This window comes from Bos indicus, chromosome X, assembly GCF_029378745.1.
Source record: "Bos indicus isolate NIAB-ARS_2022 breed Sahiwal x Tharparkar chromosome X, NIAB-ARS_B.indTharparkar_mat_pri_1.0, whole genome shotgun sequence".
Taxonomy (NCBI): Eukaryota; Metazoa; Chordata; class Mammalia; order Artiodactyla; family Bovidae; genus Bos; species Bos indicus.
Window position 1 is genome coordinate 20,198,020 of NC_091789.1, and position 245,158 is coordinate 20,443,177.

A 245,158-nucleotide genomic window follows, 5' to 3' on the forward strand; every position below is an offset into this window, starting at 1 on the left:
CAAAAGAAAGCACAGAGGCCTATATTAAGATGAAGGAAACATCTGGTTTTTGTTTTCTTAACTTTTATTAATTCATCTGAGGTGTGACTCACCAGCTCACCAGCCAATGTTTCCAAAATGAAGTCTTCGTTGCCTCCAGAGTCGCTGGGAAAAGTCACTTCAGAACTACCTTGAGAGAAAGATGATCCACAGAGAGCTGTCATTTAAAAAAAAAAAAAGGTAATGTTGATCCTGTTAGGTATTTCCTAAAGTTGCTTCTGTGTTAACTCATGACTGCTTTCCTTCCTCAGTAGGATTTTATTCCCCCATCTAGAAACTGTAGGACTGATGTGCTGATCTAAAACTGTGTATTAAACCTCATGAAGTATGCCCTTCAGCTATTGAGAACACTTAATTGATTCACCTGAGTCTTTCCCTGTAGAGAGTGGGGTTAGAAGTACAGCCCCCGGGAAGGTGAAAAGTCTCCTCTCCCTCTCCCCAAGGTTTCCATCAGCCGACACTAATCCCACCTCTAAAGGGAGACATCAATGAAAGAATAAGATTACTTGCTGGGGTGAGACCCTACCACCATCCGGGTTTGTGATGCTGTGTTCTCACCCATTTCTCTTGATGACTAACGTTACATTTTCAAGACAGCTGGTCAGAGTTCACAGCTGGCCTCGAGTTACCATCCAGGACAAATCTGGCTGGTCTGGGTAATAATGCAGCCATCAACTCTGCTCTCATTACACTATACTCTATCCAGCTGAGCTGTACTCTTTTTGACCCATTGGTAGGGAAGTCAGTGTGTTCGTGCTCAGTCGCTAGGTCATGTTCGACTCCTTGCAACCCCATGGACTGTAGCCTGCCAGGCTCCTCTGACTATGGGTTTTTCCAGGCAAGAATACTGGAGTGGGTTGCCATTTCCTCCTCCAGTGGATCTTCCTGACACAGGAATTAAACCCCGCATCTCCTGCTTCTCCTGCATTGGCAGGTGGATTCTTTACCACTGAGCCACCTAGGAAGCCCAGGGATGTCAGTAGGGCGATTCAAACCTCTACCATTCATAGGAGACCAATTAGTTGATTCTACTAATCATTCATTCACTCACTCATTCAGCAAACTTTATCTGAGCACCTACCCAGGGTCCTGGCAATTCAGCAGTGAATATGGCACAGTTCCTGCTTTCAAGGGGCTCACAGTCTAGTAGTGAAGACAGGCCTATAATAAGATGAAGTACTCTTCTGTGATTCCTGAGGAAGGTGGCATTGAATTGAGTCTTAAAGGATGAGTTAATTATATAAGCCCAAAGCACAAGAGAGAGATTTAGACTTTGGGAGTAGATGAGCTCACCAAGAGAAAGTATATAATAGAAAGAGTCCTAGACAAAAATACAAAGCAACAACAAACAGACAAGCAAAACCAGTCATATTTAAAGGGATTAGAGAGGCTAGTAGAAAAGACGAGTGGTGTTAGAGATATCAAAGGAGAAAAAGACTTTTTCATTAGGAAGGGACCTCCAGCAATGTCAGAATCAGTAAAGAGGTCAAAGTCATACAAAGATAGAAGAGCATCCACTGGATCCAGGAACGTGGAGACCAATGGTAACACTAAGGGAATGGCAAAGCACATTTGGGGGAAACCTATTGAATGCTTGCATACTGGAGGTGAGGAAGGTTAGGGTGTTAAGGATGACTGCCAGGTTTCTCTGGACTGAGTTACTGGTAGGTAGTAGCTCCATTCACCAGGATGGGGAACCCAGGAAGAGCATATGCTGGGGAGAGGGAAAGGGAAAAAGTTCAGGTTTGGACATACTGAGCATGATGTACCTGTGTGATATCCAAGTGGAGACATCCAGTGGGCCATCGACTTTATGGGTCTAGAGCTTGAATTTCCTAGTTTGTAAATAAAATGGACTAACAAGGTAATTTTTTTTTTCTGTGGTGAACTCCATGCCATCTTTTCATCATACCCTTAACCAGGATCCATTACTTAACTATTTTTTAATTTTCAGTATTTCTCTGTGATTTCTCAACTGGTTTTATTTGAACCAGGAGCATCTGTACATACAGTTTCTGCACCACACATTTAAAGCCACTTCTAAGGAGAAACACGGAGAAGGCAATGGCAACCCCCTCCAGTACTCTTGCCTGGAAAATCCCATGGAAGGAGGAGCCTGGTGGGCTGCAGCCCATGGAGTCACGAAGAGTCGGACACGACTGAGCGACTTCACTTTCACTTTTCACTTCCATGCACTGGAGGAGGAAATGGCAACCCACTCCAGTGTTCTTGTCTGAAGAATCCCAAGGACGGGGGAGCCTGGTGGACTTCTGTCTATGGGGTCGCACAGAGTCGGACACGACTGAAGTGACTTAGCAGCAGCAAGGAGAAACAGAAGAATTTGCAGCTTCATAAAAAGTAAATAGAATAGCTCTTCTCTCTGCACTGAGCCAGTTGCCCACCTGTCTTCCATAACATTTATTCTAAGGAGGCAACGAAAGAGTAGCTTTGAATCTATCTTGATTATAACAACACCTAATGTCAATATTTATGGACAGTTATCTGATTTGATATTAAATAAAGGACCAAGGATAAATATTTAAATGATATGACTGAATTTGAACACTAGTGTCTACCTTGGTCACTCGGGACAAGAATTGTAGCACCTGCCCCTATGCCAGACACAGGGGACCCTCAAGTCCTTTTACGTGAAGGAGAGTCTGTGTCTAGGCATCGCTCTTTCCTTCTACAGATAATCTTGAGTTCATGCCAGCTTCTGGCTCATGTAGTTCCCTACTCTAACATAGTCTTTATGTCATGTCCTGTGCAGTGAATTAAAACCCCAATCTTCTTAAAGAAAATGATGTCACTGGCTTGCCCTTTTCTCAATTCTCCATCAGATTGAATTTAGATATGACACTGACAAGATCAATAGGGTAAATGATCAATTTGTATGTGTCTGGTCCAATGGCATTATTTTGAGTCTGTTCTAACCATAAAAGCAATGTTTCTAATAATAATAAATAAGTTTTATTAGGTGTTGTCACAGGTGTAAATGTTTCATAAAGATATCACTCCAGTTGTAAATCATATACTTGAATTCATACTCAAGTCACCTCATTAAATACCAAGAAAAACTATATCTTTCATATATATCCTGGTCTCAAGTGACTTTAAAAAAGGAGCAAAGGAAAAAAAAATTAAAAAAGGAGCAAAGAACAGAAACCAAACTCAAACCCCAGTCACTTAAGGCTGAACTTGAAGAGACTGACAGGAATATGAAACTTTTCTTTATCTCTTTCTTTAATCTTCCTTTTTGAGATCATATCCTCTAATTTTTCATTATCTTCTTAGGTCCATTTGATTCTTCAGAAATAATAGAAGCTGAGAAATGATCCAGACTCTAACCAAAAAGAAATCTCTGATTTACTGAGGAAATTTTTATATACAACAACATTTGTCCTAAGTGTTCAGTTCTGTGAGTTTTGAAAACCACACACACAATCATGTAACTATCACCACAATCAAGATACAGAACGTTGTCATCACTCCAAAAACCCCCGTGTCCATTTGTAGTTAGTCCCTTCCCCACCCTAGGCTCCCGGCAACCACAGACCTGTTTTCTGTCCCTATAGTTTTGCCTTTTCCAGAATGTCATATAAGCAGAATCATATAGCAATGCAGCCTTTTGCAAACTCTTCGTTTTTAAAATTAACAGTATATTTCAGATAATAAAGATGAATACATATTCATTGTGGGAAAATGAAAATATTTAACAAGAAGATATAAGAATGCTTCCCAAAGAGAGCCACTTTTAATGTTTTGATGTGTTTCCTTCCAGTCTTTTTTCTGCATGCGCATTATGAACTCCCACATACAGAAACAGACAAGTACAAAATTGGAATCCTACTGTATACAGGATTGGGGATTTTTATGTTGGATTTTGTAACAATATTGTGAGCTGACTCAGCAGTTCCACTCCTGGGTGCATACCCAGAAAAGATTAAAACTCTTAATTCAAAAAGATAAATGAAGGCTCTCATCAAAAAATCCACAAACAGCAAATTCTAAAGAGGGTGTGAAGAAAAGGAAACCCTCTTGCACTGCTGGTAGGAATGTAAATTGATACAGCCACTATGGAACATAATATAGTGAAGTGAAAGTTGCTTAGTGGTGTCCAACTCTTTGGACAATTCTCCAGGCCAGAATACTGGAGTGGGTAGCCTTTCCCTTCTCCAGGGGATCTTCCCAACCCAGGGATTGAACCCAGGTCTCCCGCATTGCAGGCAGATTCTTTACCAGCTGAGCCACAAGGGAAGCCTGTGTTACAATACGGTATGGAGATTCCTTAAAAAACTAGGAATAAAGCCACCATAGGACCCAGCAATGCCACTTCTAGGCATATGCCCTGAGGAAACCAAAACTGAAAAAGACACATGTACCCCAGTGTTCTTTGCAGCACTGTTTACTAGAGCTAGGACATGGAAGAAACATGGATATCCATTGACAGATGAATGGATAAAGAAAACTGTGGTGAAAGTGAAAGTCACTCAGTTGTGTCCGACTCTTTGTGACCCCATTGACTACACAGTCCATGGAGTTCCCTAGGCCAGAATACCGGAGTGGGTTACTATGCCCTCCTCCAGGGGCTCTTCCCAACCCAGAGGTCGAACCCAGGTCTCCCATATTGCAGGCAGATTCCTTACCAGCTGAGCCACAAGGGAAGCCTGTATTACATATATGCAATGGAATACTAATCAACCATTAAAAGGAACACATTCGAGTCAGTTCTAATGAGCTTGATGAACCTAGAGCCTATTATACAGAGTGAAGTAAGTCAGAAAACAAATATCGTATATTAACATACATGAAATCTAGAAAGATGTTACTGATGAACCTATTTTCAGGGCAACAATGGAGATGCAGACATAGAGAACAAACTTATGGATAAGGGTGGTGGAGAGGAAGGAAAGGATAAGATGAATGGAGAGAGTAGCATGGAAGCATATACACTACCATATGTGAAATAGATAGCCAATGGAAATTTACTGTACAACTCAGGGAACCCAAACTGGGGTTCTGTAACAAACTAGAGGGGTAGGAAAGGGTGGGAGGTGGGAGGAAGGTTCAAGAGGGAGGGGATACATGTACACCTATGGCTAATTCATGTTGATATATGACAGAAATCAAACCAATATTATAAAGCAATCATCAATCAATTAAAATAAATAGAATTTTAAAAGATACATGAAGTCCAGTGTTCATAGCAGCACTATGAATCAAGAGATGGAAGCAACCTAAATGTCAATCGACAGATGAATGGATAAAAGAGATGCGGTACATAGACACACACACACACACACACACACACACACACGATGGGATACTGCTACGCCATAAAAGAATGAAATAATGCCACTTACAGCAATACAGATGGACCTAGAGATTATCATACTAAGTGAAGTAAGTCAGACAAAGACAAATATATGTTATCACTTACATGTAGAATCTTAGAAAATTCATACAAATGAACTTTTTTACAAAACAGAAAGAGGCTCACAGACATAGAAGACAAACTTATGGTTACCAAAAGGGAAAGGGGATGGGGATGGATAAATTAAGAGTTTGGGATTAACATATATACATCAGTATTCATAAAACAGATAAACAGCAAGGTCCTACTGTATAGCACAGGGAACTATATTAAATATTCTATGATAACTTATAATGGAAAATAATCTGAAAACATACATACATATATGTATAACTGAATCCCTTTTCTGTACAACAGAAACATTGTAAATCAACTATACTTGAATTTAAAAAGAATATTGTGAGTATTCTCTTAAGGATTAACTCTTCCTTGAGGGTTGGAGGCAAGAGCCCAATCAGCAGGCTCAGGAACAGACAAGAAATAGCAGTAGAGTCACCACGACCCAGAGAAACAAGATCTAGAGCTGCCTTGGCAGGCCCTGGGTGCTTTGCATGTGGTTTCCTGGGCTGCTCAGTTCCATTTATTTTCATCAAAGCCTGTTTTCTGTTGTTGTCACAAACACAGTCCCAGGATGAGTTCAGTGCCTGTTCCTCTGGGGCCCAGCAGCACCTCAGGCTCCTCTCCCGCAGAGAACTTTCACACCACATCACAGTTGCTTATTTACTGTGTCCACCTCCACCAGTGGAGAGTGGCCCCTCAGGCTCAGGCACCTTTGTCTGACTCGATCCCCCCAGGCCTGTGGTGTATTACTCAGCTACTTACTAAGAATGCCATGAATGAACAAGTGCACAAACCAAGACGAAACATTTTCTTCACAGGACTGGTTGCCACCACTCACTTTTTTTTCTCTTCTGCTTTGTTGTTTTGTTTGGGTTTTTTTGTTGTTGTTTATTTTTTATTTTTTAATTGGAGTATAATTGCTTTACAATGTTGTGTTGGTTTCTACTGTACACTGAAGTGAATCAGCTATAGGTATGCATACATCCCCTCCTTCTCGAACCCCCCTCCCACCCTCACCCCCATCCTGTCCCTCCTGGTCATCCCAAAACACCAAGCTGAACTCCCTGTATTATACAACAGCTTCCCACTAGCTGTCTGTTTTACACATGGTTTATATATGTCAATGCTATTCTCCTCATTCATTCCACCCTCGCCTTCTCATCTGATTTACACTCAGAAAAACAAGGGAAAAAATATCTTTGGGGGCATTATTTTTGGTGGCCATCACAGAAAGGGTGCTTTTGCTTTCAAATGCCTGAGTATTTCTGACTCACAGTTTGGTCACCTGGCAAGATAGCCAATGGACAACTTGGCTAGGGCTATGCCTCATGCATTGCCCTGTGGAGCCAGGCCAAAGTGAAGCTGTCAAGGAGATGTAAACTGCAGAAAATGGACCTGGTGGGGAGGAAGAAAGAGGCAGTCTGCTCAGAGTTGCAGTTGATAAGCACATGGACCCCTGAGGGATTAGGTTATGCTTTTGGATGGCCAGATCAGCCCTCATCCTGGCTGCCCCTCTGGGCATTGGGAGAAAATTGACGAGTGTGTATTGAAGAGCCAGGGTAAGGTGAGCAGAGTGAGGGTGAGGAGGTGCAGAAGGCAGAGTTCAGACGGTTCTTGTGTCCCCTTTTGATCTTAATCACTTGATACTTTTCATGTGGAATAGTAATAATAAGTTGCTGCTGACCGAGTACCTCAAATGGGCCAGGGGCAGGGTTAAGCCCTTTACACTCATAGCTTTGTTGAATCATCACAAGCGTCCTCTGAAGTAAGCCCTATTATTGTCTTTCTTTTACAGAGAAGCAAGAAATTCAAGCTCAGAGAGGTTCAGTGAATGTCCAAGTTCACATAGCTGTTTAGTTTCAGTGCCTTGGTGACAGTGACCACTCTATCCGTTGTGGCTGTTACAGATATTATCACTAGTTTTTTTAAAAAATGTTTATTAATTTTTGGCTGCGTTGGGTCTTAGTTGTGACACCACAAGCTTCTCTAGTTGTGGCATGAGGGGCTTAGTTGCTCTTTGGCATGTGGGATCTTAGTTCCCTGCCCAGGGATAGAACCTGCGTCCCCTGCATTGGCAGGAGGATTTGTAACCACTGGGCCACCAGGAAAGGCCCTGTTATCACTATTCTTAATCAGAAGAGATGACTGATACCATAGACTCAAAGGCCGAAAGCAGGCTCTGAGATGCCGATTCCCATGAGCCTCACCAAGCTCATAGGGGCCAGCTCAATGGGGTGGGTGCCCCGACTCCCCTTTCTGTCTCTTCAAGACTCGAGACTCAGGAAGGTGGCTCCCTGGGTGGTGGGAAAAGTTATGCTGTGCTTGTGTTTGGCTCCTTCTTGGTTCCCACAAATGCCCTTCACATTTTCCATTTTCTGAGCACTTTTGTGAAACAGCTATGATGTGGTTGACAGTATTTGTAGCCGGAGCCAAGTCAAGCCTTCCTCTGGAGGAAAGCTGGAATCCTTTAAGGGTCTTGTCAGCGCGCACGTAGCCCACGGGCCCCTGCTCGGTGGCGCCCGAGGCCAAGCACAGAGCGCTCATTGATCCCCGCGCCGCTTCTCCGCCTGAGTGGTATCAGCCTGGCTGGGCCTCACAGGGGCCTTCCTGCCTCCAGGGAGGCCTGCGCTGGAGCCTCAGATACGCCCATGCTGCTCTTTGTGGTTTAGGGACTGCTGCGGATGGCTCAAGATCATTTCCCTTTCTGTCTTTTCAGCAGCTTTTTTTTTCCCGCCCTGGGACCCAGGAGAGTCTTTGAAACAAAATCACCCTCGTGCCAGGAATCCCCACAGCCTCCTTGGGAGGCATAGATGAGCACCATATGCTGTTTATAGAAAAATAAATGGCTTCCCCCCATGAAGCACATGGGCCTGAATCACTGGCTAACCCCTCTTTTACCTTAGCAGCTGGAGCAAGGGCCCTATGGATGAGGATGTGGATGTGGAGAGAAATTTGGCTTGAAAAAGCCCCAGTTTGTTTGTGTGGGAGCCACGTCTCCTAGTGAGGCAGGTGGTGGACAGACCAGTAGCCCCGGGTGGTGCCAAATGAGGGAGGAAGAGAAGGGAATAGGACCTTCTGCCTCCTTTCACTTAGACTTTCAGAGGGGTCCCTCTCGCTCTTGTGACTCCTCCCAGCATCAGGAGCCCCAGGCATGGTCAGGGGAGGGGAGAAAAGAATCTCTTTTCTTGGACTTCCAACACCATAGTGCTTGGTTTAGGCAATACCTGTTCATTCATTCATGCATTCATTTGTCAAGTGATTATTGATCAGCTACCACAGATACATCGTGACATCACACAAAGTCCACCCCAACCCTTTATCCACAATGAGGACTCAACAAGGGCATTGGGCCAAAACTAAATGTCTGGAAGTGAGACAGGCTGCAACCCGACAGCCTGTGCAGCTAGTGAGTGGAGGCATCAGTTGCTAGATTTCAGTGGGGTTCCATTTATTCTTCCTTCCTTCCTTTCTTTCTGTCATTCATTCGGCAAACAATTCCTGAGCATCTACTGTGTATCAGATGTGCAAGGCACTTGGGTTATCAGAAGGGAAGACCTGGCTCTCAGCAAAGGGCATTTCAGATAACAGTAGCTAATACTTATCACACCCGTACAATGTGTGCCAAGAACTATATACTGAGTGCTTCCCATGACTTATCTCTTTGAAACCTCATTCTAGAGCTGATGGAGAAGTCTGCACAGATGGGGAAAACTGAGATTCAGACTCCACCTTGTTCCAGGTCACCTCGCCAGAAAGTAAGTTTGAAAAATCCAAGTGAGGTCAAACACCTGAGGCTGTACTCCTTGTGTGTGGCTGCTTGCTGCTGGGGGAGGTCCGCTGCAGCCCACAGTCCAATTCAGACCCACCCACCACCTGCCTGTTTTTATATTACCTGAAAACTAAGAGTGGCATTTACATTTTTAAATGGTTGGAAAAAATCAAAAGAAAACTACTTCATGACATGCAAAAATTATATAAGATTCAAATTTCAGTTTCCATCTGTAAAGTTGAATTGAGACACAGCCATGCCAATTCTTTTACCTGTGGGCTAAGGCTTTTCCATTCCAATAGCAGAGTTGAGGAGTGGTGATAGAGGCCTTACGGCCTACAAAGTTAAAAACGCTACCTAGCTCTTTACAGGAGAAGGCAATGGCACCCCACTCCAGTACTTTTGCCTGGAAAATCCCATGGATGGAGGAGCCTGGTAGGCTGCCGTCCATGGGGTCGCTAGAGTTGCACACGACTGAGCGACTTCACTTTTCACTTTCCTGCATTGGAGAAGAAATGGCAACCCACTCCAGTATTCTTGCCTGGAGAATCCCAGGGATGGGGGAGCCTGGTGGGCTGCGGTCTATGGGGTCGCATAGAGTCGGACATGACTGAAGCGACTTAGCAGCAGCAGCAGCAGCAGCTCTTTACAAGAAGAGTTTTCCAATTCTCTGGCCTTATAGGTCACTGGCAGAAAAAGAAGCAGATCTTAGCCCTTGTTCCAGAACCCTGCCCTCCCATCCCACCCTCTTAGCAGATCAGGGAGATCTCTAGGAAGCATGTCCATGATGACCACCTTTGAGTTATTTTCTGCACTTCTTTCAAGGGTTTATGAAGCCTGAAATATTTAGGGTGGTATTAGAGTTTTCCTCAAATGTTTAGATGAAAATGTAGACAGCAGATCTGGGGTTATTGGTGAACAAAGGCCTGAGCGCAGTCCTGCTGGTCTTTGCTGAGAGGTGCCAAATTATCTCGGTCTCCACTGGGAGCGGCCTGCAGGGCCTTATATGGTCATAATCTCCTAACCCGGGCTTGTCTTCCTCTGCAGTATGGTCAGATCCACTTTTAAGGTTATGTGCGAACATTTCTGGTTTCCCTGGTTGCTCAAGCTGTGGGGAATTTAACTTTTGCTTCCCTTGAAGGAGAGATGAATGTTGTCCACTTCTGCATACATCTTATTTGTCCATGAAAGATGACAACTGCCCTCTTTTTGGCTTTCATCTCCCTTCTCATTTGTCTGTAGATGGAAGGAAGCATTTTTGCAAGCGTGGGAGCAGGGAACATGTGGCTTCATTATCCTAGCTGTTTCCCAGGATTAGTGTGTTTGAAGAGATATCAATACAAAAACGTTTACAGCACACCCATAGGCAACAGTTACTGTGTGAGGCATTCCAGGTGTATTATGTTACTCAGACTTCACAGCGTTCATTCATTGAACAGATATTTATTAAATGCTATCTAAATGCCAAGTCCTGTTCTAAGCCAGGGCTACAACAGCAAATAAGCTAGTCCCTTGTGGAGCTAACCCTCTAGTGGGAGAGGCAGCCAATAAACAAGTAAAGAAATAGCACAGATCATTATAGACTGTGATGAATGACATAAAGCAAAATAACAGTGTGCCAAGATAGAGTAATAAGAAGATCTACCCGAGGACTGGGGTGCCATAGAAAGCCTCTCTGAAGAGAAGACATTTAAAAGAGACCTGAAGGATAAGAAGGAGCCATCTGGAAGACTATCAGTAATTGGACTGGGAGGCTTGGTGTATAAAAGTTGGACTAAAGTTCATGAAAGAGTTATGCCAATGACCCATTTGACTGGAACCTCACGCTGAGGAACCCAGGGCTACAGATGGTTGTGGTCTAGAGACCTTAATGTGGAGACCTAACTTAGGCAAGCCCCGGAGAACATAGCTCTGGTTCAAAAGAAAACACCTGGCAATATGGTGCTCCCACTACTGGACATCCTAATTCCGCAAATGCTTATGGAGCTCTTCCCATGAGCCCAGTACTGTCTAGGCTCTGGAGATCCAAAGATGTATCAGACAGCAAGGAGTTCGTGGTCTGCTTGAAGAAATCAGCCATATAATCAAACAAATGACTCAACGGTATGGTAAATACCATAGGAGAAATATGTACAAAAGAGCCATAGGTAGCACAGAAGGGAGGGTGCTGAACATATTTAGGAGGGTCAGGGAACAGACAAAGGAGGCGGAATTTTGACTTTTTTCATTGAAGTATAGTTGATTTACAATATTAGTTTCAGGTGTACCACATAGTGATTTAATATTTTTATAGATTATACTCCACTTAAAGTTACTATGAAACAATGACTATATTCCCTGTGCTGTACAATGTATCCTTGTAACTTATCTTATGCATATAAAGAAGCTAAGTTTTAAAGGGCAAGACGGGCCTTCTAGAACAAGGAACCCCACGAGCAAAGGCCTAGCAGCATGAAACCACACAGCCCTGGACCTTCGGGAATTAGAAGTTGTTGTGTCACGTAGTTTTGAGCCTGGAGTATGAGATAGAGAGTGGTGGCCTTGAGGTTGGAGATTCTAGCAGGAGCAGGTAATGGGAGGGCTTTGCGAATAAGTGTCGGGGATTTGAACTGCACTAAAGGTATGTAAACAAAAGAAACAGATCTCCCTGCCTATTTGCCTTGATAATGTCCCTCTTGTTGCCTAATCCGTTAGTTTAGACTCGAGTTTTTAGGAAGCTATGATATTTCAAAGAAACTGCCTGATCCTTTTCTAGACAAATTTCATGCTTTTGGAAGTAGCTTTCTCCCCCTAAGTAATTTCCACTTTCCTTACAACTTTTCAAAGCATCTACCATATGGTATTTCTCCCAAGTGAGAGATTATTACCCCCTTTATTTGGGGGGTGGGTAGCTGAAATGAAGTCATCTGGCCACTGGATGACAGCTGCAAGGGGAGATGTGATGGGGTGGGGGAGAGGCAGCAGGCCCACCATCTGAGCTGGCCCCTGCTCTGTGAGGGACTGACCCTGCTCAGCTGCCCATGGCTCCCTTCCCTTCCCTTGCTTCCCATTATATAAGAGCATTTTTGCAGCGATGAGCTCTGGGCCTGTTCTGAATATTTTAGGTGTCGAACATCCTGTTTTTCTCTGAGTAATGTGACCCTGTCAGTGACCCACTGCATTTCAGAATGACATCATGGGATTCAACTGAGAACGGTTGAAGAGAAGTGATTATGGGTGTCTAGGGACCTCAGCTTGTCCTTTTACCTTTCAGCAAGTTTGGAGATGCTGAACCAGAAGAAGTCTGCAAATGAGCCTTCGCTTTGCACAGGGCAAGGGTCACCAGCTATGGACTATAGGCCAAATCCAGCCCAAAGAGCCAGTCAGGCTCAGGCTGCTTTGGCAAATAAAGTTTTATTGGCATTTAGCCACGCTCATTGGTTTGTATTTTGTCTCTGGCTGCTAGAGCCACAAAGGCAGAATTGAGCCTGTGGGACAGAGCCCACAAGGCCCACAAAGCTGAAGATATCCACTATCTGGCCCTTTCGGAGAAAGTCTGCCCAGCCCTGCCCTGAAGCCCTCAGCAATCCCCTCCCGCTCAGGACAAGAACTGTGACATTAGTGGCCTCCCCCGCCCCCGCCCCTCCTCCCCAAACACCTGGCACCACAAAAAAGTAGAGATGGATTTTTAACAAGCATATCAGAGCTTTCATATTTCTTCAGTGACTTCAGAAATTCTACCTTCATTAAGTGAGTGTTGCCCTTCCAAGAAGTCCTCTCTTGGGAGATTGCACACTGCTTCCAGGGCTGCTGCCAGCACGCGTGACATAGTCGGGGCTGCTCTTCCCAGCCAAGTTATACAACACCTGAGAAAACCCCCTTCACCTGCTTTTTGGGGAGCCACGGTAGCCTGGCCTTATTGGAACATCTGCCTCATGGGCATGGATCAGACGTTGACCAATTGTTGAGAAAATGCCGTCTAGTGATGAGATTATCCCAAGAAATTGGCTGCAGGGTCTGAAGTAGTTTTCCTAAAAGGTGATCCACAAACAAATTCTTCACAGGCTACTTTACCTCACCCAAGGAGTTGAAAGTCAAGGTTGTATTCTGTAAACACCTTTGGGGATTTTGCTGCATGTTTTCCTGCACTTGGGCCATTTGATTTTTCAAAAAAATGACTGCTCAGCATGCGGCTTTCTCCTCCGTTTAGGGACTGCTTCTCTACTTCAAAGGCCTTTCCCATCTGTCCCGCATTTCCGCACCTCTTTACAGCTGCTAGCAGTAGATTTTGCTGTGGTTTGGTGGATTGGACCCATTCGGCTAAAAACAGCCCAGGCTGAGGGCTCAGGGAGTCCTTTGCCCAGTTCCATTTCTCACAGCCAAGTCTGGATGGGAAAGAGTCCCCTGGGGGCTGGGATGTGGTATGCTGTGGGTGGGCCCGTGATGGTGGGGAGAGAGTGCAGACAGTGAGCATGTCAGACTCTGGTGATCCCCCTTGTCTCCCAGAGCGCTGTGTGCCCTGGACTGCTATGCCAGAGCTGGGCTCGAGTGTGGTGGTTTCTGCAAACCATGAAATGCTTTCTCATTTTCCTTTAAACTCATCCTGTGACATGGTTATTGTGTGGCCAGCCCTGAAGTAAAAAGATAACCAGTTAAGCAAGTTGCTTTTTCTGTGGTTGTTCTTTTTTTTTTTTCCCCTAGGAGCCATTGCCTCCCACACAAAATGTCTACCTTTCCTGAGTTCACTGTGGCTTCACTGATTTCTGTGCTCCCAGAGCCTCAGGTGCAGGCCTCTGAGAGGAACTGCTCAGCTCTGTGTTTGTTCTTCTGCCTCCCATTAAAGGAAATGTGCTTGGGTGATGGAGTGTGATCAAGTGGATTACTAAGGAGCAAAGACGTGTAGTGGGAATGTAAGCTGGTGCAACCACTGTGAAAAACAGTATGGAAGTTTCTCAAAAAACTAAAAATAGAACTAACATGACTCAGCAATTGCCCTCCTGGGTATATATCCAAAAAACCCAAAAACACTGCTTTGAAGTTACATGCACCTCAGTGTTCATGGCAGCAGTATTTATAATTGCCAAGATATGGAATACCATAAGTGTCTATCGACAGATGAATGAATAGAGAAGATGTGGTACATATACACAATGGAATACTGCTCAGCCATAAAAAGAATGAAATACTGCCATTTGCAGCAACAGTGATGAACTAGGAGGGCATTATGCTAAGTGAAATGAGTCAGACAGAGAAACACAAATGCTGTGTGGTATCATTTATATGTGGAATCTAAAATTAGACACAAAGAACTTATCTATGAAACAGAAACAGACTCACAGACATGGAGAACAGACTTGTGGTTGCCAAGCGGAAGGGAAGGCAATGGAGGGATGGGAGTCTGGGATTAGCAGATGCAAACTATCACATGTAGAATGGATAAGCAACAAGGCCCTACTATATAGCACAGGGAACTATATTCAATATCGTGTGATAAACCATAGTGGAAAATCATGTGAAAAAGTATATATATATACATATATATATATGTATATATATACACATAACTGAGTCACTTTGCTGTATAGCAGAAATCAACACAACAGTGTAAATCAACTAGACTTCAATAAAATAAAAATTTTTTAAAAGAAGCAAGGAAGATGAGACCAGAGCCACAGGTGCAAATTCTTCCCTGGTGCTCCAAGATTTACGTGCCAACCCGGCCTTGTGGGCAGGGCTAGTCATTTCCAGTCGACTCAGTTAACAGACATTCCATTAGGGGGTTAGTTTGGTAGGGCTTCCTTGGTAGCTGAGCTGGTAAAGAATCCACCTGCAATGTGGGAGACCTGGGTTAGATCCCTGGGTTGGGAGGATCCCCTGGTGAAGGGAACGGCTACCCACTCCAGTATTCTGGCCTGGAGAATTCCATGGACTGTATAGTCCATGGGTTGCAAAGAGCTGGACACAACTGAGCAACTCACTTGGGTTGCGAGGCTCTTTAGATCTTCTAAGATTTTCTTGTCCCAGGGACCAGAATTTAAACTTGAGCTGTTTTCACTAGCCCTGGGTGAGGGATGTGGCCTGCTCCTGGTATTCTGGAGTTGGGTCTTCTGTGTCATGGGGCCCAAAGGATACCTGAGAGCTCAGCCCACTCACCAGAGGTGGCATAGAGAGAGAACACTGCTCACGCCTTATGTGTCTATACTACAAGTGTCTTCATTAACACGTATGTCCTGGGCACATATGATGATCTGGCCCCACTGGACCCTTTTAAGGGTAGAATTATGTCTTCTATTGTTTAAGCAGCACCACACATGGTACCTTGGACCAGAGGGCACATAATGCTCTGAATTGCCTACAACAGTGTGTGCAACAGCAAGCAAATGGAACTTCAGGGCATTTGGTTTTATACTGGGGGGCTTAGTGTCTATTCTGGCGGTACTTAATAATCAAGGAGACTTTGAATGTGAATCCTCTAAGGGTCGAATCCCACAGAACTTCCATCAATCAAGCAGCATTTGAGGGAACTTGTGCTTGGTTTATAAAAGTCTGGTCCTTGGGAGGTGTCCAAACTGGCATGGCTCGCCATCAAGGGGGTAGCAGGGAGGAGGACTCTGCAAGAGAGCTCTATAGTTTGCAGTTTTAAAAAAGAAAGGGGGTGGCTTCAGAAATGTTTGTTGGAAAGCTCAGAAGCTCGACTTCAATGCTGAGCAAGCGAGAAGTTTTGTTGGCAAGGGCTCCATTTAGGTTTGCTTCTTAGTATTCACAGAAGTGAAGAGCTTGATTTAGTAAGTTGGACAAGTTCCTGTGGCCAGAGTTTCTGGAGGTGGAGTGATGACTTTCTGTTCTAGCTGTTGGTGGTCTGGGGGTGGAGGACGTGAGGGTAGCGGGACGGGGAGAGGCAGGGCGGCAGTGGAATGTGGGGACTGTTGGCCAGTATATGCTTCTTCACTGCCCTCCAGCAAAGCTGAGACTGTTCAAAATCCCAGTCCTGCCCTGGGTGTAGACAATGGTCCACTCATTTCCATGAGTGCTCATGTGACATCTGTGTCCCAGGCCTTACTTGTTACCAGTTGATCAACCTTCAGTACCCATCAAAAGTTCTGAGAAGCCAGTCCCTGCCAGTGCCTTCCATTAGCAAGCCATGGGAGGCCACAGGGAGCTATTTTTCTTCTCTCCATACCAAAGGTCTGTGCCATTTGGAAATTTGAAAAAAGAACCTTCCTTAGTATCCTTCTCTCATGAGTCCCAGAGACAACTCATGCTAGGTGAATGTTGGCCATGGTCCTTCAGGATCCAACGATCACCCATCTTAGGCCTCAACTTGTGAAGGTGGTTTTACAAGCTCCTCACTTAATTTACAGCTTCCACTTGAGAATGCTCAGCTCTCCTCAGAGGGTTACATTTGAATGATTGATTGATTCATTCATTGGTTCACTCATTCAATTCATCCAAAATGTGTTCATCCAACATTCATCTTACCACAAGCTATACTTTAACTTAGCTGCTATGCTATAATGTGGGGCAAAACTGGACAAGGTTCCTGTTCCCATGGAGGGTATGTTCCTGCTGGGGAAGACAGGCCAGGAACAGATAAAAAAGAAGCTCACAGGCAAGGAAAATATCCAAGAGTGGCAAGTGCAATGCAGAGAAAGGAAGTAAGGTGATGTGATAGTGAGTGGCTGGCTAGCTCTGATTGGTGGTCAGGGCCAGCATCTGTGAAGAGATGATCTTTAGCCTGAGGTCTGAAGGATGAGCAGGCAAACTTTTAAAGATGTGCATGAGGAATATTCCAGTATAAGGATAACTGGTGCAAAGAGCCTACTATGAGCTAGACACATGGCATCCAGAAGGGAACAAAAGACTGGAATTTCTTGCCCTCCAGAGCTTCTAGTCTAGATGGAGAGATGGAAAATTGGCAGTTACAGTGCAGTCAGATCGATGCTATGACAAGGAGAATATGTAGTGTGCTCTAGAAACATAGAGCAGGGACCCTGAAGGCTGAATGCGAGGGTCAGTGTGGATTCCCAGAGGAAGTGGCATTTGAGCTGTGACATAAAGGATAAGGAGAAGTTAGCCAGGTCAACAAGGTGAAGCTGAATACGGGAGAAGATGGGCAACACATGTGAAGGGCCTATGCTCACTGTGCAAAACTGAGGGACAAAGAAAAGCTCACAGAGTTTAAGAAAGAGGAAGCAGTCATGCAGGGGAGACCAGAGAGGTAACTTGAGCATGTCATGGATTTGGGATTTGTATTCTGATGACAATGGAAGAACCATTAAACAGTATTGAGTGGGAGAGAGACACAATCCAATTTATGTTTTGAAACCACCACCGATCTCATTGCAGTGGGGGAGCAAGAGTGGAGGCAGGAAGATCAGTTAGGACATGCCATGCAGGTGAGAGAGGATGCTGGCTTGGCTGGCGTGATGAGTGGAGATGAAGACAAGTAGATGGAATCCTGAGCTATTTAGAAGGTAAGACTGAGAGGGCTTGATGATGGATTTATAAATCGAGGTGAGGGAGGAGAAAGAGGAACTGATGATGCTGCTAGGTTTGTGGCCAGAGCTATTGGAGCTATGCTGGTGCCATTTAAAGAGATGAGCAACACAGAGGAGGAGATTTGGTGAGGGGTGGAGGGAAGAGGCACAGCTTTGTTCTGGATGTTTGCATTTGAGGTGATGTCTAGTAGGCAGACAGAAATACTGAAGTTTGGAGCCCAGAGAAGAGTCTTGGAGTTGTAAGAGCTGTCAGGAGGTGGATGGGAGTGGTGGCAGCGGAGACCATAGGAGTGGAGAGGCAAAGCCGAGGGAAATAGCCAGAAGCAGGATGAAGGCAGAGAAAATGACACCAGAGACTGAGCCCTGAGGCCCTCACACCACATTTAGAGGCCAAGCAGAGGAGAAGGAGTAGCTAACGAGATGGGTGGGTGGGGAAAATCCTAGGTATCTCCCAGCAGCTGAGAGAAGAAAATGTTTCAGGGAGGGGAGAGCTGTCTGTGTGGCTCAGGCTGCCACTGAGCATTGAGGCAGAGACAGTAGAATGACTGGATGCAGGAGGTCTCTGGTGTCCTTGACTGGACCTATTTCAGTAGAGGCAAGGGGAGGTAGAGCCTGATTGGAGCCAGTGGAGATAAAAAAGAATGGGATGTGGAAAGGTGTAGAGCCCCAGAGGAAAGGCAACTTTTGCAGCTGGAGGTCAGCCCAAGGTCGCATTACTCCTCTGCTGGCTGGAAACTAAGCTTGAACCCTTCGTAGGGTGTGCACAGGGAGACCCTTGGGGGAATTCTGTATTCATTCAACATGTAACAGCCAACACTCCCCTGAATGCAAAAAACACTAGCTACACTTTTCAGAAATTGAGGGCTCATCACTAGTCCTCTGCTTTTTGTAAAACCCCCCTTCCCAGAAACCCTCACCAGCTGACACAGGCTCAGCCTCCCCTAAATGAATCCTGTTCACCCAGCTTTCCAAAGGCTTCATGAAGGGCCCTCCTGTAGGCTGAGGAGGCAGCACATGCATGATCAAACTCATTCAAGCTTTTTTCATTATTTTCTAATGGCCAGTTATTAAGTACACTATATGGAGAAAAGTAGCTCAGACAATAAAAGAATCTGCCTGCAATGCAGGAGACCTGGGTTCGATCCCTGGGTTGTGAAGATCCCCTGGAGGAGGGCATGGCAACCTACTCCAGTATTCTTGCCTGGAGCAGTCCACGGACAGAGGAGCCTGGCGGGCTACAGCCCATGGGGTCGCAAGGAGTCAGACACGACTCAGCGACTAAGCACAGCACATGGAGAAAGCATTGGAGAAGACGAATTCATTGGATTCTAGCGTAAAAGGCAGAAAATAAGGGGACAGAAAGTAACTAAAGAAGCATGATCTTTCCAGACGATGATGAGTGCATTAAAGAAAGCAAAATAGAGTAATAGGATGCACAGTGATGGGAAGGGTAAGAGACAGGTGTGGGAGGGGCTCATTTAACCTCAGGAGTCAAAGCAGAGTTCTCAGATGGGGAGACATTTGAACTCTGTATGGAGCTGCCACCACAACCATAGCCTCTTCCACTAACACCACCATAGCCACTTTGGTATCCACCCCAGCCTCTCAGTTCCTTGATCTCCTTTCCTCCAGTGATCTTGTTTGCCCTCAGCCCCACCCCAGCCTCTCAATTCCATGACCATATCCTAGACCTGGTCATTACCAATTTTTCTACCCAATCTTGCAATGTCTCATTGCAAGGCTAGATAGGAGTCTGGCATCTCCTGTCTGTCCAGCTCACTGCCAACTATCTTTTGACCCCATGAAACTTCCCATCCATTGATCCTACGACCTTTTCCCTGTCCTGCATCTACTTGATGTCTTCTGTCCCCTCCTTACTGAACCTGCACTCCATACTCGATCATTGTAATCACTCTCTTGCATACGCTCCAGCTTAATGCCCTTCTCGTATCTGCAGACTTACTTGGCAAAACCCAAACCTGGTTAAGTGCACCTCTCTACTTGCTCTGCACCTGCAGCTGAACTGTGGCTGAAGGAAAATACAAAACCACATTATCTGATCTCACTTTAAATTCATGACGGCTAGCCACAAGTGGCGGAGATGGAAATGGCATCCCACTCCAGTACTCTTGCCTGGAAAATTCCATGGACGGAGGACCCTGGTGGGCTGCAGTCCATGGGATCACTGAGAGTCGGACACGACTGAGTGACTTCACTTTCACTTTTCACTTTCATGCATTGGAGAAGAAAATGACAACCCACTCCAGTGTTCTTGCCTGGAGAATCCCAGGGACAGCGGAGCCTGGTGGGCTGCCGCCTATGGGGTCACACAGAGTCGGACACGACTGAAGCGACTTAGCAGCAGCAGCAGCAGCCACAGGTGGATCCTTGGAGTTGTCTGGCAACCAAACTGTTTTCCTACACATTCACTCTCCAACTCCTGTGGAAGACCATGTCACATCTATTCCTCTCTCTTTAGGCCTCCAACACCTCTTCTCCCATTTTTCACTCTCAGTTAGTGATCTAGTGTCCTATTTCATTGAGAAAATAGAAGTGAGCAGAAGAGAAAAAGAACTTCCTAAAGCTCCCACAACCAAATCTGTTACTTTGGAAAATGTATGTTTTCTCTCTAAGAGCGACCACTCCAATTCCTCACTAGATCCCTACCCTCTGTTCCTACTGAAGGACATAGCTATAACAATCCTTCTTCCAAGCCAGTCATTTTTCCTGCTCTACCACATCATTCTGTTCAGTGAACAAACATGTCTCTTTTAAATTTTTTTTTAAATTTTAATGGGCAGATAATTACTGCACAATATTGTAATTTTTTTTTTTTTTACCATACATTGACATGAATCGGCCATAGGTATAAATGTCTCCCCTCCCTCCTGAACACCGCTCCCAAATCCCTCCCCACCCCATGCCTCCAGGTTGTCACGGAGTACCAGCTTTGGATGCTCTGCGTCACACATCAAACTCCCAATGGCTATCTGTTTTACATATGGTAATGTATATGTTTCAATGCTGTTCTCCCAAATCATCCCACCCTCTCCTTCCACAGAGTCCAAAAGTATGTTCTTGATGTCTGTGTCTCCTTCACTGCCCTGCATATAGGATCACTGGTACCATCTTTCTAAATTCCATATATATGTGTTAATATACAGTATTTGTCTTTCTCTTTCTTTTTTCATACTGTATAATAGACTCCAGGTTCATCCACCTCGTTAGAACTGACTCAAGTGCATTCCTTTTTATATCTAAGTAATATTTCATGGTGTATATGTACCACAACTTTCTTATCCATTCATCTGCTGATGGACATATAGGTTGTTTCCATGTCCTAGCTATTGAAAGTAGTGCTGCAATGAACACTGGGGTACGTGCATCTTTTTTCAACTCTGGTTTCCTCAGGGCATATGCCTAGTAGTAGGATTGCTGGGTCGTATGGTAGTTCTTTGTTTTTGTTTTTAATTTTAAGTCTTCATTGAATTTGTTACAATATTGCTTCTGTTGCTTATGTTCCAGTTTCTTGGCCATAGGGCATATGGGATCTTAGCTCCCTGACAAGGGATTGAACCAGCACCCTCTGTATTGGAAGGTGAAGTCTTAACCACTGGGCCAGTAGGGAAGTCCCTGTATGGTAGTTTTATTCCTAGTTTTTTAAGGAATCTCCAGACCATTGTCCAAAGTGATTGTATCAGTTTGCACTCCCATCAACACTGTAAGAGGGTTCCCTCTTCTCTACACCCTCTCCGATGTTTATTGTTTGTAGAGTTTTTGATGATGGCCATTCTGACTGGTGTGAGATGACACCTCATTGTGGTTTTGATTTGCATTTCTCTAATAATGAGCAATGCTGAGCATCTTTTCATGTTAGCCATTTGTAAGTCATCTTTCGGAGAAGGCAATGGCACCCCACTCCAGTACTCTTGCCTGGAAAATCCCATGGACGGAGGAGCCTGGTGGGCTGCAGTCCATGAGGTCGCTAAGAGTCAGACACGACTGAGCGACTTCACTTTCATGCATTGGAGAAGGAAATGGCAACCCACTCCAGTGTTCTTGCTTGGAGAATCCCAGGGATGAAGGAGCCTGGTGGGCTGCCATCTATGGGGTCGCACAGAGTCGGACACGACTGAAGCGACTTAGCAGCAGCAGCAGCATGTCTTCTTTGGAGAAATGTCTGTTTAAGTCTTCTGCTCACTTTTTGATTGGATTGTTTGTTTTCTGGTATTGAGCTATGTGTATATTTTGGAGATTAATTCTTTGTCAGTTGTTTTGTTTGCTGTTATTTTCTCTCATTCTGAGAGTTTTCTTTTCACCTTACTTATAGTTTCCTTCATTGTGCAAAAACTTTTAAGTTTAATTAGGTCCCATTTGTTTATTTTTGGGTTTTTGTCCATTACTCTAGAAGGTGGGTCATAGAGGATCTTGCTGTGATTTATGTCAGAGAGTGTTCTGCCTATGTTTTCCTCTAAGAGCTTTATAGTTTCTCGTCTTGCATTTAGGTCTTTAATCCATTTTGAATTTATCTTTGTGTATGGTGTTAAAAAGTGTTCTAGTTTCATTCTTTTACGTGTAGTTGACCAGCACCACTTGTTGAAGAGACTGTCTTTTCTCCATTGTATATTTTTGCCTCTTTTGTCAAAGAAAAGGTGCCCATAGGTGCATGGATTTATCTCCAGGCTTCCTATTTTGTTCCATTGATCTGTATTCCTGACAAACATGTCTCTTGATTCATTTTCTTCTCTAACTGCCCCATTTTTCATTTTTCTCTTCCCTTTCATGCTAAAGTGCCTTAAAAGAATTGTCTATACTCATTGCCTCCAAATTCCCTCCTCCCATTCATATCACATCTCTCTGTCTCTCTCTTTCTCTGTGTTTCTTTCTCATTAATTTATCATACATATATGGAAAAGATGCAGAAAGATGTTAGCAAGGAAGGCACAAAGTTCAAAAAGGCAGTGAAAATGGAAACTGTACAAAGTTAAGACTAAAGGAGTGTTGCCTTGACCAATGGCTGAGTTCTAATGGAACATAAAAACTTTGTAATAAAAATCTAATCTTGAGAATTCCTTAGAAATATAATTCCATGAAAGAAAATTCCAATTGTACCACCAAAGATTTCTAGATACCATAGATCCAGAAAAGTATAAAGCAATATATTGAAATTCCTCTGTTGGATTTTTTTAAAACCTTATTGATATTTATTAAATAAAAAAGAAACAGGTGCAGACCAAGGGATACAGCATTAGACACTCTGTTAGTCAGTGTTCTCCAGAGAAACAGAACCAATAGGATGTGACTATATAAAGAGATTTAAGGAGTTGACTTCCAGGATTACAGAGGCTTGGTGAATCCCAAATCTGGTGGGAGAGGCTGGCTGGGTGAATCCCAAATCTGGTGGGAGAGGCTGGCTAGGTGAGGACTCAGGAAAGAGTTGCAGTTCAAATACAAAGGCAGTCTGCTGACCAGCCAGGAAGAATGAGTGCTGCAGAGGAAGTCCAAAGGCAATAAGCTGGCAGAGCTCCCTGCTGCTCATGGGAGGTGAGCCATTTGTTCTTTTAGGGCCTTCAACTGATTGGATGTGGCCCACCCATGTTATGAAGGACAATCTGCTTTAGTCAAAGGCCACCCATTTAAATGGAAATCTCATCTGAAAACACCCTCACAGAAACATTGAGAACAATGTTCGGCTTGGACCCCTGGGCACGGATCCACAGCCAAGTTGACACATGGCATGTTGGATTTTTTTTTTAAGACTATTCTTTACAGCAGGTTTAGGTCCATAGTCAAAGTAAGAGGAAGATACAGAGATTTCTCATATACCCCCCACCCCCACACATGCATAGCCTCCGCTATTAACATCCCCCACCAGAGTGGGACATCTGTTACAATTGATGAATGTATATTGACACATCATTATCAACCACAGTCTATAGTTTACATTAGGGTTTGTTTTTGGTGTGGTGCATTCTATGGATCTGAGCAAATGTATGACATGTATCTATCATTATAATATCATGTGGCTAAATTTTCCTGTGTTCTGCCTATTCATCACACCCTGCCCCTGACAACCACTGATCTTTTCACCGTCTCCAGAGTTTCACTTTTTCCAGAATATCTTATAGTTGGACTCAGACAGTATGTAGCTTTAGAAGACATTCTTTCACGTAGTAACATGCATTTAAGCTTCCTTCCTGTCTTTTCACGGTATGATAGCTCATTTCTTTTTAAATGCTGAATAATACTCCACTTCCTGGATGCACCACAGTGCATTTATCCACTCCCTTATTGGAGGACATCTTGGTTGCTTGCTTCCAAGTTTTGACAATTATGAATCAGGCTGCTATAAATATCCACGTGACATAAATTAGCCCCTTTGGGTAAATACCAAGGAGCGTGATTGTTGGATCGTATGGTAAGAGTACGTTTCACTTTGTAAGATATCACCAAACTGTCTTCCAAAGTGACTGTACCATTTTACACTCCCACCAGCAATGAATGAGAGTTCCTGCTTCTCTAAATTCTTGCCAGCATTTAGTGTCATCAGTATTCCACTTCTATCTCTCTTTTTGCCCCTAGAATTCTTTTATTGGAAAGAACTTGTTTATCCTTTAAAATCCTCCACATCCTCTAGCTTACTGACTGCAGCCCTGTAGTTTTATTTAACATGCTCCTTTGTCTCTTGTGTTTTATGCACATTGGTAGTCAAATCTAGAGGTTTAATCAGATTTAGTTTGATATTTTTTAAAGAAAGACTGTTTCATTGATGGTGGCATGTGCTTCCATTAAGAGATACGGGAGTATGATAATGCCTCCTGGTTGATGTTAGCAGTTATTGCTAATATTGCTGATCTAATGCATAGATTTCCACCGAGGATTGCAACATGGCATTATTAGAATTCCATCATCCTATCTTCACTTTTTAGCTAGAAATACTTCTACACAGAAAAATGCCCCCTCACCTGCTATATGGTTTTATAGTGGTATCATTTTCCTAGAAAGGCAGGAGGAGGGGTTGATTCTTTCTACTTTCCAGTTTTCAAAATAATGAGTTGAATCCCCATTATCCTCCAACAGTGACCAATGGATTTTTTCCCCTATCTCACTCCAGTCAAGGCTTCACTCCCACTGTTCCACCTAAATGGCTCTTCTCAGGATCATCAGTGACCTTCATGATGCAAAATCTAATGATGTAGCTGCAATGTAGGTAAGGTCTCCACAGCATTTGATATGCTTCTATTGAAACATTTTTTCCTCTTTCTTTCCAGGACAATCCACTGTCTTGGTTTTCTTTCCACCTCACTGACCACGCCTCAGTCTCCTTTGTTGAATCCTCCTCTTCTCTCCAACTTCTTTTTTTTTAAAGTGAGATTTAATTAATATACCATAAAACTTACCCTTTTATAGTGGTTTACAGGATAGTCATGGAGTTGGCAATCATCACAATGATCCAGTTCCAGAATATTTTCATCTCCCCCCAAAGTAACCCCTTAACCATCAACAGTCACTCTCCATCCCTACCTTCAGCCCCTGACAACCATATATCTACTTTCCATCTCTATGACTTTGCCTATTCTTCCCCCTGACTTCTCAACATTGGAATGTTCCAGGGCTCAGCTCCTCTTCCTCTTTGTCCTTACTCCTAGGTGATCCAGTTCCATAACTTTTAATATAATTCATACACTGATAATACCAGCATGGACCTCTGCCCCAAATGCTAGACTTGGATATCCAACTTCCCACTTAACCTGTCTGTTTCAGTGTCTAACAGACATCACAGACTTTAACATGGTCAAAAGAAGTTGCCCATCGCCTAGAAGCTGCTCCACCTGTATGGTTTTCAGGTCAGATTACAACAGGCCCAACCTTCCTGTTACTGGGGCACAAAAGCCTTGCATCATCTTTGACTCCCCTGTTTCACTCACACCCCATGTTTACTAAATCAGAAAGTTCTGCTGACTCTAACTTGAAACTATAGCCAGAATCTGACTGTGTCTCACAACCTCCACTGCAGCTACTCTTGTCTCAGCTGCTATTGTCTCTCATCTGGTTATTTTAAAAATCTCTCTGCTGTCACCCTTGCACCTTCTATAGCTTTTAACACAGAAAAAGGTGGTTCTTTAAATATTTGTGTCTGGTAATGATGATGATCTTATATAAGAATACTTTTTTACATACATAGCACCTGCTACAACATGCCAGACAATATATGGCCTTACATGATCTTGTCCGCATTGCCTCTCTGACCTTATTTCCTACTCCTCTCCCCATCATTCATACCACTCTACACTGGCCTCCCTGCTATTCTGAACACCCCACATACATTTCTGTTTCAGGATTTTCGAGTTGTTGTTCCCTCTGCTTGAAACATACTTCTTGAAGATAGCCTCCTGGCTCCTGGCTCACTCATTCACCTCTTTCAGGTCTTTGCTTACACGTCACCATCGTAGGTGACCACCCATCAAAGCCTGCACCCCACTCTCAACACCAGCTCTCCATCTTCAATTTCCCTGCTACGATTTTTCCAAAGTCATTATCACTTTGTGACAAGCTACACTTTTTACTTTTTTTTTATTATTTGTTTCCTTTCAGTCAATTTAAGATCTATTAAGATTCAATGCAATCCCTATCAAGCTACCAATGGTATTTTTCAGAGGATTAGAACAATGAAGGGACTTTGGTTTCTTTATTCACTTCTGTGTTCCAAGCACCTAGAACAGTGCTAGGCAAATAGGTACTCAATACATATTTGTTAAAGCACTGAATCCTGATACCAAGTACCACTTACTAACAACAGACACAAATGGTGTGTAGACACCTCACATGCATGGCACCGCCTTTGCTTAACAACCCTAGGAAGTCAGTCATATTATATCCATATTTTGCAGATGAGGAAGAGTTAAGTGAACTGCTCAAACTCACACATCTGGTAAGTGCTAGAACTCTAAACCAAGCCTCCAGTGGGTCATGGTGTGGATGCTCATACCTCCTCTCAAGCTGCCTTGTCTCAAAAGGGTATTATTCTATGGGGTGCTCTAGACTCTCCATGAAAACATGTAAAAGGGACCCAAATAATGACATTTGCATTTTAGAAGATGTCCAAAATTAGGCTGTGCTTTGTGGGTTTATTTTATTTTCATGGTTTTGCATCTTTGGAATGCCAGCCACAAAGGACAAAATTGGTCCTGCTGAGGCACTGGAGATGACGGAATTGACATATGCATCGAGAGAACAATGTGATGAGAGTGGGAGATGAATTATTTTCTGGAGTGAAAATTATGTACAGCAGAGGCAATTTATCATGTCATACCATTCCTGAAATTATCCCCCTTCTGCCTGCCAGCCCATCAGATGCTTTGCTTTGGTGACTTCCTTAGTGCTAGTTAAGCAAATGAAATATGCTTGCTACTAGCTTGATTTGTTTATGTAATGTTTTGTACTCCTTTAGTAAAAGAATGTGTTTTAATAACTTTATGTACTTTACAGATAGTCACAGATACTTGTGACAATATTTTTGCAGCCATATAATAAAATAAGCATTGCATTCTGGACAGGGTCAGATTGACCAACACTTGCTGGCATAATCCTTTATATTTGATGCCAACTCTACTAAATTAAATAGGCTTCCCTGGTGGCTCAGTGGTAAAGAATCTGCCTGCAATGTAGGAGACTCAGGCTTGATCCCTGGGTTGGGAAGATCCCCTGGAGAAGGGAATGGCACCCCACTTCAGTATTCTTGCCTGGAAAATCCCATGGACAGAGGAGCCTGGAGGAATACAGTCCCTGGGGTGGTGAAAGAGTAGGACATGACTTAGCAACTAAATACAGTGAAAGCAAGGTCATTTTATCATGAGCGTAAAGGTCTGGTGGATTCTCTACATAGGTGGACTTAGTTTGGGAGGGACAAGAGGATTGTAGTTGAAGAGAACATTCTACAATAAGGTGTTTTATATGCTGCTTCACAGAGGCAAGATTTTTTAGTGGGTCGTCCCATAAATAAACTGGAGGGTTTAGACAGCATTTGAAACTGATCTCTCTTTTCTGGAAACATAATGCTGAAGGTTGATATTGGCTCTGTTTTAGAGAAGCACCTCGGGGAAGTTACAACGACCTTACTTTGTATTTCTGGTCCACTTCTAGTTAAAAATATGTGATGATTTACCTTTACAGGCATCCCCAATGACCACATTTAAGAGATTGCAAATGGAGAGTAATGATTAAACATGTGTGCATGCTAAGTTATTTCAGTTGTGTCCAACTCTTTGTGACCCTGTGAACCATAGACTGACAGGCTCATGTGTCCATGGGATTCTCCAGGCAAGAATATACTGGAGTGGGTTGCCATGCCCTCCCCTGGGGGATCTTCCCGACCCAGGGATTGAACCGTCATCTCTTATGTCTCCTGCATTGTCAGTTGGATTCTTTACCACTAGCGCCGCCTGGGAAGCCCAATGATTGAACATAGGTGTCAACATTTTCCTTTCTTTGAGACTTCACCTTCCTTCCCTTCAGTGATATTCTTTGCTTCTGCATATCTGGAAAGAAGCACAATGCACCTGGACTCCTCTGAAAACCACCTAGCCCAAGGTCATTCAGCAACTGGTTAAACTCCTGAAGGATGGCCCACTCTCCTCCTTTTTTTAAATGTGTATTTCTCTGCCCTGGGCCTTAGTTGTGGTATGCAGGATCTAGTTCCCTGACCAGAGATTGACTCTGGGCCCCCTGCATTGACAGCATGGAGTCTTAGCCACTGGACCACCAGGGAAGTCCCCAGCTCGCCTTCTTTCACAAAGACCCTAGCATGAAAATTCAGTTCAGTTACTCAGTCATGTCGAACTGTTTGTGACCCCATGAACTGCAGCATGTCAGGCTTCCCTGTCCATCACCAACCCCCGGAGCTTACTCAAACTCATGTCCATCAAGTCGGTGATGCCATCCAACCATCTCATCCTCTGTCATCCCCTTCTCCTCCTATCTTCAATCTTTCCCAGCTTCAGGGTCTTTTCCAATGAGTCAGTTCTTCGTATCAGGTGGCCAAAGTATTGGAACTTCAGCTTCAGTATCAGTCCTTCCAATGAATATTCAGGACTGATTTCCTTTAGGATTGACTGGGTTGATCTCCCTGCATTCCAAGGGACTCTCAAGCATCTTCTCCAACACCACAGTTCAAAAGCATCAATTCTTCGGCATTCAGTTTTCTCTATAGTCCAACTCTCACATCCATACATACTGGAAAAACCATGGCTTTGACTAGATGGACCTTTGTCAGCAAAGTAATGCCTCTGCTTTTTAATATGCTGTCTAGGTTGGTCATAGCTTTTCTTCCAAGGAGCAAGTGTCTTATAATTTCATGGCTGCAGTCACCATCTGCAGTGATTTTGGAGCCCCCCAAAATAAAGTCTCTCACTGTTTCCTCATCTATTTGCCATGAAGTGATGAGACCAGATGCATGATCTTAGTTTTCTGTATGTTGAATTTTAAGATTCCTTCTTAATATAGTGGAACCAGGTCAGTTTCATGGTTACACTTACTGCAGCTTTAGCTCCGTCCTTAGTGGTGAACAGATATGCCCTCTTTCAAATGCCAGGCCTTCCAATATTCAGAATAAAAACTCTTCCACATCCTTCCTTAGTTATTTGTCTCAAGTGCTTCTGTATATGGCAGTGTTACTACTCATTAACATCCTAACTCTTGGCCTCTGGTTTCTCTTAAATTTGTCAACAACTTTTGAAATGTGTTGCATCTGGCCTCTAAATCTAAGTCCAGTTACAAAGAAAACAACTCATTGGACTTTTGCTCAACTTTAGATTGTTGTCTTAGAAAGATTATTCCAAGACTTTATTTTCCAAGTGTTCTTTGTACAACCCCATTTTGTCCTACATAACAGAATTAAGATCCAAAAAGATTTGAAAATTATGGGCTGGAACCAACAAGATGAAATATAAGAGAGACTTTGTATCTGTTAAAGTGAATTAAATTACTTGCACTTTTAAAATTGCCATGTCATATTGCTGACTCACAGAACTTGTGGTCAATTGAAGCCCCTAAGTCTTTCCCCATGCTGCCAAATCAGGTCTTCTTCAGGCTCTACTTTAAAATTGTTAGACATTAAAGACTGTTTTTATTAGTTTAAACTCATTTTCCTAGCTTTTCTGGATGTTTTTACTATTTTAATTTTTTATTAAGCTATAATTTAAGCACAGAGGTCTTAATTATACAGCTTGATTGATCTTCACACATGGAACACACACACACACACACACACACACATCACTGTGACCACCATTCAGATCAAGAAACAGAACATTACCAGCACCCAAAAGGCTCCCTTGTGCCTCTTTCCAGACAATAACTCCCACCCCAAGTAACTACTATCCTGATTTCTTACACTGTAGATTAATTTTGCCTGGTTTTGAACTTGAGATAAATGGAATCATACAGAATGTACTCAACTTTGAATGACTTTCTTTCAAAGTCATTCAAATGGATGAATGACCCATCCATTGTGTCTGTGAGAGTCATCTGTACTATTGCAAATAGTAGTAGGATGTTCTTTTTTGTTTCTAAGTAGTAGTTCATTGAATGTATTGCCACACTTTGTTAATTCATTCTCCCATTGATGGGGAATTGGGTTGTTTCCAATTTCAAGCTAATACAAATAAATGCTGTCATGAACATTCTTTTACATGACTTTCAGTAAATATATGGGTTTATTTTAGGTCTAAACCTAGAAGGATACTTGCTGGGTCATAAAGGACATATATGTTTAGCTTTAGTATATGCCATCAAACAGTTTTAAAAGATGAATGTGATGATTTACAGTCTATGATAGCCAGTTTCATGTGTCCTTGGCTAGGCTACAGACCCCAATTATTCAATCAAATACTAATCTAGATGTTGCTATGAAAATATTTTGTAGATGTGTTTAAAGTGTATGATCAGTTGACTTTGAGTAAGGGACATTATCCTAGGTGATTTGGGTGGGCCTGGTTCAGTCAGGTGAAAGCTTTTGACAGTAGAGTTAAGGTTTCCCTGAAGAAGAAATTCTGCCTCTGGACAGCAGCTTCAACTCATGACTGAGAGTCCCAAGAGTTGCCTTCCTGTTGGTCTACTCTGTGGAATTCAGACTTGTCTAGCCAGCCCCCACAATTGCATAAGCCAATTTCTTGCAATAAACCTCAAAATATATTTTACATTGGTTCTATTTCTCTGAAACCTTACTGATACAGATTTTCTATCAGGGAAGTACTGCTGTAACAAATGACTAAGTGGAAGTGACTTTGTAAGTGGGTAATGAGTGGAGGCTGGAAAATTTTTGGAAAGCATGATAGAAAAATCATTTATTGGCCTGGACAGACTGTTGATAGAAATAAGAATGTTAAAGATTCTTCCAGGGAGGGCTCAGGAGGAAGTAAGAAGCATTGGAGAGAAAGCCTGTATCATCTTAGAGAATTTATATGGCATCATAAAGAGAATGTTGGTAGGATAATTTATCCTCTTCATTTTTCAAATATTGTTGTTCAGTCACTAAATCATGTCTGATTATTTGCTACTCCAAGGACTGCTCCCTGTCTTTCACCATCTCCTAGAGTTTGTTCAAACTCACGTCCATTGAGTCAGTGATGCCATCCAACCATCTCATCCTCTGTCACCCCCTTCTCCTTCTGCCTTCCATCTTTCCCACCATCAGGGTCTCTTCCAATGAGCCGTCTCTTCACATCATGTGGCCAAAATATTAGAGCTTCACCCTCAGCACCAGTCCTTCCAATGAATATTCAGGGTTCATTTCCTTTAGGATTGACTAGCTTAATCTTCTTGCTGTCCAAGGGACTCTCAAGAGTCCTCTCTAGCACCACAGTTCAAAAGCATCAAATACAGATAAGTCAAAATGTAATTCTAGAAAATGTTCAAGTGATCCATAAGAAGGCAAGAAAAAACAGAACAAAGAGAAAACAATAAGCTAACAGATTTAAATCCTAACACCAATAGTTGTATTAAATTTAGTTGGTCTAAATCTATTAATTTAAAGGAGAATGGTAAGTGAGTAAGTGACGTTGCTCAGTCATGTCCGACTCTTTGTGACCCCATGGACTATAGCCCCCCAGGCTCCTCTGTCCATGGGATTCTCCAGGCAAGAATACTGGAATGGGTTGCCATTTCCTTCTCCAGGGGATCTTCCCAACCCAGGGATTGAACCCAGGTCTCCAGCATTGTGGGTAGACACTTTAACCTCTGAGCCACCAGGGACGCCCAAAAATTAAATAGTATGACCCAACTTAATGTTCTCTCCAAGAAACCCACTTCAATCATAACAGCATAAGTAGGTTGAAAGTAAAAGGGTAGGAAAAGATATATCGCACACTGATTAATTTTCTTTAAAAGTAGGAGTGGCTGTATTAATGTCATATAGAGTAAACTTCAAATGAAAACAGAAACTTACCACGTAAAAGAGGGAATATACATAAGGATAAAAGGATCAATGCATGAAGAAGACAGTGATGCTAAACATGTATTCATCAAACAACAGAGTTTCATCTACATGAAGCAAAAACTAATACAGCCAAAACGAGGGACAGGAGATCCACAATTATAGTTGGAGACTTCAGTGCCGTATTCTAAGCAATTGATAGAAAAATTAGATAGAAAATAAGCAAGGGTATATAAGAAGTCAACCATATCATTAACCAACAGTATCTAATGGACATTTACAGAACTGTCTGGCCAATAATAGCAGAATACACATACTTTTGAAGTGCCCATGGAACATTCATCAAGATAGACTCTGTCTTTGGCCATAAAACAAACCCCAACAAATTTAAAAGAGTTCCAATCACACAGAGTGTGCTCTCCAGCCCCAGTGGAATCAAACTATAAACCAACTGGAAACTAGAAACTAACACAAAGATAACAGAAAAATCTCCAAACACTTGGGAACTAAGCAACATAGTTCTAAATAATCCATGGGTCAAAGAAGGAGGCTCAAGGGAAATCAAACAAAACATTGTACAAAATAACAGTGAAAGAATAACACATTAAAATTTGTGGGACACAACTACAGTAGTGCTGAAGGGAGATCTACAGCACTGAATTCTACATTCGAATTTGCAGCACTACATTAGAAAATAAGAAATGATGCAAATCAATAATATAAGCACCCACTTGAAATGGAAAGGCAAGAACTTGAGCTTAAACCAATTTTGAAAAAGAAGCATGAACTGGGAGAGATAATGCTACCATCCCATGGAAGCCTTACTGTATAGCTTCGGTAATCAGTTCAGTGTGGTATGGGCGGGGGTGTAGATACACAGACTGGTGTTTAGCTGGGGTGGGGCAGGTGTTGTCAAAAAGGTTTGCTGTTGTATTAGGCCACCCTTTTTCTAGTCCTTTGGGTAGGGAGAGAGGGCCCCTCAAGGAGCTTTTCTTGTTTGTGCCTGTTGATGGTTCCAGGTTGCAGACTTTCCTGGCTCTTTGTTCTGGATACATCAGAGGCAAGGGGAAACCCAGAGAACTCACGGCTTTGTTCTTCCTGAAGTCCTGGGTTCCCTAGTCAAGTCCATCTTCTTCTTTCCACCTTTTAAAGTCTTTATATTTTTTTTTTATGTCAGATTTTTTTTTTTTTTTAGTTGTTCGAGGGGCTTTTCCATGTTGATTAGACCAGGAAGTCGGATTTCTTTCTGGGTCTTTTTGAAACCTAATTCTGTCATGTAAGCTATTTAACCATCCCTTCCAAGTTGTATGCCCCTCCCAAATTCAATTAATTTGTCCTCTGGTCTTTATTCCAGTTATTGATAAGAAATCTTGAGCAGAACACAGAGTTATGGAGTCTGTCTCTCTTTTCTTTCCCTTGTGCTTTATTTATTGTCTATCTCTGGCCTGTTAGTGTTTTCTGGCTCACATCCCAAATTCTGCATATTGGCTCCAATTTGTCTATTCCATGATTACTCTCTTCCTATGAATTTATTCTTGGTCTATCACAAAATAGCCCTGCCAAGAAACTCCCATTTATGGTTAAAATATATGAAAAACCTTTTGCTTACAAAAAGATGATGTGATGGTGGTAGCTCTGTATATACATTAGCATGTGGGAACACTATTTGACCAAGAGAACTTTTTTTCCCTCCTCACCCTTCTCTTTTCTGAACCTCAGTCAGGCCTGGAGCATAGACGCTTCTAGACTGCCAAGGAATGCTCATATGAGATGCATCTTTTCTTATGGTCTAAGATTTTATTTTCAAAATCTATCATTTCCAGTGAATTACCAAATGCCAGACACTGTGTTAAGAGCTTTGCATATACTCTTTCTAATCCTCATAGTAGTGTCAGGAAAAAGAAATGAGTATAATAACCATTTTTCAGAGAATGAAACTTAGGCACAGAGAGGGTGAGTGACTATCCCAAACTCACACAGTCAGAATTTGAACCCAGGTCTCTATAACTACAGATCCCAAACTCTTCCTCATGATGTTATATTGCTTTCCCTAATGACTTTGCAATAAAGAGGCTGAATCCTTGACTTGGCATAACAGCTGACCCAACTGGCTACACTAATTCACCGTAAGCTCTTGGGTCTCATTGCTGCCTTAGCGTGAATTTCTTTTTCAGCTTCAACCAAATGTGGAGCAGGGCTATGAAGAAGAGGGAGAAGGTTTGGGGAATTTTGATTAGGAGGAGCAAGGGAGTATGGCACCACAGGGATAGTGGTGGTGGTTTAGTCGCTAAGTCATGTCCAACTCTTGTGACCCCATGGACTATAGCCTGCCAGGCTCCTCTGCCCATGGGATTCTCCAGGCAAGAATACTGGAGTGGGTTGCCATTTCCTTCTCCAGGGGATCTTCCCAACCCAGGAATCGAAGCTGGGTCTCCTGCATTGCAGGCAGATTCTTTACCAATTGAGCCATGAGGGATAGTAAAAACCCGGATTATGAGCCACAATTCCAGGGTGGTAGGCCTATCAGGGCAGTGTTGAAGCAAGTGCTCTCACAGGTAAGGATAGGAGGAGGACTGGGCAGAGAGTAAGAAGAGCTCATTTTTTAAAGCATTGTAACATTTTTAAAGTGCATTTTTATTGAGGTATTAGTGATTCACAGTATTATATTAGTTTCAGGTTTACAACATACTGATTCCAAATTTTGATAGATTATACTCCAATTAAAGTTATTATAAAATATTGGCTCAATTCCCTCTACTGTACAATATATCTTATAGCTTATTTATTTTATATGTATTAATTTGTACTTCTTAATCCCCGACCCCTCTCTTGCTCCTCACCTCTCCCCAGTGGTCAGCACTAGTTTGTTCTCTAATCTCAGCTGTCAGTAACAAGCGGTTTGACTTTGGGTGAATTACTTGGCCTGTCTGCATCTCAATTCTGTCATCTGTCATTGAGATGGTTGGTATATCAGAGGGTACACGCAGATATCCTATGGGCTTAATAAGGCCAACAGAGTTGTTTTGTTTATAACTCTGGCTACATCAGAGTTACTAAAAATCTGATTTTAAACACCTTTAGGAGGGACATGTGCTTTCCAGATCAGCACGTGCTCCACCATGCTGTCTGTCCGCCTTATGTGGGTGGCTGCACTCAGTTTATCTACCAGTTCCTGAAGGTGTTTTGGGTTTTGGCCATTGGCCTGGCGCCTCCATTAACTTCCTAAAGAGATGTCTGGCCCTCATCTTCTATGGATGTTATATTCATCATCATCATATATAAGTCTATGCTAGCAGGCCCCAGATGGTGAAGGAAAGTCAGTCCTGGACTAGGCATTAAAAGGGCTCCAGGCTAGCATCTGCCTCACGTCACTGAGCAATCCAAGGTGAGTCGGGCAACTTTCTGATTTTGTTCACTTATCTGTGAAATAACATGCCCCACTATGTTCACAGTGTCATTGTGGAAACCAAATAGTATCAATAGTATGAAAAATCACTGAAAACCAAGTGACTACCTAAATGTGAGGAATTGGTTACAGCTGCTTTGTTGCCAATAGACACCAGCATAGAAGTGCCTGTTGGTTATAGTGGGTGCCATCCTGATGGGCTGTGGCATCCATTGTGGTGGGTTGGTACCTGCAACAGATCAGTTGTAGGGTATTTTGAGTACCACCCCAGTGGTTGTCTGGAAGGACAGACAAGGACACTGTTGTCTAAATACAAACTGGTTGGCTGCACATTATAACATTTCAGTGTAAAGATTTATACACACCTAATTTGACTTTCGGAGAAGGCAATGGCACCCCACTCCAGTACTCTTGCCTGGAAAATCCCATGGATGGAGGAACCTGGAAGGCTGCAGTCCATGGGGTTGCTGAGGGTCATATACAACTGAGCAACTTCACTTTCACTTTTCACTTTCATGCATTGGAGAAGGAAATGGCAACCCACTCCAGTGTTCTTGCCTGGAGAATCCCAGGGATGGGGAAGCCTGGTGGGCTGCCATCTATGGGGTCGCACAGAGTCAGACATGACTGAAGTGACTCAGCAGCAGCAGCATCAAGTTGACTTTGTTTTTCTTTTTCCTGTGTAAGGAGTGACACATTTGAAAAGGACTATTATTCAGAAGTGTGGGGATTCAAATGCAGTTGAGATGGTCAGGCAGGACCTCTTAATGTTATGTCACCAACTGTAGGAGGCTGCCTGGTGACCTTCAAAAGATATCTCTGCTATCTAACCTTTAGAATCCATGAGTGTAATCTTATTTGGAAAAAAGATCTTCACAGATGTAATTAGGTTAAGGGTTCAGAGATCATCTGGATTATCTGGATGGAACCTAAATCTAATGATGTGTCCTAATATAAGACAAACATGACATAGATAAAAGGAGAAGAGGAGAAAACTGTTTGAGGATGGAGGCAGAGATTGGAGTGGTGCAGCCACAAGCTAGGGAACATCTGAAGCCAACAGAACCTGGAGGAGGCAAGGAAGGATTCTCCCCTAGAGCCTTTGGAAGCACAGCCAAAACTAAAATAAATAAATAAATACTTAAAAAAAAAAGAATCACCAAGAACATAATGCCATATGGTATTCTAAGCAGGGCATGGACTCCAGTGTGACAGAAAGGAAGGATGAAGGGAGAGAGGGAGGGAAGGAGGGAGAAAGAGAAAAGAGAGGCAGGAAGAGAGGGAGAGGGGAGGACGGAGAGGAAGAAGAAAAAAGGAAGGGAGAGAAGGAAGGAGGAAGAGGAGGTGGGCAGGAAGAAAGGAAGTCTCTATGTTTTCAATAAGCTCACAGTTTAGTAGTTCTCAGTTCAGTCACTCAGTCGTGTCCGACTCTTTGCAACCCCATGAATCGCAGCATGCCAGGCCTCCCTGTCCATCACCAACTCCCGGAATTTACTCAAACTCATGTCCATCAAGTCAGTGATGCCATCCAGCCATCTCATCCTCTGTTGTCCCCTTCTCCTCCTGCCCCCAATCCCTCCCAGCATCAGAGTCTTTTCCAATGAGTCAACTCTTCGCATGAGGTGGCCAAAGTACTGGAGTTTCAGCTTTAGCATCAGTCCTTCCAATGAACACCCAGGACTGATTTCCTTTAGAGTGGACTGGTTGGATCTCTTTGCAGTCCAAGGGACTCTCAAGAGTCTTCTCCAGCACCATGGTTCAAAAGCATCAATTCTTCGGCGCTCAGCTTTCTTCACAGTCCAACTCTCACATCCATACATGACCACAGGAAAAACCGTAGCCTTGACTAGACAGACCTTTGTTGGCAAAGTAGTGTCTCTGCTTTTGAATATGCTATCTAGGTTGGTCATAACTTTCCTTCCAAGGAGTAAGCGTCTTTTAATTTCATGGCTGCAATCACCATCTGCAGTGATTTTGGAGCCCCCAAAAAGTAAAGTCTGACACTGTTTCCACTGTTTCCCCATCTATTTGCCATGAAGTGATGAGACCAGATGCCATGATCTTCGTTTTCTGAATGTTGAGCTTTAAGCCAACTTTTTCACTCTCCTCTTTCACTTTCATCAAGAGGCTTTTGAGTTCCTCTTCACTTTCTGCCATAAGGGTGGTGTCATCTGCATATCTGAAGTTACTGATATTTCTCCCGGCAATCTTGATTCCAGCTTGTGCTTCTTCCAGCCAGCGTTTCTCACGATGTTCTCTGCATATAAATTAAATAAGCAGGGTGACAATATAGGGATAACCATATAAACAATTAAAATGCAATTTGATAAAATTGGTGGTACAGATATTTTCAGGGTACCATGGGAACCCGTAGGGAGAGGTCCCCACTCTGTGAAAGAGGCAGGAGCTGTGGAGGAAAAGAAAAGCCTTAGCAGAATAATTCACTAGGCAAACAGAGGGTAGCAGCCCCAGCTGAAGAAGTACCAGCAAGACTTGAGAAGACAGGAGATACGAGCAAACATCAGCAATGTGGGAGGACCAGAGTGCTCAGTGCTGTGGAGGAGTGTGGGGTTTGGAGGCTCACAGGCACAGAGACCTTCAGTGCCACAGGAAGGGGTCCGGATGGTATTCTAAGAATACTGGAAGCCATTGGGGGAATTTAAGTGGAGAGAAATGAGAATGATACAGATCCAGGATTAACTTCTAAACCAATCATTTCTATCTTCTGTAGGAAGAATCAGTTGAAAATAAGATCAAGCCTGGAGCCAGGAGACCAGATAGAAAGCTGTTGTAAATATCCAGATAAGATGTGTTATGGTGGCCTAGACCCTAGCTATTCAAAGTGTGGTCCAAGATCAGCAGTGTGTATGTCACCTAGGAACTTGTCACACGTGCAGAATCTCAGGCTCCATTCCCCACCTGTGGAATCACAATCTGCAGTATAACAAGATCCCCAGGTGTCCATATTAAAATTAGAGAAGCATTGGCCAAGACTCAGTGGGGTGGGGAGGAGGATATAGACATGAGAGGGTTATTAAGGTGGAACTGACAGGATCTGGTATCAGATGTAGTGATCCTTTTAAAATTAACTTATTTTTCCAGCTACTGACATTTCCATTTTTCATCAGTGAGAGCTCTGACTGATGACACACTCCCCTGGAGTAAGTTCACACCACAGCTGAGGAGCTGGCCTCTCTGTGGGTTTGGAGCTATCTGTAAGACAGAAAGCCCCTGCAGATGGCTCCTGATACAGCTCAAAATCAATAAAATATACAACAGAACAGTATAGGATAATTCCATGATTTTTTTGTTTGTTTGTTTGTTTGTTTTTATCAGAGCAGATTTGGATTCCAGTTGTTTCAATAACTTCTTTAAATCTTTTCAAAGACAGCAGTTGACTTTCATTTAAAAGCACTGGAGGAGAGGGAGGAATTGAATTACCTTGAGAAGTTTGGAGAAGTAACATGTGACCTCTTTATTCTAGTTGCAAAGGACACAAGGTTTCCTTGCTTTCATTGTGACTATGTTTGTCTGTGTACGTGTGTGTGTTAGTCGCTAAGTCACGTCTGACTCTTTGTGACCCCATGGACTGTGGCCCACCAGGCTCCTCTGTCCATGGGATTCTCCAGGCAAGAATACTGGAGTGGGTAGCCATTTCCTTCTCCAGGGGATCCTCCCAGCTCAGGGATCAAATCCAGGTCTCCTGCATTACAGGCAGATTATTTACCATCTGAGCCACCAGGGAAGCCCTTCATTGCGGCTACATATCTTAAAACCAAGAGTTCACAGGTTTCTATAACTGCTGTTCAAAATATGGGAAATGGTGGGTGGGTTGCTCTGAAGCATCCTTAAATACCAGAGGCTCCAGAGAAGAATCATTCCCCGTGAATAATAATTCCCATATGCCATTTTTAGAAGGAAACTGACTTCACCCATGAGTCACCATGTTTATTTCTATTAGATTAGGATGACAGTTACTTCAGCTGCTGACCTCTTGTTTCTCTGTCCTCTGAAAACTCCAAGGAAAGTTGTCAATTAATGGAAAAGAATAGTCTCCATTAGATCATGGCAGCCATGGTGGAAAAGCTTGAGACTCCCTTCTAATTTCAAGTTAGGAGGAAACTTATTCAGACATTTGTTCAGCACATATTTGCTGGATGCCTACCAAGTTCAAGGCATTGTGCTAAAAGCGTTCTTAGTTGCAATCAACAGGAACTAACTCTGGTTAACCTAAGGAGAAAAGTAATTCACTGGCAGGAAATCAGGTAGCAAACAGAGTTGACAGGAAGGCTGATAAGCCAGGCTTGGAAACGGTCTGAAACTGAGGGAAGTTCAGGGGTCAGCATCCTAGCCAAGCTCACACCCAGCAACAGACTGGACACTGCCCACCACCACTGTCACCACCAACCACTGCCAATGACAACTTGGATGCTACAGCTGCTGCCATCAGAAGGAATTGGGAACTGTCCCTTGCTTCTTTGCAACACTGGCTTCAGATTCCAAGTCCCGACAGGAGGCCTTGGTTGACTGAGCCTAGGTCATTGCCCATGTCTGGGCTGCCAGAGGTCAGGGAGAGTGAATGTCCAGCATTTTCAATTTTCTCAGTGGAAGGCGGGCCCTGCTTCCCATCACAATTCATACAATGGGAGTTCCCTATCATACTCTCTCCCGAAGTGTTCTCATCCTGCCCCTTGCGTTCAAATACAACATACTCATGGGACCCATGTTTCTTTCTCCAGCCAACATTTCTACTGAGCTTCAGACTCATATGTCTACAGGCCTTCATGGCATTTCCATTTGGATGTCTAATTAGCAACTCAAACTTTTCATGGCAGATAAGAAATTCTTGATTCCTCATCTCTGCTCCTACAAGCCTCCATCTCCCTCAGACAGTCTTACCTCAGTGAACAGCACCACCAATCAGCTACAATCCCAGGAATTTCCCTCCATTTCTCTTTCTCCCATCCTCCACAACCAGTCCCTAAGGATTTCCCACCAGTAGCTAAGGATGTCCTCTGATTTCTACTCCAAAATATATCTCAAATCAGCCTTCTTCTCCACTTCTCAGCACTACTGTTGGAGCTCAAGCCATTAGCATCTTTTTGCCTGTAACAGTCACCTGTGCCATACAGGGCACAAGTGGAAGCAGATGGCACACTCAAAAGAGATTAACTGAAAAGAATATAATGATTATTAACTATAATTCTGTATATATTATTATTGCTATATATATTATATATTATTACTATAAACCATTATGTGTAAACCATTCAGTTCAGTCACAGAGTCATGTTTGACTCTTTGCAACCTCATGGACTGCAGTATGCCAGGCTTCCCTGTCCATAACCAACTCCCAGAGCTTGCTCAAACTCATGTCCTTCAGGTCGGTAATGCCATCCAACCATCTCATCCTCTGTCATCCCCTTCTCCTCCTGCCTTCAATCTTTCCAAGCATCAGGGTCTTTTCCAATGAGTCAGTTCTTCACATCAGCTGGCCAAAGTATTGGAGTTTCAGCTTCAGCATCAGTCCTTCCAATGAATATTCAGGACTGATTTCCTTTAGGATTGACTGGTTGGATCTGCTTGCAGTCCAAGGGACTCTCAAGAGTCTTCTCCAACACCACAGTTCAAAAGCATCAGTTATTTGGCGCTCAGCCTTCTTTATGGTTCAACTCTAACATCCATACATGACTGCTGGAAACACCATAGCTTCAACTAGACAGACCTTGTTGGCAAAGTAATGTCTCTGCTTTTTATTATGCTGTCTAGGTTTGTAATAGCTTTTCTTCCAAGGAGCAAATGTCTTTTAATTTCATGGCTGCTGTCACCATCCACAGTGATTTTGGAGCCCAAGAAAATAAAGTCTGTCACTGTTTCCACTGTTTCCCCATCTATTTCCCATGAAGTGATGGGACTTTGTTTTTTGAATGTTGAGTTTTAAACCAGCCTTTTCACTCTTCTCTTTCACTTTCATTAAGAGACTCTTTAGTTCCTCTTCGCTTTCTGCCATAAGGCTGGTGTCATCTGCATATCTGAGGTTATTGATATTTGTCCCTGCAATCTTGATTTCAGCTTGTGCTTCATCCAGCCAGGCATTTCGCATGATGTATTCTGCGTGTAAGTTATTAGCAAGGTGACAATAAACACCCTTGTCATACTCCTTTCCCAATTTGGGACCAATCCATTGTTCCATGTCCGGTCCTAACTGTTGCTTCTTGACCTACATGCAGATTTCTCAGGAGGCAGGTAAGGTGGTCTGGTATTCCCATCTCTTGAAGAATTTCCCACAGTTTGTTGTGATCTACACAGTCAAAGGCTTTAGTGTAATCAGTAAAGCAGAAGTAGATGCTTTTCTGGAATTCTCCTGCTTTTTCTATGATCCAGCATATGCTGGCAGTTTGATCTCTGGTTTCTCTGCTTTTTCTAAATCTACCTTGAACATCTGGAAGTTCTTGGTTCACATACTGTTGAATCCTAGCTTGGAGAATTTTGAGCATTACTTTGCAAGCGTGTGAGATGAGTGCAATTGTGAGGTAGTTTGAACATTCTTTGGCATTGCTTTTCTTTTGGATTGGAATGAAAATTGATCTTTTCCAGTCCTGTGGCCACTGCTGAGTTTTTCAAATTCACTGGCGTACTGAGTGCAGCACATTCACAGCATCATCTTTTAGGATTTGAAATAGCTCAGCTGGAAATCCATCACCTCCACTAGCTTTGTTTGTAGTGATGCTTCCTAAAGCCCACTTGACTTTGCACTCCAGGATGTTTGGCTGTAGGTAAGTAGATCACACCTACTAGTAGTCAATAGTGATGGTGTAAACCATTAACTATTGGTCATTAACCAAGGTGAGAGCAGGCCTAAGAGAACAACCCAAAGATGGGGAAGTCTTGGGGAAAGCACAAGGAGCTGCAAGAACACAACTCCAGCCAGGACCTGGCTGAGGAAGGAAGGAAATGGGGCAGGGAGCAATGGCAACGAGTTCCCACATCCCTCAGCTCTCACCTTTGATCACCTGCCAGTGCCTCCCGTGGCCTAAACTCAACCAGAAACCAGCCAGCAAAGAGGCCCTGGAGATGCTATCTATGGGGATCAGCCTTCGAGGTCAGAGAAAGGCAGACAATGAAATGATATAGAAGATAAAGAGGTTAAGGGGAATAACCAACACATCTTCTGATTGGTCACTTTACTTTTCCTATTCCCAATCCCCCAAACTGATTCTCCACAGAGCAACAAGAGTGATCCTTTATAATGCAAGTCATACCATGGGCCTGTTTAACCCATCCAGTGGTTTCTCATCACACATAAAATCAAATCCAAGCTCCTCACTATGGCCTACATTGCCCTTTGTGATCTGGCCCTGCTTCTTTGATTCATCTCCCACTCCTTTTCCTTGTTCACTAAGTTCTAGGCATGTGCCAAACTCAGTCTTATCTTAGAGTCTTTGCATTTGCTATCCCTCTGTCTGGAACATTCTTTCCTCAGCTGACTGCATGGCTTCTTACTTACCCAATTTTAAACAGTCCTTTGTCCAGTTATTTTCTATCACAAGACTTTCTTTCATTTTCTTCATGGTATCAAAGGATTTTGAAACCACCATTTAGTATCTGAGTTCCATTGAAGATGCCTGCGTAATTATCCAAGTATAGATGTCAATTAAATAGTTGGATATATGAAGTCTTTTTCGTGTTTCAGGCTTTGGGGCTTTCTGTTTTTTTCAGTGTATTTTAATTTAATTTTAATTTATAAAAATTCTTCCCAGGTGGCACTAGTGGTAAAGAATCTGCCTGTCAATGTAGGAGAAGCAAGAGAGATGGGTGTGATCCCTGGGTCAGGAAGATCCCTTGGAACAGGAAATGGCAACCCACTCTGGTATTCATGCTTGAAAAATTCCAAGGACAGAGGAGCTTGGTGGGTTACAGTCCATGGAGTCGCAAAGAGTAGGACACAACAGAGAGAATGAGAGAGAGATGGGATTAATCATAAGTTTAAAGAGTTGTATACCTCCACCTAACCAACATCACAATCAAGCCATAAAATATCTCCAATTCTCCAGATAGTTCCTCCATGCTCCTCCAGCCACCCAATGATTTGATTTCTATCCCATAGACTCTTTTTGTCTGCTCTTGAACTTCATGTAAATGAAATCATATGGCATATAGTCTTATGTCTGGTTCCTTTTGTTCAACATAATATTTTTGAGATTCATCTGTGCTGTTGCATATGTATAAGTAGTTTGTTCCTTTTTACTGGAGATTAATATTCCAGTGTATTAATTTACCACAGCTTTCCCTTTTTCCTGTTCATGGATGTATATTTTGGTCCTCCATCAAAGGTCTGTATAATCAAAACTATGGTTTTGCCAGTGGTCATGTATGGATGTGAGAGTTTGACCATAAAGAAGGCTGAACACCAAAGAATTGATTCTTTTGAGCTGTGGTGTTGGAGAAGACTCTTGAGAGTCCTTAGGATGGCAAGGAGATCCAACCAGACCATCCTAAAGGAAATCAGTCCTGAATATTCATTGGAAGGACCGATGTTGAAGCTGAAATTCCAATACTTTAGCCAGCTGATGTGAAGAACTGACTCATTGGAAAAGACCCTGATTCTGGGAAAAATTGAAGGCAGGAGGAGAAGGGGTCAACAGAGGATGAGATGGTTGGGTGGCATCACCAATTCAATGAACATGAGTTTGAGCAAACTCTGGTAGACAGTGGAGGATAGGGAAGCCTGCCGCGCTATAGTCCTTGGGGTCACAAAGAGTTGGACACAGCTTAGAAACTGAACGACAACAACCAGTTTTTGAGTATATGAATAAGGCTGATGTAAGCATTCTTTTGGAGAAGGCAATGGCAGCCCACTCCAGTACTCTTGCCTGGAAAATCCCAAGGACAGGGGAGCCTGGTAGGCTGCAGTCCATGGGGTCGCGAAGAGTCGGACACAACTGAGCGACTTCACTTTCACTTTTCACTTTCATGCATTGGAGAAGGAAATGGCAACCCCACTCCAGTGTTCTTGCCTGGAGAATCCCAGGGACGGCGGGGCCTGGTGGGCTGCCGTCTATGAGGTCGCACAGAGTGGGACACGACTGAAGCGACTTAGCAGCAGCAGCAGCAACAGCAGCAGCAAGCATTCTTTATACAAGTCTTTTTGTGGACCTATGATTATAATTCTTTTGGAGAAACACCTAGGGAGTGAAATTGTTAGGTCACAGGGAAAATGTATGTTTAATTTTAGAAGAATCTGGTAAACAGTTTTCTAAAGTAGCTCACCATTTCCACCAACAATGCATGAGATTTTCCATTGCTCCACATCTTTGCTGACATTTTATGCTGTCAAGTATTTTTATTTTAGTTATTCTAGAGGGTGTGAAATGATTTTTCATTGCATTTCCCAGATGACTAATAACATTGAGAGTATTTTCATGTGTTTACTGGCCCTTCATCTACCTTCTTTTGTAAAGTGACTTTTGCCCATTTTTTATTATGTTTCTGGTCTTTTGTCTGTTACGTGTGTTATGAACACTCTCTCTGATCTGTGGCATGACTGTTCACTTTCTTACTGGTGTCTTTTGATGAGAAATTTTTTATGTTGAGGAAGTTTCATTTATCCTTATTTTTTCTTCTATGTCAGTGCTTTGTATGTCTTGTAAAAAACCTGTTGCCTATCCCTAGGTCATGAAAATATTCTCCTACATATTCTTCTAGAAGCATTATAGTTTTAATTATATTCAACTGAATTTAGGTATATGATGCATCTCAAATTAATTTTTAAGTAAACAGTGATGTAGGGGTTCAAGGTTCATTTTTTCTCATTAAGAATATCTGGCTATGGGACTTCCCTAGTGGTCCAGTGGCTAAGACTCTGTTCTCCCAACTCAGGGGCCCCCATTTGATCCCTGGTCAGGGAACTAGATCCCACATGTGACAACTTAAGATCCTGCGTGCTGCAACTAAGACCCAGTGAAGACAAATAAATAAATTAAAATAAATTAAAAGAACATATATCTGGCTATTCTCAGTACCATTTATGAAAAGACTATCCTTTCCTTGTATAACTGCCTTTGCACCTTCATTGAAAATCAACTGTATGTATGTATGTATGTATATATATATATATATACACACACACACACATATAATATTTATTATATTTTTTACAGTTCTCTCTATTCAGGAACATTTCATGCAAAGATGGGCACAATAAAGGACAGAAACAATATGGACTTAAAAGAAGCAGAAAAGATTAAGAAGAGGTGGCAAGAATACACAGAAGAACTATACAAAAAAGGTGTTATGACCCAGATAACCACGATGGTATGATCACTCACCTAGAGCCAGACATCCTGGAGTGCAAAGTCAAGTGGGCCTTAGGAAGCATCACTACAAACAAAGCTAGTCGAAGTGGTGGAGTTTCAGCTGAGCTATTTCAAATCCTAAAAGATGATGCTGTGAATGTGCTGCACTCAATATGCCATCAAATTTGGAAAACTCAGCAGTGGCCACAGGACTGGAAAAGATCAATTTTCATTCCAATCCCAAAGAAAGGCAGTGCCAAAGAATGTTCAAACTACCTCACAATTGCACTCATCTCACACACTTGCAAAGTAATGCTCAAAATTCTCCAAGCCAGGTTTCAACAGTACATGACCTGAGGACTTCCAGATGTTCAAGCTGGATTTAGAAAAAGCAGAGGAACCAGAGATCAAACTGCCAGCATCCGTTGGATCATCGAAAAAGCAAGAGAGTTCCAGAAAAACATCTACTTTTGCTTCACTGACTACACTAAAGCCTTTGACTATGTAGATCACAACAAACTGGAAAATTCTTCAAGAGATGGGAATACCAAACCACCTTACCTGCCTCCTGAGAAATCTGCATGCAGGTCAAGAAGTAATACTTAGAAGCAGACGTGGAACAATGGACTGGTTCCAAATTGGGAAAGGAGTATGTCAAGAGTGTTTATTTTCACCTTGTTTATTTAACCTATATGCAGAATACATCATGTGAAATGCCAGGCTGAAGCACAAGCTGGAATCAAGATTGCAGGGAGAAATTTCAATAACCTCAGATATGCAGATGACACCAGCCTTATGGCAGAAAGCGAAGAGGAACTAAAGAGCCTCTTGATGAAAGTGAAAGAGGAGAGTGAAGAAGCTAGCTTAAAACTCAACATTCTGTGCCGGGAGCCGGCATATTGCATATTGAGTGCATATTGCATATTGAGTGCAGCACTTTTCAGGATCTGGAATAGCTCAACTGGAAATTCTATCACTGCCGGTAGCCAGCGTGAGGAACTCCGCCCATGACAAAGGTCATGAGGAAGGAGGCTCGGCATACGCAAAGGCGGGATCGAGCTTCAGGAGTCCCCCTGGAAATTCTCGAGCATATACCCCCAAAACCAGAGTCTGCCTACTTTCTGCTTTGTGCTTTCACCTACACCTCTGACTTTACGGGGGGCTGTCCCCCACTACCTCTCTGAAAAAAGTTAGCTTACAGCTCCAGTTAATAATTCCTGGGTGTGACAGTGTTTAACCTACAAACTCCTTTGGAAATCCTCTAGCCTGCCTGAATAGGTTTTTCCGGCCACATGTGATTGTTCAGAGCCTCCCAACTGTGAGAGGCAGGAGATGTTCTAAACTGTCTAAACACAGATTCTTTTGAGTAGTTAAAAGATTGATTAGAAATTGTATTGGTGAAGGGATTTTCACTTGTTGGGCCAATGTTTGCTGCTAAGTTTCCATATCCCTTACCTGCTGTGTCCCTGGCAGTGTATTGATTAATATAGTTGGTGTAAGTAGTAGCTTTAATGTTTGTAACCTGGGACCCTTGAGTTAATTCTTTTTCTTGTTATAGCCCACCACACCTTTGCGCTGTACGAATGCAACTTTATCTAATGCTTTTGGAGGGTGGCTCCTGACCAATCACCTTTAGAGAAAAATAAGTTTTCTGAAGAAAAGGTCTTAAAATGTTAACAGGCCTCCGGGCCAGAAGATGATGCAAATCACCTAAGCTTTTGCATATGATAAGTTTGCAGGAAGAAAGCCTGGTTTGCTGCAAGACTCTACCCCTTCCCCCATTATCCTCTGTGCATAACTTAAGGTATAAAAACTACTTTGAAAAATAAAGTGTGGGCCTTGTTCACCGAAACTTGGTCTCACCATGTCGTTCTTTCTCTTACCTTCTGGCTGAATTATTCAGCCTCTTTTCTCCACTAAATTTCCTCACTGAGCTATCCTCATTCTATTACTCTTTATATCCTTAATTAACGTTTAATTAAGCAATTGTTTCCTGATCTTCGCCTACGCCGTCTCTCCTTCGAATACCCTGGTTCAGCCGGGGCTGGTCCCCGGCAGGTGGCGCCGCGGACCCCCCTGTAGGATAGACAGGGCGAGAGGAGTGGGAAGTGTTGAAAGTGTTAAAGAGTTAGACTTAGAGAAAGAAAACGGTTTTCTGAAGTTAAAAGGCCAAAGAAGAGCCTGATCTTTTAAAAGCTAAAAGCTTTATCTTCTATTATACTTAATTTTCTGACATGGGTAACACTGAAACTAAGAATGGCAACTCTTTATACAAGTAATCTTGAAACTGTTAAAGAGGCTACTGTTAATTTAGATACTTGGGTGAAGGTAAAAAACAACTAAACACTTATCCTATAAATATGATTAAAAATGTTCTGGACCCTCGTCATGAGGCTGTGGGATGACCTATGGGAGAGGCTATAGCGGTGGATGGTAGTGGGTCTCCACCTTCTGCGCAGATCATATTTTCTGCCATTGACGAAGAAAAGGAGGAGACTGTGCTCTACCTCCGGAGGAAGGAGAGGGCTTACAGGACGCTGCGGCCGGGCGTCCTGACGAGCCCCCTCCCCCTCTACACAAACCTTTAAAAATTTATCCAACAATTTCTGATTTAAGGTGACTACTCCACCTCCGCTTGCACCTCCCAGGGCCTAAGAATTCCCCAGTTTACATCCAAAGTCTCCCAGAGCATTGCCTAAAGCTGAAAAACATAAAAAAGACTTCTTTTAAACAAAGGAGCTTTTAAAAAATACACAATATACAGAGCCTGCTCCTTGCAGAAAACCCCCTCAGGGGGGCCTCACCCAAGCAAAAAAAAAAAGAAAAACAAACAAACAAACAAAAAAAAGTGAAAAAGAAAAAAGGAAAGAAAATAGAGAAAGATCTAAAGATAGAGAAAGAGCTAAAGAGTGAAAAGGAGAAAAACGGAGAAGGAAAGAATCAGGGAACGCAGCAAGATAGAGAAAGGAAGTTGAAAAAGGAGATACAGAGAAAAAGATAAAAAAAAAAAAAAAAATTAGGGAAGAGAAGAGGGTAAAGGGAAAGAAACGAAGGAAAGAGAAGGGTAGCGAAAAAGGAAGGGGGAGAGAAAAGTGAGAAAAGCAGGAAGAGAGGAAGAGAGAGAGAGACTGTAAGAGACGCTGTGACCAGGTGTCCTGGCGAGCTCCCCCTCCCCCCCCAACCCCCCCTGCGCAAATCTTAAAAAAAAAAAAAAAAAAAAGTATCCACCACTTTCTGATTTAAGGCGATCGCCGCCGCCTCCGTTTGCGCCTTTCAGGGCCCAAGAGTTCCCCACTTTGCCCCCAAAGCCTCTCAGTGTTGCCTAAGCCTGAGGAAGATAAGTTTTTTGAACAGTAGAGATTTTAAAACAGACTGCGTGCACAATATGCAGAGCGTGCTCCTTAGAGAAAACCCTACCTCAGGGGGGTCTCACCCAGGCTAAGAAAAAAGCGGACAGTAAAGAGATTTAGCAACAATATTAACCCCTGATACGATTCCAATGGGAGTGGCTGGCCCCCTGCCTGAGGGCATTGTAAGACTTGTGCTAGGGTGTAGCTCGCTTTCCTTTCAAGGAATTTGGGTGGTGTATGGTGTAGTAGATTCTGATTATATTAGAGAAATTAAAGTTTTGATCTCGCTGCCTACCAAAACTGTGCAAATTAATAAAGGTCAAAGAATAACACAGTTTTTGCTTTTACCTTAGTATCAGACAAGAAAAACTTGACTTCTCAAGCTAAGAGCCACAGAGTATTTAGATCTAGTGATCTAGCCTTTTGGGTGCAGGAAAGTACAGCTCCAAGGCCTTTAAAAAATCTTTTAATTCAAAAAAATAAAATGTCAGGGCTATTAGACACAGGAACAGACGTCTCTTAACATTGCTGAGAAAGACTGACCCAGCTCCTGGCCAACACATACTACTGAAAATGAGTTGAGATTAGAAAAACTGGTATGCGGGGTGGGAATGCTGTAGAGAAAAAGGTGAGGGAGAGTTTAAAACCTTGAAGAGTAGTGAGTTTCCTGTTGTTGGAAGTATTCAAGCAAAGATTAGATGGTTGCTTGTCATCTAAAAAGCTATAGATCAGATTTAGGTTACAAAACGATAACTAGAAAAGCTTATAAACATGTTGTGCAACACCTCTTTACTTACTTCTCATATTTAGGTCGGCCAAAAGTTTTAAAAAACTGATAATGCCCCTTTGAAGCTGCGGAGAGATTGTTTACTAACTTTAAATGATTTCCAAAAATTATTAGGGGACATTAATTGGATATGCCCACATTTAAAACTGACTACTGCAGATTTAAAGCCTTTGTTTAATTGCTTAAAAAGCGATCCTAATTCCAGTTCTAAGAGAAAGTTGACTAATAAGACAGACGGCTCTTGTTAAAGTAGATGAGACTTTAAATGATCAGTTAATTAAGATTAATATTACCAAAAGATGAAATTAAATTATTCTTGCCATAAAACATACACCTACAGGGTGATTGTGACAAAAAGGCCCATTGGTTCCATCTACCAGTGATCCCAAGAAAAATAGTTTTATCTTATCCCAGCTTGGTGGCACAATTAATTATAAAAGGAGGAAAAAAGAAGTGTGGAACTTTTTAGAAAAGAAGTAGCAAATATAATAATTTCACTCAATAAGGATCAACTGCAAGTCTTTTATAAAATAGTGATAATTGGCAAGTTGCCCTGATAGATTTCAGGGGTCAAATTTTGTTTCATTTGCCCTCAAGCCCCCACAGTAGTTAAAAGTTCAAAAATGTTAGATTGGCAGTTTGAGGATACCTGTGGAACTTTCCAACCGTATGTAGTTCCTACGCTCCCCTTTACCCTATGAGGGAGGGACGTGCTGTCTCAAATAAGAGATACTCAGAGAAGGGTTTTCTCAATTTCTTAGTTATCAACAGGTGGTACAATTAACAATACTTTATATATTGTTATAAATACATAATATAAATATATTTGCCTAATTACAGTTTGCCTAATTAGATATGGGTATAAATAAAATATAATAAAGGTATACCTAATTCTATTTATAGATCTATACTTACTTAATTTATATATAAATCAATATATGTATTATATATATACTGTATAATTAAATGTATATTGCAGTAATATAATGTGTGTGGCTGATATTAATTGGTATGGATTGATGTGCTGTGATGATATATGTTCTGTATGCTGTATAATTATATATGTGTGACATGTATTATTACAGTACATTGGTTTGTGTTGGTTGGTATTGGCTGTGTGTGTGTTGTATTGCTGTAATATGTATGAATTGATATATTAATTATAAGATTAATTCAAGTATATTGATTTATATATATTGTATGTCAGTAAGTTTATACTTGTTGCCATATATAAATACATTTTGCATTTAGGTATATCTGTATACCAAAATGAGATAAAGAGGTTATACATTTATTATTTAAATTTATACGGAGACCTAAACTAAACATTAGACCTAAATTAACATATCTCTAAATTTATATTGTTAAAATGTAAATTTTAAAAATTAAATTGACAACTGCTTGATAATTCCTTTGCCATAAAACCCCCATAGGTGTAATTGGGATGGCCAGACAAAAAATTGGTTTTATAGCAAAACGGCCCCCTAGAGTGGGTCCATCTTCCCGCTCAAACTAAAAATGTAGTGGCTTCTTATCCGGGATTGATAGCTACTTTAATATTAAAAGAAAAAAGCAGAACATTAAATTATTTGGTAAAGAGCCATCAGAAATTGTAATTCCATATAATAAAGAACAACTTGTTGCTCTTCTAATGTTTAATAAAAATTGGCAGATTGCTATAAGAAACCATTTTGGTCAAAATTTTGCATCATTTACCCTCACATGTTTTGCTGAATTTTATATCCAGACATCCAGTTATTTTTTCTGTCAGATGTAAACAATCTCCTATTCCAAATGCTCAAATAGTTTTTACTGATGGGTCAGCAAACGGTAAAGCCTCCATAGTTACTAAAAATCACCAAAAGGTTTTAAAAACACAGGAAACTTCAGCTCAAAGAGCTGAAATAACAGCAGTCATAGAGGCTTTTGCTATGTTTACAGATGAAGAATTTAACCTTTATTCTGATTCTCAGTATATTGTCAGGTTGTTTCCACACATTGAAACTGCGGTTTTGCCTAAAAATAAAACTACCATATTTCATTTGTTAACTAAATTACAGCAACAAATTCAGAAAAAAAATAAAATATTTTTCATTGGACACATTCGGGCTCATTCCAGATTGCCCGGCCCTTAAAATGCCTTTAATGATTTGGCTGACTTGTTAACCTAAAATACAGTGGCTACTGTGATTGAAGAGGCCAGCGCCTCTCACTTACTTTATCGTCAATATGCTACTGCCTTAAGATATCAATTCCAAATTCCCAGAGAGGCTGCTCGAGAGATTGTGTGTTCTTGCTTATATTGCCCCACTGTTTATAATAGTCTACCTATGGGAGTTAATACTCGCGGTCTCAAACCTAACGTACTCTGGCAAATAGATGTAACTCATGTCTCTTCATTTGGAAAACTGTCCTTTGTTCTTTAACTGTAGACACCTTTTCTCATGTTATTATTGCAACTGCTCATACAGGGGAAGCAATTAAAGATGTAATACAACATCTCTTTACTTGTTTTTCATATTTGAGCCTGCTAAAAGCTCTGAAAACTGACAATGCTCCTGCGTCTAAGTCTTTTCAGGAATTTTGTATAAAGTTTCAAATTAAACATAATACTGTCATCCCTTATAATCCACAGGGACAGACCATTGTTGAAAGAGCGCATCAAACATTAAAAATCCAAATTCAAAAACTAAAAGAAGGGGAGTTTAAGTATAGTTCTCCCCATCAAATCTTGCAACATGCTCTTTTCGTAATAAATATTCTAAATACTGATCTGGCTGGAACTACTGCAATGCTTCGTCATTGGTGCCTGGAGCAATTAAATGCAAAACCGTTAGTCAAATGGAAGGACCTTCTCTCAGGACAATGGAAGGGTCCTGACCCCTTATTAACTAGCGGTCGAGGATGTGCTTGTATTTTTCCACAGGATGCAGATTTCTCCAATTTAGATCCAAGACAGGTTGATTCGCCATGTTGCAGACCCCCAGACATCCAGTTCCCCCATAGCTTCGATCACAAAAGAGGAGCCCGCTGGAAGGGGAGGCAAGATAAACATCGAGATCCCAGCGGGACCGACGGGGCTGCTGCAGTGCGAACTCCAACCAGAAAATAATTCTACTTATTCTGTTTTGGCTTGTCTACCCTCTCCTTATGTTTTTCTCTTTACCAATGGTTCTGGAAAACTTAATGTACATGTGACTTTCACTGGTGGACCCAATGTAGTGACTTGTGAACAATGCATGCTCTCATTTTGTTTAAACCCTCAATATAATGTTTGCTCTTTGGTAGTGTTACAATGTCCACCTTATCTTATGATGTAACCACTTATTGATATAACTATAGTCTTGCTATGTTACAACAACTACAAGATTTAATGTGATCACGACGATTTGTGGGCTTTACTTATTTTAGGAATATCAGCTTTAATAGCAGCAATTACTTCTGTTACTGCGGCAGCAATATCATTGACTCAACAAGTGCATACTGCCCAATATGTTGATACCATGTCTAAAAATGTTTCTTTAACTCTAGCAACACAGGAAGTTATAGATAGAAAATTGGAGATGAGAGTAGACGCCTTAGAAGAGGCAATAATGCATATTGGGACTGAGTTACAGGCTTTAAAAGTGAAAATGGCTCTGTCTTGCCACGCTGATTAACGGTGGATATGTGTGACATCTTTAAAGGTAAACGAGACAAATTATGAATGGGAAAAAATCAAAAATCGTATCTCAGGTGTTTGGAACAGCTCTGACATTGGCCTGGACTTAGGGAAATTTCATAATCAAATACAGACCCTGGAACACTCTCGACTGGATTTTACCACCGCTGGAGCAGCTAATGACTTATTTCACACCTTCTCTAACTTTACTTCTGGAAAAAACATTCTGTCTAATATCTTTAGTTCTAGTTGTGCTTCTCATAATCATTCTTCCTTGTATTGTCAGGATTCTTCGGCAGAACATTCAAAAGCTCGCGACTGAGCTGCATCTGGCTGTTTTAAGAAATAAAAAAGGGGGAGATGCCGGGAGCCGGCATATTGCATATTGAGTGCATATTGCATATTGAGTGCAGCACTTTTCAGGATCTGGAATAGCTCAACTGGAAATTCTATCACTGCCGGTAGCCAGCGTGAGGAACTCCGCCCATGACAAAGGTCATGAGGAAGGAGGCTCGGCATACGCAAAGGCGGGATCGAGCTTCAGGAGTCCCCCTGGAAATTCTCGAGCATATACCCCCAAAACCAGAGTCTGCCTACTTTCTGCTTTGTGCTTTCACCTACACCTCTGACTTTACGGGGGGCTGTCCCCCACTACCTCTCTGAAAAAAGTTAGCTTACAGCTCCAGTTAATAATTCCTGGGTGTGACAGTGTTTAACCTACAAACTCCTTTGGAAATCCTCTAGCCTGCCTGAATAGGTTTTTCCGGCCACATGTGATTGTTCAGAGCCTCCCAACTGTGAGAGGCAGGAGATGTTCTAAACTGTCTAAACACAGATTCTTTTGAGTAGTTAAAAGATTGATTAGAAATTGTATTGGTGAAGGGATTTTCACTTGTTGGGCCAATGTTTGCTGCTAAGTTTCCATATCCCTTACCTGCTGTGTCCCTGGCAGTGTATTGATTAATATAGTTGGTGTAAGTAGTAGCTTTAATGTTTGTAACCTGGGACCCTTGAGTTAATTCTTTTTCTTGTTATAGCCCACCACACCTTTGCGCTGTACGAATGCAACTTTATCTAATGCTTTTGGAGGGTGGCTCCTGACCAATCACCTTTAGAGAAAAATAAGTTTTCTGAAGAAAAGGTCTTAAAATGTTAACAGGCCTCCGGGCCAGAAGATGATGCAAATCACCTAAGCTTTTGCATATGATAAGTTTGCAGGAAGAAAGCCTGGTTTGCTGCAAGACTCTACCCCTTCCCCCATTATCCTCTGTGCATAACTTAAGGTATAAAAACTACTTTGAAAAATAAAGTGTGGGCCTTGTTCACCGAAACTTGGTCTCACCATGTCGTTCTTTCTCTTACCTTCTGGCTGAATTATTCAGCCTCTTTTCTCCACTGAATTTCCTCACTGAGCTATCCTCATTCTATTACTCTTTATATCCTTAATTAACGTTTAATTAAGCAATTGTTTCCTGATCTTCGCCTACGCCGTCTCTCCTTCGAATACCCTGGTTCAGCCGGGGCTGGTCCCCGGCAATTCTGAAAACAAAGGTCATGGCATCTGGTCCCAGCACTTCATGGTAAATAGATGGGCAAATAATGGAAACAGACTTTATTTTCCTGGGCTCCAAAATCACTGTGGATGGTGACTGCAGCCATGAAATTAAAAGACGCTTGCTCTTTGGAAGAAAAGCTATGACCAACCTAGACAGCATATTAAAAAGCAGAGACATTACTTTGCCAACAGTGGTCTGTCTAGTCAAAGCTACGATGTTTCCATTGGTCATGTATGGATGTGAGAGTTGGACCATAAAGAAAGCTGAGTGCCAAAGAATTGATGCTTTTGAACTGTGGTGTTGGAGAAGACTCTTGAGAGTCCCTTGGACTGCAAGGAGATCCAACCAGTCAATCCTAAAAGAAATCAGTCCTGAATATTCATTGGAAGGACTGATGTTGAAGCTGAAGTTCCAATACTTTGGCCAGCTGATGTGAAGAACTGACTCATTGGAAAAGACCCTGATGCTGGGAAAGATTGAAGGCAGGAGGAGAAGGGGGTGACAGAGGATGAGATGATTGGATAGCATCACCAACTCAGTGAACATGAGTTTAAGCAAACTCTGGTAGACAGTGAAGGACATGGAAACCTGGCATGCTGCAGTCCATGGGGTTGCAAAGAGTCAGACATGCCTGAGCTACTGAACTGAAGTGAAGTAAATGTGATGATATTAGGAGGTGAGTCTTTGGGAGGTGGCTAGGTCATGGGGGTGGAGCCCTCATCAGTGGGTTAGTGCCCTTATAAAGCAGACCCGAGAAAACTCTCTCTTTATCTCCCCATCATGTGATGACACAGACAGATGATGGCCATCTGTGAACCAGGAAAAGTGCTCTTACCAGACACCAAATCTCTCAACACCTTAATCTTGGACTCTCAGCGCCCCCAAACTGTTAGAAATAAACTTCTGTGATTCATAAGCTGCTCAGTCTGTGATAATTTTGTTATAGCAGCCTAGACTGAAATGGGTTTGGACTCAACAGCAACACCTCTGCTATTCTAGGCCAAAAGCAAGCAGTGTTTACTCAGGAAGAGGTGACCATGGTGTTTTGTCCTAAACACAAACACTAATGTTCTGATATTCATCCAGTGTGAGGGCCTGTGCTGGGTACGGGGGATACGGAAATGAATGACAGACCCGTTCTCTGCCATCGTGGAGCTCATAGTCTAGTAGAGAAAGCCAGATCATTAAGAAGAAAACAAAGAAAGAGCACTTCAGGTTGTAAGGAGAGCTATGACGGGAAAAGAGAGGGAGGCATGGGCAGAGTCAAGGGGGGAAGGGGAACCACTGCGGAAGGTCAGCATTTTTCATAGAAATAAGACAAACTTGCTTTGACAAGTTTTCATTCTAATGAGGGAGCCAGACTACAAACAAGTAGACAAAAGAATTAACCTAATTGTGGGTTATGATAAAAGAAACAACAAAGAAACAAAGGATGGTCAGAGAAGGTCTCTCCCAGGAGGTGCTATTTCAGCGGAGACCCCATGGGTGAGAAGGAACAAGCTAACCCCAGAGCTGGGTAAAGAACATTCCAACCAGTGGGAACAAGAAATCTAGTCTCCAGGATGGGGAAAAGCTGGTCATTTCCAGAAAGGAGGCCAGTGTGGCCTAGTGGACAAAAGGCAGTTTGGAAGGAAATGAGGTTGGTGAGATCCACAAAGGCCAGCTCAACCCAGGGTGAGGAGCAGGATTGTTATTCTAAATGCACAGAGAGAAGAAAACAGTTGCTTGCAGTCTGCTGTTCCTTGGCCTTTTGGTCCAGACTGGTCTTTCTCAGTAAACTTTCATTGGACAGATGGGTACAGGTTGTCAGTGAGAAATATGAAATGTCTGAAAGCAGAATAAACTTGTTGTTCAGTCACTCAGTTGTGTCCAACTCTTTTGCAACCCCATGTACTGTAGCCTGCCAGGCTCCTCTGTCCATGGGATTTCCCAGGCAAGAATATTGGAGAGGGTTGCCAATTCCTTGTCCAGGGGATCTTCCCCACTCAGGGATTGAACCCTCGTCTCCTGCATTGGCAGGCAGATTCTTTACCACTGAGCCACCAGGGGAGCACAAGGTATCAATTGCATACCATAAAATTCACCCATTTTAAGTGTACAATTCTCTGTGTCCCTAAGTTTTCTTACAGACATCTACATGAGAACTAAGGAGATTTGTAAGCAGAGGACAGAACCTTTATCTTTCCTTCAAATAAAGGGATTCATATGGGTAATCATACTCTCTGAGCAAACAGCTCTACAATTGTTAGTATATTCCTTCCAACTAGTCATCTTAAAGATTACAGTATTTGTTCCATTTTATAAAACAGAGAGCCTAAGGAGCAGGGAAATTAAACAATTTAGCTGAAGTCAGACATTTAGCCAGAACTAGACTTCAAAACTGAACTGTTACACAAGCCATATTCTGATTCTAATTGCTTAATATGGGTTGGTTTTCCCTGTTTACAGATGGCTACTCTTGTTGTGTGTTCATCTCACTCAATTGAAGTCCGGAAATGTGAAAGGGCTCCAGGAATTCAAACAACCTTAAGGCCCCATTTCAGATTGCTAAACACAGATTAAGTGTGAGTAATACACTCCAATGCTATAAATGAAGAAATAAGATGTTTGCCTCTTTGTTTTTGGAGTAATATATGAAAGTTTATGTTGATCCTTTAAAAAGTAGGTAGAACATTCCATCACACTGGTCCTGAAATCAGTTTCTCAGAACTTTGGCTAATGGCATGTAGCCATAACATGAATGTATAGATAATTGCTCACAAGCAGAATGTGAAATATGAAGATATTATAGCAAAAGACCTTAGTATTTTCAAGAATATATTAACAGAAGTATAACATTCAGTCCAAAACATTTGTAAATTCATCCTGTTCGTTTATCCAGCAGTTTTGAGCTCCTTATAAAGTATCCTACAGAGCTAAGCGAGGATTTTACCATTCTGAAACCCAAAGTCCCAGAGCAGGACATGTGTATGATCTCTCTAGACTCCAGTCAGCATCGGCTAAGAGTTGGAGAGGGACAGGGAGATCAAAAGGTGTTTGCTGGGATCACCTGAGAACCTAGCACAGTGCTGGGAATGAAGTAGGTGCTCAGTAATTGGATTTTAACCTGAAGACAATGGGGAGGGGAAACAGTATTTTATTTTCTTATTGTCTGTGCATTTATTTTTTTTTGTTTGTGCGTTTAAAAAAAAACCCTTTTCTTGAGTGTAAGCGTAGAGGTTGGTGAATTCTCACAAGCTAACCACACTTGTATAACCAGATATTTTTAATATCACATTTTTTTTAATTTTAAAATTTTTATTCTTCATTTTTTAATTGTAGTATAGTTGATTTACAATGTTCCATGTGCACAGCAAAATGACTCATATATATATATGTATATATGTATATATATACATATATATATATATATATATATATACACACATACATATGTACAGCATGCCTGGTGACTCAGTGGTAAAGAACCTGCCTGCCTATGCAGGAGACGAGGGTTTGATCCCTGGGTGAGGAAGATCCCCTGGAGAAGGAAATGGCAACCCTCTCCAGTATTCTTACCTGAGAAATCACATAGACAGAGGAGCCTGGCAGGCTGCAGTCCATGGGGTCATTAAAGAGTTGGACACAATGCAGTGACTAACCAACAACAGCAACATATATATATATGTGTGTGTGTGTGTATATTTGTAATATATATATATATTCCCTTTCAGATTCTTTCCCATTATAGATTATTACAAATATTGCATATAGTTCCCTGTTTTATGTAAATATATATTTATTTATATAGATATATCAGGTATATCTGTAAGCTGTTCAAGCTGGCTTTAGAAAAGGCAAAGGAACCAGAGATCAAATTGCCAACATCTGCTGGATCATCAAAAAAGCAAGAGAGTTCCAGAAAAACATCTATTTCTGCTTTATTGACTATGCCAAAGCCTTTGACTGTGTGGATCACAATGAACTACGGAAAATTCTGAAAGAGATGGGAATACCAGACCACCTGACCTGCCTCTTGAGAAATCTGTATGCAGGTCAGGAAGCAATAGTTAGAACTGGACATGGAACAACAGACTGGTTCCAAATAGGAAAAGGAGTATATCAAGGCTGTATATTGTCACCCTGCTTATTTAATTTATATGCAGAGTACATCATGAGAAACTCTGGGCTGGATGAAGCACAAGGTGGAATCAAGACTGCAGGGAGAAATATCAATAACCTCAGATATGCAGATGACACCAGCCTTACGGCAGAAAGTGAAGGGGAACTAAAGAGCCTCTTGATGAAAGTGAAAGAGGAGAGTGAAAAAGCTGGCTTAACAGGACATGGAAGCAACCTAGATGCCCATCAGCAGATGAATGGATGAGAAAGCTATGGTACATATACACAATGGAGTATTACTCAGCCATTAAAAAGAATACATTTGAATCAGTTCTAATGAGGTGGATGAAACTGGAGCCTATTATACAGAGTGAAGTAAGCCAGAAAGAAAAACACCAATACAGTATACTAACACATATATATGGAATTTAGAAAGATGGTAACAATAACCCTGTGTAGGAGACAGCAAAAGAGACACCAATGTATAGATCAGTCTTATGGACTCTGTGGGAGAGGGAGAGGGTGGGGAGGTTTGGGAGAATAGCATTGAAACATGTATAATATCATGTATGAAACGAGTCGCCAGTCCTGGATGCTTGGGGCTGGTGCACTGGGACGACCCAGAGGGAGGGTAGGGAAGGGAGGAGGGAGGAGGGTTCAGGATGGGGAATGCGGGTATACCTGTGGCGGATTCATTTCTATATTTGGCAAAACTAATACAATATTGTAAAGTTTAAAAATAAAATAAAATTTTTTTTAAAAAGCTGGCTTAAAACTCAACATTCTGGTAACGAACATCATGGCCTCTGGTCCCATCACTTCATGGGAAATAGACGGGGAAACAGTGGAAACAGTGGCTGACTTTATTTTGGGGGGCTCCAAAATCACTGCACATGGTGATTGCAGCCATGAAATTAAAAGATGTTTACTCCTGGAAGGAAAGTTATGACCAACCTAGACAGCATATTAAAAAGCAGAGACATTACTTTGCCTACAAAGGTCCATCTAGTCAAGGCTATGATGTTTCCATTGGTCATGTATGGATGTGAGAGTTGGACCATAAAGAAAGCTGAGTGCCAAAGAATTGATGCTTTTGAACTGTGGTGTTGGAGAAGACTCTTGAGAGTCCCTTGGACAGCAAGGAGATCTAACCGGTCCATCCTAAAGGAGATCAGTCCTGGGTGTTCATTAGAAGGACTGATGTTGAAGCTGAAACTCCAATACTTCGGCCACCTGATGTGAAGATCTGACTCATTTGAAAAGACTCTGATGCTGGGAAAGATTAAGGGCAAGAGGAGAAGGGGACGACAGAGGATGAGATGGTAGGATGATGTCACCGACTCAATGGATATGAGTTTGGGTAAACTCCAGGAGTTGGTGATGGACAGGGAGGCCTGATGTGCTGCAGTCCATGGGGTCGCAAAGATTCGGACATGACTGAGCGACTGAACTGAACTGATATCTGTAAACCCAAATTCTTTACTTATCCCTCCCCACACCATTTCCCTTTGGTAAACATGTTTATTTTCTATGTTCTGTATGTTTCTGTTTTGTAAACAGGTTCATTTGTATCATTTTTAAAGACTCTACATGTAAATGACATCATATATTTATCTTTGACTTACTTCACTTAGTATGATAGTCTCTAGGCCCATCTATGTTGCTGCAAATGTTACCATTTTATTCTTTTTTATGGCTGAGTAATATTCCATCCAATGGAGGATTTTTAACAAAGGAATAAGCAAAAATGAGTCAGACATGCCCTTTGCGCTGGAGGAGGTGAGACAGATGACCACAGGGGAGACAGATGACAAAATGACTACATTATAATCCACATGCTGAATGGTCTAATAGAATTGTGTCCGTGGTACCTAGGGACTTGGTGGAGAAAGTGGCTCATTTTACCACGACTTAATGAAGTCCTCCCATTTGTTATGGATATTAAAGGATAAGAGCTTGTCAGATGGAGAAGAATGGAGACAGAACTTTGCACTTAGAATGAGTGTGGACAAAGGCAACTTGGGAAGAAACCCGTGAAGGACAGTGCAGGAGCCCTGGAGCATGAACATTCTTCTGTTGACCCCAAAGCCCTCTCCATCTGATACTCTTTTTCCCTGCCCTCTTACAGCCCAACTTCTCCAAAGAGCCATCTCCTTAACACTGCCTCTTCCTCCTCAGCTCCCATCCACTCCTCAACCCACTTTGATCTATCTTCCAGACTGTACTTTATTGAAAATACTCTTGCTGAGGCAGCCAACATCCTTGTTGGTAAATAGAAGGAATGTCTTTTTTTATTTCTATCTTGCCTCTCAGTAGTATCCAGAAGTCAGTCATTGTTTCTTAGCACAATCTCTTTTCTTGGTTCCTGTGACACCCCACATTGAATTTCTTCAAGCTCCTCCTTCAGTGTCTTTTGCTGGATCTCTCTCTCTGTTTGCACAGAGAGTAAATACGAACACATGAAAAGTGTTTATAATAGTTTATGATAAATAGTAAGCACTTAATAAATAATATTTATTATTATGTCAGGTTTTCTGATGGTATCTTTTTCATTTTACCAGTTTTGCTATTGATTTATTTTTAATTTATTACCCAATCTCTAAATTTCATTACTTCTCAGGACTTATGCTTTATATACCATCCATAATTATGAGTCACAAATTTCTATCTCTAACCTTTCATATCCACTGAGCCCTTTTTTCAAACAGTAGGCAGAGTATTCTTTTTGAGACTTACATATCATCATATTTACTGCTGAAATATTGAGTACTTTCCCCTAAGATTGGTAATAAGGCAAGTATGTCCATCCTTATCACTTTTATTCGATATCATACTGGCATACTGGAGGTTCTAGCCAGTTCAATAAGTCAAGAAAAAGAAATAAGAAGCATATAAATTATAAATAAAGAAGTAAAGCTTTTAATTCAGATAACATAATTGTGTATAAAAATGTAAGGAATCTAAAAAAAGTCACTAGAGCTAATAAGCAAATTAAGTAAGGTCACAAGATACAAGGTTGATATACAAAATTAATTGTATTTCTATATATCAATTATAGTAGTGAAAAATTGGGAAATGAAAATTTTTAAACATTATTATTTATGATATCATCAAAAAACTTCAAACACCAAGAGAAAAATCTAATAAAAGACATTTAAGCTCTCAAGATTGGAAAAAAAACACATTACTGAAAGAAATTAAAGACCTAAATAAATGGAGAGATACATCGTGTTTGTGGATTGGTAGAATCAATATAGTTAGGATGTTAGTTCTCCCAGGAATGACCTATGGATTTAATGTAGTCACATTTATAAGCCCAAGAAATTTATCTTGTAGAAATTGGCAAGTTGATTCTAAAATTTATATGATAATGCAAAGGTCCTGGCCAAAACAATCTTGAAAAATAAAAACTTTGGATGATGCACACTATCTGAATTAATACATACATACTCTAAATCTGGGCTTCCCAGGTGGCTCAGGTAAAGAATCACCTGACAACCCAGGAGACCGGGGTTCAGTCCCTGGATTGGGAAGATCCTCTAGAGGAAGAAATGGCAATCTACTCCAGTATTCTTGCCTGGATAATCCCATGGATAGAGAAGCCTGGCGGGCTACAGTCCATGGGGTCACAAAAAAGTTGGACATGACTTATCAACTAAACAATAACTCTAAACCTACTGTGCGGTACATAAAGATGGACAAAGAGATCAACGGAACTGAATCAGTTCAGTTCAGTTGCTCATTCATGTCCGACTCTTTCTGACCCCATGGACTGCAGCATGCAGTCCATAATTCCCTGTCCATAATCAACTCCTGGAACAAACAAATCTCCCAGAGTTTGCTCAAACTCATGCCCATCGAGTCAGTGATGCCAACCAACCATCTCATCCTCTGTCATCCCCTTCTCCTCCTGTCTTCAATCTTTCCCAGCTTGAAGGTCTTTTCTGACTGAGTCAGTTCTTCACATCAGGTGGCCAAAGTATTGGAACTTCAGCTTCAACATCAGTTCTTCCAATGAATATTCAGGACTGATTTCCTTTAGGATTGACTGGTTTGATCTCCTTGCAGTCCAAGGGATTCTCAAGAGTCTTCTCCAACACCACAGTTCAAAAGCATCAATTCTTTGGCACTCAGCTTTCTTTATGGTCCAACTCTCACATCCATACATGACTGCTGGAAACACCATAGTTTTGACTAGATGGACCTTTGTTGGCAAAGTAATGTCTCTGCTTTTTAATATACTGTCTAGGTTGATCATCGGAGAAGGCAATGGCACCCCACTCCAGTACTCTTGCCTGGAAAATCCCATGGACGGAGGAGCCTGGTAAGCTGCAATCCATGGGGTCTCGAAGAGTCGGACACGACTGAGCGACTTCGCTTTCACTTTTCACTTTCATGCATTGGAGGAGGAAATGGCAACCCACTCTGGTGTTCTTGCCTGGAGAATCCCAGGGACGGGGGAGCCTTGTGGGCTGCCGTCTATGGGGTCGCACAGAGTCGGACACGACTGAAGCGACTTAGCAGCAGCAGCAGCAGGTTGATCATAGCTTTTCTTCCAAGGAGTAAGCGTCTTTTTAATTTCACGGCTGCAATCACCATCTGCAGTGATTTTGGAGCCCCCAAAAATAAAGTCAGCCACTGTTTCCACTGTTTCCCCATCTATTTCCCATGAAGTGATGGGACCAGAGGCCATGATCCTCGTTACCAAAATGTTGAGTTTTAAGCCAGCTTCTTCACTCTCCTCTTTCACTTTCATCAAGAGGCTCTTTAGTTCCCCTTCGCTTTCTGCCGTAAGGCTGGTGTCATCTGCATATCTGAGGTTATTGATATTTCTCCCTGCAATCTTGATTCCAGCCCGTGCTTCATCCAGCATGGCATTTTGCATGACGTACTCTGCATATAGGTTAAATAAGCAATGTGACAATATACAGCCTTGATATACTCCTTTTCCTATTTGGAACCAGTCTGTTGTTTCATTTCCAGTTCTAACTGTTGCTTCCTGACCTGAATACAGGTTTCTCAAGAAGCAGGTCAGGTGGTCTGGTATTCCCATCTCTTTCAGAATTTTCCACAGTTTATTGTGATCCACAGAGTCAAAGGCTTTGGCATAGTCAATAAAGCAGAAATAGATGTTTTTCTGGAACTTTCTTGCTTTTTCGATGATCCAGCAGATGTTGGCAATTTGATCTGTGTTTCCTCTGCCTTTTCTAAAACCAGCTTGAACATCTGGAAGTTCATGGTTCACATATTGCTGAAGCCTGGCTTGGAGAATTTTGAGTATGAGTTTGCTAGTGTGTGAAATGAGTGCAATTGTGTGGTAGTTTGAGCATTCTTTGGCATTGCCTTTCTTTGGGATTGGAATGAAAACTGACCTTTTCCAGTCCTGTGGCCACTGCTGAGTTTTCCAAATTTGCTGGCATATTGAGTGCAGCACTTTCACAGCATCATTTTTGGGGGATTTGAAATAGCTCAGCTGAAATTCCATCACCTCCGCTAGCTTTGTTCATAGTGATGCTTCCTAAGCCCCACTTAACTTCACATTCCAGGATGTCTGGCTCTAGGTGAGTGATCACACCATCATGGTTATCTGCATCATTAAGACCTTTTTTGTTTAGTTCTTCTGTGTATTCTCGCCACCTCTTCTTAATATCTTCTGCTTCTGTTGGGTCCATACCATTTCTGTCCTTTATTGAGCCCATCTTTGCATGAAATATTCCCTTGGTATCTCTAATTCTCTTGAAGAGATCTCTCTTTCCCATTCTATTGTTTGCCTCTATTTCTTTGCATTGATCACTTAGAAAGTGTTTCTTATCTCTCTGCTTGTTCTTCTTTGAAACTGCATTTTTATGGATGTATCTTTCCCTTTTTCCTTTGCCTTTTGCTTCTCTTCTTTTCTCAGCTATTTGTAAGGCCTCCTCAGACAACCATTTTGCCTTTTTGCATTTTTTCTTCTTGGGGATGGTTTTGATCACTGCCTTCTGTACAGTATTATGAACATCCGTCCATAGTTAACATTAAGAGGATTTCAACACATGCATTTGGGAGTGGGGTGGGGCATACAATTCATTGTAGCAAAAGAAATAAGAGTAAACAAGAAATGATCTTTCCTGTGCCTATTGTACACCTAAATTGTAGAAGACTTAAGTATGACTTCTGAATGCTATCATTGTAATGCAGAAGCACATAAGCAAATGTTTAGGAGACTGGAAAACTATTTGTGTTACTTAGCAGCTGTAATGTTGAGAAACATATTTTATGTCTTGTGTTCACTGTAAAAATATAAACAATCTTTCATCTTTGAGTGTTCTTCCAGCTCTTAATTTTTAGAATCTTTTTTAATATTATGGAAGTAGCCATGAAACCAAACCAGGTAATACAAGCTACATTGACTAACTGAGACATTCCAGAGATTAATGGAGTTAACTGCTGTAAGTTGCAGCAAATAGGGAGGGTCCCAAATTTTGAAGGAGACTTTTTTTTGAGGTGGAGCACCTGCTGAGAGTTGTGGTGGGGTGGACCCAGCTCCCCACCTTGCCCCTCACAGCACTAACATGATTCTTTTGTCTTCCACCCCTGTATCTGACTTCTTGCCTTGGTAACTAGTCTTCATGAGGTTAACAGATCTTTTTTTTTTTAATTTTAGAAACACAAAATTATGTCATACTCAAATAATAAGACTCTAGGCCTGTCTGTGTAGTTGCAGACACTTCACATGGGTTAACTGATTTAGACTATAACTTGTGCAGCAATTGCTGAGATGGTGGGATTTCTATAGAACCTTGCCTTGCTTGTGTCCCTTACCACTGGTACTTTTCCTTAAAGTTACATCTTCAGAGTTCCAAGAAGATTCAGGAAGTAAGCAGGCTTGCAGACTGAATATACCCTCAGTTGTGTTCAGCTAAAAACCCCAACATGTCTTTCTTATTTTATGTAATAATACATCAATGCAAAACACCATTGTCATTATTTATAGACTGTTGTATAGCTTGATATAATACTCCTCAGGTGTTGAGTGTCTTGAGCTATTGTTTTCTCAAATTCCAACGAAGTCTATAAGGATTCTGTACAAAATTCTGTTAAAATACCTTGTTGGAGAATTCCTGGATCATGGTTTTTCAACTCTGTATTTGATCCTGGTCTATTTGCTAAAGATAAAGAGAATGGAATCTTGGAAACCGTGAAGCTCTTAGGTCCTGTAAGAAGAAGCCCTACCCACCATCCCCACTAACCACTCACCTGGGGCTACAGAGTTACAGAACTTGCCTGTGCTCCTGTAGAGAGCTGTCACCCTGTTTTCCATAAGATTAAGTGGGTCTCACTCCATTCTGTCTTTTCTTGGGACAGGAGAGACAAGAGTGATGTAGCTATTGTTTTGTTGCCACCTAAGGAAGCATTTGTTTTATAAATAAGCATCACCTTAGGAATCAGAAGGAATGCCATTTGGCCTTGCAAAAATGTGTCAAGATTTATTCATTCATTTAGTCAACAAATATTTATCAAATTTCTACAGGTGCCAGTCACCATGCTAGATGATAGTATACTACAGTGAACAAAGTTTGTGAGATAAATAAATCTATGACTTCTGTAAATGTGGAACAATATTATCACATTTTAACAGTTTTATGGGGGTATAATTCACATACCAGACAATTCATCCATTTAAAATGTACAGAGCTCTACGGTTTTTATTCTATTCATAGACTTATGAGCTGTCACCACAAACAGTTTTAGAGCATTCTCATCACCTCAAAGCAAAACCCTGAGGACACCCCTGGTGGTCCAAGGGCTGCGGCTCCATGCCCCCGATGCAGGGGCCCAGGGATCGATCCCACACGCTGCAGCTGGGAGTTCGAATGTCACAGACATCCCATGTGAGATCTGGCACAGCCAAATAAATAAACAAACAAAGACTGCAAAACAAAACCCTGGAGCCATCAGCAGACACTCCCCATCCCCAAAAGCCAGCCCTAGGCAAAGACTTACCTACTTTCTGTCTCTAATTCTGGACACTTCATATGACTGGAACCATAAATATGTGGGGTTTTGTGACTGGCTTATTTTGCTTAGCATGTTTTCAAGGTTCATCCATATTGTAGCATATATCAGTACTTCATTCCTTTTTATTGACAAATAGTATTCCATCATATAAATTTACCACACTTTATCCATTCATCAGTTGAACAACATTTAGTTTGTTTTCACTTTTTTGCTATTATAAATAATGTCACTATGAACATATATATATAAAACATGTGTGTACACACACACATAAACATACATGTGTATATATGTGTGTACATATGTTTTCATTTTTCTTGGATATATACTTCGGTGTAAAATAGCTGGAACATATGTTAACTCCATGTTTAGCTTTTTGAGGAACTGCCAAACTTTTCTAAAATGGCTGCACCACTTTTCCTTCAGTAATACACGAAAGTTCCAATTTCTTAACATCCTGGAGAATACTAGTTATTATCTGTCTTTTAATTATAGCCATCCTAGTAGGTGTGAGGTGGTATCTCATTATACTTTTTGATCTTCATTTCCCTAGTGGCTACTGAAGTCGAGCATTTTTTCATGTACTTATTGGCCATTTGTATATTTCTTTGGAGAAGTATCTATTCAGATTCTTTGCCAATTAAAAAAGTACTTCTAATTGTGTAAAATACACATAACATAAAATTGCAGTGGGTTGCCATTTCCTTCTCCAGGAGATCTTCCCAACACAGGGATTGAACCCGGGTCTTCCACATTGTAGGCAGACGCTTTACCATCTGAGCCACCAGGGAAGTCCATAGTAATTCGATATTTAATTTTTTTTAGAACTGCTATACTGTTTTCTGGAGAAGGCAATGGCACCCCACTCCAGTACTCTTGCTTGGAAAATCCCTTGGATGGAGGAGCCTGGTGGGCTGCAGTCCATGGAGCCGCTAGGAGTCGGACAAGACTGAGCGCCTTCACTTTCACTTTTCACTTTCATGCATTGGAGAAGGAAATAGCAACCCACTCCAGTGTTCTTGCCTGGAGAATCCCAGGGACGGGGCCGTGTGGGGGGCTGCTGTCTATGGGGTCGGACACAGTCGGACACGACTGAAGCAGTTTAGCAGCAGCAGCAGCATACTGTTTTCTATAGTGGCTACACCGTTTTACATTCCCACCAACAATGTACAGAATTCCAACTCCTCCACATCCTTCTCCAACATTTATTTTCTTTTTAAAAAGTAATTTTTAACTTCTTTCCAGCTTTATTGAGACATAATTGACATATTGTTTTAGGTGTACAACATACTGATTTTTAAAATTTTATACTGAAGTATAACCAATTAACAAACAACAATGATTTGGTATATGTCACATTGCAAAATGATAGCACAATAAGTTTAGTTGACATCTATTAACTCACATAGTTACAGTTGTCTCCTTGTGATGAATTGATTAATTTACTTTTTTTTAAATTGGAGTACAATTGCCTTACAACGTTGTGTCAATTTCTGCTGTACAAAGAAGTGATTCAGCTCTGTGTATACATATATCCCCTCCCTCTTGGACCTCCTCCGCCCCTCACCCCCGTTTCAGCCTGTGATGAGAACTTTTAAGATCTACTCAGTCACTGTGGTTTTGACTTGCAATTCCCTAATAGTTATTTTGAGCTTCTTTTCATGTGCTTATTGGCCACTTGTATGTCTTCTTTGGAGAAATGTCTATTCAAGTCTTTTCTTCATTTTTAAAATTGGATTGTCTTTTTATTATAAAGTTGTACTTTTTATATACTCTGTATACAGGCACCTTGCAAGCTATATGATTTGTGAATGTTTTCTCATGTGTGTGTTGTTTTTTCATCTCCTTGATGGTGCCTTTTTTAAACTGAAGTATATTTGATTTACAATGTTGTGCAAATTTCTGCTGTATAATAATGTGACTCAGTTACACACATACATATATTCTTTTTAATATATTCTTTTCCATTATGGTTTATCCCAGGAGATTGGCTACAGTTTCTCATGCTGTACAGTAAGACTTTGTTGTTTATCCATTCTAAACGTAATAATCATTTGCATCTACTAACCCCAAATTCCCAATCCACCACTCTCCCACCCCTCACCCCCCTAGGCAACCACAAGTCTGTTCTCTATGTCTGTGAGTCTGTTTCCATTTCATAGACCAGTTCATCTGTGTCATATTTCAGATTACACATATAAGTGATATGTGGTATTTGTCTGACGTACTTCACTTAGTATGGTAATTTCTAGCTGCATCCATGTTGCTGCAAGTGGCATTATTTCATTCTTTTTACGGCTGAGTAGGGAGAAGGCAATGGCAACCCACTCCAGTACTCTTGCCTGGAGGATCCTATGGGTCGGGGAGCCTGGCAGACTGCAGTCCATGGGGTTGCAGAGTCGGACATGACTGAGCGACTTCACTTTCACTTTTCACTTTCCTGCATTGGAGAAGGAAATGGCAACCCACTCCAGTGCTCTTGCCTGGAGAATCCCAGGGACGGGGGAGCCCAGTGGGCTGCCATCTATGGGGTCTCGCAGAGTCGGACACGACTGAAGCGACTTAGCAGCAGCAGCATTCCATTGTATATATGTATTGATGGTGCCCTGTTGAGGCACAAAATTTGTCAGTTGATGTAGTTCAATTTTTCTATTTTTTCTTTTGTCACTTGTGCCTTTAGTGTCATATCTAAGAATGTTTTCCCTAAGCCAAAGTCACCAAGATATACTCCTATATTTTCTTCCAAAGAGTTTTATAGTTTAGTTCTTACACTAAGGTCTTTAATTCATTCACAGTTAATATTTGTATATGTTATGAGATAGGGATCCAAGTCCATCCTTTTGCATGTAGACATCCAGTTTTCCTGGCAACATTTATTGAAGAGACTATTCTTTCCTCACTGAATGGCCTTGGCATCCTTAAGAAAAAATAATTTATTATATATGCTAATAGGTTAATTTCTTGACTCTCAATTCCATTCCATTGTTCTATATGTCTGTCCTTATGCCAGTACTACCCTGTTTTGACTGTTGTAGCTTTGTAGTAAGGAGAAGGCGATGGCACCCCACTCTAGTACTCTGGCCTGGAAAATCCCATGGATGGAGGAGCCTGGTAGGCTGCAGTCCATGGGGTCGCTAGGAGTCGGACACGACTGAACAGCTTTGCTTTCACTTTTCACATTCACTTTTCACTTTCATGCACTGGAGAAGGAAATGGCAACCCAATCCAGTGTTCTTGCCTGGAGAATCCCAGGGACGGGGGAGCCTGGTGGGCTGCCGTCTCTGGGGTCGCACAGAGTCAGACACGACTGAAGCGACTTGGCAGCAGCAGCAGCAGCTTTGTAGTAAGTTTTGATATTGGTAAGTGTGAGTCTTCCAATTTTATTCTTGTTTATCAGTATTGTCTTGGCTATTCGGGATCTCTTGTGATTCCATATGAACCTGAGGATAGACTGCTAGTTTTGCAAAAACAAACAAACAAACAAACAAACTGTTGGAATTTTGATAGGGATTTCATTGAATTAGTGAATCAGTTGGGGAGTATTGCTATCTTAACAATAGTAAATCTTTTGCCCCATTATTGTGGACTGTCCTCATTTATTTAGGTCTTCTTTAATTTTTTTGTACAACATTTGAACAACATTTCATACTTCTCAGAGTATGAGTTTTATATCTCTTTTTAAAATTTATTCCTAAGTATTTCATTTGTTTTGAGGCTACTGTAAATGGAATTTTTCTTAATTTTATTTTCAGATTGTTACTGTGACATTTTGAATAAGAAGTAAAAAATCACCATAAGCAACCTGTAAGTTTAAAAATCAAAGGTTGTTCATATTTTTAGGTTGCTGTTTTTCATGGGTCCCAATGTTACAATAGTTTGCACAGTAATAAAACTTTAAAAAATCATTGCATTAGTATATTTTGGTAATGTGGAAACAATTGACTTCACTAATGGGTTTAATATTATCATAAAAATTCCAAGCCAACCCCATTCTATCTGAAAAAATGTTAATATGAAACTGCTTACTTTGGTTCTTCCAGAAACTTATCTGCTAATAAAGTAGTTAATATGCTTCTTGGATGAGTGGGTATTTCTATATAGTTTGTTTTCTAGAGGACACAGAAAATTCCTGGCTACCAGTATTAATCTTCTCTTTTCTTTAATGAACTGAGAATCTGATCCAGTGAGATTAAACTTTTTTCACAGACCAAGATCTACTCTACTATTAAAGTTCTGGATGAATTTTATTTTTTGCACTAGACATAAATTCACAGCAACTGCTTACCCATAGAGGTTAGTCTGTCCATCTCTTGTCCACTCTGGCCCTAAGACATCACAGCTAAGCATGCTCTCCTTTCCTTAGATTGCTGGCTTCCCTTGCTCTATGCTTATTTAGTGAACAACTTCATTACAACATCTAGCATATTGGACAGAACTCAAGTACACAGTGAATATTAATGTATCTCACTTGAAACAATGTCTTCTTTTGATCTTAAAAAGGGCCTCTATGCTAATTAGAGATTTTCAATGTTTACCCAGATTTTGTGTCAACTTTGAAAAAGAAATTTCATAAACTGGAGGCATTTGAGAAGTTGGAAAGAAACTTAGAAAGCCAGGGTAGGGATCCATGAGCCAAATTCAGCCTGTAGACATGTTTTACTTGGCCTTGTGAATATTTTAAAACTATTTAGATTAGTTGCCAACATTGACAAATTAGACAGTTTCACATAAAAATCTGGATTTCTGGTTTTTCTTAAAAGAACGGGTAAAGCTGGCCATGTCAGGCCCACCTGCAGCATATGGGGGCAAGTATGCTCCTGGATGTCAAGGTCTTCGCTACCTGACCTGTCTGACCCCAGGTGGCCTTTGAATCTGTGACTCCTGAACTAATTCAACCCCTTTTTGAGGTTTGGAGACAGTGTTGTAGCCACGCGTTCTGGGAAACAAACTCACTCAGAAGGACGATGCAGATAGTGGAGTGCAGTTTGTTACACCGGCGGGCCCAAGGCAGAGTCTGCTCTTAGCCAAGGACCTCAACCAGTTTTTGTGAAAACCTTATATACCCTGAGTGTATGTGCCCAAACCCACCTCCCCAAATTCCCTGAAACTAGTCTGAACAAAGGAAGAGAAAGATACAATCAAAGTTAACCCCTGATTCATATGCCTTAAGCCTAGGTAGTTAACAGTGGACAATTATCAATAGTCCTGCGGTCATACCCCAATAAGCATAATAGAATTTATAATTCTATTAGGTTACACAGATAATTAGGGTATTCTTTTAGGCAATGGAGAGTCTAGGTATGAGTCCTGGGGTTCTTCCATCTGGGGGGCCTGGTTTTCCCGTTGGTATGTCGTTTCCATAGATACTGGGCATATAGCTCAAAGTCCACAGTCCGGCCCAAGATGGAGTCCTGCTTTCAAGATGGAGCGTGTTCTGTCCGTTTCCTCCTTCAATAGGTTGGGAGAAATTATACAGGATGCTTGGGGCTGGTCCACTGCGATGACCCATAGGGATGGTATGGGGATGGAGGTGGGAGCGGGGTTCAGAATTGGGAACATGCGTACACCCGTGGCAGATTCATGTTGACGTATGGCAAAACCAATACAATATAGTAAAGTAATTAGCCTCCAATTAAAATAAAAAAAAGAGGGAGGGAATATGTGTATACTTACAGCTGATTCACATTGCTGTACAGCAGAAACCAACACAACATTATAAAGCAACTATCCTCCAATTAAAAATAAATATAAACAAAAAAAAACCCTAGTCATTAGCTAATTATCAATTCCTCAATTTATTTTAACTTAAAATGCCCAGAGTATTATTTATAAACAGATAAAATTAAGGAAGGGCTCATTCTTCTAAGTGTTCAAAGGATTTTCTTGCTTGAATGGCGTCTCCGTTGATGTGTTTAGGCTTTTGAAATGTAATTAACTGACAGAGGAGCTTAAAGGAGCCAAACAAAGGAGCTAAACAAAGATCGGTCACATCTAAAAATAATAAAATGTGCTCAGAATCATTATTTTTTAAAGCTGTCCCACCGTTTAACTCTAACCTCCTCTTTACAATTTTCTTTCTTTCCTCTTCTCTTCCTCTGAACCCGTAATTTACTTATAGACCTGGGTAACAAGTAATTTAGTACTTAAACATTCCTTCATTTAATAAATATTTATTTGAACACTTGTGAGGTGCCAGGGGCTGTTCTGGGAGAAGGCAATGGCACCCCACTCCAGTACTCTTGCCTGGAGAATCCCATGGACAGAGGAGCCTGGTAGGCTGCAGTCCATGGGGTCGCTAAGAGTCAGACACGACTGAGCGACTTCAGTTTCACTTTTCACTTTCATGCATTGGAGGAGGAAATGGCAACCCACTCCAGTACTCTTGCCTGGAAAATCCCATGGACAGAGGAGCCTGGTAGGCTGCAGTCCATGGGGTCGCTAAGAGTCGGACACGACTGAGCGACTTCACTTTCACTTTTCACTTTCATGCATTGGAGGAGGAAATGGCAACCCACTCCAGTGTTCTTGCCTGGAGAATCCCAGGGACGGCGGGGCCTGGTGGGCTGCCATCTATGGGGTCGCACAGAGTTGGACAAGACTGAAGCGACTTAGCAGCAACTTAGCAGGGGCTGTTCTAGGTACTTAGGATGGAATGGGAAAAGAGGCAACCTGTGCAGCTTACACTCTAGTAGGAGAAAGAGACAATAAGCAAATAACAAGACCAGTTCTGAGTTATAGCACTGTGAGGATAGAAAGATGGTGACAACACTACAGTGGGCCAGTGACTTGGAGGTGATTAAATTTACATATTTACATACAGTGGTTAAAGAAGACTTGATAACAAGGAACCAGTCATGTGAGGAGGTGGGGGAAGATTGTTCTAAGTCGAGAGAAAAGCAAGTACAAAGGCCCTGAAGTGGAAATAAGTTTTGTGCAGTCAATGAAGGGAAAGGCCAGTGGAACTGGAGCACAGAGAAAAAGGGGAAAGGTGAGGGGAACTGAGATGGGGGAAGGAACCAAGGGCTCTGCAGGTGGTCAGGGATTTCCATTGTGGACTTAAAAAGTATTCACAACCTAAAACTTGATAGGTGTGTTTTATTTGGTGGGAATTTTTTAGGACTTAAGCCTGGGAGGCAGCAGCTTAAGTAACCCTGAGAGAACTGCTCTTAGGAAGCAGGGTAGTGGGGGTGGGAACCAGATTATATAGAAGTTTTGCAACAAAGGACAGGTAGTCTGGACATCAGAAGATGATTGTTACAGAAAACCAGATATCCCAAATAAAGGAATCTAGCGCTTTTCTATATATGGGAAGATGGCAGAGTCTGGGCTCACTGAAAGCATTCCTTTGAAATGCACCTCAGCTGTGTGGGGCCGGTATCCTGTGTTTTCACACCCTGAGCTCCCTTGGGGCTCACTGTGGGCTGTGGCTGCAGTTTGATGGCTGCTGGATGGCAGGTATTCTTTCCTTCCTGAGTTTCCTCAGGCTCACATTGGAGGGGTGCCATCTCTGATGACTGTGACATCATTGTTTACTGATATGACAGGAAATATTCCACTTCTCATCCTCACGATGGCCATGCCTGATATCTCTTGGGAGTCTTCCACAGCAGACTGCACAGTGCTAGGCTTCCCACGTGTCTCTAGCGGTAAAAAATCCACCTGCCAATGCAGGAGAAGTAGGAGAAGCGGGTTCGATCCCTGGGTTGAGAAGATCCCCTGGAGGAGGGTGTGGCAACCCACTCCAGTATTCTTGCCTGGAAAATTCCATGGACAGAGGAGCCTGGAGGGCTACAGTCCATAAGGTCACAACTGAGCAACTGAGCACACTCACACAAGCACTTAGTAATATGTGAAGAAATACTAATCAGTTCATTAGTATTTGACTCAACCAGTTGAGTCAGGGACCTTGCACAGTCATGTAGAAGCAGGCTGTCAGTAGGAGAGCCTGCTGTGGCAGGGCTGAGGAACACCCTATTTATAAGAGATAAAGTTCCTGGGAAAAAACAAGGGGAATAAAGCAAACATGAGGAGTTCTTTGCTCTTTATATCTCACATGGGTCATGAGACCTCTGTAATACTTCTATAGAGAAGTGAGCAAACCTGCAACTTGGCCCCTCAAATGAAGGAGACACTGTAATTGAATGTCATCAGTGTCCATCATCTTGGGTATGAAAGATAGAAATAGGCCTCTTCCAAGAGGAGAAGCAGTGACCAGGTGGGGCTGCAGTGTTTGGCTGCGGACAAGCCTCTTGTGGTCTGGCCCTTGGGGGACTGCAGGTGGCATTTGGTTCGTGTATTGGTAGGGGGGAGGTTGACTTCTGGAATCTGCTCAGACCTATGACATAGTTCAGAAATTAAGACAGAAATTTTCTGGGCTTCCCTGGTGATCCAATGGTTAAGAATCTGCCTTTAAATGCATGTGACACAGAATCGATTCCTGGTCTGAGAAGATCCCACATGCCGCAGGGCAACTAATACCCCGAGCTGCAACTACTGACCCCGCACGCTGCTGAAGCCCGTGCTCTGGAGCAGAAGCAGCCGTGGTAATGAGAAGCCCACACGCCACAACTAGAGAGTAGCCCCCAGCCATCACAGCTAGAGAAAGCTGCATGAAGCAAGCCGCCGCAGCCGAAAATAAACAAACTTTTTAAAAAAGAAAACTCCCAATAGAGATCAGCGGGACCAGAGCTGGTCCTATCTGTTGAGTGCTAAATTATATCTTGAGTTAAAAACTGAACGGGTTCCACTGAGAACTCCTTCTGGCTGCGGTCTCAGGGTTCTGAATTCTTGCATTCATTGGCTTATTAAAAATGACAGGGAAAGGGGAATCTTGCTGATCTATGACCAAAAATTTCCCCCAAAACAATTATCTAAGTCAATGGTAAATCATGATCCAGTATCTTTTTTAAAAATTATATGAAATGGTGAGAAGCACATATATGAAAAGAAGTCAATGTATAGTGGAGTCAGAGTGCCTGGGGTTGAATACCGGACACCCCTCTCAACTATGCAACCCTTGGTAAGTTTCTTAACCTCTTTGAAGCTTTAGGTTTCTCATCTATTAAATAGGATAATATAGTATCTCTTTTGTAGGGTTTCTAGGTTGGTATATAAGCCCCAATACTCCAACTAGCCTTTGAGTCTCATATTTTTATGGGGCTCCTGGACGTAAATATTTAAGTTTGTTTTTCTCCTCTTGTAAAAAAAGATCCAATGAAACTGTACAAGTAAAGTTCTTTTTAAAATGTCAAGCACAGAATAGTCAACAAGCATGAACTATTTTTCTTTCTTTATTCCTGCCTTGTTTTAAAAAAAATCACATAGAACTAAGGGAGTTTACATTTGTATTGAATTGGCAGCAACTAACAATGTGGTGTCCAAGCTAAGAAATTGGGGGATGGAGCAGATAAGAAAAAGTGACTCCTTAAAATGATGATAATTTCAGCCACTGTCTTCTACTTCATGGCTGACTTCATTGTGAGCTTTGTAGAGAAGTACCTCTTACCAAATTCCCAAATATAGACCTAACTCCATCGAGAATGGCTCTCACTCCTAAATCATTCCAGTCTAGAAAACAAGTCAAGAATTCACTTGCTTCCATTTTTGTTCAATTTTGCCAAACCCATTAATCAATAAACAACATAAATCATGTAGCTCTTCAGAATTCAACTGCTGTTAATAGTTAGCCAACTCTAAACTCGATTTAAAACCAGGCTAAGAAAGCGATGTGTATTTGTACCATAAGCATATATGGTAGAAGTCTGCATGTGGTGATCCGGACTAAGAAAATAATTATGTTGACATGATTTAACCCCAAACAGAACAATTCTCCCAAGCCTAAGCTGATTCTTCCTCACTGGGTCTCTCTAGCCTTCATCAGCTCATAATGCTAAAAAGAGAACCCTAGGCTATGATGTGTGTGACCGTATTTTTGGGGGAAAAAAAAAAGGTGTTACAGTTATCAGTGGCTTTCAGTCCTCAAGTAACAGAAAAATGGTTGGCAATTACATGTAAATATTCTGAATATGTATGTGCTTCTGTTTTGAATTGCTTTTTCTCCAATGATACTATTTGCTCTTAAACAGTGAATAACTGAAAAATTAATGGATGAAAAGTAATGTTTAATTAACTTGTTCTATCAGATTCCAACCATATCCACTGCTATATTTAGCAACTGAAGTAATAGAGAAAGCTGCTGCAGAATTAGTCAGCACATCAGCCTGTTAAATATCAAAGAGCAGAGGAGGCCTTTTGTCTCAGCATTGAACCAGAGACTGAAAATGCATCTAATTTTAGCATTTCCAGGGGAGGATAAAAAGATGTGAAATGCAGTAATCAGGAAAAATGTCATGCATGGCTTAAATACACATTCGTCAGAAGAGAAATGCTGGGAGAGTGGCGGCATAAAGTAAGAGGTCTGCCTGGAAGCCAGAATTCCTCATCACAAGTAAATTCTTTAAAATAATTTACCATTAAGCTAAGACTCCCATCTACACAAAAGGTCCTAGGATACAGGCTGCTCCAGGAAGCGTGTGCATATAGCTGAAGTGGTTTTGCAGCTGAGGCAGACCCTGAAGGGGCCGACAGCAGGAAGTGGCCTGATGATGGCACTCCCCACAGCAGGGCATTAAGTCCTTTCTTACAAGGTGATCTGGATGGTACATCTCCATGTCTGCCATGCTGTTCCTCACTAAAAGGAACTAGATCTCCTTGGAGAAGGGGCTAATTCCACGTCCAGGGCAAGGAAAGAACAAAGTGCACCTGGAACATCTTGTTATGTGAGACGCTGAGGAAATGCACCAAATTTGATAGACTTTTGTAAAAATAAAAAAATAAAGACACAGGCGCCAGCTAGAAGAGGCTCCTATTAACCAAATTTGCAATAATGTGAACAGCAAAATGAATAAAAGCAGGAATGAATTATAACACACTGAATAATAATAAATAAAGAGCCTAAGAGTCCATTTGTTCAATGGTTGTTCAGTCGCTAAGTTGTGTCCGACTCTCTGTGACCCCATGGACTGCAGAACACCAGGCTTCCCTGTTCTTCAGTATCTCCCAGAGTTTGCTCAAACTCATGTTCATTGACTTGGTGATGCCACCCAACCATCTCTTCCTCTGTCATCCCCTTCTCCTCCTGCCTTCAATCTTTCCCAGCATCAGGGTCTTTTCAAATGAGTCAGCTCTTCACATCAGGTGGCCAAAGTATTGGAACTGCAGCTTCAGCATCAGTCCTTCCAGTGAATACTCAGGGTTGATTTCCTTTAGGATTGACTGGTTCGATCTCTTTGCTGTCCAAGGGACTCTCAAGAGTCTTCTCCAGCACAATTCGAAAGCATCAATTCTTCAGCGCTCAACCTTCTTTATGGTCCAACTCTCACATCTGTACATGACTACTGGAAAAACCATAGCTTTTACTAGATGAACCTTTGTCCGCAAAGTAATATCTCTGCTTTTTAATATGCCATCTAAGTTTGTCATAGCTTTTCTTCCAAGGAGCAAGTTTCTTTTAATTTCATGACTGCAGTCACCATCCGCAGTGATTTTGGAGTTCAAGAAAATAAGTCTGTCACTGTTGCCATTTTTTCCTCATCTATTTGCCATGAAATGATGGGACCAGATGCCATGATCTTAGTTTTTTGAATGTTGAGTTTTAAGCCAGCTTTTTCACTCTCCTCTTTCACCTTCATCAAGAAGCTCTTTAGTTCCTCTTTGCAATGGATGCTAAAATTATCATCCAGATTGGAAAGAAAGAAAAAAGCCCATCACTACTCACAGATAACACAATGTTATACTGATATATGAAAGAACGAGTCTACAGAGCCCACAAACAGACCTATCAGAACTAATAAACAAGTTCAAGAAAGTTGCTAGTTTATCAATACGTAAAAATCACATGTGCCTGAATCAGTTGTTAGTGTGGTGGTTATATAATGACTTTCTGTCATTTCTTCTACATTTATTGGTTGGAATTCTCATATAAATAAAAGGTTTCCCTTATCCTCCCACTTTTTTGGAACTTTTTTCAGTATCAATGAACTAGTTTAAAATTGGGAAAGGAATATGTCAAGGCTGTATTTTGTCACCCTGCTTATTTAACTTATATGCAGAGTACATCATGAAAAATGCCAGGTTGGATGAAGCACAAGCTGGCATCAAGATTGCCAGGAGAAATATCAACAACCTCAGATATGTAGATGATACCACTTTAATGGCAGAAAGCAAAGCAGGGAAGGGAAGGGAAATCCAAAATATCACTTCACAGATTTCTTACTAATTACAAAGGGGGAAAAGGAACCTTTACAATGGGGAAAGCCTGGTAGAAACCGCTGGAACCAAGTGTAAAAATTGTACTGTGGTTATGTAGGAGGATGTGTGTGTGCTCATTGATGTCTGACTCTTTGAGACTCCGTGGACTGTAGTCCATGAGGCTCCTCTGTCCATGGGATGTGCCAGGCAAGAATAATGGAGTGGGTTGCCATTTCCTTCTCCAGGGGCTCTTCCTGGCCCAGGGATCAAACCTGCATCTCCTCCATCTCTTGCATTGGTAGGCGGATTCTTTACCACTGAGCCACGTAGGAAGCCCATGTGGTTATGTAGGCATATGTGCTAATTTTTAGAAAATGCATATTGAGGTATTTATGAGTGAAGTGTCATGTCACATGTAGCCACAGCTACCAAATAATACAGATAAATACATACCTACCTATCTACACACATACAAACAGAGATAGACACATAGCTAGGTGGATATAGATGTCCACACACACATAAAGCAAATGCAGAAAATTATTAACAGTTGGTGAATCTAGGTGAAGTATACATGGATTTTCATTATACTTTTCTTGCAACTGTTCTAAAGGTTTGAAATATTTTAAAATAAAAAGATGAGAAAAAAAGTACAAACAAAAACCCCACAAACTCTCCAGTGATAAAAAGAGAAATTAGCATACATAAAGTTGTAATAATAGATTTTGAAATCAGAATATGCAATAAATCAATTTTAAAAAGAAGAAATCAATTGAATAGAGAATATAAAAACAATAGAACAAAACAAAGATATTTCTTTTAAAGTATCTACAAAATTGAAAGCCTTTAGGACTTCCCTCCTGATGCAGTGGATTAGAATCTGCCTCCCAATGCAGGGGACATGGGTTTGATCCCTGGTTTGGGAAGATTCCACATGCCACAGGGCAACTAAACTCCTGTGCCCCAATTACTGAGCCTACCCTCTAGAGCCCATAAGCCACAACTACTGAGCCCTCGTGCTGCAACTGCTGAAGCCTGGGTGCCTAGAGCCCATGCTCGACAGCAAGAGAAGTACCGCAAGGCAATGAAGGCCCACACACTGCAACGAAGAGTAGCCCCTGCTTGCCACAGCTAGAGAAAGCCCATGCACAGCAGCGAAGACCCAGTGCAGCCAAAAGTAAATAAAGTTTTTAAATTCAAAGCTCTTTTTAAAAAATTGAAAGCCTTTAACTAGAATGTCCAAGGGAAAAAATACTCAAATTATGAAACTGCGAAATGAAAGAAGTTACTTCACTACTGACCTTATAGAAATTAAAAGAATTGTAAGTGAACACTATGAACAAATATTTGCTAACAAATTAACCTAGATGAAAGAAAAATTCCTAGAAAGACACAAACTACTGAAATTGACTTAAAAAACTGAAAATCTGAATAGAGCTTTAATAAGTAAAGAGACTGGATTAGTAATTTCAAAGTTTCACACAAAGAAAAGCCCAGGACCAGATGTCTTCACTGGTGAATTTTAGCAAATATTCTTTTATTAATATAAAAGAATTAATACCAATTCTTCACAAACTCTTCTAAAATGTAGAATAGGAGGAAACCCTCCCTGATTCATTTCATGAGGTGAGTATCATCCAGATACCAAAGCCAAATGAAGACAACATAAGAAGGAAAACTATACACCAATATCTCTGATGAATATGGATGCAAAAATCCTCAACAAAATATTAGCAAACTAAAGTCAGAAGCATATGAATGTATTATACACTTGACCAAGTGGGATTTATCCTAGGAATGCAAGGTTGATTTAACATCTGAAAGACAATCCAAAAAGACATGTGATAATCTCAATACACTCAGAAAAAGCACTTGGCAAAATTCAACATCCCTTCACTATAAAAACACTCAACAAACTAGCAAGACAGAGGCAGTTTCTCTACAAAAAAAAATCCACCACTAATGCAATATTTAATGGTGAAAACCTGAAAGCTTTCCCTCTAAGATCATGTACAGGACAAGAATGTACATTCTTTTTTTTTCTTTTTAGGTGTTTTTCTTTCTTTTAAAAAAATATTTATTTATTTATTTGGTGGTGCCAGGCCTTAGTTGCAGCATGTGGGATCTAGTTACCATGGGAACTCTTAGCTATGGCACATGGGATCTAGTTCCCACCAGGGATGGAACCCAGGCTCCCTGCATTGGGAGCATGGGGTCTTAGCCACAGGGTCACCTGGGAAGTCCCAAGAATGTCTATTCTTATCAATTCAACTCTATGTTGTACCAGAGGTTCTAGCCAGTGTAATCATGCCTAGAAAAAGAAAAAGACATCCAAATTGGAAAGAAAGAAAAAAATCTATCACTACTCACAGATAGGATGATCTTATATTAATATATGAAAGAGCAAGCCTACAGAGCCCACAAACAGACTTCTTAGAACTAATAAACCAGTTCAAGAAAGTTGCAAGTTAGTCTATCAATAGATAAAAATCAATTGCAATTTGATACAGTAGCAATTTAACAGTCCAATAGTGAATTTAAGAAAACAATTCTGTTTATAACATCAAAACGATTAAATACTGTGATAAATTTAATGAAAAAGTATGCAAAATCTGTACTCTGAAATAAAATGCTATTTAAAGTAGGCCTGAATAAATGGAAAGACATCCCATGTTGATGGATTAGAAGACAATTTGTGAATGTGACAATACTTCCCAAAATGATCTACAAAGGCAATACAATCTCTATGAAAATCACACCTGTCTTTTTTTGCAGAGATTAACAAACATCCTTAGTTATCAGAGAAGTGCAAATCAAAACCACAATGAGATACCACTTCACACACACCAGCACGGCTGTACTAAAAAGACAGGAAACAACAAGTGCTGGTGAGAATGTGGAAGAATTGGAACCTTTACATATTACTGGTGGAACTGTAAAATGGTGCAGCCACTTTTAAAACCAGTTTGGCAGTTCCCCAAGAGTTTAAATATAGTCACCACTTGACCCAGTAATTCCACTCCTAGGTTTATATACAAGAGAATTGAAAACATACGTCCATACAAAAACTTGTATACAAATATTTGTAGCAGTTTTATGCATAATAGCTAAAAAGTGGAAACAACTCAAATGTCCTTCAGTTGATGAATGGATAAACAAAATGGAATGGACAAACAAAATACCCATGCAATAGCCTGTTATTCAACCCTATAAAGGCTGAACCTTGAAAACGCTGTGCTAAGTGAAAGAGGCCAGACACAAAAGACCGCGTTGTATGAATTCCTCTACAATGCAACATCCAGAATAGACAAATGCATGGAGTGGCAAGGAGCTCGGAGGGGGGATGGGAAATGACTAGGGGAGCGACTGCTAATGGAGTTTATTTTGGGGTCATGAAAATGTGCTGGCATTAGATAGTGGTGATGGTTGCAACTGTGAATGTGCTAAAAACCTATGAACTATGCACTTTAAAGGGGTGAGTTTTATGGTAAGTGTACCACAATTAAAAACATAAACAGGTGTTAGTTAAGGCTATACTGGCAGTCATATTATATAAACGTATCAAATTAACATGCTACAATATATAAATGTATGAAGTCAAGATGTTCTACAAAAACATAACAAAACAAAGCTTGGAACTAAAATAATAAACAACAAAAACACAGGAGTTGGGGATGGGGTGGGAGAGCTTGTTTGGGAGAAGAATCAGTTCAGTTCAGTCGCTCAGTCATGTCCAACTCTTTGCGACCCCATGAACCCCAGCACGCCAGGCCTCCCTGTCCATCACCAACTCCCAGAGTTCACCCAAACCCATGGCCATCAAGTCAGTGACTCCATCCAACCATCTCATCCTCTGCCATCCCCTTCTCCTCCTGCCTTCAATCTTTCCCAGCATCAGGGTCTTTTCAAATGAGTCAACTCTCTGCATCAGGTGGCCAAAGTTTTGGAGTTTCAGCTTTAGCATCATTCCTTCCAATGAACACCCAGGACTGATTTCTTTTAGAATGGACTGGTTGGATCTCCTTGCAGTACAAGGGACTCTCAAGAGTCTTCTCCAACACCACAGTTCAAAAGCATCAATTCTTCGGCGCTCAGCCTTCTTCACATTCCAACTCTCACATCCATACATGACCACTGGAAAAACCATAGCCTTGACTAGATGGACCTTTGTCGGCAAAGTAATCTCTCTGCTTTTTAATATGCTGTCTAGGTGGGTCATAACTTTCCTTCCAAGGAGTAAGCATCTTTTAATTTCATGGCTGAAGTCACCATCTGCAGTGATTTTGGAGCCCAGAATAGGCACACTCATTCCATTGGGTTAAATCATCTAAATAGAACATATGACTTTCTTTTTACTTTTATTTTTTACTTTTATTTATTTTTTTACTTTACAATATTGTATTGGTTTTGCCACACATCAACATGAATCTGCCACGGGTGTACATGTGTTCCCTATCCTGAACTCCCCTCCCACCTCCCTCCCCATCCCATCCCTCTGGGTCATCCCAGTGCACCAGCCCCGAGCACCCTGTATCATGCATCGAACCTGGACTGGCGATTTGTTTCACATGTGATAATTTACATGTTTCGATGCCATTCTCCCAAATCATCCCACCCTCGCCCTCTCCCACAGAGTCCAAAAGACTGTTCTTTACCTCTGTGTCTCTTTTGCTGTCTCTCATATAGGGTTATTGTTACCATCTTTCTAAATTCCATATATATGCATTAGTATGCTGTATTGTTTTTCTTTCTGGCTTACTTCACTCTGTATAATAGGCTCCAGTTTCATCCACCTCATTAGAACTGATTCAAATGTATTCTTTTTAATGGCTGAGTAATACTCCATTGTGTATATGTACCAAAGCTTTCTTATCCATTCGTCTGCTGATGGACATCTAGGTTGCTTCCATGTTCTGGCTATTATAAACAGTGCTGCGATGAACACTGGGGTACATGTGTCTCTTTCAATTCTGGTTTCCTCGGTGTGTATGCCCAGCAGTGGGATTGCTGGGTCATATGGCTGTTCTAGTTCCAGTTTTTTAAGGAATCTCCACACTGTTCTCCATAGTGGCTGTACTAGATTGCATTCCCACCAACAGTGTAAGAGGGTTCCCTTTTCTCCACACCCTCTCCAGCATTTATTGCTTGTAGACTTTTGGATAGCAGCCATTCTGACTGGCGTGAAATGGTTTATTTCTCTGATAATGAGTGACATTGAGTATCTTTTTGTGTTTGTTAGCCATCTGTATGCCTTTGGAGAAATGTCTGTTTAGTTCTTTGGCCCATTTTTTATCAGGTCGTTTATTTTTCTGGAATTGAGCTGCAGGAGTTGCTTGTATATTTTTGAGACTAATTTTTTGTCCATTGCTTTGTTTGTTATTATTTTCTCCCATTCTGAAGGCTGTCTTTTCACCTTGCACAGAGTTTCCTTTGTTGTGCAGAAGCTTTTAATTTTAATTAGGTCCCATTTGTTTATTTTTGCTTTTATTTTCAATATTCTGGGAGGTGGGTTATAGAGGATCCTGCTGTGGTTTATGTCAGAGAGTGTTTTGCCTATGTTCTCCTCTAGGAGTTTTATAGTTTCTGGTATTACGTTTAGATCTTTAATCCATTTTGAGTTTATTTTTGTGTATGGTGTTAGAAAGTGATCTAGTTTCATCCTTTTACAAGTGGTGAACCAGTTTTCCCAGCATCACTTGTTAAAGAGATTGTCTTTTCTCCATTGTATATTCTTGCCTCCTTTGTCAAAGATAAGGTGTCCATATGTGCATGGATTTCTCTCTGGGCTTTCTATTTTGTTCCGTTGATCTATATTTCTGTCTTTGTGCCAGTACCATACTGTCTTGATGACTGTGGCTTTGTAGTAGAGCCTAAAGTGAGGCAGGTTGATTCCTCCAGTTCCACACTTCTTTCTCAAGATTGCTTTGGCTATTTGAGGTTTTTTGTATTTCCATACAAATTGTGAAAATATTTGTTCTAGCTCTCTGAAAAATACTGTTTGTAGCTTGATAGGGATTGCATTAAATCTATAGATTGCTTTGGGTAGTATACTTATTTTCATTATACTGATTCTTCCAATCCATGAACGCGGTATATTTCTCCAGCTATTTGTGTCCTCTTTGATTTCTTTCACCAGTGTTTTATAGTTTTCTATATGTAGGTCTTTTGTTTCTTTAGGTAAATATATTCCTAAGTATTTTATTTTTTTCGTTGCAATGGTGAATGGAATTGTTTCCTTAATTTCTCTGTTTTTTCATTGTTCGTGAATAGGAATGAAAGGATTTCTGTGTGTTGATTTTATATCCTGCAACTTTACTATATTCATTGATTAACTCTAGTAATTTTCTGGTGGAGTCTTTAGGGTTTTCTATGTAGAGGATTTTGTCATCTGCAAACAATGAGAGTTTTACTTCTTCTTTTCCAATCTGGATTCTTTTTATTTCTTTTTCTGCTCTGATTGCTGTGGCCAAAACTTCCAAAACTATGTTGAATATTAGTGGTGAGAGTGGGCACCCTTGTCTTGTTCCTGACTTTAGGGGAATGCTTTCAGTTTTTCACCATTGAGGATAATGCTTGCTGTGGGTTTGTCATATATAGCTTTTATTAGAACATATGACTTCTAAAATGATGGTGGCAGGGAGAGAAGGAGAGGAATAAAGTCATGATGTGGGTCAAACAGATAAACAAAAATAAGTAGTAAAATGATATATACTAGTGGTACCAGTACTGTACATCAAACTTAAAATCATAAAACAAAACCAACTCATAAGAGTGGTTGACTTGGGAGAGAGAAGAGAATAGAACTGAAGGCACTGGCTAATATTAAATATTAATCTGCACCACTTAATTATCCTATTTCCCAAAAGTAAATATAAAGTGTTGACAGCTGTTAATTCTGAGTGGCGGGAACATTGTTTAGTCCTTTGTACTTTTCTTATATAAAATGTCTGAAAGTTTAAAAAAAAAAATACACAGGGAAATGTCCTGAATTAGATTTTCAACTCACTTTTATTGATTTCATGTGTGATCTTGAGCAAGTCTATAACTTTTTCCTAACATGATTTTTAGACTGTAAAGAAAGAGAGATTTATCAATTGTACTTGTAAAGATGGGCATGTCAAGGTGGAAAGGTGGAGAAGGAATCTAATATTTGCTGAATATTTGCCACCTGTATGTCTGATATTATGCTCTGCTTTACATGTGGCATGTAATTTAATTTTATCCTCATATTAAGCCTGTGTTTTAGATAATGTCAGTCCCATTTTGCATATGTGGAAACCAGGAGAAGGAAATTAAGTGAGATTAGGTTATGAATGTCATTGAGGATATGTGAAGAGATGTCAGGAGTTGTCATGAGATGTCAGAGATGTCATGATGGGCATGCTAAGGGAAGGGAACCCACCTGTGGGAGATTCAGAGTTCTCCAGAGATTCATTTTAGGAGGTTGAAAATGGGAAGGGGAGAGGAGAGAGGAGAGCTAGAGGAGAGAGGAGAGGGGAGAGAGGAGAGAGAGGGGGGAGAGAGGAGAAACAGGGGGGAGAGAGGAGAGAGAGAGGGGAGAGAGAAGAGAGGAGTTCTCCAGAGATTCATGTTAGGAGGTTGAAAATGGGAAGGGAAGAGAGAGAGGAGACAGGAGAGAGGAGAGTGAGAGGAGAGGGGAGAGAGAGGGGGGAGAGGAGAGAGGGTTCTCCAGAGATTCATGTTAGGAGGTTGAAAATGGGAAGGGAATGGAGAGAGGAGAGGGGAGAAAGGAGAGAGGATTAGGGTGAGAGGAGAGCAAGAGGAGAGAGGAGAGAGTAGAGTGGAAGGGGAGAGAGAGAGGGGAGAGGAGGAGAGGAGAAATGGGGAGGGGGAGTGGGGAGAGAGGAGAGAGGAGTTCTCCAGAGATTCAAAAGGGAAGGGAAGAGAAGGAAAGGGATGAGAAGGATAGGGAAAGATAGAGAAGGGCCGGGAAGGATAGGGAACAGTAGGGAAGGATAGGGAAAGGTAGGGAAGGGCCGGGAAGGATAGGGAAAGGTAGGGAAGGGCCGGGAAGAATAGGAAATAATAGGGAAGGATCAGGAAGGATAGGGAAAGGTCAGGAAGTAAGAGGTTATTTTTAGCTGGGATGTTCAGAGGAGCCTGAACAGATTCTTGCATCGTACAGATGAGTCTTTGTAATATTGATGCAATCTGGACTAGGGGAGACATGGGTGAGAGAAGGTATGAAGGATCCATCCATTCATTCAAGAACAATTAACTAGAAACATATCAACCAAATATAATAAAGGAGGCTTGAAAATATCCTGATTAGAATAAACTGTGAAAAACATTTTTGAAACATCTGGGGGAATTCTGAAAGCTGACTGGGTACTTGTTGATATTAAGGGATTTTAGTTCATTGCTTTGAGGTGTAACAGTGATATTGCATTTATGTTTTTTCCCGTCATGTATTTATGTTTTAAAAAGGAAAATTTTTGTCTTTTAACAATATATACTGAAACATTTCTAGGTGGAATATGATGTGTTGCATTTGCTTTAAAAAAGGCCAGTGTGTGTGCACATGTCGGAGGAAACGGATAGGGCAATGTAAATGAAATAAAATTGGTGTTGATCATTGATGAAGGTGGATGTTGGGTACATGTAAATTCATTATACTGTTTTCTCTATTTTGTATATGTTTATTTTTATAATGAAATATTTTAAAAGAAATGTTCATTGAATGCCTACCATGTTCCAAGTAACTAGAGGTATAATCAGGAAAGACACATTACCTGCCTTCAAGAAGCCTATGATCTGGTGGGGGAGAAGATCCCTGAAATCAGCAGGTGTGTAAACAATTACCTGCTGTACTCACAGCATAAACCAATTGCAATAGGAGAAACTAATTCTGACTGACTTGGTCAGGGCTTAATTGCAAGAGGAGGTAAGGTTTGACTGTTTCACTAGTAGAATGTACAGGGCTTGGTGACCTAGTGTATGTGAAAGAAGGAGTAGAAGGATATGGAAGTTTACCTTGGGCACCTGGGCAGTGATGGCAGTCCATTAACACAGACAAGAGATACAGGAAGAGAAATAGGTCAGGGTGGGGCAGACATCAGTGGAATACCTGTGAAATGTAGAGATGTGCAGGAAGTCACCAAAACTGTGTTCTAGGCAGAAATAACAAAGGTTTCCAAAAGGGATGAACAAGGTATGTTTCAAAACCTCCTAGGCCCCAGGCTGATGGCCCCTAGGGTCTGAGAGGGGAGAAAGGGGAGGTAAGCCTGGCTGGAGAGGTAGCTGTGCTCAGTGGGAGTTAGGCTGGGCTCCGTCATTGCCACTATATGTGATGAGCAACAGTCAGTAGGTTTGAGGCCCCTTGTGGAAGGAGACACTTGAACTATGTGGGTTCCATTGCTAAGAGAAGTCATAAAGATGAAGGACTCAGCATCACTTTGTAAAAAGAATCATTTACCAGAAAGAAGCAGCCACTTCAGATGACCATAGTAAAAACTGATTAACTCTCTTCTTTCATCATTTTGGAAGTAGAGTATACTGGTTTGGATTGTGGGCTCTGGAGCCATGCTGCTGCTGCTAAGTCAGATCAGTCGTGTCCGACTCTGTATGACCCCATAGACAGCAGCCCACCAGGCTCTCGTCCCTGGGATTCTCCAGGCAAGAATACTGGAGTGGGTTGCCATTTCCTTCTCCAGTGCATGAAAGTGAAAAGTGAAAAGTGAAAGTGAAGTCGCTCAGTCGTGTCCGACTCTTCGCAACCCCATGAACTGTAGCCTACCAGGCTCCTCCGCCCATGGGATTTCCTAGACAAGAGTACTGGAGTGGGTTGCCATTGCCTTCTCTGCTGGAGCCATGCTACTTGGTTTTAAATCCTGGCTACAAAGTTGCTTGACCTCTGTGAGCCTCCGTTTTCTCACCTGTACAGTGGAGATATTATCTAACATGAAGAGCGGGGTCACTGCTCCTTTCACCTGGGTCCTGGTGCGCACAAAGTTTTGTTTGTGCCCTCCAAGAGTCTGTTTCCCCAGTCCTGTGGAAGTTCTGTAATCAAATTCCACTGGCCTCTAAAGTAAAATTCTCTGTGGGTTCTCAGTCCCTCTGCTACATCCCCAGGTTGGGAAATCTATTGTGGGTCCTAGAAGTTTCTTAACAGTGCAAGAATTTCTTTGGTATAATTGTTCTGCACTTTGTGGGTCGTCTGCTTGGTGGCTCTATGGTGGGGTTAATGGCAACCTCCTCCAAGAGGGCTTAAGCCACAGGCTGTGTGATCCTGGGAGCTTCACCCAGAGCCCCTGCCCCTGAAGCAGGCCACTGCTGACCCATACCTCCACAGAAGACTCAAACACAGGTCTGGCTCAGTCTTGCCTGTGAGTGTCCAGGAGTATCCAGTGGAGGTGTGGGTCGGTGGTGGCCTGCTACAGGGTTGTGTGCACTGAGTGTGGCAGTGTGGGCACAGGACCTTTTGAAGGAGGTTGTCATTATCTTCATTACCTCCATAGTTTGGTCTCAGGGCTTCCCTGGTGGCTCAGAGGTTAAAGCATCTGCCTGCAATGTGGGAGACCCGGGTTTGATCCCTGGGTCAGGAAGATCTTCTGGAGAAGGGAATGGCAACCCACTCCAGTATTCTTGCCTGGGAAATCCCTGTAGCCTGGTGGGCTACAGTCCACAGGGTCACAAAGAGTCAGACAGACTGAGTGACTTCACTTTCACTTTCTTCAAATAACAGGAAGGGAACACAGCCCCGCCCTTCAACAGAAAATTGGATTAAAGATTTACGGAGCATGGCCCTGGCCATCAGAACAAGATCCAGTTTCCTTCCTCAGTCAGTCTCTCCCACAAGGAAGCTTCCATAAACCTCTTATCCTCCTCCATCAGAGGGCAGACAGAATGAAAACCACAATCATAGAAAACTAATCAAACTGATCACATGGACCACAGCCTTGTCTAACTCAATGAAACTATTAGCCATGCCATGTAGGGCCACCCAAGACGGACAGGTCATTGTAGAGAGTTCTGACGAAACATACTCTGCGGGAGAAGGGAATGGCAAGCCACTTCAGTATTCTTGCCTTGAGAACCCCATGAACAGTATGAAAAGGCAAAAAGATTGGATACAGAAAGATAAACTCCCCAGGTTGGTAGGTGCCCAATATGCTACTGGAGAAAAGTGAAGAAATAACTCCAGAAAAAATGAAGAAGCTGAGCCAAAGTGAAAACAACACCCAGTTGTGGATATGACTGGTGACAGAAGTAAAGTCCAAAGCTGTAATGAGCAATATTGCCTAGGAACCTGTAATGTTAGGTCCATGAATCAAGGTAAATTAGAAGTGGTCAAACAGGAGATGGTAAGAGTGAACATAGACATTTTAGGAATCAGTGAACCAAAATGGACTGGAATGGGTGAATTTAATTCAGATGACCATTATATCTACTACTGTGGGCAAGAATCCCTTAGAAGAAATGGAGTAGCCCTCATAGTCAACAAAAGAATCCAAAATGCAGTACTTTGTGCAGTCTCAAAAATGACAGAATGATCTCCATTCATTTCCGAGGCTAACTATTCAATATCACAGTAATCCAAATTATGCCCCAACCAGTAATGCTGAAGAAGCTGAAATTGAATGGTTCTATGAAGACCTATAAGACCTTCTAGAACTAATGCCCCCCAAAAGATGTCCTTTTCATCATAGGGGACTGGAATGCAAAAGTAGGAAGTCAAGAGATACCTGGAATAATAGGCAAATTTGGCCTTGGACTACAAAATGAAGCAGGGCAAAGGCTAACAGAGTTTTGCCAAGAGAATGCACTCGTCATAGCAAACACCCTTTTCCAACAACACAAGAGAAGACTCTACACATGGACATCACCAGATGGTCCATACCAAAATCAGATTTTGGAGAAGCTCTATACAGTCAGCAAAAACAAGACCAACAACCAATTGTGGCTCAGATCATGAACTCCTTATTGCCAAATCAGACTTAAACTGAAGAAAGTAGAGAAAACCACTAGACATTCAGGTATGATCTAGATCAAACCCCTTATGATTATACAGTAGAAGTGACAAATAGATTCAAGGGATTAGATCTGATAGAGTGCCTGATGAACTATGGATGGAGGTTCATGACATTGTACAGGAGACAGGGAGCAAGACCATCTCCAAGAAAAAGAAATGCAAACAGGTGAAATGGTTGTCTGAGAAGTCCTTACTAATAGCTGAGAAAAGAATAGAAGAGAAAGGCAAAGGAGAAAAGATATACCTATCTGAATGCAGAGTTCCAAAGAATAGGAAGGAGAGAAAAGAAACCCTTCCTCAGTGATCAATGCAAAGAAATAGAGGCAAACAATAGAATGGGAAAGACTAGAGATCTCTTGAGGAAAATTAGAGATACTGAGGGAAAATTTCATGCAAAGATGGGCACAATAAAGGACAGAAATGGTGTGGACCTAAGAGAAACAGAAGATATTAAGAAGAGGTGGCAAGAATACACAGAAGAACTATACAAAAAAGATCTTCATGATGCAGATAACCACAATGATCACTCACCTAGAGCCAGACATCCTGAAATGCGAAGTCAAGTGGGCCTTAGGAAGCTTCACTACCAACAAAGCCAGTGGAGGTGATGGAATTCCAGTTGAGCTATTTCAAATCCTAAAAGATGATGCTGTGATGCACTCACTATGCCAGCAAATTTGGAAAAAACAGCAGTGGCCACAGGACTGAAAAGGTCAGTTTTCATTCCAATCCCAAAGAAGGGCAACGCCAAAGAATGTTCAAACTACTGCACAATTGCACTCATCTCACACGCTAGCAAAGTCATGCTCAAAATTCTCCAAGCCAGACTTCAATAGAACGTGAACCATGAACTTCCAGATGTTCAAGCTGAATGTAGAAAAGGCAAAGGAACCAGATATCAAACTGCCAGCATCCACTGGATCAAAGCAAGAGAACTCCACAAACACCTCTACTTCTGCTTTATTGACCATGCCAAAGCCTTTGTGTAGATCACAACAAACTGCGGAAAATTCTTCAAGAGATGGGAATACCATACCACCTTACCTGCCTCCTGAGAAATCTGTATGCAGGTCAAGAAACAACAGTTAGAACTGGACATGGAACAACAGACTGATTCCAAATCGGGAAAGGAGTACGTCAAGGCTGTACATTGCCACCCTGCTTATTTAACTTATCTTCAGAGTATATCAGGCAAAAATTACTGGGCTGGATGAAGCCCAAGCTGGAATCAAGATTGCTGGGAGAAATATAAATAGCCTCAGATATGCAGATGAACCACCCTTATGGAAGAAAGTGAAGAGGAACTAAAGAACCTCTTGATGAAAATGAAAAAAGAGAGTGAAAAAGTTGGCTTAAAACTCAACATTGAGAAAACTAAGATCATGGCATCTGGTTCCATCACTTCATGGCAAATAGATGGGAAAACAATGGAAACAGTGACAGACTTTATTTTCTTGGGCTCCAAAATCACTGCAGATGGTGACTGCAGCCATGAAATTAAAAGACACTTGCTCCTTGGAAGAAAAGCTATGACAGATCTAGACAGCATATTAAAAAGCAGAGACATTACTTTGCCAACAAGGTCCGTCTAGTCAAAGCTATGGTTTTTCTGGTAGTCATGTATGGATGTGAGAGTTGGACTATAAAGAAATCTGAGCATCGAAGAATTGATGCCTTTGAACTGTGGTGTTGGAGAAGACTCTTGAGAATCCCTTGGACTGCAAGGAGATCAAACCAGTCAGTCCTAAACGAAATCAGTCCTGGGTGTTCATTGGAAGAACTGATATTGAAGCTGAAGCTCCAACACTTGATGTGAAGAACTGACTCATTTGAAAAGACTCTGATGCTGGGTAAGATTGAAGGCAGGAGGAGAAGGGGATGACAGAGGAAGAGATGGTTGGATGGCATCACCGACTCGATGGACATGAGTTTGAGCAAGCTCCAGGAGTTGGTGACGGACAGGGAAGCCTGGCGTGCTGCAGTCCAGGGGGTTGCAAAGAGTCGGACACGACTGAGCAACTGAACTGAACTGAAGAGTAAATAAAATGAGGAATAAATAAAATGATGCATATAAATTGTCTGGTAGGTAATACACTTTCAATAACAGAATCATTTGTCAGCCCGTACTTTTTGAAGACAAGGCAAGGGAGTTGATAACTTCATATGCTAATAAATGCTTCATATTTCCTTCCCAGGGTGCTTTAAATTCTGTCGAAATCTAAGACCCTTGTCCTCGGGCCTATTTCATTACTCAAACAGAAATGAAAAAGATCAGATCTGAGATCATACCATCTGATTTTAGTCTGTTTAATTTCTTTTTTGCTTCTTGATGCTTTTTTGCTTCTTGATGAAGACAGTACCAGAATGTAGCACACAAGTCCACAATTTGGGCAGCCTCTTTCCTTTTATCTGTTTTGCTTATTCTGCAACACAGTCTCCCACATATTTTAAGTGGAACAATGTGTTTCCATGACCCACAAAAGTTGAGTTCAAATCCAAGGAGATGAAGTGTTAAGAGGCAGATAGGACTGGTCTAGGGTGTAGGTCAAGCATGGGCAATGTGGGAGATCTGGACCTTGCATCTAGTAGGAGCAGGACACAAACATCTGCGGAAGGGAGGAAAGAGTGTGGGCAGAAGAAGGAAGGGGGGAAGGAAAGATGGAGAAACGAAGTGGGGAAGAAAAAAAGGATCTTGTGAGGAATGAACCACAAGTAACGCTTGTTGAATGCCAAGTGGCTAGACAGCTGGAAGGTTCTCTGGGAGAGGGCCCTTCCTAGAGCCCTCCCTCTTGGATGCCTCTGGGCTGTTTAGGAGTTGGGTTCAGTTCAGTTCAATTCAGTCACTCAGTCGTGTCTGATTCTTTGTGATCCCATGGACTGAAGCACGCCAGGCTTCCCTGTCCATCACCAACTCCCGGAGCTTGCTCAAATTTATGTCCTTCGAGTTGGTGATGCCATCCAACCATCTCTTCCTCTATCATCCCCTTCTCCTCCTGCCTTCAATCTTACCCAGCATCAGGGTCTTTTTTCAATGAGTCAGTTCTTTGCATCTGGTGGCCAAAGTATTGGAGTTTCAGCTTCAATATCAGTCCTTCCAATGAATATTCAGGACTGATTTCCTTTAGGATTGACTGGTTGGATCTTCTTGCAGTCCAAGGGACTCTCAGGAGTCTTCTCCAATACCACAGTTCAAAAGCACCAGTTCTTTGGCACTCAGCTTTCTTTATAGTCCAACTCTCACATCCATACATGACTACTGGAAAAACCATAACTTTGATTAGATGGACCTTTGTTGGCAAAGTAATGCCTCTGCTTTTTAATATGCTGTCTAGGATAGCTTTTCTTCCAAGGAGCAAGTGTCTTTTAATTTCATGGCTGTAGTCACCACCTGCAGTGATTTTGGAGCCCCAAAAATAAAGCTGGGAGCTGGCACTCTATTCCCAGAGTTACCTGCAACAGTTCATTGTTCAGAAGTTTCTTGGGATCAGGATGGGACAGATTGACTTCTTTTTCTAGCAAGTATGAAGCCACAGCTTCTCCAACCATCCAGAAAGACCAAACTTTAGGGCTTGGAATGGGAAAGGGGAAGAGCTATGCACCAGAGGAAGAAAAGGGAACCTTGCAAGGATGTATGCTCCCTGCTATGGGAGGCCAGTGCCCAGTTGGTGCTGCTGCTGCTGCTGCTAAGTCGCTTCAGTTGTGTCCAACTCTGTGCGACCCCATAGACGGCAGCCCACCAGGCTCCCCCATCCCTGGGATTCTCTAGGCAAGAACACTGGAGTGGGTTGCCATTTCCTTCTCCAGTGCATGAAAGTGAAAAATGAAAGTGAAGTCGCTCAGTCGTGTCCAACTCTTCACGACCCCATGGACTGGAGCCTACCAGGCTCCTCCATCCATGGGATTTTCTAGGCAAGAGTACTGGAGTGGGGTGCCATCGCCTTCTCCGCCCAGTTTGTGCACTAGGGGGGAAATAGGAGTTATAACTGCCCTTCCCTGACTCCTCCACCCTCCGGGCCCCTGATCAGCATATACCTCCGCTGTCTTTATACTGGAGAACTTCTTTCAGCAGGTGGAGGGCCCCAGCTCTCTTTTCCTCTGGGCTAGGCAGGGATTGACTCCACTGGTAAGCCATCAGCAATCCCTCCCTACTGATTATCCCTCCACATGCTCTCATCTCTCAAATGAAAGAGAGAAAGGAATCTTCTCTTGTCCCTACTTGTCCCTCCCATTCCACTCCACTTCTGTTCCCCTTTACAGTGAAACATCTCAAAACAACTTTCTCTACTTTAACTCCATTTTCCTCACCTAACCTGTTTCATCAAATCCTTCCACTTCCCTCTACAGGCACCAGCCTAATAGAAACCACCATCCGCTTTGATAGGAATTATTAGGAAGCATCCTAACTAGTTTTCCTGTTTTGAGCCTCAGTCTCCTCTGAACCTTTCTCCACATAGGTAGTCAAGGTGATCTTTTAAAAATACAAATTGGACCTGGAATACCACTCAACAATAAAAGAGGGCAAACTTCAGACAGGCACAACTTGGATGACTCGTAAGGGAATTAAGCTGAGTGAAAAAAACAATCCCCAAAGGTTACACACAGTATGACTCATTTATATAACATTCTTAACATAACAGAATTATAGAAATGGAGTACAGATGAATGGTTGCCAATGGCAAGGAACTGGTGGGGGTAGGGGGAGGGTGGTACTGGGGAGGTGGCTGAGGCTACAGGAGCAACATGATGGATTCTTGCAATGATGGAAGTATTTTGTATGCCAACTGTGGTGGTGGATACACGAGTCTACAGGTGATAAAATCATGATAAAATTGGATAGAATTAAGTACAAATAAGGTTTCCCTCGGAGAAGGCAATGGCACCCCACTCCAGTACTCTTGCCTGGAAAATCCCATGGATGGAGGAGCCTGGTGGGCTGCAGTCCATGGGGTCGCTAAGAGTCGGACATGACTGAGCGACTTCACTTTCACTTCTCACTTTCATGCATTGGAGAAGGAAATGGCAACCCACTCCAGTGTTCTTGCCTGGAGAATCCCAGGGACGGGGGAGCCTGGTGGGCTACCGTCTATGGGGTCGCACAGAGTCGGACACGACTGAAGCGACTTAGCAGCAGCAGCAAGGTTTCCCTGGTGGTTCAGTGGTAAACAATCTGCCTGCCAATGCAGCACATGTGGGTTCGATCTCTGGGTCAGGAAGATCCCCTGAAGGAAATGTAAACCCACTCCAGTATTCTGCCTGGAAAAATCCCATGGACAGAGGAGCCTGGTGGGCTGCACTCTATGGGGCTGCAAAAGAGTTGGACACGACTTACCGACCAAACAATGGCAAAGTACAAATAAAACTAGGGAAATAATAAGATTGGTAGATTATACTAATGTCAATACTCTGGTTATGATTTTGTACTTATGATCTTGCATCATACAAGGGGAAACTGGGTAAGTACCCAGTAAAAAATACACGGGATTTCTCTGTATTATTTCTTACAAACATGTGAATCTACAATTATCCCTAAAGAAAAAAGGAACAGAAAAGAAATATAAATCAGGTCATGTCATGCTCCAGGGGTAAAGTCATTCATTCACTGGCCTTCCATTGATTTTGCAATAAAATGGCTTGTCCATTGACTAGAATGCAGTCCACAATCTGGTCCCTGTCAACCTATCCAGGCTTATGCTGCTCTCCCTAGCTCTTCTGGTGCTGATCACAACCACCACCTCTTAGTCTTAAGGAGGTTAAGATTTGCCCCTCCTGGGTTTCATACGTCTGCTTCCTCTTTCTGCAAGGCTTTCTCCTGGCTCTTCCAATAGTTGCCATTTTATAAGTTTCAGGGCTCGGCTAAATGCCACCTCCTACTTTCCTAACCACACAGTTTGCACCCTCTTTTTTCCCTGCACAGGCCTAATGCCAAATCTGATTATTTTCTCACTTCTTGGTCGTCTGTCTTCCCCACTAGACTGCAAGCTCCGAGGGCAAGTGGAGGGTGTTCTGCTTGACTTTGCCCTATACCCTGAGCGCCTGGCAGAGTGCTTGGCACAAGGTGAGGGCTCAGTAAACCGAATGTTGAGTGAATGAATGAGTAGCCACGTGCTGCTCTGCCATCGGTGCTTTTCCGAATGATGTAAAGCCCTCTGTATGGTGGCTTTTGGCTAATGGTTGGGGATCCTTTCCGCTCCCTCCGGCCGATTACTAAGGGGAAGGGTCGCCGGTGGGTCCTCTGGCGTCCCTCAGAACCACAGGGCTCTTGCAGTCTGGGGCCAAATCGCGGTGCGCCCCGGACCCGGGCTGCTTTGCAGGGGGTGCGTAGGTTAGCTGGGGCCCCGGGTGACGCCACCTTCGCTCGACTCCCTTTGTTGCTCCCACCTCCCCGGCGCCGGCCGCTGCCGCCTGCAGTGACTCGTGACTCCCCGCCGGCCTCGAGGGCTGCGGCGCCAGGGGGGGGCTCGGGCGCCCCCGGCCCGCCCTCCCCTCGGCCTCCCACGCCAGCCGGGGAAGCGCTCGCCCCCGCCTCCTCGCAGCCACCTTCCCCGCGCGCCCGCGCCTTGCAGTCGGCGGGCCGCTCCCGAGGCGGGGGCACGTGGCCGCGCGTGGTGCGTGGCGCCCCAACCCCACCCCGCCCCCGGCCGGGCGGGCTCCGGCGCGCGCGCCCCGCACCGCAGCCCCCGTGGGCCGGGCCCGGGCTGGCGCGCGCCCCGCCCCGCCCCCGGCCAGCCGCGCCCGCCCCCGCCCCCGCGCGCGCGCGCGCGCCCTCCCTCCCCGCCTCCCCCGCGCGCCCCTCCTCTCGCGCCCCTCCCGCGCCCTACATCCACCGCCCGGCCGAGGGGGCTCAGTCCGCAGCCGCCGCCGCCGCGCCTCCGTATCGGTGCTGGCAGCGGCCGCCGCCGAGACAGCCGTGCGGGCGAGCATCCCCAGGCAGTAAGCCCGCTTTCTCTCCGCGTGTGAGTGCATGCGTGTGTGCCTCCCGCCCCGTGGGCCCGCGTCCCGGGGGAGCGGCTGCCCTCCTACCCCGCCGCTGCCCGCGGGCTGGCCCCCGGGGCGGGTATCTGGGGCCTCGGGCCTCGGCCGTCCGGCCCGGGGTGGGGACTGCGGGCCGGCCGGCCGCGGGGTCCCCTCCCCTCCCCTCCCGCCGGTGCGTGCCTCAGCCTCCCCTCGGTTTTCGGGCTCTCGTCGCCGGGGTGGCGGGTGGAGGGGATCAGGAGCGCCTGGAGGTGGGGGCAGCGCGAGGGAGGAGGGGATTCTCCCCATTTTCCTCTTCGGAATGGTGGGGAGTGGGAACCGAGGGTACGGGGCCCTGGGCTTTCTGCCCGGGGGTGGAGGGCAATGGGGGTGGGGCGAGGTGGGGGGCACCTTTCGATTCCCTCAACGAAGATAGCTAGCTGCGGTTACGGGGAGTGGGTAAAGATGAAGTGGGGGGGCGTCCCCTAGGTTTTCTTGAGGGTGGCGAGAATGGGGAGGAAGAGAGGAAGGGAGGGAGGGGGAACCTGCCTCGGTTCGTACAACGAGGAGGGCGGGCGGGAGTGTGCGAGGGAAGGAGTAGAGGTGAGGGGCTCCCAGGGTTTTCTCGTCGAGGATGCTGGGGGTGGTTCGAGGAGTGGGGGTGGAGTGCAGAGGGAAAGAGGAGGACATGGAGGGCCCGCTCTGGTTCTTCTCTTAGGGGATGGCGGGGGGTGGGCGAATGGGGGTTGGGGAGAGGGGGATTTCAGCTCCAGCGCGAAACCTAGAGAAGCTGGAGGAAGGTTCTGTAACACGGGTTGAGTCTTAGAAGGTGGATTTTCAAAACTGCAGGGTGTGACCTTTCCGTCTCAAAAAGCGTGAAATCCCAACAAGGTGCCGTCTGTTCTAGGCTCTGGGAGAGAGGTTTCTGCTTTCGAAGTTTCTCTTTTCTCTTCCATTCCTTGCGGCCTCTTCGCAGGCATCCAGGACTAGGTAGAGATTTGGAAATTGGCAAGGGAAGACTTGGTGTGGTTTGTGTTCGGCGCTATATGATTTTCTGCGTTTGAGACTGTACGGGTTTCTCAGGTTTGTTTTGATTGCCCCTTACAATACAAATCCTGTACCAGCGAGACCCCTTGGGAAAAGAAGAGAACAAGGTTTATTAAGGGGATTCCAGGTTTGGTTTTTGAATTTCCTGAAGTGCGAGAGATACGTCGTGGTAGTATTTTCCTTGGCTTTCAGAAGATGTAGAAATAGAATTAAACGTACGTCTTTGCTGGAAGTCCCTTATAGTCATTTAAATTATTCTATCGGGATTGTCTGAGCCCCCTTTGATTTGAATTTGGAGTAGATCCAGTTTTCCTAATTGGAGCCATCATTTTGTAATTGCCTGTAATTCTTCCCTGGGTTATCAAATCTATGGCAAGCTTATAGAGCTGCAGGAATAATTTTTTTTTCGTTATCTTGATTAAGACAGTTTTAATGTAAATTTTATGTTGTTCCTTGGAAATGTGAGCATTTGCAGAATAGCATACATTTAAATTATGAGCCCCTTGGAATTTTGCGAAGCCTTTTCCTCCCCAGCTCATCTCCAGGAACACAACAGAACCCTCCCCATTCTTTACACTGAGGAAGCAAGGGCTTCTGGGATGGTTGCTTTGCTTTTGGAAACTCATGCTCATATTTTCTTAGGAAGAATACATATTGAAAAGGCTCAGGCCTTTAATGTGGTGAGGCTATATGTGCTTTCCCATTTTGGTTACATAAGGTTCCAATCTAGTCTTTACCTTTAGTCTTTAAAAATGCTTATTTAACATTTTTAAGAGCAAATATAATCTTTATGCAACAGGAAACTGGTCAGATATACCATGATTTGTGCAAGCCACCTACCAATAAGTATATAGTCTTAAGACTACCATACAGATTCTGTAACTATATCTGGTTTTTTAAATTCTGAGTTACCATTCCCATATTGAATTTTTGGAGAACGAAAACATTTTTTTTTCAACCAAGTCTAGATTTTTGAGTGAAAGCTTAAAAAAATGGTATAAGATTTAAATTGGTAAAATTCCCCTTATGTGATACCAGGAAATTGAAGCTAACTTAATGTGTCCAGCTAATGGACCACTTAAACAAGATAATTTATTTGTGTACTGGAAATGATAAACTGAAAATGTTTTAAGTGAAAATAGAGGTTTTGATCTCAAAGATGGACGAGAGTACATTTAAATGAACACTGTTATTTGCACCATTTCTAATGTTAATGTGATACCCAATTCTATACACTGGTCAATGATCTAAAAATAATACATTAAAAGTGCAATTTAAATCTGATATTTTCTCATGTGAATAAAATGCTGGGAGTGGTTAAATTTTTTACAGAGAGAAGCATGTGATGGTGGTGGGCCCTAGAATTTCTCTAGACAAAAGGAGTAAATGAAGTGTCTTTTACCCAGCTTTTTGAGAATGTGGTGTTTGCCCTTCAGGACTGGAGGAGGGGAGAAAAAAAATAAACTTCAAAAATTAACAAAAATATGGTCATATATCTTTCCAAATATTTTTTTACACTTACTTGGCTTAGTTGCGATATGCAGGATCTTTCATTGCTGCACTAAGGCTTAGTTCTTCTGTGGCACGTGGGATCTTAGTTCCTGACTAGAGATCTAACCGTGTCCCCTGCATTGCAAGGCGGATTCCTAACTACTGGACGACCAGGGAAGTTTCTCTAAATATTCTTAAAAGTTTTGCTTATATACATTTGAAAAGTAATTTGTAAATCAAGCCTACAAATTAATTTAAGACCTTGACTCTCACCTCTATAAAGTTTTGACGTTAAAAAAAAAAAAAGAGCTGTTCACTAAAGGATGGATGCGTTAACCTCAACCTTCTGAGGCTGATCCCCCTCTGTTTTCCTGCTTCCCACCTCTGGGTTCCCTTCTTTCCCTCTTGTGCCAACTTTTATGACCTTGTGGGAGTTGAACAAATGTTCATGCTTGCTTGAACTCTAGGCCTTATCTATTTGGCTGCTATCCCCAACTTTTACCTACAAAATTTTTTTGGTTAATTGAATTTTTCAGTTGTTTGGATTTGGAGTAAAAGGGAGTAGACTATAATTATTTTCTCTTAAAAGATCTTTTCTTTCAGCTCCTGTTGGACGAGAGCAAAGAAAGGTTCTTTTTTCTTTTTGGTCAACAGAGTACTTAATTAAGCAGACTATATGACCATTTATTTATTCAACCAACATTTGCTGAGTTACCGCCTCTGTTGGAGGCTCTGTGCTAGATACTCTGTGCTAGATGCACAGTGGATAAGAAATGGCTCCTGCTTTCTGGTGCAGTTATTAAAATGAAAAATAGACAGTGAATTCATTGTGAATAATCGAGAGTTGTCCAGAGTCTTTTGGACTGGACAGTAAACATTCTACAGCCGTGCAAACAGGGGAGCCATTTTTTCTGGGGTATTTACTTACTGCATAAATTCCATCTCACCTTCCCAACGAAGACATAGTCTGTCAGTTTGGGTACTATGATTTATAAGTCATCTTAAGGCCAATGGCCTTTTAAATTTTTTATGTAATTAGGACATAGCAGATTTCTTGATTTTTAAAGTTCAACATTTTGTATGACTGTAGATAGTAATGGGCTTCCCAGGTGGTGCTGGTGGTAAAGAACCCGCCTGCCAGGGCCGGAGACATGTAAGAGATGTGGTTTGATCCCTGGATTGGGAGGATCTTCTGGAGGAGGGCCTGGCAACCAACTCCAGTATTCTTGCCTGGAGAATCCCATGGACAGAGGAGCCTGGTGGGCTACAGTCCATAGGGTCGCAAAGAGTCGGACATGACAAAAGTGACTTGGCATGCACATACAGAGTAGTGAAAACATAAACAGGCCAGCGTTCTTTCCTGTGACTTAAAGCAGCTTCTGACAGCAAATTGGGCCAAAAAATTGATTTTTCTGTGGTAAGCTTTGACTTATGGGTACCAATGAATGATGGAGCGTTCAGGAATAGATAAAACTAAATGAGAGTGCGAGTAAAACTTTGTTCTCCTGTGGGGCTCCCTCCCAAATGTTGGAGAGTTCCCATCTGCGGGTAGTTCTAGACCAGTGATTTTGAACTGGGGCACTTTTGCCCCCTAGGGGACATGGAACAATGTCTGGAAAGAGTTTTGGTGGTCACAGCTTTGGGTATGTCTCGTGGGTAGAGGTCAGGCAAGAGGCTTAAACAGTCTATGATGCACGGAGAAGCCCCCTACAACAGAGTATCACCTGACCCCAATTGTGAATAATGCTGAGGTTGATGTAATTTCCTGTATGAAACACAGTAAAATGTAATTTTAGGAGAGAACACTAATAGTGTCTTGATTTGAATAAGGATTTGAGCTTACTTTACTAGTCTTAAGAGTGACTAGTTCCTGAACATCAACCCAAATAATTAAGACTGATAAAAGCTGTCATTTATGGTACTTAACCCTGTGCTAGGCCCCTGTATACATTGTATAGTCACTTCAGTTTTTAAATGAAGAACCATCCTCAGAGAGGTAATTTGCCCTTGGTCTCACAGCTGGTCACAGTTAAACAGAGACACCAAAATTAAGATTGTCTACTACTCCTCAGAAGTTCATGGTTTTGAGCACAACATCATACTGTCTCCCTTGTGGTGTGCTCCATTCAAAATCTTACTTAAAATCAAAATTACAATATGTCCTATATACCATTGAGTTTGCTGAAGAGTAATTAAAACTATGAATGTTAAATTTGATCATATGGAAGTCGGGGGAGAAAGAGAACTGACATTACTTGAAGGCCTACTATTAACTCTAGAAAATATGTGAGGGACTTCCTTGGTGGTCCAGCAGTTGAGAATCTGCCTTGTGGTGCAGGGGATGCAGGTTCAATCCCTGGTTGGGGAGCTAAGATCCCATATGCCGCGAGGCAATAAGCCCTCATGCCACAATGAATATCCCGTGTGATCCAACTAAGACCTGAGGTGGCCAAATAATTTAATTTTTTAAAAAAGAAAATAGGAATAGAATTTATACCCATTATGTAATTTGATCCTGACAGCAACTGTGCAAAGTGGTTATGATGCACGGATGAAGTTGGTTAAGTACCTTGTCTAAGATTACACAACTAATAAGCGGCAGTTGGGATTTGAACTTCAGTCCTATGAGTAAGCCATTGTCCCTTGCTGCGTTCTCTGAAGCTTGGGTTGCTGAAGGGGGTGAGGCAAGGAGCCTACTGCAGAGAGGTGAGTGAGTAGTCCTAGGTAAAAAGTCTTTTCAGAGGTAATGTGTTGTAGAAATGGATTACAGCCAGGTGGAGAATGGAGAGGTGAGCCACTATACCTTCCTCAGTTGAGGAGAATGCAGGTCAATATGAAGTTTGTTCTAGAGTTCTACCCAAACTGAAACTGCAGTTGTCATTTTGGAGAACTTTGTAGTCTGTCTACCGTGAAAGTTTTAAACACTGTTTTTATAATGGTGAAACTAAAAGTTACCTAATTGCATGTATATCCTTGCCACAGCTTACCTTCTGCCTTTTTCGAACTGTTGTATAGAGCTTAACAATGACAGCATTTAGTTTTGTAGTCTTTGTACACAATTTAAACATTTGTTTTTGCTGTGGACATTGTTTTTACAATAAACGTCATCAAATTCATGCTTGTGTTTTCCATATGGGGGTGTGTGTTTTGTTTTGACAGCTAAATATTTATTTTAACTTTAAATGTGTTGTGTTTTAGAGCATAAAAAGAGGAAAAATGAAAACCAGCCCAATAGCAACCGTATTTTGTCCGGCAAGCTTTTTGTGTGTGTGTGTGGGTAGAAGAAGTACCTCATGTTTCATTTCGTTCACTTTAAAGGAATTTTAACAGTGATCCTCAAAGGCCAGGATGCTGGAAAAAAAAGAGAGAAAGATTATCTAGATAAAATGTACATTTTGATTTCCACATAAAACTGTGAGCAATAGATTCTGATTATAATAATAATGTCCTGATTCTGACTATAGCAATCAGCCACTTGAGTAATCAACCACTGTATGTGGACATGTTTTGTGATACTGCCTGATTTTGTTACCCCTTCCCCCAGGATTTTAGAGTGGACTTGAGAAATCTGGTAAAACTTGCAAGAACACATTCATCATTTTGAAAATCTATTTTTAAAATAAGAACGGCACTTTTTCATTGTGGGGAAATTCAGAAAATACAGACAAGCCTAAAGAAAATAAAAATCAGTTATAATCCACCACCCCCAAATTAGTGATAGTGTTTTGAATTTCTTTTTTAAATGCAGTGATTTTTTTTTTTTTTAACGGTGGACCCAAGTCCATTGCAGAATCTCCAGTTTATAAGTGTAGTCTTAGGTTTTTAAAAAAATTTACCAAAAAGTCTGAATTACTGTTGCATCTCTAGATAGAAGTCGTGGTCATGAAGAGTGAAATGAGAATGCCATCCAAGAGTTAGAGAAAGATCATGTGGCCTCCTCCTGTAAGCTTCTGAAAATACCTCCTCCTCCAACTTGAGTAGGAGAATTTCAGCTAAAGGGCTGTTAGAATCCACCTCCCTTTGTTTTACAGGTGAGAAAACTGAGGCTCAAAGAGGCCAAGCGCATGATCCAAGGTTGTATGATGTGTTAATGTTAGAGTTCCAATTTGAAGTTTTAGGTTCTCCATGTGTAGGTAAGCTTTAATTTCCTAATTAATAACTCTTCAAAGCCAGAACCTTCTGTTGGCCTGTCTCTCAAGAGAACAAGTTATTATGGTGAAAGTATGTTAACTATATAGTAAAGGATACCAAAAAGGCCATGATTTTCTTAATTTCAGAAAATGATCAGAACAGTTGTTTGCAGGAGTTTATCATGTTATTTGCTTTATTGAAATTGAACATTAGTGGTGGGAAACCTCTTTTGAGCAGCTAGCCTTTAATTTCTTTTGGCCTGGGAGGTAAGGACAAGTACCAAAGCCTATGGAATATGCCTAGAATCACAGAAATGCAGCAGCAACTTTATGAGTCTTTACACATACTAGCCTGGAAGGCCCCAATTGGAGCCACCGCTGCATGAAAGTTTCCTTTGCCTTTATAAAATGAGATGTCTTAAAATTGTGGGAAAGTTAAAATTGTGGAAAAGAAATTTTAAAGATGTATTTGCTTCCAAACTTGGTAAGTTCAGTTGCAGCAAACACACATGCGCGTGCGCCCACATGTGCGGACGTTGTTTTAAATCTAGCACGGTGAAAAAAAATCAATTCTTCGACTTTCCTCCCTTTCTTTCTTGGCCGTCTTTGTTCTTTCTGTGGCTGCGTGGGTCACTCTCTTCATATCTCCTTTGCCTGAATGTCTATTTTACTCTCAGGGTGACTTTCCTTCTTCTTTTTTTTGGGGGGGGGGTCCAATGGACTCTGCCCACTTGCCTTTTTTCCAGGCTCCCGGAGCCCTCATCAAGTTCCTCTGCCGCCGTGTCTTCCCCTTCCCTCGTTTGCCAGGATTACAGTTAGCCCACCCTGGACCAGGTCTGTTTTTCAGCCTAGGATAGGCAGGGAAGCTGCTCTCTAGAGCAAGTGTGTGGTGAGATCCAGTGTTGCTTGATACAGAAATGTCACTGCTAGAACAGAATTCAACAGAGTACATCCGGTGATTACATAGGCTGCATACACATGTAAACCTTTAACACAAAATCATCCCTTCTCTGTGGCCAGGGGCCCAGCCAATGCTAAAGCTACATGGAATAATGATTATGGATACTCCCTGCCAAGGGCTTACTATTTGAACAAATGAGAAAATTGTACCCTTGCCTAGGGGTGTGTTCTGAAGTAGTTTTTGCTCCTGTTCCTCATTATTGCCTGCTAATGAGTATGTATATTGTCAGTGAGCTGCCAGCTCTTCCCAGCTTCCTGCAGTATGCTGTATTTCTCTTCTGACAATGGGTTTTCCTCTGTATTTAAACCAATGAGATTTGCTTGCACTTTATTTTGGGAGTACTCTAGGTGTAAAATACACAGATAAAAGATACATGTGTACTGGCTTTGTAAGTGCAATGAAACCTAGAAAAAGAAAAGAGCTATCAAAATAAGTCATGGTTGCCAGCATTCTACTTTCTGTAGGTTTTATTTACCCACCTAAAAACTCTGGTTCTTACATATGTTCAGGACATAGTCCATAGTAGACGTTCTAATCACAAGAATTTGCAAAATCCACAAAATTCTAAATATGCTTTTCAGTACTAAAGACATGATAGCTGGCAATGTAGAGATTTTATTGTCAAGGTTGTTTTGATAAGGATGGTACAAAAGTTAATTTCTGTACTCAACAAGTTTTGTTATTCACTTTCAGTTTTAGAGTGCGGATAAGGCTGTTTGGCATCTGTCAGATTAAAAATGTGTGATTTATTGGGAAGACATTAAGGATTGGTTTTTCAGTGGATCTCTGTCAGGTCTACTATAAGACTTTATTCTTGTTTGGGAAGCTGATTGTCAGCGTCTGTGTATAGACATAATTTATCGTCTACACTTCTGTGTGACTAGGTGACCTGAAGTAACAGGTGTCCCCCCAGGTTGCTTATAGACTAAAAAGTACATACAGGCGCACAGACACATCAATTCCAAACATTTTTATATCACTAAACCATAGTGGTGAATTTAGACATTTGAATTAACAAAATTTTCTTTTTCAAAAGTTTGTAAAAAGCACCCTGTAAATAATGATAGCTTCAAATACTTAAAATGTTAAAAAAATATATATCATCAGTCGGATGGTTTCTAGATGCTAAGGAGACACTTTGAGTTCCTTGTCAAAGATTCTACATCTCCAAATACCAGGGTCAGATCAGATTTTCAAATTCTGGACCCTTCCCTTCTGGGCCACAAGATGCAAAAATTTCCAGTGTAGTAAGCACATGTAACCACACTAAGGAAAAGAAATGAAGCAGCCAAGCTAATAGGAGGTAATAGGAGGTTTATACTTGCATCTACAGATAAAACAGTTGGCCTTTTTTGGAGCCACTTTCTAAATATCAACTTCCCCCAATTTATTAAAGAATAACATATATAATTATATATAAGTGTAGTGTGGTACAATAAATTAAGTACAATAAATAAATCTGTCATAAGTAAATTATAATGGATAAATTAGGAGTTCAGGATGAACATGTACACACTACTATATACAAAATAGACAAGGGCCTACTGTATAACAGGGAACTATATTCCATATCTTGTAATAACCTCTAATGGAAGAGAATCTGAAAAAGAATAGATATATGTATATAACAATAACTTTTCTGTACACCTGAAAACATTGTAAATTTGAAAACATTGTAAATTAACTACACTTCAATTGAAAAATGGTTAAAAATAATATGAAAAAAGGAAGTGTACAATGTGATGGTTTGATATACATATGCATTGTGGAATAGTTATTAAGATAATCTGATAGCCACTCTATCGAGTATAATTTATGTACAGTAAACTACATCCAGTTAAGGCATCTGGGTTGCAGCAGGGGTATACACCCATGAGGCCACTGCCACTCTGGGATGTGGAATATTTGGGGCACTCACTCCCCCTACATGCTTCCTTTCGCTTCTTTTTTTGCAGCACATTCTTCCCTTGCCCCAGTCCCCAGGCCACTGCTGATCTGCTTTTGTGTAAAAGCTGCTTTCTAACTTAGATTTGAAAAGTTTGTGGATCTTCCTTGATCCAAAGACCAGATATAAATCCAAAACACCCTTTTCTTCTCTGTATTTGAGATAAAATAATATTACAGGCAGATTCCAGGTTTGACTTTCTAGAATCTTTTCCTGATTGCTTAAAGATGTGTACTTAAGAATTTTGTCTGCGAGTAAACTATAGCCTCTATTAAATAGTCTCAGTACATACTTGGATTGAAGGGAGATAGAAACCAAGAGAGAAACAATTCTAATAAAATGGAAAAGTGGTATATGTTCTTCTGAAATAGGTAGTGACGTGTCAAATCCCTCAAGGATAGGACACATAATGTAATTTGAATCTTGCTTCATACTTATTCATAGATTAAGACTGCAAGCAATGAGAACAAATGTTTTACACCTGTAGATCTATACCTTCAGCTAGTGTGTGTATCAATATATAATTATTCAGGAATAACCCTATCCCCTGAGCCTTCCGAAAGATTTGAAATGGTTTCAGGGGGAATTTAAAGTGGATGGAAGGTATACCATCTTTACACACTAGTACAAAGCCAGCTTTTCACATGCTGACTGTTGCTTTCCCGTTGATATATTCAGTTGAACGAATGATTAGGCAACTGAAGGGCTATAGTAGAGATAGGGGCTTCCCAGGTGGCGCTAGTGGTAAAGAAACTGCCTGCCAGTGCTGGAGACATAAGAGACGCTGGTTCAGTCCCTGGGTCAGAAAGATCTGGAGGAAGAAATGACAACCCATTCCAGTATTCTTGCCTGGAGAAGCCGCATGTACAGAGGAACTTGGTGGGCTACAGTCCATTGGGTGCAAAGAGTCAGACACGACTGAAGCAGCTGAGCGCACACACACACACACACACACACACACACACAGTATTGAGATGCAGTTTTTCCCTTCCTAACTCACTCCCTCAAAATAATCCATGTCACCATAATTTGTGTCTAACAAGCTTTCCTTTCCATTGCTGTCGCTCTGTCCTGCATCTAGTCTCCATCTGACGCTCCTGATTTCGACTGTTTCTGCCCTTCTTTGCTTTTCTTTCCCAGGTTTCTTCTTCCTCCTCTTTTTTGTCTCCTGATACTACTACTTCTCTTACGCTGCTCTGCTTTCTCATGACAAAGCTGTTTTTATAAACATCTCCAGACCAAGTCATCAGCAGACTAATTCCAACATGTCAAATGTCATCTTGGAGATTATTTTTCTGTTTCGTGGTCAGATGTCATCTTGGAGATTATTTTTCTGTTTCGTGGTCAGATGTCATCTTGGAGATTATTTTTCTTTTTGTTTCGTGGTCCAATAATTCAGACTCCTATTAAGTTTGGGGCCATGCTGGTGGTTTGAGAGTTGTGAAGGGTTGGTTTTCAGATAAAGTTGAGTATGTGGGTCTGTTATAGACAGTTGTTGAAACCATGATTCACTGAAAAGGAATGAGTGATGTACATTACAATGTTCCTACAAAACTTACTTTTACAAAGCTAAAGCAATTAAAATGCTCTTGCGGTAAGGAGATTTATTGTTCCTCAAAAAGTACTGGAAAGATTTTGTTTTGTTTTTATTGGGCATAACTTGCAGCTTGTCAGATCTTAGTTCCCTGTTCTGGGATCAAACCTGGGCCCTCGGCAGTTAAAGTGTGGGAGTCTTAACCACTGGACTGCCAGGGCATTCCTGGAAAGGGTTTTTTTTTTTTTTTTTAATCCTTCAACATTAGTCAAAATCTATAGAATGCACAACATACACCGAGTGAACCCTAATGTATACTATTAAGATTAGTTAATAGTTATCAATGAGGGTTCAACAACTATACAAAATATAATAATGCAGGGTATCAAAAATGGAGGAAAGTGGAAAGGGGTCTTATTAAGGTATGTGGGAACCACTTTCTGTTCAATTCTGTAACTCTAAAACTGCTTTTTAAAATGTATATAGGTGTATAACACTGTCACTTTGCTGTATAGCAGAGATTGGCACAACATTGTAAATCAACTATAGTACAATTTTAAAATTATTGCCAAAAAATAAAGCTGCTTTAATAAATCTATTATTTTCACTTGAGATTCAGAAATATAATGAATATATCAGGCACGTTTTATTATTAACTTGTAGATAAATCACAGTGTTTGTTTTTAAGTATAGTAATGTAAAAGTTGGACATGACTGAATCTGAGCATAGCATAACGTAAGAGAAGTGCTTCTCACGAGTGCTGTGAGTTGAGTCACGCTGTGCTGTGCTCAGTCACTCAGTCGTGTCCGAGTCTTTATGACCCCCAGCAGGCTCCTCTGTCCAGGGATTTCCCAGGCAAGTATACTGGAGTGGGTTGCCATTTCCTACTTCAGGGGATTTTCCTGACCCAGGGATCGAACCCAGGCCTCCTGCAGGTGGATTCTTTCCCACAGAGCCGTGTGGAAAGCCCTTAACTTAGCCCACAGGCTCCCTGAATAGTGACAGTGTGAGCTCCTGGGAGAGCTGCCCAGCTGCTCACCACTCTCAGGTTGTACAAGAGTTACTGGGCAGCTCAGTGTGAGCACTGGGAACTGTCTCTGTCTGTGGTCACTGAGGCATCGTGCCATCTTTGTGGTGGAGTGGAGCCCCAGGCTTGACAAATTGCCTGCCTTACAACTCAAAGAGCCCCTTTTTGACCCTTGCATTTGTGGTGTCACCAGCAACAGTGACAATCGGTGAGCTCATGCCAACTCTTGGAGCCAGTATCCAGGGCAGAGTTTGATTGCTTTGGACCAAAGGTTATTTCTTGGCTTGTAGTAGCATAAATCTGACACCAGAACCTCCAGGCAATTACCCAGCTTGGCCAATGCGACAGTAAACCTATGTGAAAAGATGAGGTCTTTTAAGGTCTTACTATAAATGATTTCTATATTCCTGGAACTGAGTGAATATTATGAGCATCTTCAAGTACGTGTCGCTTTCTTGAGTTGGCTGTGTGAACAGACCATTCTATGTAGGCGTGGGTGGGTGGGGATCAGGCCTGAGAGGGACTTTGAGGCTGAGGGAGATAAGGAAACATTGGGATGGTGTTAAAGTCATTGGAAGAGAAAAAATGACAAAGCATTAGGAATTAGAACATAAATGAGGGCAGTCACTCAAGGAATGGCTGTCTTGGGGATGTGACTGTTCATGGAATGTGTCCATCAGCTCTGTGATTAGACCCAGGGTCAAAAACTTCATACAGTTAGCTGCAAAATTACTCATGAAGGGGGAGTTGGTTATCAAGTTCACCTGTTTAATGTATTAAATTTCATTGTATATTGGAAGAATTTTTTAATGTATGGATCTGGTATATATACTTATTGTTATGCCTGTTATTAGGAAAGCTTTCACATATTTTTTCTTGATTTCAGTGCTTGACTGGTTGACTGTACATGTGGTCCTACCTCTATTGGAAGCACCAGATTTTAATGGGAAGGGGAAAGAAGGGACAGAGAGAATCTCTCCATTGAGTCACAATCCTTGATGGAGGCTCGGGATTCCAGTTTGGCTGCCAACGTCATGGGTTACTGTGGGCCAGTGGTGACCCGAATGGTGGCACAAGCACTACATTCCTTGTGGTCACCCTCACGATTGACACCAAGTTCTGCAAGCTGACTGGATTGTACGTGCAGTTCCTGTCCATTGTAGAGGCAGCAGAAGTAACGGTCTGACCAGTGCATCCTGTGTTCATCCCACAGGTGTACACAGGCTCACTCAGTCAGTCAAGAGGCCTGGCACAGTCTTGCTCCTCCCAGCCAGGCTGCTGGAAATAGCTGGAAAGCCTGTGGAGATGCTGTGATGATGGCAGGCAGGGCGGGTATGTGACAGGGTCTGCCCTGCTTACCCTTCTGCTGCTGCTGCCCTTTGTCTCCTCTTGGTCTCCCTTCCCCTCTGTCTCCTGCTTACCCTGGATTTTTCTGTTAAGGTGCAAGGAAAGTTCAAAAAAAGTTGGGGCCCCTTGGCAGAGGGCATCGAGTCCCCAGAGTAGTGTACTTTAGACTTCCCCCACTGCTGGGCTGTTACAGCTGCATGGGCCTGGTATGTATCAGATGGAACCTGGGGTACTTGTGAAAGTTTCTGATGTACAACTTGAAAGTTGATTTGTGTCACCTCATAAGCTTATTGTTCCTTCCTCTTTTAAAACCCCTCCTATTTTCCTTTTGTTGCTGTTGTTGTTTAGTCATGTCTGACTCTTTACTATCCCATGGACTGTAGCCTGCCAGGCTTCTCTGTTCATAGGGTTTTCCAGGCAAGAATACTGGAGTGGGTTGCCATTTCCTTCTGCAGGGGATCTTCCCAACCAGGGATCAAACCTGCTTTGCCTGTGTCTCCTGCATGGGCAGGCAGATTCTTTACTGCTGAACCACCTGGGAAGCTGAAATTTTCCTTTCTGTGTGTTATCATCCCTATAGCACACTCTGGCTGTGTGTATGCCAATGAGAAGGACTTACTGTGCAGCTAAATTGATTGGAGCAAGGCTGCCCAGTTGTCAGCACTTCGGGAAACGGTTCATAGGATACAAAAGCCAGCTTCTAGAGTAAGAGTCTGAACACTTCCTCAAATGAAATCATCAGATGTTTTCAGTTCAGTTCAGTTCAGTCGCTCAGTCATGTCCTACTCGTTGCGACCCCATGAATTGCAGCACGCCAGGCCTCCCTGTCCATCACCAATTCCCAGAGCTCACTCAAACTCACGTCCATCGAGTCGGTGATGCCCTCCAGCCATCTCATCCTCTGTCGTCCCCTTTTCCTCCTGCCCCCAATCCCTCCCAGCATCAGTCTTTTCCAATGAGTCAACTCTTCGCATGTGGTGGCCAAAGTACTGGAGTTTCAGCTTTAGCATCAGTCCTTCCAATGAATACCCAGGACTGATCTCCTTTAGGATGGACTGGTTGGACCTCCCTGCCATCCAAGGGACTCTCAAGAGTCTTCTTCAACACCACAGTTCAAAAGCATCAATTCTTCGGCACTCAGCTTTCTTCACAGTCCAACTCTCGCATCCATACATGACCACTAGAAAAATCATAGCCTGGACTAGACAGACCTTTGTTGGCCAAGTAATGTCTCTGCTTTTGAATATGCCATCTAGGTTGGTCATAACTTTCCTTCCAAGGAGTAAGCGTCTTTTAATTTCATGGCTGCAGTCACCATCTGCAGTGATTTTGGAGCCCCCAAAAATAAAGTCTGCCACTGTTTCCACTGTTTCCCCATCTATTTGCCATGAAGTGATGGGACCAGATGCCATGATCTTCGCTTTTGGAATGTTAGGTTTTAAGCCAACTTTTTCACTCTCCTCTTTCACCTTCATCAAGAGGCTTTTTAGTTCCTCTTCACTTTCTGCCATAAGGGTGGTGTCATCTGCATATCTGAGGTTATTGATATTTCTCCTGGCAATCTTGATTCCAGCTTGTGCTTCTTCCAGCCCAGTGTTTCTCATGATGTACTCTGCATAGAAGTTAAATAAGCAGGGTGACAGATGTTTATTGACCGTTTATTCTATGGGCAGGGCACTTTGCTAGATGCAGTGGAGAATATTAAAAACAAAAGGGATCTCTTCAAGCAAGGAATATCCATCCTAACTGGAGAAGCTGTTAGAGACACATTAAGGATGTGGTGGAAAGACCACTGAACTGAGGGGGAAGAGGAAGGAGTCGGGAGTGTTGAGTGCTAGCCCAAGTTCTACCAATAACCATCTGATGATCCCTTGGGCAAAGTACTTCCCCTCTCGGGGTCTCAGTTTGGAAAAGGAATTGGACTGGATAATCTCTAAGACTTTCTATATAGATTGGTTCAAAAGCAAATGGGTTAAAAAGTTAAACAACAGTACAGGGTGATAATAGAAGGATTCCAGGAGATAGTACCTTCTCTGTTGCCAAATGAAATATGCATATGATAGTTACTATTATGTGTATATGGTACACATATTTATACTATATAATTGTACTGATTACACAACTATCTTCCCTGGTGGCTCAGATGGTCAAGCATCTGCCTACAGTGCGGGAGACCCAGGTTCAATCCCTGGGTTGGGAAGATCTCCTGGAGAAGGAAATGGCAACCCACTCCAGTATTCTTGCCTGGAAAATCCCATGGATGGAGGAGCCTGGTAGGCTCCAGTCCATGGGATTGCAAAGAGTCGGACACGACTGAGCAACTTCACTTTCAGTTTCACACAACTATAGACTAGCATTTATCAAAGTGGTGTCCTTGGACCAGCAGCATCAGCATTACCTGGGAGCTTGTTGAAAATGCAGATTCATGGGCCCCATTTCAGACCCACTGAATCAGAAGCACTGGGGATGCAGCTCAACACTTTGTGTTTCAGTAACCCTCTCCCCTGGAGAAGGTAATAGCACCCCACTCCAGTACTTTCCCCTAGAAAATCCTATGGACAGAGGAGCCTGGTAGGCTGCAGTCCATGGGGTCGCTAGAGTCAGACACGACTGAGCGACTTCCCTTTCACTTTTCACTTCCATGCATTGGAGAAGGAAATGGCAACCCACTCCAGTGTTCTTGCCTGGAGAATCCCAGGGACAGGGCAGCCTGGTGGGCTGCCGTCTCTGGGGTCACACAGAGTCAGACATGACTGAAGCGACTTAGCAGTAGCAGCAGCAACAGTAGTAACCCTCTCCCCCAGGAGACTGGGACGATTGTTCTTAAACTTGGCTCCATATTCATTCATCTGGGGGACCATGAGGGCCACTCAGACGTTACTAGTTGCTTTGGCTTCCTAGGTGCAGCCAATTTGAGAATCTCACTGATTTAGGGAAGGTGACATGCATCAAAGCACCTTTTACTCTGCAGTGGTAACAAAGCTCAGAGGCATGGAGTCAGCCAAAGCTGAAGTTGAGTGTGGGGGGATGGAGAAAAGTAGATTTGAATATGACTGGGAGGCCTTGAGTTTCATGCTAGAAATTTGGCGTTTAGATTGAAGGAGAAGAAAGTTTGGAGGATTGGGAGTGATCCATTCAAGGTGGTACATTTGAACAGTTCTTCTAGCAGCTCTATGAAGACAGGAAGTGAAGTGAAGTGAAGTGAAGTCGCTCAGTTGTGTCTGACTCTTTTGAGAGCCCATGAACTGTAGCCTACCAGGCTCCTCTGTCCATGGGATTTTCCAGGCAAGAGTACTGGAGTGGGTTGCCATTTCCTTCTCCAGGAGATCTTTCCGACCCAGGGATCGAACCGAGGTCTCCCGCATTGTAGGCAGATGCTTTACCATCTGAGCCATAGGAAGCCTGGTGAAGTAAGTAGTCTAGGTCTGAAGTAATCATGAACCAAATTAGGATTGTAGAAATGTGATTATAAGGAAGAAAAGGTATGAAAGCTCTTTGTAGGACAAATGGCTAGGATTCAGTGATAGCTCTGTGGGGAGAAGGTAGGGTTAGAACTAAGCCTTTGGCTCAGGAATTTCTCTTGTTCTGGGATAACCTGGGCCCTGCAGAGGCAGCTATCAGAATTGTCAGATTTTATGCATCTGTACTCATCCTTTGTCCATCGTTGCTTTGATTGTGGAGTTCTAATTGGGTAGGTATTCCCCAATGAGTTATAAAAAAACACAAATTATAGTCACCCAGAAAGCCACCCGTGGTCATCATGGCGGGGTGGGAGCAGGGAATCCTGTTTCTCTTGACAAAAGAATGCTTGGAGTTGTGGGAAAGTCGTAAACTTGGCAGTGACTAATTCAAGCCTATCAGTCAATTCAGTGAATTTTTATTCTATTGTTTGTTTTATTTGGGAACTGTTGTAATAGTCATTGAAAGGACATCAGTCTTCATATTTTTAAAACAAAAATACCATTGAACATTAGGGCAAAGGACAGGATCTCAAGGTTTTACCTTTTAACTTTAGCAAATATTTGCTGCTCCATTTTTCTTGCTGGATTTCGCCATTTGTTGTTGTTCTTTTTTGGTGGTGGTGGTTGTGGTGATGGGTTTTTTTGCGTTGTTCCTACTTGTTCCTCATGCCTCATAATTTTAGTTTATTCTGTTATCGATGACTTTTGTATTCCTAAGTATTCTTAATGTTTTATTTGTTTTTCTACGTTTCTTTAGTCTTTTAAAGCTCATTAGCCAGCAGTTATGTAAAAGCATATGAGGAAAATACCTATAGTGTGTTTTTGTAACCTTAGACCCCCCCCTTCACCCATTTCCCCAACCCCTGTTCTTTGTATATATGAGCTTTTTAAAATAAAAATTTTAGATTGTATATATGAGAAATCATACAGTATTTGTCTTTCTCTGTCTAATTTCACTTACATAATGCCCCAGAGGTCCATCCATGTTGTTGCAAGTGGCAAGATTTCCTTCTTTTTATGTCTAAGTAGCATTCCATTGTATATACATGTTCTACATCTTCTTTATCCATTAATCTATTGATGGGTAAGAGGGTTGTTTCCATATCTTGGCTATTGTAAGTAGTGCTGCGATGAATGGGGGTGCAGATTATCTTTGGGCTTTTCTTTGGATAAATACCAAGAAATATAATTGCTAGATTATAGCATAGTTCTATTTTTAATTTTTAGAGGACTCTCCATACTGTTTTCTGTAGTGGCTGCACCAATTTACATTCCCACCAACAGTGTAAGAATGTTCCTTTTGTTCTACATCCTTGCCAACACTTGTTACTTGTAGTGTTTAGATAATAGCCATTCTGTGGGTGTGAGGTGATTTTGTGGTTTGGGTTCACATTTCCCTGATATTGAACCAGGGAAATTAGTGATGTTGAAGCGTCGTTTCATGTACCTGTTGGCCATGTGTTTGTGTTCTTTGGGAAAATGTCTATTCACTTCCACTGCCCATTTGTTAATTGGATTATTTATTTTGCCATTGAGTTGTATGAGTTCTTTGTATATTTTGGATACTAGTTCCTTATCAGATATATGATTTGCAAATATTTTTCTCTCATTCCATAGGTTGCCTTTTCACTTTGTTGATCATTTTCTTTGCTGCACAGATGCTTTTTTATTTTATATAGTCCCACTTGATTATTTTTGCTTTTGTTGCAAATTTTAGTATGCCAATTAAAAAGGAATGAATATATTTTTATTTTTCATCCACCCTTTGTGACCAAAAATTCTGTAAATTTGCATCCAGAAATGGCCTGTCGAAAGAGCTCCTTAGTGCTTATTTGGGGCCTGGTGGACACACTGCTTACCTTTCCTCTTTTATTAGTATACAGGTTGTGCATTTCTGGAAGGAAAGACCTTTTATTACTAGTTGGAAACCAGTACAAGCAAATTCTATATTTAAAAAGGTTCCATATATTCCAATGCAATATTTTTAAATGGCTTACTACTCTAACTTTGGAAAAGTTGTGCATAAAAGTCTAAGGATGAATCTAGAAGGATCACAACTTAAAATGTATAATATATCTAATAGATATCTTTTAAAAATATAACCTCTCTTTTGCCAGGTTGAATAAACATAAAACATTTCTCTTTCCAATTTCTGAAGAATATTATATCATATAAAGTAAATGTAGAAACTTGTGTGGAATAGATAATCTTCCAGACATAGAGTGTATTATATTCAATCTAAGGACACAAAATTGGATTTTATTTTATTTCTATAACATAATATCCTTTTGGTTTTTGTTTATGTATTAAGTTAATGTGTTGGTAAAGATTTGATTATGATGTTATAGATCTTGATTATGTTGAAATTATTAAAATGAGGCATCTTTTGTCTTAACTGTTTGTTTATAGCAACACATAATTTTACTGGGTAAGAGCCGCTTTATCAGTTCTTCTGCTGAAGGAAAGAAGCCAGTGGCCATCTCATTTGTATTTCTTATTGCATATAATGGTAACATTTCAAATGTGTTTTAGACGTGCATATGCTGATGTCTTGACAACCATAGCAGTGTAAGCATTTGAATCAAAGCAGGATAAATAAGTCTAAGCTGCTGCCTGGTACCATCACAAGCATACCTAATTAAGAAGGTATTTGGGGTTCACTGCTCTTTGGTTTCTAAGGTAGGAGAGAATATTTGGAAGGATATGATTAAGGAATGGTTACCATGACAATTGAGGAGACAATGATTCTATGGAGCTCATCCATTTTGACTGATTCAACTGGTCTTTAGGTTCATTCAGACAGCTGCTGTTTCTGGATGTTATGTTTCCATATAATTCACTGAGTTGATTGGTGATTTGGGGATCATTTAGGCTTGGCTGTCCATAGTGATAGGATCATCAGTATCTGTGACCAAAATACCCTTGTTAAACCTGAAGGAGAATGATTGTGTATGTTGAATGTCACTATAATGTAGCTTCTGGCTTCTGGAATAACATAAATAGTTTGTCTAACTTCACTTATTAATTCTGTCAGGGTGGGATAAGATTAACGTGATTTATTTGAAAGCATGACTGACCCTAAAGTGTTTGGGTTTTATTTTGGATTACTTTGCTGTCATCACATTTTACCCAGTATGTTTGGCTGCTGTCCTGTTTTTACTCTTTGGCTTGCGCAATATCATCAACACAATTTGTGTTATGTCTGGTCAGGGCCACAGTTGCACACTGCAGATTGAAAAGTGTACACAACACTATCGCCATGAGTGCCTTTATCCCCCCAACCCCAACTAAATGTTGAGGGCACTAGCCCTGACAATAAAGTGAAATGGAGATACAGATGCTGTTAAAATCTTGCTGTATGTTTTTGTCTTTCTTTGTGGGGCAGTTCTTGAAGGTGAAACCATGAACTCTGCAACCCAAGACTCCTCTGGCAGGGGACCAAGTTGGACCCCGGTGCAGAGAGTTCTGTGTGCTCAGCCTTTGGGCCTTTCTCTCTACTGCCCTCTGGAGGGTGTCAGGGAACATAACACTCAAGGACTCAAGAGAGCCGGTGACTTGGTGTGGTTACTGGAAAACAAGTTCTCTGGCCCCACAAGGCTCCTTAGAGCCTGAGCTTGTAGAGGTAGGGAGTAGACAGAGAGAAAGCAGGGAAGGTACTGGCAGTGTTGGGATCTTAGGGAGGAAGCTATTCTGGTTGTTTAGAGAATGGGATTCCTTCAAATAGAGCCCACTGCATATCGAATCTATCTCTAGGAAAAACTGGTTCCGACAAAGTGAGTAAAATGGACTAGTATCATAAGGCTAGACTGTGATGGATTCAGATTCAAAGTTTAGGTTGGGTTGGGTCTGTGTAGGGGTATGCTTGGGGCCAACTGTCTGTGGCAGAATATGAAATTATTATCCAAGTTTGATAACATTTCATTCTCTGCCTGCTGTAATCATCGTGATAAATATATATGTGATGTTCACTGAGTACCTTGTATGAGTGAGGCCCTGGTTAAGTGCTTTACATGCCCTGCCATCTTGCCAGCGTCCAGTCCCTCTGTGAGGTCACTTATCATGAGGCTAGACTGTGATGGATTCAGATTCAAAGTTTAGGTTGGGTTGGATCTACGTAGGGGTATGCTTGGGGCCAACTGTCTGTGGCAGAATATGAAATTATTATCCAAGTTTGATAACATTTCATTCTCTGCCTGCTGTAATCATCGTGATAAATATATATGTGATGTTCACTGAGTACCTTATATGAGTGAGGCCCTGGTTAGGGGCTTTACATGCCCTGCCATCTTGCCAGCGTCCAGTCCCTCTGTGATGTCACTTACCATTATGAGGTTCCCAGAGGTTGTACAGCTGATATAAGGCGGGGCCAGCACATGAACCCAGCCAGTCTGACTCCGGCGCCCTTGCTGTGAACAGCTGTGCCATGCTGCATTCTTCCCACAGCTGCATGAAAGGGTGTGGCACCTTTTAGAAACAGTGAGTTCCGTATGATTGGGGTGCGGGTGGTGGTAGATGAGGCTGAGCCAAGGCTTTTGTACATACATACCATGCTAAGTCCTGGGAGGTAGAAAAGAAATCAGGGATTCTTGTCCCTGTCCCCAAGAAATCGGGGCTTTCTGTCCCTGTCACCAAGAAACTTAAAGTCCTGTAAGACAAATGAGGTAGAACATGGAACCAATGAGACATTGTTCATATGATAGAACAAGAAAATATTGTCTCTCCTTAAGTGTAGGTGGGAAGGGGACTAGAAGGCATTTCTTTGGAGTCAGTCAATTTAAGCATTCACTTTTGAAAGTTAACAAATTTGTCTTTAGATCTGGGGCTTTAGATCTGGCAGACAAGACCCCTGTCCCTATCATCAGCAGACTTGTCCATACTGAATTTGAAGAGTTGTCTTCAACAGTTGTCATTAAGGTCTCTAAATTGATGAACCCATTAGCCTGTTGAACTAACTGGATTTATTTTCGCATTCATTAACATTAAAAAGAAAATCTCTAACCACTGCTTGTTTGATGATCGGCTTGAAACAAGTTGGTTGTGGAGCGTGGGGAGTTTTGAGCCTGGTTATAATCTTTGGTTTTTGTTTGCCTTATTTCATTCAATGGATGCTTCATGAGTGCCTCCTGTGTGCCAGGTACTGTTCTAGGTGTGGGAATGGAGGAGTGAACAGAACAGGTGGGCCTGGGTTGTGGGGGGAGGAGGGCCTTCTCTCAGGGAGCTGTCTTTTCCTTCAAATTCTTTCACTCATGTACATTTCACAGTTGATATAAAAGAGCCTTTGGTGTGGGTTTCAGGATTTCACATGTTGGGGAAGATACAGTGATCACACTTCCTTTCTCCTTAGCCCCAGCCAGTCCTTTCTGAATAATGGGGGGCGGGTAAGGTGGTGATGTCAGCGCTGCCTGTGGGGAGGCCTGGAGGGTGTGGAGAGGGCAGCGTGTCAGAGTGTACCATTTTGTGTGTCAGTGGGAAAAGCACAGGGCACACCTGTTTCCTAGTCAGGCAGAACCATCCATGCGGGGATGAGCCTGCCCACCAGCCTGCTGCCTAATCCTGTTGTTGATTGGAGATAACTTCAGCAGTCACTAAGCACCTCATCTCCATGGCAACACCTCTAAATATTCCTCTGGTGACTTGTGCTCTACATTCTGTCTGGCTCTGAGCTCTCCTGTGGCAAAATACACTAGAGATGTTAAAAGAGCGGGGGGAGACTCAACTAATAAATCTATTCTAAATGACTGAGTCATTTGTTTTGATTACCCGGGTGATTGCCAAATGTTAATTTAAAACTGAAATAGGCCATGAGCTCACTCTGCTAACAATGCTGAGTGTTTGAGCTAATACAGCTTGATAATGAGGGGGCCAGATCCATTGCCGGTGCAAATGTTATATGATAAACAGACATTTGGGGAAATATGCAGAACATCTTGGCAGTTTTCCTTAACTTCAAGAGTTGTAAATACAGAGAAGAAGGTGTTATCGTGAGCCATTTCAAAGGAAGTTGACTTTTGGATCGTGAGGGTTTTTTTTTTTTTTTTTTTAAGAAACTTCTAGCTTTTCTCCTGAAAAGGTAACTTGACCTCTTGCTTCTCATTTTTTCCTAACTTAGGCACATCAGAGGTGGTTGTTAGCGGTGTCCCGCCCTCACCGAATACATCCCGTTCTGCACATATCCACTGTGAGGTAAGTTTTCCCAATTGCCACACATTATTACACCAGTCTCCACCTTCTGGTGTGTGGCGTTCGCATCAACACTGTCCAGAAATCTTTATCTGTGTGGTAGATTTTAAGCGCGTTTGTTTTAATTGAGCTGACCAATGTCACTGCTTACCCTAGATACGAGGTCTCTGGGGATTGCCTTTTCAAGGGTGAAAACATCTCATTTGCTTTTAATTTGGGGGCATGAGAAGTGAATGTGCCAAGCACAGCAGAATAGTTAGAAGGTCGGCCTGAGGCTACAGATCTGCCTCTGGCACCCTGTGGATGGTAGGGAACAGGAAAGCTGCGTGGAGCAGCTCCTGGGCCGCCCAGTCAGCTGTCAGGACTCTTCAGGCCTGGGGTGAGCTGAGCCAAGGTGTGGGGCAGCCGCTCACAGTCTACCAATTTGGAGCATTTCCGTGGGGTCACCTTAATGTGGTTGGCAGATCATCTTCTGAGGAACTGAAGTTCTGAGCGCAGCCGCGTGGGTGTGAGCAGCCGGGCAAGGCCAGTCCTTCCATTTCACATACCCTGGAGAGGCATCCTCCATCCGCCTAGTCCTAGTAGCTTTGGCAGCTTCTGGAGACTCTGTGATGATGCCAGGTTACTCTTTTCTGTCTTTTTTGAGAGATAGGGGATGTTCACCTTTGCAAAAACTGGAACAAGGAACTCTGTAAGACAGTTCATCTAGGCACAGTGTACGGAGCCACAGTCTTGCTGCTCTTTGGACCCCAGTCTCCTTGTGTTTATAAGAGTGGTAGTAACATTTGCTGGCACCAGACCACTCAGGATTTCTAGTTTCATCCATTCAAAAGGTTGCTGCATTTCTGCCTTCCCCTCCACCCCGCCCAGTTCCATGCTCTGTCCCACATGCAGTATAGGGCCTGTCATTTCAGTTAGGGTAGTAGCCTTTGTTACATCTATTTGATACAGAGTTCTCCAGAGATTTTTTTTTTTAATTTTATTTTATTTTTAAACTTTACAATATTGTATTAGTTTTGCCAAATATCGAAATGAATCCGCCACAGATATACCCGCATTCCCCATCCTGAACCCTCCTCCCTCCTCCCTCCCCCTGCCTCCCTCTGGGTCGTCCCAGTGCACCAGCCCCAAGCATCCAGTACCGTGCATCGAACCTGGACTGGCGACTCGTTTCATACATGATATTATACATGTTTCAATGCTATTCTCCCAAATCTCCCCACCCTCTCCCTCTCCCACAGAGTCCATAAGACTGATCTATACATCGGTGTCTCTTTTGCTGTCTCGTACACCGGGTTATTGTTACCATCTTTCTAAATTCCATATAAATGTGTTAGTATACTGTATTTATTTTAATTGGAGGCTAATTACTTTACAATATTGTACTGGTTTTGCCACACATCAACAGGAATCTGCCACGGGTGTACACATGTTCCCATCCTGAACCCCCCTCCCACCTCCCTCCCCATACCATCCCTCTGGGTCATCCCAGTGCGCCAGCCCCGAGCATCCTGTATCGTGCATCGAACCTGGACTGGCGATTCATTTCACATGTGATAATTTACAGGTTTCGATGCCATTCTCCTAAATCATCCCACCCTTGCCCTCTCCCGCAAAGAGTCCAAAAGACTGTTCTATACATCTGTATCTCTTTTGCTGTCTCGCATATAGGGTTATCATTACCATCTTTCTAAATTCCATATATATGTGTTAGTATACTGTATTGGTGTTTTTCTTTCTGACTTACTTCACTCTGTATAATAGGCTCCAGTTTCATCCACCTCATTAGAACTGATTCAAATGCATTCTTTTTAACAGCTGAGTAATACTCCATTGTGTATATGTACCTCAGCTTTCTTATCCATTCTTCTGCTGATGGACATCTAGGTTGCTTCCATGTCCTGGCTATTATAAACAGTGCTGCGATGAACATTGGGGTACACGTGTCTCTTTCAATTCTGGTTTCCTCGGTGTGTATGCCCAGCAGTGGGATTGCTGGATCATGAGGCAGTTCTATTTCCAGTTTTTTTAAGGAATCTCCACACTGTTCTCCATAGTGGCTGTACTAGTTTGCATTCCCACCAACAGTGTAAGAGGGTTCCCTTTTCTCCACACCCTCTCCAGCATTTATTGCTTGTAGACTTTTGGATAGCAGCCATTCTGACTGGTGTGGAATGGTACCTCATTGTGGTTTTGATTTGCATTTCTCTGATAATGAGTGATGTTGAGCATCTTTTCATGTGTTTGTTAGCCATCTGTATGTCTTCTTTGGAGAAATGTCTGCTTAGTTCTTTGGCCCATTTTTTGATTGGGTCGTTTATTTTTCTGGAATTGAGCTGCAGGAGTTGCTTGTATATTTTTGAGATTAATTCTTTGTCCATTGCTTCATTTGCTATTATTTTCTCCCATTCTGAAGGCTGTCTTTTCACCTTGCTTAAAGTTTCCTTTGTTGTGCAGAAGCTTTTAATTTTAATTAGGTTCCATTTGTTTATTTTTGCTTTTATTTCCAATATTCTGGGAGGTGGGTCATAGAGGATCCTGCTGTGACTTATGTCGGAGAGTGTTTTGCCTATGTTCTCCTCCAGGAGTTTTATAGTTTCTGGTATTATGTTTAGATCTTTAATCCATTTAGAGTTTATTTTTGTGTATAATGTTAGAAAGTGTTCTAGTTTCATTCTTTTACAAGTGGTTGACTTGTAAAAACTGACTGAAGTGGTTGACTTCATTGATATTCCTAAGTATTTTATTCTTTTCGTTGCAGTGGTGAATGGAATTGTTTTCTTAATTTCTCTTTCTGATTTCTCATTGTTAGTGTATAGGAATGCAAGGGATTTCTGTGTGTTGATTTTATATCCTGCAGCTTTACTATATTCATTGATTAGCTCTAGTAATTTTCTCATGGAGTCATTAGGCTTTTCTATGTAGAGGATCATGTCATCTGCAAACAGTGAGAGTTTTACTTCTTCTTTTCCAGTCTGGATTCCTTTTATTTCTTTTTCTGCTCTGATTGCTATGGCCAAAACTTCCAAAACTATGTTGAATATTAGTGGTGAGAGTGGGCACCCTTGTCTTGTTCCTGACTTTAGGGGAAATGCTTTCAATTTTTCACCATTGAGGATAGTGTTTGCTGTGGGTTTGTCCTATATAACTTTTATTGTGTTGAGGTATGTTCCTTCTATTCCTGCTTTCTGGAGAGTTTTTATCATAAATGGACATTGAATTTTGTCAAAGGTTTTCTCTGCATCTATTGAAATAATCATATGGCTTTTATTTTTCGATTTGTTAATGTGGTGTATTACATTGATTGATTTGTGGATATTGAAGAATCCTTACATCCCTGGGGTAAAGCCCACTTGGTCATGGTGTATGATCTTTTTAATGTGTTGTTGGATTCTGATTGCTAGAATTTTGTTAAGGATTTTTGCATCTATGTTCATCAGTGATATAGGCCTGTAGTGTTTTTTTTTTGTGGGATCTTTGTCAGGTTTTGATATTAGGGTGATGGTGGCCTCATAGAATAAGTTTGGAAGTTTACCTTCCTCTGCAATTTTCTGGAAGAGTTTGAGTAGAATAGCTGTTAGCTCTTCTCTAAATTTTTGGTAGAATTCAGCTGTGAAGCCGTCTGGACCGGGGCTTTTGTTTGCTGGAAGATTTCTGATTACAGTTTCAATTTCAGTGCTTGTGATGGGTCTGTTCAGATTTTCTATTTCTTCCTGGTTCAGTTTTGGGAAGTTGTACTTTTCTAAGAATTTATCCATTTCTTCCAAGTTGTCCATTTTATTGGCATATAATTGCTGATAGTAGTCTCTTATGATCCTTTGTATTTCTGTGTTGTCTGTTGTGATCTCTCCATTTTCACTTATAATTTTATTGATTTGGTTTTTCTCCTTTGTTTCTTGATGAGTCTGGCTAATGGTTTGTCAATTTTGTTTATCCTCTCAAAGATCCAGCTTTTGGCTTTGTTCATTTTTGCTGTGGTCTCTTTTGTTTCTTTTGCATTTATTTCTGCCCTGATTTTTAAGATTTATTTCCTTCTACTAACCCTGGGGTTCTTCATTTCTTCCTTTTCTAGTTGCTTTAGGTGTAGAGTTAGATTATTTGTCTTTTTTCTTGTTTCTTGAGGTATGCCTGTATTGCTATGAGCCTTCCCCTTAGCACTGCTTTTACAGTGTCCCACAGGTTTTGGGTTGTTGTGTTTTCATTTTCATTCATTTCTATGCATATTTTGATTTCTTTTTTTATTTCCTCTGTGATTTGTTGGTTATTCAGCAGCGTGTTGTTCAGCGTCCATATGTTGGAATTTTTAATAGTTTTTCTCCTGTAATTGAGATCTAATCTTACTGCATTGTGGTCAGAAAAGATGCTTGGAATGATTTCAATTTTTTTGAATTTACCAAGGCTAGATTTATGGCCCAGGATGTGATCTGTCCTGGAGACGGTTCTGTATTCACTTGAGAAAAAGGTGAAATTCATTGTTTTGGGGTGAAATGTCCCTAGATATCAATTAGGTCTAGCTGGTCTGTTGTATCATTTAATGAAAGTTTGTGTTTCCTTGTTAATTTTCTGTTTAGTTGATCTATCCATAGGTGTGAGTGGGGTATTAAAGTCTCCCACTACTATTGTGTTACTGTTAATTTCCCCTTTCATACATTTGTCTTACATATTGTGGTGCTCCTATGTTGGGTGCATATATATTTGTAATTGTTATATCTTCTTCTTGGATTGATCCTTTGATCATTATGCAGTATCCATCTTTGTCTCTTTTCACAGCCTTTGTTTTAAAGTCTATTTTATCTGATATGAGTATTGCTACTCCTGCTTTCTTTTGGTCTCTATTTGTGTGGAATATCTTTTTCCAGCCCTTCACTTTCAATCTGTATGTGTCCCTTGTTTTGAGGTGGGTCTCTTGTAGACAATATATATAGGGGTCTTGTTTTTGTATCCATTCAGCCAGTCTTTGTCTTTTGGTTGGGGCATTCAACCCATTTACATTTAAGGTAATTATTGATAAGTATAGTCCCGTTGCCATTTACTTTGTTGTTTTGGGTTTGAGTTGATACCCCCTTTCTGTGTTTTCTGTCTAGAGAAGATCCTTTAGCATTTGTTGGAGAGCTGGTTTGGTGGTGCTGAATTCTCTCAGCTTTTGCTTGTCTGTAAAAGCTTTTGATTTCTCCTTCATATTTGAAGGAGATCGTTGCTTGGTACAGTAATCTGGGCTCTAGGTTATTTTCTTTTATCACTTTAAGTATGTCCTGCCATTCCCTCTTGGCCTGAAGAGTTTCTGTAGAAAGATCAGCTGTTATCCTTATGGGAATCCCCTTGTGTGTTATTTGTTGTTTTTCCCTTGCTGCTTTTAATATTTGTCAGAGATTTTTAAATATATTAAACCCTAGATAGAAAATATGAAGCCTGGCACCCCATTCCAGTACTCTTGCCTGGAAAATCCCATGGATGGAGGAGCCTGGTAGGCTGTAATCCATGGGGTCGCTGAGTCGGACACGACTGAGTGACTTCACTTTCACTTTTCACTTTCATGTATTGGAGAAGGCAATGGCAACCCACTCCAGTGTTCTTGCTTGGAGAATCCCAGGGACGGGGGAGCCTGGTGGGCTGCCGTCTATGGGGTCGCACAGAGTCGGACACGACTGAAGCAACTTAGCTTAGCTTAGCTTAAAGATATTAAACCCTAAAGAGTGAACAAGTAGGACAGCTTTTTAGAAATGTTTAATCTGAATTTGATCAATTTCATCAGTTATAGTGGTAGTCAGAGATCCTTCCCTGTTTCTCTCAGCTGCCAGCTATGATCAACTCTTCCATTTTAAGGTTAAAGTCCTGGCGTTACTATCAGCCCCAGCCTTTATCCAGAAGGGTTGTTTTCAAACTTTTTTTTAAATGATAAAATCCTGTCCTCAAATAAAGCTTTAGGTCTTACCACAGTCAGTTCGGTCGTGTCCGACTCTTTGTGACCCCATGAATCACAGCACGCCAGGCCTCCCTGTCCATCACCAACTCCCAGAGTTCACCCAAACTCATGTCTGTTGAGTCGGTGTTGCCATCCAGCCATCTCATCCTCTGTCGTCCCCTTCTCCTCCTGCCCCCAGTCCCTCCCAGCATCAGTCTTTTCCAATGAGTCAACTCTTCGCGTGAGGTGGACAAAGTATTGGAGTTTCAGCTTTAGCATCAGTCCTTCCAGAGAACACCCAGGACTGATCTCCTTTAGAATGGACTGGTTGGATCTCCTTGCAGTCCAAGGGACTCTCAAGAGTCTTCTCCAACACCACAGTTCAAAAGCATCAATTCTTTGGGGCTTAGCCTTCTTCATAGTCCAACTCTCACATCCATACATGACCACTGGAAAAACCATAGCCTTGACTAGGTGGACCTTTGTTGGCAAAGTAATGTCTCTGCTTTTTAATATGCTGTCTAGGTTGGTCATAACTTTCCTTCCAATGAGTAAGCGTCTTTTAATTTCATGGCTGCAATCACCATCTGCAGTGATTTTGGAGCCCCCAAAAAAAGTCTGACACTGTTTCCACTGTTTCCCCATCTATTTCCCATGAAGTGATGGGACCAGATGCCGTGATCTTCCTTTTCTGAATGTTGAACTCTAAGCCAACTTTTTCACTCTCCTCTTTCACTTTCATCAAGAGGCTTTTTAGTTCCTCTTCACTGTCTGCCGTAACTGAGGTGTCATCTGCATATCTGAGGTTATTGATATTTCTCCTGGCAATCTTGATTCCAGCTTGTGCTTCTTCCAGCCCAGCGTATCTCATGATGTACTCTGCATAGAAGTTAAATAAGCAGGGTGACAATATACAGCCTTGACGTACTCCTTTTCCTATTTGGAACCAGTCTGTTGTTCCATGTCCAGTTCTAACTGTTGCTTCCTGACCTACATATAGGTTTCTCAAGAGGCAGGTCAGGTGGTCTGGTATTCCCATCTCTTTCAGAATTTTCCACAGTTTATTGTGATCCACAGAGTCAAAGGCTTTGGCATAGTCAATAAAGCAGAAATAGATGTTTTTCTGGAACTCTCTTGCTTTTTCGATGATCCAGCGGATGTTGGCAATTTGATCTCTGGTTCCTCTGCCTTTTCTAAAACCAGCTTGAACATCTGGAAGTTCACGATTCACATATTGCTGAAGCCTGGCATGGAGAATTTTGAGCATTACTTTCCTAGCGTGTGAGATGAGTGCAATTGTGTGGTAGTTTGAGCATTCTTTGGCATTGCCTTTCTTTGGGATTGGAATGAAAACTGACCTTTTCCAGTCCTGTGGCCACTGCTGAGTTTTCCAACTTTGCTGGCATATTGAGTGCAGTGCTTTCACAGCATCATCTTTCAGGATTTGAAATAGCTCAACTGGAATTCCATCACCTCCACTAGCTTTGTTCATAGTGATGCTTACTAAGGCCCACTTGACTTCACATTCCAGGATGTCTGGGTCTAGATGAGTGATCACACCATCGTGAATATCTGGGTCGTCAAGGTCTTTTTTGTACAGTTCTTCTGTGTATTCTGGCCACCTCTTCTTAATATCTTCTGCTTCTGTTAGGTCCATACCATTTCTGTCTTTATCAAGCCCATCTTTGCATGAAATGTTCCATTGGTATCTCTAATTTTCTTGAAGACATCTCTAGTCTTTCCCATTCTGTTGTTTTCTGCTATTTCTTTGCATTGATTGCTGAGGAAGGCTTTCTTGTCTCTTCTTGCTGTTGTTTGGAACTCTGCATTCAGATGCTTGTATCTCCTTTTCTCCTTTGCTTTTCACTTCTCTTCTTTTCACAGCTATTTGTAAGGCCTCCACAGACAGCCATTTTGCTTTTTTGCATTTCTTTTCCATGGGGATGGTCTTGATCCCTGTCTCCTGTACAATGTCACGAATCTCCGTCCATAGTTCATCCAGTACTCTATCAGATCTAGTCCCTTAAATCTATTTCTCACTTCCACTGTATAATCATAAGGGATTTGATTTAGGTCATACCTGAATGGTCTAATGGTTTTCCCCACTTTCTTCAGTTTAAATCTGAATTTGGCAATAAGGAGCTCATGATCTGAGCCACAGTCAGCTCCCAGTCTTATTTTTGCTGACTTGTATAGATCTTCTCCATCTTTGACTGCAAGGAATATAATCAATCTGTTTTTGGTGTTGACCATCTGGTGATGTCCATGTGTAGAGTCTTCGCTTGTGTTGTTGGAAGAGGGTGTTTGCTATGACCAGTGCGTTCTCTTGGCAAAACTCTATTCGTCTTTGCCCTGCTTCATTCCATATTCCAAGGCCAAATTTGCCTGTTACCCCAGGTGTTTCTTGACTTCCTACTTTTGCATTCCAGTCCCCTATAATGAAAAGGACATCTTTTTTGGGTATTAGTTCTAGAAGGTCTTGTAGGTCTTCATAGAACCATTCAACTTCAGCTTCTTCAGCGTTACTGGTTGGGGCATAGACTTGGATTACCGTGATATTGAATGGTTTGCCTTGGAAACGAACAGAGATCATTCTGTCGTTTTTGAGACTGCATCCAAGTACTGCATTTCAGACTCTTTTGTTGACCATGATGGCTACTCCATTTCTTCTAAGAATTCCTGCCCGCAGTAATAGATACAATGGTCATCTGAGTTAAATTCACCCATTCCAGTCCATTTTAGTTCGCTGATTCCTAGAATGTCGACATTCACTCTTGCCATCTCCTGTTTGACCACTTCCAATTTGCCTTGATTCATGGACCTGACATTCCAGGTTCCTATGCAATATTGCTCTTTACAGCATCAGACCTTGCTTCTATCACCAGTCACATCCACAGTAGAGAACACCAAACCAGAACTGCCTTGGCTCATGTAGGAGGCTGCAACTCTTCTCCTCCAAGGAGCCCTAGGGCAGTTGAAAAGCTCTGTTTAAGGAGCCAAGGTTTTTGCTCTGTGCCCTTTCACAGGTCTTGCTTTTATTTTTCCACAGAAACAGACACTGGATTGTTTACGGACATACACAGAAAAGCTAAAAACATCCTCCCATCAACTGAGTTGGAAATGCTGGCCAGGTGAAACTTGGCCTATCAGATACATTTTTTGCCCTTACCACTTCCACTGTAGTTTGCAGCCCTGACAAACTTTGTCAGTAAGAAAACTTCAGTAGAAACTATGTGTACAAGACTGTATTCTTAAAATGGAACATTTTAGTTTAAGTCCTGTGAAGGCATATTTGAAGTGGTTTTCTGATATTAACAATTCCCTGGATGACATCTTTGACTAAAACGTAACATCTTTGGGTTTTCTTTGAGAGCAGTGAACTTCTCAAGTGAGTTAATGAAATAGAATGCATTAAGTTCTGCTTCACTGTGACAGAAATCTGTGGCATTGATTTTAAAGTAATAGCTCAACGGTCACGATGTTGTGGTGTCTTATGATGTGTTGATGTGTTTTCCTTTCTTTTATTCATTCATTCAGCCCTTCTGTGGACTGGATCAGGAATATAAGAGTGAGCAAAACAAAAAGAATGACACATTTTGGTTTAATAGTCTTCAAGGGTAGGACATCCCTGGATTATTTTCCCTTCTGCAAATGAGGAAGCTAAAGCTTGATTTTCCTTTTTAAAATAAATTGCCCAGCATTGAGTAGACCAGTATGGGTTCAGGGGTGCAAACCAAAGTCGCCATCTCCAGTTTGCTCCTTGAGCTGGTGAATTATGTCACCTCCATATGAGCATGTGCAGCTGTGTCTGGGACCCAAATGCCCCCAAAATGAAAACAAATGTAACTGTATTTCACATTCTTGTTTTTAAAAGTTATTTGGAAAAACTGGACAGTTAAGGAAAATGGACTTTGCAGTTTCCACATGAGGATATATTTTATGTTTCTTTAATGATAATGTATCCTGTTTTATGTTTAGCACAGCATTTTTCACAGGTAAGCTTTATAATTGAAGAACTTGAATTTGTTCTCTTTGGCTGCCCAATAGGTATGGAATTACTTGGAACAAAAACTTGAATACAATGTAATTCTTAATGCATACTTGAGCTGGGTATTCTCTGTGTTAGTTTTTGTAGTAGAGATTATTTTGTCAATTAAGGAAGCATTAATTTGACTTCTAGGAAATATTTATATGATTGACATATGGTCACTTTCATTATCGATTTGGCAGTTTTTAATATTCACAAAACAAAATTTGTAAGAGTAGTAGTCATGGTGATTTGATTCGTACCATGTCTATTCATGTGACCTCTCTTCTTGGTGCACTAGTAGTAAGCAGGAAAAGCAGCCCAGATGGGTCACACAGGCTTAAAGACTTTGGAAATCTTCTGTCTAGAGCCAAGGTCTCAAGCTGGTGGGCTGGATCTGGCACACAGAGGTGTTCTTTTAAAATTTTAAGTGAATTGCCAATCATTTAGAAATTGAGAGATTTCACATTTTTTAAAAAAATCCAGATTTTCATCTTCTCTTGAAATATCAGAAGATCTGGCAGCATCGAGCCTGCATTCCTGTTGAGCAATGCTAGGCTGGAGCCAAATAGCTGCTGTATCTTTAGATAGAACATGAGCTCTGAAACTTGCCACAGTGTCCACCACTCTGTTATCTCCTTGACACTAAGGACAAGGGTCGGGTGCCATTATCTGAATGTCTTACTATTTTGTAAGACCTGCTTGGCTTTTACACACATGTGACTTTTCAACCCCAGGTCTATTGCGCTATTGCGACTACAAAGTTAGAGCCATCCTTCCTCTCAAAATAGCAGTGTGTGAATTTTCAAGTGCATACTAGGTGATGCTCATTTGAAGGGAATACCTTAAAAGGGTTGAGGGTAAACATCTGATAGGAGGGGTAACTTCTGATGGGACCTGATTCAGAGCAGGAGCATCAGTACCACATCTTTGTTTTGGCATGTGAACTTTTAGTTGTGGATCTCACTCTGTGACTGGGGATCGAACCCAGGCCCCCTGCACTGGGCAAGTGAATTCCTAGCCATTGGACCATGAGGAAGCCCCATCTTTTATTTTATATCTTGTTTTTTAAACTAAGTGCTTCTGTTGAAAGAGCGAGATATGTTAAAGGTCACAAATCATGAAGTAGAAATTGAAGCTTTGAATTTTATAATTACAGGATATATTTATGAGACTCTTATAGAAACTTCTAAAGAAGACCACAGAAAATAGTGTAATTATCAAATCCCTGGAAATATGATAACCTTGTAAACTATACGGTGATCAAACTCTGGGGACTGCCCTGGTGGTCCAGTGGTTGGGACTCCATGCTACACTGCTCTGGCCCCAAGTTCAATCCCTGGTTGGGGAATTAAGATCCTGCAAACTGTGCCACATGGCCACAAAAAACAATTGATAGATCTCAGAAAGGAAGAGGTCAATGGAATCAAATAGATAAAAATGGACTGACAGACTAGATCTTAAGCATTCTCACCACACAGAGACAGAGTGGTAACTGAGGTGCTGACTTGATAGCAATAGTCTTTTCACAGGGTATGCATGTCAAGCCATCACGTTGTATTGTATACCTTAAATATGTACAGTTTTTGTCATTGTGCTTCAGTAGAGCTGGGGCAAAATATTGAAAAGGGAAACAGGCCAGGAAGAGTTGGTAGTAAATATGACAGGATAATTGGTTTCCATATTGTGCACGGAGTTCATATAGATTGTAAGGCCTGACATATCAGAGAGTCTCCATCTCTGTTGGCTAAATGAATTCTCCAGTAGGGAGATGGGTAAAAGACATTCACGTTCTATCACAAAGTAAATGAACACATGGAAAAATGTTCAGCATCACAGATGTGCAAAGATGAGCATATTCAAATAGCAACGAGGTACATTTCTCATCTGTTAAGTCAACAAAAACAAAAAGAAAACCTGATGCTACTATGGTTACCTTGGAACCAGTAAACACTTACTCATTGCTGGTAACATTGTAAGTTGGTAAAAAGCTTTTTTGGAACATTATTTGGCAATATATGGCAAAAGTCATAAAGATTGGTACCCCTTGATCCAGTAATCCTATCTGGGGGAAATGTGTCCTAAGAAACAAGCTGTTCTAAGAAAAGAAAAAAGCTGTATGTTATGGATATTCATCACAGTGTTGTTTATAAGGACAAAAATTAGAATTTAAACATCCAGCATTAGAGAAATGGTTCATTTATTCAACAAATAGTTTTAGATAAATAATTATGATACTTCTAAGTAGTGGAATTCCATGTATCTGTTCAAAATTAAAATTTTGACACTTGCAAAGCAGTATGAAAGAATTTGTATAATACAACCTGATTAAAAATGTAGAATGCAAAATGGTATATCTGCTGTAGTTATAACCTTGTCAAGTGACATGTACATATGGAGAAGAACTAGAAGGCACCTGGACAAATGTAAGTAGCACTCTGAGTTTTATTTGTGTTGTTATCCTGTTGGGACACGTTAGACGTTGAGAGTCTTCAGCTTTTACCTCTTAAGTCAACGCCATATCACAAGCAGTGATGTGTCCATTGATCACACAGTAGGTGTTTAGTACATAATTGTGAAACACAGTGAAGACTCCTGCCCAGCACCTGAGTGCCAAGCTCTGATAGTCTGGTTCCTTCTTGCTTGCTTCATTCCACCATCCCAGGCCTCCCCCTTTTCTTCCTGTGGTCTGTGGCAAGGCATCTTGGTGTCCCACGTGACAAGGTGTAACTGTCTGTCTCAGAGCTTCCCATTGGTGTGCAGCAGGCCCGGGGGTGGACCTTCACGTGTCTGGATTCTGTGTTCACTGCAGGGGAGCCATGATGAAGGGCAGCACCCGTTTCAGCTCCTGGTTTCCATCAAAGAAGCAGCTAAACCCCACCTCAGTGTCCTGAGCTTCTCACAGCGCCCCCTCCCCTCCAGCTGTGTTCCCGTCTCCCTGCTCTCAGTATACTTTTCTCCTTTAATTAGGTCAGTTACTTCATGTCTGTTTTTCTTTTTTGACATGGTTTCCTCTGGCTGTAGGGCCACATATTTTCCCCATATGTCATTGCCTCTGGAGCTTCGTGTTGCAATCGTTTTTCAAGGGGAACAGAGAGCACACTGCTGAGGGGGGCTGCTGTTGACTCTTTGCCTGCCCTTTGCCGGCATGAGCATTCCTATTTCTTTTGGGCCTCGTTCTGTTTGGTTTCATAGTCTTCATCGTCAGTTATGTTTGGACTGAAAGATACTTAAGTAAAAATAACGGTAAAGTCAGAGAGATGTCTGGCAAAGGTGCAGCACATTTGTTAAGGTTGCTGGTTTATTTATCTCCCCTGTCTCCATGGTGACTAAATCCAGGGCTGGGATTTAATGGACTTAATTTTGACCTCTTGTACATCTCTTGACTTTCCCAGCCTCTGATATAGAGAGAATTCATTTTTACCATAAGAGAGAAACTGCCTCACTTAGAGAAAGTGTCCGAATTGGACTCTGGAAAAGTGGTATCTCCAGAGTCTTCGATTCTTCTGCCATGTTCAATCAGAGTTCATGGAGCACTTGTAGAGAAAGTGAAGTCTTTTAGATAAACATACACATACACACGTAAACATGTGCAACATTACCATTGGCCCCAGGAAATACTTTTTTTCAATTAAAATAAAGTATTGTTAATGTGAATTAACTTTCAGTGAGAACTTTTTAAAAGTGAATCTTTTCTAAGAATATTAAATCAATTGGAACATTGATTGGATATTATAATTTTTTATTTTAAAAAAGTATCTCCTTTATCTATTACATCATTCCAAGTCTCCATGCATAGAAATGTTGAAACCATATTTCAGAGTTCAAATGTATTAAACTAGAAAGGTTAGATTTGACTGGGATTCCCACAGAAGAAGTCAGGTTTGGACATTGGAATTCAAATCTAGTGCTCTGTCCATACCCAAATGATGTGAAATGAAAACATGGATCTCTGAACAGTGAGGTAGGTAGAGTCAAACCATCTTGAACTTGAAGTTGGTTCAAATCATTTCGTAAAACTTTTTATCCTCTTCTGTATGACACTTTGAGACTTACAAGAAAGATACTTCAGTTTTAGGAAATTTAATAATATATCACAAATCGAGTCAGTGCCATATTTAATGCTAGTGTATAGTGTGTTAGTTTACTCATGGATAATTTATCTATTTGCAAGTCCTTTCATCTTCTCTAGGAACAAACTCACATGTGTTAATTTTCTTTAAAACCAAGCAAAGGAATTAGTAAATGATTCATGAGGACTGTACAAAGACTGAGACAAGATAAGCGACTTAAGTGCCCTTACATCCTTATTCCTCAATAAAATATTAGTGTTAAAGTCTGTCATCAAGTTCAGTTCAAGTCTGATAGGAACTTGTGAATACTTAATGTTTTTATTACAATTGTTTAACATCATAAAACTCAATGGATATGGAAGTTGTTTTAAGGTTTTCTCCATCATCAACTCTTCTATTAATAGTACAGAGACTTGAGAAGCCAACAACAGATGTTCACTGGTGAAAGAAATCCATACTTGTGAGACGAATGTTGGATACTCATAAGTTCTGGGGTTGAAACCTTGCTCAAGTGTCTTACAACTGTGAAGTTAGAAAATTTATGAGATTAAGATCATAGTCATATACATTTTATTATGGTCAGTACAGTAAGCATAGCTGAGGTCAAAGCTTTTACAGAAGTTAAAACGTCAAGGCCGAAAGCTGTTAACAGTGCTTGCGGAAGCATAGCAAGCACTTTTATCCTCATCACTATCCACATCCACATCATTATCATCATGTTATCCTTGTGTGTTGAAAGCCTACTGTGGAGAACTGTGCTTATTTCCTCATGTCTTTAATTTTTAATGTTTTACTTTGGTTTTAATAGGTCTAAGGATGAAATCAATTTAAATTTAAAAAGGATGACGTATATTAAAATGTGTTTAGGATAATAGTCTCATTCTGCTGTCCTATCAGCCAGATAATTCCTTCTTTGTATAGCATGTCTCACTGAAGGATCTCCATCTGATGGGTGAACATTTAGTTTCTGTACCAGTTCTTCACCTAAGTAGGAAAGCAGTGGTCCTTAGGTAGTTTGGTGAGAATTTGTGGTCTTTCCAAGACTATGGAAACCTCTTAATCCACATGATATGTGTGTGTTATGACCATTTTTATACCTGCTTTGTGCATGCCTGCTAAGTTGCTTCAATCGTGTCCAACTCTTTACGACCCTGTGGACTGTGGCCTGCCAGCCTTCTCTGTCCATGGGATTCTCTAGGCAGGGATACTGGAGTGGGTTGCCATTTCCTCCTCCAGGGGATCTTCCCAATCCACATCTCTTATGTCTCCTACACTGGCAGGAGGATTCTTTACCACTAGTGCCACCTGGAAAGCCCATACTTGATTCGGGGGTATGAATTAATAATTCCCTAAGATATTCCAAGTGTTTCTTTCCCAGAACCAGTGGAGTTTTTCTGTGGATTCTGGTGAGGAGTTTGTATGTAGTATCAGTGTACGTGGCTAGGGGATTCCTGATCCATAGTGTGTTATTCACTAAAGTAGGCTCAGATGCTCACTGAGAGCAACCTGCAGGTGTCCATATAATACACTTCACCCTCAGATGCTGCAGCGTGCATATCATTATGTGGTTGCAATTTTGAAATTCTTAGACCTGCTATCAGATTTGCTAAGATTCTGACACTTACTTTGGTGGTGGCTAGGAAAAGATGTAAGTTGAATGTGAAATAAGCTCCATTTTCAGACTCGGGGGACTTTTTGTTTATTTTTCACCACCAGCAAGTGAAAAGCACTTTATATTGCTGCCCTTTATCTCCCACATTACATGGTCACGTTATTTGTAGTGTTGAAACTTGAAAGGCCCGTGTAGGAAATAAGAATTGAGGGTCTTGTTTATAGGTGTAAAACTGGAGAATTGGTGTTGAGGATAGTGGGGCAGGAGGTTTGAGTTAAATACTATAAGTGATGAGGAAAGGGATTCCAAAACAGGAAGTTACCAGCATGGTAGCATTATATAAAATCTTGAGAGGGTTCCGTGGCTCTTTATATTACCTAAGGATGGTAGATTTTATAAACACTGACCACAAATAGAGGGTCCTTCTAACCTATTGGTTTTCACATTATATTCCATGGAACCCTATAACTCATAGAAATGTTTCAGAGGTTTCACCAACATTTAAATTAGATTTTTAAAGTGCATCGAACTATTTTAAAGACAATAAAAAAGCAACAGACACCCTCAACTGTGTTTCATAGAAAATTTTGACATACACGAGAACACTTACTGAATGACTTTAAAGTAAGTAAAGGTTATTAATGTCAGCTTAAAATAAAATTTTGAATAACACTTATCTGTCATCCATCAAAGTCAGGATAATATTTCTGTTGTGGGAATAAAGACAAAAGGTCTTCAGTGAGACCATTACACTAAAGCCATGTGTTAGGGCATCGGCCTGCAAAAGCTGAAGTTACATTTTGGTTTCCAGTTACCGTGAGCACTTATCCATCTGTTATATTTAGATTTTTTTTTTCTAGTACCTTTAGGAATCTGGAAACAGATGAGTATTGCTTTCAACTTGAAACCACCATAAAAGGGGAGAGGTAGTCAAGAGGCTGGAGGCGGGCTCCAGTGTCATCCCTCAGATGGGGCCGTGTGAATGGATTAGGGAACCTTGCGAAAGCTCTCTGTCTTGGCCCATAGCTCAAAGTGTTCAACACAAGTCTGAAAATGTATGGGTGCAATAGTATAGTTCGTGAGGAGATTTTCAGGGCTGCTTTGATGATGCTCGAAAAGCCTTACAGTGGCTCTGGCTTCTTTCTTTCACTTGGAGGACGCCGTACTCACTTTGCTCCTTTCGTTCTGGGTTGGACCCCATTCTCTGCCTGTAGTCTAAGCCAGTACCTGCCTTGTTTATCACTGAAGTTGATTTGTTTTTAAGTGTTTGCTTATCTATTTTTATTTTCTGCTAAAATTTTATTATGAAGATTTCCAATTTGCAATGATGGTGTGAAGAACACCTGTATCCCCAGCCTCTGGAGTGTCCCATCAGCATTTGACTCTGCTTGTCTGATGACATATCTAGTCATCCCTCTGTCTGTATCTGTCAGTCCAAATGACTTCGGGATGCATTTCCAAGAATATGTGGTAGATTTCACCAGTCAAGTAAGTTCATGTATTTTACATACTTTGAGTCTGGCTTTTCGAACAATATACAAATATGCCTAAAGTGGCATAGTGTCCCGTGAAAGAAGATGTCAAATAGATGCCCCACTTTTACTGGGCAAAAAAATGAGGAGCCTTATTTTAAAAGTCGCACATTTTCTGGAATTCTGGCGTGGAGTTGGAAAAGAATACTGGCTTATTTTTAAATCTGGACTTTTTTGTGACTCAGACATTGCTGACCCCTGATAGAGAAGGGGGGGTATGCTTGTAAATTTTGTTTTCATCGTTGAGACAGGAGCCAAATAACTTCCAGTTCTTACAGAGAGGCAGGATGTCATCTTTAAAAGTGTTTTAAAAAATACATCAGTGTTGGTCAGTCCAACAAAATCTGTTGCATTTGGAAAACAGGGAAACAATTAACTAAGGACTAAATTTGCTCTCTGCTAGATCCTGTCCCAAACCCTGGTGTCAAGGTGTTAAGTGCAAATTATTAAGAAACACTCTTGTTACAATTGGGAACACTGAGACTGGGATGGAGATGAGAGGTTTTCAGTGTGGCTTTTGCCCCCTTGATGTGGAAAGCATGCCCTCTGTCCTTGCAAAGCTGCATTGTTGTTCTTTTTATTCTCAATCCCAAGAATCCCATCCACACACTCTCCCTTGGCCCCAGGGTTGGCTGGGTATATTTCCTTCTGGAAGTCTTCCCTTGCACTCCTGAGTTAGCTGGCTGAAGAGCCCTTAAAAGCATTTCCAAGGAGTTGGGCCCCCTCCCTATAGGGGCTAATCCCTCAGTTTCCACTTCAGTTCCAGCTGCTGTTGCCTGGGTAGAAGCAGATCTCTTCGATGCTTCCAAGCTGTGAAGCTTCCAAGAAAAATTTAATGTTTAAGAATAAAAAGTTAGGATTGGGGATATGGGTAAAGAACTGGGTGGTTAGATATATCTTAAATGTGTCAGAAGAACATGGATTTTAAAAATTACCTATAGGGTGTTTTAAAAATTTAAGCAATGCCCTGAGACAGACACACTACTTCTTTGAAACCTATTAGAAGTCCTTAGCGCCATGAAAGGATAATGCCCTTTGGTCTTGGAAGAGACTTATTAGGTTGCAAAGGTTTTGATTCCTCTACTACTTACTTGCTCTTTGATCTGAGACTTTCATAAGCTCTGATAATAAAACGGATTTACTGTATATGGTGTAGTAGAGAGGTTTAAAACTGTGTCTAGTTTCTGTTATAATTCAAGTTTTTGAATAATTACTATTAACCTGATTTGATTTTGTTTGAAAACTGTTGTTTTGTATATGAATACTCTATATTCTGTCATTCATATGTACAGGGCCACCCTGGAGTAAACGACATGTCCACAAACAGTTTAGAAACTTCACTTCCTTACTGCAAAACAGATGTTCAAACCACGTAGAAATTGATCAGACTGTGTACCTAGTAGGAAGGTGGAAAGCTTCTAGATTTATGGGGACAGGTGACAGTATGAGCTTCTATTCTTAGTTTGCCCTTGCTCCCCTCTCTTAAGGCAAGACAGTTAATCTTTTTAACATCTCAGTTTATCCATCTGTAACACCTGTACTCTTCTTTCATGAAAACCGTACCTGGTTTATATTTGATAGCATTTGAGGACTTGATATAGAAAGTGGCATCAAGGCACAATTACTCTGTAGAAATTATTCGTATGTTGAATGATAATCTTGACAAATTACTAATTACTACATTTAGAAAGTTACAACTCTGGAGGGAATTGATATTTGATATTGTTGTCCTGTGTGTTCTAAGTTACCATCATAACAGTAGGAAAATAAACCCTGTTTTGGCTGTGTTACAAAGGGATTAACTCACTTCTTCAAGTGGTTACTAAATCTCCAGCCCTCTGACAACAAATAAAAAGTGCTCCTTGTTTTATTTAATTTTTCTGGGGAAAAAAAGTCTTCTGACCAACCTTGGCTTAATTTTTTCTTCTGTGGAGAGCTTTCCAAGTTGTTCTGTTTGTAAAGAATGAAGGATAAACCATACTTAAAGCAACTTAAAATTACCCTCTACAAATAGGCAGAGGAGTATGCTTTTGATTTTTAGATCAAAGCAAAGAACCAAGATTGTGTGGAACTTGTTTATTATATATTTGTTTCCTGCTACTTGTGCCTTTGCAAAGAATCAAATATTAACGAAATAGCAAGAGGATTAAATAATTAGACCCTAAGGAAAACTAGAATACTCGTATGCCTGTTTTCTAAATTCTGTGTCCTTGGAAGTTTTGGGCTAACATGAGAGAAAGAGGATCCTTGCTAGTCCTTTCGCAGTGTTCTGCTACTAGATTTTAGTGGTGTATAAATATGTGTGTGTCTACTATGAAATTGGTTAAGTCGTGTGAAAAATGAAATCCACTTGAAAAATTAAAAGACACTATCTACTTAGGTCCAAAGCCTGATTTTTATATATATTTTTCTTTTCCAGATTTTTTTATACTACTTTTCAGTTCATATAGTACTTGGACACACAGGATTTAATTTGGTTCTTTAAACAATCCTATAGGGAAGGCAGGTCAGGTATTCATGTCTCCATTTTACTGATGAGGAAGAAAAATTAAATTGGCTTGTGATCAGGTAAACGGGGTTTTTGATTCCATGTCTATTGCCCATTCATTGAGTTACAAAACAATGAAGCCAACCAAATGTTCACTGTTCTGTGCATTAAATGGAAGCTTAAAATGAATTTAACTTTTATAATGTTGTCTTCATGTACTTTGACAAACGTAACTTGTAATTGATTTTGCACTTGCTAAAAACTTTCCAAATTAAACGTCCTTTTTCACAGTTCCTGAATTCATCTTTTCTCTATCCACTCCCTTGTCCAGTGTAGTCATTTATATAACATATTTTAGCATTTATTTATGACCTTAAATGAGTAGACAGCTTGAAGAGAATTAAAATTAGTTTGTTTTTGTTATTTTTAGTATACTCCTGGCCCTCTACACTGACCTGCCACAACACCGTGACCGAGGATCCCTGTTTTAACATCTAACAAAAATTACTGGTAGACGTATGTTTTAACCAGTTGCATATATTATGCTGATTTATAAGCATTAACCCCTTTTCCTGAAACCCAAAGAGTTAATTTTGTAAATGTTCACTGTGAGATTGGAGTGGGAGTGGGAGGGAGATTTCTTTTTCTTGTTTGTCGAAGAAACAGGGAGGAACAATCTAAGTTGGTTAAGTCAGTGACAGAGCGGGAGTTGCCTGGCTTCTAAAGTGAAATTTAAAAAAGCAAGTGCCCATTTCAGAAAAGACTGACTTTTGAGATGATAGAAACTAAGTTGCTCTTCTGCTTTACAAAAGGAACACTCACAGGGTCCATTTAAAGCTCTGATGCAGAACTGGAAAATCCCTGACAGGTTTCCATAAGGTGTGCAGTGTTGCCTTCCGGGCGGGCAAGGTGAAGGTCAGCTGTGTGACTCAGCCACACCGGCTCTGGCTCAGTGCTGAGCATGGGCTCCTGTGCCCGTCTGCTGGCCTAGGAGGCCCTGTGCCCAGCTCAGCTGGCTCCAGGCCAGCTTCTCCCCAACTGAGAAGCCACCTTTTATTTTGTTCAGTAGATGAAGAAGAGAATGTGCACCTGTGAAAGTCAAATACCATATATACTTTATACCTTTTCTGCCTAAAGAGTTGATGAACACTAGGCGCCTCCTCAATCTTGAGGGATCACATCTCGGTTGTCCCGGTGCCTCACGGTGCAGCACTGCACCACGATGAGCACATGTGTATGTTGTCAGGATAAGTGTTTGACTCAGTTTATTGTCTTGTAACTCATTGGCCAAGCATTGTGGTTTGGTGCAAAGAGCACTCAACTTGGAATCAAAACCACTTCCTGTCTGTGTGGCTTATTAGCTGAGGGTAACCTTAACGTAATTGGCACGGGATTTCCAAGTAGTATCTTCTTTGCCTGAACAAAAATAATCTGCCACTTCAGTAAGCTTTGGTGGGTGCTGCCTGATCCACTTGAGATCTCTTCAGCCTTTTCCTTTCTGTCTCTTTCCTTGTAAATCACAATGCTGCTTCTTTTAGTGCAAGTTGACCCTTGGTATTAGAGAAAGGCAGTCTGATCAAACTCACCAACTTTTTTAGTTAATACATCCCATCATTTTAAACTTTGCATATCTCTTACATCAGTGTTTGTAATAATAGACTTGAAATAACTTATATGTCTATCCGTAACGAACTATAAATTGTGGTTCATCTTCACAGCTGAATACCATATACATGTTACAAAAGTCAAGGCTCTTGAAGTACTAACATGAAAACTCTAAGATACATTGAATAGGAAAGGTAAGGTGTAGAAGAGTATGTGTAGTGTATCATTGTTAGGTTTTTTAAAAAGAAAACATGTACACGGCTGTCTGTGTTTCATATGCCCAGTATCTCAGGAAACATAAGACACCAGTATCATTGGTTCCTGATGGAGAAAGGGGAATAGGTGTCTGGAACAGGCAGGGGAAAGGAATTTTCACTATATACTCTCTTCTACCTTTTTGTCTCAATATGTATTTTAAAAAGAAAATAAATCCATATGCAGAAACAACGTTCACAGCAGCATTATTCATAATAGCTAAAAAATAGAAGCAGTTCATGTCCATCAACTGGTCAAAGAATGAATAAACAAGCTGTAGGAGAAGGCAATGGCACCCCACTCCAGTACTCTTGCCTGGAGAATCCCATGGATGGAGGAGCCTGGTAGGCTGCAGTCCATGGGGTCGATAAGAGTCGGACACGACTGAGCGACTTCACTTTCACTTTTCACTTTCATGCATTGGAGAAGGAAATGGCAACCCACTCCAGTGTTCTTGCCTGGAGAATCCCAGGGACAGGGGAGCCTGGTGGGCTGCCGTCTCTAGGTTCGCACAGAGTCGGACACAACTGAAGCGACTTAGTAGCAGCAGCAGCAGCAGCAACAGCAGCAGGATATCCAGACAATAGGGTATCATTCAGCAGTAAAAAGGAATGAAGTACTTAAACATCCACAACACACAAGAGCCTTGAAAACATGCTAAGTGAAAGAAAGCAGCCACAAAATTTTTGGTCACACATCATATGATTCCATTTACATGAAAATACCCAAATAGCCAAATCCCCAGAAACAGAAAGTAGATTAGTGGTTGCCAGGGGCTGGGAAGAGAGGGAATAGGGGGTGACAAAAATGTTCTGGAATTAGATAAGGGTAATGGTTGCACCACTTTATGAATATACTAAAACCCACTGAAGTGTACACTTTTAAAACGATTAATTTTATGCTGTGTAAGTAGTATCTCAGTAAATAAAATAAAAAACAACTTGGTGAAGTCATGAACGTGGAAACTTTGAGTCACTGTGAACATATAAAACAAGAAACTTTTAAGTTTGCACCAAAGAAATCTTTCTGTTGTAAAATATTTTATATAGCATTGCTGATAACACTGAAAAACTTCATATCCTTAGCTACTTTCACTAATACCCACCAGTGAATTTTCTGTTTTCTAGTGGAACATTGTTAACCCAGTGAAGTCCTGGTTGATAGAATTTTAAGCAAAATTACCAAAGAAAGGATTTTCAGTTATAAGGGATTGAGAAATGGTGGCTGCAGGCATTCCCTACTTCCTACCACTAAGAGAGAAAGTGATGGGAGGTTTCAAAGAAGCCTCAGAATCTTTGGAGAAGCCTGCCCTTCCTCTCCTCACAGCTGACCTCAGGGCAACCCCTGCCCCTAGCCTGCCTCCCCAGTGAGCCACTGAGCCACCACTTCCTTGGGTTGTCCGGGTCATGTTGAGTCACAGGGTTTGAGAAGCCCTTCCTAATAGGAGGGGCTTAGCTCTGGGGCTCTGGGGTGAGATTGGTGGACCTGACAATGTGACCTCTCTTCCCCTAGTCACCAAGTGTTCATAGGTGCTGGGCCATTGCCATCACAGCATCAGCCTGTCCATGGGTTGGTCAGAGAACAGTCTCCTGTCAGTCTTCCCCACTCCAGGTGCTTACACCTGAGCTCATCTTGGGTTGGGCACAGCAGGGTGACCACCGTGTATCCTGGCTCAGGGATGGGTTAGACAAGGCACAATCTCAGCTCTGCCACTTCTGAGACCTTCGGCCTGAGTGTGCTCACTCAAGTGAAGTCTCCCCACAAGCAGCCTTACCTCATCTTGTAAGTGGCCTAAGAAGACCACGTCTTCAGCTTCATGTCCTTGGCATTCTATTCTGAATGAACTCACATGATCCAAGACTAAGCTATGGTTCCTGGAGTACAGGCAGCCTCTTCTTGTTCATCTTCATAGGCAAACTGAAGATCAGAGGTGTGAGCCACAGGGAGCATACCTCATTAATTCGCCTCATCAAAGCAAGGCCTTTTTGATCATGTAGGAAGGTCTGATCATCCACTGGGCTCACTAGGCCCTTACATGTAGGAGGGACGTGGGGAAGATCCTTCCCCAGCCCAAGACTGAGCAGGGGACCTAGATCTAGTAGGTCCTGTCTTTTCACTAGAGGATTAAAAGAGCAGAGTTTCAATCTCCATAGGTTTCTGTAATCTGTAAACCTCCTTGAAAATATGGGAGGGACAGTTCTCCCCCTGGATGGTCCTGCTGCCAAAGACTGATTTCTCTGAATTCCTAGGACTTTCAGAATTGCTCTTGGTGGCCCCAGTCATTCTTGGGCCCAAAATCCTTGCAGCTGGGCTCTTGGCCAAGATCCTGAGCTCTTATCTTTTTTTCCACATGTCCCCTGTGAATTGAAGATACATTCCTCTTTTGCAGGAATTTGCTTCTTGGAACATCTATATTTTTAGAGTGAAATTGAATAAATAAAAATAGGTTGTACTTGCTGCGTGCTAACTGCTGTTATAAATGTTGCCAGTATTTACTGCTTCATTTTTCATGACAGCCCTGTTAAGGTTAGGTACTCTTGTTACCTCCATTTTAAAGATGAGCAGAGTCACAGAGAAGTTAACTAATACGTGCTTGCAGACAACCACTAAGTGGTGGAGGAGGCAAGAGTCAGTTCTAGACATTCTGGCTCCACAGCCCATGCTCTTAGCTACTATGCTGTATTCCTTTGAAACTTTATAAAACATAACCCCATATTAAACTCAGGGAAAATTCTATGTTATTTGTCTTAGAACAATGTTACTTGCTCAAACAATCTCATATAAAATTAAGACTTGATTTTCTTTTGTGGAAACCTTCCAAAATAGTTATGGTGCGGTCTGAACCATTTCATCTCTGAGTCCTTGAGTACAGTGATCGCCATCACCATTCGTTTGGGTTTTCGTGCCTCTGACAACCCAGTCTTGTTTACATTCAGTCTGTATTCATATGCTTGTTCTCTTTGATTAACATACCCCTGGAAAACTAACAAGAAGGTTTGGGGTTTGAGGCAGACGTGATGGAGGCTTCCCGAGTGTGTGACCTGTGGTGGCTTCTGCCACTCTAGCTGTGGACTCCTTCTCGGGCTGTGTTGGCTGGACCTCATGTCACCATCATTCTGTTTGTGTGCTGGCCGCCAAGTGAGGCTTTCAGTCTTCTAGAACCCCATTTGGCCCTATTGCCTGACAAACCCTAAACTTCCTGAGTGATGCCCAGATCATGGCTGGATGCCTGTCGTGCCCATGTGCTCTCACACTCACTTCTGGGCACCATGACCAACTCCAGAGAACCACTCGTGTTTGCAACTTCTACCCTGAATTGTGGGGCTTCCCCTCTTGGGAGATGAAAGCACCGATGCAGAATGAAGGCTTGGAGTTATTCCAGTCCTTTGATGCCTGAAGATAGGTTGTATGTTACTAGTGAAGATATCACACCCTGAAGCAGGGCTCATAAGGTATTATGATCACACCTCTGGTCCCCTGTAGCAGAGTTAAGAGTAAGGAGATGGAAGCTTATTTGATTTGCTGTTCTTTCCTGTTACATATATTAATCAGCTGGCTAAATTATAGGCTAGGTTCATGGAATGTTTAGCTCTCAAGCATCTATCAAAGGCTTGAAATGTCCATAACAGGTGGGGGCTTGGTAAATGCCAGGACTTAGCATGATTGAATGGGTGTTTTGAGTCATGGCACATGGCAACATGGAACTAAAACAGATAGATCACAAGTGGCTGGTAGAAATAGACTGGGAGAGAATTTTAACACCTAAAATATGACAAAGATTTGTCCTTACGAGCTTCTCGGTTTCATGAAGTGTTCGTTTTCCTCTAATCAAAACTCTGTGTTTGTATTCTATATTTCCTTCTAAAACTCTTTCTGATTTTTCTCACTTCCTCTTTATTTCCTCTTTTAAGTGACACTTCAAATATATATATTTAAATCTGAGATCATCATAGTGGCTCACTGTGAAAGTCATTTCTTCACTGTTGTCCTGATGGTGATTTCTGGTTAGAAGGCCACAGAAACATCTCTGGGATGTGGTTAGGATAGTTCCTACATCTTGGTGAGAGTGTAGGAGCAGTATGGGAAGGGGCAGACTTTGGGGACAGGAGACATTTAAAACTGTTACTAATCATGGAGTGACATTTTCAAAAATCAAATGGCAGAGGCCATGGCACGTGTTGAAATGCTTGATCTGTGAGTCTTACACGGAAATTTTCTGAGCCCTGGTGAATTGTGAAATGAACAGGCCTTCACAGGAGTGAATGAACATTTTCAGGGTGCTCTGCTGGTGCCAGGGCCTTTGGTTCCATGTATTTTATCTCATTTGTAACAGATCTTCCCCTTTGATAGCCACCCTTTCTTGAGCGAAAGCTTCCCCTTTGGGGAGGAAAAATTCCAGGTTCGCTTTCATTTGGATCTTACCTGATATAATTGCCCCTTGTAAGGTTCTGGGGGTCCCCTTGTTTTATTCTTTGACCGGTTGTGACACTGAAGCAGTGACTTTGCAAAATTTGGCTTGTCAGTAAGAAAAGTACTCTTCTCACCCTAAAGATTGACAGGAACATGAGATGGCAGAAGTTGTCCTGGCCTTTTTCTGGCAAGAGCACTTAGGACAAGAAATACTCTGGAGAGTGTAGCATTGAATCACACCATGTCTCAGAGCATGACTGGGTGCCTTAATCTCACGGTTGGAGTCGCTCGGGAAAATTGTTGGCGGAAGGACTGGGGAGCCTGACAAAGTTAAAACTTGCAGTGTATTAATGTATTAGCAGCAGGCATGGGGAGAAGAAGAATGGAAGAGAAAAATTAAGGGGAAAGTAGTGATAGGTTCACAAATACTCCATTTCAGGTTGTTATCAGCCTGTTGTCTCTGGCTGGACTCACGGCCAAGTAGCTAAACCTGAGTAAGTTTTCCCATTTCTTCAGTAAAAGAAAACTACGGTAAAGGGAGAAGGGTCACCACAAGCCAAGCTGTGAGTGAGGAACTCCCAAGGTGTGGCCAACTGGGTCACTGCATTCGCCATGTTTGACTCTTAGGTTGCACCCCTTTGAACTTTGGAAGTTTGATCCTCCCAGAGTTGTTTGTGAGGTAGAGATTCTGAGTTTCGATTGCAGGGTGAGAATCCCCATGAACATGATTCCACCCGACCTTACCCTCATCCCTATTTCTCTCTCAGCTTGACATGTGGGAAGCCATTAAAGGGGCCTAGTTGTTGACATCTCAGAAGAACCTTGTTATAAAGCTCCACTCTTGCCTACACTGGCTCTGCCTCCCAAGTGCCCCATTGATTCCCTGATCACCCAGAATCACGAATGACCTCAGAAGGGCGGCGGCCTCTCCCATGCAGTGCACCTAAGCTGTCCTTTCAGTCCTGGGCCACAGTGGCCCTTTCAGCTCTCCTCTCCATGCCCACTGCCCAGGGTGCTTTCATGAAGGTTGTCCTCCTGCCATCTCAGGGGAGAACCACCGTTCCCTGTCAGAGCCCCTCCCTGCTTCTGGAGTGAGTGAGTAAGGAAGAGAGGCGCTGTGTACTATGGCTCCCTTGGCTATACGCTCCCGCCCACTCTGGGCTGCATCCTGCCTCTGGAGCGGGCCTCAGTCTTCTCATACTTTTGCTCACACTGTCCCCTTTCTTGGAATGCTCCCTCCCCTTCTCTGTGCGCTGCAGTCTCCCCCATTCTTCAGGGACCAGGGCACATATCACCACAGCCATCTAGCCTTGTCCAGTCCCCCAAACCCGATGTGATCTCTGACTGTGATAAATCTTGATACCACTTTTCCATCTGTCTTGTCGTACGCAGCGTGCCACGCCTGGCCTGCTAGTCATCTGTATGTTGATCTTGGTACACTGCAAAGGAAGGGCTGTCTCTCATTCTTTGTGACCAGCAAAATATTTTGCACTGCACAGTGAGACACGTGTTCAGGAAGTGTTATAAAATCAATGAATGGATGGGGTGGTGTTATCTATAGCTGCAGCCAAAGGTAGGTTAAATGTAAATGCAGAGTGGTTGGATGACAGGAGTGTGTAGCTAACCTCTGAAATGGTTCTCGGGTTCTCCTGTGAGAGGAGACTTAGACATTGTGATGCCCAGCACTCACCAAAAATCATCCTGATGTTTGCTGGAGCAGGCGAGGCTGAAAGGCCTGAAACATGGCCTTTAGACACTAAAGAGATTTGTTCATCAAACAGCAACCAGCTCCACCAACAGTACATGAAGGTGCTTTGTAAACAGGACAGTGATTGTTAAGGATGTTGGCACACATCATGCTGTTAATATGTAACAAAGGTGGCTCAGACACTGAGTAACTGCCAAGGTTTCTGAACCACCGAACCACCTGCTCTTCTTACTGAGAAATTGATTTTCACCCAGCAGAAGGCCTTCTCTGTTTTGGTTTTGTGAAAGTTGTAGCTTTGTGACTTGAGGACATGGGCAGTGGGGACAGATGTCAAAGCAGATGGTGGTCATACCTCATGAATTTTTTAAGAAGGCAGAGTTCACCTCCTTGGTGTAAACTGCAACATAAATGCTGTTGTCATTGCCCGAGTTCCCAGCTCACTCTGGCTTGTTGGAGTTGACTAATTAATGAACGGTCAGAAAGCAGTTCTCTTGCTTCTGTGTTTTTTCTTGTGTTTCAGGCAAAAGAGATTTAGGTGTATTTGCTTATTTTGTATGGCTCTTGGTCTGTCTGTATTGTGTTGCCACCTTTGACGAGGATCAGGCGGATAAGGGAATTACTCTTCTTGCCCAAGGTCCTGGGGGCCCACTGCCGAGCTTATTGTTCAGAGCAGGCCAGACAGACGTTTAAAAATACCTTAGCTCTACCTAAAAATACACCTCACTAAAATCGAAAATTGAGAGTTTGTAAAGGTTAATCATCTGATAAAATAAGAGCATTTCCTCTGAGTGAAAAGTTTGAGTTTGTATTAGGGGTGCGGCATAGTTCAGCCTGGCCGGTCTCCCTGCCAGAATGCAATCAGCTGAGATAAGGAGGCTGTGGAGGCATGGCGGGAGGGCAATGTCACTTCCTCTCTTTCCCCGGGCTTTTTTTTTTTTTGACACTAATGTGTAATAAATCTGCCTGTACCATCATGTCATTTGACAGCCAACCAGGAATTATTGATAGTTTTTGCTAACTTTTAGAAAAACTTCTCTTTAAACATTTGAAGAGCATAAGAACCACGAAACCCATTGGTTCATTCATCATGAAGCGTGTATTGCTTACCTGTGGGATCTGGGAACAGGAAACCAAGTAAAGCATGACCTCGGACCTCGGCCCTCGGCCTGCGGGGAGGAAGGAGGGGGTGCGGAGGGGATGCGTGAATAGGGTGAAACCAGTGACAAGCACTAGATGAGACGCGGCATGACCCAGAGTGAAGGTTGTCTCCTTTTCTTACACTTCAATGGCTAAGGCCACTTTTTAGGAATCCAGGTGGGACTATGTCTCCGTTTCATATGTGCCTTCATTAATGCTTCTCGTCTTTAAATACACTTTTTCAACACACAGCTTTCATGGGGAGCAAATTGGGGAAGAGAGTAGGGAGAGTGGGGTGGGGAGCATGGTTGCTCTTTTAAACAGGGTGGCCAAAGAAGATGACACTGCAAAAGTGCCTTGGAGCAAAGCCTTGAAGGAGGCAGAGGAGCAGCCATGAGAGGCTCTGTGCTGAGGGAATGGCTGTGGGGATCTGAGGTGGGGTGTGTCTGGAGGGCATGAGGCTGAGGAGGGGCAGGGATGAAGCCAGAGAAGGGTCAGGACAGAGGTGGGGGACAGACTCACAGGCCATCCTCAGGACCTCAGCTCCTCCTGGAGCTCCATCCCAATGACCAGCCTCCAGCCAGCGTCTGGCCCGTGAAGCCATTAGAGCGTGTTAGGCCGCCATGTTTTTGTCCCTATTTCTACCTTTACTGTCCCTGGCAGTGAAAAGCAAGAGATTTTGTTTATAGGACAGTGTCTCTTCCTTGGCGTACATAGTAGGTATATATGCGTGTATGCTGCTCCCTCCTGCCCCACGCTGACACTGAGGAGATATGTGGCTAGAATTGCCCTCTTCAGTATTCTGCTGATCTCTAGTGCAGACCAAGGAGGACAGAGATAATGCCCTTGATCTGTATATTCTTCATGTCTAATCCCTTTTAATTATACTGGTAACAGAAGTTTATCTCTTATAGTTACTTTTATCATTAACAGCACACAAACTCTCCAGAAGACCAAGTGCAAGCTCTTTAGGCATATAAAGTGGATTAATGAGGGTGGCTCAGCGTTAAGGTATGCCAGGGCTGAGTCTAAATTTTATTCCGGTACAGGGATCACTTTCTATGTGGCCTCTCTGGCTCTGGAGCTAATTTGGATGCTGAGTAGCCCCACAGGTATTTATATGTAGTGTTTGGTATTTTTACTGGGTCCTATTCTTCTCCCTTGGATCACCTAAAATGGTTAAGAATTTTCTAGTGGGATTAAGGTTGTGATCTCTGGGGAGGGGTGGGCCATCTGCTCTTGGTTATTTTTGTGTTAGCCACTTCCCCTTAAATGTATGTTCACAACTGAGCCGCAGCCTTATCAGCTGGGCTCGAGGGAAGACTGGCGTAGGTGCTGCTCCTGAACTTGGTGTCTGAGCCATGGCTTCCCATAGACACTCAGGTAAAAGCTTCATATTCTTTATCTTCTAGCAAGCACAGTTTTATTCAGGCACTGAATCCATCATTGGTCTAAAAGATACTTTTCGATGAAAGTATTTTAGTCTTGTCTAAATAGTAAATAAGTCTAACTCATCTCTGTTCTGTCCTTGCCTTCTACAACTGCTGTTTTCAAGACAAAAGATTATTCTTACTCAAGTAAAATCATCAGTTTGAGTAGTATATTTTTTAATACATAAATATACTACTATATCATACAGTTTCCAGGACATCTTATGAAGCTGGAGGAGACTGTGTGAGGAAGGAGGTTTTCTTTGTTATCAGGATTTTTTTGTTGTTATTTATAAGACACAAATCTTCATCTTGACAGTGCTATAAATCGAATTTAAAGTATTTGGAAAAGGTCAATCAGATACAGAGCTGGAAGGAGGAAGATTTATAACTAAGAAAGTCCATACTGACTTAACCATACCTTCTCCTTTTCTGAGCTGTGTTTTGAGTCTTCCCGAAGAAACAGCTATGATACTTTTGATATGACACGTAGATTATTTTTTTTAACTTTACAATATTGTATTGGTTTTGCCATATATCAACAAGAATCCGCCACAGGTATACACATAGATTATTAACTGTTCTCATCAGAAAAGGGGTCAAAGCTTCAGAACCTCTGGAGCATCATTATCATTACAATGAGAGTTTTCCTGACATTGAGAAAGCCCTTTGGCCGTGGACAGGACTCCCGAGATAGAGCCAAAGACCTGAAGGGGGGCCATTTTCCCCAGAAAGCCCAGTTTTATGGAGTTAGCCTGCTGCCTGTCTCTCCTGCAAAGCCAGGAACGTCGCTGTGGTTCTGTTGCCTTCTGCCTAAGTTAACAGTTCCCTTTCTTAGCAACCAGGCACTTTGTGCCATCTCTCAGCTTTCAGATTAAGGGGTTAAGTAATGATCAGTGGCAGTCTTTTGGAAAAAACATTTTTGAAAACTTGTAATTGACTGTCAATATTGAAACAATGGAAATACTTTTAAACTTCTCTTTTGGTATTTAAAACAAATACACTATAATGGAATGCACTGCTTTAGGGAATCAGCATGCAATGTCTTCCTTGTTCCCAAGTGTTCAAGAGCAGTCTGTTTTTCTCCCCACCCCCAGGAGCCCCTTTACAAACACGGCACCACACGCCTGAGATTGTGGTAAGCGGCCAGCATACACTTTCTTTGGGTGTAGACAAACTAGTCAGCTGTAGCAGTTGTTCCAGTGGACCTTGAACGTGTGTTAACTGGTAGAGTAACTCCCTGTTTTATTTACTAATTAAATGACAGAATGGGGAAATATATTTCAAAGGTGACACGTTTATAACACACCCAACCTTGGGTGTTTAAATGGCACCAAATCCTGACATTACTTTTATGTAAATCTGAAGGCTCTAACTCTGACTGGACAAACTGCTGACACCGTCTAGATGTTTTTTTCAATCAGGAACTATTTTAATAGTTTATTTTAATCAGAACGCATCTTCTGTTGCATTAGGTTCATAGGTCCGTGAAAGCAGTTGAGAAAGAAGTGCTCACAGAAAGAAGCCCCATAGTGCCCTGAAAAGGACTTTGTGTGGACAGAGTAGAGGCTCTGATGACTGAATGGATCTTAATCCATTTTTAGGGACCATCCACATACTGAGAGGACCTTTCAAGGACAAAAACTGATGCTTTTGTATTGAATACTTACCGTTTGCAAAGTTCTGCAGGTTTCATTCCTTACCCTTTGGCCTTTAAAGTTGCCGATGGGGCAAATGGGAGGGCAGTGAAATCATGTAGCTCCCTTTCTAGGCCGGAATATAAAGGGAACAGTGGGCAAGGGGAGAAGACCCAGTGAACTGGCTTCCGGAAATCACAGGAAAGTGGTAGTGAGAAACCTTGTTCAAGGGTGAGACTGAACGTTTTGTACTTTCAGTGACTACCAAACGGCCGCCTGCTACTTTGCTACAACTAGAGAAACGGACAACACACGTTCTGTTGGCTGCCAGGTCAGCGGGCCTTTCTCTCCGGTGTGAAAGGCAGAACGTGCTGCATGTATTGTGTGCGACGTTCAGAAAAGCTCTGTGTCAGAACAGAGCAGTTCTGGGAGAGGATCTGCCCAGGGAAGGTTCAGGGGCACGGAATGCTTCACTGGATCGTCTCTACACAGCCCCCTCCTGATCCCAGGTGTCATCTAAGCTAGGTTACCTGTGACCAATGAGCCAAAAGAGAAATTGCAGGCAAGCCTCCTGAACGTGGTCTGTTTGTAGGGCAAAAATGACTTTCGAATTGTCTGTGAAATTCTCTGAAAGCCCACTTCTCAGTGGTGCCTCAGAAGCCCGCCCCGCGTGGGGGGCACCTCCAGGTGTGCGGGTGTGGCTGCTGCATAAGCCTCCCTTTCATCAGCTGAGGCTTCGCTCTGTTGAATGTTCTCAGGAAAGCAGTATACCCTTTCTTTAGAAGCCAGCATTTGTACATGGAGTGACTAATGTCTTGTCCTGGACTTAGCAATTAACAGACCAGAAATAACCTGCATTTTTTCCCCATTTGAGTTGCTGTTCATTGTTTATACTGTATATTATGCCACTCGTGGAAAGCACATAGTTAGAAAAATGCTACCTAGTCATAATATTCACTTTTTCCTTAGATATTCTTATTGTGGGCCACTTGGGCAGGAGGGGGAGAATGCAGATTAGCAAGAAATCCCTGAGAGAATATGTATAAAACAGAAACAAGATTATTAAATACAAATTGTATCTTTAATGAGAGGTTTATAATAAACAAATGTTGTGTAATGTTGTATTTCTTGTATGTGTACATGATTAAATTGAAAGCCCAAACTTTTTATTGAGATACTGAGGTTTATATAGGGCCCTCTTAGCATGTTGGATATAGCTCAGGAATTTTCTGAAAGAGGAAGCTTGTTTATTAAGTGAAAAATGATTTGTCTTTTGAAGCAGGCATAGCGAGAAAGTTAGGCTACCATCTTGGAATAAATACTAAAATTTGATCACCCAGTCACATTTCCAGCTGCATTCCAAGTGGCTAAGTCTATAAAGGACTGTCACCTAGACATCAGCACCTTAGAGTCCCATGAGCAGTCCCTTGATTTTCTAAAACAGAAATATTTGTTATTAAATGTTTTTAATAAAAGAGGTTTTAAAAGCTGAACAGCGATAACTCACCTCCACTCAATCCATAGGCACGAACTGTGGGACCCACGTCGCCTGGGCCCTGGATCGGGTCTCCAGGGCTGCTAGTGTACTTGCAGTCATTCCTGTGATAGAGGAACCTCACTAGCACGCAGGGGTGAGGGCCACACTGTGAAGTAAGATTAGTCAGAGATCTCCCCTGGGGCACACATGTTCTGGACAGGGACAGGCAACCTTGAAGGAAAGGATCGTTCTAATGTTATGTATCCAGTGTCTCATCTTTTGATTGATGACCTGCACTTTCCTGATAACAGCAACAGGCCAAGGCAGAGAGATCTGGAAATTTTGGAAGGTTAAAAGGTTTTGTATTTCACAAACTTAGAAATTGCTAAGGACGTAGAAAATTGTTCCCTAAGAGCTAAACTCCTAAGTGGATCTCATTCAGTAAGATTAAAGAGGAGATAAAAATGCCATCTTCACCATTTTTTCCCTCTAGTCTCTTATTTCTAGCAAAGGGGAAAAAAGGAAAGTGTAGAGATTTTCTCTCATAAAGTCAGATCTTCACGGTGGATCATTTTGGTGGAGCCCACAGATCAGAGTGTTTGCTGTCTTTTAGGAACTTCTGTCTGTCTCTGCATTGTCATTTATAAGCCATTTTCTTAGAGTTGTTGATCTATTTGATGACAAGTAGTAACAATATTTTGCTCTTGTGCACATTATCCATATTTTATGCAGAGTTCTGTTGTGGTAACTATTTCTGCAGCAGGAATGTATTACCCCAACTTCTACCTAAGTATTCTGCATGAAGGTTTGAAATAGTTTTTGACCAAATAATCATAAAGTTAGAAAAACACGAGGTAATCTCATTCAGGTTGCCCAAGTTCCACTTATTTGGATTTATTGCAGAAAAGTACTAAAGTTCATGAATTTGACATCCACATTGTTAACATGCTTCGAGTATTTCCAGCCTGTTTACTTATTAGGCAATAAAGCTTGCATTCCTAGAAGTGCCTATTTTATCTTGACAAATAAGTGTTTCCACATACATGAAAAAGGCTCAAGTCAGCTGTGGAAATTGTTCTAAAAGGGTATGCCCTTTGAAATCTGTCACTCCATCTGGATACAAACTCTCTAAGTATACTGTGGCGGGACATATGAAATACCCCTGGACTTTTCATCCTACAAGAAGAAGAAGTAATGCCTATAGTGAGGATTCAAAAACACCAAGTGGTCAGACTTTAGAAACTTAGTGGTACCATTAACCAGGGGTTGAGTCACTGAATTTTCCTTCTGCTTGGTTGACAACCATGTACTGTAGGTGTGAACAGTTTCACTGGCAGAGTCTGTTTTCAACATACTCTTGTTCTGCCGTGTTCATTGCTGAGCCATGGATTATGGATTAGTTCACTGGGTGCCTAGAAACTCTGAGCAAGTCATGTTCCAGAACTGTGAAAATTAACCAGTGAAGAACTTGGCATTGGTAAAATAGTTATTTGAAAGTATGTGGTTTTAAGCTGGGAAGGGCTTGGCAGGTAAGATCTTATGGTACTGTGGACCACAGTGGTTTTCCTTCTCTCAAAAACCTCTACATAGAATTCACTGTGTTTTCTGGTAGTCTTTTTGGGTATGACATTTTTGTAATTTCTGTAAATGTAAATTTACATGTAAATGTAAATGTAAAAATTTCTGTATTTTTACCATAAAGCTAGGACTCAGAAATGCCACGAGATAGACCCAGCCTTTAGGTGGGTCTGTGTATGGTACTCTGGGATACAAATATCAGAATCCATTTCTATTTTGGATGATATCAGAAGAGAGTGATATATATTAAAATGAGTTGGGTTCAGACTTCTATAGACTTTGGTAAGAGAGAAGGAGGGATCTTCAAATATGGTCCAAGAAGATAGTCTGTGAAGGACTAAATCCGCCATGGTTACTAGCCACACAGGAAGCCAGCGCTGTCTAATCTTACAAATTCTGGTTACCTGCCAAATGGCATTTAGGAGCCACTGATAATTTAATTTCCTGGCGCTTACTGTTACTGGAGATTTATTTGGTTTCTCCATGAAGCTCTTAACAAGAAAGTAAATCTTTGTTGAGTGTACAATTTCAATATGGAAAAGCTAATAAGACAAGGATTTTATGTGGCATGTGAAAGGCCAACAAGAATGAATTAAGGAGAGCGATTGTCAACATTCTGTCCCTGTGACAGGCACTGTGTCCCGTGTACACAGGGGCTGAAGAGAGTTAAAAGCTCCCTTAAGTACGCAGTGTGTGGTTCAAGGAGATAGACCTGGTTTCATCATGGCTCTGCTTTTCCTTTCTAACCCAGTTATGTAGGGGGGCACCCCAGTTTTCTTTTGGGGGGAAAGTACCAGTAAAAACTTTTCTCGGGTCTCAAATCTCTGAACTGTGACACAACTGTCCTAAGCCCCTGTCTTCATAGAAGAATGTCACTCCTTGTCTTCAGTCGTCAGGTGTCTGGAGAGGAGGGTCTGTCTGTGGGAGCTGTAACTGATGGGGTCGGGGTGGGTGGGCGGGGGAGACGAGCACCCGCCCTTGTCTGGAGGCTGCTGGTTCTGAGTGAGAGTTCACCGCCTTCCCTGGCGCTGCTCAGACACAGGGTGTGGTTTCCTTAGCTCACTCTGCTGTTTGGTTGCCTGCGGCAACAGGATCCAAACAACGTGGACATGTGTTTGTATAAAAAAAAAAAAAACTGGGAATGGGACCCAAAGTGGGAGTCCGGGGCTGTTCAGTTAGCGGAAGAGCTACGGTGAGTACCAGGCAAGTGCTCGTTCCTCTTCCCTCCTTTCTCTCTAAATTAGTCCTGGGATGTTGGCTCACCCAGTAACCATGTTTGTGGGTAGCTGGAGAAAATAGTGTCTGTTTTGGTGTTTCCTGGGCAAATTAAATAATCATTGTCTATTTACCAGTGTAAATTTCTTTTTCAGGGAGAGAGGAAGAAATTAGCATATGCTTACAAAAGTTGGGAGCTAATGGAAACTCACATTTGTTATCTTTTAAGTAGCAGGATTCAGAGTGCTTTTTATGGGCTGTGACTTTGGGGTGGGGAGGGGGCAAGGGGAGTTGTTCATAGGAACAAAGTGGAAGGGGTTCTTGGAATAATCAACTTAAAATCTTTTAAAAGTCTTTTTTGCCCAGATTATACTTTACAGTTGCAATTTTTTTTTTAAAAAAAAGCAAATGTCCTAAATCGTATAGTTTATTAACCATATTGATCTTCACATGCTCTAACAAAGGGGAATTTGATTTTGGCTCATCTCAAAACCAAATGTCACTATGACAGATAGTTTTCAGTTGCAAAACTGGCTGGTACCTATGGAGATGCCATTTTAATAAGTCCTCTTTTGCCTGAATGCTTGGGCTTCAAAAGTTAGTAAAGTATCTTGTAATAAATCTTTAGGATCTTTGTAGGGATTAAAAAGTGCTCTGGCATGTTTAAAATAAATGCAGACATTTAAACTAAATGACTAATTATTGCTTCCATGCCTAGTGTGGTCTAGAGTCAGTAGTAAGTTTTTGTTCAGATGAACTGAGCTTTGCAGCTAGGAGAGCGGGGCCTCCAGATAATACTCTCTGTGCTGAGAAAGTTGGGGAGGGTGACGGGGCTCCTGGTTGGGTCTCTGGTGAGGATCTGGGCACCTCCTTCCTGTGAAGGGGGAGCCCACGAGCTGCCACCTGCAGACTCGACCCAGAGCAGCATGTCCTTTGGTGTAGACCGGCCTCCCCTCTCCAGCCTGCCCATCCCAGCCCTGCCCTCGCTCACCAACCGTACCCCCGCTTCAGGGTGCCAGGGACTCATGGCAGGATGCTTTTGTCACGGGTGTCTTGGTGAGGTGCCTGTTGCCTGGGTCCCAGGGTGGCCTCCCTGGAGCCCCTCAGGCACACTCTCCAGCCTAACCCTTGGCTCTTTGTCCCTCTTGTTCACCCCCTACAGGTCCTTCCAGCTATAAAGTAGGCACCATGGCTGAGAAGTTCGACTGCCACTACTGCAGAGACAACCTGCAGGGGAAGAAGTACGTGCAGAAGGACGGCCACCACTGCTGCCTCAAGTGCTTCGACAAGTTCTGCGCCAACACGTGTGTGCAGTGCCGCAAGCCCATCGGCGCCGACTCCAAGGTAGTGGCGGCTGTGGGGGGCGGGCGGGCGGGGCCGGGGTGGGGTGTGGATGGGGCCCTGGCCCTTCTGCTTGGGCTCTGGGCAGGGGGGCGGGGGGACTGTGTGGTCTTGTGGGAGGTCTTGCTTACCATGCCCGGCTACTGCTCGGTTCCCAGGAGGTGCACTACAAGAACCGCTACTGGCACGACACCTGCTTCCGCTGCTCTAAGTGCCTCCAGCCCTTGGCCAGTGAGACCTTCGTGGCCAAGGACAACAAGATCCTGTGCAACAAGTGCACCACTCGGGAGGACAACCCCAAGTGCAAGGGCTGCCTCAAGCCCATTGTAGCAGGTACCAGCCACACTCAGCCCCGGGGCAGCCAGGGAGGAGGCCCTGAGGGCAGACGTGGCAAGGGGTTGCTTGCGGGGATGGGGCTGGAGCCGCGGGGAGCTGATGCTGGAGTTCAGCGTATATATGCACGCATATATATACCTGAATATATGTGTACACATATATGCTTGCACACACGCACACACCTGGCAGCTAAAAGAACACTGGAGAGAACTGTCTGTGGCAAGAGAAGGAAGTGAAAAGTATGTAGCGCTTTCTCATTTGGGATAGTAAGTGATCGAAGCATGCTTCTTCCTTAAGGTGTAATTACGGGTCACATTGCATCTCTGTATCCACAAAGGCCATGGGGGTGGGGGAGTGGGGATTCAGGCATCTGACCCTAAATCACTACGGCCGGGGTTCCCTTCCTGAGAGTCTGGGTGGGCATGACCACATGCAGGACATGGTGGAGAACTCCCCGCATGGGGCCAAGCACTGCAGGGCCTGCATTCCATCCACTCTGGAGGGCCCAGGCCGCACCCCGAGTGGATGCAGCCCCCTGCAGGGCACTGCCAGTGGGGCTACCCCTTCGCTTCCCCCCCCCCCCGCAGGAGATCAGAACGTGGAATACAAGGGCACTGTCTGGCACAAAGACTGCTTCACCTGCAGCAACTGCAAGCAAGTCATCGGGACAGGAAGCTTCTTCCCTAAAGGGGAGGACTTCTACTGCGTGACTTGCCATGAGGCCAAGTTTGCCAAGCACTGCGTGAAATGCAACAAGGTGCGTGTCCGGGGAGTTCTAAGTGTTTGACAGTTTGCAGAGCACTGGCACACACTCTCCCATTCCATCCTCACGACAGCCCTGTGATGTAGGAATTGTCATTCTCGTTTTACAGATGAGGAGACTGGTAGTAGAAAGCAGCACCCAGGCCAAGGCAGGCTGTCCAAGGGCACGCTGGCTCTGGAGGCCAGCCTCCTGCACCCAGTTGCTATGTAGTAACCTTGCACAGGGGCTCATCTTCTCTGAGCCTCAGTGTCTTCATCTGTAACTGGCGGATAATAATAGCACCTGCCTCCCATGGCCGTTGTGGTGATTTAATGAGATACTATAGACCAGAGCGCCCAGCACAGTGCCTGGCACGTAGTAGGCATTCAACAAAATGGTTGTTGAATCTGAATCCGGTGCTACACTCCCTGGTCTAGGCCATCACATCTGGAGGAATCACTTACCAGGATCAGCCCTGGCATGCCGAGTGCTTTGTGTGTGTTACCTGCTCTAAGAAGCTGGCTGGGCAGCGTTTCACCGCTGTGGAGGACCAGTATTACTGCGTGGATTGCTACAAGAACTTTGTGGCCAAGAAGTGTGCTGGATGCAAGAACCCAATCACTGGTAGGCTAAAGAGTCCTTGCTAAGTCTGCCAGGCTAGGTTTTGCGCATGGTAACCATCTCTCATTTTCCTACGTCGTCGGTTTCATCCACAAAGGCCCTAAAGAATGCCCTTCTCCCCCTGCCATTGTGGTCCCAAAGGCCCCCAAGTAGTTTGGATTCTCCCCCAGGCCAGGTTAGCCTTTGCAACACAGAACACTTACGACTACTGCTGACTTACGCTGCTGCCGGAGATCACGAGCCTGAGACCCACGGCCACGGGCAGGCACTGCGCGGAGCGGGGGGTGCTGGGGGGAGGCGGGGGAGAGGAGCACGGTGGGCTTGGGTGGGGGAGGCGGGGAGGGGGGAGGCCAGAGAGCGAGAAGCTGGGATGAGAACACCCCGTAGCGGAAGGCTAGCTCAGAGGTGCTGGTGGGCAGTTCTTTTGCGATCAGGAGCCGAGCTAATCACTTCATTCCTCATCTCGCGGCCGCGGTCCACGTGCCCTGGGCCCTCTCCCCCCCGCCTCCAATTTTCCCATCTCCCGGGGAGCCTTGAAATGTACATTTGAGAAGACTTTTGCCATCCTCAGGGAAAAGGACTGTGTCAAGAGTGAGCCACCCAGTCTCTAAAGCTAGGAAGCCCCCAGTGTGCCACGGGAAACGCTTGCCTCTCACCCTGTTTCCCAGCGCCAACCTCCGGGGCAGGCATCCGGGTGGAGAGAGGACTTGTCCCTCGTGGGTGGTGGTTCTTTATAGAAAAAATCGAAGCTTAGCAGCTCCTCGAGGCCCGGTAAGTGCACACCCCACAAACAGCCCAAGTTTGCCTCCTGGTGGCCACTTTGATGCCATGGCCCTGACCTAAATCAAAGAAACTGGTTGTGCTGGGAGGTCGGTGCGCGTCAGTCACAGGGCGATGGCGGTGGCTGGGGATGTGGGTTCTGGAGAGCAGGGGGCCCTCGGCGGAGCTCTGGCATCTTCTCAGGTCCCGGCGGCGTGGGGGACAGTGCGCGGTGGAGCGGGGGGCCGGGCGCCAGGCGGATGCAGCCTGCGTGCTTGTCGGCTCCATGAATGGGCAAGGCGGCAGCCTGGCTGCCACCTGTGTCCACTCAGCTGTCGCTCTTGTCTGCTTCTGTTTCTTCCACAGGGTTTGGTAAAGGCTCCAGTGTGGTGGCCTATGAAGGACAATCCTGGCACGACTACTGCTTCCACTGCAAAAAATGCTCCGTGAATCTGGCCAACAAGCGCTTTGTTTTCCATCAGGAGCAAGTGTATTGCCCCGACTGTGCCAAAAAGCTGTAAAGTGACAGGGGCTCCTGTCCTGTAAAATGGAATTTGAGTCTTGTTCCTTGTGTCCTTGCCCTCTGCCCGGCACCACCCATAGGGCAAGAGCGGCCTTTCACCTCTTCAGAGTCGCTCCTTCTGTCTTTTCTCCCATTTTACAGTTATTACTTGAGTTAAGGGCACACAGTGATCATATTAGGATTTAGCAAAAAGCAAGCCTGCAGCAAAGTTTATTTCTCCATAGCTGCAATTAGGAAACAAATACTTAGGTAGATTGATTCTTCTGCATGTTTATCATAGAGCAGAAAAGCGCTGACCACGTAGCTGCTTAGTGATGCAAGCAAAAAGCCTAAGCGATAAAGCCCCACTGATACACCTCTTGTGGCTCAGCTGGGACCCACATTGTCATCACACGACACAAGAGTTGGAGCGGCTGCTCCAACTCAGCTGCTCACCCTGTTCTGTGAGCAGAAAGAACTTACTGAAATGCATGGTTTAAATAACTTCCTCATCAAAACCTTCCTTCTGTTTTTTGTGCTTTCAAATAACTAATCCGAATTTCCAAAAAATTAACATTTGAATTTAGCTGTAATTCTCAACTGACCTTTTTCCCTGTACTAACGTTTGGTTTCCCTGTGTGGCGTGTTTTCTGAGCGTTCCTACTTTCAAGCATGGAACGTGCAGGTGATTTGGAAAGTGTAGGCAGATCTGAGAAAACGAGCCTGTTACAGAAGAACGTCATCACAGCGAATACTTTTGGAAGCTTAACAAAACTAACCCAGCTGTCCTTTTATCTTTTTTTTAATTAATAATTCCTTTGTTTTAATTAATAGCAGCATAGTTTATGGGTTTGGAGACTTGCATGAGAGTATTTTAGCCCCCTTATACGTTCCTACAGTTTTGAATTCATCCTACAGAAGTAACCATAAAACTCAAGAGGGGTAGGTGAACAGGCGCCAGAACTGTCATTGACAACGGATATGACATTTCCCAGCAGTGACAAGTGGAATCCCTTGTAACATAGTACTTGTCTGCTCTGTGTCGGTGTGTTAACCAGGCCTGCCAGTTCCCTTCTCTTGTGATTCTGAGGACTGTTCCTCCAGAGCTTAGCTGGCTCTAGGGGAGCATGGAGGCCACTGTGCCCACAGGCAGAACCAGAGTTCCACGCAATGCTCACCTGAGTCACAGGATCCCCTATTACTGTATTCTAGCTACAATGTTATATTACATAGTATAATGAGACGATATCAAGAGTACACATGTAATGATGATGCATATTAACATTCTCATAGGAGTGGTTAGAGAAGCCGATGCCTCATTTCTACATTTTGTCATTAGCAGTGATCATCTAACGGTTCCGTGTATCCTTACAGAAATAAAGCAGCATATAAATAACTTGCCTCCTGACTTCTAATTCTGCTTGGTCGAATTGTTCTAAGGTGATACTGCAGATCCAGAAACCTGAATGACTTCCTTCCTTCAAGGACATACTCAGTTCAGTTCAATTACATGAATTATAAACAAGATAAAAGAAACCCATAACAGCACTTGGATCCAGTAAAAAACAGTAACAATGAAAAACCCCACTCTGACCACAAATAACATTTCCCAGATGTTGATCACCTTAAAAAGAGCACATTGCTTTCCGTTGGCCAGGGGTCGGCCAGAAAGGGAACTGCAGCTGAAGTGTGTCGAGAAGTCATCCCGTCTATGTTCTGACTGCCCTTCCCTGTGCCATGTGGAGCCCTGCTGTGCCTCAGCGGCCACTCCTCCACTGCCAGGCCTTCAGAAGGAGGTGATCTTGCTCAAGGACACCAGTCATTTGGGAGGCTGCTCATTGGGGCCCCTCTGCCTCGGGTGGGGGAGGTGGAGATAGTGTGGACAGAGGTAGAGGTAGCTTCTAGATCATGGCTCATGGCCACACCGCTGAGGCTCAGGTTCTTGGGGCATCCAACCTGCCCACACCACGTAGTTGTTTCAGGATGGTGCCGGAGGCCCAGTGACACAGGTGTCTGCTGCAGGCTCCTCAGGTGGAAAGACATTTCAGCTAAAGGCGGAGGTCTTTGGAGGAACTCGCACACCCGGGGTAGTGAAAGGACAGAACATGTTTGAAGCTAGCATTTGCCACGTTATGAATCAAGACCTGTTTGTAGCAAGTTATTTCTATGAATGGAGAACAGCCTCTTGTGTGTTTCCCTAGAGAAATTAGCAGTTAAAATCATTTAAACTCTGTTTATAAGAGTCTATTGGGTCATCTCCTGGGGCCCCAAGAAGTAGGGGTGAGGTGAGGAGTTGAGATGGTGGCCCTCTGCTTCCTAAAGGAGCTGGGTGATGGGCAGTGGCAAGGGTGGGGGGCCCCAGGGGGAAACCCTGACACAAGTGCCCCCACCTCTGCTGCTTTGGCACGGAAATCCTAGGCCTTCACTGCACTGGGACCTGCATCTCTGACGGCATTCCCTCCCTTCCTGTTCTCTCTTCATCTCACTGAACTAGTTCTTAGCTCTCCAGTCGACTGATGGCTCAATTACCTCTCAGCCCTTCTCCATCATCACCTCCCCGAGATGCTACACCCTATCACTGACCCCATCTTGTTGTCCTCAGTCCCGTCACCCTTTGCTTCCCATCCCACTCGGCATGCAAAACCCTGGCCTATGCCAAGGCTAAAGAGCTCTGCGGAGAAAAAGCTGTATGACTAGACTGCACAACCCTGCCTGAGATCACCTGTAGCCCCCTCCACCCTTCCTGCCATTCCCAGGCTCTTCCTTTGTCCCCCAGCAACAGGCCTGCCAACATTGGGCCCCCAGATACTGCATAACACCTGAAAAGCACCTTAAACAATTATATCAAGTCTTCACAGCCAACACTGGCACTAATGCCCCAATTTTCCACGTGAGAAAACTGAAGGTCACACACACCCCTGGGCACACCTCTAGCCCAGGCTGTAAGGCTTATGACACTGCCTTGTCATAGGGGAGAATACTGTCCACTACATCACAACGAGGGAAGCACCACGCTCAGTGCTCAGTAGTCAATTTTAACAATGACAACCTAAGACTCAGGAGGAAGGAGGGGAAATTCTAGCTACAGAATTTTCAGCAGAGAACCCTCTTCTCCCTCATAATGAAGGGGATCAGAGTATCAAGAATATAATCTACTTTTCGGTAACAAGGTAAATTCTGCAGCCATACTGCCTGGATTCCAATCCTGGCTGCACTGCCACTTCCTAAGTATGAGACCTTGGGCAGGTCACCTAACTTCTCTGAGCTGGCTTCCTCGCCTGTAAAACAAGACAGAATTCCTACCTTGCAGAGTCACATGCACATTACATGATTATACAAATGCTTATTTATTAAGCATGGCAACCGACTGGCACGCAAGAAAAGCAACATCCAAGAAAACCATTCAACAAACATTAGCAATTATTTTTATCTCTAGCACCAAAGATAGTATATTACCCACCACAAAAGCCAAAAGACTTTTAGAATCAGACTTGAATTTGAGCACCAGATCTTCCTCTTTCTAGTTGTTTAACATTGAATAAATACCCACCTCCACGAATCTGTGTCCTAGGTAAAAATGAATACCCACTTCACAGGGTTGTTGTGAGGGTTTAAAATGATGCCTCTAAAGTACCTGGCATATAGAACATGTAACTACGGTTATTACAACAGTCTGAGAAATTATGAGACAAGCCTATCCAGGAACAGTCAAAAGTAGACTGGTGGGAAGGGAGACGGAGGTCAAAGTGGTCTGCAACCAACCAGGCCTGTGGAACAGTAGGGGTGGAGGTGGGCCTATTGGGTATTCCCTGATGAGACATGCTGGACAGTCTGCCTTCAGGCTTGTGCTTCTTGGCACCAGCTGCTGCTACAGTTCCATGCCCATTTCTCAACCCTCTAGCTCCTGCCACAGGGAGTCAGTGACTCCTGAGAACTGAAGGCCTTCAGTGATTGGAGCCCAGCCTCCAACTCACCACAGCAGAGGGCTCAGAGGTCCGTGTCGTGTGCAGTCACCTGGTGGGCCTGTAGCCACCTCAGCTGGGATTCAGGTCTTCAGACTTGTCCAGCATCCTTTCCAGTGTCCTTACTGCATTTTTGTGGTTGTTGGGGATTGAAACTGTTGCAAGGCTTCACTGCACACGAGGGAGGGGAGAGGGGTGACACTGGGAGAGGCCAGGGGCCTATTGCTCAGGGGAGTGGACACCAAGAGGTTCTCCAGAAAAAAAAAAAAAAAAAAAAAGGTTTTCCAGAGAGCAAGGGAAACATGAGGTGACCGGTGTATCCCCAGAGGACACCAGCCTATGCCAAGTGTGGAGGCTGGGTCAGTGTCAACACCTCAGAGCTGTCAGGAGGGTGCTATATTGGTGTTTTAGGTTGCGTGCATACCAAGGAATGCCCTGGTTCAGCAATCCTAGTGCATGGCCCGGCATGGAATGCCAAGTGGGGAACGGCTGCCACTATTCTCAAAGCACCAGATGCCACAGATCGGGGATAAAAAAGGACTGCACCTTTATCCAACACAAAACCCAGTGGAGTGGAACATGTTTCCAGAGTAGAAGCTAAACATTTACGGGCAGATCCAAATGGCGGTTTGGCCACACACAGTAACAGTGATGTCCTGAAGTGATGTCACGTGCGGGCAACGGAGCACAGTGACTCCCAGAGCACATGCGCAGACTGTCAAAAGCAACTGTGTTTTCGTGTGGCCAGCACCAGATGTGAGCTTGAAAAGGAATGCACAGGGGGGAATGGGGAGTGACTGCTTAAGGGTCCCGGGTTTCTTTTTAGGGTAATGAAAACATTCTGGAACTAGATAGCAGTGACAGTTTCACATTTTAAATGTACTAAATGCCACTCGTACATTTTTCCACAGTAAAAAGAAAGATACTTTAATTACTGGCCTCAAATATAAGTCAGAGCCATCACAGGCAGGAGTAACAAGCACTGAAACAGGTGCAGGGAGCAAAGCAGAGTTCGAAATTCCTATCTTAATGTCGCACGCGGTAGCACAGGGCCGAACCACCAAGTGGCTGCAGAGGGGCACCAGACGATGTGATTACTGTTCATCGAACACACCGCCTGCCTGTGTTCACGGCTCGGTTACAAGCTGGTGTCACCTTTATACCGCCTTCAGTACATTTTGTGCTATTAAACATGAAGAAAACTCGCTTTACCTGCAAAGTTTATTGCATAGAGCACACATATGAAGGTTTAACAGTGTTTCAACGTGTGAAATTTGTGCAGAAAAATATCAGAAACACATTTTGTTACAATGATTGCCTCTGCCTTTTATATAAAAGAGATTGTGTATATAAAGTTTTAAAATCTAAGGCACCAAGCTCTGATCTATAACAAAGGTAACAGTACTCTGAATAGCAAAGAACTAGGGAATCAGAAAGAATAACTACTTCCTTTTACTAATTCAAGACTGGTGGCTACAAAGGAAGATGGGCCTGCTTCCAGCTATTTGTGATCCACCAGGAAACTCATTAGCATCAGGACAACCAATCTGAATTCAAGTTTTAGTCAATCGTTTAAGCATGATTCAGTGGATTTCAGGAAACATACATTCTGTGTACACCTGTGTGTACGTATACGTGTGTGCATGTCCACTGTGTATGTGCTTGTCTACAGCGGGGACCAAAGAAAAACACTGCTCCTTTACACACTTGCAGCCGGCAAACAAATTTTGGTTCCACATCTCAAGCCTGAGTGTATACTGAATGGCAGGCCTGGAGAACATAAGCAGAAAAAGATTATACACGGTAAACATGTCGAGGAATTGAACATACCCCATCAGACAACAGCCAAATACTGCCTTATGTACACAATAGAAATAACATGTTCTTATAAACCTCAATATGTACTTCCAAAATGAAATGCTGACAAAAGCAGGAAAGATGAAAAAAAAAAAATTACACCTTCTAGGACCGCCAGCATTTGAAGGTACCAGTGTCTGTGCTCAGGACCGGCAGACTATGGCAGAGTTAAAAACAAACATACATTAACGATAAAATGTGATTCACTCTATCTTGCAACTTTCTGTTTTTGTATATTAAGAACAATCCAACGAAACTTGTGTGAGGAATCTTGAGACCCTTAAGACCCATTATGTTCTCTACCAGACTGAATGTGAGTTTTTATTGCTAAATTAAAGCAATTGTTGGGGCTGCCCTAGTGGCTCAGCGGTAAAGAATCTGCCTGCCAATGCAGGAGACATGGGTTCGATCCCTGGGTCAGGAAGATCCCCTGGAGAAGGGAATGGTAACCCACTCCAGTATTCTTGCCTGGGAAATCCCATGGACAGAGGAGCCTGGTGGGCTGCAGTCCATAGGGTTGGAAGAGTCAGATACGACTCAGCAACTAAACAACAAAAACAAATGTAACTGTTAAATGCAGTAAACATGATTTTAAGATTTCAAATAGGTACTGACAAAAAACTTTTCTTTTGGTGTAAGATTCTCTTAGCATTTTATATATGCTTAAGAGTGAACATTTTATAAAGACACATTTGATACACAAATGTGTTGGCATGAAAATACAAGAATGACAGACAATGGAGATTTTTACAGCAAAATAAAATGACTCTTTACTCAGAACCCTTGCTTATGGGCAAGACTCAAGATGATATGAGCATCTTCTGAGATATGTTAAGATGATTTTTTTTGAGTCATTTTCTTTGCTGGGTTCATGTAGGAAGCAGAGAAATTTTGAAAGGTGGGCCCGGAGGTCAAAATCCAGAGTGAAGAATGGATTCTCTTCTAGGCTGGACGAGGTTTACATATCTGACCAGAGGGAAAAAGAAACGAAACGTTTATTAGTGAAGATGCTGGTTCCATACCAAGTGGATTCTTGCCCCACACTGAGGCTGGCCTGGGACCCTCAGCAGCAGGCCCCCCACCCCAAGTTGCTGCCATACTGGTGCTCTTATAAATGCTCCCCAACCTCCAAATGGGTTGAAGCTGCCTCTCAATTTCAAACAGAGCTTCTCAAGGAAAGAAAAACCAAGGCCTTTTGGTTTTGGAAACACAAGCTGAGGGACTAATTCCAAAAAATTCACCAACCCTCTGTCCTAAATTGGAGAAGGCAATGGCAATGCACTGCAGTATCCTTGCCTGGAGAATTCCATGTACATACAGAGGAGCCTGGCGGGGTACAGTCCATGGGGTTGCAAGAGTTGAACATGACTTAGCGACTATACCACCACCACCACCGCCCTAAATGATCTGTGTGCTGCAGAGCAGCCAGTGGATCAGGAGTGCAGAGGAGTCCACTGTCTGAAATGAACCTACTCTGTGTATTAACAATTGGTCATGTCATGAATGTTCTCAAAACTAACTTAATGAGGGGCTCTTCAACCTAGTTTTAGACCCACCACTGTCTTCTCCCTCACCTCCAAAGTTACACGGTGCCAAGCCCTGGCACAGCTGGAAACAGAGGAGGGTTGAAGGTCAACTACCTTTCAAACGAAGTGGAAACAGGAGAGGGCCTTACCTGATGGAGCTGGCACAGATTTGCTTCTGTTTTTGTTGTCTATAGGTGGCTGGTGACTCAGGCAGGATGTCACGGAGCCTCTCAGCTGGAGTTTTGGGCTCTCAGGAGGGAAACTGGACACAGGTGGTTCTGTCTCTCTTGAGAAGTTGATGATTCGGTCACACACCCACTTCTGAACCTCTGAATGTGAACTCCTGGAAGGCCGCATGGTGCTGCTGGTTTCCGCCTTTCCAGTTTTTGCTGCTCGGTTGGTTGGTCTTTTGGTGGAGGATCTGGAACGAGATATTTGGTTATAATCCTGATTGTCCCCAAACCAAGGCTTTGCCTGACAGAAGCTTTATTATTTTCTTAATACACTAAAACTCAAATTCGAGGATAACTGTGGTCCACAAAATTGATGATAGAAATAACTGAAGAAGTTTAGAAGAGTTTAACCTTCAAGTCAAATTTAGCTAGATCATGAATTATCTGAGTTATTTGGTCTCTGGGATTTAAAAAAAAATCAGTTTCCACTTCTGAAATGGTGGTATTTATGGCAGAAACTGTGATGTCACTTTCAAGGTTACACTATAAAATGGCTCCCAGATATCCTTCCTCAGTGGCAAGTAACATTCTTTTTCAGGCAATCACCCAATGAGCCTTCCTTTCTAAGAATTTGGTCCTGTTCTTCTGACCTTATCTCTGCCCCTCAGTTTCCCAAATGTACAATGAGGACTTTAATATCATGCCCAGAGTTGCAATGGGAATTTAGACAGATAAAATGTCTGTTATACTGCAGTCACTCAACGTCCCCTTCCCTGATTGTATGAGACAACATTAACCAGTGTGAATAAAAACTCAGAATGCAATCAGGTATTTCTGGGTTGAATTTACGTTCTGCCCTTGAACTGTGGGATGCTGGGTTGAATAAGGCTCATAATCTCTCCATTTCTCAGTTTTCTTTCATTAAAAAATACTTTTATTTTTTAGATGTGCTGGATCTCTGTTGCTACACAGGCTTTTCTCTAGTTGCGGTGAGCAAGGGCCACACCCTCGTAGTTGTGGCAAGTGGGGCTCATTAGCTGTGGCCTCCAGGCTCTAGAGCACAGGTTCAATAATTGTGGTGCCTGGGCTTAGCTGTTCCATGGTAGGTGGGATCTGCCGGATCAAGGATCAAACCCATGTCTCCTGCACTGGCAGGCGGATTCTTCACCACTGAGCCACCAGGGAAGCCCATGCCTCAGTCTTCGAGTCTGTAAGAATGGGGATGCTTATCCTTACTGAGTTTGTTCCTGTAAGTAGAGCACTTGACATAGTGTTTGGGACAAACTAAGAGTTCAGTCAGTAACCTTGTGCATCCTTCTGAGGATGCCACTCATAACCCCTCCCAGGTGTACTCTGATGAACTCTGAGTGACTCACCTGGTACTCTTTGTCTGATTCAATGGGTCTTTCACTCCTTTTTGTCTGAAGGTTTTCATGTCAGTATTTAAAAATGCTTTTGTCTCTTTATGGATGTGGCTAGAAGTCACATCTAAAAACTTGCTAGTGTTCTTCACATTTTTAACATGTGTTTTTGGTTTTGGGGATGAATCCACGCCATTTATAGTAGCTAGAGGGAAAAAAAGAAAAGCAGCAAGATTAAAATTGGAGTTTCAACAAGAAAGACAAGCAAAGTGAAGGCTGTGAGCCTGCCAGTCTGGGCAAGCGATGTCTACCTGGAAGACAGGAGTTGTCTGGAGGCAGGACTCTGGGGAGGCAGGGTCAGGCCAAAAGCCCACTGTGCCCTGAAAGCACCAAGGGCCACCTTGAAGGAACATGCCCTCTCCCCTCTGCCAGCAAGTAATGGTGGCTAGAGGGCAGGACGGCTCCGTGCTTCTTCTCCCTCTTTCCGACGACCCTCTCATTTTAGTCTCACCTCTGATCTGAACCTTTCTCAATGGCCTAAGGCCCAGCCTACCCCTCTGCTGCTCCTGCTGCTCTGTTCTAGTGACATTCTGGCCTAAATTCTTTTAGTGCAACCAGCATGTGGCAGCACCACCATCTGGCTCATGTCTGGTTCCCCAATGGCTAAGGTTCCTTGAGGCCCCAGTAGCTAGCAGGGTTCCCATGTGCCTGATACCCACTAAGACATAAAGGGTGGACAAACTGTGTTTTCTCAAATGCCATTACTGTGGTTCACACTCACTAGGGAATGAGACTCAACGATGTAACTTAGGGGCACTCACAGAACGCCAGGATCCTCATTTTCTCCCTGTGAGGCAGGGAGTGGCATTCTACCTGTGGTCAGTCATGAATGCCACACAGGGTCCTGAACTGTGAGATGCTAGTAAGCCTCACACTGAGCTGAGAAAGAGCTGCCATCTGCAGTCTCTCAGCACAAAACAAAAGAACAGTTGTCGTAGCAGCTAATATTTATTAAGAGTTTACTGTGTGTCAAGCACCATTCTTAGTACTTTGGGATCTCACTGCAATCTCATGCCCATCCCAGGAGAACAATATAAGCTTCCCCTTTTTCAGACAGGAAAACTGAACACAGAGAGGTTAAGTAACTTGCTCAAATTCAAACAGCTCACAAGCAGAGGAAGTTTGGATGAACCTACACAGTCTAGCTCCTAAATGGTGATGAACAGAACTCAAAAGGCAAGCAAACCTGATGGATGCACGTCATCAAAGGAATCACCGTCACTTTCTGACTCGTCCTCATCATCTGCCTCATCCTCCTCATATGCATCACTGCTCAGTGTTTCTGTAGCCTACAATGAGAGAAGAAAGTCATGATTGCATCTAACATTCAATCATCCTGACAGTTATTTCAGAGAACGTAGATTTCACGCCTGGATTGATTGCTAACTTTTGTCATTTCAATTAAAAGGTAAAAAAGAAATCTAACCTCTTTAGCCCCAAGAATCTACAGAGGACAGGACAGGTGACCCAAGTTTTGTCTTTCAGCTATGGAAAGACAGCCAAAAATGGCAGACTTCCCTGAATGGGAGCCAAGGGACAACAGCTCTGGGATGGTGTAAAGGCTCTGCCTCCTTGGAGCCCTAAGCTCAGGTGGTGCCACGGCTAAAATGTTCTTGGCTGCTGCTTGAGGCAGGACTTCTCAAGCCAATGTGCTACCTGCTCTCTGAGAGGGTGATTGCCATCACTTTTCAGAAATGACATTTCTATTCTAAATTTTCATAATGATGTGAATGACCACAACTAGGCAATTTTAAATAGGCAAAATATCAGTTTTGTAGCTCAGATGGTAAAGAACACAGAATCTGGGGATAAAAGATCTGTTGTTTAGTTGCTAAGTTGTGTCTGACTCTTTCACAAGCCCAGGACTGTAGCCTGCCAGGCTCCTCTGTCCTTGGGATTCTCCAGGCAAGAATACTGGAGTCGGTTGCCATTTCCTCTGGGAGATCTTCCTCACCCAGGGGTTGAACCTATATCCTGCATTGGCAGGCAGATTCTTTACCAGTGAGCCACCAGGGAAGCCCCCCAAAAGATCTGAGAAGAATGCAAACCATCAAAAGACAAGACGTTGGGGGGAGGGATAAACAAATACTTATGAGAGACCCTGAAAGCACTAACCATAAAAGAAAAAACACTGCTAAATTTGAGTTCATTAAAATAAGCTTCAGTTCATCAAAGGACATTATGAGAGTGTGAGGCAAACTACAGCCTGGGGGCTGATACCTGCAGTACAAATATCCAAGGGGCTCAGAAGCAGAACTTGTAAATTCTCCCACAGATCAGTAGGAAGAATGCGAGTGACTGAATAGAAACTGGGGCAAAGGACTTGAAAAGACACTTCACCAAAGTGAATCCCCAAATGGCCAATAAGGGACTCAACTCCATTAGTCATCCAAGAATACTGATAAATTCCATGATGTGAAAAATCAAGAACATCTATGTAGCAGCAAACAGCAATAAGAAAAGATAAGCCACAAACTGAGAGAAGGTATTTGCAACACATACAAGCAAGAAAGGAGAAGTATCTAGAACATTTAAAGAACTACCAATAAGTAAGAAAAAGATAAGTCAGCCAGAAAGTTTTGGGCAAAAGACTAAACAAAGCATTCCATACAAGAAAAAACATGAAAGCTAACTAAAGATGGGAAAAAACATGCTCAACCTTTTTAATTATCAAGGAAATGTGAAATGTTATTTCATTAGCACCACAGACTGGCAAAAATTAAAAAGTTGGCAAGAATGTAAAACAACAGGAATTCTTATACACTGCTAGTAGGAGCACACAGACTACCTTTGAGGCATTCGAATCTGGCTTTCTCGTCCGCTTCATAATTTCCTCAATTCTCTATTTTTTAAAAAAATAAAATTCAAACATGAAAACATTAAAAACAAAACACTGGTCCTGAAGAAGTTGATTATTTTTGTGTTCCAGAAGCAGACAATACTGCTGTCTGTGCCAAAGTCAATGCAAGATGTTGAGCCAGCAGCTGGGTGGGCACTTTCCTCCAAGCCCAGTTTCACAGTCGGTCATCTAGAAAACACTCTGAATGGTGACAGGTGTACTTGTTACCCTAACACAGAAATCCATATGACTTCTCACTCCTGATTTTTGCCAACGTGAAAATTTATTACTAGATTAAGCACATATTATTGCAAACCAATCAGAACTTGTGAACATGATTTTTGTCTAAACAGACCATGAGTGAAGCTGATGTTAATGAAAAGAATGCACCTCAAAGATGCAATGCTGTCATGGGTTTTGTTACTGGGAGTACATGCAGGAAGGCTAAGAGTTCCCTTCTTCCCTGAAGGTAAGGAGAGCTCTAGCTCTCTGGCCTCCTCAAGGTTACTGATCTCCCTTTGGAGAGGCCGGGAAGTCCCTCAGCCTGGTCTGAGGTCTTCCTTGCTCCCAGAGGAGACACATGGGTTGCACAAATTAAAGTCCAACCTTACAAAGAGCCTGCACCTTGGCCTCTCTGAGAAGCCTACACCTTCTGCTTCTTCAAGCTCAGTTGCTCCAATTTCCAGCACAGTTTAGAAAAAACTCAAAAAACAAACAAACAAACAAAAACCTCAAACTTCTACCAACCCCTACCATGACCCAAGGGATTCTGTTCAAAGGAGCTTTGCTGTAGAGAGACATCCCTGTGATGGTCATCAGTGATCCACAAGGAAGAACTACGGTTATTAAGAGGAGCCCATTCTAGGGAGAAGGGGTCAGATCCTAAGATGAGAGAGTACAGAGGAAAAACAACCCCAGCTAGCATATCACTTGTCATTTTTAAAAACATAGTTTGGAACCATGTGCCCAACATTGTTTTAAACAAAGAATCAAATCCCCCCAACAGAGAAGAGGCATACCTTTTTTCTTTCTAATCTCTCCTGCAGATTCTGTAACATAATCCTCTCATGCTCCTTCTTGCGTTTGTCAGCCTCCTCCTGAGCTTTTATTTTGGCATCACTTTTCTAGGAAATTTGTATAAAAATATCAGTGACTCTCAATCTATCTGAATGACAACAATGCAACAGTAAGATGTTATCCAAAATAAAATGTAACCTTTGGATTGAGAGTCATATATATAACATTCATGGATCATCAGTTTTCAAAGTGTTAGCAAAAATGTACAGAACTAGGCTAACTATTATGGCTAGAGATTTAGAAGGCATGTTAATCCCCTTCAGGACCTCAAGGTTGTCAGACCACTATCATTTTGAAATATGTGACTGTGTAGTCTTCCACTGACACAGGTACCAGGAGCCAAGTCTTACACTTCAAAAGCACCAAGAGTATTCTTAAAGATACTTTCTCAAGGAATGCAAATGCATAGTCATTTATGAAACATATAACTGATTTTGATAAGTGACACACTAAAACTGTTATATAAATTAGGCTATAATAATAATTTAAGCTGAATATTGTCTGAGCTCAGTTTTGGGGTTTACCAGGTGATTTAACTTACACTAGTGAGACATTCTAATTGGTGAATTGCTGAGGATTCACAATTTTCATCTGATCTGTTAGGGGGTGCAGGTATGTCACCACAGAATGCACGATTGGGAAATATCACACAGGATATTTAATCTCTGCGAGCAATCTGGATTTCTTGAAGCCAACCTGTAATATTTATGTATTTAAACTAGAGGACTGATGGTCTGTAATTTGCTGCTTTCTGCTTTTGTTTCACTTGGAAAAATCCTAGGATTCTGCTAATGGTAACGGAGGACTGACAGCAACACTGGGTAAAAGCTAGACCATAATGTAAAAATGCAACCAGAGCATGCAGCATCTGGCCATTTTCTTTCTTGGATAAACAGACTTTTGCTTTGGGTTTCTATTGAATTTTACAATCTGGTTCTCAGGGAGAGCCAGCAAACCTGGAGTTCTACTTTTTGGTCTTCTTGCTCCTGACTCTCTCTCTTCTTCATCTCCTTTGGTTGTTGTCCATCTCCAAATTTTGAAAACTCGTCTTCTTGACCATCATCCACTTTCTTTGCTACATCTTTCATTTTCCTGATGAAAATGAAATGAAATAATAATTCTTTTTATGTGCAGTTTTATAGTGAAGCTGCTTGTGTATAGTAATACAATTTATATTTACACCAGATTCCCTACATTTTGTTATTCCACAGGATGTGCATCATTTCACCTATTTAAATAGGGGGAACTAGCCTTTGAGAAGACAAAGATTTTTATCAAGTAGTGGGCTACTTTGCATCTTAAAACACAAACGCGCACACACACACACACACATATAATCACTCCTTCTTAACTGCACTAGACATATGCTCACACCTGATCTCACATGGGGGTGTGAGAGAGGGAATTTACAGACGGGTCTGGTGGTGCTCAGAGGAGGAAAGTCCAATCAAAATGACTGGTATTCAGGGTTTTTAATGTGAAACTAGCTCTGTTTACATGAACTAATAAATAATATTCTTCAAGTTATAGGGTTTTTTGCTATTCAAAATGTCTCTTCCTTTCTCCCAAACCCATATAAGGTACATGGAAAGGATGACTGTGATTTAAAAATAATAGTTAAAAACAACATCAGTCATTATTCTTTGCAGGTTGTGGACAGAGGTTTACATTACAGGGACCCAAATCAAATGGGCCTCGAGTTCAAAGATCAAGAAACCTTTAGACTGAAGTAGCCCACACCTGTATTGGAGAAGGAAATGGCAACCCACTCCAGTGTTCTTGCTTGGAGAATCCCAGGGACGGGGAAGCCTGGTGGGCTGCCGTCTATGGGGTCGCAGAGTCGGACATGACTGACGCGACTTAGCAGCAGCAGCAGCAGCAGCCCACACCTGTATGTGACATTTGCAGCCCGCAGGTCATTGGAAACCCAGTAAAACATAAGGAAGTATCTTTTCCAAGTTTACAAATTTGGGGGGATAACTTTTTCATTTCAAACTTACAAAAAAGTTTCAAGCAAAGTTGCTTTACCAGTTACTGTCTCTATGTGTGTGTATATATTATTTTTTATTAACTGTTTAAGGACTGAATTCTGAACTGAAAAGATCATATAAAGTATGTCACTGGTAGAAGGACACATCAAAAGGTAAACCGCTTGTGATTATGGATGACTTTGTTTTTTGCTTCTTGTGTTTTTTAGTTTCCTATTACACACATGTTAACTTTTAAGAAAGAATTGTCATTTTAAAAACCTTTAAAAAGAAGACTGTCACCGGGACAAATAGCAAACTGAATTGTATGTTGACCCTGGATTAGAAAATAAAATAATAAATTTCCTGATTTTAGTTATTAATACCCTGGTTACATCAGAGAATGCTTTTCTTCTTAGGAAGTATACAGGGAAGTATTTAGGAGGAAAGGGTCACGATGTATGCAACTTATTCATAAACAGGTTTACAAATTCTAAAGTTATAAAGGACTTTTGAAATAAAGAAAGGGGCTGACACCAGTGAATGCCAACAGCGACAGTCCTGGATGATCACTCAGGTGCTACTGCTGAGGGCTAGGCCCTTGACGTGAGTGCAGATCTCTTTATGCATCTTTACAGCACACCTCAAGAGCACATGACAAAAAAAAAAAAAAGAGCACATGACACAGGCAGACTAAAGAGGAACATGTACTCATCTATGCTAGCGTCCTGTCTGCTTGAAATGTTCCCCACACTGATTCACATTGAAGAAAAAGTCAGTTACTCTGAGAATTTATATACATCTAACTTAAAGCATGACTTTCAGAATTTGGGTCCCAACCAAGATTTACTGTATAGAAAGGATGATTCTGTGCCAACCTTTGTTCCATCTCTTTTTGTAGTCTTTCTTCTTTTTCTTTTTGCTCACGAGCAAGGCGTCGTTTTTCTGCCAAAATTTTTGTTGCCTCCTCAGCATTCTTAGGTCCTGGTGTGCCTTTATTACCAGACTCTAGTTTAAATTAACATGCAAATCAGTTAGGTTTAGCGAACCTACTGCCTCTATGTCCAATAAAGAGGTGCAAGACAATGTGCAATGTTAAAAAAAAACAACAGTATGTCCATGATATAAAATGTATAAATAAACTATAAATGATTTATTTAATAGCTTTTGTTCAAAAGCCCAATTCCTATGCCCTCATGGCCACCCCAAGCCACCAACAGAAGTACCACTCTGTTAACTTTTAACAACTACTTGTCCCCAAAAGAAATAATGTGTTCCTGCTTTGGTTTAGCTGTTTTGAGATACCTGACTAAATTACCTCTATGGAAAAAAATTAAGATGTACTGAATACGGAGGAAGATAAGCTTATGCTCAGTCCAAATGAGGTATAAATTTTTTTTTCTTTTTTGGCCATGGTGCACAGCTTAGGGGACCTTAGTTCCCCAACCAGGGAATGAACCGCGCAGTGAAAGCGCCTAGTCTTTAACCACTGGACTACCAGGGAATTCCCTGAAGTGTACAAATCTTAAGTCAATTAAACAAAAATATATCCAGCATACATTCTGAAAATTGTGCATCATTTTTATTAAATAAATATTATTTCACTAAGTGTTGATAACAGTATGTTAATATATTTGGTTGATCATAAAGTGGCTAACTGTGGATAAACAAAGAAAGCAAGACTATCAGTAAAATAAGGTGACCACATGGAGGCATAGTATTTTAGTTCATGTGACAAATTTGTTTTAAATAAACTACATATGAAAATGAGGATTTTAAGAAATCAGGAATAAATAAATCATAATAAAAAGACTGTTTATGTTACAAAGAATTCACTGTGGAATTCCTTCAAAAAGCAAAATTCATAAGTGTATTTAAAATTAAGTAATGCAGGAGGATTATAGAAAAAGCAAGCGAATTCCAGAAAAACACCTATACTTCTGCTTCATTGACCATGCTAAAGCCTTTGACTCTCTGGATCACAACAAACTGTGGAAAATTCTTATAAATCAATTATATTTCAATTAAAAAAAAAAAAAAAACCAGAAACAGACTCCCAGACATAGAAAACAAACTTATGGTTACCAAAGGGGAAGGCAGGGGGGAAGGGATAAATTAGGAGTTTGGGATTAGCAGATACACACTGCTGCTGCTGCTGCTAAGTCACTTCAGTCATGTCTGACTCTGTGCGACTCCACTGACGGCAGCCCACCAGGCTCCGCCATCCCTGGGATTCTCCAGGCAAGAACACTGGAGTGGGTTGCCATTTCCTTCTCCGATGCATGAAAGTGAAAAGTGAAAGTGAAGTCGCTCAGTTGTGTCCGACTCTTTGTGACTGCATGGACTGCAGCCCACCAGGTTCCTCCGTCCATGGGATTTTCCAGGCAAGAGTACTGGAGTGGGGTGCCAGTGCCGTCTCCCTACTACATACAAAATAAACAATAAGGTCCTACTTGACTGCTTTCACTGCTGGGTTCACTCCCTGGTTGGGGAACTAAGATCCCCCCAAGCTGTGCAGCATGGCCAAAAAAGAAAAATAAAAGATTTATACCTCATTTGGACTGAGCATAAGCACAGGGAATTGTATTTAGTATCTTATAATAACCTATAATGGAAAAGAATATGAAAAGGAGTATCTATACATGTGTATCTGAATCACTTTGCTGTTTACCATAAAGTAACACAAAATTTGAAATCAACTACACTTCAATTAAAAAAAAAGAATGCACGTGATAGTCAAAAAACCAGTATATTTTTTAGAACCCACATACAGACCTGACACATGTTACGGTCTATGCATAAAAACTACCCTACAGCTCCTGATGGAAACCTGCTCAGCTACAAACGGCTGGATGTGCTGTCTCCAAGGATGGAAAATACCTAAGGGCCATCCACTATCAGAGCTGGAAGGAACTGCAGGGACCATCTAGACCATGGCATTCATCCAACCCATCTGTACACACTAAACATCAGTTCCAAAAATGGGGCTAAATAAGAAGTTGCAGCAAGAAAAAACAAGCATTGTGCCAGTGTGACTGGTGCAATGCTCTTTATTTTAAATCAAGTTTGCTTCCTATAGTTCTCTGAACTGGGGAATAAAGTGACAGTTCCCAGACTACCTTGAGATTTTCTGGTGGCTGAAATGAACTTGTTAGTGAAGGAACTCACCTTCACAGATCATATCCTTTTGGCTTGGAGCCTCAGAGTTGTTAATGGTGTTAGAAACGGCTTTGCTTTTCATTCCCATAGTACCTAATGCATTTTGTGCAAATACAGTACGCTGCGTAGGAATTACTTTATAGGAAAAACAAAACTGTGTCGATTGTTTTGACGTGCCGGGTGAAGGTGACGGGGGGCAATTCTTTTGAATTTGCCTACTGGGAAAAAGAAACAGTTAATGGAGGAAGTCTGGTATGACTTTATAATATATATGTACTGATTTTTACTGTACCATTTCACACACTATAATGTCTTGACATCATGATACGATATTTTATAATAGATAAAAGGTAAATTAATTTTTAAAGGCTTTTCCCTTTATATTTTCATTACCATGCATACTACATTATTTATGAAACACTGATGCGAGGTTTATCCTGGTAAAACATGTATCAGGAACAGCTGCAAATAAGCTACTTACCTAGCACTGATGGGAGATGGTGGACGCCACCTTCTTGTAGGAGATGATGACCATCTATAACACGGTATCTGCGATGGTGGTATGCGCTTCTTGGTAATAGGGTTTGAGGGCTGTTCGTCCATTTCTGATTTCTGAACCAATCAATATGATCATATAAAAAAATTACTAGTATTACCTTTTGTGGCTGCCCTTTCAAAAGAAAAAAATTCTGAATAAAATGCTCCTAAAATCCCAATTCTCCTTTCATGCATGAGACTTAGGTACAGACATTCATTCTTCCAGACTAACATTTTATATTATACAATTCAAACAGGTCATAGAAATAATTTAAAATAATTCTTTTACTTCAAAACTTAATTTTATTTGTAAAGCCTAACTGACCTCTGCGATAGTTCTCAAAAACACTCCTTCAGAGTTTAGAAACATAATTCATATAAACCACTATATTTTATCCCTTCTATTAAAAATGATCTATTATTCCAACTTTGGGGGGAAACTCTGAGACAATGAGTATCAGATAATTTTAAATCATTAAAGTGAATATATTTTATCATAGAATGCTGCATGTTGTGAAATCTGACCCATCATCATCTATACAACAAAAAATATAGATTTTAATAGAAAATCTGTCAATGAAAGGCACTTGTCGAACCTGTGGAGAATCTTTCACTTTACCTTGGAAGATATTTCCACGGTCACCTCAGGGGAGGTCTCCAGGGGTGCCTCCACACTTGCCTCAGAAGGCCCTTTCGTGGGCTCCTTGGGGAGCACCTCCACACTCCCCTCTGGGAGTGCATCCATGCTTGCCGCTGAGAACGCTTCTACACTCTCCTCAGGGGATGTTTCCACACTCTCCTCGGGGAGTGTTACCATGCTCGCCTCGGGAGATATGTCCACACTAGCCTCAGATGATGCTTCCGTGCTCACCTCCTGGGACGAGTCCATGCTCACTTCAGGAGATGGGTTCACACTCACATCTGGGGATGAGTCCATGCTCACCTCCGGGGATGGACCCACATGCGCTTCAAGGGATAGGTCCTCACTGGTCTCAGGTGATGTTTCCACATTTGCACAGGGTCCTTCCATGTTCACTTCTGGTAGTGCTTCCACACTCACCTTGGGGTGTTCTTCTGTGCTTACCTCTGGGAGTGAATCCACGCTCACCTTAGGGTGTTCTTTCATGCTCGCCTCCGCGAGTGCTTCCACATTCACTGCAGGGTGTTCTTTCATGCTCGCCTCCACGAGTGCTTCCACGCTCACCTCAGGGTGTTCTTTCATGCTCACCTTTAGGAGTGCATCCACTCTCACCTTAGGGTGTTCTTTCATGCTCTCCTCTGCAAGTGCTTCCACACTCACTGCAGGGTGTTCTTTCATGCTCTCCTCCGGGAGTGCTTCCACACTCACTGCAGGGTGTTCTTTCATGCTCACCTCTAGGAGTGCATCCACTCTCACCTTAGGGTGTTCTTTCATGCTCTCCTCTGCGAGTGCTTCCACATTCACTCCAGGGTGTTCTTTCATGCTCTCCTCTGCGAGTGCTTCCACATTCACTCCAGGGTGTTCTTTCATGCTTGCCTCCAGGAATGTTTCCACACTCACCTTGGGGTGTTTTTTCATGGTCTCCTCTGGGAACGCTTCCACACTCACTTCAGGGGGTGCTTCCACGTTCACCTGGGGGGATTCATCCAAGCTTGCCTTGGTGAGTGCTTCAACGCTCACCTCAGGGGGCACTTCCACACTTGCCTTGGGGGCCACTCCCACACTAGTCTTGGAAGGTATTTCTACCTTCTCCTGGAAAGGCATCACCGCTGTTGACTGGCGAGGCACTATGGTACTCTTCAATTCATCACTGCTATGCCTAAGCAGGGGGATGTTTACATACTGGATTACACTGTGGATGCCTGTGGATAAGTGAGAACAAAGAGTGAAATTCCACACAGGTAGAAATTTGACAAGACGGAAATGTACCATTAGCAGTATAAAAACAAAATCAGTCGTTTATTAGGAAATCACAGGGATTACACACCATACAGAAATGTTTAGTGAAATGGATCACAGACACAAGGCAGAAACATCTCAAAGTTGGTACTTCAGAGGCACTACCACTAAAAGAGAAGCGTTGTGAAAGCAACAGAGCTCTCTAGATGAAAATAAGATGCTTCTCCAAAGCTGATGTCTGCAACAAGCATTTCTATTTTAATCACACTATAGTTCAGAATGATTTTCATAGACAATTACAAAACCTTGGACACTTATAAAAAGTAATCTAAACAAAGTCACCAGGGCCAGGGATTTTGCCATTACAGGTGATTACATAAGACACTCTATATATGATTATTTTAAGATAGAGTATAAACAAGAGCATCTTCTCACCCATACTAAAAACTGCAGTAAGACAGTAATCAGAATTGGAGGAGAAAATGGCAACCCACTCCAGTATTCTTGCCTGGAAAATCCCATGGACAGAGGAGCCCCGTGGGCTACAGTCTATGGGTCGCAAAGGGTCAGACATGACTGAGCAACTAACACACAGTAATCAGAATGGGCTGGATCTCCAAGGTCTCTTCCAGTTTTAACAATCTAAATATTTTTAGCTTAAGAAATGGAAAAAATTATAGTATCTGGTACTAGTTAGATGGAAGAAAGCGATAATACTAATGTTGGGAACTAGGCTGGGGGATTGGCACATGCTCCATGGAAGCATTTTGGCAACAGTGTATCAAAAGCCACTCTGAAAACTATATATTCTTTGTTCCAGCAATTTCACTTTTAGGTTATCCTTAAGAGAAAATTAAATTAAAAAATGAGTATGTATGTTGTTACTTAATACAGCATTGTTTATAATACTGAAACAACTGAAAATATAATCTAAATAGCCAACACAAAATTTGGACTATACTAAGGCAGTCATTAAGAGTAATAATACGCTATTTTTGGACACAGAAAACGGTATATTTTGAATCTAAACAAAAGCAGGTTATGACTGCACTTTATTAAAAATATATAAATGCAAATATTCAGTTATCAGTGAGTACTGGGATAACAGGAAATTACATTAAATTTTTTTTCACTAAATATTTATTGGTTTAAATATTTATTACTTTAAAATACACTTTTTTTGTGTGTGGGCCTCACCATGCAGCTTGTGGGATCTTTGTTCCCTGACCATGGATCGAACCCACAGCCTGGGCAGAGAGAGTGCAGTATCCTAACCACTGGACTGCCAGGGAAGTCCCTAAATATTTTTAAAAAGGTATTTGATGGGAGCTTTTTTAAGACTTGGTAAATATACCAAAAAGACTCAGCTATTTTTCAGTTCCTCACTTTTGGCAGAGAAAGCATTTTACTTACATACCTGTATGTGCCTAATCACTTGTTTAACGCTAACAGTTTGTGCTACAGAAAATAAAAGTATAATAACTAGATTTCTAATAGCTAAAGAAATTTAAGACAAACCATTGAGATTTGTGATGGGAGTAACATATTTTAAAAAGTAATTAGAATTCTAATTAGAAAAGGCAGAGGAACCAGAGATCAAACTGCCAACACTCACCAGATCACAGAAAAAGCAAGAGAATTCCAGAAAAAAAAACACCTACTTCTGCTTCAGTGACTACACTAAAACCTTTGACTGTGTGGATCACAACAAACTATGGAAAACTCTTAAAGAGATGGGAATACCAGACCACCTTACCTGCCTCCTGAGAAACCTGTATGCAGGTCAAGAATCAACAGTTAGAACCAGACATGGAACAACGGACTGGTTCCAAATTGGGAAAGGAGTACATCAAGGCTGTATATTGTCACCCTGTTTATTTAACTTCTACGCAGAGTACGTCAGGCTAAAGGCCAGGCTGAATGAAGCACAAGCTGGAATTAAGACTGCAGGGAGAAATACCAATAACCTCAGATATGCAGATGATACCACCCTTATGGCAGAAAGTACAGAGGAACTAAAGAGCTTCTGGATGAAAGTGAAAGAGGAGAGTGAAAATGCTGGCTTAAAACATTCAAAAAACAAAAATCATGGCATCAGGTCCCATTACTTCATGGCAAATAGATGGGGAAACAATGCAAACGGTGACACACTTTCTTTTCTTTGGGCTCCAAAAATCACTGCAGATGGTGACTGAAGCCACGAAATTAAGACACTTGCTCTTTGGAAGAAAAGCTATGAAAAACCTAGACAGCATATTAAAAAGCAGAGACATTTACTTTGTCGATAAAAGTCCATACAGTCAAAGTTACAGTTTTTCTAGTAGTCATGTATGGATGTGAAAGTTGGACCATAAAGAAAGCATGAGTCTGAATGATGTCAAAAAAGGACACTTTTGTTGGGATGAGCACACAACCGATTAAATAAATAAAATTGATGCTTTTGAACTGTGGTGTCAGAGAAGACTCTTGAGAGACCCTTGGACTGCAAGGAGATCAAATCAGTCAATCCTAAAGGAAATCAATCCTGAATATTCATTGGAAGGACTGATGCTAAAACTGAAATTCCAATACTTTGGCCACCTGATGCAAAGAACTGCCTCATTAGAAAAGACCCTGATGCTGGGGAAGACTGAAGGCAGGAGGAGAAGGGGATGACAGAGGATGAGACAGTTGGATGGCATCACCAACTCGATGAACATGAGTTTGAGCCAGTTCTGGGAGTTGGTGATGGACAGGGAAGCCTGACGTGCTGCAGTTCATGGGGTTGCAAAGAGTCAGACACAGTAAGCAACTGAATTGAACCCAACTGAATTAGAATACCCCACAACACACTGGGGAGAGATGGGCAGAAAATAATTTGACACACATACAACTAGGCAGAAGCAAAGTCAGGAATTCGAATCAAGAGAAATAAAGCTGCGCTACAAAGTCTATGACAGCACTTTGGCTCACTAATCATATGGATGTTGACCGAAAAACAAGGAAAGGGGGCGGGATATATTCTGGAAAGGAAAAAGTGGAGGGAAAAAGGAGAAAATGGGAACAATGCATTAGAGCTCTCTATGACTGAGGACTTACTACCAAGAGGGATATTTAACATGATATGTGACCCATAACCCTGAAAATCTGTTTTACCAACAATCTTCTTTTAAACATTTTTTTTTTACATGGACCATGTTTAAAGTCTTTACTGAATTTGTTACAATATTCCTTCTGTTTTATGTTTTGGAATTTTTAGCCACAAGGCATGTGGGATTTTTAGCTCCCCGAACAGGGATCAAACCTGGACCCCCTGCATTGGAAGGCAAAGTCTTAAACACTGGACTGCCAGGGAAGTCCCTATTTTACTAACAATCTTTATGTTCTTAATTAAAAGCTAAAGAGCCACTCAATGTTATTCTTCCACATTTTAAGAAAAAAAGGTTGGCTTTCTCTCTTGATATTATTTAGGTTTTTCTATGTACCTAAAATCCAGCCCTTTTTATAATACTGATATATTTAAGCACAGGTCAAGAAACCCACGGTTTTAAAATTTAACAACCACCGAAACTCCTTATCTCATCCTATAAATTACCCTGATAACTACCCCAGTTTGCCATCGTAAAATAAATATGCAACATAAAATGTTGTGCAGACTTACTCATTTGCAAAGTATTGATTCAAATTATTTTTATGCCTTTCTGTAAAAAACTAAGTGATAAAACCTACTTTTTAAGCACAAATGCTAACAGTTTCAGGCACTCTATCCTATGCTTATTACCTGGATTATTGCTATTAAACTACTAATGAAGCAGTACTTTGTTCCTGGCTACTGACACTTTTGTTGGGATGAGCATGCAACCAATTAAAGTATTCTCCCAAAGAGAGGTACATAGCTAACAAACCAAATGATGAGAACAAACAGAAAGGACTCAGTTTGAGGTCTCACAAATAAATGAAGAAAGCAAGAAAGAGCAATGTGAACTGCTCTAAATGATAAGTATCCCAGCCTAAAAGCAGAGGCAGTTGAGAACCACACGTACATAACAGGACCAAACACTGCCACCTGACGGGACTGCACTGTTAGGGAAGATAGGACCTGAATAGACAGGCAGAAGCCCAGCATACCACAATAATCCCAATGCGGGGATCCAGGTAATGTATCTATTACCATACCCAATGTATGGAGTCTCTATGGAGAAACTCACATGTGGAGAAAAAAGTTATAAATGACAAAAGCACTCTGACATGGATTCCTCCAGGTATATGTCACTGACAGTCACATTTGTCAAGTTCATTGCCACGAGCTCCCAGGGACTGAGTGAATTAAGTCAATCTTGCTGTAAATAGCTTGCTCCAATTTTTAAGTTCATGAAGATCCCTGCCACAGTGACATTTGTTTTAATAGGATGTGACCTGAATCTTCTGTAAGTGAACAGTTTGTTATGAAACAAAAAGGAACTATCATGTTTAATAGGGAAAACTTAAGGGAAAGGTGTCAGAAACAACTTTAAATAAACAAGTACTTCAGTAATAATTTTGAAATCTTGTGTGTAATGATCAGCAGTGAAAACACCCCCAAAGGATAGATGTGGATTATGCTGTGAAGCAGCAAATCTCTGAAGTTCAAAATGTGGCCAGTAATTTAGAGCTTCCCTGGTGGCTAAGAGGTTAAAGCGTCTGCCTCCAATGCAGGAGACCTGGGTTCGATCCCTGGGTCAGGAAGATCCCCTGGAGAAGGAAATGGTTACCCACTCCAGTATTCTTGCCTGGAGAATCCCATGGACGGAGAAGCCTGGTAGGCTACAGTCCACAGGGTTGCAAAGAGTCAGACACAACTGAGCAACTTCACTTTCCCTTTACTTTCTACATACGAACTAATGAAATGTTCGAAGGAATGAAGTGCCTCAGGACAAATCTATCTATACCAACATTCTATGGTCTGGTTCTCTGCTTCATGGCAGAATTACATATTTTATTGTTGTACGACACTTAATGAGAACCAGACCTTCCAATAAAATTCAGTTTTGGGAAAAGGCAAAAAATAATAATAAAGAGATTCTTCTAGCTTCAGCCAAATAAGCATGTCACCAAAGTATATTTTTTAGTTAAAGAAGGGATATTTTGGCTTCCAGTGTTTTGGAATGGCTTCTCAAGCAGCTGAATGTTGACATAAACATAACACATTTAAACCACCAGTGAAGATTGGCACTTAGAAATAACTAACCAGATCGTTTTTCTTCTACTTGTTCTGTTTCTGTAGATGAATGCAGTCTGCTACATCTTCTATTCAAAGATGAACTTCGTCTCTTTTCTGGTGTTTCTGGAGAACAAAGGCAAAGAAATCATAGTTTTTAAGAAAATTAAGAAAAATTTTTGGTCATGCCACATAGTATGTGGGATCTTAGTTCCCCAACCAGAGATTGAACCCGCACCCCCTGCATTAGGAGCATGGAGTCTTAACCAGTGGACCGCCAGAGAAGTCCAGGAACATTACTATTTACAAGCTGTTTACAAACAGATTCCTTCAGGAGTGAGCCACTCCTTTTTCCCAAACATTTTTTTTTATCTTCACTACTCTTCCTTGTAAGAATTTTTTTTAATTTCAAGTATTATGAAGAGATTTTACATGCCCAAAGTTAAAACCAGGTTACTCTTTTAAGTAAGTTATCCAAAGAGAAATAAAATTATCTAGGAAATAATAAAGAAAATGTCTCATACTGACTGACAATATCAAAGTTCCCAAATTAGGAATACACAATGTATAATTTTAGACACAGTCCATGACATCTATTACTAAACTAATTTATACACTTTAGTTTTAATGAGTTTTATTTTTTTGGCTGCGCTGCATGGCTTGCAGGATCTTAGTTCCCCAAAGATTGAACCCCAGGCCAAAGAGGTGAAAGCACCGAGTCCTAACCACCAGACTGCCAAGGAATTCTCTCAACTAGTATTTTTAAAATAAAAATGATAATTAATATTTGGCACAGATGTCACAGTGTTAGCAACCCAAACTAGTCATATGGGAAAATAATCCCTTTTGTGTAGACACTTCCATTTCACTTTAAGTATTCCGGCTCAGAATACTGATGGAAGTCTGTTTAAAGAAGAACCCTTTGGGGAATTCCCTGGCGGTTCATGAGTTAGGACTCTGTGCTGTCACTGCCAAGAGTTCAATCCCTGGTCAGGGAACAAAGATCCCACAAGGTGAGTGGCCAAAAGAAGAAAACAAGAATTCTTTTGGGGAGCTATAGATTAAATACTGATAATGTAGCATCATTTGAAAATTCTAGAACTGATAATGTAATTGCACAGCACAATCCACAGAAATGTAATCAATTCGATCATGTGATGAGATCACCTATCCCTTACTATCACATTGCAAGAAATGACAAAATAGTGTGAATTTATGGTAAGTCAGCACTGAGTAGAAGAAAAACAGATTATTTGAATCAGTCAAGATTTAAAGAAAGGCTATTTAGGAACTTCCCTGGTGATTAAGGCTGTATTTTCACTAGAGGGCGCGGGTTTGATCCTTAGTCAGGGAATTAAGATCCTGCATACAGTACACCCAGCACAGCCAAACATATTTTTTAAAAAATGAAAATATAAAGCAAGCTATGAAATTCATTTGAGTTTGAAATGTTCATCTCTCTGGATTGAACAGGTTTTATTTCAGTTTGAAGGGATTTTACAAAGGTAAGCCAGTGAAAATATTGATTTTATTTTCCGTGGAATCATTAATTACAGCATTAATCATTTCAGAGTGTGTAATATACTATAATGGAGAAGGCAATGGCACCCCACTCCAGCACTCTTGCCTGGAAAATCCCATGGACGGAGGAGCCTGGTGGGCCGCAGTCCATGGGGTCGCTAAGAGTCCGACACGACTCAGTGACTTCACTTTCACTTTCATGCATTGGAGAAGGAAATGGCAACCCACTCCAGTGTTCTTGCCTGGAGAACCCCAGGGACAGGGGAGCCTCGTGGGCTGCCGTCTATGGGGTCGCACAGAGTCGGACATGACTGAAGTGACTTAGAGGAATATACTATAAAGCAAGTTATTTCATAAAGTATCTTCCACACATACCTTCTTGGATTAAAAACAAGTAAAGATATCATTTAAAAAATTACTTGGAATTGTTTCTTCATTGCACTTGAACTCATTACTAACTTGAAAGTCATCACCTGTCCCTTTTCTTTACATGTTTCACGAATACAGCAGATACACATATTAATGAAAACACACTAGCGTTTGCTCACTATAATAAAAATTAAGAAATGTCTGTGGAGAAATCTTTGCTAATTCCTGCAATCAATTAGATAGTAAAACAGGGTCAACACTTGTGAAACAATTAAAATAAAATGAAAATATACAAATATGACATTGCAATGAATGTTATCTAATTTTTCTAAAGGATTGAGTTTTGTGAATAATAAATTAATTTTATTATATGATAAGCAAGGTGCTAGAGAAAATCTTCCCATATTAATCTATGAATGAACCTGGGCTATATGTAAAAGTGCTCTGGAAAAGCATACTAAGGTTAATGACGGAAAGTGGATCAACTTCTGCTGGACTATTTATTACAAGAGAAAATGAGATGCGTCAAAACTGACAAATAACGAAAGATCTCTCAAGTTCATTGTTGAAAATTTTAAGAGTTCTAAAAGTACAAATGATGTAATTTAAGTATAAACAAAACAAAAAATCCTTTTTCAGCATATATTTAGACAAAAATGGAAATCTTTCCCACTAAGTTAACCACTGCTACAATTAACTAAATATATGCTTTAAATGATGTCCAGAATCTTTTTTCCACACTGGAATTTTAGAGCAATCAGCATGCTCAAAAAATGCTCAGACACCTAATAACACAAAAGAAACATTTTTAATTCAAACTAAAATTATGCCTTTGTTTCAATTCACCAGGTACAAAAATTGTATATCTTTTCTACAGCCAAGTTTGAGAGAATGAAGTGCAATATGTTTACCATGTCTTTTTCCTGCAAAGATCATGTCTGTTTTTTTCTCTGGAAAGAAAAAGGATTTTTTTGATGGGTATGGTTATCTAATCCATTCCAACTATCAGTGAGAAGCACCACGTAGTATAAGCCAGATATGGTCACTGACACACTCAGGTAAAGATTTTTTTTTTTTTAAATAAGGAATGCTAGGGAATTCCCCGGTGGTCCAGTCGTTAGAACTCCACGCTTTCACTGCCAAGGGTGCATGTTCAATTCCTGGTCAAGAAACTAAGGAGTGCTAATTAAAAGGGCAAACACCAGGAGCAAAATGTATTTGAAGTATCTGCAGTAGGTAAGTTTTATTTTAAAGAGCGCTGCATTACCTCTACAAAGAGTTGTAAAGTAGAGCTTAGAAATACTGTCTCATTAACAGTTAAAAACCACTTTATTTGCTTTGAGGAAAAACACAGACTTGTTAGTGGAATGTACAGTTTAAAATTATGATCAAATGACCAGAAAATTATGATCAGATAACCAAAATATAAACCACAGAAGAGCAGGGTGGAATGGAAATCACTGAATTTCTTGGGGTCTTAATTATAAAATAGGAAGGTAACTTGCTTGTCAACTTTACATATATATGAAGCAGATTAACCTGTCCACTGCTATATATATGCTATTATTTTTCTTAAATTAGGTAATATTCATGAATCTTAACGGAAATTGAATGGACTACTCTAGTTTCTGGAAAACCGGATTTCAGTTTTAGGTTAGACAGAATACGGATTAATTCTAAAATAAATTATTGTGTCACTTAATGGCAATGTCTTTGGGTCAAAATATATTTCATAGCTGTTGGGCTACCTGAGCCCAACAAACCCATCTGATACCATTAGTACACAAACCAAGAAACAAGGGGCTTCTCTGGTGGCACAGTGGTGGAGAGTCTGCCTGCCAACGCAGAGGACGTGGGTTGGATTCCTGATCTGGGAGGATCCCACACGCTTTGGAGCAACTAAGTACGTGTGCCACAAGTACTGAGCCGTGCTCTGGAGCCTGAGGAACTACAACTACTGAGCCCATGTGCCACAGCTACTGAAGCCCATGCGCCCTAGGGCTCACGCTCTACAAGGGAAGCCACCACAATGAGGGGCCTATGCACTGCAACGAGAGCGAAGCCGCTGCTCACTGCAACTAGAGAAAAAACCACGAAGCAACAAAGACCCAGCCAAAAATTTTTTTAAAATTTTTTAAAGAAACAGGGATTTATACTGATGAAAATACAAAAAAGTAATGACCATCTCTACTGCGAAACGTGGTGCTCTTCTAAAATAAATCTAAATGTCCTATGATCTAAAGAGTAAGTGGTACTATAGAAATACATATAAAGACTTGATTTCACTGGTTTGAAATTCAGTAAAATACATGAAATAAATACTTACTCTTGGCAACAGAATTTTGAAGACCAGTAGATGACATTTGTCTATGTAATCCACAAGTCCCCTGCTCAAGCTTTTCAGTAGATGTAGAATGTTTGTTGACTGAGAAAAGATACAAGATTTACTGTACTCATATTTAAAAAAGCATCATTAGCTGAAACAAGATGAGCTCATGATGTACTTATACAGAGCATAAACATGTATTAATTAGGTACACAATGCTCACTGTCGATCATTCCTTATAAATTATGGAAATTTAACTTACGTTTTATGCAATTGCTTAGAATTACATCCACACATAGGAAAAATTATAGTACATCACTAGTAAACAGGGCAATTTATTTTTAAAATATGCACTGGATAAAGGTGTGCAAAGCTTATCAATTATTATTCACTTTAACACAGATTACAAGTTTAAATGGTTAAGATTTTGGATATACCGTATAAAATAAAGTTATTCTAAGATTTCACCTGTTTCTTTGGCAATCTCACACGACACAAACTTAAATGCATGCCAAAGAATACATGGCAGTGTTTTCACTTAGGAGACAAAGCTGAAAACCCATTGTAAATGCAACCTTATACTAACAGCTAATATTTACATGTGAAAATGAATAAACTTAAAAGTTTAGCAGTTGTATTAATTACCGGTCTTATTTTGGGAATTTACTGTTGTATAGCCTGCCCATGACCATCTTTTTTGACGGTCAACGCGGCTGCTCCTTTCCAGTGTACGATGAAGGACGGCTTTGAATTTTTCCTATTTAAAATAAAAGCCAATAAATGTTTACATATGTATTATATTCACTAGTATAATTCTGATCTATCAGTTATAAAATACCCCTACCACTAAATTTTTTAATCAGGCAAAATTTTTTTTATAAAAGAGAAAAGTTAAAATTGGAAACATCTCAGGTATGAATCCATACTTTCCCAACTAAGTAGGTTTTAATCTTACGGATATGAATCGAGAAACTGACCATGCTTCCCTCTTTGCTTGTATCATCAGGAAATTTAGAAATAAAGGTGTAGCCTATTCCAGCAACTATACAAGGACTGAGTAGTATGCTTTGATGTATGCTAGTCATACCTTATGTTTTATTATTTTCTTATTTTAATTCCCCCCTCTGCTTGATTCACTCAAACATTGATTTTCTCATCTGGTTGTGGTATATAGTTTTAAAAATATACCTTAAATTCTTTGTAGAATGAGGCAGGATAAAAAATCAACTAACATGCATCAATGAAACTATGCCAGATCATCTATTATATCCACATTTCTAACTTCTTAAATTCTGGTGTTAACTAATCAAGTTTTTAAAAAGAGATGTGTTTGTCTTGACCTCAGCTTTAGTCTAAACCGCGCAGGATAACAGGTCTACGAATGCAAATGCTACACAGTGGCAAAACAGCACCACTGTCAGAAATGAGATGCAGTTTTCTATTCCTCATCTCTGTGCTGTAACATACCATGGACTACACTCACGTAAGCAAATCAACCTCAGGGCCAGAAAGTTTTCTATTCTTCCCTGACAGCAACTGTTTCATAGCAACATCATCCTTACAATGTTCCCAGTTTAGAGGGTGAACATATTAGGAAATTGGAGTCATCCATATCCTCTGAGGAGAAAAGCAACTGCAATTTTAAAATGAAACTTATCTAATGACAATATTTTAAATTATATTTTCTAACAGAAAGGAAGTTGTCCTAAATTACTTAGACACCCCAGAAGTATAATAAAGATTAAAAACAGAATATTCTTGTATTATTAAAACCTCTCTCCTAAGCTCTTTTGCTGTTTCCAAATGTGCTGACCCTCCATGCTCTTTCAGGTTCCTTCTGGCATCTGCAGCTCACGTCCAAGTTCCTGTCCTCCTTCCCATGTGCCCCTCACACTCGCCCCTCTTCCCCACCACTGAGTCTGGGGTTTTTTCCTGCTCTGCTGAATCATTCTCTTTTTCTATGTGCAGCCTCCTCAGTGATGAGCGGTCCCTGCTCTGTCTAGGGCTCTCCCGCACTAGCTCTCTGGGGCCAGTTCTCTTTGGACCTTTCCCCTTGCCTTCTGGGCTCTTGTCTGGCTCACTCTCTCTGGCTCCCACCCTGTCTACAGTGCCATTTTGTTGCTTCTTCCTTTCCTGTGTTCTCTCTCAGGTTCCTCTTCTCCTAAGATGGTCTTTTCTACTTGCAGTCCTTGGGGCTCTCCCTCTGTCCTCCAGGGGGCTTTCCTGACCCAGCAGTTTCCTATTTTACTCTCTTTGGTTCTGTCTTTGTCAACTTTAGTCTCTCTGGCCTTTACTCTTCTTTACCACAGAGAAGTAATTTTAAGGAGACATTTCACAGAGGAAGATAGAGTGATACAAGTTCTGAATGAGAATTCATTAAATACTGGAATGTGGGGGAAAAGACAGAGAAGGTGCTAGTGAACCATGGACAGGGAAGAAACACCACAGGAAGAGTCCTAAAATAAAGAAGATTCACCGACGGGGATAAGGAGTTGGGGAGGGTGAGGCATTTTCAAGGGCCAACTGTGTGTAAAAGTTAGGAAGAAAAGTGAGCACCAGAGAAGGACACAGAGAAGAGGGCTCTTGGGAGAGAAATGGAAACAAAGGGAAAAAGAAAGAAAAAATATTTTAAAATTAGAGCAACAGAAAAAAAAAGAGAGGATAAAAACCCACACACTGAGAGAACAATGGCAGAAACTCCAAAGATGAGGAGCAAAAAGGAGGGAGAAGCTAAGACAAAGAAAGTAAAAGAAAAAGGGGGTGCTATTGGCAGAAAAGGGCCAGAGTCAGACAAAGAGCCAGAGACAGGCCAAGGCTCACTCAGGGACACTTGAGGGGCACTGGAACAAAGAGAAAGAGAGAATGGCAGTGAAGAATAGGAGGGAACATGCCAATTCCAAAGGAGCCAAGGACACTCATAGTAAAGATGTGCAACAACCTACAGGAGAAAAACTTGGTGTCAGAGAGAATCCTACAATTTGAGACAGGTAATCAGATGCCCACAGAGAAACAGCCAAAGGCAAACTGACTGAAGAGGGACAGGGAGGGAAAGAGAGGGCAGGACAAAGGTAGTGACTCGTATCAACAGAGTGCCAAAGACACCCAGAGTCCAGATAGGAAGAGAGCAAGGCCACAACACAGAGAAAGGAACAATAAAGGGAGAGGGAGAGAGAGCAAACAAAAGGGAACCGGGAACCACGGGAGAGTGGAAGGCTTTGATCCAGCTGGGCTCTGCCACTCTCACAATGAGGGCAGTGGTGAGAAGGGGGGTGGTCCGTCAGGGGCAGAGGGGGCCCTATCAGAGAGGGCCTGATAGTGGGTGGGTGAATACCAGGCAATGGGACAACACCTTTGGTAGGAGAGAGAGCGCCTCAGAGCAAAGCCCAGGCTGCAGGCATCCTGCAGGCGCACAGGGCTCTCTCCCTGGATGCGCAAGGCTCGCCTTCACCTCAGTTACTAAGCCTAAACTCAGGCCTCAGATCAGGATGGGGCAAGAGCCGCTAATGTTTAAGGGAAGACCAAAGAAGAATTGGTACTAGTTCCAGAAGAATCGGGGTCGGTTCCAATAAATGCAGAGAAGGGCTAAGAAAAAAGCACTGCAGAACCAGGCAACACAGTGTATCATCTGATTAACAAAGAAAAAAAACACATACCCGTTCTTCCTCTAACATTTCGTTTCTCTTTTTTTCTGCAGATATTCTCCGTTGTTCATCCTTTTCTTTCTGTTCCCTCAGCTTTCGCTGTTTTTCTTCCATCTGTTTTTCATATACGATCTTAGACTTTCTTTCTTTTTCAAGTAGCTGTGTCTCTTTATTAGCTGAAATATTCCAAAAGCAAGGTAAGAGCCAAGAAAATGTTTAAGTTTTCCACATTACAGAGAAGGAAAGTTAGTGTATTTTATTCTCTTTCTTAAAAATAACATAACCTGTGCTAATAACTAAAGATTTATTATATAAATGACCAGAGATGGCCACGAAAGAATCATTTCCACTGGGTGTTCATTTAACTCCTGAGAACTGAATTGGCTTAAATGACTCTCCTCCTGTCCAAACTAAAATTCCAAATTCAAAAGAAATATTTTCTTTCATGTGATGTTTCTGCTGACTTGAGCTGAAGTCAAACCCCATCAGATTAATATGCTGTACATTAAAATAAGAATTAAAAAACACATGGCCAGAACATATGGCTTTTTCCCTTCTAATACGAAACTTCTTTTTAAAGGCCTCATCTAAACAGAGCATATTAAGCATGCCAATTTGACCTTCATGAGCTTAGGCACATACCATATTACTGACCAGCATGATGTTTTCCTACATTCAAATTTCCTCTCACTAAAGCCTGAAGAGCATCCATGCAGTTGTAAAAATACTCTTCTAAAGAGCTACAGGAAGAAACTGCTCCTCACCAAAACAGAGACAACTGCTGTGCCATTTGAATGAAGGTGAGCACTAGTTTTGCAGTGGATTTACAGGGCCAGACGAGGAAAATAAAGAGCTGAAAAAGCACTCTCTCAAGATTATGGTTCTTTTAGAAAAGAATATTATTTTTTTAATATAAATTTACTTATTTTAATTGGAGGATTCTTTTAGATCTTAATTGATACAAAGTCACACTTGAGAAAGCACAGCAATCAGTGAAAGATACCGTGTCTATGGTAAGATTATTAGCAAATTCATTTATGTTTTTGGCCGTGCCATGGCTTGTGGGATCTTGGTTCCCCAATCTGGGATTGAACCCCAGGCCTCTGGCAGTGAAAGCACAGGGTTAACCACTGGACCTCCAGGGAATTCCTTCATTTTTGTTTTCAGAGTCATTTTTACTGAAATCCCCATTTTGCTTGTTTCTACAAACACTGAAGAAATTTTCATACTTTAGTTTTCAGAAAATTAAAGCTAACAGAAACTACTCTTTCAAAAACAAAACAATTTGGCCAAATATTGTTCTTCATCTCATTTAGTATATGCTTTTAATCCAATATAACACAAAGTAAAAAGTAACACATGCTATATAACATATACTATTAAAAAAAGATTAAAACATAAAACCACTTTGAAAATATGTAACCTTAATGTAAAATGTATTCATTTTGATTTTTTTAAAAGTCTAAAATATACCATCATCCTGATTCATTTTGCTGTACAGTATAAACTGATGCAACATTATAAAGTAACTATACTCCAATAAAAATTAATTTAAAAAATACCATCATCTTGTCTTTTTTTCTCTTCTCTCCGCTCCTTTGCTAATCTTTGTTTTATGTCATTTTTAAGCACAGAGCCATCTATTACTAAAAAAAAAGAATATAATTAGATATCAATAGGATATCAAACTTAAAGGACAGAACACTTTGAGATCTATTAAAGTACTCTAGAAATTATACCTGGCTTAAATGGTGATTTTATATTTGAAGGCTGGGACGGAAGAGAACTAAAGCTTCCTTGACTTCGTCTTTCTTCAGCAATGGCATTAGCAGCAGCAACTAAAATACAGGGAGATAAAGGAAAGGGATTAAATATTAAGAAGACAAACAGCTAATCCAGGGGTGGCAAATTGTATCTTCGAGAATAAAGGATAGCATCTCTTCTAGAAGGTATGACAGATGACTCTGGGTCAGCAAAGACATACTGAGAACCTATGATGTTCAACAATTCAACAAAGAATTAACACTGTTTTCTGTAGACATGCCAGCCTATCTGTGCACACAGAGTTGTCAGTGGAAGCAGCAGCATGAGCTGGTGGATGAATAAGAGCTAATGAGTAACAGATCTCAAAAATGCCTCAGACAAGACATTACACCAAGTACTAGGAAAACTGAGCTGGCAAGGATTCGGAAAAAATGTTTCGCCATAAATTGGGCGAATTTAAAAAAGATTTGGAGTTTATGGATTTGAATTTGGAAGCAAAAGTGTCAACAGTGAGAGCCTCAGAGATTGGGCCCAATATTAAGGAGAACATTTATAAATTACCTTGATCAGGGGCTATCTACCCTGGCTCCCCAGTAGAGTCACCCAAATTGTTTAAAAAAAAAAAAAATTAGCAATGCTTTCCCCTCCCCACTTCCACTCTCTGAGAAAGGGGCCCAGGCCTTTGCAGTTGCTAAAAGCTCTATTCTCATGCATAGTGAAGGTGGAGACACACTCAAAGAAGTTCCAATGGGATGGTGTTTTTCGAGGTGGGAAAATATCAAGTTAATAAATATTAATACATCTTGCGTAAACAGGTAGAAAATGGTAAATAAACTTCAATAAGGGTGAAGTATAAGAGTATAAGAGTGTGGGAGCACAATTTGAGGGAAAGTAAGAAAAACTAAAATTGTGGATGATACCAAAACAAGTTATTGGGGAATTCCCTGAACTCTTTCCATGTATGACTGTATCTAAAATGCCTCACAGTAGCAGGCATCTTCAGGAAGGAGCTGGAGAATAACACTGAAAACTCTCTTCCACCCTAGTATAAAAGCACAGGAAACATGCCCCTGTGATTCTGCATACAGTTCTGGTCTCTACATATCAAGAAAAACGCAGAACAGTTGAAGATGGGCAGTTAAAATAAGAGACTAGAGGGTCTGTGGTTGTACTCAGAATGAATGGACTCTGAGATGTTACTTGCCACTGATGAAATATCTGGGAGCCATTTTACAGAGTAACCCTGAAAGTGACGCAACTGCTGCCATAGAGACCACCGTTTCAAAAGGGGAAATGACTTTTTTTAATCCCAGAGACCAAATAGCTCAGATAATCCACGATCTAGCTAAATTTGAATTGAAGATTAGACTCTTCTAAACTTCTTCAGTTATAAACTTCTTCAGTAATTTATCAATTTTGTGGACCACAATTATTCTCTGAATTTCAGTCCTGGTGTACTAAGAAAATTCTTATATAGTCTATAAGTTAAATAAACCATCCTACACCCACCCCTTCCACTCACATTTCTACGTGAGCATAGAGAAAACCACCGTTGCTTTTGTATATTCAGTTTTCCTGCTTAAAAGTCCTAAGGAAAGTCCATATTTTGGCACAATTTAGTTGGCCATAAGGACAAGTTCCCTCAAAATGTACACTTTTACCACATTTAAAGATCTTATTAATCACAAGTAAACGTAAAGTAGTTGTTGTGGCAATAATGAACCATACCACATACAGGTTATAATTCAAATCTAATTTTTTTTTTTTGGCTGCACAGGGTGGTTTGCAGGATCTCAGTTCTCTGACCAGGGATTGATCCCAGGCCATGGCAGTGAAAGTGCCAAGTCCTAACCATTAGACAACCAGAAAATGTCCCTCAAATCTGACTTTTAGACCCTTACTTCCAAATTCCTACTGACAAGAAATATATTCACCAAAAGGACAGGCTCTAAAAATGTCCAGACACTAGGGGAAAGCCTCCATGTCTGGAGTTAACAAAATGAACATTTTATTCAACTCCATTCAATGCGGAATTTAATTCACTTTAAAGTAACAGGTGCAATAGAGTATTTCTATAGTTCTTATACTAATTCTAAACTCCAAATTAAAGTTAAAAGTTACTTTCTGCCTGGAGATTAAATAAGAAAACATGTAGATTTTATTACTAAAACTGAATTATGAATCTTAATCTGTATTTCCAAAAAACTGCCATAATCAATAATGTATATCACTTTCACCATTTATGAAGTTGTTTTCATTGATTACCTCATTTAATTCTCATAATAATCCTATAAAGTGGATATTATTTTCTTTACAGATGAGCAAACTGAAGCTAAATATAATTTTCCCAGATTACACAGACAGGAACTGGTAAAGCCAGAACTTACTTCAATTGTAACTTTACTTTGAAATATTACATAATTATGAAGGACCAGACTGTACAAAACCCACATCAACCTTTATATGACTTAGTTCAATACTCCTACTTCAGCTACTTCTAAGGTTACTTCTTTTTAAAATACCACAAGGAATTAAGATCTAAATGTATACAACTTATTCAACAATAAGTACATGAAATATGTTGGTTTTGGTATAAAACATACTTTGGAAATACAGCAATGGAAATTATTTTAAAATAAAGCATTTACCCTTTTATTTTTTTAAAGAAATAGCTGTGGCTAAGAAAAGCCTAAGTTTGAAGAAAATGTGTAAAAAACAATACAAAAAGAAAACGATTCTCTCTCTCTTTTTTTTTTTTTGGTGGCACCTCAAGGCTTGTGGCAAAGTTCCCCAACCACGGATTGAACCCTCAGCAGTGACAGCAGAGTCCTGACCCCTGGACCACCAGGGAACTCCGCCATTCCCCTTCGACAAGGAGAAAATAAAAATCATTCCAGCTATCTAACCCAATAAAAGCCTCAGAATACAATGAACCAAAAATAGGTGCCACTAGAATGCCAAAGTTAAAGAATAGTTTACACTTGATAGACTTTTAAAAGATACCATTGAAATTCTGAGGCCCCTTCTGGACATAAAGCATTTTAGGTCATTACTGACTTCAACATAGTAGAAAATTTCTGCTTCTCTCCTAAACCTCCTTCCTCAACACACAATCCGTGTCATAAGGGCTCTGCTCTACTAGGACAAGCAAAATGCAAGAAAGGAAGAACGTTTTTCTAAGACAGTTATTTCAAGAATGGTAATAATCTTCCTAAATCTGCACCCAAGCACGATCACCCCAAAATGTTTAACCTTATGAGATATCAATGATAAATATTCATCCCAAAACTTACTAGCAATTCTGCCACAGTTGTTGCTCTTGACATCACAGAGTTCCACATAAAATCTATAGCCCCACCTCTCCATGACCTTTCTTCAGTACTAACTGGAAACATTAAATCACATCAACTAGTGAAATAGTATTTTCTATTACTTAGCAAAGGGCATAGATTGCAAAAAAAAAATGAATGAAAGGTTTTTTAAAAATTATTTTAAGAAGGGCTATGGTTGTGGCAAGAAACAAGCATACCATGAAACCAAATTGCTACAGATTAACGAATATAGTGCTATTCACTGTTGTTTGGGTAACAGAATAAGAGGTAAACTGCTACAAGTCTTGAGCTCCTACTGCATGCAGTCTTCAAAGCTAGGCTGCCAGGGGTATCTAGCAGCAGACTGTCTTCGACCAACCCAGTCCCTGAGCCTTCCCACACAGCTGCTGGCCCAGGCCTGGATCCACCCTTCTTCAAAGCTGAGTAGTTTGGAGTGGTGGGGTTCCCTGCAGATCCGTTCCACCCGCCCCAAGGCTCTCTGTTCATGGCCTTATTACTCAAAGTTTGCATGTCATTAGGCCAGGAAGAGAGTGAGAAAATATTAAGAGAAAAAAAAAAAGAAACCAAAGAAATTTGCAACCAGGGAACAACAAAAATAAGGGGGATTCAAGGAATTTTGCCTAAAACAGCAACAAAGTTTACTCACTGTTATTTGTATAAGAGAAAAGTAGCAACTGCCACAGAGTGGCAGCACATTTCATTGACCCTTTGTCCCCTTCAGGAAAATACTGTGACCATGAAGTAAGTTCTTTTTAATCAAGGTGATTCTCTGAAAACTTTAATATGTGATGTTTTCATTCCTAATGTGAAATGGGCACCAAAGATGTCAACGAGGATTCTGGGTTAAGCCTTTTTTGTTTTTGGTTTGAAATACTGTGAATTCCAAGCAACTGTTCCATGTAAAATTTTAGAAATACTTTACAATGTTCAATATAAAAAATACGTTGGGGGGGGGGCGGTTATCCAGAATGCTGGTTAGTTTAAATCAGTGAAATAAGTCAATGTCAGAGAACTTTAGGTGCCAGTAAGCAATAAAACAATCTGAATTTATTGCAAACTCTCCCTGTAGGTGAACCATAATAAACTAAAGACATAAGCGTTTTTCCCCCTGTGCCATAATGAAAGTGTATTTGCTGCTGACATAGTCTCTGGGGAGTTAATTCAAAGCGTTCTGAAGTAACATAAACCCTTCCAATTGCAGCCAGTCTAAATTAATTTCTTAACTGCAAATGGAAAATTCCCGAAGGACTTCAATAAAATCAATAAGACTGTTTTACTCAAGCTCATATAGAAGGAAACTAGCTCGAGAACTAAAAGCAACCTCCCACAAGCAACATATACTAGCTCAAGCACTGGAGCAGTCTCCTGGGCTAAGCCATGCGCTGCCAAATTTTATAAAATAAAACGATTTGGGATCAAAATTTCTTTGGTGATGAGACCAGTTTAGAAGAAAGCACCCAGAAGCGCTGAGTTTCGTTCAGTTCAGCCTAGGGTCTGCAAGACGTCCCACGGAAGGTGACATCCTGGCGATCACGTGCTACAGGAGGCAAGCCAAGAGGAGCGGGGGATGGGGACAAGTCTCATCCCAAATTTCAAATCAAGACCCTCACGGCCCCCTCCTCACAGGACCTTAACCAGATCCTAACCAGGAGGGTGCTGGAAGTCAAGCCTCCGGAGAGCCCGGGGTTCCGATTGTGGAAGACGAAGAAAACTCGAGCGTCGAGGGCTCAGGGAAATCTCCAGGGCTGCCCGCCGCCCCCCAAAGGCAGGCGGGGCTCGGGGTTGTCCTCGTGCTCCCGGGTGCCAGGCGCCCGCCCTCCCGCCCTCCCGCCCCAGTAGCGCCCGTTAGTTCCCTCGGGCCCCGCCCGCCGGAGGGGGTGCGGCCGTCGGCAGTGGCAGTTGGACCGCGGGCTGAAGGAATTGGGCTGGTCTCCCCTCCCGCCCGCGTTCCCTCTCGGCGACCCGTCCCGTCCCAGGGCGCTCCGGCGGGGGTGAGATGAAGACCCGACGGCGCGCGAGGCGACTCCGGAGTAAAGTTCTCCCGCTCCGACGATCCCCGAAGCCGCGGGAATCCCGCGTCCCGCACGGGCCCGAGAACCCCCGGGAGCCGCCGGCCCGCTCACCCATCCGTTCGCGCAGTCCCCTCAAGGATGTGCCGCCGCCGGCGCGCTCCGCCATCTTCAGAGCAGCCGAGCCGGGAGCCGCTACAGGCGCTGGGGCCCCAGTGCGCAGGCTCTCGTGCGGCCGCTGCGGGGCCGAAGCCGTGGCGTCGTCGAGGGGCGGGAAGGGGCGGGGCCCAAAGGGCCGCCGCGCCCACCTCGGACCCGCGACCGGTCAGCGCTGCCTTCTGCGCACCAAGTTGTGAGCCGCTGGGCGGTGACGACCAGGTGTAAATAGAGACACCCTCTTCTACTTCCCCTGCTCTCCTCTCACCGTGCGTCCTGGAGGCCGGCCGATGATCAGCCGGCCATCCAACATTTCCTTTTTCCTCACTTTACCTAACAACGCAGGAACATCTTCCCTTCATTCGTTTGTTCACTTATGGAGGTCTTCTTGAGTGCCTCCTTGGTGCGCTTGCATCATGAGTTTGCTAGTCTTTGAAACAGGACGGAAAGACCCAGGTTGGGGGAAGAGTGATGCTCTAGGGTTCCTGTGATGCTCTAGGGGGCTTGATCACAAGGAAAGATTTTCTTAAAACTGTAGAATAACTCGTGACACTGTTAGGTCTCAAAGTTGTGTGAATTATCTTTAGAGTGTCTTTAGGTCTTTAAAGTGAAGGAGAGGACTTATTGATGTTAATCACTCCAGATACATAATTATATATTACATATATAATATTCATAAACGATTCCTATCCGGAATGCATAAAGATCTAAAAAATATTTAAGAAAAAAGCAATTCCCCTCAAAGTGAGCAAAAGGCATGAGCAAGCCTTTCACAGGAGAGAAAACACAATGGCAATAAGCATAAAAAATTTTTTTTTTTTCTCAAACTCTTAAGCACTCAAGAGGACACAAATGAAAACCACAAGATACCATGTTACACCTACAGATTTGGCAAAAATTTAAGAGCGGAAAGTAAGTGTTGGTGAAGATGTAGTTTAATATTGGTGGAGAAAAATAATACTGTAAATCAACTAGACTTCAATTTGAAAAAATACTAGTGTGTGTTTTTGAGGGGGGGCAGGGAACGTTTGGCACTATAGTACCTGAAGCCCTGCTCCTACTTGTATAGAGACACCAGTGTTCTGCATGATATACACAATGGTAGCCATGATTATCAAGACACATGATTAGGGCGCAAGCAAAGCACATATACCTACACAGAAATTCCGCTTTGATGAATTTATCTGGAACGTCACAAACAGGTCTCTTTTAATCTATAGATAAACCCTTCTTTTTCTCCAACATCTTTGACAGATCACTGTGAAACATTCAGTAGGTGAGTCATTCAACAAAAGCTTTTATGACCACCTATCCTGCGCCTGACTGGTTGGCTAGAAAGACAGGGAAGATCCCCTTAGATGTATCTTTGGGGCTACAGCAGCTCCCTAAGGAGCCCCCACAGGACTGTCTGTACATTTCTCAGAAAAATTTTGGAACTGAAGACTGCCATCTTGGGGAGACTTGAGTGTGTTCTGGACCAACTCACTCAGAGCTGGGAAACAACCCAGGCCACTTAACTTCTCTCCGCCCCTGTTTGGAAAGCCTATGTTCCCCAGTGAGCAAAAAAACCCTGAATTCCTGCTGTTTCTTTCCTACTTGGCTATTTTTTCCCTTAAACCTGACACCAGCAGGAAAAATATTCAGAAACCACACTCATACTAGGTCTAGGAATTGTCACTTTTTTTCTACTAATACATTGAATTCACATGTAATAAACACTCAGTGCACTTATCAAGTCCAACAATTTGTATTGAAACTGCTACCATCACAGCCCTGTGGGAAGAGTCCTAAGCTTCACAGCCATGAGACAACTGTCCCTCTGCATCCTAGACTACCTGTCAGATTCATCCATCATATACACAGCAGAGTCAGGGCTCTGGTTTTTCATTCTCTCATTTCTGACTCTTGTCGCACATCTACTGCCGCTTGGCCGTGAAACAGGGGGAAGAGCGATGCTTCATTCTGGACTCATCTCTTCCAATTCTACTCACACGTTTTCCTCCCTTTTCCCAAATCTGCACTTTTCTTCTCTCTAAGTTACAGGCTCACCTCAGGCTCTGGTCATTTCTTGCTTGGTTGATGGCAGCTTTCCCAGCTCCGAAATTCCTACTGCAGCACATTGCCCCGACTCCCTCCCACACCAATGACCCTTCAGTGCCCCTTTCCCACTCCCCCCTTTCCCCTTCCCTTTGCACTGAGGACCAGGGTGACCTTGCTCTTTCCTGGGATGTGGTGGGGGAATGATTCTCATGTCCTGAGATCACCAGGGTGGGGGGCATGAGCTTCTGGGGGGAGGAGGAAGAGGCCAGCACTGTCAGTTGGATCAGACAAACAGATGGGAAGGGCATCATGGTGGTCGTGCAATCTGCTAGGAGCAGTAGCTGCATCTTAGAGTCTTAGATACTTACTGTTACTTAGTAACAGATGTCATTTGTCCAGTACTTATACACTGGCAGACACAGTGCTTAAGGTTCTACATGGATTATTTCATCTAATTCTTATACCACTTCATGATGCAGCTTCTGTTATCTCCTCATTTTACACATAAGGAAAGAGTTAACCTCCCCGGTGTTAGCACAGTTAGCAAATGGCAGAGCCAGGATTCAAGGCCATGTATATCTAGTACTTCTTGCACTGTGTCTTCTGATTTACCAGATGATGAGCCCTAGTCCACTTTTAATTCCTAGCCCATGTCTTCACTTCTCCATTGATGCAGTCCCCACACTCAGCCTATTATTTTTTCTGGCTCAGCCTTGTGGCACATGAGATCTTAGTTTCCCCATCAGGACCAGGGATGGAACCTGAGCCCCTGCATTGGAAGCTCGGAGAGTCTTAACCACTGGACTACCAGAGAAGTCCCTAGACATGCACTTTTTATCACTGGTGAGGTCTTCCTAAAATTAAATCTTTTAACTCAAAACCACTATGACAGTCTCTTAAGCCTTTAATAAGATGGACACAAACTATTCAATAAGAAACCATTGAAAATGGATGTTTAATATATATCTGACAATAGAGATAAATATGACTTCTCTTAAGCAGCCTTTCTTCTAAAAGGCTCAGCTAAGACTGTAAATGCCAGGTACTCAGGGCTGACTTCAAAATGTATGTGTAAAGGAAAATGTGCCACATCTATTTCACTGTTTATCCTGCAATGAATATTTTTTGAATGAATGAAAGAGTACTGAAAGCCTCCACAGTACTGATGGAGGAAGAAATGAAAATATTTTCAATGGCCACTGGGGTGTTGAAAAGGTCTAGACTTAAAATTATTAAAGGGCAAGAAAATGTCCTTATTTTTTTTGCTTGACTTCAAATAAAGTAGAGCAAACATGGGCTGTGTCTTCTCATTCTAAATACAGGGCCTGTAATATAAAAGGAGCTTCAGGGGATGCCAAAAAGCATAAAATATCAAGGAATGCCCTTTAAAGACACTTTGGAATTTCTAAAAGAGTTAAAACTTGGTAAAATCCAGATGGGAGAGGAGAGGAAAAGAGGAGTTGAGATGGTTTATTAAAACACAGATTGCTGGGCCCCATTCCCAGAGTTTCTGATTCTATAAGTGTGATTAACTGTATAACATATACCACCGAGGAAATGTACCGAATGTCTAGTGTGATGTCAAGTTCAGCCTGAGTGGTTAATATCATTACACTTTGATGATGATCAATATTTAAAAATTCTAATCCAGATCTAGCATTATCATTACACTTTGATGATGACAAATATTAAAAATTCAAATACAGATCTAGTGTCATGTACATCCTGATACTTGACATTTGTTCACTAAGGGCAGGCAAATGCTTTGCTCTAGGGTTCACTGAAAGCCAGGTCTGGCCAAGGCCTTGGGGTGAGCATTACAATGGAGGGAGGAACATCACAGACCCTGAGCTGCCAGGCAGGGAAGCCTGAGAACATTTTGTACCACAATTTTCTGAGACAGAGTGTGGTGGTACAACACATTGAATAGACAGTTTTCCTTCTCGTTCCCACCCTCACCCCCATAGGATAGTTCACCCATATCACACAGTCATATCTACATTTGAAAAGGAGCTAACACAGGTATTGGGAGGGTAAAGAAAGCCAGATCACACACAGGAAGTGAAATGCACAAGAATCTCCTCTCCAAAGAAAGCCAGATCACACACAGGAAGTGAAATGCACAAGAATCTCCTCTCCTTGCCACCCAAGAAGGAAAAGTTTCCCAGGGTCAGCAAAAGGACTAAACAATTCTGTCCCTAACTCTGGCTCTTCTTGAGAATCCCTTTGCAAAACTCAATTGTTTGTCACTGGGCTGATATCCTTGGGGAGTCAAAAGCTTGCACTGTAAGCCTCATTGTTTTTTCATGGCCAGCTCACAGATCTCTTTAGAGAATGTGTACTCTTAGAGACAAAAGGGCCTGACAGGGCAAAGGGGAACTTCTGTGCACATGCTTTGAGGCACGTGGGTCTGTGGGGATGCACACGTGGGCAGCCAAGAGGCGAAGCAGGCTTCCAACGGGTTGTCATCTCTCTATGCAGCTGGGCTGAAAGATTCAGTAACATAGAAAAAAACTTAAGAGTCAGCCGGACATCCAAGCCCTTGAAAAGAAAATTCTCCAGAATTTTCAAAGTGTTGGGATAGATGGAGGGTGGGGGGGAGAGGAAAGGAAAAGAGCATTATCTCTGAGGCCAAGTAAATAGAACATCTTTCCCTGCTCTCAGGAAAAACATATTCCCTTGACATTGCTTTTCTTTAGTTTCTAGATATTAGTGTCGAGGACAGATCACAGAATGTGAGAGCTGAGAAGGAACATCAAGGCCACTACACTGAGTCCTCTTATTCTCCCCTGAGGCTCAGAGAGGCTTGCTGATGCAAGTTCCCACAGCTGATGGAACCCAGGTCTCCTAGCACCCTATCTAATGAACTTTCCTCTGCACACCCGTGAAAGGCTGTCCACACAATCTTTTAGAAGAAGAAAAAAAAAGTGAGAATTGCTGACCCAGTGCTAGGAACAACTATGTAATCCAGCTGGAATTTGACCTATATCCTCCCAATGAAACTGAAACGGACATGGGAGGGAAACAGATGGAGATCCCGCTGAGTTATGAAAGACATACTTAAAGGATGTTGAACAACAGTTATTATTGTGAAGGAACCAGTGAACTGGCTCCTACCTGCTGCTCCACATAATTCTCACTACATCCTCACAGGAACCCTATTCTGTCTGCAACAGCAAAACCAGACAAACATTTGGGCTCAAGCCGATCTCTTGATCTCTACTCTTCCCCCCACCCTCATCCCACCTCACAGAAGCATGATTCGAATTCAGGATAATCTAACTCTAGAGTTCTCTAGAGTTTTCCAGAGGTATTAGGAGCCAGAACAGGAGAGAGCCACCCAAAACAGTGCCTGGTGGTCTATGCTGGGGCTTAAGGAGTGGCCAAGCATGCATGCTAAGTTGCTTCACTTGTGTCCGACTCTTTGCGACCCCAAGGACAGTAGCCCTCCAGGCTCCTCTGTCCATAGGATTCTCCAGGCAAGAACACAAGTGGGTTGCCATGCCCTTCTCCAGGGGATCTTTCTGACCCAGGGATTGAACCCATGTCTCTTATGTCTCCTGCATTGGCAGCAGGTTCTTTACCACTGAGCCACCTAGGAATCCCAAAAGAGTGGCCATATCCAGCTGTTACTTGAATCTGGAGGTGGGGATGGAGGAGATGATCAAGTACCAGCCAAGCCAGAGAGGCTTCATGGAAGAAGTGGCTTTTAAAACCAGGCTTTATAAATAGTGACTATTTATTGGATAGTAAATTCATATATGTGTTACCCTCAGAACCCTGCGCAGTGCTCTGTGGAGGGTTTGTGTTCAATTTGTTTTTGTTGTTGTCAATATTATTATGCCTGGAGATAATTCAACTGAAATATACCCAGGAGGAATTGTTCAGTCATCTGGATCTACCCAGTTCTTTTCTTTCTCTGGGAGGAGGAGCCTGGATGCCAAATTCTGGTTCCTTCTGGATGTGCCTACCCTGGGAAACTGCTGAAGAGGCTGACTTGAGAAAGAAAGTGAGAAATAAAGCACTGATTTCAATTTCAGTTCTGTAGAAATATTTGGGCAGTCTGCTTGATGGTGTTTTCATGATTAAAAATGACCCCGTGTGTGCACTTAACAGGAACATGGGCCACAGCAGGCCTGACATATGCTTTTCCCATCTCCATATGTTTCACTTATATCTTAATCCTCAGCCTGCTGGGAAAGAACTGGGTAAGATGGCACTTTGGGGACCGCTTTCAGTTGGTCTCGTGTGATTTTCTTAGCCTATGGTATTCACACATCCTCCACTGTGAGTTGGAATCTGGCCCCAGACCTGTGGAATTGCCATAGGGCTGACTGCAGGGGAAAGAAAATTCTAAATGTGAAAGGACTTTGTTCACATGTGAGTCAGGGATGTGTTTGCTCTGTTTAAAGAAGGGGGAATGATATTTGAAGCAAATTCGTTCAGGGAGAAATGCTGCCATTATATATAAACATTCGAAATTTAGTGACTGGCTGGCTACCATCTTGCCTTTTGCCCACTGTCACCTGGTCGTTCATCAGTAGAGAATCTGCCTACAATGCAGGATTCCCAGGGAAATGCAAGTTCGATCCCTAGGTTGGGAAGATCCTCTGAAAAGGGCATGGCAACCCACTCCAGTATTCTTGCCTGGAGATTCCAATGGACAGAGGAGACTGAAGGGCTACAGTCTATGGGGTTGCAAAGAGCTGGACACAACTGAAGCAACTTAACACGCATGCACGTGTGGTAAAAAGAGCATGGGCTTTGGAGCTCAAAATATCTGGGCTTGCTTCCCAGTCCTGCCACCTAAAGACTCATTGACCCTGCGCTTAGGTTTCCTCATCTGTAAAATGAGGAAACAATTGCTTAAAACTGTTTTATAAATCTTGAAATCACTTGATGAAAAGCATCAGATGTTCAGTATACAGTATGAGCTAGATATAGAGTAGTAGTAATAATAGCTAATATTAGTAATAATAACAATAGCTATAATAGTAATAACAGTAGCTAAAATTTCAGAGGCACGCATTATGTGCCAGGCTTTGAGTTACGCATCTTTTCCCCACGTTGATCCACTTAGTTTGACAATAATTCTACGAGGTTAGAAGAATTATCCCCTAAAATGCCTAATACTATTAATCATGACGATATACAATACAGCTCAGATCAGGATAATCCCACACTTTCTAATCCTGCTTTTTCTCCCTCATCTGCCCTCACACCTCCCCATCCTCCTCCGCACAGAGTTTTCATTTGAGTCCAGAGCGCTGGAGTTGTCTCACCAGGTAACAGACAGGGGAATGAACACAGGAGGCCAAGAGCACAAACATTTTGCAACCCAAATGCTTTGCAGTTAGAGATAAGAGATCAAATTTTCATGCAAAGAGTACTAATTGTGTGGAACTATCTAACAAAAGGGCTTATTTGCGGGGGAGCGGGGCGGGGCACAAACATGAGAGTCATTCAGAAATCTCCTTTTAAATCAGAATACTGGAGCTTCACAGAAGGCCGAGACTCTTTGTGTTCCTGCTACCACCCTCCTTCCGTCTCCGCTTCCCTCAGCTGTTGGGGGGGGGGGGTGCGGGGAAGCGGGGTCAAGGTAGGGCCTTTTCCCTTCAGGTGGCAAGAATCCAGCCGTCCCCTCCCCCAGACCCCTCTTCCGGTGGGGAACGCACAAGGCGGGAGCAGATAGTCCAAACACATAGATGGCTGTCACTAGGATGCTTGTGACACTCTTCTTACAAATGGAAACGGCCTGGTTGGAAGTTAGCACTTGCAAGCAGAGAGGATCTCCCCTGAGGGTAATCTAAAGTTAAAGCAGCCTCAGATGAGAATCCGCCTCGGAAGCTCATACTCAGCCTCAGCAGTTTATCGCAAAGAGGGAAGCACATTGGCCTTGAAGGTCTAGAAGGGGTTAACCCAGTCACGTGGCTAAACACACCGCCCCGCCCACCTCCGCTGGCAGGGCAGACACCCGCGGGAAGTGCTGCCTCCGGCGTGAGAGGCTTATTTAAATGCTAACTGAAGACAAAGCAGAATCTATTTTCCCTTTGGCTTCCAGGAAGCCACAGCAGAGAATTTCAACATTTTTCCCTAACACTGTCTGAGCCTGGTCCCAAATTCTTTTCCGACTACGTCTCCCCCTCCCTGCCACTTCTGCCAAATTTCTGGGTGTGTGTGGTCGAAAAGAAGCACAGTCAGCCGGGTCCCCAGAATTCATGGAAATATGACAGAGAGTAATGTAACATTTTGTATTATGTCTAGTTTTAAAATAAAAAAAGCCCTGTTTTTCTCCAGTGACATTTTACATCACACTCCAAGACAATCTGTTGTGAAGGGACACTTTGGGGAAAGGCCAAAGATGGAAAAACTCAAACTGGGACTCTTTGGATACCTCGAAGACACTCAAAATCCGGAGCTTAGAGATTTAGTCAGCTGTCCTCTCCCATCTTACAAAGGAAGCCACTTGGAGAGACTGACTTGTCCAAGGTCACACAGCTAGTAAACGGCAGAGCTCTATATGGTAAAGTTTTCAAAATGCTGTTATACACAATCCAAATTATCACCACAGCAGGGGGCATTTTTGTGTGTTGAAATTAGCTGATGAGTTGTCAGGAGGATTAAAATAACATCTGCAAAGTGGCATGCACAGTTGCTAAGGCAAATGAAATCAAAAGGTTCTATGCATTACACATTTTCTTTCCTTGATATTTATGTCCACATACATTTTGAGTTTACAGAGTTGTAATGTTTGTGTCTATATCACATCTTGATCTCTTTTTTTCACTTAACACAGACCCCATACTTACTATTTTAATGCTTAAAGAACATTCCATCTGGTCCATACTCTACTTTTTTTTTTAACACGCTACCATTATTGAACATTTGGGTGGTTTCTAGCGTTTCACCATTATATATAGCGAGGCTTGGAACAACCTTATACAACTTGCCACCCTCCCACCCACTGCGGTCCTTTTTAGCTGGTTTCTTTGGAAAATGTTCTCAAAAACAGAATGAGGCATATAAAGAGCTTTCAAAGCAGATTGCTCTCTAGAGAAATAGCACCAGTTTACTGTGTTTGTGTGTCATCAGTGATGGCACGCTATGGCAGTCAGAAAAAAAAAGTGGTTTAACTCTTCTGTCTGGGCATAGAAAAGGAACTTGGGAGTTCTTGGCTGAAACTTCCTAGCCTGGCCTTGCGCACTCCACCCTTCAGTCCTTGGCAGTGTTAGTGCTTTTCTGGCCTTTTCCTAACTTCCTGCTTCTGCACAGAGTCTTGGAGCAGAAGTGAGCATGCTAATACAGAAGAGGATGAACAGTTCTGTAACAGTAAGTGGCAAAAACCTAAGAAAAGCAACATACAGAAGTTGACCGCCTCAAGGGCTTCACCAAATGAAAGGTGATTCACTTGTAAATTTCCATCACGGACAAAAAGGTGATTTTGGTTTCAAAGATTAGTTGGTAAGAAAAGCCTGCCATTTCAGAGAGAAAAATCTCACTGTAGACCTATGTTGCATGTGTTTGATTTGACCATTTGGCCCAGTGGACTTGAGATATCTGTTCTGACTTCTGTCACAAATTACCAATTATTTAACAATCACAGGTTAAGTATTTTGAGTGTTAAAGACTTTGGCTTCCATGCATCATCTCATTTAATCGTCATAACTACCACGATCATCCTCCTTTTACAGATGAGGAAACTGAAGCTTAGAAAGATTACCTTTCCCAAAGTCACACACCTAGGAAGTACAAGAGCTGTGATAAGAACTCAGGTCTGATTCTAAGGTCTTTTTGTGCTTGATCTCGTCCTGCCTCTTATATTCTCATTTATGAGATGGGGACTTACCTGCCATACTTACTCCAGTGTTGTTTCAAGGATCAAATGAGAGAAAAACCCCAAAGTGCTTTGCAAAGAGTAAACAAAACATTGTATAGATGTGTAGGCATTTTATAAATGTGAGGCGTGGTCATCACTTGGATTTAATTCGGCTACTGTGATGCTCTGGGCTTCCCGGGTGGCACAGACAGTAAAGCGTCTGCCTGCAATGCGGGATACTTCGGTTTGATCCCTGTGTTGGGAAGATCCTCTGGAGAAGGAAATGGCACCCCACTCCACTACTCTTGCCTGTAAAATCCCATGGACAGAGGAGCCTGGTAGGCTACAGTCCATGGGGTCGCAGAGTCAGACACAACTGAGCGACTTCACATGGTCATGGTGATGCTCTAGGACTCTAACCTGGCACAGCTCTAGGCTTTTGGGAGAGACTCAGTCGTTTCTATTTTAAGAACAGTTTCTGGGAAGTGGGTCCCTGATTTCAGTTACACTGTGATATTTGCAAATGCAGTGCTCCCCCTCGATAGAACTATCAGGAGAAAGACTTACCGCTGCCGGTGCCATTGCTCCTGATTATGGAGTGATCCATGTTTCAAAAGTAGTTCGGTGGACTAGATGGGGTTGTGGTCCTCACCTGGTTCAGGTTTTATTGGCGTGGATGAATCATGAAGCTGGCAAGTAAGTGAAGGAGTGGCTGTGTCCCTGAGGGAGAAACCAAGAGTTAGGCACAGTTCACCTTAATACCTGAGCCAGAGACCAACCATTGAGAGGATGTTAGCCCTGAAAGAGGCTAATTGAGTTTTATTGTTTTTGTTTAAAAGGTATGCACTGTCCCTATGGGGAAAAGACAAGGAACACTGTGTAAGTCATATATTGTATTAGACTCTTATGGGAAATTGTGGAACAAGATGCCTTTGGGCATACCTGCTTGTGGCACACCTGTGTGACACACTTGCCTGTCTGTGACATGCCTCCCTGAGTGTGCTGTACCTCCTGGTCTCTTACATACATGGTCTCTAATTCTAGTAAAACTCTATGAAGTAGATACTATTATTATGCCCATATTACAGATGAGGAACTCAATCTGCCCCAGGATACACAGCTTCTAAATGAAACTAACAGCATACTGACCTCCCAAAAGAAGGAAAGAAGACCTGGGAACTGTGACTCAGGAGACTTGAGTTCTAGTTCTTAAGGTGCCACTACCTACCTGGGTGACCTCACCCAAGTCACTCCAGTTCTGTTCCATCCTCTACAAATTAAAGGATCCTACTCCCTTGTGGCTTTAGTTCTTTCCTAGCTTTACATTTTGTGTTTTTTAGAATCTGTGCCATTATTGATGATTACTTATAATTGAAATGAGACGTGTTTAGTTGCTCAGGAAAGTAGAACTATAAATACTAAGTATCAAGGTCCCAGATCCAACATATAGATAAGAGTGAGCATGGCAGAAATGACAACAGAAAAGACACTATTTGGCAAGGCTGAGTGTTGATGCCATCTAGTGGGGAAAAGGAGCATGGCTTCCAGGCAAGGCCCTCTCCTGTGCTGCTGCTGCTGCTGCTGCTAAGTCGCTTCAGTCGTGTCCGACTCTGTGCGACCCCATAGACAGCAGCCCACCAGGCTCCCCCGTCCCTGGGATTCTCCAGGCAAGAACACTGGAGTGGGTTGCCATTTCCTTCTCCAATGCAGGAAAGTGAAAAGTGAAAGTGAAGTCGCTCAGTCGTGTTTGACTCTTAGCAACCCCATGGACTGCAGCCTACCAGGCTCCTCCGTCCATAGGGGAAAACCAGCAGAAATCATCCAATTGACCAGTACAAGGGATTTCACAGATATGTTAAATCTTACAAGGTTTATAAAAGTCAATTACTTTTCTTTTGACCAAATTGATATTGGAAAAATTGCTTTTCTGGGCATTATTATTAAATAGATGTGATATTGGGTGTATACTGGGTCCTTTCCCATGATCCTCTCTCTCTCTCAGTTGGAATCCCAGAACCCTAGAAGGTCTGAGAAGGAAGGAAGCATCCTCAGAGAATTTCTAGGGTAACCCATTTCATTGTACAGAAAAAATGTTTTGATCAAGGCACACAGGTAGTTGACATAAGCAGGGTGACATCAGGCTGGTCCCAGAACTCTAAAAATTGATCTGATAAAATCCACTCTCAGGAAATTAAAAGACGCTTGCTCCTTGGAAGAAAAGTTATGACCAACCTAGACAGCATATTAAAAAGCAGAGAAATTACTTTGCCAACAAAGGTCTCTCTAGTCAACGCTATGGTTTTTCCAGTAGTCATATACTGATGTGAGAGTTGGACTATAAGGAAAGCTGAGCGCCAAAGAACTGATGCTTTTGAACTGTGGTTTTGGAGAAGACTCTTGAGAGTCCCTTGGACTGCAAGTAGATCCAACCAGTCAATCCTAAAGGAAATCAGTCCTGAATATTCATTGGAAGGACTGATGCTGAAGCTGAAATTCCAATACTTTGGCCACCTGATGCGAAGAGCTGACTCATTTGAAAAGACTCTGATGCTGGGAGGGATTGGGGGCAGGAGGAGAAGGGGACGACAGAGGATGAGATGGCTGGATGGCATCACCGACTCGATGGACATGAGTTTGAGTGAATTATAGGAGTTGGTGAAGGACAGGGAGGCCTGGGGTGCTGCGATTCATGTGGTCGCAAAGAGTCAGACACAACTGACCAACTGAACTGAACTGAACTGAACTGAAATGATAGCTCCCATGCCTGGAGCAAGATTAGGAGACCTAATCAATGATATGAACAGTATGAAAAGGCAAAATGATAGGATACTGAAAGAGGAACTCCCAAGGTCAGTAGGTGCCCAATATGCTACTGGAGATCAGTGGAGAAATAACTCCAGAAAGAATGAAGGGATGGAGCCAAAGCAAAAACAATACCCAGCTGTGGATGTGACTGGTGATAGAAGCAAGGTCCAATGCTGTAAAGAGCAATATTGCATAGGAACCTGGAATGTCAGGTCCATGAATCAAGGCATATTGGAAGTGGTCAAACAGGAGATGGCAAGAGTGAATGTCGACATTCTAGGAATCAGCGAACTTAAATGGACTGGAATGGGTGAATTTAACTCAGATGACCATTATATCTACTACTGTGGGCAGGAATCCCTCAGAAGAAATGGAGTGGCCATCATGGTCAACGAGAGTCCGAAATGCAGTACTTGGATACAATCTCAAAAACGACAGAATGATCTCTGTTCGTTTCCAAGGCAAACCATTCAATATCACAGTAATCCAAGCCTATGCCCCAACCACCAACGCTGAAGAAGCTGAAGTTGAATGGTTCTATGAAGACCTACAAGACCTTTTAGAACTAACACCCAAAAAAGATGTCCTTTTCATTATAGGGGACTGGAATGCAAAGGTAGGAAGTCAAGAAACACCTGGGGTAACAGGCAAATTTGGCCTTAGAATACGGAATGAAGCAGGGCAAAGGCTAATAGAGTTTTGCCAAGAGAACGCACTGGTCATAGCAAACACCCTCTTCTAACAATACAGGAGAAGACTCTACACGGACATCACCAGATGGTCAACACCGAAATCAGATTGATTATATTCTTTGCAGCCAAAGATGGAGAAGCTCTATACAGTCAGCAAAAACAAGACCAGGAGCTGACTGTGGCTCAGATCATGAGCTCCTTATGGCTAAATTCAGACTTAAATTGAAGAAAGTAGGGAAAACCACTAGACCATTCAGGTATGAACTAACTCAAATCCCTTATGATTATACAGTGGAAGTGAGAAATAGATTTAAGGGACTAGATTTGATAGACAGAGTACCTGATGAACTATGGACTGAGGTTCATGACATTGTACAGGAGACAGGGAACAAGACCATCCCCATGGAAAAGAAATGCAAAAAAGCAAAATGGCTGTCTGGGGAGGCCTTACAAATAGCTGTGAAAAGAAGAGAAGTGAAAGGCAAAGAGAAAAGGAAAGATATACGCATCTGAATGCAGAGTTCCAAAGAATAGCAAGGAGAGATAATAAAGCTTTCCTCAGCGATCAATGCAAATAGAGGGAAACAACAGAATGGGAAAGACTAGAGATCTCTTCAAGAAAATCAGAGATACCAAGGGAACATTTCATGCAAAGATGGGCTCGATAAAGGTCAGAACTGGTATGGACCTAACAGAAGCAGAAGATATTAAGAAGAGGTGGCAAGAATACACAGAAGAACTGTACAAAAAAGATCTTCACGACCCAGATAATCACGATGGTGTGATCACCCACCTAGAGCCAGACATCCTGGAATGTGAAGTCAAGTGGGCCTTAGAAAGCATCACTACGAACAAAGCTAGTGGAGGTGATGGAATTCCAGTTGAGCTATTTCAAATCCTGAAAGATGATGCTGTGAAAGTGCTGCACTCAATATGCCAGCAAAGTTGGAAAACTTAGCAGTGGCCACAGGACTGGAAAAGGTCAGTTTTCATTCCAATCCCAAAGAAAGGCAATGCCAAAGAATGCTCAAACTACCGCACAATTGCACTCATCTCACACGCTAGTAAAGTAATGCTCAAAATTCTCCAAGCTAGGCTTCAGCAGTATGTGCACCATGAACTTCCAGATGTTCAAGCTGGTTTTAGAAAAAGCAGAAGAACCAGAGATCAAATTGCAAACATCCACTGGATCATGGAAAAAGCAAGAGAGTTCCAGAAAAACATCTATTTCTGCTTTATTGACTATGCCAAAGCCTTTGACTGTGTGGATCACAATAAACTGTGGAAAATTCTGAAAGAGAGGGGAATACCAGACCACCTGACCTGCCTCTTGAGAAACCCATATGCAGGTCAGGAAGCACAGTTAGAACTGGATATGGAACAACAGACTGGTTCCAAATAGGAAAAGAGTACGTCAAGGCTGTATATTGTCACCCTGCTTATTTAACTTATATGCAGAGTACATCATGAGAAACGCTAGGCTAGAAGAAGCACAAGCTGGAATCAAGATTGCCGGGAGAAATATCGATAACCTCAGATAAGCAGATGACACCACCCTTATGGCAGAAAGTGAAGAGGAACTAGAAAGCCTCTTGATGAGAGTTAAAGAGGGAGTCAAAAAGTTGGCTTAAAGCTCAACATTCAGAAAACGAAGATCATGGCATCTGGTCCCATCCCTTCATGCGGTATAGAGGGGGAAACAGTAGAAACAGTGTCAGACTTTATTTTTTTGGGTTCCAAAGTCACTGCAGATGGTGATTGCCGCCGTGAAATTACAAGATGCTTATTCCTTGGAAGAAAAGTTATGACCAACCTAGATAGCATATTGAAAAGCGGAGACATTACTTTTCCAACAAAGGTCCATCTAGTCAAGGATATGGTTTTTCCAGTGGTCATGTATGGATGTGAGAGTTGGACTGTGAAGAAAGCTGAGAGCTAAAGAATCGATGCTTTTGAACTGTAGTGTTGGAGAAGACCCTTGAGAGTCCCTTGGACTGCAAGGAGATCCAACCAGTCCATTCTAAAGGAGATCCAACCAGTCCATTCTAAAGGAGATCAGTCCTGGGTGTCTTTCGAAGAACTGATGCTAAAGCTGAAACTCCTAATACTTTGGCCACCTCATGTGAAGACTTGACTCATTGGAAAAGACTCTGATGCTGGGAGGGATTGGGGGCAGGAGGAGAAGGGGACAACAGAGGATGAGATGGCTGGATAGCATCACTGACTCGATGAACGTGAGTCTGAGTGAACTCCGGGATTTGGTGATGGACAGGGAGGCCTGGCGTGCTGCGATTCATGGGGTCGCAAAGAGTAGGACAGAACTGAGTGACTGAACTGAACTGAACTGAATCAATGATATTTGCATATTTGAAGAAAGCCTGACGGTTCTGATGGGAAGGAATGGGTGTCTGACAAAAACCAGAAGGCACAGACCCTGAGTGGAGCTTTAGGCACTAGAAGGCGCTCTTACTGCAGGGAGAGAGGGAAGGCTGTCTCTCTAGGGTTCCTGCTGCTGCTGCTAAGTCACTTCAGTCATGTCCGACTCTGTGTGACCCCATAGACGGCAGCCACCAGGCTCCCCCGTCCCTGGGATTCTCCAGGCAAGAACACCTGAGTGGGTTGCCATTTCCTTCTCCAGTGCATGAAAGTGAAAAGTGAAAGTGAAGTCGCTCAGTCGTGTCCGACTCTTCGTGACCCCATGGACTGCAGCCTACCAGGCTCCTCCATCCATGGGATTTTCCAGGCAAGAGTACTGGAGTGGGGTGCCACTGCCTTCTCCCTAGGGTTCCTAGAAGCCCCCAGTGAAGGATCTCATCTTCCAGAGAGGCAGTCCCATCCTTGGGGGAGCGACCATAGCTCCCAGTGGGCTAGGTGTAATCTTACCTTTTCCGCTGCTTGCAGGAAAGAATATCAGAAGTGAGCATAAAAGCAAAGGTGGTTGCTGGATAACTTGCTTCTGCTAGAATGTATTTTTTAAAAAGTCGACTTGCAACAAACTCATAGCCCCTAATTCTAGTGGTCCACATAGTCTTGTAATTATCCTCTGCACAGTCAACCACATTTAATCATGATGATGACAACGATGATGGCTGACATCACCAAGTGTATTCATTGAGTCAGGGCCTTTGCCTTTATCGTATCATTTAGATCTGGCAAAAGCCCCATGAGGTACTAATTACGATCCTCATTTCACAACAGAGTAAGCTGACGCTCACAGAGCAGTTTACCCAGAGTCCCAAGGCTCCCCTGACTACTTCAGCCCTAATCACAACCCTATACCACCTCTTCCGTGAGAACTTGGATAGGAGTCCCTTCTCAACACGTAGACCCCATTGTAAACGTGAGCAGAGTAATCCAGCAATTCTCTTCCGGGAATTGGTCCAGCTGCTTGGTAGGCTATTTGCCTGTAGGGGGAGAGATTACCTTGGGAAAACATTTCCTAATTTCTAACAAATTGCTTGCTGGTTGGAAGTGGAGGGGGAGATCTATGCAGGAAGATAGGTAAATAAGGGGAAGAACTTTTGATTGTCTGTTGTTCAGTTCATCAGAACAATTGCTTAACACAGACTGTTATGAACTGACTGTATAGTTAAGTGATTCAAACCTTCCTTCCTCTCTCATAAAAAGTCCCTTCAGTAATCAACAAGCATGCACAGTTATTCACGAAAAGGGATGGACTTCCTTCCAGTGTTTGTTGTCAAATATGAGCCCGTCTTCCTCCCATTAAATTATCAATTGGGTGAAGACTTTCTATGAAGAAGAATCTATCATCTATTGTCCCACCTCTTCCCACTTTTGGTCTTTTTTTTATTTGTTTTTTATGCTAAGAATAGATGCAAGAGCTTATATAACATTTTATGCTGCCTCTCTACAGTTTTTTGCTTTTAAGGCAGATAATAATAAACAAGCACATTTAGAAAAGGTCAACAGGAAACGGTTGAACACAAGCTGAGAAGGCTCTTAAAAAAGAGGAAGTGAGCTGGGGACTATAGAAACTTTGTGTCAGGAGGGTCATCAAAAAAGAAAAGGCTTTAAAAAAAGAGGCCACACCTCTTGCCTGGTCTCCACAAAGCAAGTCTAGACTATCAGCGGAATTTTCAGCTGTTTCCTGAAATAAGCCCAAGCTGCCAGTAGACTGACCACAAGTTGCCTCCAGGGCTAAAGATTGTGTCTTTTATAATCAGTAAATTCCCCCAAATTGCCTAGGCCAGTTTTGGTGTGTTTTAGATACTCAGTAAATACTTAATGAGTCAAAATGGACTTTGTAATCAGATTACAGGCTTCAAGAATCAGGGTGCTTTTATTGGTGAAACAGCAAAAGAAATAAGAAACTACAGACTTCCTTTCGGAGTATGAAGGGGAGATTATATGGTAGTAAATGCACTCATCTCCTTGTATATGAATGATAATTGTAAAAATGCAGCCAGCAGGGCATATGGAAAGTTTTTCAGGACTTCTCACAGCTGCCTTCAAATTTTGCTGTCTACTTTCACTGTACAATTCACTGAAATAATTATTTGATTAAAAAAAAACCCCATGGTGTGTGTGTTGTTTAATCCAAAGAAGCTAGTATTGAAAATAATTTTTAGGATGTGGCCAATTCTTACCACCAGAAGTCTGAAGTCACTTATATGGTGTGATGTGTGAGAAATTCTCAAAGACATCCGTTTCTCTTCCTAGGTCTCCCAAGCTTTTCTCCTCAAGCTTGTGACTGCTACCTAAAATCCTGAGCGGGGGAGGTAAAGTCTTGTCTCTGGATGACATCTGTTAAAATCATGTATTTGGGAAAAAGGAAGGAGAAACCATCTTGGAAGGGAGCAATTATTATGTGCCAGGCATAATGCTGGCAAATATGCACATGAAAAGGTGCTCAAGCCTCATTAGTCATTAGGGACATTCAGATTAAAGCCATAGTGAGATACTACTATGTACGGATCAGGATGGCTAAAACAAAAAGCAAAACTAAAAACTGATACACTCAGGGAATTCACTGGCAGTCCAGTGGTTAAGATTCCACATGCCACGTGGCCAAAAAAAAAGTCAGGATCCCTTGCCTTCTGTAACTATCCAAAAAGAAATAAATATTTAAAACTAAGCAAAACTGATACTATCAAATGCTGAGAGGGATTCAGAGTATCTGTACTGCTTGTATATTGCTGATGAGATGAGATATCTTTGAGGAAGCAGGATGAAAATGTGGAATAATTTGGTCTCTTGTCTAGAATGGAGGTTTTTGTGTTGTTGTTGGGGGCTACCATGAAGTATTGTTATAAGCAGAGGCAGCAGCTCTGAACAGCAGTGACCAAGTGTTATGTGGTGACAAAAATCATTCTTAAGGAAAATGAAGAACCCTAGAGAAAGACTAAGCTCATGATCTTAGCCTGAAGCCTGGTCCAAAGAGGGGGCATTTATTTGACTTTTTTTTCCTATTAAAATTACATGGTCTCCAGAGGTTAGCCTAATTCAGTGCTCCCTCTAAGGAATGCATCACACTGCCTTTTAATCCTCAGGTTTATGTATGGATTTGCTGTGTCCTGAATTAGTCCCAGCACCCTAACTTCCCAGGACTGGTGAAGGTTGGAGAACATCTCTTGACAAGGGGATGCATGTGATCACAGGATTTACAGTACCTTTCACTATCAGGACTAATTACTTCCCCTCATTGATGGCTTTGGCTTTCATTTGAGCAAGAGTAGGGTACTTCCACGTCCAAGGTAAAAGAAACTCAAGTAAGACGGTAGGTGTTGCAAGAGGGCATCAGAGGGCAGACACACTGAAACCATAATCACAGAAAACTAGCCAATCTAATCACATGGACCACAGCCTTGTCTAACTCAATGAAACTAAGCCATGCCGTGTGGGGCCACCCAAGATGGGCGGGTCATGCTGGAGAGGTCTGACAGAATGTGGTCCACTGGAGAAGGGCATGGCAAACCACTTCAGTATTCTTGCCTTGAGAACCCCATGAACAGTATGAAAAGGCAAAATGATAGGATACTGAAAGAGGAACTCCCCAGGTCAGTGGTGCCCAATATGCTACTGGAGATCAGTGGAGAAATAACTCCAGAAAGAATGAAGGGATGGAGCCAAAGCAAAAACAATACCCAGCTGTGGATGTGACTGGTGATAGAAGCAAAGTCCGATGCTGTAAAGAGCAATAGTGCATAGGAACCTGGAATGTCAGGTCCATGAATCAAGGCAAATTGGAAGTGGTCAAACAGGAGATGGCAAGAGTGAATGTCGACCTTCTAGGAATCAGCAAACTAAAATGGACTGGAATGGGTGAATTTAACTCAGATGACCATTATATCTGCTACTGCAGGCAGGAATCCCTCAGAAGAAATGGAGTGGCCATCATGGTCAACAAAAGAGTAGGAAATGCAGTATTTGGATGCAATCTCAAAAACGACAGAATGATCTCTGTTCGTTTCCAAGGCAAACCATTCAATATCACAGTAATCCAAGTCTATGCCCCAACTATTAACGCTGAAGAAGCTGAAGTTGAATGGTTCTATGAAGACCTACAAGACCTTTTAGAACTAACACCCAAAAAAGATGTCCTTTTCATTATAGGGGACTAGAATGCAAAGGTAGGAAGTCAAGAAACACCTGGGGTAACAGGCAAATTTGGCCTTAGAATACGGAATGAAACAGGGCAAAGACTAATAGAGTTTTGTGAAGAGAACGCACTGGTCATAGCAAACACCCTCTTCCAACAACACAGGAGAAGACTCTACACATGGACATCACCAGATGGTCAACACTGAAATCAGATTGATTATATTCTTTGCAGCCAAAGATGGAGAAGCTCTATACAGTCAGCAAAAACAAGACTAGGAGCTGACTGTGGCTCAGATCATGAACTCATTGCAAATTCAGACTTAAATTGAAGAAAGTAGGGAAAACCACTAGACCATTCAGGTATGACCTAAATCAAATCCCTTATGATTATACAGTGGAAGTGAGAAATAGATTTAAGGGCCTAGATCTGATAGAGTACTGGATGAACTATGGACAGAGGTTCGTGACACTGTACAGGAGACAGGGATCAAGACCATCCCCATGGAATGCAAAAAAGCAAAATGGCTGTCTGAGGAGGCCTTACAAATAGCTGTGAAAAGAAGAGAAGTGAAAAGCAAAGGAGAAAAGGAAAGATATAAGCATCTGAATGCAGAGTTCCAAAGAATAGCAAGGAGAGATAATACAGCTTTCCTCAGCAATCAATGCAAAGAAATAGAGGAAAACAACAGATTGGGAAAGATTAGAGATCTCTTCAAGAAAATTAGAGGTACCAAGGGAACATTTCATGCAAAGATGGGCTCGATAAAGGACAGAACTAGTATGGACCTAACAGAAGCAGAAGATATTAAGAAGAGGCGTCAAGAATACAGAGGAGAACTGTACAAAAAAGAGCTTCACGACCCAGATAATCATGATGGTGTGATGACTCACCTAGAGCTAGACATCTTGGAATGTGAAGTCAAGTGGGCCTTAGAAAGCATCACTACGAACAAAGCTAGTGGAGGTGATGGAATTCCAGTTGAACTCTTTCAAATCCTGAAAGAGATTGCTATGAAAGTGCTGCACTCAGTATGCCAGCAAATTTGGAAAACTCTGCAGTGGCCACAGGCCTGGAAAAGATCAGTTTTCATTCCAATCCCAAAGAAAGGCAATACCAAAGAATGCTCAAACTACCACACAATTGTACTCATCTCACATGATAGTAAAGTAATGCTCAAAATTCTCCAAGCCAGGCTTCGGCAATACAGGAACCGTGAACTTCTAGATGTTCAAGCTGGTTTTAGAAAAGGCAGAGGAACCAGAGATCAAATTGCCAACATCCACTGGATCATGGAAAAAGCAAGAGAGTTCCAGAAAAACATCTATTTCTGCTTTATTGGCTATGCCAAAACCTTTGACTGTGTGGATCACAATAAACTGTGGAAAATTCTGAAAGAGATGGGAATACCAGACCACCTGACCTGCCTCTTTAGAAACCTGTATGCAGATCAGGAAGCAACCGTTAGAACTGAATATGGAACAACAGACTGGTTCCAAATAGGAAAAGAGTACGTCAAGGCTGTATATTGTCACCCTGCTTATTTAACTTATATGCAGAGTACATCATGAGAAACCCTGGGCTAGAAGAAGCACAAGCTGGAATCAAGATTGCTGGGAGAAATATCAATAACCTCAGATATGCAGACGACACCACCCTTATGGCAGAAAGTGAAGAGGAACTAAAAAGCCTCTTGATGAGAGTTAAAGAGGAGAGTCAAAAAGTTGGCTTAAAGCTCAACATTCAGAAAACGAAGATCATGGCATCTGGTCCCATCACTTCATGGGAAATAGATGGGGAAACAGTGTCAGACTTTATTTTTGGGGGCTCCAAAATCACTGTAGATGGTGACTGCAGCCATGAAATTAAAAGACGCTTACTCCTTGGAAGCAAAGTTATGACCAACTTAGATAGCCACAGGACTGGAAAAGGTCAGTTTTCATTCTAATCCCAAAAGTTATGACCAACTTAGATAGCATATTGAAAAGCAGAGACATTACTTTGCCAACAAAGGTCCGTCTAGTCAAGGATATGGTTTTTCAAGTGGTCATGTATGGATGTGAGAGTTGGACTGTTAAGAAAGCTGAGTGCTGAAGAATTGATGCTTTTGAACTGTGGTGTTGGAGAAGACTCTTGAGAGTCCCTTGGACTGCAAGGAGATCCAACCAGTCCATTCTAAAGGAGATCGGTCCTGGGTGTCCTGGAATGATGCTAAAGCTGAAACTCCAGTACTTTGGCCACCTCGTGCGAGGAGTTGACTCATTGGAAAAGACCCTGATGCTGGGAGGGATTCGGGGCAGGAGGAGAAGGTGGGGGCAGGAGGAGAAGGGGACGACAGAGGATGAGATGGCTGGATGGCATCACTGACTCGATGGACATGAGTTTGGTTGAACTCCAGGAGTTGGTGATGGACAGGGAGGCCTGGTGTGCTGCAATTCATGGGGTCGCAAAGAGTCGGACACGACTGAGGGACTGAACTGAACTGAGGGTACTTCCCTGGTTCTGTAATTTCCCTGACAACTAAGAAGGTTGTCAAGGTTACCCACTTATCTCCACCTGACTCAAATCACCCTCCTGGCCTGGGAGCTCTGGGTAGTTTACTAGACAGATGTTGTCACAGTTGCCTGACTACCTGCCAATATGGTGAAAGCAAGCAAATAAATATGCTCTCTGCCTTTTACCTCTGGAAGGAACCTGTCCGGAGGTAATTGAAGTAGAGAGCATCAAATAATCTCAATAAATACCCATTGTGTTATACAGAGCAACTAAATCAAGCTGAAGAGTACTCTGAAGTGGAGTCTGTGTTATGACATGCCTGGATTGTTCATGTGGAGATCATTTCCTTGGAATGGAAAATGGCAGATGATTGTACAATCAATGGGATTGCCATCTGGTTGATTTTATTCCAGGTACTTTGGCTGAATACCATTGATCAGAAAACAATTCATCTGACTGTGGTCATTTCTAATTGTTCTGACAGAACTGAGGACTTTTTCAGCCATGGAAACAGACTTGTTTTTGTATGGTTTTGATATTTAGGAATTTGGAACCCCTTCCCTTTATAAAGTATTCAAAAGTTCCATCCTTTTTCTAAAAATAAAACATATATCTGCATAAAGGCTGAAAGTTTATTACCTATTTATACAACGAAATCAGTAAACACTCTGAAAATGATCTTCCTTTTCACCTCAAATTTTGTATCATCTTGTGAAGTGAAGTGAAAGTCACTCAGTTGTGTCCAACTCTTTGTGACCCCATGGACTATACAGTCCATGGAATTCTCTAGGCCAGAATACTGGAGTGGGTAGCCATTCCCTTCTCCAGTGTATCTTCCCAACCCAGGGATTGAACCCAGGTCTCCAGCATTGCAGGTGGATTCTTTACCAGCTGAGCCACAAGGGTAATATTTTGGGAGTGACTTTAATATCTATATCCTGTCTCCATCTAGAACATTCTATAACTCACAGTATCTTATAGGGGCTTGTTCAAATGAGGGGCCCTGACATTTACTGGAAGCTTTATTAGCTTCTTCTAGCTTTATGGTAAAAATCACTCTACAGAGCACCTATCTTAGCCTCGAGTTATTAAATCATTAAGGTGTGAATTAGTATCTCTCTCTCCTAGTAGACTGAGTTCTGAGAGAACAGAGACTATGTCTAATTTTGCTGACCATCAAATCTTTAGTATTTAGTGTGGTGTCTGGAGTAGGAACAGGTTCTCACTAAATATCTGTTTGTCCAGCACAGTGCCTCATGGGACCTGAGGCAGGGCTGAATGAAACAGCAGAAAGAAGCCCTAGCCTTCTCAAACTTGCTGTAGGCAAAACGCCAACCCCCAAATAGCTGAGGTAATCAATGGGATCTGGGCAGATTTCTGAGTGGGGGAATGAGGAAGGAAGCAAGTCACATGCTTAGGTTGGACTAGACTGGCCTAGACTAGGAAGCCAGGGGTATTATGTGAGTGGGGCGGTACCTGTCACACACTAGTGCCTCCCTCTAAGCCTCATCAGGGATGAGCAGGAGGCTGTTCCTCACAGCAAATAAAAGGGAAAAGGCACAAGGACTCGGAAAGCAGTCAGAGAGCATCACTACAATGGCCTAAGTAATAGTCATAAGAACTGCCATTTACCAAGCTTCAGGCAAATGCTCAATATTTTCCCAGATAGTATCTCATGTCTTCCTCTAAGAGGGATCTCATCTACGTTTCATGCTGTGGAAACTAAGGCTCAAGTTGGTCTGGAATGCAGCAGCATTCCCAAGCAAGTTCAAGTCCCTCTATGCCTGGTCTTTCTGAGTTCAGAGCCAGAACTCTGTTTGAACCACTATTCACTGGAAGAAGAATCTAGAAACACATAGAGCCTCCCGTGAGTGAGGGTGAAAGTAGCTGCCAGAGTACACTTGGGTCAGCTGCTGGAGAACCAGACAGACAGGTTTCTTGCCATGTGGGAGCAGGGTTTGGTTTGAGTCGTAACTAGGGCTGGAAGCAGGGTGTTACTGGGGAAGGACTGTGTTGCTAAGTTGCTTCAGTCGTGTCCGACTCTCTGCGACCCCATAGACGGCAGCCCACCAGGCTCCCCTTGTCCCTGGGATTCTCCAGGCAAGGACACTGGAGTGGGTTGCCATTTCCTTCTCCAATGCATGAAAGTGGAAAGTGAAAGTGAAGTCGCTCAGTCGTGTCAGACTTTTTGCGACCCCATGGACTGTAGCCTACCAGGCTCCTCCGCCCATGGGATTTTCCAGGCAAGAGTACTGGAGTGGGGTGCCATTGCCTTCTCCCAGGGAAGGACTAGGCCAAGACAATTAAAGGAAAATATCCAGAACCTAGGAGAGCTCCCGGTTTGCTTCTCAGTGGGGTAAAGCTGGACATGGCAGTGCTACTGGCTCTCTCATTGGCTCAAAGAGTTTCCCTAGGTCAAGCAATCTATTCAGTGTGGGAACTGGGTGGCCTGAGCTGCCACTGTGCGCAGCTCATAAGTGGGAGCTCTGTGTTAAGATGGGACATGAGCCCAACTTCTAAGTTGTAGCCCTCTGAACCCGGTCCTTGCCCTGAATTCTTGAGCAATGGAAACAGCAGTGACAGCTGTGGAAACAAGCAACCTTGCTCATCTTGGCATTGAGTTATAGAGTACATCATCATTACAGAGGGAATCAGTAACATCTGTCTTTCCTGGCCCTTATTTAACTTATTCTAGTTGTGAAACCTCTCCATGTTCCCACTCTCTAACTACTGTAAATGATGCAAAAGGGGAGCAAGAGACTGAAAGAGGGAAGGAGAATTAATTTACCACTGGGTGAAATGAAAATGTACTGAAGTGTAATGGAATTTCATTAACTTTGGAAACTATGATGAATGCTGTCCAAATAATTCTTACTAATGCATAATTCACAGCTGAAAATAGAGCCAAACTCTCCTAAAAAGCACATCCACTTATGCCCCCAAATTAATTTGGTGTGTTATTCAGAATGGTTGACAGGATAAAAGATCTACTATGAAATGTAATCATCTATTAAGATTGGGAATCTATGAACCTTTCTAGTTTAGGAGAAGATGGTAGCTGATAACAAGTGGCATCTTGAGAGGCAGACACCCACAGTCCTCATTCTCATAATTTGACTCTCCCCAAAGACATCATTTTAGACATAACGAGAGAGAAGATAGGATGAGCTTTGAGATCTCCATAGCAACCATGGCCCAATTCATATATATCCCCAAAGCAAATTAAAATCAATTTCAAAAGATTCAAATGGGGTCAGGAAAAGGCCTATACCTTTTCTGACTGGAAATGCTTTTACATTATATGTTTATAGAGTATATAAATTATATAGACCATATAGTATATGCATTTACATATAACTACACAGAAAGATTTAAAAATTCCTTTCCCATTTTATGTAATAGTATCTATCCTGTTCCATAAACTCTCAACTGACATTTATCTCTTAACATCTTAAGACATAATAATCCCTTCATTAAAACTCGCTTATGCTTTTCGTATACTCAGGAGAGTGGTAATGGGAGAGAGACCTTTTCACCTTTAGATCTAACACAAACCCCCACGTGGTTGGCAAAGAGTAACTCTTATTAAGTAGGAGGGCAGCTATTGGTCCAGCTCCCACCAATGGGAATACATAGATTCAAAGGCCAGTTGACATCTGACAATGGAGGCATCATAGCTTCCCCCCCTCCTCTATGGGTCCCTTCAGCCAATTAGAGAGACCCTTGGTCAGACACGTGCATAGTAATGTCAGCAATGGCTTCTGGAACCCTCTGAACTCCTTTCCCAAGGTAGACTGCACTAGAGGTGGAGGTATAATGAAGGAGCACTGCTTCCAAGATCATCTCTATTTGTCTTAAAGGCCAAATCTTATGATTTGGGCTGCTGGAGTGGTAAATAAGCACAGGGACTGCTGATACAGAGTATGTGACTAAGTAGGAGGCAGCTTTTGGGCCAGCTTCCACCAATGGGAGATCTTAGTTTGAGAGGTCAACAACGCTTCACATTGGAGGCTACATGGCTCCTCCCCCTCCCATAGCTCCCTTCGACCACTCAGAGAGTACCCTAGACTTGACGTTTGGGGATAATTTCTCCTACCTCTCAACTCCTTCCCATAGGGCAGGGTGCAGAGTATGGAAGTGGAGATGTCATGAAGGTAGCACTATCTTCTAAGGCCAACCCTAGTTCTTCTCAAAGATCAGAAACTATGATCTGAAATTCTAGTAAGATGCCAGCACATGGCTGCTGATAAAAAGACTGTGAAGACAAGGAGGGTAGCCATTGGGCAAGCTTCCACCAATAGGAGACCTTAGTTTGAGAGGTCTTGGAAGATTGGCCTTGGAAGATGGTTGTCCCCCAAGACACACCCACTTTCACTCTCCAGACCTAGTGCTAGGAAAAGAACGTGAAAGGGTAGCAGAAAATATTCCTGATATCACTATTCACATGTGAACACAAGGTGCTCTCTGATTGGCTGAGGGACTCAAGGGGTGTGGGGAGGAGCCTTGACACCTCCATTGTGAGGCATTGATGGCCTCTCAAACTAAGGTCTGTCAATGGTGGAAGCTGACCAATGGATGACTCTTACTTAATAGCAAACTCTGTATCAACAGCCAAGCTGCTCGATTTGATGGCAGCACCCCATGTGACAGGCTATTAGTAGAAATAGTGTTGGCCTTGGAAAGTAGTAGTCCACCTGGACACCCACTTTCATTCTCCAGACCTAGCCCTAGGAAAAGGACTTGACAGGGTAGCAGAAGCCATCCTTGACATCACTATTCATATGTCAGCACAAGGTGCCCTCTGATTGGCTAAGGAACCCACAGAGAGGGAGGGAGGAGGAGGACAGAGGAGCCATGATGCTCCCATTGTGAGGCTTTAATTGTCTCACAAACCAAAATCTCCCATTAGTGGAAGCTGGCCAATGCCTATCTCCTACTTAATCACGTGTTCATATTAGAAATCAGTGTTCTTGCTTCCCACCTCGGTGCCCATACCACAGAAACTAGCTGTACCTAGAAGTTAGTACTCCCCCATAACACTTCCATCTTCACACAGTGCTCCCTACCCCAGGGGAAGGGAGCATTGTGTGAAGATGGAGGGTTGTATTAGTCATCCCTGACATCACTGTTCACGTGTCAGCAGAAGGTGCTCCCTGATTGACTAAAAGGCCCCATGTGGGGAAGACAAATCATACCTCCATTGTGTGGCATCATGGCTCCTCCCCACTCCCTCTCCACTCCACCTCATCATGGGCCCCTCAGCCACTCAGACACATGAATAGATATGTCAGGGAATGTATCTCTTTTCTGAACAACCTTCCTTGGGGCACAAGTGCAAAAAGTAGTTATTTACTAGGGGGTCTCTGAAATCTCTCATGGCCCCATTTTCTCACCCTCCATCCTTTCACATCCCCACCCATCCTCCCCGCTGCTATTTTGTGATGTCACAATCTCCCTAAGTTACAGTAACCAGGCAACCCTTGGTAAAGACAACTCTGCCCATTCCCATACCTAGGTGCACTCACATTGAGACACTACATTTACCTCATTATCCAATGTATTTTCTAAGGCCCATCTAAGTTTCCCCTACTTCAGAACCTTGAAAACTTTTGAGTGATGGAAAAGCAGGCATTCATTAAACTCTCTGTGTGATTTGTCGCTTGTTCTCCCTCTAGCCTCATCCATCTCCCAAGGCTCCTCCCCATCATCTTTGCTCTAGGTGCTTTACCCAGACCTAGTGTAGGTGTTAGAGCTCAACCTCGGCCTGAAATGGCTGTTAACTTCATCTCCACCCACACAAAGGTCACTTATCTTTCAAAGTCCAAGTCCATTATTTCCTTTGAAGCCTACTGCTGCTGCTGCTGCTGCTGCTAAGTTGCTTCAGTCGTGTCCGACTCTGTGTGACCCCAAAGACGGCAGCCCACCAGGCTCCCCCGTCCCTGGGATTCTCCAGGCAAGAACACTGGAGTGGGTTGCCATTTCCTTCTCCAACACGTGAAAGTGAAGTCGCTCAGTCGTGCCCGACTCTTAGCGACCCCATGGACTGCAGCCCACCAGGCTCCTCCGTCCATGGGATTTTCCAGGCAAGAGTACTGGAGTGGGGTGCCATTGCCTTCTACTCTAGTTCAAATTCTGTCTTTGCTGCTGGTTTGAATTGAGACCCAGCAGCATAATTGCATCTTTACCTTGCTCCTGGACTAGATTACCTGCTTTGTCCCTTTAGTCTTTTGTGCTCTATCTTACTCGATTTAAAATTTGTTTGGATGACTCTATTGAATGAATCTTTATAAGCTGTCTCCAACTCTTCTTGCAGCAAATAGAATAAATTAATAGTAAATACAGTCTTGGAGAGTTTCACCTCGAAACCTTAGCTCTGCTGCTTCTTCCATGTACCCCATTCACTTTCTCTCCTACCTTGTTCTTTTTCAGGCAAGTCTGCTTCTGATGGGACTTGATAGATGTCAACTGCAACCCCAGGTGAGTGGATAGATGTTAGTGATTCTCTGGATGTGAGCCTAGCCACGAAGGTGGGCTTCTGATGTCTTCATCTAGGCCCTTCTCCAGAGTCTGAGCTCTCACAAGGAGTGACCCTGTATTTATACCCTGACCCTGCCCAGATTGATTGTGTGCTAATCAACTATTATGACCCGGCCTTAACTGTGATGTACGCAGACCAGGACCAGGTTATATGTGAATGTGTTTTAATGACTGAGTACTTTTCAAGGTAGAAGAAACATATTATTAGATAAGCACAAAGACTGATACAATAACTGTTAACCACAAAATGTTTTCAAGAATTCTATAGCTTCACAAGCCTAGAAGTAGGCTTGTTCATAAAGAGTGTGAACAGGTACTAGGATACTGCCTTAGCTTCTAGGCACTAATCAGAGCCCTGGGGCTTATTTCAGCCTTTGATTAGACTCCGGAGCCAAGACATATCCCACTTCCTTAAGAACTGGAACAGCAGTAGCAAAACATGTGAAAACCTTACTGAGTTTAGTTCTAAGTAAACTTTATGGTTCTCCATGCTGTAAAACCTCTTGTATTAAAAAAAATAGTGCTCACCATTTTTTAGCTTGTTACCTACTTCCTGTAAAGTGCTGTTGCTTTCCTCTTCAAATATCACTGTCCATTGCTGCAATGCTATAAGCCCAGCCTCTTTGCTTTGCTTAAAAAAAGAAACCCCATACCCTCTGTTGAAACAAAAAATCCAACAGCAAAAAAGTATCCATTGGGGCCCAGAGCAGGCTACCTCAAAATATGCTTTAATGACATATTAAATATTTTTAATAAAAGTTACTTAGACATGGTCACTATAAGAGGGACACCCTGACGTCCTTTCTGTCTCCCCGAAAGAAGGAAATAAATCTCCTATGAAAGGTACATATCTGCATCTGGAGGTAGGATGCTCTTAACACCAGAGGTGGGGAATTTAGGCTATCTATGGTTTGTATAAACAAACTTTGTAGCTTCTTTCATTGATTACCCCAAGCTTATACTCTGTTTAGATTCCTCTTTAACTGAGCACCCAAAATCTGTATTTCTTTGTCCTGTCAATTCCTTACAAATGTATTTCTTCTTTGTCTAAAAAGTATAAAAGCTGCCTGCTTTGGCTACTTCTTAGATCCTATTTCTATGACACTTTTGTACACACAAATTAAAATTTATTTCTTTTCCTCCTTTTAATCTGTCTTGTATCAATTTTATTATTAGTCCAGCCACAAGAATGTAAGATGGAGAGAGGGAGAAATTTCCCCCTCCCCAACACCATATACTGTAGAGAACTTCTAGAACCCTCTTTGAGTAATGTTAATATAATTGTTAATTGTTCATATATAAAAAGTAAAACAAAAGTTGACATACAGAATATACAATCACAGACTTATATTTACTTTTAGAATATAAACCTCTCATATAAATTAAATCTATTCAGGTGGCTTAATTGGTTGCCCTCACTTAGACTTACCAATTGACAAAGGATAAAAGAAAATATTTATATTGGTTGTAAGTATATGGCTTTAGGTTAATCTGACTTCAAAATGCTTTGAAACACAGAGGTTTTCTGACCTCAACAGAAACACTTGTAAAAATGGACAAATTAAAGAACTTTTAGATGCTATTAACTTAAAGAAATAGTTACAATAAAAGTGGAGCATCATTCAAAGTGCAAGGACCCAGCATCTCATGATAAAACCTTAGCTGATCATTTTCGCCACTAAATAAGCAGCTTTTACTAAGATAATTGCTCCTGTAATGACTCCGAAAGGAGAGGCCTTAATATTAATAAACTCCTCTAAGTTTGTTGTTTGCTGTTGTTTATTGTCAGATAGAAGCTTCTAATTTGGAAAAAAAATATATCTGGAAAAGTTTGAAGGCTCATTTCATAAAGACAATATTTGGTACTCTTGGTATGGCTAACCGGTTATGTCAAATTCTTTAAAATGGGTGTTAGCCAGAATTCTTCATGATATTAACCATAATAGCAGAGATAAATTTGCCATGATGTTATACTTAATATTGTTGGGTTGGGGTAATTTTAGAGGCATGTTCCCAAAACATGCTCTACCTTCTAACAACATAAACCTGGTTAAACTGTAAAGTTGGGTTGTGGACAGGAATAGAAGCTTGAAGGGCCATTTGAATACCTCCAAGTTAATTTCTACAAATATCTCCTCACGAGGCTATAAGTAGGCTTCCCAGGTGGCTCATTGGTAAAGAATCTGCCTGCAATGCGGAAGACACGGGAGACACAGGTTCGATCCCTGGGTTGGGAAGATCCCCTGGAGGAGGAAATGGCAACCCATTCTAGTAGTCTTGCCTGGGAAATCACATGGATAGAGGAGCCCGGTGGGGCTATAGTCCATGGGGTCACAAAAGAGTTTGACACAACTGAGTGACTAAACAACAGTAACAAGGCTGTGAGTATCTGGTTGTTGTTTATTTGCAGGGTGGTTAAAACGTTTTCTGGCAGAGGGTTACAGCCCTGGATTAGTTTGCTTGGGCTGCCATAATAAAGCACCACAGACTAGGTGGCGCCAACAACAGGAATTGACGGTCTCACAGTTCTGGAGGCTAGAAGTCCAAGATCAAGGTGTGGGCAGGGTTGGCTTCTTCTGGGACTGTGAGGCCTTTCTCCTTGGCTCGTGGATGGCTATCAATTTCCCTGTTTATGTGCCTGTTTCTGTGTCCAAATTTCTCTTTTTATAAGAATGCTAGTCATACCGGACTAGGGCTAACACTGATGACCTTTCAACTTAACTAACTACATCTGCAAAGATTCTACTTCCAAAAAATCACTTTCTGAAGTTCTGAGGGTTAGGACTTCAACATATGAATTTGGGTGGCACACAATTAAACATGCAGTAGGTTCTAACTGGGAAAAATAAAATCTTAATCTCATTTTTTTCCATTGTGAGGCATTCTAACTTATGCCTGTAAGTCATAGTGAAACTCATTTTACCAACGCCATTATTAAGAAGCTCAGTAAACTTTTCCTCTTTTACCCAGAAACTTCCATTGTCCTTATCAACCAGCATCCTCATAAAAAATAGAGAGAACTAATTAGTATAAACTAGTAATGCTGTCAGAAACCCTAAATCTTGTATGACCTAAAGTAGTGCCATTAACTTTAATGTCTGTAAGGTCAATTGCCTCTGGGACCTACAAACTAGCTTATGAATTACTGAAGGTTAATGAAATAATAAGCTCTATGTGTTTGGGAATCTCACCCTCAGCCTTCAATTCTACTCTGTTAATGCAAGGGATTCAGACAATACCTCTGGCTTTATCACCTATGTGTACAGTCACATTGCCAAAATATCTAACCTGAACAGCCTTGACGTGCTCTGGCAACCAGGAGATTCATCTTCTGGAAAAGATAGTGGAGAAAAACTGCTCTTGAGCCTCAAAAGAGAAGACCTTATCAGGTACTGTTAACACATGTCACAGCTGTATGGCTCCAATATATTGATCCTTGGGTTCATGGTTCTCACCTCAAAAGATACATGTGAGTTCATCCTGATTACAAGACATCCACTCTACTTGGAGACCTGAAACTTTGGATTCTTAGGAATCCTCCAAAGTCTGTTGACTTCAGAGGTAGACAGCTTCTATCCAAGATGACAGGACAAGTTTCTGACCTCTAAGGTGAACAGCATTTGCCCCAGATGACAGAACAAGATGAATTTTCTGATTCTTCTACCTTCTTTTCTATTCCTTTCCTCTTTCACTAAACCTCCCTATTATTCTACTTGATGCCTTTTAGAACACTAATGGGACATCCCTTATCTCCATCCCATGATTTTTGTCACCCTATGTCTCCTTCTATCACTTAAGAAAAAGCAAGACTTTCTTATGTGTTTTCCCTGTAACCAGTGCTCTGAATTTAACTGACTGCGGACTCTGTTACCCCCTACCTAACTCTGCTGGCAACAATTTAATAGCTATTCCTTGAAACACTTCAGGAGGTAGATTCCCTTTTACAAGTCCCTTCTGGTACCTGTTTTCCTCACAGCATTAACCTCAACCTTTAGTCTTATGAAAATTGGACCTTGATCTCACATCAACAAAATGTTTCTGCTGAAGTTGTTATAATCCTATCAGCAAGGCCTGGTCAATCAGGAGTAGATGCTAATATTGAGCATATTTTGATTGCAGTGGTCTGTTTGTTCTCTTCAACCTGCTTTGTGGGAAATATTTAACTCCACTAAAGAGATATGTCCACCTTGAGAGACACAAATTGGCTCACTTCTATTGTAGTAAGTGATAGTTGCAGTCCTAACATTGCATAATATAATCTGTGCTCCACTAGGGTACCACTTCTTATGTGGACGTCAGCCTTCTACCTTGAGAAGGATGCCCAGAAGCCTCGAAAGTGAGGCAAACGCAAGTCATTCAGGAGCACTTCCAAGAAGGAGAATTGATTTCCTTTCTACATCTGCACTATGAGCTGAAATTCCCATAATGAGGATAATTCAACTAGAATAGGAGTCTGAAATTTGTCTCTGCCACTAATGGAAGTTGTAACAGGTATGCTTCTGCTCTGGAGGCTCAACAAACTCATCTAAACTTATTAGCCAGAGTTGTCCTGGGCAATCACATTGCCCTTGATTTCCTCTTAGCCAGCCAAGGGGAAGTTTGTGCTAGAGCAATGTTACTTGTTATACTTATGTAAGCACTACAGGGCAAGCAGAAGAGTTTGTGACTAGGCTAAAAGAAAAAGCCACCTGCTTATCTAAAACAAACCTGACTGAATTCTGAAACATGTTTTCATTATCTGGGTTTTATATTCTAGACTTCTGACTTCAAGACCTATTACTGGTCATTGATTCTGATGATTGCTTGTGTTACAGTTGGCTGATGCAAAATACCCAAAGTCCTTTTATATTGACTTCTTATTGTGCAGTCATTTTCATATCAGAGCATGCAGCAACTCACTCTGCAGAAAGCAGGAGAGAAAAATCCCAGTCCCAGTACAGACTGTGATTTCAAAACAACTTCCCAATCTGTAGCGGGGAAATCTGGCTACCCAAGAGTAATGACCAGCAGCCTGACTTCACCTGCCTTGGGCCAAAGGAGAAAGAAAAGAAGCAGTCCCTGACAACCAGGAAATTGTCTGATGCTTACATCTGAGCCTCGGTGTTGGTATAGGTTGGACTGGTACTCACAGCTAGACCATGGTCTTCTCCTGTGAGACATAATTTTACAGAACACCAGTGTCAGATAGGGCTTTCCAGGTGGCATGAGTAGTAAAGAACCCACCTGCCAATGCAGGAGATGTAAGAGACAAGGGTTCGATCCCTGGGTTGGGAAGATCCCCTGGAGGAGGGCATGGCAACCCACTCCAGTATTCTTGCCTGGAGAATCCTGTGGACAGAGAAGCCTGGCTGGCTACAGTCCATAGGGTCGCAGAGTCGGACATGACTGAAGTGACTTGGCATGCAGTGTCAGATAAGATTACTCCAAGACTACAGTCAAGTCAGACAAAACAAGGTCACTTCATAATTTTGTCTAAGCACAAACAAAAACAAGGTCACGGTGCAACCAACACACTGCCAAACATCACCTTCTCCTCGCTAATCTCAGTGACTGCTGGTTACCCACCAATGCTAGCTTCAGCCTTTCCCAATTCTAACTTTAGCCTCACTCTAGTCAGATTTACTGAGATACCCAACGATACACTGGTTCCCGCTTTCTGACAGCACCTTATCTACAGCAAACCCTTTCTTTCATGATTTTATTTATTTTTGGCTGTGCTGGGTCTTCCGTGCTGAGCGGACTACTTTCTAGTTGTGTGCGGGGACTTCTCATTGCGGTGACTTCTATTGCAGAGCGTGGGCTCTACGGCGTGGGCTCAGTAGCTGTGGCGCACAGGCTTAGTTGCTCCACTGCCTGTGGGATCTTCCCAGATTAGGGATGGAACCCATTTTTCCTGCAGGGACAAGTGCATTCTTTACCACTGAGCCACCAGGGAAGCCTTCCTTGCTTTCTTAAACTCTCTCCAAATTACCCAACCAAAACCCAAACCCTGTAATTAGTCCTTTCTAACTCCCTCTGACTGAGACACCTTATGGTTCCTCATGGTGTGTATTCTCCTTCGTGGCAACAAGTAATAAAAGCTCAACTGCGACTGTGATCCTGGTGGCCTGTGGCTGGAGGGCATTGACATTAGAGCACTTTGATAGGGACCCAAGACCTGCTCATGAGACTCATCTCTAAGACCCTGAAGGAAGTATTTCAGAAAGCTAGATCTTTGCAGGAGGACTAACTTGAAGCATTTTACAGTTTTCCAGCTGGTTTAAAGGCTGTGATCTGACCTACTTGGATGACCGTAACTCATTGTCAGATAACAAGAGGAATAACGTTATTGCTGGGCTTCAGTAAGATTTGGAGGGCACTAAGAAAAGGGCTTCCATCTGAAGGGACTTCCCTGGTGGTCCAGTGGTTAAGAATCCACCTGCCAATGCAGGGGACATGGGTTCGATCCCTGGTCCAGGAGGATTGCACATGCCACGGAGCAACTAAACCCATACCACAACTACTGAGCCTGAGTTCTAGAGCCTGGGAGCCACAACCACTGAAGCCTGGGAGCCTAGAGCCCATGCTCTGCAACAAGAGAAGCCACTGCCAGGAGAAGCCCGTGCAGCACGGCCAGAGCAGCCCCTGCTCACTGCAACTAGAGAAAGGCCTGTGCGGCAACAAAGACCCAGTACAGCCAAAAATAAGTAAAACAATACATTAATTAAAGAAAATGAAAACAGAGTATGAACAGAGGGAATAAACAGGGAAAAACTCAACTGAATTATTTCTCCTAATTAGTCAATTACTTCCCTCTTCCCTGTGCCCCAGGCTCCTTTGAATTCTGGCCTACCCATCTTCCTAGGGTTGTCTGTGCAGGGCTGTGCTCTCCTGAAAGTCCTATTACCTCTGTTTAATCTCAAGGATTCCAGCCTTGGGGCTTCACTTGTACTATGGGGCCAGGGTCTAGTGAATCTGAGCTTCCGAAGGCCTCACACCCGAGGGCCAATCATTATAGTTGATAAATTGGGACAAAAGGAACCTGAAAAGGTGACTTTTCTCCCTTCCAGAGTCTAGAAATTTGACTGAAGGAAAGGCACTATCTCACGATGGCCTGAATGATCATTTGTACCTAGGATGGGATGCAAGTAGAGGGAATTGCTCAGGGAAGGCTACACACAGGAAAAAGATAGCTGTACTGGGGCTTCCCTGGTGGTCCAGTGGTTAAGAATCTGCCTGCCAATGCAGGGAACTTGGGTTTGATTCCCTGTCTGGGAAGATCCCATGTGCGTTGGAGCAAATAAGCCCCACAACTAGAGAGTAGCCCCCCACTCTCAGCAACTAGAGAAAAGTCCTCAGCAATCAAGACCCAGCGCGGCCAAAAATAAATATATATATATTTTTAATTGGTGTGTTGAGTCTTGAAGGATGAGTGGGAAAATCGTTAGATAATTAAATGATAATGATATTATTTGTTGAAAAATTTTGGCAGAAGAGTCACATACTCAGACTGGCACTGCAGAGAAAGAAGTCTACTCTGTCAGCACCAATGCGTCTTCCTGCTTTCTCCCTCATCCCCTTAGAGTCAATTGTTAGCACGGCATGCTGAGTGATCCTTTTAAAACATGTCAAATCATGTTATTCTTCAACTCAAAAGTCTGTCATGACCCAGATCTTGGCTTCTAGACATTATTATCCATTAAATGGAACCAGGGGTCCTAAAAGAATGGCAGACTGTAAGTCTGAGGCAGGGGAAATACAAGATAAACCTGGAGTACCTTGTACAAGAAGGTAAGAAGTTCTCAGAGAATCACAGGCATGTGTTGGAACTTCTCTGGTGGTTCAGTGGCTAAGACTCCATGTTTCCAATGCAGGGGGCCCAGGTTCCGTATCTGGTCAGGGAACTAGATCCCACATGCCACAACTAAGACCCAGAATAGCCAAATAAATAAATATCAAAAAAAAGAATCACAGGGATGTGTCAAAAGGACACAGAGCCCAGCTTGAAAGAGTTCCTACTGGCAATTTGTTCCATTTAGGACTATGTGAACATCAAAATAATAACAGATTATAAACCACTCAATAAAGTAAGAATCCATGAGTTCATACTGATAAAAATGAATGAATGAATGAATGAATATGGGAGAAGGGAAAGCTCTTCCTTTCTGTAGAAAACTTACTAATAAGTGAAGGACAAATGATGGAAATAGAAAACTGGCATTTGGCAAACATTAGGCAAAAATTAGCAATGACTGCTAAAACTATTGATTGAAGGTTTAAGGAGTGCTATACACTGAATGTTTGTGTCTCTCATTCATATGTTGAAGCCTAGTCTACAATGTGATAGTACTAGGGGGTGAGGCTTTGGGAGGTGATTGGGTCAGGAGGATGGATTCCTAATGAATTGGTTTAGTGCCCTTTTAAGAGGCCCCAGAGAGCTCCCTAATTCCTTCTGCCTTGTGAGGACACGGCAAGAATACAGCTGTCTATGAACCTGGAGGTGGGCCATCACCAGACACCAGATCTTCTGGTGCCTTGATCTTGGACTTCCCAGTCTCCAGAACTGTGAGAAATAAAGGTCTCTTGTCTATAAGTCACCCAGTCTCTGGTAATTTTTTATAGCATCTTGAGTGAACTAAGACAATGAGGAATAGGATATTTACACAGACTAAGTATAAGGAGAAGTTATGACCAACCTAGACAGCATATTCAAAAGGAGAGACATTACTTTGCCAACAAAGGCCCATCTAGTCAAGGCTATGGTTTTTCCAGTGGTCATGTATGGATGTGAGAGTTGGACTGTGAAGAAGGCTGAGCACCGAAGAATTGATGCTTTTGAACTGTGGTGTTGGAGAAGACTCTTGAGAGTCCCTTGGACTGCAAGGAGATCCAACCCCAGTCCATTCTGAAGGAGATCAGCCCTGGGATTTCTTTGGAAGGAATGATGCTAAGGCTGAAACTCCAGTACTTTGGCCACCTCATGCGAAGAGTTGACTCATTAGAAAAGACTCTGATGCTGGGAGGGATTGGGGGAAGGAGGAGAAGAGGATGACAGAGGATGAGATGGCTGGATGGCATCACTGACTTGATGGACGTGAGTCTGAGTGAACTCTGGGAGTTGGTGATGGACAGGGAGGCCTGGCGTGATGCAAGTCATGGGGTCACAAGGAGTCAGACACAACTGAGCGACTGAACTGAACTGAACTGAACTGAAGTATTTTCTTACAGATCACTTACAAATTACAAATGGAATAACTTTAACATGGAGAAATCTGTCAGACATCATCTTAACCAAGTGATCACAGTTAACATCCTCAATAATGGGACAAAATAACATCATGTGTGTCCTGTGTGATGCACTGAGAAGGACACATCACTTTTGTGCTATTCCTGCCAAAAATATATAACCTGAACTATGAGCAAAGATTATGCAAAACCAAACTGAGGGACATTCTGCACAATAGCTGCCTGTACACTTCAAAAATGTCAATGTGATTAAAGTCCAGTACAGGTTGAGGGAATATTTCCAGATTAAAGGATACTGAAAACTAATAACAGCTAAAAGCAATGTGTCATCCTAGACTGGACCCTGGATCAGAGGGCAAAACTTCAATAAAGGACATTAGTGAAACAGTTGGTTAAATATGAATATGAACTGTATGGGAGATAATAGTACATCAAGGTAAGTCTCCTAATTTCAATAAGTGTACTGTGGTTATGTAAGAACACTTTACCGCAAATAGCTAAGCTGGCCTTTTGTTAGAAATAGTATTACATGTTGTCGAGGGATGCCTACATATAAAGCAAAAGTATGAAGGTACGCACAGAAACCACTACCAGCAGGGAGTTGGTGGGATGGTAGGTAGCATTTGAGGTGTGTCTGTGTTAATCACTCAGTCATGTCTGACTCTTTGTGACGCCATGGACTGCCAGACTCCTCTGTCCATGGAATTCTCCAGGCAAGAATACTGGAGTGGGCTGCCATGCCCTTCTCCAGGGGATCCTCCTGCCCAGAGATTGAACCTGGGTCTCCTGCATTGCAGGCAGATTCTTTACCATTTGAGGTACCCGGGAAGACCCCAGTGTTTTTGGTAGCAATCAAATATAATCAAGATTGTCCTTGGAAATCCCTTAGGAAGTCACCCATTCGGATGGTTTTTCCTCCAGCATTGGACTCTTCCACTGTTTCTATATGGTTCAGCCCTGAATTCAGTAGCATGCTTGTGTTTGGGGGGCCATGTTGTATGGAAACCATCAGACTCCTAACTGGCCTGGTGGGATGCTCATTGCAGGAAAGGGAAGAGGGAATGATGACAGCCTGGACCTTCACCAGATTAAGAGTCTATTGTATTGTCCAAAACAGGGACAAAGTGTCACCAAGCTCAGCACTTTGTGTGGGAGGACACTTCAATCAGCAGAGCCATATGGCTCTCTAGACCTTCGAGTTTCCAGGAATGGATGGCTCATAACATCCTGTGATAGCTTTTTCTGGTGTTTATCAACCCCTATTGTCAATAATAACTTATTTATATTTAACTCATATCTCCCACTGCAGTTTCAATCCGTTTCCTATTACTATATAGATATGGAGAACATTCTCCTAATAACCTTCCTGAGAATGGAAGGTAGCCATGAAAGCTCTTCCTCCTCAGGTGGCATTTTTTTTCCTTGACCAAAAGGTTCCAACTTCTTTATTTTTTTTCCACATTTCATTTTCTAGTCAATTATTTCATTTGCGCTACAACCAAATAAACTAAGCCTCAGTGTTTTTCTTTGAAAAAGCAATACATGCAGATGATTAAAATCCTACGAGTACAAAAGGGGTGATTCTATACACCCCTTCTTCCCCCTTCCCCCATGGAAAACCTACAGATGATAGGTTGACTCAGCCTCTTTTTAGATGGTCTTTTCCCATTTACGGTGTGAGGTGGAAAGGAAAATGCACTGGTCTGGGAGTCAGGAGCCTCAGTTTTCATTCCTGCTCTGCCTCTCCTAAGCTCCATGACCTTAAGCAATTCATTCTACCCTGTGGACCTCAGGGTTCCGATCTTGGAAATGCAGAGGGTGGCAGGAATCATCTCTGGATGGTTGATGGGATTTAGTATTTCCATCATCCCCAAAGGTCTTTACTGACACCTCCTGGGGCAAAAGCTACCTCCTCCATCTTGAGAATGACTCCAACAAACAAGTTCTGGAAGTTTACTTCTTTTCAAGGCAATTTGAAGGCTGGATCTGCAGCGAGAGTAAACAGCTGGCTTCCCTTTACTGACAGTGTGAGATGTGAACAAGTTAATACTTCCTTGGCCTCTGCTTTCTGCTTCTAGTTCTGAACATCATTGCCCCTTCCTCCCCATTGTCTTAATAAAATGAAACGAGCTTAAGTGAACAAGTGTCTATTTAATAGATTCAGTTTACCAAAGCCATAATCAACTGGCAACTGAAGATAATCGTTATTGAAAACTGGGAAAGAGTCCTCAAATTAATGGGTTATTGCAAGTGTGTGTGATACACCTGAGAACTTTACTCCTGCTGATTTCCTGCTTGGGAGAGCAGCCCCATGACGTGCTACGAGCCACAAAAAGGGGATGTGCCCAATCAACAAGCCCCATAAAGCTAAGAGCAGAGAGGCTGATCTGATCCACAGAAGAAGGTGACTGAGGCATGGCCAGCAGATAATGAACCTCCTGCTTTGTTATTTTTATTTTTTGCTTGTCTCATTTCACATCAAATGTAGGGATTCAGAAACCAGATCTAGTCATTGGAAAAGCAAACTCATCTTCTGGACTCCACAGTGACACAGGGGTGGGAGGCTAAGGGAGTCTAGTCCTCAGGTAAGTGTCTTCCTTCCTTCTTTCTCTTTCACCTTCCTTTAAATTTCTTTAAACTACAAAAGTAACAGATATTCATCATAAAAACCAAATGGCATGTAATTGTATGAGACATAAAAGTCTTTCATTTCTACCCTCTCTTCTCTCTTGCCTTTTTCTTCCTTTCCTTCATTTTTTTTTAAATTATGAAAGTAATGCAGGATCACTGTAAAGTAAACAGTACAAAATGGTATGAGGCATACAGGAAACCCCTTTCATTCCCATTCTTCCTTCCTATCTCTGTTGTCCCCTTCCTTCCTGTTTCCCCTCCCTTCCTCTCTCCCTCCCTCCTTTTCTTTCTCCTTTCCTTCATGTTTCAAAATTATGTAGGTAATGTATGCTAATTATGAAAGAATTAAGCAGTACAGAATTGTATGGTATACAGAGGAAAAATCCTCAGTCATCAGCCCCCCTCCTCCAACCCACCTTTCATGCCTAATAAACATAGAGACTTACCTTATTCCTTTTAATGACTGCATAGTATTCTGTAGTATGAATGTTCCAGCGTTTATTTATGGGGTGCGAGGTAAGTTTCTGAAATATACCTTGAAATTGTTATAAAAGTTAAGAGGAAATGCAAGGAAGGTATAAATTGGATTGTTTGCTGCTGAAAATTCCATTTTATAGATAGCAATCATATCCATTTCTATAGCACTTTATACTTTGAAAATTGCCTTTGAAATATCACCTCATTTGATCCTCTTTTGTAGCAGCTCTGGGAAATAGGCAGATTATTATCTCCATTTTTACAGATAAGGAAACTGAGGCCCAGGAAAATGAAGGAACGGCAATAAGCAATACAGTCTCAAAGCTAGTTACGGATTCTCAGTCAGATCCTCTTCCAGCACTGGAAATTTAACCTGCATTTCATCTCGCAAGTCATAAAAGATTTAGACAGCCCCTTACTTCTAAGCTTGTAGTTTAGAAAATCCATCCAAGTCATACAAATTTCCTTATTATTCTGATGAGAATAGCAGTAGCACACTTGGTAAATATGAAGAGCTTTATTAATGGCTGGTGCTCATAGCACGCCCAAGACTCATTTGGTTTCCTAATTGGCTTCTGTTACTTTAAATATAAAGTGAGTCAATTCACTCCAAACCCTGCTTAGAAGTGGAAAGAAATACAATATGTTGCCTTATTCTATAGAAAAAAATGTGAAAATCAGTGGTAAATCATTCAGAAGTGTATTTTGTTTAAAATCAGAAAATACCCACCCGTGCCTTACTGCCAAGCTTCTGTAATAGTTTCCATAGGATTTGTAGTTTTAATACCGCTTTTGGTTGGAACAAGGGGGACTTCCAGTATGTTTCCCAAATAAGCAGCTTTAGTTATGATTATTTAAGGAGAGAAGGTGGGTCAACATAAGAAAATAGTCAGGTTTCTCTAAACAGATGTGCTTTTAGAAATAGCAATGATTTGATGAGTTACTTTTGTCTATCAGATCTTGCATAATGCTTCCTCCAAAAAGTTTAGCATCATTAAAATGGCAAGTTGGGTTGAAGTTATGCGCATTAAGGTTGAATGCGCAAATGGAGGGTGGGGGTGGCTCAAGAGGGAGGGGATATATGTATACATATAGTTGATTCACTTTGTTATACAGCAGAAAATAACATTGTACAGCAACTATACTCCAATTAAAAAAAAAACAACAGTTTCTGCCATTTAA

General features: G+C 42.2%; 2 protein-coding genes across 7 annotated transcripts; one reads left to right on the forward strand and one right to left on the reverse strand.

Moving 5' to 3' along the window:
- Nucleotides 1-98,353: 98,353 nt before the first annotated feature.
- FHL1 (four and a half LIM domains 1) lies at nt 98,354-163,403 on the forward strand. Of its 3 annotated transcripts, XM_070783811.1 has the most exons (8): nt 98,354-98,475; nt 121,550-121,623; nt 158,869-159,050; nt 159,206-159,380; nt 159,971-160,140; nt 160,563-160,749; nt 161,318-161,517; nt 161,872-163,403. In XM_070783811.1, exons 3-8 carry the CDS (start codon nt 158,895-158,897, stop codon nt 161,953-161,955), a joined length of 972 nt encoding a protein of 323 aa, XP_070639912.1. In that variant the 5' UTR covers nt 98,354-98,475; nt 121,550-121,623; nt 158,869-158,894; the 3' UTR covers nt 161,956-163,403. The 3 variants fall into 3 exon arrangements, with proteins under 3 accessions (XP_070639912.1, XP_019811192.2, XP_019811194.2); XM_019955633.2 differs by lacking the exons at nt 98,354-98,475; nt 121,550-121,623 and adding an exon at nt 151,599-151,752; XM_019955635.2 differs by lacking the exons at nt 98,354-98,475; nt 121,550-121,623; nt 161,318-161,517 and adding an exon at nt 151,600-151,752.
- Nucleotides 163,404-167,172: 3,769 nt separating this feature from the next.
- Nucleotides 167,173-202,867, reverse strand: MAP7D3 (MAP7 domain containing 3). 4 transcript variants are annotated; one of them, XM_019955639.2, is made up of 19 exons: nt 202,657-202,806; nt 197,177-197,275; nt 197,000-197,083; nt 195,450-195,613; nt 192,442-192,553; nt 191,797-191,895; nt 187,611-187,706; nt 182,252-182,367; nt 181,145-182,137; nt 180,470-180,600; nt 179,998-180,206; nt 177,708-177,837; nt 175,819-175,954; nt 174,805-174,909; nt 173,735-173,788; nt 172,133-172,235; nt 170,902-171,091; nt 169,502-169,773; nt 167,173-168,792 (listed from the first exon to the last, which is right to left on the reverse strand). In XM_019955639.2, the coding sequence occupies exons 1-19, from the start codon at nt 202,709-202,711 to the stop codon at nt 168,785-168,787; spliced, it is 3,156 nt and encodes a 1,051-aa protein (XP_019811198.2). In that variant the 5' UTR covers nt 202,712-202,806; the 3' UTR covers nt 167,173-168,784. The 4 variants fall into 4 exon arrangements, with proteins under 4 accessions (XP_019811198.2, XP_019811196.2, XP_019811197.2 ...); XM_019955637.2 differs by having other exon boundaries at nt 181,145-182,367; nt 202,657-202,867; XM_019955638.2 differs by having other exon boundaries at nt 179,998-180,203; nt 181,145-182,367.
- Nucleotides 202,868-245,158: the final 42,291 nt, after the last annotated feature.

Bases quoted from the DNA above. Each gene is read 5' to 3' on its own strand.
- FHL1 (XM_019955633.2), top strand. From the start codon at position 151,731: ATGGCTTCCCATAGACACTCAG. The intron at 151,753-158,868 runs GTAAAAGCTTCA...CACCCCCTACAG, and splicing joins GGCTTCCCATAGACACTCAG to GTCCTTCCAGCTATAAAGTA. The intron at 159,051-159,205 runs GTAGTGGCGGCT...CTCGGTTCCCAG, and splicing joins CCATCGGCGCCGACTCCAAG to GAGGTGCACTACAAGAACCG.
- MAP7D3 (XM_019955637.2), bottom strand. From the start codon at position 202,711: ATGGCGGAGCGCGCCGGCGGCGGCACATCCTTGAGGGGACTGCGCGAA. The intron at 192,554-195,449 runs GTATGTGTTTTT...TATTTTAAATAG, and splicing joins AAATGTTAGAGGAAGAACGG to GAAAAATTCAAAGCCGTCCT. The intron at 174,910-175,818 runs GTTTGCTGGCTC...CAAATTTCCTAG, and splicing joins ACCAAAAAGTAGAACTCCAG to AAAAGTGATGCCAAAATAAA.